The 228,918-nt window shown below is 48.2% G+C and overlaps 61 protein-coding genes across 61 annotated transcripts; 18 read left to right on the top strand and 43 right to left on the bottom strand.

The window, feature by feature from the left end:
- Positions 1-768: 768 nt before the first annotated feature.
- On the bottom strand, positions 769-1,041 carry HD556DRAFT_1247207 (uncharacterized protein; the record flags this gene model as incomplete). Its single annotated transcript, XM_041298680.1, has 1 exon — positions 769-1,041. A coding segment is annotated over one exon (273 nt), but the record flags the coding sequence as incomplete, so codon positions are not given.
- Positions 1,042-2,244: 1,203 nt separating this feature from the next.
- On the bottom strand, positions 2,245-2,769 carry HD556DRAFT_1191834 (uncharacterized protein; the record flags this gene model as incomplete). Its single annotated transcript, XM_041296188.1, has 1 exon — positions 2,245-2,769. A coding segment is annotated over one exon (525 nt), but the record flags the coding sequence as incomplete, so codon positions are not given.
- Positions 2,770-3,006: 237 nt separating this feature from the next.
- HD556DRAFT_1247201 (uncharacterized protein) lies at positions 3,007-3,264 on the bottom strand (the record flags this gene model as incomplete). The annotated part of the gene is made up of 1 exon (XM_041298675.1): positions 3,007-3,264. A coding segment is annotated over one exon (258 nt), but the record flags the coding sequence as incomplete, so codon positions are not given.
- A 1,124-nt stretch (positions 3,265-4,388) lies between these two features.
- Positions 4,389-6,463, bottom strand: HD556DRAFT_1312945 (uncharacterized protein; the record flags this gene model as incomplete). Its single annotated transcript, XM_041300740.1, has 7 exons — positions 4,389-5,063; positions 5,142-5,365; positions 5,712-5,802; positions 5,873-6,003; positions 6,047-6,108; positions 6,216-6,274; positions 6,347-6,463. 7 exons carry the CDS (start codon positions 6,461-6,463, stop codon positions 4,389-4,391), a joined length of 1,359 nt encoding a protein of 452 aa, XP_041154600.1.
- A 12,688-nt stretch (positions 6,464-19,151) lies between these two features.
- Positions 19,152-21,319, top strand: HD556DRAFT_1247156 (uncharacterized protein; the record flags this gene model as incomplete). Its single annotated transcript, XM_041298672.1, has 4 exons — positions 19,152-19,325; positions 19,372-20,395; positions 20,452-20,600; positions 20,660-21,319. 4 exons carry the CDS (start codon positions 19,152-19,154, stop codon positions 21,317-21,319), a joined length of 2,007 nt encoding a protein of 668 aa, XP_041154599.1.
- Positions 21,320-21,801: 482 nt separating this feature from the next.
- HD556DRAFT_1449029 (P-loop containing nucleoside triphosphate hydrolase protein) lies at positions 21,802-24,488 on the bottom strand (the record flags this gene model as incomplete). The annotated part of the gene is made up of 9 exons (XM_041307532.1): positions 21,802-21,994; positions 22,253-22,450; positions 22,502-22,557; positions 22,609-22,918; positions 22,987-23,392; positions 23,441-23,491; positions 23,547-23,663; positions 23,720-23,758; positions 23,807-24,488. 9 exons carry the CDS (start codon positions 24,486-24,488, stop codon positions 21,802-21,804), a joined length of 2,052 nt encoding a protein of 683 aa, XP_041154598.1.
- A 1,999-nt stretch (positions 24,489-26,487) lies between these two features.
- HD556DRAFT_1312940 (uncharacterized protein) lies at positions 26,488-28,579 on the top strand (the record flags this gene model as incomplete). The annotated part of the gene is made up of 3 exons (XM_041300739.1): positions 26,488-26,853; positions 26,903-27,560; positions 27,606-28,579. The coding sequence occupies 3 exons, from the start codon at positions 26,488-26,490 to the stop codon at positions 28,577-28,579; spliced, it is 1,998 nt and encodes a 665-aa protein (XP_041154597.1).
- A 2,336-nt stretch (positions 28,580-30,915) lies between these two features.
- HD556DRAFT_1247140 (uncharacterized protein) lies at positions 30,916-31,843 on the bottom strand (the record flags this gene model as incomplete). Its single annotated transcript, XM_041298669.1, has 2 exons — positions 30,916-31,499; positions 31,546-31,843. Coding segments are annotated over 2 exons (882 nt in total), but the record flags the coding sequence as incomplete, so codon positions are not given.
- Positions 31,844-33,711: 1,868 nt separating this feature from the next.
- On the bottom strand, positions 33,712-34,844 carry HD556DRAFT_1247213 (uncharacterized protein; the record flags this gene model as incomplete). The annotated part of the gene is made up of 4 exons (XM_041298682.1): positions 33,712-33,884; positions 33,939-34,251; positions 34,300-34,583; positions 34,736-34,844. Coding segments are annotated over 4 exons (879 nt in total), but the record flags the coding sequence as incomplete, so codon positions are not given.
- Positions 34,845-35,023: 179 nt separating this feature from the next.
- On the bottom strand, positions 35,024-35,288 carry HD556DRAFT_1190790 (uncharacterized protein; the record flags this gene model as incomplete). The annotated part of the gene is made up of 2 exons (XM_041296167.1): positions 35,024-35,119; positions 35,169-35,288. Coding segments are annotated over 2 exons (216 nt in total), but the record flags the coding sequence as incomplete, so codon positions are not given.
- A 3,808-nt stretch (positions 35,289-39,096) lies between these two features.
- Positions 39,097-40,938, bottom strand: HD556DRAFT_1449024 (uncharacterized protein; the record flags this gene model as incomplete). Its single annotated transcript, XM_041307531.1, has 2 exons — positions 39,097-40,521; positions 40,567-40,938. 2 exons carry the CDS (start codon positions 40,936-40,938, stop codon positions 39,097-39,099), a joined length of 1,797 nt encoding a protein of 598 aa, XP_041154593.1.
- Positions 40,939-42,235: 1,297 nt separating this feature from the next.
- On the bottom strand, positions 42,236-43,546 carry HD556DRAFT_1434502 (uncharacterized protein; the record flags this gene model as incomplete). The annotated part of the gene is given in 12 exon segments (XM_041305331.1): positions 42,236-42,341; positions 42,361-42,365; positions 42,391-42,444; positions 42,516-42,568; positions 42,635-42,770; positions 42,790-42,865; positions 42,944-42,956; positions 43,021-43,081; positions 43,129-43,260; positions 43,310-43,337; positions 43,377-43,391; positions 43,452-43,546. 12 exon segments carry the CDS (start codon positions 43,544-43,546, stop codon positions 42,236-42,238), a joined length of 774 nt encoding a protein of 257 aa, XP_041154592.1.
- Positions 43,547-45,957: 2,411 nt separating this feature from the next.
- On the top strand, positions 45,958-46,566 carry HD556DRAFT_1247151 (uncharacterized protein; the record flags this gene model as incomplete). Its single annotated transcript, XM_041298670.1, has 1 exon — positions 45,958-46,566. A coding segment is annotated over one exon (609 nt), but the record flags the coding sequence as incomplete, so codon positions are not given.
- Positions 46,567-47,931: 1,365 nt separating this feature from the next.
- HD556DRAFT_1210050 (uncharacterized protein) lies at positions 47,932-48,165 on the bottom strand (the record flags this gene model as incomplete). The annotated part of the gene is made up of 1 exon (XM_041296544.1): positions 47,932-48,165. A coding segment is annotated over one exon (234 nt), but the record flags the coding sequence as incomplete, so codon positions are not given.
- Positions 48,166-50,933: 2,768 nt separating this feature from the next.
- HD556DRAFT_1449020 (uncharacterized protein) lies at positions 50,934-52,854 on the top strand (the record flags this gene model as incomplete). The annotated part of the gene is made up of 5 exons (XM_041307530.1): positions 50,934-51,609; positions 51,657-51,801; positions 51,853-52,197; positions 52,249-52,463; positions 52,520-52,854. The coding sequence occupies 5 exons, from the start codon at positions 50,934-50,936 to the stop codon at positions 52,852-52,854; spliced, it is 1,716 nt and encodes a 571-aa protein (XP_041154589.1).
- Positions 52,855-55,288: 2,434 nt separating this feature from the next.
- On the bottom strand, positions 55,289-55,546 carry HD556DRAFT_1247168 (uncharacterized protein; the record flags this gene model as incomplete). The annotated part of the gene is made up of 1 exon (XM_041298674.1): positions 55,289-55,546. A coding segment is annotated over one exon (258 nt), but the record flags the coding sequence as incomplete, so codon positions are not given.
- Positions 55,547-57,438: 1,892 nt separating this feature from the next.
- Positions 57,439-60,468, top strand: HD556DRAFT_1449018 (uncharacterized protein; the record flags this gene model as incomplete). The annotated part of the gene is made up of 3 exons (XM_041307529.1): positions 57,439-58,498; positions 58,549-59,433; positions 59,489-60,468. The coding sequence occupies 3 exons, from the start codon at positions 57,439-57,441 to the stop codon at positions 60,466-60,468; spliced, it is 2,925 nt and encodes a 974-aa protein (XP_041154587.1).
- A 662-nt stretch (positions 60,469-61,130) lies between these two features.
- On the bottom strand, positions 61,131-62,980 carry HD556DRAFT_1449017 (uncharacterized protein; the record flags this gene model as incomplete). Its single annotated transcript, XM_041307528.1, has 5 exons — positions 61,131-61,456; positions 61,512-61,723; positions 61,772-62,116; positions 62,163-62,307; positions 62,359-62,980. 5 exons carry the CDS (start codon positions 62,978-62,980, stop codon positions 61,131-61,133), a joined length of 1,650 nt encoding a protein of 549 aa, XP_041154586.1.
- Positions 62,981-66,692: 3,712 nt separating this feature from the next.
- HD556DRAFT_1449014 (uncharacterized protein) lies at positions 66,693-68,307 on the bottom strand (the record flags this gene model as incomplete). The annotated part of the gene is made up of 3 exons (XM_041307527.1): positions 66,693-67,939; positions 67,981-68,069; positions 68,123-68,307. 3 exons carry the CDS (start codon positions 68,305-68,307, stop codon positions 66,693-66,695), a joined length of 1,521 nt encoding a protein of 506 aa, XP_041154585.1.
- Positions 68,308-69,448: 1,141 nt separating this feature from the next.
- Positions 69,449-70,083, bottom strand: HD556DRAFT_1247165 (uncharacterized protein; the record flags this gene model as incomplete). The annotated part of the gene is made up of 4 exons (XM_041298673.1): positions 69,449-69,563; positions 69,618-69,763; positions 69,813-69,941; positions 69,997-70,083. Coding segments are annotated over 4 exons (477 nt in total), but the record flags the coding sequence as incomplete, so codon positions are not given.
- Positions 70,084-73,305: 3,222 nt separating this feature from the next.
- HD556DRAFT_1247217 (uncharacterized protein) lies at positions 73,306-73,659 on the bottom strand (the record flags this gene model as incomplete). Its single annotated transcript, XM_041298683.1, has 1 exon — positions 73,306-73,659. A coding segment is annotated over one exon (354 nt), but the record flags the coding sequence as incomplete, so codon positions are not given.
- A 342-nt stretch (positions 73,660-74,001) lies between these two features.
- Positions 74,002-74,418, bottom strand: HD556DRAFT_1247152 (uncharacterized protein; the record flags this gene model as incomplete). The annotated part of the gene is made up of 1 exon (XM_041298671.1): positions 74,002-74,418. A coding segment is annotated over one exon (417 nt), but the record flags the coding sequence as incomplete, so codon positions are not given.
- Positions 74,419-76,751: 2,333 nt separating this feature from the next.
- HD556DRAFT_1191408 (uncharacterized protein) lies at positions 76,752-77,401 on the bottom strand (the record flags this gene model as incomplete). Its single annotated transcript, XM_041296179.1, has 4 exons — positions 76,752-76,800; positions 76,849-77,032; positions 77,082-77,194; positions 77,253-77,401. Coding segments are annotated over 4 exons (495 nt in total), but the record flags the coding sequence as incomplete, so codon positions are not given.
- Positions 77,402-79,820: 2,419 nt separating this feature from the next.
- HD556DRAFT_1312927 (uncharacterized protein) lies at positions 79,821-83,378 on the bottom strand (the record flags this gene model as incomplete). The annotated part of the gene is made up of 12 exons (XM_041300738.1): positions 79,821-79,867; positions 79,926-79,992; positions 80,273-80,643; positions 80,691-81,010; positions 81,061-81,203; positions 81,227-81,265; positions 81,416-81,760; positions 81,845-82,448; positions 82,539-82,692; positions 82,740-83,029; positions 83,050-83,272; positions 83,324-83,378. 12 exons carry the CDS (start codon positions 83,376-83,378, stop codon positions 79,821-79,823), a joined length of 2,658 nt encoding a protein of 885 aa, XP_041154580.1.
- A 1,681-nt stretch (positions 83,379-85,059) lies between these two features.
- HD556DRAFT_1449008 (uncharacterized protein) lies at positions 85,060-85,880 on the top strand (the record flags this gene model as incomplete). Its single annotated transcript, XM_041307526.1, has 2 exons — positions 85,060-85,147; positions 85,210-85,880. The coding sequence occupies 2 exons, from the start codon at positions 85,060-85,062 to the stop codon at positions 85,878-85,880; spliced, it is 759 nt and encodes a 252-aa protein (XP_041154579.1).
- A 5,080-nt stretch (positions 85,881-90,960) lies between these two features.
- On the top strand, positions 90,961-93,333 carry HD556DRAFT_1312926 (uncharacterized protein; the record flags this gene model as incomplete). The annotated part of the gene is made up of 5 exons (XM_041300737.1): positions 90,961-91,127; positions 91,177-91,284; positions 91,333-91,523; positions 91,943-92,089; positions 92,699-93,333. The coding sequence occupies 5 exons, from the start codon at positions 90,961-90,963 to the stop codon at positions 93,331-93,333; spliced, it is 1,248 nt and encodes a 415-aa protein (XP_041154578.1).
- Positions 93,334-95,289: 1,956 nt separating this feature from the next.
- Positions 95,290-95,926, bottom strand: HD556DRAFT_1312925 (uncharacterized protein; the record flags this gene model as incomplete). The annotated part of the gene is made up of 4 exons (XM_041300736.1): positions 95,290-95,342; positions 95,387-95,673; positions 95,722-95,790; positions 95,841-95,926. The coding sequence occupies 4 exons, from the start codon at positions 95,924-95,926 to the stop codon at positions 95,290-95,292; spliced, it is 495 nt and encodes a 164-aa protein (XP_041154577.1).
- Positions 95,927-96,193: 267 nt separating this feature from the next.
- HD556DRAFT_1247135 (uncharacterized protein) lies at positions 96,194-97,608 on the top strand (the record flags this gene model as incomplete). The annotated part of the gene is made up of 8 exons (XM_041298668.1): positions 96,194-96,270; positions 96,328-96,471; positions 96,522-96,630; positions 96,677-96,870; positions 96,924-97,056; positions 97,109-97,237; positions 97,289-97,434; positions 97,491-97,608. The coding sequence occupies 8 exons, from the start codon at positions 96,194-96,196 to the stop codon at positions 97,606-97,608; spliced, it is 1,050 nt and encodes a 349-aa protein (XP_041154576.1).
- A 1,496-nt stretch (positions 97,609-99,104) lies between these two features.
- On the top strand, positions 99,105-100,338 carry HD556DRAFT_1530623 (uncharacterized protein; the record flags this gene model as incomplete). The annotated part of the gene is made up of 2 exons (XM_041309463.1): positions 99,105-99,619; positions 99,673-100,338. Exons 1-2 carry the CDS (start codon positions 99,230-99,232, stop codon positions 100,336-100,338), a joined length of 1,056 nt encoding a protein of 351 aa, XP_041154575.1. The 5' UTR covers positions 99,105-99,229.
- A 1,233-nt stretch (positions 100,339-101,571) lies between these two features.
- Positions 101,572-102,729, top strand: HD556DRAFT_1449001 (uncharacterized protein; the record flags this gene model as incomplete). The annotated part of the gene is made up of 4 exons (XM_041307525.1): positions 101,572-101,677; positions 101,740-102,199; positions 102,418-102,518; positions 102,590-102,729. 4 exons carry the CDS (start codon positions 101,572-101,574, stop codon positions 102,727-102,729), a joined length of 807 nt encoding a protein of 268 aa, XP_041154574.1.
- A 1,241-nt stretch (positions 102,730-103,970) lies between these two features.
- HD556DRAFT_1530622 (uncharacterized protein) lies at positions 103,971-107,096 on the bottom strand (the record flags this gene model as incomplete). The annotated part of the gene is made up of 11 exons (XM_041309462.1): positions 106,935-107,096; positions 106,743-106,883; positions 106,263-106,451; positions 106,140-106,208; positions 105,878-105,905; positions 105,704-105,823; positions 105,502-105,656; positions 105,227-105,421; positions 104,517-104,594; positions 104,085-104,262; positions 103,971-104,020 (listed from the first exon to the last, which is right to left on the bottom strand). The coding sequence occupies exons 1-11, from the start codon at positions 107,064-107,066 to the stop codon at positions 103,971-103,973; spliced, it is 1,335 nt and encodes a 444-aa protein (XP_041154573.1). The 5' UTR covers positions 107,067-107,096.
- A 1,806-nt stretch (positions 107,097-108,902) lies between these two features.
- HD556DRAFT_1503681 (uncharacterized protein) lies at positions 108,903-111,444 on the bottom strand (the record flags this gene model as incomplete). The annotated part of the gene is made up of 6 exons (XM_041308996.1): positions 108,903-109,465; positions 109,525-110,166; positions 110,219-110,398; positions 110,451-110,968; positions 111,019-111,240; positions 111,299-111,444. The coding sequence occupies 6 exons, from the start codon at positions 111,442-111,444 to the stop codon at positions 108,903-108,905; spliced, it is 2,271 nt and encodes a 756-aa protein (XP_041154572.1).
- A 231-nt stretch (positions 111,445-111,675) lies between these two features.
- On the top strand, positions 111,676-112,608 carry HD556DRAFT_1312919 (uncharacterized protein; the record flags this gene model as incomplete). The annotated part of the gene is made up of 5 exons (XM_041300735.1): positions 111,676-111,797; positions 111,821-111,881; positions 112,063-112,164; positions 112,214-112,553; positions 112,580-112,608. 5 exons carry the CDS (start codon positions 111,676-111,678, stop codon positions 112,606-112,608), a joined length of 654 nt encoding a protein of 217 aa, XP_041154571.1.
- Positions 112,609-114,204: 1,596 nt separating this feature from the next.
- On the bottom strand, positions 114,205-114,580 carry HD556DRAFT_1410680 (uncharacterized protein; the record flags this gene model as incomplete). The annotated part of the gene is made up of 1 exon (XM_041304155.1): positions 114,205-114,580. A coding segment is annotated over exon 1 (155 nt), but the record flags the coding sequence as incomplete, so codon positions are not given.
- Positions 114,581-118,970: 4,390 nt separating this feature from the next.
- On the bottom strand, positions 118,971-120,665 carry HD556DRAFT_1503671 (uncharacterized protein; the record flags this gene model as incomplete). The annotated part of the gene is made up of 14 exons (XM_041308995.1): positions 120,539-120,665; positions 120,444-120,476; positions 120,374-120,393; positions 120,307-120,321; positions 120,216-120,254; positions 120,126-120,154; positions 119,981-120,066; positions 119,927-119,941; positions 119,818-119,877; positions 119,628-119,762; positions 119,544-119,571; positions 119,340-119,480; positions 119,228-119,282; positions 118,971-119,174 (listed from the first exon to the last, which is right to left on the bottom strand). The coding sequence occupies exons 1-14, from the start codon at positions 120,609-120,611 to the stop codon at positions 118,971-118,973; spliced, it is 933 nt and encodes a 310-aa protein (XP_041154569.1). The 5' UTR covers positions 120,612-120,665.
- Positions 120,666-121,777: 1,112 nt separating this feature from the next.
- On the bottom strand, positions 121,778-122,926 carry HD556DRAFT_1448996 (uncharacterized protein; the record flags this gene model as incomplete). The annotated part of the gene is made up of 4 exons (XM_041307524.1): positions 121,778-121,909; positions 121,967-122,194; positions 122,711-122,806; positions 122,885-122,926. 4 exons carry the CDS (start codon positions 122,924-122,926, stop codon positions 121,778-121,780), a joined length of 498 nt encoding a protein of 165 aa, XP_041154568.1.
- A 1,562-nt stretch (positions 122,927-124,488) lies between these two features.
- Positions 124,489-128,380, top strand: HD556DRAFT_1530619 (uncharacterized protein; the record flags this gene model as incomplete). The annotated part of the gene is made up of 8 exons (XM_041309461.1): positions 124,489-125,157; positions 125,234-125,410; positions 125,670-125,786; positions 125,846-125,986; positions 126,041-126,213; positions 126,277-126,454; positions 126,507-126,651; positions 126,700-128,380. 8 exons carry the CDS (start codon positions 124,489-124,491, stop codon positions 128,373-128,375), a joined length of 3,276 nt encoding a protein of 1,091 aa, XP_041154567.1. The 3' UTR covers positions 128,376-128,380.
- A 5,545-nt stretch (positions 128,381-133,925) lies between these two features.
- On the bottom strand, positions 133,926-137,846 carry HD556DRAFT_1448993 (uncharacterized protein; the record flags this gene model as incomplete). The annotated part of the gene is made up of 7 exons (XM_041307523.1): positions 133,926-134,228; positions 134,278-134,421; positions 134,467-135,658; positions 135,716-135,805; positions 135,866-135,950; positions 136,000-136,739; positions 136,798-137,846. The coding sequence occupies 7 exons, from the start codon at positions 137,844-137,846 to the stop codon at positions 133,926-133,928; spliced, it is 3,603 nt and encodes a 1,200-aa protein (XP_041154566.1).
- Positions 137,847-142,629: 4,783 nt separating this feature from the next.
- On the top strand, positions 142,630-143,187 carry HD556DRAFT_1448991 (uncharacterized protein; the record flags this gene model as incomplete). Its single annotated transcript, XM_041307522.1, has 5 exons — positions 142,630-142,646; positions 142,694-142,785; positions 142,849-142,854; positions 142,921-142,981; positions 143,010-143,187. 5 exons carry the CDS (start codon positions 142,630-142,632, stop codon positions 143,185-143,187), a joined length of 354 nt encoding a protein of 117 aa, XP_041154565.1.
- A 2,088-nt stretch (positions 143,188-145,275) lies between these two features.
- On the bottom strand, positions 145,276-150,323 carry HD556DRAFT_1503654 (uncharacterized protein; the record flags this gene model as incomplete). The annotated part of the gene is made up of 8 exons (XM_041308994.1): positions 145,276-145,736; positions 145,812-145,897; positions 146,409-146,872; positions 146,922-147,062; positions 147,109-148,435; positions 148,488-148,572; positions 148,622-149,370; positions 149,422-150,323. 8 exons carry the CDS (start codon positions 150,321-150,323, stop codon positions 145,402-145,404), a joined length of 4,089 nt encoding a protein of 1,362 aa, XP_041154564.1. The 3' UTR covers positions 145,276-145,401.
- A 957-nt stretch (positions 150,324-151,280) lies between these two features.
- HD556DRAFT_1247205 (uncharacterized protein) lies at positions 151,281-151,590 on the bottom strand (the record flags this gene model as incomplete). The annotated part of the gene is made up of 2 exons (XM_041298678.1): positions 151,281-151,406; positions 151,462-151,590. The coding sequence occupies 2 exons, from the start codon at positions 151,588-151,590 to the stop codon at positions 151,281-151,283; spliced, it is 255 nt and encodes an 84-aa protein (XP_041154563.1).
- Positions 151,591-154,211: 2,621 nt separating this feature from the next.
- HD556DRAFT_1503653 (D-isomer specific 2-hydroxyacid dehydrogenase) lies at positions 154,212-155,268 on the top strand (the record flags this gene model as incomplete). The annotated part of the gene is made up of 5 exons (XM_041308993.1): positions 154,212-154,236; positions 154,307-154,347; positions 154,410-154,632; positions 154,684-155,171; positions 155,218-155,268. The coding sequence occupies 5 exons, from the start codon at positions 154,212-154,214 to the stop codon at positions 155,266-155,268; spliced, it is 828 nt and encodes a 275-aa protein (XP_041154562.1).
- Positions 155,269-155,863: 595 nt separating this feature from the next.
- HD556DRAFT_1247202 (uncharacterized protein) lies at positions 155,864-156,526 on the bottom strand (the record flags this gene model as incomplete). Its single annotated transcript, XM_041298676.1, has 3 exons — positions 155,864-156,171; positions 156,228-156,402; positions 156,452-156,526. 3 exons carry the CDS (start codon positions 156,524-156,526, stop codon positions 155,864-155,866), a joined length of 558 nt encoding a protein of 185 aa, XP_041154561.1.
- Positions 156,527-158,576: 2,050 nt separating this feature from the next.
- Positions 158,577-159,267, bottom strand: HD556DRAFT_1213036 (uncharacterized protein; the record flags this gene model as incomplete). The annotated part of the gene is made up of 3 exons (XM_041296605.1): positions 158,577-158,772; positions 158,819-159,150; positions 159,202-159,267. Coding segments are annotated over 3 exons (594 nt in total), but the record flags the coding sequence as incomplete, so codon positions are not given.
- Positions 159,268-160,607: 1,340 nt separating this feature from the next.
- HD556DRAFT_1410626 (uncharacterized protein) lies at positions 160,608-161,006 on the bottom strand (the record flags this gene model as incomplete). Its single annotated transcript, XM_041304154.1, has 2 exons — positions 160,743-161,006; positions 160,608-160,719 (listed from the first exon to the last, which is right to left on the bottom strand). Coding segments are annotated over exons 1-2 (155 nt in total), but the record flags the coding sequence as incomplete, so codon positions are not given.
- Positions 161,007-161,964: 958 nt separating this feature from the next.
- On the bottom strand, positions 161,965-162,366 carry HD556DRAFT_1219928 (uncharacterized protein; the record flags this gene model as incomplete). The annotated part of the gene is made up of 2 exons (XM_041296773.1): positions 161,965-162,033; positions 162,085-162,366. Coding segments are annotated over 2 exons (351 nt in total), but the record flags the coding sequence as incomplete, so codon positions are not given.
- Positions 162,367-164,237: 1,871 nt separating this feature from the next.
- HD556DRAFT_1219147 (uncharacterized protein) lies at positions 164,238-166,665 on the bottom strand (the record flags this gene model as incomplete). Its single annotated transcript, XM_041296758.1, has 3 exons — positions 164,238-164,404; positions 165,623-166,029; positions 166,079-166,665. Coding segments are annotated over 3 exons (1,161 nt in total), but the record flags the coding sequence as incomplete, so codon positions are not given.
- Positions 166,666-171,501: 4,836 nt separating this feature from the next.
- HD556DRAFT_1247203 (uncharacterized protein) lies at positions 171,502-171,672 on the bottom strand (the record flags this gene model as incomplete). Its single annotated transcript, XM_041298677.1, has 1 exon — positions 171,502-171,672. A coding segment is annotated over one exon (171 nt), but the record flags the coding sequence as incomplete, so codon positions are not given.
- A 4,333-nt stretch (positions 171,673-176,005) lies between these two features.
- HD556DRAFT_1448983 (uncharacterized protein) lies at positions 176,006-176,927 on the bottom strand (the record flags this gene model as incomplete). The annotated part of the gene is made up of 3 exons (XM_041307521.1): positions 176,006-176,473; positions 176,525-176,799; positions 176,858-176,927. 3 exons carry the CDS (start codon positions 176,925-176,927, stop codon positions 176,006-176,008), a joined length of 813 nt encoding a protein of 270 aa, XP_041154555.1.
- Positions 176,928-186,246: 9,319 nt separating this feature from the next.
- On the bottom strand, positions 186,247-187,706 carry HD556DRAFT_989652 (uncharacterized protein). Its single transcript, XM_041312201.1, has 3 exons — positions 187,515-187,706; positions 187,078-187,340; positions 186,247-187,034 (listed from the first exon to the last, which is right to left on the bottom strand). Exons 1-3 carry the CDS (start codon positions 187,604-187,606, stop codon positions 186,460-186,462), a joined length of 930 nt encoding a protein of 309 aa, XP_041154554.1. The 5' UTR covers positions 187,607-187,706; the 3' UTR covers positions 186,247-186,459.
- Positions 187,707-194,140: 6,434 nt separating this feature from the next.
- HD556DRAFT_1247206 (DNA glycosylase) lies at positions 194,141-194,937 on the bottom strand (the record flags this gene model as incomplete). The annotated part of the gene is made up of 3 exons (XM_041298679.1): positions 194,141-194,302; positions 194,361-194,737; positions 194,793-194,937. Coding segments are annotated over 3 exons (684 nt in total), but the record flags the coding sequence as incomplete, so codon positions are not given.
- Positions 194,938-195,918: 981 nt separating this feature from the next.
- Positions 195,919-200,485, top strand: HD556DRAFT_1410590 (uncharacterized protein). The gene is made up of 7 exons (XM_041304153.1): positions 195,919-196,614; positions 196,909-197,325; positions 197,384-197,572; positions 197,631-197,751; positions 197,804-198,895; positions 198,948-199,534; positions 199,592-200,485. Exons 1-7 carry the CDS (start codon positions 196,253-196,255, stop codon positions 200,400-200,402), a joined length of 3,579 nt encoding a protein of 1,192 aa, XP_041154552.1. The 5' UTR covers positions 195,919-196,252; the 3' UTR covers positions 200,403-200,485.
- Positions 200,486-202,450, bottom strand: HD556DRAFT_1410586 (uncharacterized protein). Its single transcript, XM_041304152.1, has 4 exons — positions 202,151-202,450; positions 202,064-202,101; positions 201,332-202,010; positions 200,486-201,204 (listed from the first exon to the last, which is right to left on the bottom strand). Exons 1-4 carry the CDS (start codon positions 202,197-202,199, stop codon positions 200,633-200,635), a joined length of 1,338 nt encoding a protein of 445 aa, XP_041154551.1. The 5' UTR covers positions 202,200-202,450; the 3' UTR covers positions 200,486-200,632.
- Positions 202,451-203,145: 695 nt separating this feature from the next.
- Positions 203,146-204,515, bottom strand: HD556DRAFT_1503631 (HAD-like domain-containing protein; the record flags this gene model as incomplete). The annotated part of the gene is made up of 3 exons (XM_041308992.1): positions 203,146-203,644; positions 203,704-204,176; positions 204,232-204,515. The coding sequence occupies 3 exons, from the start codon at positions 204,513-204,515 to the stop codon at positions 203,511-203,513; spliced, it is 891 nt and encodes a 296-aa protein (XP_041154550.1). The 3' UTR covers positions 203,146-203,510.
- Positions 204,516-204,622: 107 nt separating this feature from the next.
- HD556DRAFT_1503625 (uncharacterized protein) lies at positions 204,623-206,097 on the bottom strand (the record flags this gene model as incomplete). Its single annotated transcript, XM_041308991.1, has 7 exons — positions 204,623-205,035; positions 205,085-205,286; positions 205,341-205,531; positions 205,582-205,665; positions 205,707-205,840; positions 205,895-205,977; positions 206,036-206,097. The coding sequence occupies 7 exons, from the start codon at positions 206,095-206,097 to the stop codon at positions 204,853-204,855; spliced, it is 939 nt and encodes a 312-aa protein (XP_041154549.1). The 3' UTR covers positions 204,623-204,852.
- A 269-nt stretch (positions 206,098-206,366) lies between these two features.
- HD556DRAFT_1312904 (uncharacterized protein) lies at positions 206,367-206,974 on the top strand (the record flags this gene model as incomplete). Its single annotated transcript, XM_041300734.1, has 2 exons — positions 206,367-206,863; positions 206,929-206,974. The coding sequence occupies 2 exons, from the start codon at positions 206,367-206,369 to the stop codon at positions 206,972-206,974; spliced, it is 543 nt and encodes a 180-aa protein (XP_041154548.1).
- A 2,716-nt stretch (positions 206,975-209,690) lies between these two features.
- On the top strand, positions 209,691-210,590 carry HD556DRAFT_1410568 (uncharacterized protein). Its single transcript, XM_041304151.1, has 2 exons — positions 209,691-209,714; positions 209,771-210,590. Exon 2 carries the CDS (start codon positions 209,874-209,876, stop codon positions 210,366-210,368), a length of 495 nt encoding a protein of 164 aa, XP_041154547.1. The 5' UTR covers positions 209,691-209,714; positions 209,771-209,873; the 3' UTR covers positions 210,369-210,590.
- A 1,464-nt stretch (positions 210,591-212,054) lies between these two features.
- Positions 212,055-215,232, top strand: HD556DRAFT_1434493 (glycoside hydrolase family 92 protein; the record flags this gene model as incomplete). The annotated part of the gene is made up of 16 exons (XM_041305330.1): positions 212,055-212,182; positions 212,247-212,602; positions 212,657-213,228; positions 213,283-213,375; positions 213,424-213,516; positions 213,571-213,604; positions 213,659-213,672; positions 213,729-213,859; positions 213,912-213,930; positions 213,984-214,092; positions 214,163-214,450; positions 214,510-214,532; positions 214,580-214,696; positions 214,749-214,843; positions 214,894-215,125; positions 215,179-215,232. 16 exons carry the CDS (start codon positions 212,055-212,057, stop codon positions 215,230-215,232), a joined length of 2,358 nt encoding a protein of 785 aa, XP_041154546.1.
- Positions 215,233-215,598: 366 nt separating this feature from the next.
- On the bottom strand, positions 215,599-217,441 carry HD556DRAFT_1247208 (uncharacterized protein; the record flags this gene model as incomplete). The annotated part of the gene is made up of 4 exons (XM_041298681.1): positions 215,599-215,920; positions 215,968-216,083; positions 216,138-216,783; positions 216,831-217,441. The coding sequence occupies 4 exons, from the start codon at positions 217,439-217,441 to the stop codon at positions 215,599-215,601; spliced, it is 1,695 nt and encodes a 564-aa protein (XP_041154545.1).
- A 2,945-nt stretch (positions 217,442-220,386) lies between these two features.
- HD556DRAFT_1448973 (uncharacterized protein) lies at positions 220,387-222,273 on the bottom strand (the record flags this gene model as incomplete). Its single annotated transcript, XM_041307520.1, has 13 exons — positions 220,387-220,508; positions 220,560-220,580; positions 220,637-220,675; positions 220,724-220,849; positions 220,899-221,024; positions 221,082-221,139; positions 221,196-221,281; positions 221,334-221,474; positions 221,525-221,635; positions 221,689-221,823; positions 221,895-221,975; positions 222,024-222,164; positions 222,216-222,273. 13 exons carry the CDS (start codon positions 222,271-222,273, stop codon positions 220,387-220,389), a joined length of 1,245 nt encoding a protein of 414 aa, XP_041154544.1.
- A 1,480-nt stretch (positions 222,274-223,753) lies between these two features.
- HD556DRAFT_1448972 (coatomer WD associated region-domain-containing protein) lies at positions 223,754-224,666 on the bottom strand (the record flags this gene model as incomplete). Its single annotated transcript, XM_041307519.1, has 3 exons — positions 223,754-223,961; positions 224,012-224,426; positions 224,483-224,666. 3 exons carry the CDS (start codon positions 224,664-224,666, stop codon positions 223,754-223,756), a joined length of 807 nt encoding a protein of 268 aa, XP_041154543.1.
- Between the last annotated feature and the right edge of the window lie 4,252 nt (positions 224,667-228,918).

Here is a 228,918-nt window from a genome sequence, read left to right as displayed (position 1 = left end):
ACTAACCCTAACTAACCCTAACTAACCCTAACTAACCCTAACTAACCCTAACTAACCCTAACTAACCCTAACTAACCCTAACTAACCCTAACTAACCTAACTAACCCTAACTAACCCTAACTAACCCTAACTAACCCACTAACCGACCTTTCCTTCTCGCCTAAGTAGCTCAGCTCCTAGTATCATTCCCACTATTTCTCCCTCGAAGACGGTGTGCTCTTTGTCTGACCCTAGATGAAAATGCAGAACCTTGTTCTCTCGTCCTTCTCTAACCAAAACTGCTGCTCCTCCTACTCCTCCATCGATTGCAGATCCGTCCGTGTAGATTCTGACCTCTTCTTCTGCGTCCGCGTCCGCGATTGCTGCTTCCTCTTTGCTGTCTGCTATCTCGATCGTCGTGTCTGGTGTCCATTTTGGGTTGTGTCTTGTCGCGTCGATGGTCTCCAGGCGGCGTGGGTCGAGGTTGAATTCGTTAAGGAGTTCGTGGAGTGGTGCGCGATGTCTCTTTCTGTTTCGTTTCGCTGAAATCAGTTCCTTATGAAGCGGGTGTGCAGCTGAAAGTGTTGACATTCTGAGGGCGGCGCGAAAGCAGTGTTTTCGGAGGGTCTGCTGGAATGGAAGAAGATCAGCGTGAGCTTCCAGTATATCTGTTGCAGTTGTTCTCATTCCGCCGGTGATGAGAATAGTGGCCATCCGTTGTACCCTGGCCATCTTCGTGGCGAATCCTCTTGCTCCTCTGCCCTTGTTCTTTCGTCCTCTACTCCTCCTGATGAGTCCGGCGCACCATACATCCGCTGCATATAGCCTTTTCGGGATGACCACTCCCTCGTACAACTTCTTCATCATTTTCCCCCCGATTCCCTTCGCTGGTCTTGTCATTCTCCCGCAGGCTTGGACATACTTGGTTCCCTTTGCTAGGGCGTAGGCTGCGTGTTCCTTAAAGCGAAGTTCTTGGTCGATGATTACCCCCAGGAATTTGTGCGATGGTGAGGGCTCAATGCGGTGTCCTCGGATGGTGATGGGTGTTCGCGGTGCCAGCATTTTGCGGCCCCTTCTTGAGGGATCTGGCACCCGCGTGCGTGAGGCGCATATGAGTGCGGTGTTCTCTAGCTCAAATTCTGCGTTCTGTTGCTCACTCCATTCCAGGGCTCCTCCCGGTCTCTCCATGAGGTCTTTCAGCTTCTCGTTTGCCTCCTCAAAACTTTTCCCCCTTGCCACCAATGCTACGTCATCGATAAAGCCCAGCGTTAACGAGCCCTCTTGGGGGCGGGCAATATCGAGGAGGTCGGCGTTATAGAATAGGAATTCGATGACGGATAGCGGGCATCCTTGGTCCACTCCGTTGTCCACTCTGAATGTATCTGATTGGAAGTCGTCGAAAACTAGTGACGTGGTTCGGTGTTCAAGTCTACGCTTTAGCCATTCTATATATTCTATCGGCACTCCTCTCTTGCGCATGTTGTGGAGAAGACGTGTGACTACGACGCTTGGAAAAGCCGCTTTGACATCTAGAAAAAGCATAGAAACATATTTGTCAGTAGGTTTTGCCCATGAGTCCATAGTGAATTTGGTGAGAAGATGCAGTGAGTCTACTGTTGAACGGCCTGGTCTACCTCCGAAGTGGGTCGCGGGGAGCATGTTGTGTTCTTCTGCGATAAAGACGAGATCTTCAGCGACACAGGATGAGAGGATCTTTGCAAGTGTGTCGAGGAGAGTTATGGGACGATATGACTTGGGGAGGGTATAGTCTGATCTTCCCGGCTTGCGAAGGACAATGGTGGTCGAGTGTTTCCAGTCTTCGGGGTAAATGCCTAGGTTGAAGGTGGCGCGGAAGATGGGGCCCAGGTGTGGGGCGATGAGTTCCTTCGTGTTGGTGAAGACTGCATTGCTAACGCCATTTGGGCCGGGCGCCTTGTGTGCTGCTAGTCTACTGATTGCCCTGAGTACCTGCTCGTCAGTAATGTTAGTGAAGGCACAGACTGGATCTGGATAAGCGAAGTTTTCTGGGACGTGGTCCTGTTCTGGTTGCTGACGGAAGAACGTTCGGTATAATAGCTTGCTTTTTCCTGCGTTATCGTCGATCCCTGTGGCGCCCACTGTGGCCCTGAGGGTTGGGATGCGGGAGCGGAAGTGATCAGATGGTTCGTCCACCAGGTAGTGGTGGGCTGTCCAGATATTGCTGCCGTCAATTGATTCCAGGAATTCCTTCCAGTGGTCTAACTTCGCTTTCTTGATCTGTTCGGCGAAGTTGTTGCGGGCGGTTCGGTAGGTTTCATGGATGGGGTCCTCTGGGGTGGATAGCTTTCGCTTTGCTGATCTTGCGAGCTTCCTGAGCTTCTTGTTGTTGACGTTGAGTTCTGCAGTCCACCGGCGTTTGGCGAATGGGGAAGGGTGAGTCTTGGGCACCTTGTTTTCGACTACTTGGATCAGAATCTGTTGGATCTGTCTAAGTCGGGTGTAGAACTCGTCCGCCGATTGGATTTCTTTGGGGGGTGGGATCTTCCCTAGCTCCTCTTCAAGGGCTTCACGAAAGGCTGGCCATTCAGTTTTGCGGAAGTTCCAGCGTTGCGTGGGAGGGTTCTGGTCTACTGAGAGGTTAAGGATACTGATAATGGGGAAATGGTCAGTATTGACAGGGCGAAGATCTTCCTCGACGTCACAGTAGATGAATGCCGTTAGCATCTCTGCGCTGCAGAAGACATTGTCCGGCCTAGTGCGGCTTTTGGTATTGGTGGACTCAAGCGTGGGTTTGCCCGCTTCTAGTACCATGGACAGATTATACTTCGTTAGCAGGTTGAGTAGGATGGCTGCAGCTGTGAGGTGAGGCCCCGTGAACAGTTGGATGTTCGTTAGCGGTTCCCAGAGTGGGTCGTGACGGTTGAAGTCTCCGAGCCAGATGAGCTGGATGGGGGTTTCATTGGCTGCACGTGCTGCGTCATGTTCTCGCGTGTGCTTGTCGACGTGCGCCTCAAGTGCTTCGAGGGTTCTAGAGTTTCGCTGGGAGTTGTATATGTTGTACAATAAGATTTTGCCGAATGGGCCTGAGAGTTCAATGACTGTGACGTCAGCATGGTCGAAAGGAATGATGCGCCAGCTGTTCTTCGAGATCTTCTTTGAGCGTGATGGTTGGGCGCCGTTGCTGCCGTGACATGATGGGTATATAGCTTCCCAGCGTGAGTTTCCTGGGGCGAGGTTGACGGGATTGATGTAGGGTTCCTGAATGCATGCGATATCATAGCTGTCTGGGTCTAGGTCTCGGAACATGTGTTCTTGCGCCGCTTGTGAAGTACGCCGCCTGCTAGCCTGGATGGTCTGAAATCAGGTCATTCAGGTCAACAAGGTCGCTCTGCACTTTTCCTGATCAAGTTGCCTCTTCTTCTTCACCTGTCAAAGCCTTGAACTTTATCATCCAAGTGGACCTCAAGAGTCAATGACACACGTCATGTGGGGCAAGTATTCACAATCATTTCACACTGCCAGCGTAGAATTGAACAACAACCTGTTCTATTGGATGTAAAGTGGTTTCGCAGAAAACTTGAAATTTATATTGAGAGTATAGCGAGACGGTCACGCGCAGCTAGACACAAAGGTACGAATATCTCAGTATTCGAGTTGAAACTCCGATTAACAAACGTTGTACCTAGACACAAAGGTACGAATCTAATATAACGTTAGACCTCGAGTCGAACGTTACGAAAATACTAACTTACATCTCAGTATTCGAGTTGAAACTGAGATGTTTGGATGCGGGTACCTGGGCTTATAAGGTGAGTCTCCCAGGTACAGTCATTTACGCTAAGCTAAACTAAAAGATGGACAGCGCACGAGTTGGCCACGACACGTCGACCTCATTCTCCGTTTGGATGCGCTCGCACTTGGTGTCCTCTCCCTTGGCTCTACGCTTCGGCCGGTTGCTGCCTCTCCCTCTCGGCTCTCATCCTTTCGGCCTTGTCTCCTTCGGATTCGTCGGATCCCAACAATTTATGCCACTGGGTTCAATAGTAAGTATCGTTTTCATAGAATTAGTCCACCAATAGACGCGTTTTATAGCCCTGAACTTGAAGTTTCTCTCTGGAAGCACGAGATCTTTTTTGATCCTGCTATAGAAGGACCTCCTCAGTTGATTTCAGCAGATATTATCGTCGCACAGGCATGTCGTCTAACGTTAAATATGAAGGATGATAAGATAGGACAATTGATGTGTGGGCTACTGTTGGACTTAGTCGAGTAAGTCTCAAACACTCGCACATATAGATAGCGATTAACTTTGTTGCGCAGGAAGTGCAAGCCTTCTAATTAGTACATATTCATAATCTTTGCTCCGAACAACAGCATGCATCCCCTTCTACCTTCATGCACCAAGAAATGGATCCGAGTTTTTGAAGTAATCAGTCATCACTATTCAAGCCATCATCGGTACCATCGCTATCGCCATTTGCATCATGACTGTCAGTGCTACTATTTTTTCTGGCCTTCTCGCTGTTGCCTTGGGTCGGATTGTCTTCATGCTGATATTCTGGCTTTTTGAAGCCTCGAGGGTCTTGTTCGTACATCTCAATCAGTGCATGAGGATTTTCAGCTTGGTAAGAGTCGTGCCAGTTGGAATCAAGCATAAACGGGAAGGTTGGAATCGATGGTGGGATGTTGTTGGTGTTGTTGAGGTTAACACGTCTGGTGAGTGCCGTTGTTCGTTTGCATTCCTTGCGCTGCTCATATCGAATCACGTCCAGTTCTTCGAAATATTCGAGACCTGCATTAAACCAGTAGGTACACGCCTGGAAGTAGAACATCATCTTTGGTGGATCGGACATCGCGTCATCACGTCCATCACTACCAATCTCACTTGCAATGAAGTCCAGTGAGATCGTAAATTTTCTTGTGCAAACACTCCTAATGCAGTGGATCAAATAAAAGAGACAACCACTGTTCAGCATCTGTAGTTCCGGACGAGTAGTCGGTTGTGCTGCACCAAGCCTCGCCTTTGTGACATTCAGAATATATGCGGGCTCCTTAAGGGCTCCTGGGATTTCTTGTTTTTTTCCGCGCTTCCATCGAGGACAGGGCTGGTTTTATTGTTCAGCATAAAAATCTCCGTCAGTCGCAAGGTCCTCATTAATATTCTGATGCTTGCTTGTTGACACGTCCTTTTCGATTCCTTCCATCCTTCGAGCAAGGTATTGCATTGACGACAAAAGTTCCAGGTTTTGCTGGATTACTGGCACTGGCGGCACTGGCAGAGGAGGTGGGGGAGGAGGCAGAAACCCCTGCATCTGGCTGAAAATGGCTACCAGCGCCTTGGGAGTGAGCAACGATACATGGTGCTGTATCGTGGTCAGTCCTACCGGTTGATTCATATCTGATGGTCCTGATGATAGCATTTATTGATTGAAGTTGTCCGCTGGAGGGGGGGCCTGACGCTGAGTGACCACTGGACGACGCATGGTGATAGCGGTAGCTGGGCAAGGGCATAAGGGACGGTGGGCACGAGGCTTTGGAATATGCTGGGCCGTCTGTTTTTGGTTAAAGAAACTACCATTTACTAACGTTTTCATGGAATATTCGTCTGCCTCATCTGGCATTAATATTGTTTGCGGTCATGGATGAAAGGAAACTTTACTACACTCCTCCGAGGTCCAAACCAGGAAGACCGAGTCTATCCTACTGTATATTGTGTGCACAGAGCGTGAGAAACGAAGGCTCTGCAGACTCACTACAGATATTCTCGGCCATGATAGCAAAGTGCCCACCATCACTGTGGTGACGTTCCTGGAAAACTTCCGCCCTGTGATAGCAGATGACACCCTGCAGATGTTTTGGGGCTGTTTAGGCTACGAGCTGGACTATACAGCGTTTCCACACACTCCCAACTCACCCTCAACCTCCACTCCCCAACACCCATCATTCCCCTTCGCCAATAGAACCACCACCATGTCCACACCAACTCCGTATCACTCTTTGGAGCCTTGGGAAACGCCCGTTTTGCCATGCCTGACAGGTACCGTCCTGGAACCACCATTTCTCTCACCCTGGGTCAGATTTTTCCTACCTTCAGCATGACGCTGACTTGCGAGGAGGCATTGACCCCACCACCATCCACTTTGACATCGGCTATGACAAGTTCGCCGTCACTCTCAACAACGATGCGGAGAGCGGTATTCAGGTTACCTAGTGCTGAAAAGCAACTCCGACGTGCGCATCAAGAGCTTTCCACTTACCTTGGCTGAGCTCGTGGGGCTCGAGGCCACCAGATGGGTTGCTCCCTTACGTAGTGATTCTAGGCAAGAAGCTGGAGGAAAGTGGTTTAATCCCCGCAAATATAGACGAGTCGTCGTGGGACAATCCTTACTGCCTCTAGAACCAGAGGAAGAAGGAGAGAGGTGTGCCTGAACGCCAGGCAAAGAGGTAGCGCCAGGAAGTTAATGAGGCCGTTCCACCCTTTGTACCCTCTCATATCGGACAACATGCTAATAATGCGGACTGCGAGGGAAGTAGCTCGCGCAAAGGTTAAAGCACGTACTCCCAAGAAGTAGAGGTAGCAGGATGACCTCTGCAGGGGCTATGTGACAAATAAACTGGTGACATGCTAACTGGTGACTGATGGACTGGTCTAGACCAATCACCGACAGCCTACGCTCTGAAATTGCCACGTCTGAGACAAAGTAGCATGCAAAACAGCACTGATTATCGACTGAATTGTGCGTGTACTTCTCTTCTAACTCTAGCTAAAGCACCCTCCGCTCGAGATATGGCTTGCTTGACCGACTATTGGGAAATTTTCAATGACGTGGATCTTTCCCTTGAATTAATGTAAATACAGGTGCGCAATCAGCTCTTGTTCATTCCGTCAATATTTATTCTTTCAGGCCATAGTAATATGACGTATATGAGGAATTTCCTCTGATACTTTCTGCTCACGAAACTAGACATTTCCTCAACCGCAGACATAGGAGCATTTGGATGCGATTAAAAGCTGGAATGGTTTATTATCTTGTAGAACGGGGTTTACTTAATTATGTGAAGCCAATTTGAACATCAAAATTCATCTCTACATTGAGCGTGGGTTCTCGGGACTGTAGGAACAAAGTAGAAACCTGTGGTAATGACAGCATGGTGGTGGCTAAATCACATGCATTGTACAAGTTTAATGTATAGACACAGTGAGCTTGTCCGTCGCCTTCCCTCGCGACCACCCTGGCCTGTTTCTGGCCTTCGTATGCTTCATCATCGCCTCCTGGTCACCAGGATCGACCGAGGCAAGGTGAGCCTCCACACCCACCCTATCGTAATGCGAAAATTCCCCACAAGGGCAAGCAAACTTGAAGTCCGGTTCACGGTATATTCGAATGCCACGCCCTACCGGCGCTTCAGTAGCAGTGAAGCTGAAGATGTGCCAATAGTTATCACTAGAGCTGCTTTCCAGTGACTTTGCGTTCATGAAATGAGCGCGTCGCTCAGAATCGGATCCAAAAATGTCGACATCACACTTTGGGCAGTGTACTCGACGGACGTTGGCTTGGCGCGCCTGGTGAAGAGAGACATACATAAATTGATGTCAGTGGGACGGTATAATATGTGGAGAAGAGTGTAGGATACCTTCGAATTGGCAGGCTTACCATCGTCCTGGAAAGCCAAACTAGAAACATCTTCTTGGTCACCAGAGCCCCCCATAGCGCCTGTTGAGGCAACGATTTTCATCCTTTTCAAGGGACGTTCTTCAGAAAGTCCTTTATCTGAGTGGAATGTCAGACCAGCAATATCTTCTTGGCTGTCCAAGTCATCCAGATCGCCTGCTGAGGCAATGACTCTCGTCCTTTTCAAAGGGCGTTCTTCTGCCTGGTCCTGTTCCTTTAAAGGTTGCCGCAGTCGAGGTAGGACCTCCGGAGGAGCAGCTATTGACGGCAGTAATGCTTGGGCGATTGATGATATGGTGTAGTTCAGCTTGGCCAAGGAGCGCTCCATGCTACAAAGACGATCCTCAAAATTGTGATAGCCATCCAGAGATAGCGGGTCAGAAATGGTGACTGCGGGAGGGGTCTTCCACAACACTGACAGGGTCTTCCTAGAGGAAGACCGTTGTTGGGCGTACGATGCCTGGAGGGAAAGGGCCGCTTTTTCATCAGGGACGTCCCCTCCAAAGCCCAGTAGTTCCTGCCAAAGGTCGCAAAATGACATAGTTCGGTGAGCCATTGAGTTGGTGAGCCGAGGGTGATCTTGGTGTGCTCGGGCATACATGCGATCGCCGGTCTCTTGACTGTGACCAAGCTGAGCATGTAAGACATCATCATTTCTGGGCGACAGAATGTTAGAAATTTGATAATGTTCCGCAATACCAGGTAGAATATGTCTCAACGAGCTCATGTTGAGGCTGATTTTTCCAGGAAGGTGTTTGGCAGTCAACTTCTGGAGTATGCGCGAAAGTCGTTCCGATGTCCATCGCTGGCCCATGCTGGATAATAGGTAGCAGTGATGATGAGGGTCGACATCCTCGGGAGCAAGAACTCGATCGATAGCCCAAGCGCTGATGCTAGCAACAGATGCTTGAAAACGCCTCAGGACGGCTTCTAAAGGACGAGCAAAAAAATGCAACGTCAATTTGTCGTTACCTGAGTTCCGAGAAGACTTGCTATAATCTCCAATGCACGCGAGGCGATGAAAAAGATACATGATGTTTCGCCCTCGAAAGCTGGTATCGACAATCTTAGCGCGAATTTCTTCTGAACCTCGCTTTGGCATCCCTGGTATTTGATGCAATAGGAAGTAAAGGTGCTCCTTGAACTCTTCTACCTGCCATAGGTATTCCTCCCATGCCCCCTTGCGCGGCAAAGGATTTCCACTTGAATCAATACTAAAGTACTTTTTGCAAAGCTTTTCGTCGTCCATCATAAACTTCACCGGATTCCAGGCGGCCTGCATCTCTGAAACCAGGACCCCACGGCCAATGACATGCTCGTGAGGGTGATCTACGACGTCTTCCGGATTCTTGAGATGCTGCAGTACAGCATCACCGGCGCCAAAGAGAAGGTCCCGATCCAGTATGCGAGTCATCTCTCTGTAGACGCTGTGATACATGCTGGTCATGGAGGTGACGGAGAGGTGTTTCCCATCAAATGTGAAGTCAGGGCCATCAAATGTGGTAAACTGAAGTCGTGGGAGAGCAATATGACCTCTGCATAGGGCATAGCACAGGCGTGAATATCGTCGGACGGAGCAAAACGGGGTTCGCATGCCAGGCTCCATCCACTGCTTCATGGAACTCATGAATGTTCTACGTGTATGAAATATTCAGCAATCGATCATGTAAGATGGAAATAAACCCTACTGGTATGGGTCGGAGGTTTTCATGACCTCAGTCAGGATGGAAAACATAGCAGCGTAGATTAACTTTGCCAGGTGACTGGAAATGAGATGCGGCGGAACAAAACGTCCTTGCGCATCAATGCTGGTAGACATGATGAAGGAGTCTATCAAAGAGTGAAGAGGACCGTGTAAGTCATGGTTGGTGTTGGTTGTGAAGACGGAAAGAACGACAGAATGATAGGCATCCATAAGCCAAGCTTCCGACGAACTCGGATCGGTACAGCGCTCCCTCAGCGCCTTAGCATGCTGAATCTGGACACCGTTCAATACTATGGGATAGGCAGCCTGATCGTCCGATAAATCCAGGTCTAACGGCTCCTCAGGGGCCTCTTCTTCCACAGATGTATCGCCTTCCGGCCATAAGATATCCTCATCTACCTCATCAACAAAGTCCATATCCATCCAATCCTGAGGGGGGTGCATGACGTCATCATCGTCCTCGCCGTCATCGTCTACCTCTTCCTCAACATCTTCATTTATTGGGTGAGCGACTGTGGCATCAGACCTATCCACAGTCCCCCCTATGGATGCAGATTGAGAGGACACAGCACGCAAGATCATCATGACCAGCCGATCACAATGGAGCCCATAAGTCTCAACAGAATCTTTTTCCTGCAAAATCTGGAATGGGCGACTTCACATCCTGTTAGCAATTCTGGATACTGTATAGCTAGCCTAAAATCTTACTATCGAGGCCGCCAGCTGGTGAGAGCATCCAATAGAGTAGGTTCCATATCTGAAGTGGAGGAGATGGTGGAAAGATATGCCTTGCCCAACCCCTTTATGCGAACCAGGTCATGGATGTCCGGTATTTCGACCTTTGGGTTTGACATAGCACGTAATCCAGGCGGGGAGTATCCTTCGGTTGCCTGAGCCCATCCAGCAGCGGTCAAAAATGGTGATAGGTCACCAGGATCTGATGTTTTCGACATAGCTCCGTCTATAAAAGCGCCATCAATGTACCGGGCTGGCAGTGTTGAGTAGAACTTGGTAAAGAGATGGTCTGGGCCGACGCTCTGCAGCATGACATGCACGACGAAGAACTGTGCCTTGGAAAAGAGACGCTGCACCAAAACACATTGGTCGTGCTTACTAACGCAATGCCCCTTACCAGGATGTGACCTCTTGCTATGAGTTAAAATCGTCCCAAGGGCCGCAGCAACGTAAGGGCAATGGCGGCATCGGTAGCCTTGTACAGGCTCAAGCAGCCAAGGTAGTGGAGGGAGAAGGCGCTGTGGTAGGACTACTTTCTGCTGATTTGACAGCGCGGCCTGAAGTCTGTCGCATGCTTGAGTCACCGCGGCCTCAACCAGTGATCGTTTGATGGATTGCGGGAGAAGCGATCTATGGTTATTAAATATGTGTCCTGAGAGATGATCTGCCCAGACCGCAAACCGACATCGCTCGCAGACAAAAAGCTTGAGGTCAGGTTGAAAGCTTGTCATCAGGGACATTCCTGCAAACTCTTCAACCTGGACAACGTGGCACAGGGGATCATCATGGTCTACCTGCGGTGTTGGGATTTCCGCCGCCGATGAACTGGGAGGAAGGACGGTTGAGATAGGCAGGGTAGCGCGCTGCTGCAGGGCTGGCCCCTGGTTAGATTCGGATCCCTCAGTGTCACCAGGAAGATCCAAATCGTAAGTTCCATCTAGAAGGCTGTAACTCATCTCGTTGTCGGCCGTGCGCTGTAGCCGTGTTATAAGGCTGGGATTAACCCCCGTGACGTGCTGCAGACGACGCTCTGATACAGCCTCGACGTTGCTACGATGCAGCTGCCTTGTCATGGATGCTGTCGTTAACGTCGGCGTCATCGTTGTCACCATCGTCGGTGGTGCTGGTGCTGGTGCTGGTGCTGGTGCTGGTGCTGGTGCTGGTGTTGTGGTAGCGTAGTCCTTAGATCGCATCTCCTGTGGTGTATCATCTTCGCTACTAGTTTGTCCCATTTCGCCCTGAGCCACATTCAACACACCATCCTAATTACAAGCGTCGGAAGGCATAGGACTTACCGTATCTTCACCACAGGTCGGGCCCACGGTGGTAGGCTGAGCACTTAGGGCATCTACCTGGGTCTGGCAGGAGGAAACTTTAGCCAAATCCACACCCGCAGACTTAATACTCTAAAGGAAATGTAAATTTGACAGCTGGAAAAACACAGGAGATAAATGGCACATACCGATGGAGTTCCAGCTGCTTCCCTAGCACGATTCAGGGTATCTGCATAGTTTATTTCTATGTATTGACCCAACTCAGCTGGCCTGAACGAAACAGCATCTCCATAAACTGTCTGGGGTGTATGACCTGGAACAGGTCCAAAACTACACTTGTGTTTGCGAACGGGATCAATCTTTGCAGAGAACGGACACCCATTATATCTAAAGGGACAGCAAAACTTCCCGCCCACGAATGCTACTGGAAAACCTTTGCATGTTTTGATAGCGAGAGGACACTGTTTCGAATGATCATCTTTGATTTTTCTGGCTGCTTGTGGGTCGGTTGGGATACTGTATGTAGTCTTGCAACTGCGACACGTCGTCTCTGACATGGCCTGCAAAACAATTTTTAAGACACAACGGAGAAGAATCGTTGCGCTAATGAGCACCTTGTATGATGGTCGAGGATTTGAAGTTATGGCCACGGTACACGATGAGGACAAAATTTATGGCAGTAACCTCGCGGGAGAGTACACCACGCTGCTGTGTGTAAATGTAAATCTCAGGCTATTTTCCACCTTCAAAAGCTTAGCCGGCTTCATTGATCCGGCAAAATTAGGGTCGAGTCTTCTTTCTTGATCTGCCGTATATAGTATCCCGACTGCTTCCGACATACACTCTGATGCATGGCTGTCGTCTTCCCTCAGTTTCTATTTCTGCTCACTTTAAGGCATGTAAAAATTATGCTGTCTATGGCCGAAACCTTCCCTGCACCATGATGCTATCTAGGGCGCACATGTCTTCTGTCACCAGTAGTATGGGAAATTGTCACCAGTAGTATGCGACTAGAGAGTGCCAGTTGTCCTGGTGCAGTGGCAGGGGTATTGGCTCGTAGTCCTATGCTGCGTCATAGAGCCGCAGCATCAGGTTTGGCCTTGAATTTCCCAGTGCCCAATCCAATGCCAGGCGTGAGTTGTGAAGGATGCTGTGCCCCATCGGTTTACCTATCGTATTTACCGATATTGAGAGAGAGCTCAATTTGCGCAGACAAAATGTGATGAAATGTGATCGAGTCTGCGAGTAATTTTGTTTCAGCTGACAATTAAAATAAAATATCTGTCTATGCCTTGATGGGGAATTGGATGCCCATAAATTCTACGCTAGACTTCATTGCTCGGCTAGCTGACAAAGGCAAAAACTTCTTTCAAACGTCCAACCATGTCCGCAAACTCTGCACAGAAAATTCCTCAACTCGTCCCTACTAAGAGAGGCCGAATGATGCCCTCTCAACTTCACCGGCCAACACCTAATTTCCCGATGTGCGACTCCTGCATCCTAGGGAACATAAAATGTGTGGGCTTGGCAAGGAGTGCATGCTACAGCTGCATAGAGGCGAGTGGTCGTTGCACCTTGATGAGTGAGTGGGCCTTTAACTCTACCTTGCCAAACCTTGTCAACTCACCCTCACTTTTTACAGCGTATTTTGACTCGGAATCTGACTCCAACACAGAGACTGATGTAGCTGGTCTTGACTCCGATTCAGATGTTGAGTTAGTTGAATCTATCCCAAGAAAGAAGATCAAACTTGAGGATGTGAAGGAGATTGAAGGAATAACGGCGGAGTTGAGCTCGGCAGGTGATAAGAAAGATTCTGCCTGAGGTTTGAAACCCGTTTGCGCCATCTGTTATGCCCCTCGTCGCATCTTTAACTACTGCCCTTGTTACAATGATGTCACCAGTATAGTGTGAATGTCGACGGTCTCTTTTGTGGTTGTTGTATCATCCGCTACATCAATCTTGGAGCAAAGCTTCCTGAGCATGCTCATTTAGATATTTCTTGCAGATGGGTTTCGACGCGTATTCTACTTGACACCAAGATTTGAGTTAAATAGATTTAAGGAATCAGGGAGTGAAATTTTTCAAGCTTCTTGCCTTCATATGTTACGAAATGCCTGCCGGAAAGGAATCTGCATGCGTTGGCGGAGCAAAAATTGGTATCAATCAGACGTCAGTCTAGCGAATTAACTGTATTCTGATTACGCCTGGCAAATCTGAAACAAGTTGGGCGTCTAGATAGAACGGACTGCTTAAGTCCTATGGCACATAAGTAACGAGTGACGGTCGCTATCCTGAGACTCGCGTATGGAGCAGATGTCTGGTTCAGACACATATACATCGAAGTATTAGACAGGTAACAGCAAGGATCCAAAGGAATACCTGAAAGACTGTAAAAAGTACAAAGACCCCGTCCATATTTGTCGGCAACCAAGCTCAATACAATCTGGTGAAGGCCATGAACCAAAAAAAGGCGAATAATTAGTGGAAAATCTTCGCAGCATGATAAGATATCTAGTCAATCGCAGGATAGAAGTACGCAACTTTGGTCTAACGATTCGACGATGGGTTAATGAGAGTCGTCACCAGTATTGTCACCGGTGTTGTCCGAGGTACTCACCAGTAGGGGTGTTGTCCTGGTGTATCGTTCTCCATTAGGTTGTATTAAGGTGTATTAGTTTTCCTATAATTAACAGGCAAAAATTGTGCGCTACCGCTGGTCATGTGTGATGTGTGATGCTAAGGGAATCTTCCCCGCACTGAGCATCAGGACCTTGGCATTGAATAGCTTCGTCTGCAGGGTGTGATACGAGAACTAAATGACGATACAATAATCAGCCTAGACTCGTAACTGAGTCCTAATATCGATCATGCAGAATAAACGAACGTCCACTGGTTTATATCTCCGTAAAGGAGAATATGAAGCAGGGGTAGATGGTCCGTCAGCTGGCAGGATGTGGGGCGCTTGCGCGATGGCGCGGGACTATGCACAGGGGGTGAGTTATATGCAGGAGCAACATGAACATGAGCAGGGTTTTCTTGACACGCACCTAAGACCAGTCAACCACAGCCTATTCCCATCATAAAATATCCTTTTTTTTGAATCGTTGTCTATTGTCCGTTGGGGCGATGCCCTATGGTGGACAAAACAGACAAGTATATATTGAGTAACGCTAGGTTTTTCTGCTACGAGTCATGTTATGTGCGATCATTGGTCCAGGCAAAATGCGAGGACGGTTAGAGCCGGCTGAAGGCGATAGGGTGGGGGATACGGGTGTGCAGTAGGTAGCAGTGAAACACGCAGGTGAGATCAACCGAGCGAAGTAGAGAGATTAGTAATTTTATCACGAAAGCGAAGCTTTCGTGGTTGTGGGGAGGGTCTGGCTCCGCCAGGCTGCGCTTGTGCGCGTGTCTGGGGGGAGCACTCAGAGTCCGGGTTATTGAGGGTTGTAAGATGAGAATTTTGAAAGAACCCGACGCAGAGAGGACAGACCCTCAGAGCGTATTATGGAGGGGACTGCAGAGAAGAAGAGACAACGAGACCAAACCATACCTAGAGAATGGCTCAAGTCGAGAGCCTCTTCGAGGCGCCCGACCCTGACACGACACGAGACACGAGGAGGAGATTTGACAACATGCTTATGATTGATATAACTTTAAGAGGCTATGGGACAAAGAAGACGACATTCATGCATCTTGGATTGTAAGCGCGTGAGAGTAATGGGAGTGGATGAAGCAGTAGCAATAAATAAAGGAAGAATAGACTCAATCTGACGCCAGTAGTCAAGGAAAGCTCTCAACTTCCAGCGGCCCTGCGTCGCTACGATGTCAGGGTGAATAGAAGTTCTGTGGCCCCGCCGATGCGAAATGCATGTCCGGGCATGGTTGAATGACCGGCCTAAGAAACACGGGTGTACCAGTGGCAGTTACCATGCAGCCTTAAAAAGAGCACTGTAAAGTTAAACGATGTCAGATGTATGTATGTGTGGTAGAAGGAGAGTGTTGTGATACAGGAAGTGGGAATGCAGACTGCGTAGCCTAGCTTGGCAAGTTATAAAGGCTAAGCTGGGTTTTGATGTAGCGGCTAGGATGAGAGGTTGCATCAGGTTGACGGGACTATGACAGAGACCTCGGCTGGGTCAAGATCTGACAGAGCTCATCTTGAGAAATACCTGCTTCAACAAGTTTGCGCAGCCGAATTGCTTGAGATGAGCATGCAGACGATGAGAATGAAAAAGATGCTTACCTGTTGCAGAATTGAGACACGTGCATGAAGGATGTATAGACAAGGGCGGTCATGGAGGTCCGTGAGGGTGGCCAGGGAGGCTCACTACAGATTTGACATCCAAGTTCCTGGTAGTTTTGTCAGATGCGGACACATTCTGACTACTGTCGAGGGGTGACATCGAACAACTTGTATTTGGTTCTGCTTGTACACAAAGTCTGGGTCCATCAGCGCCTCCAAGCGGAGTATGAAAGTTGTTGCTGCTTGCTCACCGTCTGCAACAGCGCCAAAGACTTACTTCCACAGATATTGGGAGCATTTTTGCTGCATGGCAACAGCAACACAGTGAGCTCACTGCAATGTCATATATTGATCTCAGCTGGCTCAAGTTCTTGCAATGCTAACCTCTTCACGAGTGTGCATGTGAACATGTTAACGGCGGGTGGTTCTTATGGTGTTGCGGTGTCGAAAGTTTGCACGAATTCTGCCGATTGTTTCAAATGTCTCAACTAAGAGATTACACCATCGCGTGGATTACTGTATGTTGTGCTGAGATCAGAGAATATGCACTCTACCGGTTTCCGAGTGCTCTAAATTGTCGTTGATCAGTGATGCGAGGGGGCGTCCTCCAGCAGACACCATCTTACTCTAGGGACGTTGATTTTCATGTTTTATTGAATTCAGACCACGTTATCAAAGCTAAGTTACATCTCTGCGAGTCTGGACTCTGGAGTTCTGCTAATTTTTGCCAACTTGAACACTATTGCGACCATTGACAAGGATTGAAGCTTACGGGGGTGCATCAGCGGGTTGGATTGTGCTACGGAGTGCTACAGAGCGCTCTGTAGCACTCTGTAGTGAATTACGTTTACCTGATGTGGATCAGACTTGGAGGTTCAGCGCTTCAACGGCCAATCAGATGACGAATAAAACTCGTACCGAAACATAAAACCCTGATTGTGAACTGAATATTGATGATAGTAGCACTTTGAGTGGTACAAAATAGCAGCACAGTAGTCCTTGCATATTGCAAGACACCATGAAGTACCCTTGTGAGGGAAATGACTTGGAACATGACACTCTTCGTGCAAAGTGTGGGCTATTGCAACAGCCGCCGCCAATAGCTATGTATAGTAGTATGGTACTACCAGTACTAGACCGAAATTCACCACAGTATTGAACCCGACAACCTACCACTACCACCTCTCCACCGAGTCGCTAACGGCACACCTCTTCAACACCTGCCTCCGGATCTTCGAAGCTACTAGATGATCTACTGGTATGTTTCTTTGACAAATATTAGCGTGACTGCTCGTACTTTTGAGTCCTGCATTCTCTGTCTCCTGCTGCCATCTGACACCGTCATCCTGCTACTACCACCTGTAGCGGCTGGGGCCTGTTCTTTTGGTCATGGGACATGGGGATATGCATCTCTGTGTCATCTACTGGCTCAACTCAAGCATCACGAACAGGGCCACACACTTCAGTCTCATGAATCGAAGCTCGCTCAAATTGCTACTCGAGGTAGGGTATTCCGACGAAGATCTGCTACAGGTGTTTCCTTTTTTTTAGGATTTCATTCTTCCAGGTCTTCAATCAGCTTTGAACGTCTTGATATTGAAACATGGTTGAAAGAAAAGGCTCTCGAGACTCCACGGTGATGGTTGGTACCTCCTTCAGCCAACGACATTGTTTGAGAGCAGAGTAAATTGGCCAATATCAAACTCTTCTCGTAACTCACACTCTGTAGGTCCAGCAATACCAATAACATCATCCTCGCTATAGACGAGGACGAGATCTAAAGATATATGCGAATTCGCCGCTTTGCTATTACGGTTGCTTGTAAGCGTTTAGCATCCCACTGATCCTCGTACCGGTGCATAACTTCCAAATTTCTCACCGTCACCCTGTCGTCAAATTTAAATATGCCTTCAATATTCGTATTATCAGGAACAAATACCTTGTCGATGCTAAGAGACTTAAAATGCGCCAGTGTAATCCACACCCAAGCCTTTGCGTTGTTGGCACGAGGGATGGTAGGCATTCCCACCACTCTCGGTACACACTCGAAGTTATTATAATAGAGCCTTCACGTTCCTAGCCGGTTTGTTCAATCAATAATCCGCCTCGGTCAATGGATGTCCGTATTTCAAGGCATGTCTTCTCAAAACTCCATGTAAAGGCGTTCTTGGTGTTTTGTCGTCTCCTCTTGCTTCGATACAAATGCATAGACAAAGTTCATAGAGACACATCTGAGCTGGTGTATAAAGCCAAGCACTTGTTGAGAAGAGTTAGCTGGATGGATGACATAGCTTACACTCGGCCCACACACCTGGCATCAACACCGACTGTCATCATTGGAATTCCACTTTTGTCCTGCACATGCCCCCTAAGCCCTGCAAGCTTCAAGGGCGAATGCTGTCAAGGTTTTCCCCTCCGTGCTTGAGGATACTAAAGCAAGGCTCAGCAAAAGTCCAACGACACAGAGAATATGAAATGAAGAAACCTTTTTTTATTATTAAAAATTCAATTTTATTGTCCTTCGGGGTCGAAGACCCTATGTAGGACAAGAAACCTTTTATAACTCAGTTCGACCCATGATCAATGACGGTAGTGAGAGATGAGTCAAAGCCGCCAAAAGTTATATGTAATACGGTTTAGGGGCTGTCACCAGATACGGACGGAGTGCATCAAGGCGTCACCAGCAGGCATCGAGGACCGCCTTTGCTGAACATATTGACCTGTTGTAACTGTTCACGATTTGGTACCGCCAGCTGGATTCAGCGCCACCAGCAGGTATTGAGGTCAATTCCATACTTGAAACAAGTTAGATAGACTGTGTGATAAAAATTATCTACCTACTTGGTCTGAAGTTCCTGTTCAACATCTGTCGCATTCTTTGCAGATGTCTTTAATCAAGAGGTTTCTGTTGAGGCAGTTGAAATATCCCCAAAAAATATTCTAGTAAACATTTGCCTTCATTGTGCTTTACTCTGCCACTTTCTTGTATAAAGCCTGGCCAAGTGAAATAAAACAAGCAGCACTGCAATAAGCACCGTCAGTAAGTTCAAAAAGCAGCCAAGTGACACATACATTGGCGAGTGATGCTGCGAGCACCGTTCATACCCTCTGCACAAGAGGCAAGAGAGGAAGAAAGTAAAAGTGATGATCTTGAATCTGTTATCTTTATTGAGACCACTGAATACGAATTAAATGAATTTGTACTCCGCAGTGGGAGAGTGTGAATTACGGCAATGTCCGGCTGAGTTCCATTCTCTATATAAGCCTTCAGATGCTGTTACTGGTTCTCTTTTTTCTCTTGTCGTCTACATTTCATACCTGTTTCGTCATACCTAGCATTGTACAACAAATAAAATCTATTCATGTTACCTCCACCCACTCTACAAGTGTCTGCTGACCCGAGCGACAGCACCCCTCCTGCGCGAATAAGGACGCCAGAGCTGCCACCACAGACATCAACACAAGGTCTGCTTGTGGACGACACTCCGGTCAAACGCAGTTGCTCTACGATGCAACCCTATACAACTAATACACGCTGCCGAGATACTACCCTCAACGCCATGGGCAATGAGATAAGAGGACATCTCGTTGGTCCGATGCCAGTCGAACAATTTCTTGAGAAATACCTGCCGCCTTCAATGATCCCGGATTATCAACCCTTAACCTCCTTCTCGGATGGCGCCTTCGAGAGCACACTCTCTGCTGCCCATGAGACGAAAGCTTACAAACCATTTGTAAGTGCTTCAACCATGATCGTTGCCAGCCTGACTCCTAGTGCAGATTGATACCATAACATCTTTTGCTCCTGGTCTATCGTTTATCGATACCCACAGCAATGCAGACACGACAAACTGTGAATCATTCACTTTCAAAATCAAACCGGATATCTGTGTCTATGCCGATGGGTCCTCGCCACCCCGCGCTGGACAATCCTCCTGCGATATTTCTGCCACAGAAGTGGTCATCGAATTCAAGTGGGAACCACATCATAATCCATTCTACACACCCGCAAATGGCCCGGGTCCTACATCGCACTTTATATCTGAGACCGACAAGGCCATGGACACGCTGGGTCAAATAACAAGCTATGCTGCAGCTCAACTTGGCGCACAATATCGTACTCACGCATTCCTGGTCCTGATCGTCTATGATCAAGCTTACATCCTAAGATGGGATAGGGAGGGAGCTACCGTTTCTTCCGCCATTCATTACAACGAAGAACCACATTTGGCTGACTTCTTCCATCGTTACGGACAAGCATCGCCTGCATTGCGTGGCATCGACACATCGGTAACGCCCGCTAGTGCAGAGGAGGCTCGCCTTGCAAGGTTGCAATTAGGCCTTCCCGCTACCAAGCGTATGCTGAAAACGACCGTCCCTGGTGTCGATAACTCTGATTCGATTACCTTGATTTTTCCTGCACCTCTGGCAGTTGGTCAAACCCCTATAGGCCGATGTACACGCGCGTGTCCTGCGTACGATCTTGGCAATAAAAAGGTCGTCATGTTTAAGGACTCTTGGCGGGTCGCGATCGCTGGTGTTCTACCAGAAGGCGAAACGTACAGACTATTAAAAGAGCACAATGTTTCCAATGTCGCATCATGCATTGCATGTCATGACGTGCCCTCTATATCTCAACAAGCCCCGCAGACTTACAAGTTTGCAGATGCCCCCTGGGCGTGTTGGCACGACACGATCACTCCGCACATTCATTATCGCCTGGTTCTGAATATTGTGGGGAAGCAGCTGTGTGAATTTGAAAGTTCTCATCAGTTCGTCGCAGCCATTCGTGACGCATTAATTGGTACGTATTTTGCCGTCACCTTCTCCCCCAAAAGCATTATATTCATGTTGTTACAGCACACAAGGACGCATATCATAATGCGGGCGTGTTACATCGAGACCTTAGTGCCGGAAACGTTGTTATCCACGAGGGCAAGGGGATCCTCATTGATTGGGACCTATCAAAATTGATCAGCATTCAAGGTGCTCGACAAGTAACCCGTACGGTTTGTTCATTCCGTGCCTAAGCTTGTTAGTCCGTACTAAATCTGCTGTCGTCACTCAGGGAACCTGGCAATTCATGTCGGCTCACCTGGTCCAAAATAGAGACGCCAGACATGGTGTCGAGGATGACCTGGAGTCCAGTCTCTACGTCGTTCTATGGATTGCCTTAATGTACACGAAGAGTCACTTGGACATCCCTGTCCGATCATTACTCATGAAGGACGTCTTCGAAGTTAATGAATTGGAGGGAGTTGGATCAACTTCAAAATCGGCGTTCCTCAACTCAAGACTCCAATTTTCGCGGGATGTATTCGTTGACCGCAAACCGCTCGACAGCCTTGTTCTCGCACTTGCAGAGCTCTTTGCGATTCGGTATACTTTGGTCACTCGGGAGGAGCAGAAAGCATATGCTACCCTATGCGACTACATCAAAGGTTTAAAACCAGACGCTGCTGAATTGGCCTCCCTCGTAAATCTCTCGAAGGCACATACTTGTTACAGGTTGAAGATGGACATGGAGGCTTTGAGGTCACATGACAAGATCATAGAAGTTTATGATCTCCACCTCAGATTGGACGGCTGGATTGAAGACCTTCCTGTAGCGCAAACCATCACCTCCTACGATAAGCACCACGTAAAGCGGCGCATCTTCACGAAGTCACAATGTGGTTCATGGGTAGAACTCACAACATCCAGCAAGAGACGTAGGGTTGAGGGGTAACCAGGCATACGGACATGGATATATCACCTGCGCTTGGCTCAGTAGTTACTTTGTGGTGTCACCAGTCTATTATGTCACCAGTCATAAGTACCACACATTTCGCTTTGGAACGCCGGGTGCTTAGAATTTGCAGACAGCGTCAGCATCCAGTGCTCAGCTCCCATGAGCGTTGAAAACACAAAGCAGCTAAGTCTAGTGCAAGGTCTGATAGTCCCAAGATAGTAGCTAGGGACTTGTATTTCTAATTTCGAATTATGTAATGTGTGCATAATCATTCACACCGTGCATAACCATTCACACCATGCATATTTTACCATGGCATGTATACAACCACCTGTTAATAATCCACTCTCGTGGACAATTGGGCCTACATACGGAGACTATCCTACTGCTATCTTTCCAAGTATTCCTCTACATACCAGAGCAACGAGTCCATCCCTTTGCTGTGATGCCCTGCACCCGGAGCCTTCATTAACCAAACTTCATAAATCTCTACGCATACCACTCCAAAGTACCTTTGCACTGCTTCTTTGACGTATGCGCTCCACTCGCTTCATCTCTTCATCTAGCCTATCTGCCCTGAACTTTTCGGCCTGTTCGTGTGCCTTTGCAAATGGATCACTAGAGTAAGTTAGAGAGGTGGTCGATGATGCGCTTGTTGACTGAGGTTGGCCGCTATTGATGGGTGAGAGTCCTTAGAACTGGTGCAGAGGGTCTGGTGATGGACGTAGGCAACGCACGTGTATCCTGTTTTTCTAAGGGAGCGGGAACTTGACTGGGATCGCGATCGGCCCGGAGTCTGCAAGGCAGACGCAACACTACTGGTTGCTTTTATGCCGTCTGCACTCCATTCCCTCGCCGTCAATGTAGAGGGTCGACCCATAGCTAAGACAACGCCTCAAACCGTAATGGTAGATATAGTCCATCGCGTACCACAGGCCTTTGTGGTCCACCTCCCATCGTCCAATAGCGATTTTAGGAGGGGTAGACGATGGCAAGATATAGCACCTCGCTAGCCGACCATCTCTACCACCTCTTCCTTGAGCCTGAATTATCTCCGTCATTTCTAAAGGGGTCTTCAGGTGGATGACGACTCGGACGTGCGGATAATCGTTGCCCGTGCTGAACGCGCTTGTGCAGATCATGACCGGACATGTACCTGCAAACCAGTCCATGATTCACTGGGCTCTGGAAGCGTCGCTCATCCCTTTCGATCTGTTATAGAATGGCCACCCGGCCTGTGATGCTGCGATCAGTATACGCGCATACCGATTTGCCAAGTCGCTCACCTTGTTTGCAAGACTTTCACCATCTTCCAAGTAAGTCACGAATACCAGACCTCTGTCATCAGAGGTCCATCTCTGTCGCTCACATGCTACGATCTGGATGACCATGTCCTCTGGTGCATTCGATGGAGCTGCAGCCTTCATGATATACTCTAACTCCGGCCGATTAATCGACTCCCTGATCTCGATGGCATTGTCTGCTAGATCAAAGGCTGCCTTGAGGGCAGCAACACTAGATTGCGGGGGTGTGCCGGTCAGTAACACCAATTGCATGGAGAGCTGTCTAATTTCCTGCATATACTGCATCGCCTCTCTAAAGTTTTTGCATAGCGGTGGAAGGTGAGCTTCGTCAAAGATGGTTCTGCTAGATGTTGTCTCCACGTCTTGAATTTTGCCTTATCTGCGGATACTAGAACGAGGTTTACATCCTTGAGCAACGGGACGCTCGGATCGTAGACTTGGAAAGGAACGCGCATGGCCTTCAGCTTTCTCTCCCAGTCAGTCATCAACGATTTTAGTGGAAGAACGACTACCACTGCCTTGTTCGCATCCATGATGGCGGGAATGATCGCCAGCATAGATTTTCCTCCCCAAGTCCTGAGAATCGCGATGATGTCTGTCTCTCGTTTGAGCACAGAGAGAACGGCGTCTTTTTGCTGGGAAGACCACCAATTGGCCTGCTGGTCACCGAGAAGGATGCGCAAGGTCCACAAACTTTTTCTTGCCAGTATCGAATCTTTGTTTTTCACCAACTGATTTGGTGGCGGCGGAGGATATTGTTCATCATCTTTTGACTCTTGTAAGTATATGCATGTCATCACGGTCCTCTACTCACCGCTCAAAATGTTGATAGCTTTTAACGGGTCGCTACCAAGGTCATTGTCATCTGACAACGTCATTTAGTATGTTGCGCGTACGCTTCCTATCTGTGATGCGCTTACCATTCAAAGGAATTAACTTGACGCCTGCAAGCTTGTTGCTGTCTGCCGAAGGTGGACTGGTTGTGCCTAGTCCGATCGCACCCTGCCCAGTCTCGCTGCTGGTAAACTCATTGGTACCTGGGTACGTGGTGGATATGGTCAGCCGCCCGCATGCCGTTTGGCTTTGCACTTACTTCTAAACGTCTGTTCTTCATACCAAACCTCGCTGTCGTCTTGTGATCGTAATCAGCATGTGTGAACGCTGATATGCTAGTGCTTACCGGCTGTTGACAAGGCTTGGGTGGTTTCTTGACTTCCACCCATGACGTGCGTTTCCTCTGGACTCACGTACTCTAGTCTTTGATCTTTTGGCCAACAATCGTCGGATTGTGACGCATATTGCTGAGGCATGGCCGTCGCGAGCGCGTCACGTATCATGGTCTCCACTGCAGGCACCAGAGCATCCACGATGCGGACGACTACCTTGCATTCTATGCCTGCAACAAGCTCGTCTTTTATTTTGGCCATCACCTGGTTTTGTATGGATGATATCACCTCTGCACATTGTGGAGGTGCGGCGACGGCGGCAGCAGCAGCTGGAGAATTGGTCCCTTGAAAGTCCGAACCAAACTTGCCTGATTCTGCCAGCTGCTTGAATTCGTGGGACCTAGCAAGCGTGTATGCTAATTGCAGGCCTCCTGGAACGGTGTGCATCACCAGCTGCCAATTGGTACTGGCTTGAAGAAATGATAGAGGCAGCAGGTCCTCTGGCGCCCCTGCAAGCGCGTCTGGACTTAGACCGTATATCCGGTTTTCGGTAGATCTATTATGGCTGGCTTCGAGGGCTTCGACTGTATCTTGCTCATCGTCTTCCGACAAGTCCTCTGCAAAGCGACCGAGCTTGCGCTTGAATGTGGTGCTGACGTGGCGCCATGAGTTAACGCCTAGACCGAAACCGAGCATGAAGATACGGTGAGATCCCTGTGCTTCTCCCCAGATGGAAAGAGACTCACAAGCAGGTCATTGCATGGAACAGTTCAAGTTACTTATTATATGAGATGCCGCGGCTGTGTCGACTTCGGTTGCAAATGGGCTAAAATTAGCATCTAGAACGTGACCATCCGGGTTTGGAGCCCCGGTAACGCCGATCTCAGGTCTGTTTGCTCACGACGATTGAGTTTCAAGCGCCGTGTGGTTGCCTGACGGCCAATAAATTGTCTCTGCATCATACAAAAAACGCCTCGATTGGGTTCGAGATCTGTCAACCTTGCACTGGTCACACTGATAAAATCTATTCACTCAGGCTGGCCATCTCAAGTTCTGATACTCCTTCATTGCCACTGCCTTAGAAGACGAGACTGCGCCCGTGGAGCACAAAGTCACATCGGCAGATAGGACAGGCACACCAACATTGGTTTACTGCGTTGCAATATCTCGCAGTGGAGAACTTCTCCTCGCAAGTCGGGAGACTTTGATGGGGGTCTTCAACTCCGCCAGTCCATCGAGAACCCGATTTCCACGGCATTCGGGATTACTTATACAATTTCGACTTTGCGCATCGCAGTAAGGCGAAGTTGGGCCAAAAGCTCTATCATTTCGGACAGTACAGACTCGGAGGCGGGCCTGCCAGTGCCGAAGTTCAAGTTCAGACGCAAACAAGGTGCGGACGATACCTGTCGTTCAAGTTATTTTAACATTTGTTATGGTGATTGTAGGTCATTAAGCTCAACCCTTCGTCTTATCTCGGGTACAAATTGAATGCATTCGGCAGCGCTGCGGCATGATTGGGACTCTTGCCATTGGTCTTGATTTCCATCGTGAAGGTTGGTCTAGACCTTGGAGTCAGTTTGGTAAATTCACATGCTTTGTTGTTTTTTTCGCTCGTTCTAACTTTTCGGATTTTCGTCATTGCAGGGAGACACCGAAAGTCTTATGGACGTCGATAACATTCAGACCGGTCAAGAAACGGTATGTTTACATGTTCTTTTTTCACTCGTTCTAATTTTCTCTACCCTAGCCTCGTGTGAAGAAGCCTAGTCCCTTCAGACCTGGCACAGTCGCCCTCCCTGAAATCAGGAGGTACCAGAAATCCACGGAGCTGCTTAGTAGTTTAATTGCTCGCACCTTTTCGCAGTCAGCCCAAGGATCTCGCTCTCGCTCGCCCTCTCCAGGGCGAGCGTTCCTAATCTACCAAATCGCTTGACTGAGTGTTCATTTTTATTCATACACGTTTCGCAGAAGTGGTTTTATTCACCACTCTTGCCTCATTTAAATGTACTTGTACTAGTATAGGATCCACATGTAGTACTATGTGTCTCGTTAACGAATAATCATTAATATTGTTACATAGACCACCTCATCAACCCCCTAAATTCGTTGGCGATTCCAACATTACAGTCACAAGCGTTTGCCGGATTCTGTTTGTGCTGCGCCCCAACGTGCTTCTTTATACGACGTCCTGTTAACACCTCGTGCTCGTGCGTGCCACAGCAGTGACAGCACACATCTCTACTCTTATAAATTTCATGTTGGTGGTTATAAATTTACTGCCAAAGTGAGCTCAGAGCCTTCCAAATACTGGACTTTGACCTAAAATATTCACCGGCGAGAATTCGGAAATCCGAAATTCACCGCAGGAAAAATGGCCACTTGCATCAGGGCAATGTTTGTTACGACTCGTCTTAATTTTTACAAACGGTGCGGGAGCAGAACTGAAAGCATGGAATAAACTTGACTGAAAAGAGAGGTTACAAAGGATACGACTACAGAGAACCTAGAGCGATATTGTTGTATTAGATTAGATACCTCTCAGAGACCGAAAAGGGTGTATTGCTAGTTATGTCCTTTTGTGAATTATGTAATATTGCTTACACTTATTTGGCTCATTTGCGAACTACGTTATGTACTGTAAACGTGATTCAGCCACTTCCACTACGCCATATTATGGTATGCAAGGCCAATAATGGTTCCGGCAGACAGGGTAGGGTCTCGTTTCTCGAAAGTCACAGGCGGAGTTGGTGGTTCTGGAGACACAGGGGATTATGCACAACTGGTGGTGGATCGATCAAACGAGAGTGATCATGCAAAGGAACAACGGCGCGTCAGAGCCGTGGGCAAAATGAAGGCGCGTGAGGACCTCGACCCCGAAGATAACCCGTCCCAGCTCACATACGCTCGTCCTTCAAACATGCCGCCTCATATTTCCTTAGGCGCGCCAGTCACACGCAAGACTACCAAGGATCTCACTCCCACGTTCCTGGTGGATGCTAGGATTCAAGTCAAAAGACCCAACTTCATCCGATGGTTCCTGGCCACTTTTACTTACCAAGTAAGGCTTGATCGCATAAACATCGCGCTGAGGCTGATTTTCGTCTTAGTGCAGTACATGTGTAACCAAAAAAGTGTCCTGCGAGCTCCCACCTGTGACGGACGGCACCCAACGCAAATTTAAATGCACTACTTGCCGCAACGACTGCAATGTGATATGTAGTTGGTTCCAGGATCTCTTGGAGGTGTACATACGCGAGGCATACCAGCTAGATGTTGGAGAGGCGCGTATGTTGGCATCCTCGAAAGGAAACGACCCACAGGGCACTTTAAGAGGCTACTATCAAACTTGGCTTGCAGAACATGCTGAACGCTGTTCTGACGGCAAGTTGCGAGAGGACTCAAAGGCCCTTGAGACTATTATTTCCTTCCAGGGTCCGAAGTTGAGCAGCAGGGTCAGCCCCACGCAGCGTGACCCCCTGCAGCCAGCATCCGTACAACGTGCCTCCACACAATTGCATCCGCCTGAGCTACAGCATAAGCGGCAAAAGTGGGTTAATTTTGTAGCACCTCTCCCACCAGAGGAGCTCCCTCCAGCACAGGCGTTCCCATCATCACCCCCCACCCAGTACCCCTCGACGCCTGCATCTGTTCAAATTTCTCCAGGTATGTCACAGCTCCCACCCACAATCCCTGACGGTGCCTCCCCAGCACCCCTACCCCCGTTCTGGAGTCTCTCGAGACCTACATCTGTTCACATTTCTCCAGGTAGGTCGCTGCCTTTGCCCACAACTCCTGACTGACTCCTCGCAGGGTGTCGCAAACCCTTTGCACCTTTGCTGCCCATCTCTCCAGGCACGCGCGAGCCAACCCCTCTAGCCAACTCTACCCCAGTTCCTGCAAATTTTTCCCCTCCTATTATTGTGCCCGCAACCATCGCCACATCCGAGACCCACAGCAATGCCCCACACAATAATAGCCTTGCTCAGATGGATGATCTGCATGCCGGATCCCAGCACCCCCCAGGTGATGACCTCACGAATGCCGAACCTCGCGGTGTTAATGTAGGCACCGATGAGGCATTCGCTAAAATGGACCCCCGACCACCCTCCGTCGGGCTCAAATCCGATATAGCTAACTTGTCGGATGGGCTAGCAAAGCTAGCTGTAGGAGACCCATCCTTCCCGCCAGAATTCTCCAATCGTCAGGAGGCCGAAGCGTACCTATTAAAAATGTTGCAGGGTTCACTGCAAACGTGCGACTTCCTCAGAAGCGTTGTGGATGAACAAGATTCCAGACATGTTGCCGTCACCAGAAGCCTGGAGGATGAGGTCCGCTTGCTAACGCTAGAAAATGGAGAGCTGAAGCAGGGGGTTGCGACGAAATGCCTGGAACAAAATATCTGCCTCTTAGAGGTAGAGAATGATAAACTGCGAGGCAGGCTCGCCCGCCAAGACCAGGAGCTAGAGGATAGGGGGCTGAGGTGGAGAGCAGTCAGAGATCTAGAGCAAAAGGTCCGCCAGCTGGAGGTAGAGAGAGGGAGGTTACAAGGGAAACTCTCCCAGCGAGAGCAAACGGTTGCTACCATGAAGGCTCGCGCGCAGCTCGCAGGCCGTGTGCTATGGCTGGCCTCACAGCACGCTCCGCTTTCTCCTGGAAACACCCAGGCCCCCGATCCCGTCGCGGACAACCTGAGGGGCTTGGTCTCCATGATTCATGCGCATGTAGACGGTATCCAACCCACCCTTGCGAACAAGCGACTTGGGAGTTCGAATGAAGATGGTTGAGATCAGATTCTAAGCGAATGAGGCAGATGTAACCTGGAGAGTCAGCCGTTGATGTTGCTGGCAAAATACCTGTGAACTCAGCAGTTATACTGCAATCAATAATAACCAACCGCATATGTTTTTGCGATTCAGATAGGTGAAGAATAGGGACATTCGACACGTTATTGTATACCATAGGGCCACGCCAAAACAGACGGTGAACAAGGATACGACAAAAGTAATACAAATTATGGAAGCGTAGACTCAATCTCAACAGCAATCAGGCCTTTGGCACACATATTCCTCCGTTGTACATCCAGATCCATCTCATGTGACCATCCCATGCTTCTCTTGAAACGTTTGGACAGTCGGAAACTCAGGATACCCCTCAACATGATCAACGCACGACAAAGCTGCCGCCTGGTAGCTTGTCCCTGCCTCTCCATATTTTGTACTTGATTGGTCTGAACACCCGGAGTAGCGGTGCATTTATCACGATTGGATAACTTGTACCCCCACCGTCTGCCTTCCACGGACGACAATTGTCTACTGTAGGGCGTCGCCCCAGGGACAATGATGCACAAGAATACAAAACAAAGGATAACAGTCAGCTGTAGCTACATGGTCTCGGTATAAATTCTGGTATAATAGAGTCCTTTTTGCTGCAAAAGTGCAGTAGGTCATAACCATACTCCTGGTGACAATCATAGAGGCGCCTCCAAAGCGTCATTCAACCAACCCAATACGTCCAATTTCCACATAATTCTCTATTTTGAGATGAAAAAAGCCCCAGGAAATGGTGTTCTCAGATTCCATCATCCCGAGTCGTCTTCGCACTCTCATAAAATTCATTTGGGACAAAGTCACTGGTGACTTTAGAGACATAAACACTGGTGACATCGATCTAACTTGAGTAATATACACTGTGGATAGTGATTCCAATCAAAATCATTGGAAAAAGTACTGATGCTGAAATTTTCATTGGAACTTCTACTGAAACGGCAGGTAGTTAATTTCATTGGAGTGCTGAATCCAATTCAGCACCAAATTTCAGCACCATTTTCCAATGAATCGAATTCAGCACCACTTTCAGCGCTATTTTCCAATGAATCCAATTCTCCAGCGTAGTCTGGCTTAGGAAGAGTCGGAGCTGGTCCGAGTGTTAGCTTGGGAGAGACACAAGCAGGTGGAGCCGCTGGGAGGGCGGGAAACTTGCTTGTGAATTTGGTCATGCGCTGACTCTTGTGCGGCACAAATCAAGATAAGCATCTTTATACATTCTAACAATTATGATAACACTGGAATATGCTCAGGCTGCAGTAACAGTCTGCCGAGATAAATAAGAGAGTGTGCTGGGTGGGGGCAAGGAAGAGGAAATAACGAACGACAAATTTGAAGAACGAATGTCGTAGGTAGTAAGTCGAAAAATGTAGGAGAAGGGTGGTATATATTAGGAGTTGTAGCTATACCTGCTAAAGATACCATGGCTTAGTGGTAGTGATGCTATGTACGATGGTTTAGGTCATCCGTTCAATCCCTGCCTTTGGTGAATTCTCAATGGGTAATAAGTGACACAGTATGTCATGTCACTAGTGACATAATGTCACCGTCGTCAGCACCATTTATTTTTGTCATTCTTGAGCAGAATTTCAGCACATTATTTCAGAGTAAAAATTCAGCGCAATATCGCTGAAATTTCAGAGTAAAAATCGGAACTTTCAGCACCTCGATTTCAGCACCTTGTACTGTGAATTTCATTACATTATCAACTGATTTTACCTAATGAATTTCATTGGATTTACTACCCACAGTGATAATAGCTATAAATTGCAGCTGAATGACCGAGCGACAAGCTGACGATGATATTCGGCTAACCTACCACCATAGTGACGCTCGGGGGAGCAGTTATTATGCGGCATTTAATTTGCTTTTGGGTTAGTTAGACTGGTTGCTTTTTGAATTGAGATTTGTTTTGGGGGTAATGCGTAGTGGCTATGTAAGGACAGGACTATGACTCGACAGTCCTTACAAGATACGTGGTGCGAGGCAGGAATATAACGGCGAATTAATCTAAGGTGTGATGTTGAAGGCTCTTTATTTCAGTGTGCAACTTGGAGCGAGCGTGGCTACAATGCTCAGCCAGCACCTGGCGATGCATTTGTTGTAATTTGGGGCTTTATAAATCTACCTGCACGCACTGTTCCACATGCGTTGTCATGCTGGACCTCCCGTTACAATCAACATGATGGTATATAGCCGCACAGGCATTAATGCTCCTCCTTTGGTTTGACTTTACTGGAAAACGCCACACCTATAGTTTGTGAAGGTGTATGCACTAGTCTTTTACAAAAAAGCACCTAAGTACCTAAGATCTCTCCATCAGTTGCTTTCCTCTTGAACAGTAGCCCCCTATCACCCTGTAGTTCCGTCAGTTTGGAAAAAAAGCTGAGCCCCCACTGCCACCTCTCACCGTCCTCTCTATCAAGCTTTTGTTTGAGATGGGGGTCCCGGACACGAAGCTCTGCCAAGCTACGGAATCCATAGCGGACCCACCTTATGAGGCCACCAGAGAAATATTGCGTGAAGGAAAGCCGTGTCTCCCTCGGTTGTATAGCAGTATTACCATGCCGGAGAATTGCAGAGGGAATCTGGGCGGTTGAACCAGATGGGAACTCAACTGCAACCTTCAAATCAAAAAATATAAGGTGACCGCCTGCCTTTGAATCAAAAGAGCCAAGGGCATGGATGTCACAAAGGCCGTAGGCGATGTTGCGAGGGTCCGTGTGTTCAAAGGTGGCGACTTGGGGTCCGAAATTGAACGTGGCAGCCGGGAAGATACTGTTGGTGAAGTTCATGTTCAGGTGGGAGTGCCGTTCAACAAGTGCCTGTATGTTGTGGGAGAAGTGGCGGTACAGCTTAGGTGCATAGAACGCGAGAGCACCTAATGAAACATCAGTAGTAGCTAACTGGCTGGTGACAGGGCTCACTGCTTCCAAAACCCGCCAGGCGCTTGATAGCGGGATCTCCCAACAGCCTGTCTAATTCAGCGCGATTCTCCTTCCCATGAGCTAAATTGGACGGTATCTGTTGACCTCCACCGTAAGAGATGCCGGTAGATAGGGCATGATACCTGCCACGACGGTGAATAAGGCCTGACGGGCTGAAGGCGCAGCGTTGCTGTGCCTCCACCATGGTTTTTGCAGCTGCAGCATTGACGTCATTCCAGTCCTTGCTAGCCGGCCGGCCAGCAAGCACGGCCGCTATCCGACCCTCTCCATCAAGTATCGCATGAGGGGTTCTTGAATGGGAGGTGGGTCAGGCTGGTTGAGGTGGATGAACGGGCCTTTGACTCACACTCCATCCCAGGGAAAAATTCTATACCCGTCTGCCTGAAGCTCTTGCAGAGTCCACACCTTGCGACCATGTGGAATTGACTTGCCCACATACGCACCGCGAGCTGCGGGGAGGTCCTCAGTCCTCAGCTCTGTGGTAAGATGGGCAGGGGCTGGGTGACGAACGGACAGGGATGACCTGATGGCGTAATCAGTAGCCTTCTTCTCCTGACGATCGTTGCGGCGGCGCTTGCGTTTGCCAGCCTTGCTGTTATTTGACCCACGAGACCCCCTATCTTTCGATAAGCGTCTATCAGGCATCAGGCCTCTGGGGCTTGATAAAGTATCATGCTGAGTAATGGGAGGTTGGGAGGTATTAAAGGCTGAGCGACTAGTGAGCTCTAGAGCATGGCCCTCGTTGTCATCATCCTCATGGGTAGATTCCTGGTGTGCAGATATCCCCATCAGCATAGGCAGAAGCTCAAGGCCTGTCTGGATGGTGATGATATCATATGGTGAGAAGCAGCGCCCAGAGCGCGTCTAACGTAATTTCAGCCGCGCTACGGATTGTGAAGATGGTCCTTACCTGGCTTGGAGGCATTGCAGGATTTGGCCTGGTCGATGCTGAGTAGAATGAAGGCCGGTAAGGAAAGACGCGCAGGCTGCTTACCTAGTCCAATAGCCCTAAATCAGTTATACACCGAATGGAACGAAAGGCTGGGGTGGTTGGGTTCGACTTCAAGTGGGTCCGGCAAAAAATCCCTCACCCTTTCGTAATTTACCTATACGGACCTAGTGCAGGTGCCGGGTAATGTAGCTTGCCGGAATATCCCGGCACCAGGCGCTAGTGTTGCCGCCGAGGCGAATCGAATCGAATCGAGGTGGAAAATCGACACAGTTCGAATCAACGAGTTGTACGAATTGCACCTCGTTCACCTCTCGATGTGAAAACGAGTTCGGGCGTGATACGGACCGGTACTCCAGCCAATGAAAAGCCAGGGATTCTGTATGCCGACGACGACAATTATTTGCAAGTATCTAGTACACGACGAGCAAATACACTAATAATCAATGTCCCTTGCATTCTGGAGCAACTCGTCAAGCTCGCGAAGATTCCCGATAGCCATTAGCTCGTCGACCGCTCTGGGAGTCACAGGTCCAGATATTGTGTAGTCCTGCTCGTCAGCCACCAGGTCCTCTGTGAAATTGAGGCGGTCTTGCTTGTAAATGAACTTCAGCACTTGTAGTGCTTCGAGTGTGGCCGGAGATAAGTTGCTACGCCGTAGAGTGCAGGTCTCCTTGCTGGATGAAAATATCCGCTCGGAAGGCACGGATGAAGCTTGAGCAGGCAGGACATCCATAGCGACGTGGAATAGAAGTGGAAATATATGTTCTTTTTGCTAATATGATACTTGTTAATCCTATAAAATCACAGATAGATGTATATCACATACCTCCCAGAAACGAATGATATCGGCTGTGCGTTCAGCTGCTTCAAGTAGTATACCTGCCTCTTCATAACGTGAAAACTCGTACTCAGCATCCTTCCTGTCCAATTCGAGTTCCTTGCGCAAGCGTTCCTCCGTGGATTCCAGTGTTGTGGACTGTACCGCTGGTTCAGAGACAATGATGGTTGGAGTCGGAGGAGTAGCACTATTAGTAGTGACAAAAGATGAACGCCGCATAGTTACGTTGAGGCTGTTCATGCGGCCAAATCCAACAGATAAGGACCGCGAGGCTATTGCTGTCGAGTTGGTAAGCGCATGCTGTGATACTGAGGGTGTGCCAGATAGTTCCAGTGGGGTCTGCGTCTTGCCGACTCTAATGGATGTACGAAATGAAGTCATCTGCACCCAAAAATTGTGTCATCCAGAGCGCGTAGAAAAAGAAAAGACGAACTGCTTGTAGTATCCATTCTCGAGCATTTCCAACATCCGCAGCCTCCCAGTGTTCCCTCAACCACTTAAGCTTGATGTTTGGATTAACTTGAACGACTATAGTTCAGTTCGTGTAAAGTCACCCAGCAAGTATTAAAAATTGAAACACACCCATCGAAAGTGCGTATATCCGAGTTTTCCTTCCTTCATTGATATACTGCCTCAGTTTATCAAGACCGATATCAATATAGTGGGATAACTCCCAGATCGTGCTTCGTAATTGGGTCCACTGGCTAGTCAGCACTTCATAAGCGGGTAGAGCCATTGATAGGGTTGGTGTCCGCTCCGAAGAGAGGAGTTCTTGCGCTACGTGAGGGACTTCGATGATTTGATGTATGTCGCGAAGAACATCGGTATCCTTTGCATCCATGGAGAGGCCCGAAATGTCAGCATTCTGTGTCTCAAGTAGGAAGGATTGGATGGCCTTCAACAGAGAATTAGCGTGAACTTCGAAAGTGGTGCGAGTACATACTGGGTTTAGCATTAGCACTCTATCGACCATCTTGAATGTTGATGACCATCTAGTTGTGCAGTCACGGAGCAGCTGTACAGCTGGTAGCATGGTCTTTCCATCGGGAAGCTTCCCTCTCCAGAAACCATTTGCATTGCCTTCTTGAATCACAGCCTGGAGACGACGACGGCGTTGGCCAGATGATCGGCAAGCTGAAACTATCGCACGGCATTGTCCAACTGGATCGCGTTCTAGAGTTCTGGCATAGGCTTGAAGTGCTGGCTGGTTTACAGGATCAGTTGAGGCTGCAAGAACAGGATGGTGAGGATTCTTCTTTAGTTCTGCAAGGATTGCTTGAACAGCAAGGTTAACGACGTGCGGGAAGCACCTGATAGTCATGGCGATTTGTCAGTGAAAAGTTTCAATTCCTGGCATTCAATATCAACTTACCGCAGACGGTTACCATTGCGATCAAAGGGAATAGCTCTTCGTGTAAGCTCACCCTCAATCTCTACCATAAGTGTGTTGTTGTTGGACGCATTGTCCATAGTGATCTGACCAAGCTGTGTAGATGTGAGTATGAATATGACTCAAATGCAAATGTCGAGACAATGTGTACCTTGTGACTGATTTCGAGATCATCAGTAATCTTGAGGAATTCTTGTCCAAGGTGTGCACCAGTGTGAGCCTCACTGACAAATCGAAATGCTACGAGATGTGTTTTTAAAATCAAGATACCTTTCCCATCACGCGCCATGAAATGTGCTGTTAGCGCCATAAAACTGTCTAGGTTTGGGTCACTCCAAAGGTCAGTAGTATGGGATATGCGACCGAGAGCATTCTGAAGCAAATATTTAGTGCGAACACATGTGAAATTTATTGCACTATACCTTAAGATCATTTCTCACTTTACAGTATTCCGTTCGAAACTCTTGAAGGATCATTTCTGTCAACTTGGTGCGGTGTGGGAGGTTCTTGTCCTGTATTTTGCCTTCTCCCAGGTACAAAAGGAGCTCGCGAAATTCAGGACACTCGACGACATTGAAGGACTAGTATGAGTACATCCAGACAGTTAGATAAGTTCAGAGTGTGGGTAAACTTGAACGGAAAAATTACTTACCTGATCATCAACAGCTATCCACTTCATGAGTAGGTGGTAGAACATTTCAATCGTAAAAGCCACATGTTTAATTTGCTTGCCCGAGTCTTCTTCACCATTTTTGAGTCCCATAATTGCACAGATTTCCCTCCAGCGTTGTCCGTGCTTGTGCAGATGGTTTCGGCAGGTTGGGGTCATACCATCACCAACCTTGTAAACTTTCCACTGTGGATTCTCACTGTCGTCACTGGACATTATGAGTATCTAACCACAACTAAAAGCAAATGACACTCACCCACAGAGTCGACAGGCAACATATAGTGAGTTGGGCTTGTACATTAACCTTGGCTGATTCTCTGGCATTTTTTCAGGTCGTTCGGGAGAATCTACTGCCCACATGAAGTACCACACATCAGAGGCAGCAGCTTTGGTATCACGTAGAGGCTGTTTTGCACGAGAAATGGGGATTGGCTCAGAGCTATTCAGAGCAGCCATCATACTTGTACTTGCAATTGGGTATTCGTTTGCTGGCACCATGGTGTTAGAGCCTGAGGATGGCACGGACACAGGCCCAACTCCACAGATGGTTGCTGCTGGTGCTGGTGTGATGGTGGATGCACCAACATTTGTCTTCTGTCGCTTTCGAGTAGTAGGTGCAGTTCCTGCGCCATTGCCAGTGGTCGCATTTTTGCGTTTTCGGCCTCTCTTCTCTGTCACATGTGTATTGACCACCTCTGCAGTTGTATTTTGAAGGGGTGCGTTCATAGCACCAGGCTGCATTGGTCCCCACATTGTGCGGAGTACCTGGACGTTCTGCAAAGGCATGGTGGCCTGCATCAATTGAGGCCCATGTGACGAGTGAATATCTTGTGAAGACGGAACCTGCGGCACTGGGTAGTAGTATGAGAGGCCTTCATCACCAATTGCATTGGGGGCAGGAGTTGATGGACCTGGCGAAATGTTTCGAAGTGATTCAAAGGATCCACTTGGGGTTTGAAGTGGAGATAGTGTGCTTTGATGAGAATTCGAGTGTAAGAATTGTTCAGGACTGAGATGAGAAAATGTCCACAGGCCATTCTGCTGCAACGACATGGGGTCAAAAACATTCAAGTTGCTCGTACCAGTTTCGAGCTATCATGATATTTAGGTTTTTTCCTAGCTCCAATAGCTCTAGTGGCTAGCTAGGGTCTCAATTCAAAGAATAGCCGAGTGAAGGATCTAGAAAATTCCTTTGGAGTGGCAGCTATGTCGAGTCTACTGCAGGCTCCAGCTCTTTGCAATGAGATATTCATACTATGACATATGGCCTTTTACAGGGGATTACGATGTATGGATATAAAGTGCACAAAATCTTTTGTGAATCTCGAACCCAACGAGTTGCAACTCGATTCATCGAGTTGAAACGAATTTGGTAATTTCCGAACCGAATCGAGTTTACATCGAGTTTAACTCGCCTCGACGGCAACACTAATCTGATCAACTCGTTTTCTTTGGAGATTTATAATTGGGACCGGCTCACGTTCTTTACAGGGAGATTTATAATTACAACTTCAGTGCGCGCTAATCAAAAAGCAGTCGCATACTTTCGAGTAGAATCAAAAAAATCGATTTTTGACTATTTTAAACAAAGATTAACAGGCAAACGTGATGGACCTGAAAGTGTGAAAGCATGGAAACAGGCACAAGAACATCTAAGCAAGGCGAGAGGCCATGATAAGGGAGGAGGGTATGAGAGCATGGTAGCAGAATATACGAAGGCAAGAACTGGAAGCAGGGTGGCAGAATGTACAAGTAGGTGTGAAAGACGGGCAGAGTGGTACTATTATTAGTGCTATCGGCAGCGCTGTTCGAATTATGTACTGCAGTGTGGCACGCACGCATCTTGAGTTTTCAGCATGCATGATATCATGCATGAATAGGACAGTATTGCCTGGGCCTATATGCCTTCGAAGTGACATTCGTCGATAGACCGCCGCACACGTCAGAACTTCAGAAGACTTGCAACGGTCTCACCATTAAGTTACGTTTAGTACCATCAAGCGAGTTTCTTGCAGTATACTTGTCCGAGTACGGCGTATGATATTTCGCTCTGTTACATACCGTCATCTCAACATTGCAACCAGTCGGATGGGGAATATATCCTACAAATTCTGTCACTCGAATACCGATCTGCTGTGGTGGACCGACTTGGACATCAAATCCTTTCTCAGCACGACCAGTAAAAAATGGCTCCAGTTATGCTTTTTTTTTTTTTTTTGATCCTTGATTATTGTCCGTTGGGGCCGAGCCCTATGATGGACATTACCTACTTGTATGTGCTCGTATCGTATGTTTTTCTACGTTTGTACATGTCTGCTTCGTACAATGGTTCCGGCGTGAGCGGGAACGTCAAGGCCTTCTTAGGGCTATGGATGATGGTATTTGGGTGGGTCTCTTCTTCCTCTTCTATTCTTTTTCCTTCGGTGGGGTCACATCTCCGAATGATTGTTCCATTCGTTTCGTGCGCGCGATGTACTTCAACGTGGCTCTCATTCCCTTGCTATCGTTCAGCAGGTATTTGAGGTTGCTGTTTCGTGTCCCAGTTTCCTGTCTTAGTACATTGCGTTGTCTGGCGTAGGCAGGGCAAACGAGCAGGAAATGATGGACGGTTTCCTCGTGCGCGTTACATTTCTCGCATTTGGCTGATGGGGACTTGGATATGCGGTGCAGGTACTTGTTGAGCGCTACGTGGCCCGTGCGTACCAGTTATGCTTAGCGCGACTGTTCTCTGGACTGTAGCTAGCTGCCGAGACATACCTATTGAACCTCGTTGTTCCTTCGTTGAGCCGTTGCTATAGATGGATCTGAACTAAAGGTTCGCTCCGTAGGTGAGTCCTGCATGTGTGATATTTCCAAGTCAGTTCTTGATCAACTGAGAGACTGAGGGAACGATGGTGCTCATTTGAGTGTATGGTGGTGTCATCATTATGCTCATTGTTGTCGCCGTGGTCGTGGTCGTGGTCGTGGTCGTGCCAGTGGCTTAAACACCATGGGCATTTACCTGGGTCTGACTGGAGCCTCAGCCCGAGGGCCCTGCGGCCTGATGCTGCCGCAGTCTTGTTCCACGAAGATATCAAACCCAGAACCGGACCCTCGCACCGGTTCAGAACAGTACTTTGGATTCGGGTTTTTTTTGTGTCCTGAACTTTGAAAAACATTTCCTAAATTACGCAATGAGATATTTTATGCGACAAACCAGACCGCAGGTCAACGGAATATCATGGGTGATGTTTTATATCAGTATTTTAACCATTGCAGACTGAGATAGACATGAAAGTAATCGAAGACGAAGAATTCCCATTCGTCATTAGCACACCTGCAGGTGTTGCCTCCATGTGCCATGCTGGGTTGTCGCCAGACATTGTGCTCGTGTTGAACTGCCTTTTGGGTCAACGACCCACATTGAATGCAGTTGAAATGTTCATAATGCATGTGGAGGCATAAATTTAAACACCCTAAGACCGCCAGTCAAGTTCGAGTTGAAAATCTAGTATAAGTGGCAGGAATGCTCGATGTGGGAAGTCGGTGAAGTACAAAATCGATGAAGTACTTTATGTTTGTACAAGAGCTGCGAATAACAAGGCTGCGCGAATATTGTATACACTGCCCCACTTCTTTAATATACTACGCCAGCAATGCCTATCCCTATGTAGTATTGTAAATTAATGAAATGTGTTAGGCTATGGTGCCTGCTTTCTGCGCTTAGCTTGTGACTTTTGGCCGCTCCCCTCAGCACTTCCAGAGATTTCACCCACAGAGCGCTTGCCTTTGATGGGGGGTGAAGTACCTTGTACTAGGCTGCAGAGATGCTCGACCCACCAGCGACTTTCACGGTCAGCACGGGATGATATTGTCGGCAGGAGCGTGAGTAAAAACTCCCTCACGTCGGCAGTGGTGACCTGGTATTGGCCACCGGGGGAAGGGGCTGCATCGGCGACCAACATGCCGCTGGGAAGATTTAGCTGACCAGATATCAAACGTCGCGCTGCCTGCGAGCAGATGTCCATCTTAGCGATGTTGCGGCTAAGGTCAACTATCGTCCTTTGCTGGTCTGCTATGATCTTGTCCCGTTCAGCGATGGTCTTGTGCTGATCCGCTATGGTTTTGTCCCCATCCAAGGTGTGGGCAAGGCGTAACGCTTTTTCTGCCTCCAACTCTAACTTCACTTGCTGTAATTCCGCCTCTAGCTTAAAGATTTTCTCCTGCAGAGGTTTGTTGGTAGAAGAGGTCGAACCCAGCACGGATTTGAGAAATTGATCCAGGCCTTGTGCTGCTTCGCCCGGAAGGTCGGAAAGGTGGGGTAGGACGGGCCGTCTGGTGCTGAGGATGTCAGTAGCTGGCGATACCTCTGCATGTGTGCTGTCGACCTGAGCATCCGCAAGTGCGTGGGTAGTATTCGGGTGCCTACCGCCCACATTGTAATGAGAAACGGTACGCTCAGCGTTCACCCGACTGCTGGTAGCCGTTATGGAAGGCCTGTCGCGTACCTGCAATCGCAAAGGGCCTGCAGATGCAGTAGGCGTTGCGGATAGGAGAGGGCCTGTGGTCGAGAGGGGTGGGGTCAACCGATCCGAGCTAGCGACATCATTGGATGAGTTTCTGTGCGTATGCGATGGCAGAGGGCCTGGAGATGCAGGAGAGCCTATGTGTCGGTGAGGGGTGGCTGGGTCATTATGGGTATGGGATGAGCCCTTAAGCTTAGGTCTGGTAGATGCGGGTGTGGATGGCGGCGGCGTAGGGGAGGTAGGACTTGTGCCGATGAGCTTGCTCCTGGTGACACGTCCGGGTCTCATATTACGCTGAACTTTCCTCAGAGATAATCGAACGTTGTCATCCAATACATGTGTGGCGGGATCCGTACGCCACACCTGGTAGTAAGCGGCCAAAGTGGCCTGGGGATTATCACCCGTTGACGATGCTAAAACACGCGCCTCTCCGACGTCTAGTTGGTAGGCCTCGCGTAAATAAGCCTGCCTCAGGTCCTGGGACCAGCTACAATCCATACCACGACCCTTCCCGCATTGAATGCATCGCAATTCATGTTGAGAAGAATTTCCAGAAATAGGGTATCTGCATTTGATATTTTTTTGTGCACACTGGGTGCACTGTAAAGGGTTAGCGTTAGAATGGCATCTGTGAAAACATCCTACCCCTTCTGCGATGTCACAATACCAACGCACAAAGCTAACGTCTGTAGTGCACGCCATGACGGCTTTCATAAAACCAGGGGCGATGTCCTGAGCAGTGTAGCGCACCTGAAGCGGTGCGCCTAATGGAATGTGCGAGGGCATATCTTCAGGGCGGCCGTAGGTAGGCAAATCATCGATTGAACCGTCACCAAGCCCCTCATCATCTACTTCCTCATCATCAGAAATAATGAGCACCACCTTCTTCTTCCGTCTAAGGCCCTTACTCTCCTGTGCGCCATCGTCCAACTGCTCGCTGCCTTGTAGCTCTGCTCCTTGCCTTACGTGCGAAGGTCCATCCTGGGATGAAGATTCGCGGCGGGTTGACTTAGCCATTAGAACGTTGTGAAAAATTGGGCTCGGTGGGGCAGCAGCCGTACTATTATGCGTGTGGTCTGACTTAGCATGGGGGTCTTGGTAATCACACCAAGTCAATGCCAAACTCCGCTCACGAGCAGTCAGTGGTACTCGGAGTTTCAATTGTTGGCACTTTAGTTGCACTTTAGCCGCTTTATTATTTGTGCGTCGCACACAATCGAGAGCTAGAAAGTGCATTTTTGTCCTCCACATTTGCGAGGACGAGCCCGGAGGTGCGATTCATGTCAAACCTCAAAGGACAATAGATGTGAAAAAAAACCATGTGGCACATCTAGAAGCCGTACGTCATAACAAAGGGTCAAACAAAAGTTGTCAAATTTTTGAAGACGAGACTCGAGATAAACTCGTGACCAGTCTGATGAGTACATCACTTGACTTTGGGGATTTGTACTTTGCAGACACTAGCTGCTAATCTATATGTTATGACCAACCTAAATCACGAGTTTTCACACTTGCCCATGTCCACATCTGCCGCTTTACATGCTCTCGACCGTCACGGACTTTACAGACACGCTTTTACGGTACATGGTAACATCAAAATGGAATTTCAAGAATTTACCTTTCACGTCCGACGCTCAGACGTCCGCGTCAGCTCTGATCTGAGTCATGGCGTGAAAATGTAGGCGTTGAAGTGTGTCCTCGAACCGAACACACCAAAGTGCTTAAGCCGCGTGTTTATACCGGTAAGGAGATGGCGCAAGAATCATATCTGATCCGATCATCAGAGATCTGGCAATCAAAGTATAGTATAGTCTATTGTAATACTAGGACCGCGAAACCGCCGAATTTCAGTCGTGTTCAGGTGAACATCGACAAACTTCACAAACTTTCCCACGAAACACGGTCAATGACCGGAGGAGCTAGGCTTGTGACCAGCCTGGCCTAATATAAGTACTGGTATTATCCTCCGCACGCGATACCTTACTCCTCTGCACGCTATGAATTATAAGATTTGTTCATTATAATACTGCTGTCAGTTCAGTTGCCTTGCATTCGAGGCTCCTAGTGAATCTTATATATGTCTCGCGTAGCCTCGCGGAGCTTATTTTTCAATATAGGCTCAACGAGGAGTTGGTCAAAACATATAGCCACATCTTTCAGCCTCGCTCAGCAACTTGTGGGTTCTGACTGGGAGTAAATTACTATCAGTTAGAACTCCCGATAGGTATGTCTCCCACAAACAGACTTCGCGTCAACGTTACGCCAGAAATTCTTTGCGAGGCCGTGACATTCTAGCTAGAATCCAAGCGGCCTATCATTTTTTTGCTGATTCTGGGATGGCCCTTTCCGGCTGTTCAGCAACGTGCAGCGCTGTCTTGGAGGGCGTATTACCCCCGTATGATGAAATTGGTGCTCTGTTACTGGTGCCTGCGGGGGGACGGGTGCTGATTGCGATAATAGCTGTGGAACCTGAGAGAAAGGTTCATAAAGAGTTGGGCGCAGAGAACCTGTTGGAGGAGGAATCTGTGAACGCTGGTCAGACCTTGCAGGGTCAAAAATACAGTGGGTCATCAAACCATGGTCAACCGCGTTACACGAGGCGCGTTCTGCATGTCTTGGGCTGAATGATATTTGGCAAGCCGGTATGCTCAAGGCGTCTAAGACATACCAGAATTGATCAGTTATGATTGGTAGCCAGTTCCGATGGACCTACCTGAGACCTTGGCTATGTCATCTTCTGTGAACCCGTAACATTCAACTGCGAAGCGAGAAGCATCAGGTGAAGCGGGTTTATGAGAAGGAGGCGTCGGAAGGGATGCTGAAGGCAGAGATGCGGGCATCCAGGGACGCTGAATGAGGCCCATCAACAGCTCGCTGCGCCAGAACGTAGCAAGTGTACGCAACGATACAAGGAAGGAATAAGATGCAAAGTAGTGTCCGATGGCTGGCACATGGATTGAGACGATGATTCGCCCCTGTAAGTTTGAGACGACTAACTTGCCAATCATGAGCAATACTCCACGTGCAGTCGTGTACTCGAGAGTCCTCTTGGTAGGCATTGGAAAAATCAATTAACTCGGCGCGAGGGCTCAGGGTTACAAAGTGCCCCGAGGAGGACTTCTTCTGTGAGAAGAATGACGTTTTGCAGTTGATCGACTTCCTGGGGATAAATGAGCTCAGTTGGAGCAACGAAAACATGTTACATGCTGGGCTCTCGCTGTGTATAAGGGAGACATCTTTTCCTGTAATTTTAGCCTGACACGCCCTTGCTACGTCGCGAAGCCTGCGTCCGCACTCCTCCGTCTTTGTTGCAAGGAATATGCAGGAAGCTGCCATGTCCTAGAAGGAACGTCTTCCGCATCATCTAGAAATTGTGAGATAAGAATGCCTGTCTGTGATAATCTTCCATGGAATATCTCATAAAAAAGCGGTGAAGCTAGGTCACGGCTATAAACATGGCGGAAGTGGGGCTGCGGAATGAAACGGGCGTGAAAAGAAGATTGAGAGGCAGCAATTGACCAAGGGCTGACGATTTAAGGGGAGAACAAAAGCGGAACAAAAATTCGACGCCCCTAGGTGGATCATACAGCTCCTTCGCGATCGTAAATAGACGGGAGGCGAGCATAGATGCTCGCCGAGTGGTGGTGATGAAATTCCCCACCCAAGCGTGGACGCTTGGGTGAGAGAATTAGGCAGCAGGCGAGCGCAAGCGCTCGCCATTGTAGGGCCATGGTAACGGCAATTTCTGCCCAAGCGTGGATGCTTGGGTGAGAGAATTGGGCAGCAGGCGAGCGCAGGTGCTTGCCGTTCTGGGGAGATGGTGATGGCAATTTCCACCCAAGCGTGAACGCTTGAGTAAGAGAGTTTAGCGGCAAGCAAGCGCAAGCGCTTGTCGTTCTGGGGCGATGATGATGGCAATTTCTACCCAGGCGTGAGCGCTTGAGTAAGAGAGTTGAGCAGCAGGCGAGCGCAGGTGCTTGTCGTTCTGGGGCGATGGTGATGGCAATTTCTACCCAAGCGTAAACGCTTGGGTGAGAGACTTTGGCGGCAGGCAAGCGCAGGCGCTTGCCGTTGTGGGATGGTGGTGATGGCAACTTCCACCCAAGCGTGAACGCTTGGATGAGAGAATTTGGCAGCAGGCAAGCGCAGGCGCTCGCTGTTTTGAGACAATGGTGATGGCGATTCACACCCAAGCGTGAACGCTTGGATGAGAGAATTTGGCAGCAGGCAAGCGCAGGCGCTCGCTGTTTTGAGAAAATTGTGATGGCGATTCACACCCGAGCGTAGACGCCTGGGCGGGAGAATCAGGCAGCAGGCAATAGCACTCGCAATCCCCTTCCAAAGCGTTGACGCTATGGTGTAGGCGCTCGCACTTACTGGGCAAGCATGTGGATTTTTGGTCCTGGTAGACCATCGACGGGCAAAAAGGAGATGCAGCATGGGGCCTGGTTAGACCCGGTGCGCCATGGAAGACAAGGATGTACATATGCTGAGTGGCAAGGAAAGGTTTCGCACCGCCTTACATCAGCATTCCCAAAAGGAAGAGGCGCAGGATGACTCATCACACCCAGGGATATGTATCGATAGATATTAGACATCGAAACCATAGACCATATCGACTCCTTTGGAAGTGTTTAGAATAAACCGGCACTTTTCGAGAAGAAAAGATAAAGATCGAGAATTGTTTAGATGAGATTCTCGTCCGGCTTAGATGGGTTTTTGCATCAAAAAGGATCCTGTTTGGCTGGAAAGATACACGTCTAATGCAATAGAATGAGTATCGACGGGTATCGCTATGAATGGGTGCTATTATGGTGATATAGGGTAGGGTATCCGCTGCTCGTCTGGGTCACCAGCCATCCTGCTTCGCACCATATCGCCTACTAGAGCTGCTATCCACGCTCCTCGGGTCCACTGATTGCAGAAACAGAGACTAATCCGAACCGGGAACACCTTGAGCAGACGACGACGAGTTGAGCTGGAAAAGAGGATATCAGTATGTGATCCAGAACGAGAAAAACACAACACTCACGCGAGCAGCGGCAGGCTTGTACTAACCTATGATAGTGGCAAGTTAGCTCTTCTTGGTCAGCAACTAAGTGGCACCCCGAAGAAGACCCCGAAACAGCAACGCACCCAACGGCGCCTCCGCCGCCTCTACGCCCACCAAATCTTCCCTTTTTTCTCCTCGAATCCTCCTTATATCCCAATTTCCTAGTTATTCTTTATTGTTTATTCTGCCTTTACACTACTCGAAAACCCATGTCGGAGGAACCAGGCCCCCTCAGCCAGGAACCAAAAACAAGGCCCAAACGCGGAACAGCATCCTTCCGCCCACCCAATAGATCGATTCCAGACCTTATAAGCAACCCAATAAGTAGATGAGAATACAGCAAGGGCAGAACTAGCAAGGCGATTCTTTATCACGCCTGCCTCCGAAATCACCCTAGACACGCTAGTAGCGGCTCTACTAGACTTCACGGTGCAGGCCAACTCCCTTACTCCTATGCATGTGGACATCATACGGGCGGTGGCGATACTCCTCTTCACGACAGATCACGACAGGAAAACTAAACTCTTAGCGGATACTATCGTAGAAAGAATGCAGGAACCACTCGCTAGGCTAGAGGAAGTAGCGACGAAACATGAATCCAAGATGGACATTCTGACTCGGGTTACGGATGAAGTGCGTGATTCCCTAGACTCTGCTACATCAAGAGTCGCAGAAGCTACGGAACAATCGCAACTTGCAGCAACAGAGCTCTCGAAAGACAGAATCAACCATGAATGGTCAGTGAATACACCGCAAAATGATAGTCCTCATTCCTACGCGAAAGCCCTCAAATCGAACAACGCAAGACCAACCCCCAGCATGCTAGCCAAAAGCGAAGCGCAAAACAAGCAAGTACTACTTGACAAGGAAGCAGCTCAAACCTGACCGATCTTACGGAGAATGAGCTGGTAAAAAGGGCCTCTAAGGCTCTCGACACCCTGAGAGAACAGGGCTTTGACATCCCAGAAAAGGCTGACTTCACAAGCGTCCGGAAACTCAAACGTGGCGGTGCGCTATTCGAGGTGGACGGTCCTGACACCAAACTCTGGCTTAACACCCCCAGCAACGGCAAAGCTTTTGCTCAAGAATTCGGAGGAGACACGACTATCAAAGACCGCACTTTTCAAGTAATCGCTGAATACGTACCAATCTCCTTCAATCTCGAATCAAGCTCAGACCTCAGGGAAATAGAGGAACGGAGTAACCTCAGCCCAGGCACCATAGTGAAGGCCAAATGGCTCAAACCTGTCGCCAGACGCAACCCAGGACGGAGAACTGCTTTCTGTGTCATCGCATGCGCATCTAGGAAAAGTGCCAATGAAGTGATCAGACTTGGCATAACCATCGAAGGCAGGAAATCTGCGGCTCGCAAACTCCTCCCGGAGCCCACCAGATGCCTCAAATGCCAGCAGCTTTCCAGCTCGCACATCGCTTTCAACTGCCCGAACAAGGAAGACACCTGTGGCACATGTGCCGACACACCGTCCACTCCCAATGCTGCCACCACCAACCCCAATCATTCCCCCTCCCCCTCCACTCAAAGCAACGCAACGAGCATCGCTGGTAGCCTCTCACCAACACGCCCCCAATGAGGGACGAAGCCCAATCCAACAATGGCAACGGCAGCACCCACCTCCGCATTTGGCAACAAAACCTCCACGAAGGATAAGTCAATAAAGGAAGGGTGACTGACGACATCGCCGACATACTACTCATCTAGTAGATGAATTTATCCCCAGGTTTGCACAAACAGCATCAGAATTACTAGCATACAAGCTACCAAATGACTGGTGACCGAGAACCGAGTGACTGGTTACTATGGAATGTTGAATTCACCCAAGATGTCAGTCACATGCATGGGGTAGTAGTGCTGACAGTTTCCCGGATGTATCAGGTTGTTTGTGGAATTTTCAATTTCAGCCGTTGCTCAGTACAACCAAACATTAGCCACCAAGTAAGTATGTAAGGAAGTGCCAAGATCAAAGTAGTTCTGGTGACAACTCTATCCGAGTCGCTGGAACCTTTACCCAAATCCCTGAGTCGCTATTTCGCAGGGGTAGATTGAATATCATCGAAGTGCGCATGGATTAAGGAAAGTAAGTCTGTTAAGTCGGTGTCTGCCTGGCTATCGCCAGTAGGTAGATCTTGTTGCGAGATTAGCTGTAACACGCAGTCTGCAAGCTGTGTGTGAGCGCTCATGGTCGCGAATTCTTGCTCTTGCTCGGCGAGCTTCCCTAGTAATTGCTCCGTCTCTACCTCTAGGTGGCGGATCTTTTGTTCCAGGCCATTGATGACCCCATCCTGTAGCTTCCCATTCTCTAGCTCCTGATCTTGGCGGACGAGCCTGCCTCGCAGTTGATCATTTTCTACCTCTAGTAGGCAGATTTTTTGTTCCAAGCATTTGCCGGCAACCCCCTGTTTCAGCTGCCCATTTTCCAGCGTTAGCGAGCAGATCCTATCCTCCAGGCTTCTGGTGACAGCAACGTGTCTAGAACTTTGTTGATCCACAACGCTTCTGAGAAAGTCGCATGTCTGCAATGAACCTTGCAGCATTTTCAACAGGTACGATTCGGCCTCCTGACGATTAGTGAGATCTGCCTGCAAGGATAGGTCCTCCACGACAAGTTTTGCTAGTCCATTCGACAAGGTAGCCATATTGGACTTGAGTCTGACGATATCACAGGAGGGAAGTCGGGGATCCTGTGCGGCATTACTGTGGATATTTAGCGTAGTGATGTTTAGAGGTGTAGTCGTAGGCGGGGAAAAATTCGCAGGCACTACGGTAGGGATGCTTTGGAGCTGACACAGGCCTGGAGAAATGGGTGTCGAAGCTGAAAGAGGTGGAAGGTGCCCTGCGAGGAGTCGGTCAGGGATTTGGGGGTAAAAGCTGCAACCTACCTAGAGAAAATCTGACAGGTGCATGTGTCGAGGTACCCTGGGATGAGGGTGGTGGTGGTGGGGACGCCTGGACTGGAGATGGTGGGGACGCCTGGACGGGAGATGGTGGGGACGCCTGGACGGGAGGTGGTGGGGACGCCTGGACGGGAGATGGTGGGGACACCTGGACTGGAGGTGGTGGGGACGCCTGGACGGGAGGTGGTGGGGACGCCTGGACGGGAGATGGTGGGGACGCCTGGACGGGAGATGGTGGGGACGCCTGGACTGGAGGTGGCTGTTCCGGTGGGGAAGGAACTATCAGCTTGATGCGCTTAAGTGGCTTACGCTGTGGCTCAGGCAAAGACGATTGCGTCGAGGGGTGTTGTGCAGATGTCTGCTGCATGAGGCGGCTATGCCGTACGGGAGTGACCCTGTTATTATTCCTCTTGCGTGGGTGCTCCCAGGAAAGGTTTGTATGAAGGGCCTTCAAGCGCTCTCGCAACTCGTCGTCAGAGGAGCGTCTAGCGGGTTCTGCAATCCAAGTCTGGTAGTACCTGCTTAGAGTACCTTGTGGATCTTTTTCCTTCGAGGATGCCAATACATATGCCTCTCCAACATCTAGCTGGTATGCCTCGCGTATATATACCTCCAAGAGATCTTGGAGCCAGCTACATACCCCACCGTGTTCATTGCGGCAAGCAGTGCATCTAAAGTTGCGCTGGGTGTCGTTCGCCATAGGCGGGTACCCGCAGGCCACTACCTTTTTTGCACACGCGCTGCACTGAGATGAAAATTAGCGTCAGCACCATGTTTGAATAGCAAACGAAACTTACTTCACGAGGGCATGTGGTCATAAACCATCGAATAAAGCTGGGCTTGCTAACCTCGAGCTTAGCTTCCTTCAGGAATGTGGGGGTGAGATCCCTGGCAGTCCTGCGCGTGACTGGCGCGCCTAAGGAGATATGAGATGGCATGTTTGAGGGGCGAGCGCATGTTAGCTGGGACGGGTTGTCCTCAGGGTCGAGATCCTCATGCATTTTCCTTTTACCTACAGCTCGAACGCGTCGTTGCTCCTCCGCAGGATCCCTCTCGTCCGATCTACCCACCATCAGTTCCGCAGGATCCCTCGTGCCTCCAGAACCACCAACACCACCTACGATTTGCGAGGGGAGAGATCCTACTCTCTGTCCACTGGAGCTATTCTTGACCTTGCGTGCCATTGTATCAAGTGGATGTGCAAGTTAGTAACGGCCGGTCTGGGTGCTTGTCTGCGCGTTCTGTATCTGGGGTCAGGCCCGGGTATTAAAGCGGAGTTTCAAGAGCTGCCCGCCCGCTGCTCTACATCACATCGCCAATTGTCCATCATGGATTCGGTGATACCAGCATCGTCACAGGATAATATTGCCTTCCTTACCAGCCTGTCCCTATCCATACGCCATCGACAAAAAATGTCTTCTCAACAACATACTCCTCGACGACGTGCCCTCACTGTCACCAGTGTCCAAGTTCCTAAAGGGCCCCCCTGCCCTATCTACAACTCTGGATTCGCGAATGCCTTGACGTGAGGAAGTCCTTCCCCAGTCTGCCGTTCCCGCCGGCCGTTTTAGACGCGCAATCTACAAGCACTTTGTCCGGTGTGTCTGCGAGTCCCCCACATGCACCATGATATGAATTTTTTTTGATCAGCCACAACTTGAAGCTCCTGACCCCAGCAGGCACGTTTAGGAAAGATGGTACAATCCTGAAGTTCATTCGTTTTACATGGAGACCGTGAAATGGCAGCAGCTAGTAGCCCTTATGCAAATGAACGTTTGAACCAGCGCCGTGATTTTGATATCTGTCGTACCAGTGGCTGACTTCCATCCCTTGCTTCGTCGTCTCCTTCTCCATTCACACTGTAGACCTCTACTCACATGAATGATTATTATGTACATCAAATGGCCACCGTAACTTCAGCTCAGCATTACAGCAGATGTGTCTTGTCCCTAGCAACGTTTTCTATGGACGACTATACCGTCTTTGCACCTGTTTACGGATTTATTGAGTGTAACTTATGATACTTATCTTCGTTTTTTTGTTTCTCGCCTTGAAGATGCTTATGCATCTCATGATTCTTTCCGCCCAGACCTGACCTTACCTTTTACTGCATGACTGCCGCATCTCCTGCCTGACTTCACATAATGATAGGAGTGTCTAGTTCATTCTCTGCCGCCGTACTGTTGTATGTCGGATCTTTGTAACGTGACGCGCCGCACTTGTGTGACGTCATCGATTTTGCGATACGCCGCTGGTTGTGATGCCTTTGCGAGTACTCATCATATCGTCGTTTTCTGCTCAGTCTTTCAGGCCATCCGAAGCGCCGCCTGTGTCAGCAGTGAGCACCAACCTTGCTTGCTCCCAGGCTGATTTTCTCACCTAAATATCCTACAGTAGAGTCATCAATTTCTCTGTAATGTTGACGAAGTTGTTTGAACTCTCAAGCACTAACTGTGAAAAATCTGGTTTCTTTAGTAGTCCTGAAATATCGAACGATCTACTACTGCGAGTGAATTCTGGCAAATACAGGAAAATTGTCCTGTTTAGTGCGTATCTCGAAATTCTACTCACTCACCACACCCACACAATCAACTTTACGGCGGCTTCTACTTCCGACTCAGCCAGCATCGGTCTCCAGCATCCTAATGTCCAGTCTGTCAGCTCAAGGGATATCTATCGGTCCCGCACAGATGAATTCATTGAATCACGGAAAAGAAATGTGTTGAGGGGCGGGTTAAAAGATGAAACTACTACCACTTCGTTCAGTACTCTTCGGCTCTCGTATTCGGCTCACACGTGGAAGTTACGAACATGAGACTGATTGCACATGTCCCATATTGATTATATAGAGTTTGTAAAGTTTTACCATCTTTTTGTAATCGCTCTCGCAACAAATCTATGTATGGTTTTGAACCCTGCCGAGCCGTCGCAAGCCGAAATGCCGTCCTCAAACGCCAGAGCGATCGATCAAATGCATTAGTAATTTGTTTGGCTATCTACATAGAAACAAATAGCCCGTGGTCACTCCGAGGCAGCTCGTATCATCATGGCCTCCTCTTCGTCCTCAGCTCCATCCAAAGATCCATACCTTCAGCTCAAGGGTGTGGAACATAGGAAGCTCGGTGAGGAATCTGGGGAGGTGATGGAGCAGGTGGACTCTGCAGGCTACGAACACCAGGAGAGAGGACAGCACAAGAGAAAAAACCAGCAGGATGATCTTTTGGAGAGAAGGAAAAGGCGTATGAGAGAGCCATTACAGATGCGGTCTGCGGAAGAGCCTGCGCAGGGGAGATTTGCGCTCATGCAGAAGGACCACCCGGTCAAGGAGTCCGCCTCGAATGACATCAGGATAAAAGAGGACCTCGCTTCTGACTTGATACCCTCTGAGATGCCCTACGGGACTGAGACTGTCCGGTGGCACAACGGCCAGGTCACCGTACTTCCTGCAGTCATGCGCGACGGACACAATGTCCTTGAAAATGATGCAAAACGTGTTCGCCAGATGGCAGCCCTCCCGATCTCATCACCAGCTTCCTTTCGCGTCGACCACATCGATGCAACGGGCCTGCAGGACGGAGATCTCCGTAGTCGAGTATCTGCTGCTTTGAGGGATGGCCGTTGTGCGGTCGTACACAGGGCAGCGGAGCCGGGCCCTGAAAAACTTACTCTGCAATATCTACATGATCAGTTTGGAATATCTGACCGGCTGTGCTCCCTCCACGGTCAGCTGAAACGTATATGCGCCACTTATTACTCACTGTTGCATTAGACATGGCACGACGCGCTGATGATTGGACACACCCCCACAAAGATGGGACCATAGGGCGCCTATTGGATGGAATTCAATATCCTGATGAGCAGCTTTGCGCTCTGGACATCCCGCTCCCTGCCTTTACGGTCCCGTCGCCCTTCGAGTACGTCTGCCTCACGATTGAACATGATGCTAAACAAATTCACTTCATTAGAACCTTAGACCATGCTGCCGTCTATGCATGGGGCGAGACCACACATGAATACCCCTTGGAAGACACCCGACCCCATCCAGATGCCTTCCTGAACCGAAGTTGGGGTCTTCTGCATCAAGCCGGAATTTATACAGCTCCTCACCATGACTCAAATGGCCGCAGCACATTTGTCAGAATCGTGTCTGGCATGAAGATGTGGGCCGTTTACGACCTGGAAGATACCTCAACATCTCGTGACGAGGCTTCAGACGCATTCTACAGGCTCTGTGACATAGACAGCGATCTTTCCCAACTTCCGAAGGGCTTGGTGGCAGAGGTCGTGGTGCTCCACGCGGGCGACATGCTGTAAGCTTCAATGGATCTCCCCTATACCTTACCCTGACCTGCATGCCACAGATTTATGCCACCCGGGAAATTTCATGAGGTCTATACGCCGCTGGTGACGTTTGCTATGGGTGGGCACTTCCTTTCTTACCTCACCATGCACCTGTCCGAGTGGTCATGCTTTCTGGACAATCTGTACGGGTCTCTATTTACCAACCAGGAACATCAAGATACCCTTTTGGTCCTGCGTCGCATGGTGGTGGCTGTCCCACGGTTGTCCCATTGCAGTAGGTTACGCTTTATCTTACTAGCGATTGATATTCACGATTGCCCCGTCGGTTAGAGCTGTACTATCGCGCAATAGTAGCACTCTGTACCATGGTGCTCAACCCAGGTCAGTATATATCACAGCGTGCTAGTGAGGATGGAGACATGCCGCATCAATTTGGCAAGGGGGGGAAGAAGGCAAGGAGACGGAAAGCGGTTAAGACTGCTTCTAAAAATAACGTAGAATCGAAGCACTGCATTGACAGGGCCGATGAAATTGCGAACCGTGTCCTGCAGACCCTTAAACTCGACGGCTCACGGGCTGCGTCGGTCTTGGATGACCAACCATACGATGAGGTGGGAAATGAGGTCGAACTTGGGGACGAACTTGCACAGTTCCAAGCATATTGAGTGGTCACGGTGATAAGTAGATACACGTGATACCCCAGACCAAGGATATCTGGTGACACTTTGGTATTCATGGTATCTGCTTCATTTCTAGCGCGGTGTTTTGCATATAGAGCTACGGATCAAAAGGTGGGACTTTGATCGACATTTCGACTAGCTATAGACAGTGTATCAAAAAATGGAAAAAGTACCTACTGTTCTAGCGTAGATATCACGATTCGCAAATGATGTATTGGATATTGAGGCCATGAAGTGTCTGCAACATCATGATGAAAGGGTGCTTGAAAATTTGAAGTAAACTTAGAAAGGCGTCTGGTATATAACGAGGTCAGGCTCCGACTCGGAGCTTACGCTGGACGATGCAAGGGTATAGCAGGCCAGATGTGTGATGATATGTCATACATTGCTTAAATAATGGTCCTAGCAAAAGTTTGGACGTTAGATACTGTCTGAAGGCATCTAGGGACTTTTAATGGCGGGAATGGAGCCAGTCTTTGCACTTTGCTTCCCTGTGGTCTGCAGGTGATGCTGTGTTGTCGAAGGTGGTTCCCACATCAGGGAAAACTCCGGATTTTGCCAAGCGCTCAGCGCTTGCTTTCAGCTATGAGGATGAGCCGTTTCTTGATACATCTTCCGTCAAGTAGACTGCAGGCACACGTACCTAGGGACATCCTCACATCGTCGTGAGGACGGATGAAGGCAGGGCACTCCAATATTCAATGGCAGACTGATTCCTCCTTCTGATGGCACAATGAGCATACGGTGGGTGGGAGTTTCGATATGCAGTAGAGATGCTTGTTAAAAGGGATGTGGCCGGTTCCGAGTCTGAACAGGAGTAAGCTTTGTTGACGGTCAGTGGTGGGGCTAGCAAACTGCGATTGATGCTGCGGAGGGTTCATGCTTTGGAGTTTGGGGTATAGTGGGCCAAATGCACTATTACTATTAAATCACGTGCACGCACAATTTTCGCGCGCGCGCAGACACTTCAACGTTTTCCATATAACGCAGCGGTGTATAGCAGTTCAACGTAGAGTCAAATATAAAATAAGTGCTTGGGTCAAAACAGTCTGGGGGATTAGGTATCAAGTCAAATTAGTTGCTTGTATGCCCGGGCCGTAAGTATAAACGAAAAAAGTGATCAATGTTCGATACCGTCATTTCCTATCCCAGGGTTTGGCCTTTGGTTTGACGAACATCCTGAATGCTGATCTAGATTATGCGAGTCGGGGAACGTTAATCAGCGCCTGCAGATTCCGTGGACGGCCAAAACCAAGATGCCTGGGCCCATGTGCTGCATGAGTCGAAGAAACTGAGGCAGAAGCAGTGGTAGTAGTATTAGTAGTTGTAAAGGTACTGCTGGACTCGGATTCGAGTCGGAGGGTACTAGTAGCATATGTTCTTCGGGAGTACCAAAATCAATAGCATGATTGTCGCCGTAGTATTCATCCACCGGTGTGACACTGGCAAGCAGTGTGCTTGATACTAAGTCATCCAGCGGTACGTTCGAAGTTGGTTTGTCTTCAGCTGGCAGGATCTCATTCGAACGAAGGTCTTCCAACATCTCAGGCTCTTATTCCAGCCGTGTCACATCAATTTGTGCCACACTGCTCCTCTCGTCGCCACTGAGGTTGGCGAAAATTTAATGCTGTGTAAAAAACGGATGGGACTTACATTCTATACCAGTGTCTACCGGTGTAGTATTTATTGAACCTGACCCTGCGAGCTCCATCTGATGGTCAGAGGCAACTTCAAAATAGGTAGTAAGAATGCAAAATAATGAATGGAGAAGTTGTCACATAGCTCGGCGGCGCTTTCTTTGCGGCAGGTTTGTCCTTTCACCTTTACCGCTGTGATCTTCCACCAGTTCAAACATCAGAATCTGAGTCAGAATCAAGGAAGGTCGCAAACAACTTGGTACCACCGGATCGAGTTCGTTTTGTAAGATTAGGAGAGTCTGAGCATAAGAATGGTGAGAATGTATGAGCAGGAAGAGTCAATCAAGGTGCGAAACCTTTTCCCTTTGGGAGCACTGACACCTCATTCTCAGACTCATCCACGTCATCGCTTCGAACTGTGCCTATGTCCTCTGCCCCTACAACTTCGCTCATTGAATCATCAAAAGAATCTGGGTCCCTTCGCGCATGGTACCTGGACAATGAGTTACCATATACGAGTCATGACATGCCGAGTAAGTTTCTACTATCGAGTCAGGACTCACCGAAATAAATGAACTGATCAGTCCACTTCCGTCCAGCAGGATGACGAGTCCTCAAAATTTCACTGCCTGTAAGTCCCTCCTGACTGCTCTTGACCATATTCTTGCCACTTTTGACAATCAAATACCAGCGAAACCCATCAGCACCTGCCGGTGTCGAGTCGAGGCAATCAAAGAGACGAGGGAAGAGAGTGCGCAGATATCCATCAATGTCACTTTTTGTCATGCCTGGCGCAAGTCCACTGCGCCCTCTGGACTTCGGTGAATGGCCTGAAGCTGCTGGCCGACAGGTATTGTGCTGAATTGACGTCGAGGAACCTTGGCTCCCGTCGCTTCAAACACCTCCTGGTCGTATCGTGGTTCAGTGCACTCTGGACAATGGTCGAGAGATGCGAAAGGGGCGGTAAAGCCAATACACGTGTTAAGACACATGTCGTGCTTTATCTCCTCGACTCCAGTGATTTGCGAAACAAGGGACTTTAATCTGACGGTGTGAGCTCCATGTCATTATTATACTCCTTGATCGCAGAGGCTGCTTTCGTGTAGTCATCATCAGCATTATTGAGCGCGAGGTACAGGTGGACAGCGAGTTTGAGTTCAGGGTCGTCGTCGATGGAAGATGGGTGATTAGGTGGATTCCTGAGTCTCTCGGTAGCATCTGGACTTAGACCAGTACCGGAACCATCTAATTATGCATTCTGAAGTGCAAGGATGCAAGCGAGAGATGCACGTAAGTCTCCGCGCTTGACATTGGCATAGATATTATCGAGAACCTCCTCGTCCGCATCCAGAGGTTCGGGAACGGGAAATGAATTGTCTGGATTTTCCTCGACTGGATGAGCTTGTGGAGAGCTAGTGTTTCGGGGAGGATGCTCTTCAAAGTGTTCCCTCTTCTCTGAATCTTGGTATTGCTAATGCAGATATGAGCTCGTTACTACGTTGCATGAAACGGCTATACAAGACTCACACGATCAAAAATTTCTCGTAGATCTGTAGCGTGACCAGAATCATGGTCTATATGCTCGTGCAAACCATGTGAGGCTATACTTCCGAAGTCTTTGACATTAGCAGGTGGTTGGGATGAGTGTGAAGATGGACGTGACATGTTTGACATAGAGGCTTCCTCAGGTTGCGCATGATTCAAGTTGCTCCGTACTCCTCTGAGTGGATTGACAAAGCTAGGTGTGCCCGTTGAAGTGAATGACATGTCTTCCTGGCGATATTTCTCATGGGTGCGGTAGGTGCTTCTGCTGACTTTGTTCGAGACACCATTGCATTTCCTGACACACGAACAGGTGTATTCGCGTTGCGTGGGGAGACAAGGTAGCGAGGGAGAAGCGGTATCACCTGGGAGGTAATCAGACTCCCACCATATACGAGGGGAACACGTGGGGATAATGCTACTGGCGATAGAACTTTTGAGGGAAGGAGGGAAGGAAACATTGGCTTTCCGCATCGACAATTAGGCAACTATACATGCTCACAAATGAAAATGAGGCCTAGGACCAATCTTCGTCTTTGTAGCTATATTTGATTACTAATCTATCTACCTGCCTGACTTCGAATAACTAGAAAATGCAGATCCCGTTGCCCCCAGAATGGCTTGTGGGCATCATGGCGGCTCCATGCAAGAGGCTGCGGGAGATCCCGAGCCGCCATGGGCCCATCTTCCCGGTCACCGGTCACGAGTCGTCCTTCTTTGGCACTTGTCCCTCGTACCTCAGAAGGAACATCTTTACCATCGAAGTATAATGAAGCACCTCAAATCTCCACTTTGATCCGTTTCAGGTCTCTTCGCGGTAAAACTAATTCACATAACAGGTGACTTGGAGTATGAACTTGATGCAGAGAGCATTCATCGTGTCGTCTTTTGACAAAAAGAAATACATTACTGTGGATCGATATAATAAAATGTACTATTTTTAAGAGAAGGGGGTTTATAATGTGCCATGATATATCAACGATAGTATATATCATCGGTCTATTGACATCAGCCTCATGGGCAGGGTCACCAGTACTCTTTTTTAAACTCCGCCCTCCAAACGCAAGGTTCCTTTTGGGAACGGTGTCACGTGGATGAAGAACGAGCGGAGTTTTAAAAACGACCGTGTGACTCACATGGACGAAAGCGGAAAAAAACCTTTGCTAAGCCGGCGGACAGTCGGACTCAATGACAAAGTAGTTTGAGATACATAGTACTTTATCTGACTTACTTACTAACTACATAGGTTACAGGTATTCGTATTACGCATTCTGTATTTCTCTACTTACCTCCCTTGTACTGGGTTTCGCGCTCGTAATTCTAACTCGACTCTTCCATCATCCAAACGTTTCCCTCTCCAGGCGGTTACGCTTCGGACACAATCGGCTCCATGGAGAAACTCAACAATGAAAGTTACGGTAGATTCCAGTGGCACCACAGACCACCTAGCGGAGTTACTCTTTCCTCAGATAGTGACTCTGGCGATCATATAGATGCTGACGGCGCCATCTCTGAAGACGATTACCTTTATCCTGACGTAGTCACGCATCCAGCAGCTACCACATGGATTGGTAAGGGAAGAATATTCCCGGCTACTGCAGTGGAAATTCCGGATGACCTGGAGTCACTTTACGATGCGACTATGGCCGTTCCCAACGAGATACGCGCAGCTGTGCTTCCTGACCCCCATCTTCCAGTCTCCTGTTTCCTTGAGTTTCAGCTGCCAAGGATCTCGTTGAAAGACGCTGAGGAGCAGGCCGAGTCTTATTTTCAAACTACACCTGCACGATTCAACCTGATGGCGCTGAAATCGCAAGATCTTCCTCCCAAGCAGTTTGTTGATGATGCATACCGGGCCGTCGGTCAAGCTCTTTTGGATGGGAAGCTTTCGATACACGATCCGTACCATGCGTCCCAACCGTTACCTCTCTGGGTCATCACATTGTGGAAGGAGCTGCATGGCGCGCATAGGGTCAAACCCGCTTGGATGAACGGAAACAGCTGGTTACAAAACCGGATAGAAGAAGGTGGCCCAGATACGGCGATATTTCTTAGGGCGCAAAGGCACCTGGCCCTTCTCTCCTGGGACCGGCTGCTTGTTGGCTCAGCTGCTTCCGGCTCGATAACTACCGCGGTTCTTGCAGGTTTCTTATCCAGTAGCACTTGGATGTCGGGTACCTTGATGGACTCAATGTCAGCCTGTATGGCCTCTCGGATCTGCGACACGAGTCTTGTAATCCCCCAAGCCCTCATCGTCGATACGACTTTCATGTTGGAAATTAATAGGGCGAAGGATGCCTCATACTTCAAGGGGAAAGTGAGCCGGTCGCTGCGGGAGCTTGAGAAAAGTCTGGAGATGCCGAAGATCCTTTATGCCCCCGTTTTTCTCAACGAACAGATGCATTGGATCTCACTTGCGATTGATTTCACCACTAGATCCTTCTGCTGCGGTGAGCACCCTTTCTGCGGGTGATCAGCGGACGTACTGATGTCACATCAGGGGACTCCTATGCTGACGAGGACTCTACTATCCCAAAGCCTCTTGTTCGAAAGCTGCAGTGGTGGCTCACAGCACGTTTCGCCGGTCCATTCGTCAATCGTGGGCTCACCTTGCCCCACGCGAAGCAGGGTGACTCGTCCTCGTGTGGCATATTTGCTATCAATGCCATCGAGCATGCCGTCTTCAAGCAGCCATTGTGTGGCCCCAACGCTGCCGTCGAGCGTGCTAGGTGGTTCTGCTTGACATCCAGCAGCCAGTGCCACGATCGAGTGGAGCCCAGTCCGGCCCTGTCAACGACATTACCGCAAGCTGAGTATGCAAGACTCGAGCGGGAGCGTGCAGAGCGCCGGAGGGCAGACCGGGAGATATTAGAGCGGTCATCTTTTGAGTGCGATGATGCTGCGTCCCAGCAATCAGCACGCAGGAAGTTGATAGGTACGCTTGAGGCTATGCTACATATGAGCAGGAGGGTAGACAATGAGAGGAAGAGGTCAGGGCACAAAAAGGTGGTACAGGTGCAAGCAGATTTGGAACGGTCCGAGCAAGGAGGGGCTGAGAATGAAAAGGCAGAGCTTCGAGAGGCTGGACAGGAGCAAGGGGATTTGGAACGGGCTGAGCATGAAAAGGAGGAGCGCGAAGAGGCAATACAGGGGCAAGCCAATTGGAAACGGGCTGAGCAGGGGAGGGCCACGCACGAAAAGGTAGAGTGCGAAGAGGCGTGGCGGGGGCAAGCAGCGGGCAAGCAGCGGGCAGAGCATGAGCGCAACAACATGAGGCCCGCAGAGGTTGAGCTGAAACAGGCTGAGCAAGGGAAAGGTCAGCGCGAAAGGACAGAGTCGGGTGATATGGTTGTGGAGGCCTCCTGCAAGCAGGTGAACGCTGAATGTAAGCCTTTCTGCCACACCCATATGGTAGAAGATCTAAACCCTGTCACCTCTAGTGCCTCCCGTTCTTGGCACATCACGGCAGGCCTCGCCTACTGTATCGCTTACATCGGTCCCAAGTAGTTGGACCATCGACAGGTTGAATAATTCACCTGAGATTGACAACAGCATGACTCGCTGGGTTATCGGGCAATTTAACCGCCCCTTTGTACGGTTCAACTCAGACTTACGTGTACCAACGATCCAGCCCCCTTTGAACCTTCCGTTTGTCTCCAAAGGGCGCTTGGATGTTTCGAAGAGGACTGAGGTAAGGCTTCGCCTGTGGCGAGCTCAATACCCAAATGTGCCCGTCTGGTTTTTAGCCTTTCGCTGCCTCTCTCGTGGACTTGACTGGAGGGTGTTCCTCAGCATTTCTGACTTGGCTGCCCACCATCGCAGCCCCGCCCTACCCCGCCCTGCCTATCTCGACGTAATGCCCCGCGGTCTTACTGAAAACGGTAACGCCGTTGACGCGTACGTGCGTCAAGTCAGGCGGCTTCTTGGCTACCCACATGCTCGACGTTTTCTTACCATGGGCGGCCTTGTGTGGCGTATCGCATTGCACTATGGGCCACCAGACCTTTTTTCAGCAGCTCTGTCGCCCCCATCCACCGATGCCACTCTGCATCTCCATTTCGACAGATTTGGCTCAGACATCGACGACAGGGTCACAGATGGTGAGATAGATCTCCTGCTAGGGATCACTGATCGCGGTAGCCTCTGGCCTACCCCCGACCTATGGTGGAGGTGGCAGAAGTGGCAAGGAGAATGGTCTGAAGACCTCGAGCGCTGGTTTCAAGAGCGTATTGCGGTGATGACGTCTCGCCCTCGGTCTGCCCTTCTTACCCATGCACGATGGAAGTCTTCCATTAGACGACATACTCAAGTCGCGCTGGAGGACCCTTCCACAGTGGGTACCGAAGCACACGCAGCTTGGCTTTGCACCGAGATCACCCGCCTATATCCATCTACAGAGACCTACACGGCTTTACAATAGTGTCTCTGATAGTTCTTAGTCGCATACTACCTATCACTAACCAGCCTAGGGCCGCGCTACTACGTGATTCTACATAGTACGGCGCTGACTACATACAGGGGACTTGACTATGGAGCTACGCATGCTACTCTGACTATACTATCCCCTTGATTTTTCCTGATGCCCAGTATGAATATATTACGGGCACTGTAGGATCGTGAATATACATACAAGGAACCACAACACGCTTGAATCTACGGTTTGTTTGGACGACAAGCACCGGGAGGTTCCAGTGACTTCTACAAACCATTATATCCACCTCATAATGGTTGCAATCAGGTAAAATATGGTAAGTGGTTAAATAATGTCATATATGCCTCTAAATTGAGGAAGATCGCATTGCATCATCGTTACTAATTAATGAGTAGTGTTACTGTAATGGTGACACAGAGTGTAAATCTCGAACCCAATGAGCTGTGTAATTCGATTCAGTTCTCAGTTTTGAGTTGAAAAGAATTTGGTCATTTTCGAACCGAGTCGAGTTCACATCGAATTTAACTCGTTTCGACAGCAACACTGCGACGGATGCGATTCCTTACATTTCTCAGAGTATGTGGCTAAAACCTATCTCGATAGCGGATTCAGGAAGCTCCCCAGGAAGTAAGTAGCAGGAGTCAGGACCGTCACGGACCGTCATCCGACTCGATGGCATTGGAGTTGTCCCAAACCTTTTCCAAGTGGAGCTGATCGCCCACAGCATCCCATGCCGAGTCGTCCAAAACCCCTACAGCTTCTGTATCGTCAAGTTCGAGGTGAAGCAGCAAGCGCCGAGCGATCTTCATAGCGCTGTCGACGCAGTCCTTGGAATCAAACTCACCACCAGACACCACTTCGATCGTCTTCGTCTTGCTGGACGGTGGCGGTGTCTCACCGTCACGCTGCTGCGAGACGTAGGAAATTGGGTCGAGGATCATCAAAGCTAGGGCCACCGTGGGGCGATGGTAGGTCTCTACTCGCGGGGAAATCGTTGGGACCCAGGGTAGATGAAGTGCAAAAAAACTTACTGAGGGGCATGTAAGGTAAGGCCGCCATCATCCGGCGCAAGGTTACAAAGGTACCTTTGCGTTCTTGCCCCGTGTACGTTTTACCATGGGAATTGTCCAGGAACAGAGACCACTCCGAGAGGTGCATGGTATCATAGCGTAAGAATGTACCAACCTCCTCATACGTTAGCAGCCCAGCATATCGTGCGTAGAACTGACCAGGTGGCATAAATCTGTATTAAGTTAGTTGGAGTACAAACAAACGTTTGGTGGAAACATACAAGAGGTCCCCGGGACGCAGGTCAACTATCTCTGCCTCTAAGCCGTCTGGAAGTTGAGGGCGGTCATAATCGATCTCACACAGCGCCAGAAACTGGTCAATCGTCTGGTCGCGACTTAGGAATCTATCCTTGAGGCGATACACGATGAAAAAATTCATACAACCCACAACGCTGAAAGACGTCCCAAACCCATTGGAAGTGTGTCGTGGGAGGGTGAGGGTACCACCTTGGTAGATGTTGGCCCAGCGTCGGTACAAGAGCAGGTCGGGGTGAAGTCGAGTTTTGTGGAAGGGAAGGATGTGCATGGTATGAGCCCATGCACATACAAAAGCGTGGTCTAGAAGTCTGGTGACGTGAGCACATCTAGCGTGTCAAATGAGTTGTTACTCACTGAAAGGGCTGGGGGAGGGTACACGCAGGGAGCGGAATGTCAAGGGCGCATCGCAGCTCCTTAGGATCGTCGGCCCCAGACAACAATTGGTCTATCGTTGCATCTATACAGGGATGCACCTTGCCAATCGCACGTTGTTCCATGTCTAAGGCAAGGGTGAGCAAAGAAGTGTCGGAGGACGTGTGCTTCAACCAACCGTGGTGGGTGGTACGCAGCCACGGAGGAATCCCGCGCTCGACCAGATACTCTGCGGTGAGCTTTTCGGGACCCGGCTTCGCTGCACCACGCACAACCGCACATCGCCCACCCCTCAACGTTTCCTCAACCCGTTGGCAGAGATCTGCATCATTCACGCCAATAGGATCTATGTGTTCGACATGGTGGGATCCTGGCATTGAGAGGGGCAGGGTTGCTAGCTGACGAACATACTTTGCGTCGCCTTCACATACGTTACGTCCGTCGCGCATGACGGTTGGGAGTACCGTAGTCTGCCCATTTGGCCACTGGACTACGTCTTCTGTAGGGGGCACCTCTGAGGAGGTCTTGGCTGAGGGGGAGTCCGTGTGGTGAAGTCTGACGGCGAGACCTTCGTCGAAGGTGGGGGCATCACCAGTGAGATCCAGCACCATGGGCCATGGGCCCTCCTCCTGTACCTTTGATCTGTCCCTTGCCCGTTTGTCCCTTTGATTGCGCTTCTTGCGTTCTTTGTCTGCCTCTGCGAGCTTGGGATCCTGAAGTTCCAGCTGCTTTCGCTTTTGGTAGTAGCGTTTGTTGGACTCAGATTTCCTACGCTTGATAGCTTGCTCATCATCTGCCATGGCACCACACGCCGCCTTCGTCAAGTCAAGCAAAGTTGGTATTATTACGTTCCCGACTCCCACGGTAGTGGAGGAGGGTTTTGTCTGCAACAAACGTGCGTGGGAAAATTCTATTCGTGGGAAACTGGTTTCAGAACTGGGTTACACCTGCATCAGGTAACCGACCCGAAAAAGATAAATTCTTAGAAAGCTTTAGTCCTACTTAGTACTCACACCTGAGACACAGCCGAAAAAGTTCTGTAAACAGATGTGATACATATCTTGAGAAAAATTATGCATGTTTCTACCTATTTGCCTATTGTGCGGATGATGGAAAGTTTCTGGATAAAATCACAAATATGAGTAAGGATCAAATTCTATAAAACGCCTCTCCAAGGATACAATTGTTTATGCATATTTCACGTGACATTTCCAAGGCCATATGGAGGATTAAGGTCACATCAAACTTAAGGTCTGCCCAACTGATAAGCCCGAAAACAAAATTTTAAAATTATCATCTGTCAATGTGATAAATTTGTTTGTAATTTGTAGATATGTGCAGCGAGTACATGAGCTCAGTAGACTGATGTAAGTCACTAATATTGAATATATACCTGCAGCGAGTACACAAGCTACAGGATCAGTTAGATAAGTATGTACTAGCTAGATAGAATGTACTGACCTCAGTCATCAGGCATTTGACCAGAGTATGACAAAGGTTTGGCTAGCTTTATCTAATGTATAATACCAACAATAGTGTTACTCAAAATAAGTTTTGAAAACTCGCTTAACGCGCTTAACACACTTTGAACTCTTAAATAAAGTTGGTTTCAACTTGCTCAGAACTTGCTCAGAACATGCTCAGCGCACGTCGGCACGAAGTTGGAGATTCAAACACTTGTGATTTTTCAAACTGTATGTTCATAGGGGAAAGTCATACTTAGAGTAAAAAAAGCAACCCGTAGTAGATATACATCATATTTCAAATGTTAGCATTCATAAAAAAAGGGAGTCTGCAGAAGAACGAAATCAGCCGTAGGTAGTGAACACCGAAGGGACTAAATAAGTGCGGAGGGGAGGAGGACACATGAAAAAGATCTGCATGAATCTGCAGAGACATAAGGCAAAGTGAAAGATGATGTTGTAGTGGTGGAGAGTACGGCTATCTTCGAGCTGCTTTCCAGGATGCTGCCGCGGCTCAAGCCTTGAGTTGAGTGGATAATGAAGTGCGCTACTTGATGTGGGCAGACAAAGGCTGGATCTTGAGTGGTGCTGTGCTCTTGTGAGCCCATACCGGCACGGTAATGTTTGGCGGATAAGCCATAGTCGTTTCGCAGTTGCTCAGCAAGTTCCTCACACTCCAACTTCGAGAAGCCGTACACAATGCCAGTATGGGTAGCGTGCTGTGACTTGATGAAACCAGCAATGGCTTGAACCACCTTCTTTTTCGTGGACGGTTTAGGCTGTGCTGTGGCATAGTACAGGTTGGGGCGGTTGAAAGACTGCATCAGGCATAAGGGGTCACCTAAACCTAAGCATGCCTTGAGCCAGCTGGATTGGAATGAGCGCAGAGTCGATCCCACAAGAAGGGGAGTGTAGAAGGTGTAGGGGGTAGTGAGGAACCAGCGGCTTGGCGGTAAAATTGAGCTGCTGTTGGTCATGTGTGGGACCGGCACTAGAATAGATTTCCTGTAAGATAAGGGTGAATGTTAGCTGGAACTTGCAAGAGGCACAGGAAGTACTTACCTTGGGTTGGTGACACCTGAAAATTTGGTGTCCTGCTCAGTGCTGTGGGTGAGCATTGAGGCTGGAGGGTGAGGTCAATGTTGACACCAACATGCTCACTGCGAGACAAAACTTCAGATCTTTCCGAAATTTCAAACTCCGCCACAAACAACGTCACATATACACCAAATGGATAGGAGTTTTGATTCCCTCGACTCCCGCCCTCGCCCCCCAATTGTGACTATGCCTCAACCATCCATCCATAGAGATCTCCTGGCTATTGTAGATCAGGCTGAACTTTCCCTGGCCAAGCTACAGTACCAGGATATTCTGGACGATTGGTCTGACTTTGAGAGCGATTCTGACTCCGAGGACTCACTATCAACTACTTCGGATGATGATAATTCAATCAATCTATCTTTTAGCTCACCTTCCCCCCCCCTCCCCCCTCTCCCCTATGAACAGGGACTTCAGATTCTTCCAGTGATGGTTCTATCTCTTCTGATGACATCACTGTGCCTTACGACCGCCTCCGTGACACCATTAATGCTCTTTGTGATAAGGTTAAGAGGGCTCGTGTACTCCAGAAGCCTGATGAGCCTCCCCCACGAGCACCTCAGCTTCACATGTTGGTTCATCAAGAGGAACACCGCCCTCACTTGTTTCAGCAGAAACTCCGCGTTAACCCCGAGATCTTCGATGACATCCTTGATTTTATCTCTGATCATCCCATCTTCCAAAATCAGTCCAACAATCCTCAGCTCCCTGTCTCCATTCAACTTGCCATTTTTTTGAATCGAGCTGGCCACTATGGAAATGCTATTACTCTTGAAGATGTTGCTCAATGGGCAGGCATGAGTGTTGGGTCTGTGGTTAATTGCACTAATTGTGTGATGATTGTGGTGCTTGATGCTCACGATCAGTTTATCTGCTTCCCAGCGGATAATTCTGAGGATGCTGACCTGGCTCACAAATTTGCCGAGTCGCGTACCTGCCCAGAGTGGAAGGGTGGCTTTCTAGCAATTGATGGCTCAACTATGAATCTTTTCACCAAACCTGGTTACTTCGGTGAGACATTTTATGATAGGAAATCCAAATATTCCCTTGGCTGTCAGGTTTTTTTTTTTTTAATCTTCATGTGCAAAAATTGATTTAATTCTAGGCAGTCATTTTGCCCCATAACCTTCTCATTGTGGATTATTCTCTGGGTCATCCTGGGAGTGTCCATGATGCATTCGCTTTTCGATCTACCCGTCTCTATGAAGAGCATGCTGACCTTCTACCTGATGGTCATTGGGTGTGGGCTGACAGTACATATCCATTGGAGCCATGGTGCATTGCCCCTTTCAAGAAGCCTCGCAATGGGCGGTTGACTAAGGACCAGAAGACATTTAATTATCACCTCTTTTCAATGAATTGATTTTTTTTAGATCCGTGTTCATGTTGAACATACATTTGCTGTTTTAAAGGGACGATTCCAGTCCCTTCGAGAGCTCCGGTTTAGGATTCAGGCTGAGAAAGACCTTGAATTTGCTGTGCAGTGGATCAAGTGCTGCATTATCCTACACAACATGATCATTCGGTTTGAAATACATCATCGCAAGCAAGATGGCACTTATGAGAGCTCTCTCAAGTGGGCTCGTGATGAGGGTAAAGACTTCATTGATCAGGAGTTTGAGGATCCAGATGGTGATGAAGTAGTTGGTGACAGGAATTATGAGGGCACTCCAGGTCAGGCTGCTCGTGCAAAGCTGATGGATGATCTCTTCAATAGTCCTCACTCAGATGCACAACATAGGGAAAGATAATCTCTCTCATATCAGATTTGACATGTACTACCACAAAGAAATATGTACAACATATGTATGCAGCCATGTAACAACAAATGTCAAATGAATTTTTTAAAAAAAAAAACAAGATGGTTAAAAAAACATGAAATGCGACTCTAAAAAACATGAAAGTGATACAGTGACAGACAGAGATGACAGACACAACGACAACAAACAACTCATGCAGCTCCATCCAACGCCGAGGCTCTGCCACCCTGTGTCATCTGGTGGAATTGTATCTTGAGGCAGAGGGTCTCAGCCTCCTTGTCGAGCACCTGCGAATGTGCTTCGTGCACCCGTATATCCACTTCACGAAGGCGAATCTCCGTGTCCTTATCCTCCTGTTGGCGCCAATGGTTGAGGGCCACTTGAGATATCTCATGATCCCGCATTGAGCGAAGCCACTCATATTTTTTTGATTCATGATGATGCTCAGACTTTACCTCGAGTTTTGTGAGGAACCACTGATGCTTGCTGTCATAACGCGACATAGCATCCGACTGTAAGCTCTTGATCTCACCCCGGAACTGGTCCACCTGCTGCATAACGTCAAATTTAGCCTTCTTCTTCGAGCTCCCTGCACTGACTGGCAGTGACGTCTGTGGGGTCGGCGACCCAATATAGTCCAACGACGATGCAGATGTTGTGTTGCGTGTTGTCGATGACGGCATTGACATGCTGCGTGCAATCTCTGGTGCCGCTTTGCGTCGCCCCCCATGGCTCAACGGCCTCTGCGCACCAAATGCAGAGCGGTTGTCATATGAAGATGCTGGGGACTTGGTGGGAATTTGAAATGGTCGTGGTTGTGGGGCTGAAGGAGGGGGAGAAGGTGACACAGCAAATTGTCGTTTGGTCCCCGCAACTTGGGGAGGGTTATTGGCGGTACTGGTATCATCGTACATAATCTCATCATCATCAAGGTGGTTTAAAGCATCCCCAAGGGGGGAGTCTAATGGGCTGCTCTCCAAATGACTGTTGTCACGTTGGGGGGCAAAGTCGTCACGGATCTCAACATTGGGGGAGTTACAGAGTCCAGGAAGGTGTGTCTGAGGCTGAGGTAAGGTAAGGGTGGGAGCAGGAGCAGCTGGACGCAGTTGCGGATCAATTGCAGGATTGCCATGCAAATTCATAGCAAGAGAGGCTCTAGGTGGATATGTAGTTGCGGCAGGAAATGCGCTATGGGAGGTATATATGTTGTAGGGCTGGGAGTTTGAGGAGGACTGAGCATCATGAGTAGGTACAGAAGACCGTTGAGCACTGGCGTCAAAATGCATGGCGGGACCGGCCCTGCCATGTGGTTGGACGAGTGAATACAAGGCGCCTGCATGATCGGCCCCTGGCTTGGATGAGTGAGTCTTGGCGGCCATGGACGGGTTGGAATGCCAGATTTGATCAAGCTCTGTGTACCACGGGAGCTCAATAAGAACTGCGTCTATAAGAACCAAAAGCAAGTGACAGACGACTCACCTAACAAATTTTTCGTAGCCATGTCACCTAGCGGCACCACACCGGCACCAGTATCACTGAATTTCGCCTTGAGTTTCTTGTATTTTGTTCTGAGACTTAAGGGACTTAGTGTATATAAGAATGAGAGAACAAGAGAACTTACTTTGTGATGCGGTTGGAGACTGCATCACGAAATTTCTTCTGATTCTGTTCATATGCACCGCCATACTTGGGGTGGCCCTCAAAGATGAGCTGGGCGATAAAGCTATAAATCTGGCCTTTGTCTGAGCCTGAGGGGCCGTCATCAACAGAGGCCATTGCCTTCTTCCCATCGGAATAGAAGAGCATTCTGCAGTCAGCAGGGTGAGTTGATAGATGATTTACCAGGACATCGGTTAAAGAGTTTTCACTTTGCCACTGGATCGCTATCCTGGGGCCAGAAGATTCAGGAGGGAGCTTTGCCAACGGTCCTTCAGGGGGGGTGGTTGAGCGTCCATAGATTTTGAGCACAATTGAGCATTAGCCCGAAGTCGTGCAGACCGGTGACCATGTTGACGAAGGGGAGGCATTGGAATTGAAACTCTGCCTTGTGGTGGTCGCCTGACTTTGAATTGAGCCACATCAAAGGGTGTTTGGCCGAGAGTTTGAAGCCTCTAGCCGAGAGTTTGAAGCTTCTAACCGAGATTTTGAAACATAATTAGCCGAGTTTTGAGTAACACTAATATCTATCACAATTGCAGATCATATGACAAAGAAATAGATAGGTAGACTATGTAGGTAGGATCTCCCAAAGCTATAATATTGATAGGTCTATGGTACCACATTATAGTCTACTAACATACTGAAGTGCTGTTGTCAGACATATCTACTACTGCATAGGTAGCTTTCAATGACAGAAGTTACAATCACTGACATTGTGTCAGGGGATAATATCAAATTATCATACTCTATCAAGATGCTATTCTTCAACTGAGTGTGTCTGGCTTTAGATAGGCAGCTTCTGATGGCAAAAGCTACAATCACTGACATTGTGCCAGGAGATTATATTAGGTCATCACACCATATCAAGATGATGATTTTTCACCAAGCATGTCTACAGTTATAAGGACAGATCCTGAAGGTGGAAGCCACAATCATTGGCAACATGTCTAGGGGTAATATTGGGTTATTATGCCCTTTCGAGCTGCTCTTGTTCAACTGAACACATCTGCTATTACATGGGCAGCTTCCTATGGGGTAAGCTACCTTCAACAACATCAAGTGGAGCTCTGGCACTGAGTTATCAAGTCCTATCAATATGATAGTCTTCAACCAAGCATGCCTACTGTTACATAGATAGCTTCTGATGGCGTAAGCTACCATCAGTAATACTCAGTTGAGGTCTGACATTATATTGTGGTCACACTTTGATAACTTCATATAGATAGATTCCCAAATCAATTGCATTAGGATATAGGCCTACAGACAGTACTATTATGAAGATAAAGAATTAATTAGAAGCAGTGACTCGTTCTTGCAAGGCAGCACGTCTTTCCTGGATCTTCGACAATGCACTATTTTTACTGATGCTGCACTGCGAAGAAGATGAGTTAGGAAAAATACGACTATGAATGGTGTCAACTTAGAAAGCTTGAAAGTCAATCACATGCATTACGAACCACGTCCACCATGTTAGCAGGTCAGTCACTTCCTCATTTTCATCAGGATCATCCAACAAATCAAGAATGCTATGGTAGAAGTTTTCCGAGTCCGTGACCGTGTTGGTACGTGAAAATACTGATGATGAACTTAACGCAAAGTGAACCTGAAAGAACAATCAGTAGGGGCAGATATGTATAATCAGATTTGCGTACCTGTGTAGCAATATAAGCTAGGGATCCTTTAGTGACAGATTTCATGCCGTGAAGATACACATTGCCAGATCGTGTAGCCTTCAGTTCTTTATCCACCAAGCTCGGAGATGTGAAGACGTGTTTAAAACCCTATGAAGGGAAAGTATTTGGAGTGGGAACTTTATCATCACTAAAATGAGCTTACAGAAATGAGAATTTTGCTCCTCAACAAACCCTTCCATGGATCTTCCACATCGTAGTCAGACCCAGCATATAGAAAAATGGGCCACTGGTGGATCGGCCAGCACTGCACTCGAGAGAAGGAGGAAAACCTGGCTGATGTGACTGCATGGAGATGATGATGTCTGCAACATGCACTAAGCCTATGTCTACTACCGTGACCCCGGACACCGTCGGGCCTCTGCCACCTCTCGCCTCACTCCTAACTCCAGCACTCTGCTACTCCGCCTGCCCTAAACTCCAGCACTCTGCCATTGCTCCTGCCTGATCGAGTCCTCTGGAATGTCCCGCCAGCATGCCCCGCTACATATGCCCCCCCCAGGAATGCGACCCTCCGGAGGCGCACACGGTTCTACTCGTCCTCCTCTTTGAAGCTGTCTGACTCTTTCAACTCTTCTTCGACTTCTTAAAGATCATCTTCCCATGGTCTATTGATTTCTGCTTCATCGTCTCCGCTCATATCTCCCAATACCGCTTGTAGTTCTGCTAGCGCTGTGCCGTCGCATGGAATGAATCTCCTCAGACATCTAGCGTGAAATAGTCCGTTGAGTGGGAAGCCCTCAAGAGTGTCTAGCATATATGAGTTGCCGATGCGATCGACAACTCGACGCGGGGCTGACCAACGCAGTTGTAGCTTACACGTCGATGCCATTGTGAACTCTAATGCATTAGCGTAGACTTGTACAAGTTGTCCAGTCTCAAATATAACTTCACCTGTATGCGAGCGAAGAACTTTGTGGTCGAACACGGCTTTGCGTTGTGCGGAATGGGCGACAGTGTGATCAGTGCCGTCCAAACACTGCTGGTCGACGTATGCCATGTGGATGTCGACTTCAGAGGTACTCAATTCCGTTGATGCGTCTGCGACTGATGTCGGGCTAGTGTTGATGACCAGGCCCAATAGTAGCTCTTTTGGGGAGAATTTGAAGGCAGGAATGATATGTTCGTTCAATTGACGTATGGTGGTATCGAAATGGTCCGGCCATGACTTGGCTAAGTTTCCTACATCCGAGTTTTCGTACTCATCCTCTCCTAACCCCGGGCTACACAGTCTCTTCAATCTACCCAAGAGCTTCCCATTGGTATTCTCTACTAAGCCGTTGATCCAGGGCACGTAAGCTGCAACTACGTGGTGTTTGGATTCATGTGCTGTACACCACGTACGCACGTTTCCGTTGTCAAAGTGCGACCCACCGTCTGTCATAAACATGTCGGGTGCCCGAAAGGTATGCGCTATGGAGTTGAGTCCATCCACCGTTGTCTTTGCTGTACCGTGTATTTTCAGCTTGAATCCCCAGACGTACTGCGAATATGTGTCGAGGATCAATAGGACATTATGGAAACCGTTTTTGCCCTTTGGAAGGGCTAAATAGTCTGCTACTAGCAGTTCGAAGGGGTGGCATCGAGTAATCGGGTACAGCAGAGAGTGCAGTTGTGTTAACCCAAAGTTCTTACATTGTGGGCACTCCAGCAGCACATTTACAATAGACTTATCCAATCTAGGGCTGATGATGTGATCCATCAGTTGGAGTTTAGTAAGGTCTCTGCCCCAGTGCCCATTGTCAGTATGTACTTGCCGTGCCATCTCCTTAGCCTCCAGTTGCGAAACACATTCTAACTGTGCTCGTGCTCGCGTAGATTTGCCATCCGCTATGCGCCATAAACGTCCTTCCTCAATCATATATCCTATAGCGCGATGTCGTGCTCTGTGACGCTCGTGCTCGGGTTTGCTGCTATCAAGGTCTAGTAGCACTGCTATGACTTCCAAGAACAAGGGTTCTTGTTTGAAGCGCTCTTGTAGTTCTGCAATTGCTGTGTCAGTAGGTTGTATGAGGAGGAGATCATTTACTAAGCCGTGAGATGCTTCCCAGTCCTCGCTCACAGACCACGCGCTCCCATCTCCATTCGTTCGTGGTCATCCTGACATACGGCGACTCAGAGCATCTGCTGCTGTGTTAGTGGCTCCTGGACGATGGCGGACTGCAATGATCTGGTAAGTGAGTATCCCTTCACGCCAACATGCGTGTACGAGTGGGAGTTTGTCGCTGAGGAGAGTATCCCGCAGTGCTGTGCAGTCAGTTTCTACTTCTACCGGAAAACCCCATACTGTAGACCCGAAGTGATCAAACACGAACTTTAACATGGCAAACTCCAGTAAGTACGGCTGGTAGCGTTCTTCCGCTGGTGAGGTGCGTTTTGATATGAATCCAATCAGGTGAATACTGGTGACTGTGTCACCTGATGGTCGTTGCGACGTGAACCTTTGTGCTAGTACGGCTCCAAATCCGTCTTTACATCCATCACTAATAATAATGAAGGGTGTTCCGTCGAATTTGGGTGCTTGCAGGATCGGTTCTGATACTAGGATTTGCTTGAGTTTGAGGAATGTCCGGGTGTGTCTCTGCTCCCAGAATGTGTCGAGGCTGCGTTCCCGTAAGTACTGTCTATACTTGCATTTCCCCCCTTTTGCACTGGGGGGTGGGAGGTCCAGGTTCTGTAACAAGTCTGTTAGTGGTAGTACCAAGGGTGCATAATCTTTGATGAGTGCCCTAAAATATCCTGTTAGTCCTAAAAAATGCATTAGTTCTAACAAATTTGCTGGAACGGGCCAATCTGCTACTGCCGCGATCTTTGCTACATCTGGTTTGATACCTTCTTGCCCAACTCGCGATCCTCCAAAGACAACCTCTTCCATGAACAGCTGTGTCTTGGTGGGAGATATGGATAGTCCTCGTTCGCGACACCGCAGGAGGAAGAGAAGTAAGTGTTTCAGTAGTTCTTCGAAGCTGTCACCTGCCATAGCGCCATCGTCCACATAAAGTTCCAGGAGCAACTCCACCATGATGTCATGTAGCGCAAGCACTGTGAGGTCACTAAAGCAGGATGGCGCACCATGTACTCCCATTGGCATGCGCTGGTAGGCCTCATACCCTCGTCCTTCTGTGTAGAAGCATAGAAACGGTTGACTCTCTTCCTCCACAGGGATTGCATAAAAGCCTGCTGCAAAGTCTAGTACACAAATGAACTTGTGTCCCGCTAAGCGCTGCTGTTTCGCCGCAATGTCTCCTTGAGGCATAGTTGCAACATCTGAGACCTTATTGACGTCGTTGAAGTTTTGACATATCCTCCATTTGACTTTGGTAGGATCTACTGGTTCTGGACTGACAACGGGTGCTAAGCTCATGTTCGTATTCAGACTTGGAGGCTCACCGAGTGCGATACATTGTTGGTCGACAATCTGACGGATGTCTTCTAGGGATAGGCTTGTTCCTGAGTGAGCCTTTTGTACCAGTACTGTAGACGCTACTGCTTTCACTTCATCTGAGGGTATGAAGCACATGATTCCCGCGCGCCTCATGTCGTCTAGGACCAGAAACAAATATTCACGTTGCGGTTTTGTTAACGGCCGTTGATGTACCCTCTTCAAGAATGTTGTGTCTCGAGGAATCTGCAGGCAGAATTTAATGAAGTCCACTGGTTTTACCTCCCGGATGGACAACACAAATACATCAGCGAATTCCGCCACCAACTCGTGTGATTTCTGCAATTGTTCTTCATTAAGGTGCGTGCCATATCTTACTGCGTTGACGATAGTTTCTACCCTTGGAGGGTAGAAAGGTCCGTGCATTGTTAATCTGGTAAAAATGTTGTCAGGTAGCGCTGGATGTGACAGATCCAGGACTTCACCTAGTGCTGTCCCTCCGTTGTCTACACTGTCCACATGATAGGTCTCCAGTATGGTAGTCTCTGAGTCTGGATCTATTGCGGTTAGTGGCTCTATGATACAAGGTTCTGGGGATGGTGAGTTGATGTCTACTTGGGGTTCTGGCCTATTAAGTATTAGATTTGGGGCTAACTTAAATTTTGACGAGGAGGGAAATTGTACGGCAGTGGGTAAGCATGGTGTTGGTAGCGGGTGATACGTAGAAAGATTAGGTAGATGAAAATGAGATTCTTTGTGCGGTAAAAGAATGGTGTCAGTACTGTAGTCATGTACTGCGCTTACCTGCTCTAGTAACGGCTTGCCAATGAGCATCCGCCATGACCCGCCACTTGGAAAGACTTCGAAATTCATGTGGACCTGTACTGGTCCCCATGTGAACGTTCCTGTCCAGACACTGGTGGATGGAACTAGGGATCCGTCAGCCATGCACAGAGTTCTAGTTGATGTACTTAGCGGGGATAGGCGTCGCGCGATTCGTTGGTACGCTGCTGTATCTATGGCGTTAATCATTGCTCCATTGTCGATGATGGCAAGAAACCGCACTTTCTCACCTTGCGGGCCATGGAGGTGTGGTACAGTTAGGAACGGGTTACTTGTTCGAGACCGTGCAGGTTTACCAGATGCATCCACCAAATAAACATCAGTAATGGGATTGCTTGACATAAGAGACGGTACAACCAAAGTAGTAAGCGGAGGAGAGTTAAGAGACGAAGATTCTATGTCCCTTGGTGGAGGAACTTCGGAGATAGCAGTATTATATACAATATCTTGTGCTTGCGGAGTGGCTTGTGATTCATAATGGGAAGGAATATCAGGCAGTTGTATAGATGGTGCGATAGATGACGGGCTGGAGGGTACTGGGAATACTGCTGGTCCGTCTGCGGCAGTGGTCCCATGTAATTTTCCGTCCTCCAATCATACCCTGGTTCTTGAGTGGTCCACGTCTCTTGTCCGTCCCATCCACTATAATCCTCTTGTTGCGCCACCGCGTAAACTGGAGCTGGGAGTGATGTTCCATATGAGCCGTAGTAAGGATGCGTTGCTGGGGCAATGTACTGGACTGGGGTTGTTGAATATGCCAGGTTGTTCATCTGCAATGCGGTGCGTCTGAGTAGGCCCGCGACTTGCTGTTGCCAATGAGACTCTTGTGGCCTTAAATGCTCCTGCGCGATGCACTGGGCACCCACATGCGGTGGGTCTGTGACTACACCACAACTGTAACATTCTCCCGAGCTGATGAGTGCTGTGCCTGGACGTAGCGGATATGGTTTGCCGAGGGATGGGAATCCTTCTGTCCCGTGGTTGTGATGCCATAGCTCAATATCCGCTTCGTACTGGCGTACTCCCACTTCGGTGTTGGCTCTTTGAGGCATCATGGCTAACTTCTCCATGATCTGCACTCTGGTTAGCTGTATGTGCGTGAACAGTGACCCTCTCATCCCAAATCCTCCTCGTCCCATTCCCATGAACGTGCCCAGGGTATTTGGTGTTGACATTGGTGGGACTGAGTTCAGCGCGGGGTATATGATTCCTGTTGCATTTGGTTGGATGGCTGGTAGCATTGGTGTGTGTGTTGAGGCTCGATACACTGGTGGGTTAGACCGTTGGTTACTCGCCGACATTTGAGAGAACTGGTACTGGAGGGATGCTAATGATGGTTGCGCCTTCAATTTTGCAATGTCCGCATCCCTGACCCGCTCCTTGTTCAAGTCTTCTTGACCTCTCTTGAGTTTGATACTCGAGACGCTCTGCACATCTTCCAGGAACTCATCCCAATCCGCGTATTCGCACTTGAGGTGGTCCTTCAATAGGTTGGGGACACCTTCTATAACGTATTCAATCAGATATCCTTCCGTATCTCCCATACCCAGGGCTAAACGTGACACTTTGGTCGCCCAAACTACGTGTCCGTAGTTTCCTGCCGTCCATAGCCCGATGTCGTTCTCGTCCAGTACCTCTGCCATGACCCTTCCTTTTGTTGCGTTCGGGAGTACTTAGGTCGTTTGGGAGGTGGCCAGCGTTTCCTAAATGTAGCTCTGAGATCTAGGAATGTACTGATTTGCAGGGATGAGAGGCCCTGGAACCATTCTTCCGCGATTTGCCCTGGAGCAAGTTGCATTGCGAAACGGTCTATTTGCTGTCTATTGGTCCAGGTTTCCGGCAGTGATAACTCAAACTGCACGAACCACTCGGTAGGTTCTTCTTTGTCTCCATAATCTCCCTTGAACAGCGGTACTATCCTTGGATGTTCGCGACTAGTCATGATTGGTAGCGTCAAACTGGTAATCTGCAGTGTGGGAGTAGGTTGGGTGATTGTGAGTGACGAGACTGTAGTGGGCGAAGATGGTGTGCTCTCGTCTGGTTTGGGGGTAAAGTAAGCTGCTCGTAAAGCAAAGGTGAGGTCTCTGGTTTGTTCTTCGTCCCGACTCGGAGAGGATTGGTTTGAGTGTGATATATGAGGTGGGCTTCTGGTACTGCTCAATTCTGATGCTGAACGTTGACGCCCTACGCGAGGCGGAAGTGAAACAATACGACGAAGTGGAGTAGCAGGTGGTTGGTCCTCTGGAAATGCTGAAAAGAAAGTGAGCTGAGTAGGATGGAAAATTGGGTTTCTGTTCCAAGTCTCTCCCATATGCGTAAGTCCCCGAAGTCTTGCACAGTCGTTCACGTTAATCCGTCCTACACTTGTTGTCCCTAAGATTGAGTGCTGGGTCGCTGCCCCACTCTCATCACCAGATGGATCAGCCAGCACTGCACTTGAGAGAAGGAGGAAAACCTGGCTGATGTGACTGCATGGAGATGATGATGTCTGCAACATGCACTAAGCCTATGTCTACTACCGTGACCCCGGACACTGCCGAGCCTCTGCCACCTCTCGCCTCGCTCCTAACTCCAGCACTCTGCTAGCCCCAGCACTCTGCTACTCCGCCTGCCATAAACTCCAGCACTCTGCCATTGATCCTGCCTGATTGAGTCCTCTGGAACGTCCTGCTACACTGGTCACCACGAACAGCGATTTCGCCGCTCTTGAGATTCTGCTTAGTTCTGGGTAGTGTTATAGCAGTTGATTGATGTGATGGTTAAAAAACTTACTCCGCATTTGACCAGTCCAAGCCTGCAGGGCAGAGCAAAGCACCGGTGACTTCGTGGTTAAAACCACGATCGGACTTAATATTCTGGAAGAGGGGTGGTATAACTGCCTGTCCTCTGGGCAAAAGCCATTCAAGGACGGCAGATTTAAGGGTCTTCGTATCGTCGCCTCGCGCACCAGAGGCTCCTTTACTGAGCTGCAAACAGTAAGTATGAGAACTTCTAGAATAAAAAACTTGCCAATTCTCCCATGTGAATCACATCCTCCTCCTCACCATTCGTCAAACGATCTATCAGCCCAGGATATGAATCTATTAGTTTCATGAACACCCCGTGTTCCCGCCGAACACTACCATTGAAAATAGTTGTAAGTCATGGCGACATGTAGATATCACAGTTGTACTCACTCCGCTGGATAATCTTCTATGGGAGAGTCTTGCAGTTCTTCTAGTCGGAGTATACCGGCAGTCAGAAGAGAAGGATAGTTACATAGGGCAAACACTGTCCGACCAAAATGTCGGCCATGAAGAACAAGAGGATTGGATGATGTTCTGATAATGAGGACAAGTCAGGTTGACTGTAGTTCACTACTTGCAAAGAACACTTACACCTTTTTACGCGGGCCCATACGAAGGGCTGAGCCACTATGCTTGTACAGAGGATCGCTGGGAGATGGATTGTTCTCGTCAGTACTCATAATAAGTTGAATTGAGGCTCCAATACCAGTAGTAAATGAAGCACTTTATATGTCCAAACGTCCAGTTACACGTGGCAGAAAAACCTCGCCATCTGAGCGCCATCTGAGCGCCATAGGCATCGCACCCAAAGAAGAGCCTTGCCATCCGGGTGCCACAGATACCGTAACTAAAAAAAAACACGCCATCCTGGTGCCATATGTATTGGATGGCGGGTTACGTCACCAGCAATATTGTCATCTTTGCACGTAAATATTTAATTCTACAACACTGTCACAGCAGTCATCGCACCATTTAAACCTCGAATGCCCAGATCACCCTCTCAAAAGTGTTCTCGACCAAGCGTCCGCATTGGAAGCAATTTCACACTAAAGTGAGCTACTCAGTATGATCAGGCAGGACCAAATTGATATAATTACCTTAAGATTCCAACTTTCCTCTCATGTAGAGGAACTACGCGGCAGTGATTGCAAGTGAGTGATCAAGCATTGCAGGGAATAGGAAAACAGACTTACCGTGCAGGCAGATCAAGCAATTGGTCCACTCAGGAACTCAGAAGGAGATTGGAAATATGACAGGTCTGAAAATAAATCATGTAGGCGTCGACGAGGAGTCTAAAAGCGAGTTAGAATCTGAGCTGCGTCGTGTGAAGGAACAGCTAAGGGGCGCGGAAGATAATATTGCCTACCTTTCAGACCAAATGAGGACGTACAGGTACAGATGGATAGAAAACTATCACCGCGCCAAGAACCTCGAACTTCATATGCCATCTGACATTTATGTACCCGACCTTGACCAGATTCCAGAGGATGCTGCTTCGCCCAAATTGTTTCCAGAGGGGTCATTAGATAATGTAGAGGCAGAGGGAGAGCATAGCTGTGATTTGTAAGTCTGTGTGTGTATCATTTTGCGAGAAAAGCAAGGGCACCTTTGCGAAGACGATACCTGGTGGAAGTTCCAAGATGATATATCGAAATGATGGCCGCTGTAGTCGCAACCGCACGGCCGCGTCTAATGTCAAGTCTGAATTAAATTTGTGTTGACAATTCAAGTTACAAGTTTACCATTATGATGTCCAATGGACAGCCACCGGGCTGCCTCATTTAACGGTTTTGAGCAAGTTTGCTGCCCATCGCAAAAATGACGACATTGGGCAGCCGTGCAACAGCTTAATAAGCTCACTACACCAACATACAAACTATGCTACAACGACATCATATATAGGGGGATCAGTGAAAGTAAAGTAACGAGTACAACTAGAGGTAAAGTAAAGTCCTGATAGTACGTATAAGGTCAGAAAGAAGATTGTGTGAAGGTAAAGAAGGGACTATTATAGTGAATGACTGTATATTCAAACTCAGCTGGCATTCTGCGAAACGCCTACTTGGACATGCTTACAAATATTTGTATTTAAAAATAAACGAGGCAAAAAGATGTTGGCTGCAAAGGACGTGACTTGGAAGTGTTAGGACTATCTAGTGATTCAACTCCGTCAGACTGAAGACCATGCCTGAGGTAATGATTGAGATTAAGTTCATTATTCTCTGAAAGGATCACAGCTACATCTGCTACTCAGGAATTTTAGAGTAGTATCAGACGCCGAGGCTGTCAAAGCTTACCTACTAGCCTCATTGCACAAGCAAGAACTTCTTTGCATGCAGCACCAGAGTGTCAGGGAAACCAGTGAACTGTGTCTGCCGAAGTCCACCATTAGGTTCAAGCGCTGCTCCGAAGAAAATGGAGTGGTACCACTTCTTTCCGGGACCACTTCGTCTGGTGCACCGATCTCGTCTTTCTACATACCAGGCTGGCCATGATCTGAGTGAGGCTTGAAGTATCGTCCGCTGACTAGACCATCAGCGAGCTTGTACATCTGACACTCCAGGCAATCAGCGAGGAGGGCTTAAGTGCAATTTTCCCAATGAGCAGGCTGTCGGAGAGACATAGGTAGAACCTGTGCCGGAAGTCCTTTACCATAATAACAAATTTGGAAGAGGCTATGAAAACAGAGTCTGAATCAGAGGTCATATAGCACTTGTGAGAAGCTATCGCTGTAAATGATAGTTGCTGTCAAAGGTGGGAAACATGCCTATTTCTGAGTTGCTAAGACCCATAGCACCAGCACCAAAGATCAATTGAAACGCAAAACGATCCTCGGCTGTGAGTGAGAAGTCAGCCAGGATGTTTTGCTAGATCTACTGGTTTGAGGGTCAGAATTAGGATGATATCATAATCTTTACAAGTACTCACAAGCTCAGTCATACCCTTCTCGATCTTCTTCTATGTCGCAACATTGATACCAAGGGTACATGGGTGGGTTACAAGGTCTGGATCAATATAGGTGTCACCACATGCGTATACATTTAGAACTAGAACATGACTTACTTTGTTCGGCACCACAGAACCTCTCCAACAAGGAGACGAAGGCTCCTGTCCCAATCTCTGGGATTACCTAGAACGTAGGGCGTCGAAAACATATCTATAAATCTACATTTTAGAGCATTAATGCACGTATACCTGGTGGCTCAGTCGCCATAGGGTCCACTGCAATCATATGTTGTTGCACGTGTTTACATTTTTGTTTCTTGTAGCTGACCGGAAGAGTCCTGCAGGCAATTGCTTCTTGAGATATAACAAATTTATGTTTGTATAGTACACTACGTAGCCTATCGAGACATGTTTTGAACAGGTTCAACCAGACATATCTGATCAAACCGAAGAGTTATTGTAACCGTAGGGGTGATCGTAATCTTAACTACACCGCCCTTGTTGTAACAAGACACTATGGTTTGGATAAGCCCGCGATGCTCCCTGTCCAGAATAAGTACATCTTGGTTTTTCTTGCGTGGGGGAGCTGGGCTCAAGTCACTCATGGGAATATGGTAGTGCTTAATTGTGGCTCCCGCACCATTGGATGTGCACAATGCTGCGACGGAGCCCTTGGGCGCGGGTCCATTCTCACCGCAGAAAGGGTCAGGACAAGCTGTGAATACAAATTGCTTGTTTAACCTGCCTCCCATAAAACTTGGTGATATCTTCAACACCATGTGATAATTGAAGAGCTTCGAGGAAAACTCCTTGGTCATCAACCAAGATAGTGGGCCTGTGATAAACTGAGTACACTTCGTGATGTCTTGAGTGGAGACTTACCGCGGTCTGGCAATTTCTCCGTGCCAATGCTCTCCTGGTTATCGACAGTCCAGGGATCGGAGGTTGACGAGCTAGGATTGATGGTGCTTGACGAAGGGTCATGCGCCACATCAACATCCCCGGGGCTTGCAGACCAAGGGGCCCAACTGTTAAGCGATGAGGGGCTGTCTGTGATGGATGTGGTTGAGGCAGAGGGAGCTATTTCAACAGGTGGTGTGATGCTTTGGGCTGGTGGCGCCAAGTAAGATCTTTTCCGCATCTCACAGAATAAAATCATCTCTGGGCCTTCAAGTATAACACCGCTTAACCTCATTCCATATCTGAACAGCCGTCAACCTTCAAAACACCACAAAATGTGCATGCTGCTCACCTGGTAACGACATCATGGAGTTTGACATTGGTGCGCTGTTGCCCATGCACAGCAACCATGCAGATCTCAGGGGCAAGACTGTAGAGTGTGGCTTGGTAGCCCTTCCGGTCACCCCCAATCACAAAAACTTCCTGGCCAATATCCTTCTTAAAGGATCTAAACTGACGTTGTGTAGTTTAATTGTGAATCCAATTTTAATGTTGATCTGCGACAAGTCAGAGATGCTTTAATCGAGGTGAATGCCACTTATGAGCGAACAGTCCACATCGCATAGCAAGGTCAAGCTAGCGTTCGGAAAATCTATGCTTTGCACGACTCCTCTTGCCCCATACTCAGGCCCATGGGTGACACTCACAGTGTCCCCAGGTCTGACATCATAACCTCTTTCTTTAGTGTATTGGATTGTCTGGGCGAGATCCGTCACCTGAACCATTGCTGTAGGAACTAAGATACTTGAAAGTCCGGAGCCTGTGTTGTCAGGAGTAATGATATCCCGGAACCAGAGTGTGCTTTCTCCTTTGGAGATCCAATCGACGATGCTGTGTTTCCTGATATGCTTTCTGTCCAGGACTTGTATGAAATCCCAAATTTCGATACAGTCAGACTCGGGGGAAGGTGCGAGATGTTGCTGCACTGGCAGCTGTGATTTGATCGTGTGCCTTAAAGGACGCTGATCTAAGTAATACTTCGAAACTTCCACCTGTACACGAAGTGTTAGCGCAGTCCTCCAATAATGTTAATGACACCAGAGATTTACCACTTCCTTAGAGGTCTCTTGACACACGTAAAATACTTCCCCACACATTTTGATGATGTATCCTTCTAAACCTAAGTATGGACCGGCTACAACTCTAACGGTGTTGCCGATCCTAAAGAGGTATTCTATGTCCTGGAGACGAAATTCTATTTTGTCTGGATGCCCCTTGGAATCGATTTCCAAGCCCACAGAACCACAAGCATGGTCAGTTGAGATGACCCTACCGAGAGCTCCATGAAGAGCTCCATTGGTAATCCTGGCCCAGTCACCTATGCGCAAAAGTTGCATGGAAAACTCGACAACAGTTTTCTTCAAGAAGGCTGTGTCCCATCCTGATTCCAGATGGAGTTGGATGGTGTCGGCATGAGGAGAGGCGAGAAGTTCCAGATGATCGTGGAGAAATTTTTTTAGTAAGAGCCCCTTGTAGTAGCTTTCACCTTTGTATGTCCATCCCACCACCTCATCATGAAGAATGATATCGGACACCAAGTTGTTCTTGGGAAGGCGAGATCTCTCGACAAGCACTCGACATCCCCGAGGCATTGGATAAGGGAAGTCGTGTGGAGGACATAGAACTTCGACGATATCCTTTCTGGACTTGAAGACTCTACCAATGTAACCCTTGTACTTGCTGTGCTTAATTCTCACCCACGCTGGGTTAGGAAGTACGACTTGCAAACGTTCGACCGCTTCACATTCTTGTTCCATGATTCAAACATACTGTTTGATGGCGAGATAAAGTGAGGAAGGCAGTGTATCTGCGATAGTTTTTGGGCTATCTGCTACAACATAAAGTTGGCCTGTGAGCCAAGCTGACACGGTAACAGGAAATTTTTTCCTCCGAAGGTATTCAGCGATGTATTCGGTGACTGCTCCTGTGATACGTTTAGTGATATGCCATGTGAACTCAATAAAAACTTACTCTGAATGTGAAGGAGATACATCCTACTTTTGAGTGCTCTATGTGTGGGAGCCTGGCGACTTTGCAATGAAGTGGCTGGATTCTGTCCGAACCGAGTAGCCATTTCGTCGAAGGTCGCAGCCAGCCTCTGTTTTGCCGACAGTCCTGGTAAGCACGTAACCTTTGGTGACCGCACGGACATTCCATCCCCATACTCATCATACCCCTCCTCCTCCTTCTCCTCCTCCTCATCCCCGACCTCAGCAAGCGAGCATGCTTCCTCAATGCAGACATCCTCACAGGGGATGTTTCTGGAGGATCTGTTATGTACGTTTTCCGTAGTTCTGAGAGGTTCCTCAAGGATTCGTCATCATTTGCGTCACCGGAGAATAACAGACGTCGTGGCTCCACCCAGTCATCTGCAGAGTACTGATCACCAAGATATGCTACAAGCACATTGTCCATCTCAGATAATGACATGGACGTGGTGAGGAATTGCTCTAGAATTTTCCATGCACCATTATCATATAGTGCCGATGGTACTGCTGGGTTTCCTGTATCGTGCACATCAATGGTAATGACAGCAATATTCAATTATGCCTTACCTTTGTGACGCTTGGGCGTTGGTTCAGCACCACTGGATCCGGCGCGTTTTGACATGATTCTAGTACATAGCATGATCAATCATTTAGAGTGACGACTATCTTAAGCTTTAACGTACTATGAAATCCGTTAAGTCTATGCTATTCTATAATCTATATGTTATGTCGCTATCTAGTGTATAGCAATCAAGGTAGTTGTAGGAGAAAGAAGACCTGCGAATGCGCAAGATCAGTATTTATAGTGAATTACTATTCTGGATTAGCTAATACGTACAATGACGATTTGTGAGACATGGCAGAATATTGTCCTGGACATGAAACTGTGGACCGCCGGCACAGCAGCATTGTCACGGATGACATTGTGGACCTATGACGCAGCAAGGATCGTATAAGTGTACATGTTAAGTCCTGCCCAAGTAAATGTATGCAGGGTGTGAAAAACATGTGGATAATGAAGTGCCTTCTCCGAAGGTCACCCACTGTAGTGTTCGAGGCGGCAGAGCGAACTGCCGCACAAATCTGAAGTACTACTCTACTGATTCACATAACTAATTCACTAAATATAAAGTAACACCCATGCTATCCATAATCACATGGCTAAGTATAAGCATACATTAATTTCTAGTATTGCGACTTCGGCCTTAAGAGTCAGAAAAAAAGCAAAGTATGTGGAGGACATGGTTGATATACTGAATGACTACATATTCAGATCCAGCTGGCAATGCCCATTTCACACTATTGTATGACGTGCCCACTGACAACTTATGTTGTGGCTATTTCGCATGTTGCCGGCTGAGTTTCAATTGAATAGTCAATCACTATATAACCCCCAGGGCTTCAACGTTTGAATCCTTTCTTTCTCCCGAGTACTAAGGCATAGATAGATATACGAATTATTTTACCATAATGTAGGCTCGTAAAATACGGCATTAATAATAATGTCTTGGCATTGTACGCTGTGTTGGCATTGGGTATGGCGCGCACCTGACTTAAACTTTGTTTGGCGCTGTATTTGCATTCCTAATGCAAGTTACTCAAATTGACACATGTCTTCACGAGCATCTATTTTTGTTTATGTGAATTAGGAAATGGAATGTGTGCCAATGATGGTGCTCTGACAGAGTTATGCTAGGCGCGCCAGATAGCCAGTGAGATAACTTATGCCGTCTACAGTCAATCTCTGACTATGCATTAATCATTACAGGCTCATTTCAACTATTAGGTAAGTCTCCTACGAATCATGCAACTATCAACAATAATTCCGGTGTCCAATAGATAGGATATGGGGACGTGCACGTCTTTGAAAATACCTCACAGGGTAATATGTCGAAGGTACATAGGCCTTCCCAACAAATTTCTCGAGATTCACTCATCAGAAGGTAAGTGCATACATCGTTATTATGTGAATAAGCCCACTTACACATGTACCCGCAACTGCTAGTCACGCACTCAGCAATGTACTCCCCCTTGCAGATCCCTGTGTGGCGCAGAAATATGGATGTTTCAACATATTTGTCATTGGTTGCGCAAAGACAGCACGGGTAGCGAAACACATGCATCTCGCGATAAGCCTGAAATCGGCAAGGGTGGATTTTATCCCCATATCGGTCGGTCGGCCTGTAGCAGGTGTACATGTGAGTCACCAACATCTTTTTATAAAACAAGTGATTCACCATTGAAACATTGTTAGTTCTCCTGTTTGGTTGTGGTAATGAAGTATGCCATGGCGGCAAATCAGGATGCTCACTAGCATCTTCACAACCTTGGGATCAGCCTCAAAGTCGAATTCTGTGGATATGGTTGAGCATCCAGAGCACGGAGAAGATGGTGCAGACATTTCAGGATTTAGATAGAATATGACTGAATTTGTATATCCAACATTTATATAGATATACATGGGCCTGCTGCTTCTTCCTTCAATCCCCATCCATATTCTGCCATTCAGCTACCATTCTGTCATTCAGCTACCATTCCGCCATTGCCATCTCGCCATTTCACCATCACTAAATCTTGCCATTCTCTGCTCTTCGGCTGCCATTGCGCCATCCATCATTTACCTATTAATACCCCCATTGAGACTATTGGCCATACTTTCATGTCAATGTCCGTTTACACCTGTGTGTGCAAGCTCACTTTCACGGAACAAAACTACTTCAGTCAGCACCAGCACTCGTGTGCTCATACCAAGAAGCATCTGTTGTCTGCTATATCTTCTTTCAAGGAGTTCGCCAGCCGCAGGAAAAAGTTGCGCACTTCCTCCAATGAGGATGCTCCTGTGAGAGCCATAGACTCATCCATTCCATCATCGAATTTCCCCGCCCTTCGCCCTCCCTCAGGGGAGCTGTTGCAACAGCCCAGAGTTGCTGGTAGTCCACCCAACTCCCCATTAGCTTCTGCCACAGAGGTTGTACCCCCTGACTGTGAAATAGGGGAAATTGATGGAGAGGATTTGAGCTTGGCACAATGCCGACCGAGACGGCAGAATCGCCAGCTACCCAAGCGTTTCAGGGACATACTACCTCAGCCTCCACCTACTGTACCCTTGGATGTCCGCGAATGACCTCCCCCATCTGTCGGTCAAGTCGTGGCTTCACATGAAACTCCAGCCTTGCCATCATGCACTATGTTTCGCACACCCCCAAACATCTTTGGGCTATCGCGCCAATACTTCTCCTCTACACCTCCGTCCCATGACCCAGAAGAGTATGTCACTATGGCAGATCTTTCCTTTATTCCTGGCAGCCCCACAGTCAATGAAGAAGAACCCAACCCACCTGCTCCTGTGACTGGCAATTCTCGGTACCATCCCTATCCCAACCATTCCTCCTTTCAACTTGGTGACTGGTACTGGAATCAAGGGGTACAAAAGTCACAAGAAAACTACACAAAGTTGGTGGAGATTATAGGTGGCAAGACCTTCAATGCAACTGACATGAGCTCCACACATTGGAAGGAAATAAACTCCAAACTGGGTATTAATGAGTACGATGAGGGAGAAGGGGAAGAATGGGAAGACAAAGATGCTGGTTGGAAAAGGACACCAGTTTCCATCAAAGTGCCCTTTTCTCGCACAACCGAAATGCCAGGACCTCACATCTTTCGAGCCGCTGATCTGTATCATCGCTCCCTTGTTGCTGTCATACAGGAAAAATTAGCTAACGTCTGAGACAGCAAATTATTTCATTACGAGCCGTACAAGCTATGTTGGAATCCTCCTCACCTTGATGGTAAAGTTCTGATATATGGAGACTTGTTCACGTCCCTGGCGTTCCACAATGCACACGCCAAACTGCAAGAAATGCCCAGGGAACCTGGCTGTGATCTTCCCTGAGTCATGGCTGGTCTGATGTTCTGGTCTGACACCACGCAATTGACTTCGTTTGGCACTGCCAAGCTGTGGCCCACCTACATGTATTTTGGCAATGAGTCCAAGTACCGCCACTGCAAACTGTCCTGCAACTTGAGCAACCACATCGCATACTTCGAGACGGTAAGACTTTCCGCAGTGTTCGTCTTAAATGAATCCCTAATTTTCTTTGTCAGCTCCCAGATTCTTTCAAGGATTTCACACACGGCAAAGGCATGAACAGCGAGTGCACAACTCACTGTCACAGGGAACTCTTTCACGAGCAGTGGAATGTTCTACTGGATGATGAATTTCTGGAGGCATACGAGCATGGAATCATGATTCATCGCTGTGATGGCATGACACGCAGGTTCTACCATAGGATCTTTACCTACTCAGCAGATTATCCTGAGAAGTACGTGCATTTGTATCTTACAGGTCTAGCATTTGTCCTGACTTCAGCAGAGTGCTTATTGCCACCGTTCGGAATCTTGGAGGTTGTCCATGTCTGTGTTGCCTTATGCCAAAGGAGCTCATACATAATATGGGAAGACCTCTGGACAGGCGACAACGCCAGACATTGGAATGCAATGATGATAGATGAAGACTCGTGGTAAGCTCTGCGCGGAAATTAATCTATGAAAAGGGCTTTGGAGTTGGGAGCGCAGCAGTTGAATGCCTCCTTAAGTTGCAGTCCTGGGTTCCTACCTCAGTGAGGCTTGGACATGTATCATTGACTATAACTAACTAACCAACCAACCTACAGAACACATTTTCCGATCGCCTTGCTGCTTTTGGTTTCAATATCTTCCACACACTTGTAGTAGATCTCTTGCACGAGTTTGAGATTGGTGTTTGGAAAATGCTTTTTATCCATTTGTTACGAATTCTTATGGCGGAGGACAAGAGTCTGATCGACAAGTTGGACCAAAGGTACGTTACATTATTTGACATCACCCATCTAGCTGACCTCTCCACTACAAGATACAGGCAAATACCAATGTTTGGCCCAGCAACCATCCAAAAATTTTCGACTAACGCTTCGGACATGACATGCATGGTGGCTCAAAACTTCGAAGACCTCCTCCAGGTATGGATTATCTATTGAAGTTGGATGGGCCCTGATGCGATCTTAAGTGCTCTATCCCTGTCTTTGACGGTCTTCTCCCTGAACCGCACAATACCACTGTTCTAAGGTTGCTATTCACTATGGTGCATTGGCACGGGCTGGCTAAGCTTTGAATGCATTCTGAGTTGACCATCAACATTTTGGATCAAGTCACTTTGGCAGTCGGCGACCAGTTTTGCAATTTCAAAGCTCAAGTTTGTTCCGCCTACAATACACAAGAACTTCGTCAGGAAGTTGAGGCTCGTACCTGATGCCATGCAAAGCGAGCAGCAAAACAGGCCGGAGGGCAGGAGGTTAAGGAACAGGTGGCACACCATGCTGGATCACCCAAGAATACGCACCACAAGAAGGTGTTTAACTTCCAAACCTACAAGTTTCACGCTTTGGGTGACTATGTTTCTACAATACGCCAGTATGGCATGTCTGATTCATACAGCTCCGAACCAGTAAGTCATATGGTGTGAGACTCCAAACTCATTTGCTGACTCTATCTAGGGTGAACTCGAACATCGTTCTCCCAAGGCTAGATATCGTCATACGGACCGCAACTCATTTGTGAGACAGCTGACTTGCATCGAACACCATCAGGCCTGTATTTGTCGTATCAGCGACAAAACGGTACATCGTCCTCACATCGAGATTGCCGAATTAGCGATAAGCCCACTTGTTCACCAACATATTGGCATGACACAGAAGTACCCCGTGCACATAGGCACATACTTACACAGCCATCAAGGTGATCTGGCGATCAAGGTTAGCCCAACCAACTTACCCACACCGCATACTAATATTTGCCTACAGAATTTCCATTCCAAGCTCAAGGAACATCTATTGCAGCGAATTCAGAACTCCACGGATGTACCATCTTCAAGAGACGTGTATGACACCAATACGATTATTATCAAGGATGATCGTATGTATCATCACAACATCATCAGGTTCAATTACACGATGTATGATGTTCGCCGAGCTTAAGACGTTGTCAACCCACAAACTTCACACTGCAATGTGATGGTTCTCTGCGGTGACAGCGATCTGAGTCACAACAGCCATAGATTTATGTATGGTAAGGTCCTTGGTGTTTATCATGTAAATGTAATCTACATTGGAGCCGCCATGGTTGACTTCACTCCAATGCAAATGGAGTTCCTATGGGTTCGCTGGTACGAGCCCATGGAGCAGGTCTCCTCCTGTGATACCTCCACTCTCGACTGACTTAGATTTCTGCCCATAGATGACGAATCCTCATTCAGCTTCATTGATCCAACAGATGTACTAAGGGGTTGCCACATCATACCTGCTTTCGCCAAGGGCAGGAAACACCCTGACGGATTGGGGGTATCGGGATATGTGGGGGATAAGGATGATTGCTGTGAATATTATATCAACCAGTAAGTTTGAGGTACAATTATGAATAATCACCACCGAGCTCACGATTTCAGATTTGTCGATCGCGACATGTTAATGCGCTTCCACTTTGGTCTTGGAGTGGGACATGTCTACTCTCATTATCGCTCCACGCGCGTCGAGCCGCGAGAAGGCAGTGCAGACATTCAACATTCCGCAGAAAATGGAACCGAAGAATACGAAGAGTACAGAGATGAAGATGAAGAAAGTGAACATGATGGTGCCATGGGCGGACTCACTCTCGAGCAGCGCTTCAGTGTCAGCAGTGAGTTGTTATCCCACTTTGGTGAGATATACAATAGCGAATTGGAAGTAGATTATGAGAATTAGATCTTGTTCGCTACCTTGTCAAAATGTTTGCCATCACTATCACACATGTAATAACCTTAAAAACTTAAATACCATTGGGGCTGCGATGGCAGAATGGCATACTTTATAGGCATGTTGCACATAATAGCCAAGATGGCGCTGCGATGGCAGGTTTAATGAGTCTCGAAGCAGGTATGTAGCCGCCTTTAAAAGTGTGGTATTTTATCTTAATAGTTAACAACAATGTCTTTCTCTTCAGAATACCATCCGATTACAAGTGTTACAACCTGTCAAAGCATCACATGCTATGTGTACAATGAGATGATGCCTTTGGTATTGCCCTTGACTGTACTTCGTTTCTGCCTTGCAAGCTACATCTCGCTAATCCAGTTTTTTTCAGGGAACTCTTGCGGGCACAACTGACATCTTGTCTTTCATTGGGTACGTTGCGACCGGGCTGGGGCCCATAGTGTATGCATTGTATGTAAGTATCTTTATTTCTTGAGAATTTTTCAGCGTCTAACGAGGCATGCAGTGTTCACCATTAACTCTTAATGCCGTGCGTGTTTTATTTGTGGGCGTCATAGACTATTGATTGGCGCCATAGGTGCAGCATCATATTAAACTTACCACCTATTTGGAAACTGGACGTGTTCACACTGCCACAGTACTCAATACAGAAAGTACTGAGGTCCCAGTCTACATCCTAAAGGTACGTTGAATCTGTATTATGTCTCGCCATCCCACTGATCAGTCGTGTAGAACGCTGCTCCCTCTGCAATTCTAGACTTGCCTGCCATGTTACCGGAAGATGTCCGGAGGGCGTCGGGCGATGTCTGGAGTCCGATGTCCGATGTGCGGGAATTCCGGCGGACGTTCGGGAACAAGAGATAAGACTAATCCGGACGAAGTCCGAACTAGAAAGGAAACAGCAGAGGACTACCAAAGGTAGAGGCGGAGGTGACAAGTCTATAGGAGTCAATCCTAAGACGAGCGGAGGTCGACGAGAGAGAAACTCAAGTCAGACGGAGGAGAGAATGAGCAGAGTCTAAGATGATATTCGAACTGAGGAAACTACAGAGATTGTACAGGGGTTTATATACTACTGAGGACATAACGGAGAACAGTAAGTGCAGTGCGAAGCTATGTAAAGCTATGAAGAAAACATATGGGACGACTATCACTAGTCTATCGGAACTTAGTAAAATGAAGACGGAAATGAATAAGGAACGGAAAATAAAGCGTACTAACTGATAAGGGAAATACCAAAGGGATAAGGCGCGGAAGTTAGACGCGGGTCGGATCCGGACGATACATAGAAGTTGGCCAGATCCGGAAATCCGGAAATGATGAGTGTGATAGGTCCAGGTCCGGAACGCGGGATATGACACCATGTCCGTCTGGATCCTCAGGATCATTTTCATCGTGATTACAGGAATACCCCCTTCAATGATTCCCGTGGTTGTCTCCTTCCTGATCCTTGTGGTCCTGCTCATTGGGATGCTCCTCTCCCTCTTGACTCCTGAGGTCCTCTGCCCAATGTTCCTGAATGCTTTAGTTGAGAGCTTCATGATCCTTGTGTGCCCAGTCGTAGTACCCGTGAATCTTCTTATCCCGTAAGTTAACACATCCTTCCTTTGCATATTTAACTTAATATTTTGGCAGCTGCAAGATCATCAACATCTCCATCCTCATGACTCATTTTATCATTGCACCAGCAATGCTCACAACAACCTTCCTGAACTTCGGGATCCTCACAATCATATGCAGAATGTGTCTCTAGTAGCAGAATCCAGTAAAAATTACAACATGGATTGGAAGTGCAGTTGCTCAGTGGTGTACTCTGATCACGACAGATATAGCCCTGCAATGGACTATGGGTACACATGTGAACATAGATTCCCTCCACGTGGTGATTATGATGATCATGGCTATGGGTTTCCACAACACAACAGAGGTCATTATAATGATAGCCAGGCCTATGGAAGAAGATATCATGGTGAAGGCTCAAGGTGGGATTTGCACAGCCCATACCACGGTTCAACTCCCAGCTCAAACACTCAGCCAGTAGAGAGTCCCATTGATGTGCCTCCTTCCACTTAATCATTGTCCTCCGTCTTTTTCTATGCTTGTCCAACTTTAATGATTGTTTTTATATCCCGCCAAATAGAGCTTGTTTCATTGTAGCCTCCCTTCTTGTCTATCCCCATCCTGCCATTATTCATCATACCATGATGTTGATAGTTCCCATCATCTTGCAGTTTTCGTACCTCACCCTTTTTATATAGTGTGAACCTTGACTTACCAGTGTTGCTGTTGTCCTTGAATACATTGAGTGCGTTACTCAGACTAATATGTGAAATTATCATCAAAGCATGACAAAGAAAGGATTCTATCTACAATGCAAAACATCTATGAATGTGTGAGACAGTGCTCTCAAACCTTGCAGACAGTCCTCCCAACCCTCACATACCTCTCTACCCTCACAAACGGTCCTCCCAACACTTGCATAGGGTCCTCTTGACCTCGCAAATGGTCCTCCCAAACCTCGCAGATGGTCCTCTTGACCTCGCAAATGGTCCTTCTGACCCTTGCAGACAGTTCTCTCTATCCTTGCAACCAATCCTACCAGACCTTGTGGACTCATGAGGCATACACTGAAGGATACATAGGTGTTTATTAATTCACATACGATAAGAGCCACATGCCTCATGAGAAGTCAGTGAAGTTTGAGAAATAGGTGGAAGGTTCTTGCAGGAGGGATATCTTAGACATAGGTTATCACACACTAAGAAACCCATCTAAAGAACAGTGGAAACCTCTAAAAAGTGCTGCCAAGGGTGAGAGCTTAGGACAACTCAGGACAACTCAAGACAGGGCAGGACAACTCAGGACAGGACAGGACAACTCAGGACAGGACAGGACAACTCAGAACAGGACAGGACAGGACAGGATAACTCAGGACAGGACAGGACAACTCAGAACAGGACAGGACAGGCCAGGACAGGATAGGACAGGACAACTCAGGATAGGGCAGGACAGGGCAGGACAGGACAGCTTAGGACAACTTAGGACAACTCAGGACAACTCAGGACAGCTTAGGACAGGACAGGACAGGACAGGACAGGACAACACAGGACAACTCAGGACAGGACAAGACAACTCAGGACAACTTAGGACAACTCAGAACAGGACAGGACAGGACAGGACAGGACAGGACAACTCAGGACAACTCAAGACAGGGCAGGACAACTCAGGACAGGACAGGACAACTCAGGACAGGACAGGACAACTCAGAACAGGACAGGACAGGACAGGATAACTCAGGACAGGACAGGACAACTCAGAACAGGACAGGACAGGCCAGGACAGGATAGGACAGGACAACTCAGGATAGGGCAGGACAGGGCAGGACAGGACAGCTTAGGACAACTTAGGACAACTCAGGACAACTCAGGACAGCTTAGGACAGGACAGGACAGGACAGGACAGGACAACACAGGACAACTCAGGACAGGACAAGACAACTCAGGACAACTTAGGACAACTCAGAACAGGACAGGACAGGACAGGACAGGACAGGACAACTCAGGACAACTCAGGACAACTCAGGACAGCTTAGGACAGGACAGGACAGGACAGGACAACTCAGAACAGGACAGGACAGGACAGGACAGGACAGGACAGGACAACTCAGAACAGGACAGGACAGGACAGGACAGGACAGGACAGGACAACACAGGACAACTCAGGACAGGACGGGACAACTCAGGACAACTTAGGACAACTCAGGACAACTCAGGACAACTCAGGACAGCTTAGGACAGGACAGGACAGGACAGGACAGGACAGGACAACACAGGACAACTCAGGACAGGACAAGACAACTCAGGACAACTTAGGACAACTCAGAACAGGACAGGACAGGACAGGACAGGACAGGACAACTCAGGACAACTCAGGACAACTCAGGACAGCTTAGGACAGGACAGGACAGGACAGGACAACTCAGAACAGGACAGGACAGGACAGGACAGGACAACTCAGAACAGGACAGGACAGGACAGGACAGGACAGGACAGGACAACTCAGAACAGGACAGGACAGGACAGGACAGGACAGGACAGGACAACACAGGACAACTCAGGACAGGACGGGACAACTCAGGACAACTCAGGACAACTTAGGACAACTTAGGACAACTCAGGACAACTCAGGACAGCTTAGGACAGGACAGGACAGGACAGGACAGGACAGGACAGGACAACTCAGGACAACTTAGGACAACTCAGGACAACTCAGGACAGCTTAGGACAGGACAGGACAGGACAGGACAGGACAACTCAGGACAACTTAGGACAACTCAGGACAACTCAGGACAGCTTAGGACAGGACAGGACAGGACAGGACAGGACAGGACAACTCAGGACAACTTAGGACAACTCAGGACAACTCAGGACAGCTTAGGACAGGACAGGACAGGACAGGACAACTCAGAACAGGACAGGACAGAACAGGACAGGACAGGACAACTCAGGACAACTTAGGACAACTCAGGACAACACAGGACAACTCAGGACAGGACAGGACAACTCAGGACAACTCAGGACAACTCAGGACAACTCAGGACAGTAGTACCCCCCCGTTGGGGGGGCGGCGGAATATTAGGCTCGCCTAATTCGAACACATGCAGTGAGAGAGAGGCACACAAAGTTCAAACTTTTGCATTTTGTGGGCAACACTGCAGCCACGATGCTATGTATGCCGATCACTTTTTCTCGCGTCAGGAGCACCTCCGTCGATGGTATCGTAAATGGGGTGGAAGTTCAGTCGTTTATCGACGATTTCGGCAGTCAGACAAGAAATCAGATTACCTTGGTAAGGACTGTATCAGTGCCGTGAACGAGGACACTTTCCCATTCAGTTTGTTCTTACAGGCAGGTATCTCCATGGCTTTGGATGTCGCTATTCTTGCCGTTCCAGGGTTAGGCGCAACAACAACTGCACAAACATTGTGCTCTTGCTCCTTCCTTCTTGGTGTTGGGTGTATTTTTGCGGGCACGATAGTCCACCACTTTGGCGAGAGACTGAAGTCTTTGGACTTTGCGGTTCGATTTCCTCATCATCCTGCGTCTTGAGCCTAATATTGCCGACTGAACAGGCCTATTATCTGCGAAGGAAGGCGGTGATGCTTCTGGTAATAACAAGCATACCGACCTGCTTTTGCGTATTGAGGTAAGCAGATGTGATTACAATTACTCAGGTCACTCATAGAATCATTGTCAGTGTAACAAGTTCCATCCTCGGATTTCTCACAGGCATCACCATAGACTTCAGGCCATCCGCGCCCTCAGTCATTCCGTGCTTTGCTACACTCGCCGTTGTGGTAGGTTCATTGATTATATTAGTGGTCGCCAGTTACGGTCCAGGCCCAGCTAGGATAAGGCCGCAGTGATATCTTTATCCTGAGACTGCGGGGATATCCATGTATCTCGCATGGGTCGCGCTCAAAAATCTAGAGGTTAGCTCTGGTAGATTAAATAGATGATGTCAATTTCCATGTTCTAAGTTTCAAGGTGCCTACTCATATATTATTGAATCCGTCAGAACATTCTCGACGTCTTGACGGAAACTTCTACGTCTGACTGCAATTGTCAGGGCAATTTTTCATTGTATGGTATTGCAATTGCAGCTAGATTACCACGCTAAGATTTTCTGGTCACAGAACTCCAACTCCTTAAGTGTCAACGTTTCACGCTACCGCAACTACCTCGTGCGTTACAACGTCTTCTGCGTTTGTTCATGGTCCTCGATTCCGTCGTCCACATTACCTGAAGCCGTCAGTTTACTTCAAGGGAGCCCGCGTGGGACATACTTTGAGTAGGAGAAGGGACGTCCCATGCGATCTGACGAGGAGGGTATGTGCTGATTCCGTTTGGTGCGTATTCTTCTAAGATTCCGGTCCGATAACATTCCTCCAACCAACGAAGTCTATAGTTTTTGTATAACTCTTCCAGTTCCGAGTAGCGCAAATCTGCAAGTTGCAGTCGTTCTTTGAGTTCGGCTACGGAGTCCTCGCCCGTCTCGCCGTTGTTCTCTGGCAGAAGAACAGGAGCCTCGTTATACCCCGCTGAAGATGTGCTCTTGTCAACATCCGTCGCTCTAAAATACTATAAGCTTTGGGAAAGAACAATAAAGATGTTCACAGACCTTAAGACGATGGGTTTTTTAGCCTCACCGCTCTGATTACTACTACTAGTGTTTCCTGCTGCCTCGATCCTAATAGAAGGTATTAGTAAGTCCTGCCGCAAGTTCATCATTGGAGTTACCGGAAATTCAAGGTAATGATATGTCCGGATAGGTTAAAGGTTTGGCTCTGGGTCAAGGATTGCTGCATGAACGCAGGTTGTTTCATTTTCTGGCGCTGATGAAATCATTAACGGAGCTTTTATTCCCTGTTACACGAAGTTTTGATAGCCTGCGAAAGGAAGGCCATTGTGGCCCCCTGTCACCACAGCCAGCACCCAAGCCCTCAATCACCGTGGCCAGCCAGCCAGCCAATTTAGCTTTTGCTTGGCCGCCATCAGGTACGTCGTTTGCATAGAATCCCACGTGGTGCATCTGTGATAAAAGCTGGCCTCCAGTTAAGCAAAACCCGAACCTTCCTACCTTGCCAGCTCTCATGACCACCGAAAATGCTTCCAGTATTCCGAGTAAACGGGCTACCCCAGCCCTCCAGATGGGACCCCGTAAAAAAGTGTAAGCTGTCCCTGATGTTTAGTACGCTGAGTTTTGCAGACTCATCTAGTCGCACAGCTCAACATCTGATCCCCTTATCTCCCATGGGCGCCACTTCGGCCGAACAGTATTCGCTCTGTGCAATTTTCCTTCTCTGCTCACCAATGGTATCCTCAGATTAGAGCAGATGGAAGATGCTCCACTGGAGGACTTCTCTACTGAGTGACAACGACATCCATCTATGCTCGCTGGCTTATTGACATCTTTGGCAGTGAGCGACGAGAGCATCGCGTTTTTGAGCACCTCTTAGACTCTTACCCTGGCCTTTTAGAGCGACTACAAAACGGGTCTGAGGAAGAACTCATTCATGTCGGTGAGCTAGTGCGTTTTTGTTTGTGTGTCAAGAGTTTATGCTTACCATATGTAGATTGGTAAAGGAGCCGCAGGTGCGAGGGGCGACGACACGAAAACATTAAAGTCTGCGGTGCTTGATTGGATTTCCCCGAAAGGGGCAGCAATCCAGCCTCCCTTACACAGAAACTCGAAGATCGACCGTGGATTCAACCATGAGCTAACTGGATCGCTTCTTTGTCCCGCTGGGTTGGACTGGAAAGACCCAGAGTATGTTTCGGTTTACTGGCATCCTCGGTCGCCACTCATTTTCACTTCATTAGGACGAGAGAGAGCCTCCGAAGCGGAGAAATGTCGGTATGCGGAGATCAATGGCCCATATTTTTGTACACCAACTATACTTACGACGCTGATGATCCTTGGTGTGGTCTTCTTAGGAATCGCTTACTCGTATCTGTGAGTATGAACACCTGTTCTGTGTTTTCTTCACTACATGTTTTCTCACTAGGCTTACAAGCACGTTTTCACATCCCCGAGTTCAGTTGACAAGGAACCAAAAGCCACGCGATCCGGTAATGCTCGCCTCCATGGCATGAATGCTGTCACCATCGCTTCCATAGCTTATATTGCAACGCAGGTATGCCTTACAGCACTTCCGAAGCTAAACTGTCCTGACGCACCACTGAAGGTCCGATTCGCTCTAAGTTCTTCTTCAGTGTTTTCACGGACCGACACGTCCACAGACTCAGAGACTTTCTACCACAGTCTCCTCGACCTCCTCGAGGACCCTGAAGAATCTAAGGAAGTCGATGAGTTGCTCACGTGGTGGAATTGGTATTGTTTTCACTCTTCGCCATTTTTCCGAGGCTCATGTATTGTCTTTTACCCAGTCAAGTATTTCCTACGTCATCTGCTGCCAAGCGGCCTATCAGCGCCAACAGTGCTTTGGCGAAGATCCGACTCAGACGCCTTGCAGTCAAACAGGCTGCAGATCTTAATTCTTCGTAGTCTACATTGGAGCCGTTTTTAATGTAGTAAATATAATCGCAATTTCATACCAGACTGTGTGTTCTCTCGTAACGAATGAATTGATCACAATGCAAGTCCACATATTGCCTCAGATGCGAATGGTTCGTTTTGAAGACAACTCAAGACAACATAACTGAAATTCATTTATTAAATGATAACCCATCGTCACTCTGTAGCACAATGTTCTCCTACACCAAATTGATTCATGCGAGCAGGCATTGTCTCACAATGCCTGCAACTAACGTTCCGTTTTGTAATGATCATAGCTCAACATCCAGCCGGCGGAAGTCAATGCGCTACCATTGTTGCGCAACCTTGAACCAAAGTCAGTTTCAGTCCTAAACAGTCTAACCTTGGAGGACCGTATATGATAACAGCATTCAGAGAGAGTTTTTGCAGAATAAAATGACAACCTCAACTTGTATGACGTGATCATATCTCATCAGAGTTGGCTAAGATGATAGTACACTGTCATTCATTACTTACATTGTGTACTTAACAAATCCGGGCAACATAATCTAGTATCACAATCACATATCTAATATCAGCAACAAGAGAGTTCTTGTCGAGGTTGCAGTAGGAAGCACAACTTGTAATGTGACAACCATGCCGACACATCACGATACCCTACTACAGTTGCTTCACATCTTGTTTCCAGTTGGCGGTTGTGATCCTAAATAGTCCAGGATTATAAATGTTTATCTGACACCAGAATTTATGTAGCTACTGCGAAGGAAGAAAACCTCGGCAAAGGTACCTGTCATGACCAGGACATGGCGGAATTGCAGTGGACTACAAATATACTGGCACTGGTACTCAAATTGGAGAATGTGGAAACTCTCGTCAATTTTGCAGCAGTTGGCAGGTATTACAAATTTTACCGTCTTGATGCGTAGTTACAATGAGACTATCAAGAATGTGCATCTGGCCATTTTCATCCCACGTAGTCCAGGTATTCAAAGCTTTGTCATGTGAAGTGCAATTATGATTAATATTGTGCAAATTGTAGATCAGGTAAAGTCTTGTATGAGTTTATCATTTTCACGTCGGTTACCTGATGTAAGCATTGGTCCAGTTGGTCAGGGCGAGAAGAAACAATGTACAACCGAGTGAGTTTGTACTGTAAAGATGTGCCGTGAACATCATGATGTTTCGGTTCATTCGAGTGGGAACTTCGTTGATTGGAATAAATCAGTATTGCCTGGACGACATGCAGGATGAGTTACAATATATATTAGGAGAACGTACGTTCGAGATTCATAAGCACCACCACTTCAAAGGGCCCTCAGCGAGTAGGCATCCTCCTGCAAATCCCACATCGCATACGGAGGTTGAAGATACAGCAAACACACCAAGAGACAGTAACCAAGTTGCTATATTCCAGTTCGTGGGTTATGGTCCAAACAGTAATACCAAACAGCATGAGTCAGCCAATCCAAAGAGCCGAAGTAAAAAATGAACAAGTCCGTCGCTGCAACCGTCCCTTGTCTCCAGCGACGATTTTTGCGTGGATCCTAATGTTCAGCAGTCATCGGCGATCGCCCTGGAGGAGAGGCTACAAGAATTGAACATCGATCATAAGACAACCACCAAAGCCTCAATGCCTGATGTCGAGCAATCACATGAAAAGCTTGACGTTGACTCTGAACTTCGACAGTCTTCCTCTCTAGTTGCGGATGACATGCAGACCATCAATTTAGACGGCATTGTCCCGTTTCAGGCCGCTTCCGTTACTCCCTCCGCCTCACAAACGTCGATGACATCTGCCCCTCCCCAACGTATGGCTTATCCCATACCCACAATGGGGTACTATCATCCTCAAGGATGGGTAGCTGTTTTCCCGCCATATCACATGCAGTACATGGGGGCATACCCTGGATTTCCTCTTCCGCCGCCGATGAGCCAATCGTTTCCGCCGGCTAGTGGCGCGGATGCTCGTGGAACACCTTCAGCAACACCTGCTCCGATTGTTCACCCAGGCATGTATGCTGTACGTTTAATAAATCTCGACCCCCATGCTGCAACGCTGACGTGCGGTTCAAGCTATTCATTCCATATCCGTATCCTGCGAGAACACCCGTGCGAGAACAAGGCCAGGGACAGACCCCTGTCGCAACACAAGCGCCGCTGATACCTACGGGGTTCATTCACGGATATCAGGGTATTCTGGTTCCTGTTTATCCTCCAGACGCTCTGAATCAATACATGTCCGGCGCTCAAGGCGAACAAGCTTCGACCTCCACAGAGACTGCTCTTGCTTCGCTCCCAGTTCAACCTCCTAATAATTGGAAGCCATACCCTCCACCTGCGTTCGCACCTGGCATGTCAGTACCGCCAGGGATTCAGCGCCCGAACTCAGGACCTTTTCTGATAATGACTCCACACGGCTGGATGCCGAATCATGCCTCATTCGGCATCAACCAGCGTATGAAAGCCCCATCGAACTTTCCTCTAGGTTCTGGTGCACACATGCAGCCGGTGTTTGAGCAGTGCAATATCAATGTACCTCCTCGTCGCCAACATCGCAGAGACCATCAGTCCAATTTCAAGAACGGAGGTCGCGGTCACCCTGGGCGTTACCCTCGCGGATCATTCGCATCAAATGCACCAATGATGAACATACGTCCCACTCCGGGATTTGACCACTTCACTAGCTCCCAACGAGATGCGCAGAGTGGTCCTGAATGGAACCATTGGGGTACCCAGTGATTGCATCAGCTGCACTGACAGACATGTCTCGAGTTAGGCACGGTTTGATTTCTTTGTCTCTCTACGCGTACATTTTCGTTTTATCTTCCTGTCTTCAAGCCAATCATTCTAAGATATCAATTTATTTCTCGCTTCCCTTATGCACAATTTTTTTTTCAAGCTAAACAACAAAACAACACTCATTCATCCACAGATTTGCCCACCATGTTCAGTCATATTCTCATTGATACTCAATTATCTTCCATTCCTTAGGTTGTCACTGCCGTTTCTGTATTATCTGTCCGTGTAATATATAATACTCGAGTACGTGAGATACCTTCGCACCGAGAATCCAGACACCACTACAGGATTAGTCGCTAGCGGTGGACTGCGCGTAACCAATTTCCTAGCTCCAGTCAAAACGCTCTCTACTGTCTGGAACCCCACCAAAAATAAGCGATGGAACAATGGTTGGTCTCTTCTAACGCATATACACCAGATGCCGGAGTACGGTCTACCGGTGTGTCACTACCCTCTTCGAATCATACCGACTGTGCTTATTGAGGAAATATAATGGTGTTGTGGCGTACGCCAATCGTTTTAGAACGTACTTGTCAATCTGAATGGATGAAACTATGAAAACACAGGGAGCACGCCAATGGATCACTCAAATATTGTCTGCATGTCGAACGAACATTTAGTATTTATCATGCACCACTTATCATGCACCACTTTTTCCGCGTACGACCGCGAGAGCTGACCTGGATTTCGACCAACCTCATGAATTATTCATCTGCGTCAAAGGATATACTTTCCATTTGGTCTGCATAGGAGAGTGATACTGTACATCGCCTGACTCTAATGATATAACTTTATCAACTGGAACACAAAGGTTGATTTAAAAACTCACCAGGTGCGTTCATTGTTCTGCCCCATTTATGAAGTTCCTTAAGCTCAAAGTTTGATGCATTATCGCCGCTTGAAAGGCGAAGACCTCGGAGGGACTTAACTATCCTCCAGTACCTACTACATAGTACTTACCTTGGTGGTTGTTTTTTCGAGGTCCCGTTTTGAAGTAATCAACTTCTTTTGGGCAGCTTCGTCATGGCAAGGGGTAAAACGGTCCCCCTTTGCCATGACCAAATTTCCTCAGTTTTATACACGTAATAAGTCTCGCGTGGCAAAGCACCAAAAAACTACTAGTGCCATACAATGTGTTACCATTTTCCCTCTCATCCCCTTCTTTCAGTACTGATGATCATCAGCACAAACAGTGATATCCATTCACAGTCCAGTGAGGATGGCTCCGGCCTATACTCACCCATCTTCGGGACTCAATTTTTTCAGCTGCATGGAGACAGTAAGTCCTGTCAAACTTGTACTTTCAAACAATATTGATCGTCAATTTCGTCCACAATAAAGTTCATTATTATCAAGAACAGCTAGATATCCAACATGCAGCGGGCATCCTAGCCTCTCAATTCGATTACACTAATATCCACCCACACCTTCACCTTCTCGAAACCCCTTTGGATCTTCAGTTTCCTCTTCCACAAAGAAACCACATTCAAGTTGTCCTTGACATACCGCCCCATACCTACCCTAGCACCTGTCTTCCACCCTCTCCAGCTCATCGTGGCGCCATCAATTTGTCCTACCAACTTGAAGGCCCCGACAATCGAAGATATTCTGCTGAGGACTTTCGCCCACAATCTTACTCTTCAGGTGGCTCAGCGCAACCTTCTGCAATACAAACACCAGAGAGTACTAGATCCTCTGTTCCAATGTCAGAGCCAACCCCTCAACCACAGCCAACGGCATCCGCACCGCAGGATCCTCTTCGCAGGGAAATTTCGAATCAAGTGATGGCTTGCCGGCAATGGTGCGTTCATTCTTATTCTTATTTCAGGCTGCTCATTCACGTGGTTGCTAAGTCGTGCAAGGAAAATTCGGTGCGACTCCACAAGACCAACGTGTCATAATTGTGTGCGCCGCTTGAATGAATGCCAATACGATGCAACACCTAAACGGCGAGGACCTGATAAAAGGCCAGGCACTCGCCAGCGCTCACATAAGAAACGTTTGATTGATGGCTCACAGCCTCCTTCCCTTCCGTCCAAGCGGAAACGCACTCAGAAATGACGACTCCGAGCTTCCGAGGGAAGCTTGTGGACTTCCCGATGTTCCCGCTTTGTGGCCTGGTGGGGATATAATTCAATTCCAGCCCTGGCTTTCACCCGTGGGCTCTGACCTTTCTTTTTTTCAATCCTAGTGCCCGTGAATACCACCATCTCTCTACATCCTCCCATCACCCTTAACACCAGCTCTGCGCCTGCTCCTTCAACCTGCAGCCTAGCTATGCCGCCGCCGCCACCGATTTTTTCGGAACAGCGCATCACGCGTCACGATTGAGTGGCACATCCGCGTCAAGATCCAGCGCCACCTCCGCGCTCGTCGTTGATATCTCCCTCGTTATCTCTTCCCATCAATCCTCGTTGTCTCTGTCCACCAATTACCACTACCTGGCGCCCTCATATTCTTTTCTCGGCGATCTCCACAGCATCCTGGATTTTCTCTCCTCCTTGCAGTTCCACCTCGTTGCATACTACCCTACTGTTTACATAGATGTTCCTGTCAAATACTTTGATCATAATTTGTATATCACACCCTCGAGCTCACTCAGTAAACCAAAGACACGAATTTTTGGGTTCATAATTAAAATATTATCGGGAAGAGGCTAAACTACACATTCAAGTTCTATATGGGAGGGAGTACTAGTAGGACACCAGGATGCCAAATTGGTGTATGGGGAAGCGCTGCCCAAAGGAATGCGCTCGATCATAAGCATCGGTGCGGTAATCCAGCCGAAGTCCATCGAAAGCGCGCAAAAGGATTGGGGGTAGCACCGTACGACTTGAAGTCAGGTGCGTTGATATCGAGTATTGGTCGGGTACCACGGCGGTGAGCGTTTAAGGGAGTGGCGTGAACAGCGCGGAATAGGTATGCGCGACGGCAGTGAACTACTTATAGGACAACATCTTTTGTCAGCAGCCACGGCCAACTTTGAAGATAGCCCGTTGTTAAACATCTTACTCCTTGCGTTTCTCGAATGCACCGTACAAAGAGACTCTGGGTCAGAATCAACGCTGACCCGCTCCTTCCTCACTTGAAAAGTAGTCGTGAACGGTGCCTTCAGTGAAATTGTATTGAGCAAAGAATAAGCGAAAGAATGATCTGCGCACCTTAACGTGACTTTGAAGCAGTCGACTGGACTTCTTATCAATGTCAATAACGCTACGTCTGGGTGGCTGGGAAAGTAGGATTCAATATCAATAACTATCTTGACCATCTCTTTGTCAGGTTTTGCCTGTAAAGACACGTCAAATCATACCCTAGGACAAATTTTGAGGCTCTCACCTATTTCTCAGGTTTCGGATGAAGGGCTTCAGTTTCCCAGAGATCGAGGCTACCTTGATGAAGAATCTGAATTCCCGATCATAAAATGCACGGGCATCACCAGACAGCGAATCCACCAGCATACCAGCCATCCAATCTAGCGGGGGCGTCATGAATCTTCCCAACTTCGTGTCAGTGGAGAGACGCGAAAACCAAACTCACGATTTAGGCAGCATCATTCTTGAAGCAATTGGCCTTCACGTTCCATATCCTGGTGGCAAACGACCTTTGCGGTTTCGAAGATGAACTGCGTCATATATCCCAAAGTATACATTCAGAAACAATAACAGCAGGAGGTGACAAATACAAACCAAGGCCATCAAAGCGAAGGGCCTGGATGACTTGCGGAACGAAAAAGAATGTTAGGTTGACAGGACGCTGCTTCAGGACTTGATGGCCATATTGTAGCAAGAGCGGATCGTTGCCGTATCGTTGCTCGAAGAAAGGAACAGCGATCGCAAGAGCGACAGGTGCCCAAACAATGATATACTGACAAAAAGTAAACTCTCAAATCACAATACTGTGGAAAAAAATTCCTGATCAAAGACTGGAGCATTGACTACCCGGCTAGCACTGGACCGAACCAGATTCTGCACCTCAGCGTGAGCTGCTGGAGTTTTGAAACGTTCGGTCAGATAGACCGCTATGGCTGGGTCTACCTCCCACGCTGTTCAGACTACGCCAGGCCCAGTCGACTATCGAAATACATGAATCGCCATTTGCAGAGCCATCAAGATGCTTACCTCAAGCATGGTGCGCTCGAGCAGGCCATGGGGGTCACTGCGTCGTTTTGCTTCGTTTGTAGGATTAACCCAGACAGACTGAGACAGTAAGCCCGAATACCAAATTCTCTATCAGAAGACAGAGTGGCTGGCTGATGTTCTTGAGACGCGTAATATTAACTGCAACCGATCAGTTCAATGCAAGGGGAAAATATGTTTGCTATGCTCGCTGGACGCAGACTGATGATGAGCAAGGCTCGATAGCAATGATATATTCCTGATCAAGTCACCCTGGAGATGCACAAGAAATTCGGACATGACTTTGATGTCAGCGTCCGCCTGCGCTCAATTGGCTCCAAAGGACCACCTGGACAGCATAAGTGTTCGCACAAACATTGATATCTGGGAAATATACTGACTGCTGCTGAACAACAAACCACGAACATGCCGTGCAATGCAGACTTTCGCGCAGCATACGCTCGCAAGCAGCATCTAGATGCGAGCTCTTACACGTCTCCAGTCCAAAAAGAAGGAACGCATAGCGTAGCTCTCGAGCCAGCAGATGAGTATTGAACTAAATGTTGATATGGCTTCGAACGGTTGACCTGATGAACGTACCTAAACAACTTGTGTGCTTGCGTAGATCGCAAAACAAGTCTGTGGATGAGAAACATCACGGTCGAATGACGATATCTAGCCGTTTGCAATCGACTGAATAACATCTGTAGGACCAAGGTATGCAGCATGAGAATTTCGACAAACTTTGATGAGGCCGAGAAAACGCCCTTCCGCTCCTTCACGGTCCCAAACCAAGATTTGAGCACTTCGCACATGATGGCCACTTCCATGTTAGGACACTTCGCGATGACCCATATCCACGTTTCAATACCCGCAGCGACCGGGGGTGAAAACCTCAAACGGTAGAGCTACCAGAAAATGTAGCAAGGTGTAATCGCACTGGAAATCGTCAGAATTGATGCTAGAAACATATAATGCATGGTCTAACCTTCTCCAAGGATCTGAGAAGCACTGCACAACGGAATAACAAATGCTTCAGATCTTTATGCCGAACGTCATTCGTTGTATCGGCTATCTTGTCCTTGAAAGGCCGGACCCCAGTGCACTTCATCTGAGGAGTGACTTTATCCAGCGAATCTTGATCTTGCAAACGTTAAAACGCCCGACCGTCCGTCAGGTAAATAACTTACTTTTATAAGTTGCAAGTCGCAAATCAGTAACCTCCCCTGAAAAATAGCATTTGCTCACAAGCTGACTGGCGAGAGCGCGTGCCCGATCAGAATTCCAGTTTGACAAGCTACACAGAGAGGCTGCGATGTAAAATGAGCAGAATACCTGTACGTCAATCAAGACCGAGCACGTACAGAGTTGTCGGTGCACAGGACCGAATGCCTTAGCAAACATTCCAACAATTGAAGCTCATAACTCAGCAGTGTCTGCACCAATCAGCGGTTGCGCAGCTGCCAGATATTTCTATAGGGAGGATATAAAGGAAAAGAGCTGTAAATGACGATAACAAAACGAACCTGAAGCGTCGACTGGAGCTCAATGGGAGCCCAGCAAAACATGAGTTAAAACCACGCGTTGGCATTGCGCTGCAGCTGTTCAAGGGATATCATTCCGTACTTTGTAGTCGTCTGTGAGTTGCGGCGCGATGCTGGTGCACTCAGAGTGGAATTCGTACACTGGGTTGTACTGCAATTGAATTAAATGTCAGCTAATTGATTGATAGATTCATATTTCAGTCACCTCGCCCGTAAACTCGTTCTCGCCTGCGTGACGCAGAAGGGTAAGGGGCTCAAGGATGGCATACGCCAGTGGCGGGTAGCACATGAGACAAGAAATCAACGTGATCAGATTGAATAGGTATTTGGTTGCAACGTCCCGAGCACGAGATATACGATGAGTGCTGGCAACAAGTGAGTGAGCAGCTGTGAGCTTGAAGCAGCTTGCGAATATCCTCCGATAGATGGGCCGGTAGTGCCTGTTCCATAGCTTGTAAATTCATCTCTCCCAAGCATCCACACATAACCTGTCGACAATTTAACTCAGCACGCCAGATCCGAAATGCACATTACCTTGTCAGTTACGGACCTCCATGCATATAATAAGGTAACTCTGTCGATTCAGGCTGCCATTCGTGAAGTATGACACTAGGGAAGACGGGAATCCAGCAGCAGATCGCATTATGCATTCAGTGCGTCATCATTCTTCCTGCGAGAAACTCACGGTCGCTCGTGGGAGATTTGCGGTTTGGTTTGTCGAGCTTGAGCGGGTTAGCCAGAAAGACTTGGCAAGAGGGGAGATGATGGTGAATATTAAGACGAGATAGACGAGCTTGAGCGGGTTATCCAGAAAGCATAAGTTAGCCTGTTTGGCGTGTCAGTCGCTAAAATGGGTGTTAGGGACAAAGGATCATACTGTGCGCGAGAGTGCAGACATGCTGCTGCTGGTGCCTCCGACTGAAGGGGGGGATGGTAGCCAGTCATTGAGAGAGTCGTCGATGTGCGTCAGCGTGACAGTGGTGACGACGGCAGCACGAGCGAACAGCATCGCCAATCAACCGTTTTCCTGGGGGGGGGGCATTGGTGCCAAGCGCAGAGTGAGAACTGAATGTGCCCGAATAAACCGCAGGCAGTACATCACCCTAGGACTGTAAATCTTGGGACAGTGAAGTTTTCGAGACGGCGAGGCTTCGTACCTTGGTTGGCTGGCGCACCTGCGAGAAAAACGGACCACGCAGACAGCTGCGGGTCGAGAAATTCACGGTCTCTGTGGGAAAGTTACAGTCCTTGACAGCATCAGCTCGCTCGGCCCCGCTTGACATGCTGCAGTTCGGCTCTCACCCTCATAACTATCTCACCCAACAACCATACACCATTTGTCCTCCTCCCTCTGCCTCCACAGCCTTCCTAGATCCAAAAAAACCGCGCCAATACGCGCCCATCATCGTTGCCCGCCGATGGCCTTTGGTTTTTGACGTGTCAGACGCTTCGTTCCATCCTCGATGCACGCTGGAACAGTTCTTCCTCACAGCCGCACCACGGCACGCGCCTATTCCCTTTCGGGAAGGCTGATGTAAGCCTGTGCTTTGACCGTGAGTTTCCTCGTTCGAAACGTTTCTTCTCTCAATGCTGATTCTAAGAGTTACTGTAGCTACACACCACTGCGATGGTGGCCATCGGACAGTTAAGCTTCAAATCAAGATCTCAAGCATAAGTTCCGCAAGCCAGCAGATCTTGATGCGGGCATCACAGGGTGCTACCGGAGTTTGACCAGTTTCTGGTATTTCATACCATTTCTTCTCCTTTCCGTATTCGAATTGGATAGGTAACCAGGAGCACATATATGTACAAACACGCGCTGACACTGTTCTCCCCAGGACTCATGATACTCACGCTCATACGCGTCATACAGGGCTGGCGGACAAACGCAAGCTATCTGTATGCTATCCTGGTGAACCATGACATATCCCATTATGCATGTGGTCTTCGTATGTTAACAGTCGTACATGCTGTTTTTCCGTACTCATCCATGATCATTCTCTTTCGTGAAGTGTCCTCGGTAGTGAATATTTTCACATCGCTCTTCCAGGTGGGTGAATATATCAGATACCCTTTTGACCAAGCATTGATGTTCTGCGCCCCAGTACTCACCCTGCTACGTGTTCCTACTAAAAATACCCGACGCATACATCCACCTATAGTTTTCAGTTGATAGTCCTTGCAATTCTGATTCCTCGCCACGCGCATGCACCTCCATCTCTGGCGGACGAACCGACATCCACACGGCTCTACTAGCACCCTCGTGCACATTCCAATGTCCGAAATCTCATTTGCAAATCCCATGGTGCGATCCTTTATTCTGCAGCTTATTCGGCGCCAGCGGCTCATGGAGCAGATACGGCGGTGGAGGGACTCACAGATGGGTTTTCTGAACCTTGACTGCTGGCGACGCTTCATGTATTTTGCTATAGCCTGTCGCATTATATCATAAATATTGACAACCCGTGATACCGTCAGGAAATTTTGAAGCAAGCAAACTTAGTTCCACAATTTCCGAGTCGGCAGTCGTGCAGGGTAAACTGTTGCAGTCAGAATGAGCATACGGGAATTTACGATAGAAAGTTCAACACTGTAGATACCCTAAAATATGCATCCCTGCTATTTTCTTTGGTTTCTTTAACTCTTCGCTTTGGCTGCGAAGATGTACTTACAGACACGCGGGCCCGCGGCGAACACTAGTGGCATCTAAATTCATCGCAAAGTCATAGTACGTAGTAGTACCCAAGACCACTTCTCGCCTGTGATTGATTGTTCATTCTACAAAGTAGTTTGTAACACCTCACGATTCTGGAAGCACGCTGCCTCAACTACAAGTATACCTGCCCTACTCGGCAGAAGAAGGACCGTCATGCTCTAGCATAGGTCCCTCAAGCAATAACTCGAACGCCGATTGATCGCCCAGTTTGCGGTACCCTGATGGTGGATAAAGCAAGTGGATCGCCTCAAAGCACTTCTTTACAACGTCCCAGGACACTGCGTGCGATCCTGATGGACACATGGTACGAAATGTCGATGATCTAAAGTCGTTCTTTTGCTCCCTACATCGAGTAGCATTCGATTTCAGCCATCCTTCTAGTGGCCCGTTCTTGCTGAGGTTACCACCTTCATACCGAAGGCAGATCCAGGTGAGGACCCAGATGAACGATTCAGCATCGTGCGCATACACGTGCTCGACCTTGCCTGCCATGGCTTCCGGCGTGAGAAGTTCTACCGCCATGAATGGTATCGTTCCTGTGCGCTCGAGGCCGCTGGGACCATCACGTTTAAAGGACGATAGGTCGTAGTCGTTGAGTACAGCTATGAATTGACCGCGTAAGCGGTATCCCATGAGATTGCTAGGGCTGACATCCCGATGAAGCACACCTCCTTTCCAGAGGGCACGATGGCCTGGCCAGTAGTGGATGAATGATCAAGAGCAGGAAAAGGAAAAGGAAAAAAAAACCTACACTTCACAACTTGCCACCATGCGGTCAGGAACTCCTTGCCAGAAAGCGTCGTGATTGGGATAAGCTTTCTGAATATGATGATGTACAGGACGCGGCTGCCCTGTTTGGCCCGTTTGGCGTCCTTCAGCCCAAGTGCGACTCGGATGTCGGACGTGGATGTTTCTTTGAACTTGTGGAACCAAACCAGCTCTGGGACGTGGCCCCGCACATCCGGATCTATTTGCGCAATCTTATAGACCTCGTTGAGGATGTCCGGCTCGGTCTGACGCGTCTCTTCTGGCCAATAGAGCTTGGCCACCAGCTCAGGGGATTCGTTGAGAAAAAGGGGATCCCGCCCCAGACCTGATAGTGTCTTGCTCCTCACTGGAAATACCGTAGTTGCACGTCCGCGTATACCAAAATGAGTCACGCGCTCGTCAGACTTCACATCCAGCTCGAGGCCGATTTGCGTATCTTCAACCATCACCTCGCCCGAAAATCCGGGCTCTGGCTCAAATACCCGGTTAAGGCCCCACTGTTCGTATCGCATCCGCTGCATGATGAGAAGCAAGACCAAAAAGCGTGGAAGGTCCTGAACGAAGTTAATGGCGGCGCCTTGAATGCTGGTCTCACGATCAAAAAACCAGACGTAAATGTGGTCGTCTGGAACGAGTTCTCAGTTTGACGACAGGTTAACAGCATCCCATCAACTTACTGTTTACTATCAAGGAGATGACGTGCTGCCGCGCGATATGAGCCGCGAACATCTCCGCAACATACAAGCCGTTCTGCACGACAGGGTGGGGTTTCTTCGGGTCCTTCTCCTCGGTCTCATTTTCATTGTTGCCAGCTCGCTTGCGCTTGACTCCTCTGCTGAGTTGCGACGAGGTTCTTACTGCCTCGCACGTGTTAGTAAGGAAGCAGATAACAGACATACTGCAGCTTACACTCGTTCGATGTTTCGTGGGGGGTCTGGGCAGACCCAGTAGCAGGCGTCGAACCTGTTGGCTCAGCGGGGCCGTTGGCGTTCTTCCTATACTCCATATACTGCGCAGAAGGAGTAGGAACAACATAATCTGTCTTATAAGCGGACGGCGGATGAGGCAGAAGCTTCCGGGTGCGTTTGACCTCCAATGTTGATCGCACGCCGGTCCATTGAAAGTTGTCTTTGGGTGGTTTGCACGCTGTCTCGGTAAGAACCTGGGAGTCTTGTGTTTGGTGTGCATTCACATCCAGGGCAGTTTGATGAGAGACGACGACAACGTCAGGCTTGCGTTCGGACTGTTTGCCCTGGTGGCTTTGGTATATGGGCATTGGATCGTTGACATGAAGTAGGATGTTGGTTTTGTCGTCGACCTTGAACGAAGATACTTCATATAAATTCACCTTGGTCAGTTCATGGAGTGCACAGTTGGCAGCTCTGACGAAAGGAGCATATGTCGCTACTTCGCGCTCGGTATCACAACTTGATAACGGCGTCAGTCTTCTTTCACACCATTCAGAACGCTGACTTACAATTCATTCAGGTGTCCCTTGATCTCTTGCGCCACAGCCCCCACATTGCAGATAGGCAAGACAGCCTCGAGGGAAGTTTTGAGCAGCTTCGATTTCTCACTGACAGAAAGATATTGGGAAGAACCTGTGCACCTTGCAAGGAGCACCTGCAGCATGGTATCTGCCTCACACTTCTCAAAGTTTTGGACGTCCCTCGCGATCCATGGGCGGACATCATTGACTCTGTGCAAACGGCAAAATTAATATGGGTGATGGTGGCGAGAACAAAAGGTTGACGCACTCAACGCCAACAGTACTGATATTTTCGCTGACAACAGCGGAGCCAACTGCGAGTGGGGTGGATTTAAGCCCAGCCTCCGAATGGGCAGACGAGGCAGAGTTACGGGGAGGTGTCTTGTGTACAGCGTCATTAGTATTATTGGCCATGATGAGGTTTAATGAGCTCAGATAGATAAGAAGGTGAACTTTGAGAATCGGAGTATGCAAACCTGAGCTAGCTCTAAACTAGTACAACACCAATGTTGGATATTTCAAGTCAAGGTCCGCAATTGATAATCGATAAATCGATAAGTAGTATCGGGTTTCCCAGTGGTGACCGATATTTTCGACCAACTTGAAGCACGTGACGGGGCCATGCATGATGTCGGCAGCTTCGCCATGGCAAGGGGTAAAACGGTCCCTTGCCATGACCAATTTTCCCCTTGCGCTGCATTTTTGAGGGCCGATTTCGCCGACTCGGAGTTCGGACGGACAGTAAAAGAACATGTGAACGGTTTGACGTACTTTTTGCTTTACGCTTCAGGTACGTGGGAACATCAGGTGGAGCTAAGGCTGCTAAGCGTAAACCATGCGAGCTGGCGAAGGTGAGAAAAATCCATTGTTCCCTTCTTAGGTTCAGGCTCTCATTCCCTCCCGTGTATCTTATCCTCAAATATTGACCACAACATTCTCGGTCGGATGCCCCGGACGCAGTAGGTCTCATTTCAGAGCCATGCTGCTCACTGTCAATAATTGCCACTAACATAATATACTAGTAAATCAAAGCATACTCAGTCCAAGCACCCCACGCCTATCACCCAGTTCAAACGCCCTGATCGTGATCATGTAGCACGTGGTTGGGGTCCGCACCGTTACATGAGCATCACAGTAAGTCATCTGAAAACCTTGATACTACTGAATGCTCACTAGCCCACAGAATCCCTTACCAGATAACGAATCTACGCAAAAGTTCCCCATCTCCTCCCACATAACCGGCAGATTAATGGAATTGAAGGAGCACCAGATCTACACTGTGGAATTTCTGAATCCGGATGGAGCTCGTGTCGCCAGCGATGACCTAGAACTACTTGAGAGGAGATGCGATGGATCCTTAGCCTCCATACCAGAATCCCGGATGTTCCCCTCCTTTCGCCACCTATACTTCATTACCCCGGACGACAGGGTTTATGAAGTACATTTTGGTCATCGCATTGTTTCCACCATTACCTTCCCGCGCCGTGCTGAGGTGGCGGTGCATGGCGCATTGGCATCGCAAAGTAAATTATCTACTATTGTTACATAGCTGCCAGCATTTGTGCAGCCTACTCTTGATCAATGAACCCACATGCATTAAGTCCTCTGGCGAATGAAGTAAGCCTCAGTGTAAGGCCGTCGGCCCGTCTTCATCACATTCGCCCTTTTCATCAGCGGTGACTCCCAATACCTCGCAAGTTCTGTCATTGGTCAGCGGGGTAGCGAAGAGAACCATAGTCTTCATTTGACTCATGCCTGATCTGATGGATATCGTTGGAGCAAAGATCATTCTGTTGAACCCAGGAGGATGTAATGTACATTATATGCGACCGATCGCGATTCAAAGATAGTGCATCGTCATCTTCCTGTCGACGAACCGATTCAAATTGGTCGATGCGGTCGAGTCGGTGGAGTAAATTATGTGCTTACCTTCTAGTTGACCCAGTCCCCTTGACCTGAGTCACGACATTTTGAAGGCCTGTCGTCTGGCAGCTAGGTAAGTCCTCTCCTCCCAAGTTCCGTTCAACGATGAATGAGAACGATGGGTATCTTAAACATCACATTGGAGTGCCTGGAGTGCCCTACCATCAAGATTAATGTTATTGTTTTGCACAGAACGGCCATTATGAATATTGGTGTTCAAGTTGTCGCCTATGCCTCCTGAGTCGCGAGATCAACTTGTTCAAGCTGGGGTAGTCATACCACGTGAATGAGTCGAAAGAGCCCAGTCGTTGTCTCTGTTTGCACAAACATCGTAGTTTCTCAGAGAAACAGAAATATGAATGAAAGTCCGTGGACCGGTAACCAGTTTGCCTGGGTGGATTTGGAGAGATGTTGAGTTCTTCTCAAAATGCAAAGGTATGCTGCTGCTACGGTATGCGAAATGTAGTGGTCAAGTTGTGATCAACCAGACATGAAGCTTGGTGATCTTCAGTCCTGGTTGAGAAAAATTTGAAATTTAGAGCTGCTTGCAGCGAAGCTCAGTTCATCAAAATCGCCGTCGCCGTCTTTGATGATTGCCTCGCAGTCTATATTGCCGGGCTCGACGAAATTAGGGGCCCGTGTTGGTCGCTGCACGTCTTGAGTTGGCAACGACCTAGTCAAATGATAAATTGAAACTCGAAACCAAAAACAGACTCGGGTTTTACGGATGACTTTGAGAACTTCCAATGTGCTTGGCGGGTTTGAGTTGGATTTTGACAGGTCACAAAGTCAACTGCTCCGTATGTAGAGCAATCCCGCCCACATCCATACCCATTGTCAAACCCAATCTCGCGACTGCATTCTGCGCGTCTCTCGTCAAGCTCTCTGGGCTGCTAGCGCAGACCGCGACTCCCCCGCCCAAGCCAGGCGATTTCTGGCTTTCATCATATCGGGTTTCGATCAAATCTTCCTTTGCGGAAGACTGATGAAGTCCTTGAGAAGATCCTGAATAGATGGACACGAGAGTGTGACGATGGAGTTAGGGATACCAGGCACCGCTTTCGGATTGCAAAGGCACGCCACGAAAATAGATATGTGCAGGTCTATGGCGCTATTCGACGCTGCCGTAGCAATAACTATGCAAACCATTCTATCTGACCTGTGCAAATAGATCAGAATGATGTAACGCCTATAGTCAAAAATGAGATACCGAATGATCCAATGCACCAGGTGAACTCGATTCTCCTCGTTCGTTCCTCCTGACTGCGGCCTAGTTTGACACACCTGCCGACGATGTCGTCCAGCAGACCAAGAGTGAATGTGACCCCAGACCCGCCGGCTACAAGAAACACGCTGTCGTACAGACCCAGATCGACGCTCGACCCTCCATAAGGACCATCCAGCATGACTTGAAGTAAAGCGCCCGAGTTGCCCTCAGACTTCTCATTGATTTGTAAACGTTCTCGTTTGCTGTCGGGTGTAGTTATTCAATGCCTGCGCCCAGTCTCCATCGCTGCGCGCCGCGAGAAGGAACCAAGGTGAGGAGAGGCAAGAATGAGACGGTGATACCGAGAGGATAGTGAAGGGATGGTATTCAAAAACTCTGTTGGAAAAGAAAACGCGCAATAAGCCAGCTATCGTCGCAATTATGAACGCGGATCTGTGAAAGATGAAGTCAACAGTGCATCGAACAACGTTAGAATACTATACCAAAGTCATGCGAGCGTCCTGCGCAGTGAGGGTGGCATCCTAAATGTATTTCTCGTCCAGTATAGGGCTAAACCGGATGGCTGCCGCTACCTGCGACCAGGTTGGATGCGTAAATGTGACTTCCGCTTGAAGGTTTAGTTGAATGGGGTGACACGGTGATGCTTACGGGGGCACGCCCAGAACACCAAATAGATAGTCGCCGCCGCTTCTGTAATGTGTTCCATCCGGATGTCTGTGGGTTTCATAGACCGTGATAGCCAAAGCTCATTGCGTTCTGCGCTCAATTTGAAGGCGCTTATCTGCGCTTCACGGTCACATAAGAGTCCGGTAGTAGTGTTGAGTAGACGAAGCGGGGCGGTATCGAGTTGTTGGTCAATGACCCTTCGAATAACACCATCTGATTCAAACGGACTAACATACTGCTTGCGAAGATCTGAGGGAAGGGTTAAGCATCCCAACAATTGTGTACATCGAGGGCTTACTTTGCATTTCCACGTCGTGAGCACCTTCCAATTTGGCGAACATTATTCGGAAGGCTGCAATAGCTTCATCATAGCGTTGTGCGCCTCGAAGCGCTGCGAGCTTCAACTTGTATCCAACATGAGACGAAGGGTTCAGTTGGATGACCTTTGTATATCAAAGTCAGCATCTGACCACGATCCGGAAGGTGTCATCGCACCTTCTGCGCATCGAGAAGCGCTTCGGTCCACAGCATTTTCCCTAACTTCGCCTCACTACGATTTGCGAAGACGGCATCAGATGCAGAGTTCACGTTGATCACCACCGAGTATAGGTTAATAGCGCTGTCATAATTGCCTGCAGCGAGGGCAGCATGTCCGTTGTCAATACAGAGCGCACTGCATTCTTCCTCGAAAGCTGAGTGAGATGCGAGTGAGGATTGTAACTTGCATGACATTATGAACTCCAGACTTGCCGTTGGACCAGTTGAGGCAGCCAGCCTTCGTATTGTTGTCAATCTTATCCATCATGTCTCGGTATGAATTCAGGGCTTCGGCAAGCCTACCTGCTTGACGGAGTGCAACGCATCGTTTCTGGTGTGCATCTTTCCACAAGGACTTTAGGTCCCATCCGAAGAGCTGCGCAAAGCATGGAGTTCGACATGACAAGCATGTTCAGATGAATTGTATCAACATACCACAAAGTCATCGCATGCAGGATAAATCGTCGACGCAGACGAGAGGGCGCTGGACTGGACAGCAGCAGTGAAGTGATCAGCAGCGTGGTTGTGACGGGCGTCATTCGTGGCAATAATACCGAGTTGGGCACGCAGATATGCCTGATGTGCGAAGTTCAGCGAGATTAGTATTAATGCAGAAATGATAGGTTGATCAAGGAGCTGATACTCACTTCCACGACGCGACACGCAACAGAGTCGTGTTTTGGACACACTGCAGCAAGCTCTTGTACATATATGATTGATTCTTCCTGTTGGTCCGCATTGAAAGTAGCGACAGCCTGAAAACAACGAGTTGAAATATGAATCATGCGAGAGAAAATCCAATGTTGCCTTGACTAAGAGAAGTATAATCTTTGAATCTTCGTTCGCGAACGTAGACGCGAGGTCAAATGCTGCTCTTGCGCCTTGGACATGGCCTCTTCCGTATAGTGCAATGCCCTTGGAGATATAACCTATCAATGAGGGCTGGATGCTGATGGACTACGTTACGGAGGAAGGTTGGCCTTTTGTAAGGGGACCATGACATGTTAGTCTCTCACCTTGGTTGCATCCTGAAGCGCATGGTCCCAGTCACGTTTTCGTGCCATAACAAATGAGCGGTTGGCATACGAGGCGTGGTTGTTGGTATCAGTGTTGATCTTTCGTGTAAACAGTTGTTCAGCGGTAGACAGGTCCCCCGTGATACATGCATTGTGGGCAGTTGTATTGAGGGGGAGAATCTAGGCATGAAGGATGCTCGAATTGCGTTAACAGAATCAAGGATGAAAACGTGCCTTGGAATCAGAGACATTGAAACATGCTTTGGAATTAGGGACTTGAGACTGAGATAAAATTAGGTGAAAAATGGCAGGGGAATTCAACGCCAACTTACGTCGTTTGTCACCTTTTTGTCCAAATAGTCCTTTGACAATGCGCCCTTGTACGAGATGGGACGACGACGGGGCAGAAAATGAACCGGAGAGTAGCCAAATAAAAGCAGAGAGAGAGAAATCAAAAATAACAAAATACTTTCATTTACGTAAGAAGCACCTGAACCTTCCTCCTGCAAAGTATTTTTCGGGTATACTGCCCACTCTGTGACCGTGTTATTGTCAGTGTAATAACTTCCACTGAAGATATATTTGCCGTCCACGGAGAAAGCGAGGGATTGCGATGATTGCTGGAAGATCGCAACGGTTTGTCGATCTGACAGCTTCCAGAGACGAATTTTGTCAGGTGCGCCGGAAGCAACAAGTGTGCTATTAGGATCAACGGCGAGGGCATTGATATAGTTCGTGTGGCCCGTCGTCCAGGGATCACCGACCTGCTGCCAGGTCAATGTATCCCACTCCAGTATGATGTTATCAAAGTATGCTGAAAGAAGGCGCGTGCCATCGGGCGTCCACGCGAAGGTGTAACCCTTCAACTTTGCGACGCATTCCCTCGTCTCTGAGCTATAAATTTCGATATCGCTGTTTATTCCGACAGCAAGATGTTTGCCAGACGGCGAATACCCAACGGGGCTGACGTAACTAATAAAGTGAATTGGATTTCCCAGCAGCTTCCAGGTTTCGGCGCACCGCAGCTTCAACGTTTTGTCTATTGAACCAGTGGCCAACCAGTGGCCAGCACTTTTCCATCAGGAGAAAAGTCCAGTAATAAGATGCGATTGTAGTCGGTGTACGTGGCGTAGACTTCGATGTGTCCAGCGAGTTCTTCACCAGTTTCTCCGTGCCAGACGTTAACCACTCCGTGCATATCACCACTTGCTATCAATTTCCCATCTCGTGATACTGCCAATGCCGACACTTCACCATAATGCCCCTCCATCTTCTTCAACATAACACCTTTCTTCAAGTCCCATATACGAAGCGTGCGGTCCCAAGAGGCTGTGACCATTCGTCGATTGTCAGGGAAAACTGCGACTTCCCTTATGTGGTTTTCATGACCTTCAAACTCTCGCATGGGTGTGGTGCTAATATTTGGCTCCGACATTTTATTGGAGGCTGATGGTGTTGAGCACGGCCGAGGTGGACTGGAGGGATCGTGGGTGTCCTCCAAGCTGCAGAAGTGTGTATCGTGTGTTTTATGCTATGTCACCGCATTTGCTTGCCTCCGAGTCGTGTTTTCATAGACGCCCAGGATACTAGACTGTTCGCCTCCATCACCGTTGTAGCAGGAATGTTCTGTATTGTCATACTCGCCTTCCCAGACAGCATACTATCTATCCTCGATAGCTGTATGATATCGGTGTTTCTCGTGTCAACCAGCTACTCGAGGACATCGCCTTGTAACTTGCCCGAACGCATCGATATGGTTTACTGAAATATCACTTCTTTAACCAGTCGAAGATCTGCATTGTGCACCGGATGCAGCCGAACTCATCTCATCTCACTTCTCTGAAATCTCTACTATGCGGTGAGGTGTTGCCATTTCCAAGGCGCATTTTATCCAACGCTTGTGAGGCAACGCCCTCAAAAGCGTTCACACCCTTGCTTCGAGCGCCAGTGGCAACGCAATACGGTCGTCAATTCTACTATCCTCTCACCACAGCCGATATTGCGCGAGCCGTGCATTCAATCTTGAAGCCATCGAGTAACCCTGTCGCTGCGAGTATTCCGGGAACGCTATTGTTTACTATGAACTACATGGGCTCAATCATTGAACCAGGAACCCAAGTGAGTCTCACGACTTTCTCCGCCTAATGCTCTCACCTCAATTACAATCTAGATGCCGCGTGATGAATCTCACGAATTAACTTGTGGTTGTGAGTTCTTAACCACATCATCTCCATCGTGAATGTCGATTGGTCAATTTTCTGTATCTCGGATGAAGAACGATGAGGCCCGCCAAAGCATCCCACCGCCCGCATACATGTCCACGACCCGTTGCTATCGTACTTGATGGGGGTATTTGATCATCTTCAAAATATCAGGCTAGCGGATCACTTTCTATTCCTCGAGGAAAGTGAGTAGCGTACATAAATACATATTACAACGAAGACTTTGTCCAGACCTATATCTCCTTAAAATCCACTGCGCAACACCGAATAACTAAATAAGCACCATGACCAAAAGACCAAATTCTCCAGGTACCAAGTAACCGTCATCTCCCTAAAGCATCTCCAGTGCTACACACCACTGCCAGTCGATATATGCACGCGCTCCTGAAAAGCGATCGAGGTCACGTTGGTTGCTGCATCGGAGTCAGTCACAAGCTTAGCGGTATAGTCCCGAATGCCAAGGATCAGGCGTGGTCCCAGCACAAACATCTGCACGACTGTCAAAATTTGAAGTGTGCCATAATAGTAATCAAGTCCGAGGGTATTTGGGTTCTAACGAAATGATAAGCCGCGGGTACGTGCAGAGGTCAAACAAATCCGCATACCACTGAGATCGCTGGAGATAAAATCATGAGGTTGAAAATAGAGACGGCAACAAAGCTAGCGTGTTTGTTCCTTCAGCGGGAAAAGGGAACCATGCTCATATCTTGAGCTCACCTCAAAAAGTAAAATATGTGAGATTTTATCAATACCATGAAACAATCCTCGATGACCCCTCCTTTCGAATGCTGTCGCAGCTCACGGAAGTGTTTTATAGCAATCCAGCCTGCGAGAAATAGTACGAGGACCTCCCACGCACTGCCGAATATCCAAGTAATGGAATTCAGAAGGATGGTATTGTCCCCATAGGTAGTCGCGCACTCATGAGTGCCAGAGAGAATGTATTCCTCTGGTATACATCAGTGAGCCCCATGTACACCTTTGTTCGTTCAAAATTGAGCGTACCTCCCGAAGTATGCCTCATTGACATTACGGAGACCACTACGTTGAAAATGGTATCAGCCAGGAAGATGACAACGAGAAGTATCAGCATCTTTCTGGATTGTTGATACATGGCATGTAACCGAGTGATCACGATGACTTGTAACATGATTCAGCGTCAATGTCACTGAGATTTTGCAACTGCAAAGCTCACTCCGCAACATTGCGAATATCACAACATACATCCAATTCACTGCGATATACAGAATCCAGCCTGATGGATCCGGTTAATAATCAGGATCACACGCTGCAAACAGACTCACATCTAGGGGGAATCACTATAATGAACCAAGAAGCTGGTCAAGAATCATACTCACCTCTACAGGGCGCCGCAGTTAGTGGCAGGGGTGATAGAAGTGCAGAAGACTCACTGCGTCTGTCAACAAGATTGTCGGAACATTGACTGTATGCCGCAGGTCAGAAGAAATAGCACAACGACAGCGCCAAGCCTTTGAAACATACACAGCAAATAATATTCCCAGATAGCGCGCCTAAGATATTCTCAAGAGTAAGCAAGAGTTGCCAAGCGTAACTATGATGCAAGTCACATACACTCAGATACAGAATGGTCATCAGGGACCAACGTTGCCTCTGTCACAAATCAATATTTGTTGCTCTTCTAAGTTTTGATGTGGCTGCTCACCCAGACCAGTTCGACCTATGAAAGCTTTCTTAGCGAGATGGGTGTTCCGGTGATAGCATTGACATACCTCTTGTCCAAATGTAAGTGCTGTGAATATTTATAGGTTATCATTACTTCTCCAATATTATCATGCTCACCCCAATCATACGTCACTCCAACAGAGGCGGCAACTGCAGAATCGCAGTCAAGGTTAGAATGTAGACATCAGCGTTAGCAGCCGACTGCTACGAACCTACAAAATAGCTAGAAATGCGCCACGAAGTGATCCACAGCCGCCAACTAGGGTCGTCTGAGAATACAGTCATTTTGTTAGAGGATGGATCTGAGGGTGCGGCGGACCTGGTGGACGTATATCGATGGCATTTGTGCTAGATATACCACCATCCAGCGTTTGGATCCCCAAACAGAGGGATGATTGGACACAGCAAAAGACGGAACGACTTTTAGAACCGCCATTTTTCTGCACGTGCATCAGTCCATCAATCCAATACTGCCGATCTGTGATGAGAGGGCTGTACGTAATCTTGGGCTCCCTGCGCCCGGAAAGGATGACAGATCTTCCCAGAACCTGAAATAGGGGAGATCTTCGTGGAGTAGACAGAAAACTCACGTCTGCAGGTGTGAGCACATATCTCAATATTAATGTTTGATGTCCCTGTTCCTCGTCCTCGGGCAGTTTGTCGTTTCATGTGCACCTTCTCGCACTTTCCTTCGAATATAGAATTATAATATTGTAGCGTAAGGATGAGCATCATGATAGAAGTTTTGATTTGCATTTTGGAATTGACTCGGAAGCGGTGCCGGTGACAGGCATCAGAAGTTTGCACAGCCAGAGATCTAGACCGAGATCCCACCGTGCGCGTGATTGCCAATGTATCGAAATCTTGGAGAAAACATAATAGTTAATTTAATTAGAAGGTTTGGACGCACCATCACAGCTGTGCGTTGTTATGATCAAAAATGTAGCATAGCACGTATTTGAAATTCACCATTGTCACATACGTGCGCATGTGGTTCATCCTGAGTCTGACGCCAGACCAGTTGACCATCGGACAAATACAAAGCGGGACTATCGCGCTGGCTAACGACTAAAAGGCTGTAGATCAGACAGCGAATGGATATAAATCGGTTATAGTGAATGGTCGTTGTGATATGATATGAAGGCAGCGTAAGACTTTATCGATTATCATTGATTGAACAGCATCAATCAACGACCCCCTAATACATACTAGGTCAGCAGAGCCTAGATCGGCGAGTACACAACGATCGAGGATATAGTACGCACCAGGACCCGGATCCAAGTTGTGTCCTGAAATACAACAAGCACAACGGATTCAAGTAATACAAATTGTACATGTGCGCAACGCGCATACCAATGCCACTGCCAATTACCACATAAATCGGTACTCCGAGTCCCGCGCGAGTTCACTCAGGTTGAAATGGAAAGCATGATAACCCCGAGTCGTCAAGCTCATGAAGATGGTGTGGTATTACATTTTGATTCCAGTCTCCATGCCTGAGCCCATGTCTGGAGATGCGCCGAATGTACAAGAGCCTTCTCCACCCTTATCGTGGATACAGCGCTCGTCTCTGCACTGTAGGTCTGTAATGTAGAGGATCAGCAGTGCGGAACACGTAGAACAAGAGTGAAAAGACTAACAATCGAAATAACAAACTCTCGCTCACCATTCGGCTCTGCACTCTCAATCACATTTCCGCAGTCCTTACTTGCATCGTACTCCTTCTCCTTTCCTTCCCTCAGCCTCTCGCACTTCTTATCCCTATCTCCCGCCCCCAACACGAGCCCACTTGACCACCCTCCTTCTGCTTCACGCATAACAGCCGTATATTCGTAAGCACCAGCTGCCGCGTCTTCATCTTCGTGAGACTTGTGGTGATCAGGGGACCTAGTTTACTACCATGACGCTTCGGTGACTGAACCTCAATGCACGGATAGACACATTCGGATGGTAAGAGAAGGCTCGACCTATGATGGTAAAGGATGAGGAAAGAGATCATTGATTAGGATCGTCTGGATAATTTGAGACATATTAACGACGCACCAATCTGCACTCGGACATGACCCATTACCCTATACTAGAGTCTGCGCGCGATAGCGTCCACACGATAAGTTGGTTCCAGCTTTTTCTCAGTATCTAAGTCAATCCTCGTCTTAACGTCAAAATCTGCTGCCACAGGATCGATGACGGGGCTCCCATCAGAAGAGCTGGAGCCTGAGCCTGTAAAGCAGGTGGCAGTGCGAAGCGCTAGCTGCCAAAGAGGAATAGCTAACCGATTAGCGGGATTGGATGCGCACGCACAACGCATAGAGAAGGTGATACTAACATAGGCTCCACTCGTTCTGAAAGGTTCAGTGTAAGCGTATGGTACCGGAGTGACGGACACCCAGTTTGATGAGGATGTCCTTCTCTGCGAGGGTAACGAGCATCTTGTCCTTTCGAATGAGATGATTCTTGTCAAGGATCTTGATAGCGTATTCCTGATCAGTTCGGATATATTATTCACGCATCACTTGAAGTGACATCAGTAGGGTGTGGGTTATACGCGATGCACACACCGTCGAGTAAGATCCTTCTCCAAGGGTGTCTTGAAAAGACATGTCTTGGGCTCCCAGTCTGCCATTTGCACTCTTCGCCCTACTTGCCTCTAGTGATCTCTTCCTACTCTCCTTTGTCTACTGTCGGGCTTGTAGATGGCCGGATACTCCGAGTTCACATTTGGAGGTCGAGATGGCATCACGGAGTAGCACTTCTGGACTGGGCGTTGGGAACCTGAGTGCGTGCTGGTCTTGGGCGGAAAGACTTTTGTGATTCAGATGGGATGTCAATTTCGGAGGATGATGCTACGACATATGCATTTCTGCTGAGGTTGGTGGGATCACTTGTACCATCCAAAAGTACCTTCTGTTGAACGACTCTTGATTATGTCATCCACTAATATATGGCAGGTGCATCGACTGATGCGGCAACTGCCGCTGCAGTGTTCCTAAATGGTGGTGAGCAGTGCGCATCAACTAGTACTGCTAATCACTGAAACCTCCAAGTACTTGTCCTCCAAACGAGTCATGGACTCGAGCGTGCTCTGATTCCTTATATATATATCCACGCTCCCAGAGTTACTGTCAGGCGATATCATCGAGATTCACAGTAAGCACTCCCGGTCTGCAAGTCGGGTTTCCCAAACAACTATCTTCCTTGTTACTAAACAACCTTTCACTGACGCAGTCAATGGCATCTTTCTTCGCGTTCTCGGTCCTCCATGGGATTTTTTTACCTGTCGCTCCCGAGGTCCTGATGTCTGATGCTCGACATAGTTGCTGTCAGTGAACCTGGCCCGCGGTAAACTTATTTTTAACTAGACCGTTTCGAAAGTCATATAGCATAGTACTCACGTTCAATTTCGTCATAATCACAGTTCTGCCTTGATGCGGTCAACGCTGTAGAGAACAGAACATATTTGAGCAACTGACAGCTGAGGTCCAGTCAGTCCAGTGACGCCTGTGTACAGCCCCACAGCTCGGGCATGTGCACGAGGATTGCCAGCTGAGCATGCTAACTTTTCGTTACGTGTAGTATACGAGTAGGGCGGGCATGGTCACGATTGTCATTGTGTTCGTAGCACATGTTGGAAATGAACTCGTATAATACTACGTGGTCTTTCAGTAATTATCTTGTGCATCAGATTGCAGACTCGCATTATAATACATACTTTAGTGGTGGATTTTCGTATGCATCTGAGAAACTAGACAGCCGTAGCAGCATACCGGTCAAGTTCGGAGCGTCGCAGCAAATAGCGCAGCAGTCGCGGCAGTGGCGCAGCATTTTCCTAGTGCCTTGTTACCAGGCATCCGGCGTTCATCGATGATATCATGGAGCTGGTTTCGTTGACACTCTTGGTTCTACGATGTCCATACTAGCTAGCCGCAGAGTACAGTCGTGGTATGACGAAGCGACTCGACTAATTGGATGAGGGTAGCCAGGCGCAGATGACCACTGATGCAGATGGGTGATGGCGAACTGCCTCGTGTCTGTGTCTTAGGCGGCTATGGAAATGAGGATGGTTAGCGTGGTCAAGCAACCTAAAAACGCACAACACACGCACCTTTAGAGAAAGACACCCACAGTCCCTCGGCCGTGCTCAACACCATCAACCTCCAGTAAAATGTCAGAGCTCATTCCAAGCACCACACCCATTCGAGCTTTTGAAGATCACGAGGACGCCGTAAGGGCAGTCGCAGTGTTCCCTGATAAACGACGAATGATTACGGGTTCGGACGACAATACACTTCGTCTTTGGGACTTGGAGACAGGCGTTGTGTTGAAGAAGATGGAAGGGCATGGCAGTGCGGTGTGGACATTGACGAGATCGCGGAATGGTAAAATAGTAGCAAGCACTGATTGGAAGGGAGAGGTCATCGCCTGGCACGGTGAAACTGGCGAATCCATCACAGACACAAGGGAATGCGTCGCGTATTGCACAGGCCACACAACAATATGGAGGACTCGGATGTCACTTGCGTGGACGCCCGATGGCAAACATCTTCTTTCAGGAGGAGGTGATTACATATTGGAGTGGGACACATCAACCTGGCAGCAGATTGGTCATCGCTGGGAAGGCCACACTAACACCATTAACGCCATTGCCATTCATCCCGCTGGCACCCTCGTCGCTTCTGCATCTCGTGACAAGCATGTCCATCTCTGGCGGCTCTCAGATCGGCGAACCATCGCCGTCTTCCAGCATTCATCCTACGCGGAAGGTATCACGTTCTCTGTGGACGGCAACCACATCCTCAGCGGAGGTCATGATAACAAGATCTCAGAATGGGCAGTACCTAGCGACATCAATTCAAAGGCGAGTTTCCATTTCTGACTCTCATTACGCAATTCGAACATCCTTCATACAGATCCTTGACATCACAACAGCCCGCGATGCATGTCTAACTGGGGATTTGTCTCTCGCTGAAGAGCTCCTCACCCAAGAGATCCACGCCAACGCCGACGACTTTACTTCATATGCCAATCGTTCCTTCGTCATGGCCCGCAAGCACAACTGGGACAACGCCCTTGAGGATGCAATCAAGGTGAGATGGACCCACCCATCATTGTCCTCTTATAAAACGCTAACTTTTGTCCGTGACATACTAGTCACTTAACATTAGACCATCGTTGATTGGCTTTATCTCCAAAGGCATCGCCTTTTGCGGAAAAGGTCACGTCCGGGAAGCAAGGGTAGCGTTCGACGTCGCATCCATGTTCACGAACCAAAATCTAGAAACCAACTAATTTCTTCTCTTGATCAAGGTACATCTAATTCGTCTCCCATGCTATCTGCTTCATCAGGTATTCCAGGCCATCGCACTCTTCAACGCAGATCAACACGAGGAAGCAATGCTGCTCATAAAATACCTGGATGCCGCTTGTCCGAATGTCGACCCTCTCGCGCGTCGTGTTGTGGAAGTATGTATCATGTGGCTACACTTGGTCATCGATCCTGATCTTTTCAACTCACACAATAGACATATCTACGTGTTCAACTCGGAATCGAAGCTTTCGATAGCGCGCGTCACGACGAAGCTGCTGATCACTTCACTGCCGCTGTTAACTCAGAAGCTTTCTCATCGAAATACCTTCATGTTCCATACCAGGACTTGACCGTGGTGCGTTGACATGATGCATACATAATGCTTTCCATAAACTAATGCTTTGTCCAGCTGTTCGGCTGGGATCTTAAGTACTTGTTGCTTACGACACACCAGCGACGGCGCCAGACTTTCCTTTCGGCAGGTAAACACGATGAAGCACTCAAAGCACATAAATACATGATGGACGCCATCGACGAGATTGCGAAAGCCAGCTGCCTCGATTGGTCCAATGGCGAGTTTCAGTGATGTCGCCCGAGGCTATCATACTCACTTGCATTTGACCCAGAATTCAAGCAACAATGTAGCGTGCTCTGCGCTGCCAACGGAAATGCCGCCCTCGCTGCCAGCGATTATGACAGAGCTATTGACATATACTCGGCGGTAATCGACTCAAACTCTGCATCTCACGTTGTCTTTGCAAATCGTAGCAAAGCAAAGTTGGGCAAAATGCTATGGATGGACGCGCTTCTCGATGCGCAGAAGGTGCGATGGGAATTATTGTCCCATAACCAATGCTCACTGTAGCGATACGCAGGTAATCGAACTCGACTCTTTGTCTTATCTTGGATACAATGTGAAGCGCGCAGCGCTTCATGGTGCGGAGCGCTATGATGAAGCGATTGAGACCTTCCAAACGACGCTCTCGATATTGGACAATGCACCTGATGTTCAGACACGAAGTAAGTCTCTGACAACGCATTCGTCGACATGTTTAACTCTTTCTCCAGAGTTGCACCAGCAGTATCTCAGACCTTCCGAAGTAGAACGTGCCATTCGACGGGTCATCGATGCCCAACTCGACGATGCTCCGCTGCGTTCACTCGACACCACCGCCGGCCTCTTATGTGATCGAGAGACACAGATAAACACCTTCAAAATGAGCACGCAGTATAAGGCGCTTGTGTCATCAACAATCACGCATGCAGACTTGCACATCGAGCACATCGAAGAAGTGGTGAAGAGATATTTGCAATATGCCATGCTGTCACACAGGTGGGAAGGGAAGGAGCCGCTGCTGCAGGATATCCAGGGCAAGTCCGTGTACGACTCGGAGTTGGATTCGATTGGCGGCATTACGAAGCTGCGGTCGTTCTGCAAAACTGCTCGCGATGCGGGGTATAACTGGGCATGGAGCGATACGTGCTGCATTGACAAGAGCAACGACGTCGAAGTCCAAGAATCGGTCAACTCCACGTTCGTATGGTATCATCATTCCGCGCTCACGATTGTCTACCTCTCTGATGTTCCGCCTTCGTCAAAGTCTGACGCACTGGCAACAAGCGCTTGGAACACGCGCGGATGGACGGTTCAGGAATTCATCGCTCCCAAAGTCGTTCTCTTTTATCAGAACAATTGGACTCTATATCGTAATGATCGTACTCCCAACCACAAGGATTCCGTCGCAATCATGCAGGAGATAAAGGGCGCAACGGGAATAGACCGACCAGCCGTTGCAGCCTTTCGTCCTAGTATGAATAGCTCTCGAGAAAAACTGCATTGGGCTTCGACCCGCGTCACCACACGCCAGGAAGACATCGCATACTCTTTATTTGGCATCTTTGGCGTCCGTCTACCTGTAGATTATGGCGAGAAGCAGGACAAGGCTCTCGGGCGGCTCCTGCAGGAGATCGTGGCTCGGTCGGGCGACATCAGTAGTCTGGATTGGGTCGGAGAATCATCAGACTTCAACAGCTGTCTACCAGCCTCCATCACTTCATACAAAGCTCCGCCATGCGAGCTACCACCCTTACCCGAAGATGACCTTCAGTCATCGGTTTCTTTGTTACGACAAACGGGGGTTGCCGATTTCGCTTCAAACTTTTATACTCGGCTTCAGAACGCGAGCGCCCCTCGCTTCGCGGCACAAAGACTGCATCTACCCTGTATTGCATTCAATGTCACGGAAGTTAGACGCCGGATGGGCAGTCCAACTCCGGAAAGTCATCTCACGTATGAGGTGAAGGCAGACGGACTTCACGACTTGCTTATCACCACCGGAGAGACCCTGGTTAAATTCTGGCCGGCAAGGCCCATCGAGCAACGATTTTTCCTCGTCCGTCCCTGGGATCGGTCTCTTCTGGAGCTACCTGACTTCACAGAATTTCCAGAACCGTCTGACTATGGAGATGATACGGAGGGCGAGGAGGATTATGGGACGCCGCCTTCTTCTCCGTCGGACGACTGGTCTAGCGGTTCTCCTGTAAAACAGGGGATATCTGACTTAGAATCACGAGCATTGCGGTTGCTTGTTCGCCTTGGACAGCCTTTCGGCGCATTTTTGCTAGCGCAGCAGCGCAGTGGAGAATACAAGAGGATTGCGACAGATCATGATATCATTGGGCAAGTCCAGGACGTGGTCTCTGTTGGAGACTTGATGGACATCAGGACCATAGAAATATTGTAGTCGTATGTTTTTGTTTCAAAGTTTTTGCACTACTTTAAAGATGATACCATACAGCTGCAGCATACCTGTCACACACGTACGTTAGATGTGGATGCATCGTTTTGGTCTCTCGCATCACTCGGATTGCCAAGAACTCGCTTCAAAAGCCTGGAACGAATCATCCTTCTCCTCAGCACCAGGTTTCCCTTCCTCCGGACGATTTATGCTTCGATTTCCTTTACTACATACACGCTCATCATACATGGGAATAGGAATTGGACTATTCTCCTGCATGGGGATTTGCAGGCCAACGCATGCAATGGACTGCAAGCATGGAAAGATTGCCAATGCGCATGCGCCATGAATGTACCAGTAACTGAATCAACACCTCCCGTGAGTCAAAGTTTCGGGTATAGGTTGCTCTACAGATCTAACTTTTCATAGTACACATATCGATCCACATACGACGCGGTGACTTTAGCCAGCAATGTGAGGAGTTTCCTGTCAGATGTTAGGACGTTGGGTGGGCAGCTTACGCAGCAGAGCGCACAGAAGATATCTATGGAAAATGGTGAGGCGATTAGATGTCATGATTTCATTCCGACGCTAAAAGTTGTGGCTGTTACCAGGCATCTGGTGTTCATCGATGCTGTCAGTCAGTCGAATGAAGCTGGTTTCATTGGCACTTGTGGTCCTACGACGTCCACGCTAGCTAGCCTTAGAGTACAGTCGTGGCATGACGGAGCGACTCGGCTCATTAGATGGGGGTGGCTGGGCGTGGATGATGCTGATTGGAATGCTGGAATCGAGACTACACTGCGCTTTACAAATTATTGGCTTGTATTTCGTATTGACGATGCGCATAATGGTCGCTCTCGGGCTTGAATGAACCGCAGGCAAAAATAAGCTTAATTGTAACATGGTCAGACCGCCGCCACGCATAACCGTTACACCAAGAGGTGAAATACTGACAGCTTAGCTTTCAGTATCAGCGACGGTATATGTACTGATTATGAGAACTCAGGTAAGCCAGCGTGCTTACATTAATCTTCTTGGTACGTGGGACTGGAAACTTTCCCTTCCTGACGGAGATCAACGCTCACCAATCAAAACGCACCATAAACCTGCAGATCCTTTATACTAGTCTACGGCGAGCCGTGCTAAGGTGAGACGTAAGACTTGAGCTTGAAAGTTTGTTGAAGAGATGTGATACTCACTTTATGTCTCGGTAGGGCTTGAAACTGTGAAGACAAATGTCGGACGCGTGTAGCCAGTATAGTCGGTTATCACTGACTGGGAGCATTCTTGCTGAAACGGTGATGGCCAACTGACTCGTGCCTTGGGCTTCTATTGGAAACGAGGAAGGTTAGCGTGGTGAAGTAATATAAAACCGCACAATACACGCACCTCTGTAACTTAGAGAAAGACACCCGCGTCCCTCGGCCGTGCTCAACAGCATCAACGTCCAGTAAGATGTCACAGGTCATTGCAAGCACTACACCCATTCGAACTTTTGAAGATCACGAGGAGCGGATAACCACAGTTGCAGTGTTCCCCGACAAACGACGAATGATTACGGGCTCGACGGACAAGACACTTCGCCTTTGGGACTTGGAGACAGGCGTTGTATTGAAGAAGATGGAAGGTCATGGCAATTGGGTGTGGGCGATAGCGATATCGCGAAATGGTAAAATCATAGCAAACGGTGATTGGAGCGGAGAGATCATCGCCTGGCACGGAGAAAGCGAAACCATCACCCAACCATCAAAGCCCACTCCAAAAAGATCAGCTCGGTGGATTTTTCTGCGGATGGTACGGTGCTAGCCACTGGTTCATATGATGGCACGGTGAAGTTTTGGAGTACCAAAACGTGGCAGATGCAAGGTCATCCAATCGAGTGCGATGGTTATGGTGTCTACTGCGTTCGATATTCGCCTTCTGGTGAACTTCTTGCCATCGCAACAGACGTGAACATCCAAATTTATAATCCAGGCTCAAGAGAACGCGTCGCATCTTTGACAGGTCACAATGATGGATGGAAGACATTACTCGTGTGGACGCCCGATGGCACACGCCTTCTTTCAGGAGGCAGTAAATACATACAAGAGTGGGACACATCAACCTCGCAGCAGGTTGGTCATCGCTGGGAAGGCCACACCGACGCTATCAACGCCATTGCCATTCATCCCGCTGGCACCCTCGTCGCCTCTGCATCCAACGACGGCCATGTCCGTCTCTGGCGGCTCTCACATCAACGAATCATCGCCGTCTTCCAGCTTTCATCCGCCACGACATGTCTCGCGTTCTCTATAGACGGCAAGCACATCCTCAGCGGAGGTGAAGACAATAAAATCTCGGAATGGGCAGTACAACGTTCAAAGGTGAGTTTCTATTTCTCATTATCATTACGCAATTCGAGCATCTTTCGTACAGATCCTTGATATCACAACAGCCCGCGATGAATGTCTGACTGGGAACTTGTCTATCGCTGAAGAGCTCCTCACCAAAAAGATCCACGCCAACGCCAATGACTTTACTTCATATGCCAATCGTTCATTTGTCATGGCCCGGAAGCACGACTTGGACAACGCCCTTGAGGATGCAATCAAGGTGAGATGGACCCGCCCATAATTGTCATGATACAGAAGGCTAACATTCATCCGTGACATAGTCAATCAACGTCAAACCATCATTGGTTGGCTTTATCTCGAAAGGCATCGCCCTCTGCGGAAAAGGTCACGTCCGAGAAGCAAGAGTAGCATTCGACGTCGCATCCATGTTCACGAACCAAGATTCAGAAACCAACCAATTTCTTCTCCTGATCAGGGTGCATTCAATTCGTCCCCCATGCTATCTGCTTCATCCAGCATTCTAGGCCATCGCACTGTTCAACGCAGATCAACGCGAGGAAGCAATGCTGCTCATAGAAAACCTGGCCGTCGCTTGTCCGAATGTCGATCCTCTTGCGCGTCGTGTCGTGGAAGTGAGCGTCATGTGGCCACGCTCGGCCATCAATCCTGATATTCTCAACTCGCACAATAGACGTATCTACGTGTTCAGCTCGGGATCAAAGCCTCGCGTCATGACGAAGCTACTGATCACTTCGCTGCCGCTGTCATCTCCACTGCATTCTCGTCGAAATATATTCATTTGATATATGAGGACTTGACTGCGGCGTGTCAAGATGATACGTACGTAATGCTTTTTATAACCTAGCGTTTTGTCCAGCTCTTCGGTTGGGATCTCGAGCCATTGCTGCTAACTACGCACCAGAAACGGTGCCAGGCATTTCTTTCGGCAGGTAAACTCGACGAAGCCCGCGAAGCACGCACATACATGATGGACGCCATCGACAGCATTGCGAAGGCCAGCTGTCTTGATTGGTCCGATGGCAAGTCTTCCGTGATGTCATCCGCGACTATCATGCTCACCCGTATATCACTCAGAGTTTAAGGAGAAATGCAGCGCGCTCGCTGCAGATAACAACCGTATTCTTGGCGTATGTACCTCGTTCCTCACCTCTTTCGCTACTGACTATCATGCAGGCAGAGATCCCTGGGCAAGAGCAAGATGGCTATGATGCTGAACCCAATTTGTTCTATGGAACGCATCAAGTTTGCGCAAGAGCGTACCCTCTTGTTCTCTCTCACATAGTTCATTACAGTATTCTCAGATTTCCCGGCCAAGACTTCAACAGCGAGCTGGGCGCCTTGGGCGCCTCAAAAGACTGAGGCTCGCTATGACGAGGAGGCTTCAGTCAGTTCCTACATCTGCGCCACCCGCCGCCGCCACCACCGCCTTCAAAACTCACATACGATGCCTATTTACCCTACCACTCCATCATGCAACGCCACCTGCTGTCGACGTTCCTTATGCCCAAGGTCGACAGGTGCGCTCGCTTATTTTGTCATGACTGTTTCTTGGGCGTCTCATTCAAATCTACAGCGTAATGCTGCAGCGGGTGCTCCTGGGAGTGAGCACTCCTTGATACCTGATGAAGACCCTCCTTCACAGGATCCCAATACACAACAGCAACGTCAACCAGCAGCAGTTCAGTTAGACACTAGCGAACGCGGAGGCGGCCCGTCCTAAGGGAGTAAACTCCGTCCACCCTGGGGGCAGAATTCCATCTTATGTCAGCAATTGCCTCGTTCGTCCACTTACCTTAGGGTTAGGTTCTCTATTTTTCGGTAGGCTGGGTTTTCAATTGTTTGGGCCTTTCTCACGCTTGGTCTTTTCCCTAATATTCTGAGTCAGGGAGAGCGGGTCACCCTAGGGCGGCGCGCTATCAGGCGCACGCCTAGTGCCACGTCAGTCCTGCGGATGCATCATGCGTGAAAAAGTCCGGTTAACAGCGCTGCTCAACGCGCCTTTCAAGGGAGACGAGCTACCGCTTCGCGCCGTGGAACGTGCTAATGTAGGTAGCATGCCAGGAGAGGTGGGAGCGAGCTGCGGAGGGCGCGGCGCGCAGATTTGTAGGTAATCGAGCGGTCCAGGCATCGATGCGCAAGGCCGATGAAGAGGATAAGCGCGCTGGCGCGAGTGAATGGCAAACGTCCTTTATATCTTACGATCCCCTACCAGACTTCCGTGAATACGCACCATCTTTCGCATCGCCGTTGCCAATTTGTCTGCAGACGTCACTTCTGTCGAGTCTAGATCTGAGCGCTTGGCCAGGAAGGCTGACGTACGTCGCGCGGCTGTAAATATTTAGCCAAAGATGTAGGCGGCAGTACGTATTTAATATTTAATGCTAATGTCTATTATTCGCGTCTGCAAAGCTTATGTAACGCCCAATGCCAAACCTCAACCGCCATCGTCCTATTAGTATTTCAGAGTTGACTTTTGCCTTTCGTCTCGCTGGTCATCCGCATTTATTTGCTGCGTCACTTATGCGAACAGTTCAGTCCCTCGAGGGTAGATCTGCGTGAGATCTGGCGCACTACAAGGCAGATCTGCGTGAGATCTTGTGAGCCCAGCATCTGTTTGCTGCGACGCGCATGCATTGCGATGCATCAGTTGGGCACGACCCGCAACTTCAATTCAAGATACTTGGACGCGGAATCCCTCCCGTCACGTCCAATCACACCGAAAGGGCGCACGGCTTACGCTTCGAGCGCTGAAAGAGCAGTCGCTTCAAGTTCTGGTTGCGGGTCATTGCGCCTTGACGGTGCATCTGCGCATTCATCTCCTAGTCCAGCGTCGTTCTCAGCACCGCTCCGTCATCGTCGCAAATGAGTCCAGTCGGGATCGGCGAACTACTGCCGAGGGGGCGGTTGAGCGTAGTAAACCGAACGAGCCAAGCGGACGGCTTCTGTAACCCCCGAGCCGCAGCCGCTCCCAGCGCCTCTGGATAGTCTGCGACATCAGTTCATATTTCAACTGCAGAGCTTCGCCCAGCGTCTAACGTTGCGCCCTGCTGTCAGCGACGAACAAACAGGAATTCGCGTTACATATGGATGACATTTGGGTTTGATATCGTACGGACGTCGTGCGTACATAATACGTACATCCGCGGGCATTGGATGAAAAATTAGCTTCAGCGCTGTTAACGTCGTTATTCAGTGCTATTCAGCGTGCCTCGTTGTCAAACCTAGCCTCTCCTGCAGGTTCCGCACCATCATCCACGCTTACGTCTTCATCTTCCGTGCGTCCCAGGCCGCGCACAGTCCAAAATTGCCTTGCTGCAGGATGTCGGAAGGCATGAACGTCAGCGCTTAACTTGACCCATCCCTTCGCATTAGTTTCCCTGAGTTTGCGTATGATCTTCTCTGCTGCAGTGCGAAGCTCCTCGAAGTGGATTGATCCAGGGGGCTGAGCCAGTATCACCGGTTGGAACGTGCCGTCGGCCCACTCTTCGATAGCTAATATGATCTGAAGTAAACGTTAGGTTGCCCGAGAAAATAGCGTCTTCTGCACTTACAAAAGCTACGCTGCGAGCTATATCGGCAGGCAGATACCCGCCCGGAGGTGGTGTTGTGATAGAGTTCCCTGGCGGGTTTGGTCCAAACAGAACGGCGCTTGACACTTGAATTAGTGCAGCGTCACCAATCTCAGAAGTAAACGCCTAAAGATAAGTTAGTTTGGGCTGCTAGTGCATGAAATCCCTTACCACGATATGACTGTTTATGTACGGAGCATCTTCGAGGACAGTCTGAGCAGTTATCTTGATCCCAGAAGTATCACCGCATAGACCGTATTGTTGCAGTACGGTCTGTCTAGCAACGGAGAACGCGTAGTGGTGGTGTTTGCAGGTCGGAAATAAAGGGAGCCTAGCCACGATATCCTGCCAGCTTTCTTCAGCTGCGCCGAGTCCATAAGCAGCTTGCAGCGCTTTGCTCATGGTGATGTAGCGCTTTGCATTTTCGTGCGTCATTCCCAAGGCAGCTGGGGCGGAGTAGACTCGTCCATAGTGCGTATCTCCAGTCTGCTGGGTATGCTGGGCTTGTCCGTCCACCGCAGACGTTCCAGTCAGGCTATCCAAAAGCTCTGGAAAGTGGCGATGAAACACTGCAGTGATGATGCGTCGCAGGGCAGTGCAAGTGAGCCGAAATGGGAGTGAGGCGGTGGCTAGCTGAAGGGCCTTATTGATGTCACTTCCATTCCAGAATTGCGGGAGATCTCGCTCTGGCCGGTGCTGCGGAAGTGCTCGGGCAAAGACGTGGGTATCTTGGTACATAGCGTCGCACCCAAGGTCCCTGAGAAGCATTTGTATAATGGGCCGAATAACTCCAAGGTAAAATAGAAACGGCCGAGCAAGAGCTTGAGGAAAGAGCCAGAGACGCTCTTGGACGCTTTTGCCTCGCTGCTTTGAAACTGGGTTGCCGAGAGCCGGTAAGCCGTTGATGATGAAGAGGTTACGGGCTTTATCAGTAACTGGGCATTGGTCCAGTAACATAGAATGAAGCTGGAAACCGCGAGGAGGAACTCCGCATGTCAAGAAAAATCCAGCTATGATTAGAGGCACGACGTCATCATCCCATTGCTTGAGCCATTGACGAGCTGCTTTCTTGTCTTTTATCACGCCTGGCGTTAGGATGCAGGCGCCGGCAGTTGAGACGACCTTCGCTAGTAGACTTTTGTTGCGCGCCTGCTTAAATATCGACCTTTGCTCCAGAAGGTTGTCCGTGAATAGACTTGTGTCGAATTCATAATAGAGATTGTGAATGCGGCTTGGAAGATTAAGCAGAACGTTCGAATCTAACTGCGTGAGAAGGGCGTGCGCGCAATTTGCAAGCTGTAAGAGATGAAATGTTTGGGGCTGGCGGTCCCCGTCTTCCATAGTGAGACTTCGACCGTCCTCACTAAAAACAAATCCAAATTTAAGACACTCTCTACCTGCCGCCTGGCTAATTGCATACCAGACGCCCTTGAATCTATCGAAAGGCGTCGAATAGCCAGGGTGGACGCCAGCCATTGGCTTCAGGAAGCGTACCTCCTCAGAAATGATTCTAGCCAATGAAAAGAAAGAAAGATTAGATACGACGCAATTCTGAAGTCAATGCACCTACGCCAGCAGATCTGACGATCCAATACTTTTCTTTTTTGCGATTCCAAAGTCATGTAACGAGCCGTTGATGATCTCCATAAAGGTTCCTAAAAAGAAATGGTGTTATTACCATACGACGCCTCTGCAAAGGCCTACCTTCTGTTTCACCCTCTATACGCGGCAGGCATCTATCGCCCGTCTCACTATCCGAGTCGCTCTCATCAGAAAACAACTCAAACCTTGAGTTGGCCTCGGCCTCAACATCTTCGCCCTCCTCGTATTCACTGTCGTCGCTGGACAGGTCGTCGCTAAACAGGTCATCGACCGAGCACTCTTCAAATCGCTGTTCAGCCGCAAGTGACGGCTGGGCTGTTTCCTCCATCCAGCTGGCATTGTCAAATGGGGTAAATTTTGCCATACTACCGCTCTGCAGCCGGGAAAACTGAGCTATGACGGCGTAGAAGTTGTGGGCCAATCGGGCGCAATCTCCAATGAGGGGGCTAGCCAGTCGAAATAGGTCCTTGCCTCGAATGGATGATAGGAATAAGGCTTGGTCGGTGGGACATTCCATGATGCTGTTGGTCTTGATTTCGTGTCTGACTAGTACAACTACTAAGTCTTGGACGAGTTCCAAGAGAGTGGTGGAGCTGAGAGTTTCAGCGGTTATGATGTATTGATAAAGGGATTTTGCGGCCATAAATTGCGCTGCATTTCCTGTCACAGTGAATGTACCGAGAGACAGCTTAGCTGGCAGAGACTTGTTTGCGCTGGGGGCATTGGCTTTTCTGCGTGTCTTGAAATGTATAAAGCGCACTAGCATACAAATGGTGCGGACCATAGGCGCCCCGTACGTAACGTAGCTCTTAGCTGAGATAAACCTATACTTCGCATGCGTCCTGGGGCAATGATACTTGAGTTGAACAGGGCAAAATCGTACCATGAAATATAACTTACTGAAAAGTCAGAGCGCTTCGAATGTTTGGATGACACGACTCAACAAACTGATTGGCATCCTTGAGGTAGCCCTTATACAATCGGTGAACCTCTAGGAGTCCACGTTCCAAGCGTGCTTGCCTCTCAGACAAATGCAGGATGTGATACTCGTTACTAGTAGGTAACTTGACGAGCGCTTGGAGCTTAGCAGTATCCGCCTGCAAGCTTTGCGCATAATCCAGCCACTTTATATCTCTGAGGAATGAAGCTTCCTTAGGTGCGGTTGCTCCTAGGCGGTTAATAGGTGCATCGGGAGCACTTGTAGCCAAGGGGGTGTCAGGCGGAGACCACGTCTCTGGTAAGACGACAACGATTGATGTGAGAGGATCTTTGCTGTCCACGACCATCAGATATGGGCGGATGATAAAACGGCCTTCAAAGAATGCAGGGGCGTCGCCTAAGTCAGCCCTGTGCGAGCGGCTCCAGTGCTGCATAACGTGTCGCTGCTTTCGTTTGTTTGTGCCATGCAGCGTCGCTCTAAACCACTCAGGGCAGTTTGGGGCGGGACATTTGAAACTAAAAATGGCCTCGAGGCCTGGGATGAGGTCAGGCACGGCGCTAGGCAATGGAATGACGTCCATATCGGACGGCACGCAGTGGCTCTCGAGAATATGCGCTATTGCAACCTTGTAATTCTTCTCAAGACGTGTGCTGCAAGCCTTTTTGTGGTCCGGGAGTCTTATATGTTGCAGTAATCTCTTTGGTGGAATGACCCTTTGGTGGATGCTGCAAATAAAACCATAGCAGGTAAACGCAATCCCAAAGATGGATAGGAGTGGACAATTAGAGGCTAGAGGAGCCGGGAATGGCATATCTTTTAAGACGTGGCTTGAATCTGGGCAGTGCAGCTCGTGAAGTCGGACAACTGAGGGAACATCTGGGATTGGGTTCTTAGTAGGTTCCTGGATCGCTGAGTGTAGCCGTTTCCGTAACCTTGAATGCTCTGATTCATCATGTAGAATGCCGCGGGGCCGTTTCCGCACAAGAGCAACCTCCGTTTCATCACCCATGGTGGATAGTAGTAGCGAAGGCAAGGCGGTAGTGCTTGATAGTGAGCGGGGCGACAATCTGTATCGCTGCTGCCGTAGTAAGGGAGTGATCGGGCTTCTGGTAACCAGTTGGGTCTTATTCGGTTCTCCTGAGTTTCCCACGCGTGGTACTGGTGCGAGTACCGACGCAAGCATGGTACCGGTGCAAGTACCGACGCAGATACTCTAGTTATGTCATGGCTCGGCTCGACCCGGCTCGGACTTGGCTTTGATCGGCTACACCTGAAGTTCAGCTATCTTTGTGAGTTGAACCACATTGTCCGGCTTGGTTTGACTTACTAGTCACATGAGTTGGCTACAAGTCATTTCTCCCGAAATATCAACTTGAGCCGGTTCAGTCAGCTTTAGTCATGTGGAAGTCGAACAACTTTCTGTCTGTGCCATCGACCGTGGCACGCACCACTGCTGTATTATTTAGTCCTGTCACATAGCATGTTGAATAAGGCCCTGAGTCGAATCAATGATAGATTCAGGCTGGAGAATATCTTGGGGTTGGGCTCATATGGTACGTTCATTGTTTGTATGATATTGATTCATATTCAAATATATTATTAGCTGTTGTATACCATGCACAGAACTTCCTCAATGATGATGTTGTTGCTATTAAACTTGAACCAGTCACCGATAACCCATCTTCTGTGGAGTGTGAGTACAACATTCTAAAGCAACTTGAAGGTGGTGTTGGAATCCCCCAAGCCCTTTGGTTTGGCAGGGAGTCAACATATCATCCTTAGCTCTCCACCTCCTTGGTCCATCACTGCACAAGCTCTTCCTCACATGCAACCATAAATTCACCCTTCAAACTGTTGTGAACTTAGGGGATCAGCTGGTACTTAGGTTCAGATTTGTTGTGAGCTGCAGCTACTAACCTATTTTCCAGTTGTTGCGTCTTGAGTACATCCACTCACATGGCTTTGTTCATGGCGATATCAAACCGCATAACATTTTGGTGGACAACTTGAAGTAAATCACATATGTCATTGATTTTGGTATCGTGAAGAAGTACTGGAATGCTGCAACTAAATCTCACATCCTGTTTTGCTGAGGTCAACATCTCACAGGCACCCCCGCCTTTGCTTCCATCAACAATCACTTGAGATTGGAGCAGGGTCGTCATGATGATCTGGAATCACTTGCTTACATGCTAATATATTTCTTGCATGGCTCCCTTCCATGGCTACATAGTGACCATGAGAAGCTTTCCAGCTCCTTGATACTCGAACACAAAGTGGATACCACGGTCCACCATCGATGATTTATGTGATGGAATTCCTGCAGCATTTGCAAATATTCTCATCTACTCACACTCTCTTTCATTCTCAGAGGATCCGGATTATGACCATCTCCGTTCTTTACTTCACGATCTTCGCACTGCAGGGCCTGCATCAGCTATGCACTCTTTGAATTTCAATTGTCATATCACATCTTCCCCTCACCATCCTCAAGTCTCTGAATCGGTGAGCCTATGTCTGCCAAAGGCAATGCCTCTTCGTAGATCAACTCATGTGTAAGTGTTTTCATTTATTCTTATGCAGCACTCATCATTTATGACCTTATCGTTTGCAAGGTTATGTCCATGCAATGGTACCCTAACGCCTGCAACTACTCCCACTTTGTGTCATCAAATGAAAAAACGCATTATATAGCCCAATATTTTCTCAGTACTACTAATCTGCGCAGTGTGCATGTTTGTACAGATGTTGATTAATAGTATCTACGTATTTGTATCCATGGTCTGTGTGCATATGCTGTGTAATTCCAGTGTTAACTCCCACAATGCACACTGCAGCCTTGCATTGGGAGAATTACCTCAATTTCGCCCATTGAACTCACATCTTCTGCTTGAGGCTTGATCATTCCTTCGAGAATCAGAACTATGGCTGTATTCAATTAGCTGGTCTTTCCCGATTGTCAGCAGGGTTCAACTCTAATATCATGTTAATAACATTCCTTCACACGTTCTCCTCATGGAAATTCCCACCTACATTCAAGATTCGGTGGCCATGATCTGGATCATCTGGTTGATACAGTGAGGATGAGTTGTGATGCTGTGAAGTGCAACGCTCAGGGATAAGGTGATTTGTGCATCGGGGTCTTACAGAATAAAAGTATATAGATAGGTGAGTCTCTTGTTGCATCTCCCAGCTTCAGCACCACTGATATGAATCATTGTGGCTATCGTCAACAAAACACCAATATCCCCCAGGTTGAGGTCACCCCTGCTACTCCCATACTTGTTGCTGCTGCTGCAACTACCACTGCAGCAGCTACAATTGCCACTACCCTCCAGCTACCGATCTCATACAGTATTTTCATATCTTGCAGACCGCCCAAGGATAAATTTTGTTCACATCTGACGTCTGGTCCGATTCTAAGCTTCATTCCTTCCTTGTTGTGACTGCGCATTGGATTGCAAAAGGAAGCGGGAACGCAACACTTGTTTTGAAGGCCACTCTAATTGCTTTTCATCACATTCCTGGTAGTCATACAGGGAAGGCACTCGCCTCAAAAATATTGGAGCTGATTGATCGTGCTGAAGTGAAACATAATGTTAGTGTCTTGTTATACTGTATCATATGCCCTGACTTCATCTAGATCGGACACTTTACCTTGGACAACACTAGCAACAACAGGACCGCAATGGACGAACTCTTGCAACTTTTGCAGAAAGATGGGATTGAATTTGATGCGGTTGATCACTGAATCCCATGTTTCCCTCACATAGTGAATATATGTGTCCAACACATCCTCAATGAATATTCTACTGCAGACTTTTCACATTTGGCTGATACTTTTGTAGCTGGCCCTTACACTTTTAGCAAGGTGCAGTACATTGACACTCTGCAAAATAACATTATCGATCGGGCCAGAAATATTGTCCGCATAATTCGTGCATCAGGCCAGCATCGTGATAGTTTTCGAGCTGCCATCGCTTCTGGTAATGCAGAGGAATGGTTTGTAAATGACATGAATGAGCATATGGCCCTTCCAACAGTCGAATTGCTATGTGACGAGCCTACTCGTTGGGATTCAACATACATTATGTTCAATCATTTGAGAAGGCTACGACAGGTAATGTTTCATCTCATTAATTCTCACATAGCCTAACGGTTTCCCAGGCTATCGACCATTGGATCAATCTTCCTGCTTAATGCAGCATAGTGCATTATAAACTGAGCCCCATGGATTGGCAAGTCCTGTAGGATCTTGAGGTTATTCTAGAGGTATGTTCTAATATGTCCGACACCCATATCATATTTACTATTCTACATTAGGCACAGCACCATGCTCAGCAATGCATGTCCGGCAAAACCAGTCCTCTACTGGGTAGCACCATTCCGGCCTTTGAAGGGCTGATCCAAAGATGGAAGCTTGTAGCAGACCTTGTCCCACACTGTGCGCCTTTGGTCGCCATAGGTTTAACATGGGCAGCTAAGTATGATGATTGAATGAGTCTCACAGGAGCGTATGCTGTTGCAATGTGTAAGTCCCACGTGTTTTGATCAAGGTGAACTCTAATGATTGTGTATAGTTGTCCATCCCACAAGACGTATGTCATGGATGAACGAACATTGGTCAGTCTCACGAATCACAGAGGCTAAAGACTATATTCTCAAACTGGTACGTCTGCCTAACAATAACAACAGCAAGCTTTGGGCTTATATGTCTTACAGATGCGGAATAAGAGGGCGACAAATGACTCTGCAGAGTCCGATCAGTTGATTCGTCGGCCACGTCCTGCAACACTAGGCTCGATGATCTATGGACTTCCTGAGATAGACCTACTGCCGCGTCGCCAGGGTCACCGCCCCCAATTAGCTGAAGACAAATTCAATGCTTATAGCACAGGCATTCTTAGCCATACAGGAACAGATATACTATCTTGTTGGACGGTAAGATATCTGTCTCTATTACATGTTTTGTTGGTGACAAGGACTAGGTTTCGGAGCCAATATTTCCAACACTCTTCAAAATTGCAATGGATTTCCTACTAATCCAAGCCTCTGCTGTTCCATGCGAGCGCATATTCTCCTCCAGCAGTGACACACTTACCAAGAAGCACCATCGTCTCAGCCCATACTTGATAGAAGCCCTACAGATAGTCAAATTCGTACTGAAAAAGGAGTGACTTCACTTAACCAAGGGTTGGGCAGCGTCCCAAAAGGACATGGAGTATGATTTGATGTGTGCTATAGGCTCTGTGAGCTGTGAAGATCTCTTACCATCTAGTTCTGGTGATCTACTGATATCCGCTATCAGTGGAACTACATCTGGCAGCCATGATTATGAGGCTCTTCTTAGAGTCATCGCAGAGGATGAATGTGACGATGTTCCAGATGATATCGCAGACATATCTATTCCTGCTTCTTAATTCTTGCTTGTTTCCTACTACTTTGACTGTTCCCTTCATCTTACTCACGCCGCTGCTGCTTTTGTCATTAAACTAACCTTGACTATTGATTTATATTTCTCCTCAATGTTCTCATCTTACTAACTGCAGGAAAGATGTCAGCAGTGACTGCGCAACTGGTTTTAGCATTTACTGTCTGACCATCAAACTCACCCTAGATGAGCTTCTAGGTGAGTACAATGGCAAATGTGAGAGCTAAACTTCTCCTCAACTTTATCACCCATGCTAACTGCGTAAACTGCAGGAAAGATGTCAGTAGTGACTGTGTAACTGGTTTTAGCATTTACCGTCCGACCATTAAACTCACCCTAAATGAGTTTTTAGGTGAGTACAATGGCAAAACCTCAAAGGTAAGCATTTAACTCCATTGCCATTACAGTTGTTGAATCACTGTTAGTTGTTGCCCACCTTTTGCAGATCATGAGTCTGTCAACCCTCCTTCAAACTGGAGTGACCCTGCTCCAAGTCATTACCCACCATTAGCAGATTGTGAGTTCATCGACCCTCCTTCGAACTCTAGTTACGCTGATCTGAGTCATTGCTCACCATTAGCAGATTGTAAGTCTGTCAACCCTCCTTCAAGCATGAGCCACGCTGATCTGAGGCATTGCCCACTGTTTGCAGATCATAAGTCTGTCGACCCTCCTTCAAGCACGAGCCATGCTGCTCTGAGTCGTTGCATATGGTGAGTCTGTCATTTTCATTTTCGCCAGCAACAACATTAATCCATGTCTCAATCACATTGCGCAAACGTCTATTGAAGTACCATCCCCACCTGCATCTCCGACTTGTTTGAACGTTCCTTTCCCCTTCTCGACTCATCTGAACAATCCTGTCCCCTTCTCTACTCGTCCAAATGATCCTTTCCCCTTCTCCTTGTATTTCAGCTAGGGAATGACAGGGGTATACCCATGGGTATCTGTGGTGATACCCCCACCCACACCCACCAAAAACCCACACCCACACTGGTGGGTGTGGGTTTATTCATGGGTACCAGGAATAGCTACCCATACCCACAGCCATAGAGGGTATACCCATGGGTATGACATGAATGATTGGTACTACACACTTAGATATCTTAATGAGTGTTGTAGTAGTACTGGAGACAAATATACTGCTAGTCTCACCTTGTTAATTGGCAGCCATTTGAGAGAGATATAAGCTAAATAAAAACCCAACATCAGTAAGTCTCTGAAAAATGCAAAAATCAAAGTTGATATTATCCTTGTAGTACTAGTTGAGACAAGTCTGTTGTGCCTCTTATTTTGTTAATCAGTAGTAATGTGAGCAAAATAAAAATACATATTGATGAGTTTGGCCAAACACAAGTTGTTATTATCATTATGTATCTTGATGAAAATTGTAGTGCTATTTAAGGTGAGTCTATGGCTAGTTTATCTTATCAATTAGTTGACATATCAGTAACATAGGGATTGAACACTACTGAACCAAAGTTCAAAGTTATGTTTCTATAGTCTACAAGTAACATAGTAAATGGAATCAACATAGATGACAAAGATAGTATTATTGAAAATGAAGTTGTTGGCCATTCAACCTAGGCATACCATTCACTGAGACCACTACTAGCATATTTGACAAAGTTGAATCGCATATCACAGTGCAAAGATAATTTTTTTGCCTACATACCCACTGTGTGGGTGTGGGTAGGGGTGTGGGTATCCTAAGTGCCTACCCCCACCCATACCCCTGTGTACCCACACCCACGACCCACAGTGGGTTATAGATACCCATGACATTGCCTAATTTCAGCTACTCTCTCAACTCCCCGCCACCTTACAATAGGTCTCTCCATGTTTGGCGCTGATGCACGCTGTGCTCGTAATCTTCGTGCACAAGTAGCACTACCATACAACTAGATACTTCTTTTAGTTTTTGATTAATTGTTATTGAAATCACTTACTTTGTCTTGTGGATCCATGAATATGAATGATGTGACTTGTAAATGTGAAGTGCGTTGTGAATTGCTGTGATCAACACCTGCTTTCCTAAGTTTCTCTGGTGGTTCTTGAGACTAAAGTTCTGAATTCTAAAATCTATTTTTAGCTTATAATTTAAAAATATATTTGAGTTAGTTTAAGCCCTTAAGTTGACTTAGCTGTAACTAATCAAGCTGAGCCGGACCGTAATTTTATAAGCCGTAACCACTTGTCAACTCAGCTATTTATAGCTCGGGCCGCAGCTAGAACCAGCAACAAGCCAGAGCTGCGGCAACACTAAGATACTCCATTACTAGCTACTTACGCCTGAATGAATGTCACTTATATACTAGCTTGAAATTGATTTTTTGACAATTTTTCTCCCACAGCAATGTTTATCGGTTCTTTTTCCACCAAGAACATAGGGCGAAGTCGCCAAATAGAGATAGTCACCCATCCGGATCATGTTGTGGTGGCTAGACTTGTTGTGCTCTGCACAGGACACCACGTTGGCTCTGTGTTCTGCACTGATGCAGCAGGGCAGCCCTGGGATCACCCTCCAGAATTTGATGTGTTGGATAGGGGCAGCACCTACCACCACTTGGGTGTCCCTGCTCAAAAAATCTGGATTCAAGGAAATGTCCCACCATACTATAATGTTGCACTATTCTGGTTCAGGGATTATTACCTAGATCTACATCACGAAAATGTGAGATTTAGGTACCAAAAGCGATTCAACCCCAGGCGCCCCCACGTGCACCTTCCAGTCTTATATTTCCGCCGACTCAGTTTAATTACACAAATTCAAGTAGCTACAAATGCTGTCTTATGATGTGCGTTTTATATTTTGTGCTACTGGCATTATTTAAACTAATTATTTAAGTTAGCTTATTCATGCGCTTCGCAGGCTCACTGAATGCATCGCATCACGAGCTTGCAGCCCCGCCCAACTCCTCCCGCTCCCCATCCATCAATCCAAAATTCAAGCTCTCCTCCCCTTGTGTCGTGGTAATCCTTCCCAAGAACCTGCAGAGACTATGTTTCTGTACAGCTGAAAAAGTGCCGTTGCAGCTCGTCGCTGATGTATACAATATCCTAGTTCCGTCCCAATATCAACAACCCAATGCGAGAGTGGAAACAGGAAGGAAAGGTGCGATTAAGATTGGACTCACCTAACAATATTCTCCTGGAATTCGCCATCTTTATCTGTCTTGCCATCAACGCTGAACTGGACAGGTTCGATCAAGGCTGATATCAACGCATGGAGCAAAGACCCCCCTTGCTCTCCCTCCTCCTGAATTGCAGAGAGTGTCAGAGCAGACGTAGACACGGACAATGGATCAGAAAGCATCGAAGCATGTGAATTTGCATGGATTGGGGGCGGCGCATTTTCTGACGTAGGGAGGCTGATGTTTGATTGGAGGTTGACTTGAGAGGAGGGTGAGGTTGGGAGGAGCGTGTTTAGCAGGGATGTTGTTTTTCCGCAAACACGGATTTCTGAGCCTAGCGTTCGTCAGGCATGGGCATCAATCATCATAAAAAGAAAGTTGTGGGACGATACGCTCATCCCAGACAAACCCTCGATATGCTCCATCCACCTACCACGCTCATCTTTTTTAACAGCAGCAGCATTTGATTTCAGTAGCCCAGAGAGCGCATATAGTCTTGTGAGCGGGTCTCAGCGGAGTTGAACGAAGGGGGCAGGGTTTGGGGGAGTGCGCGGAGAGGGTCGAGACCAAAGTAGGGTGAAAATCGACAGCACTGGTATCCAGTTGCCTATCAATTGCTGGCACCATTGCGCTATGCTTGAAATCAGGAGACCGGGAACGTCTTGATGGAATGTACTGGATTTCACTTACTGGAAGATCACCCCTCGAGCACAGAGGCCAATCAGCAACATTGGAGAAATGGAAGGGGTGGATACACAAATACAGATACACAAAACTGTTAGAGAGCAGCGGCGATACTCTAGACTTTACTGGAGTACGAAATAAAAAAGAGCCCGGCAAATTCCATAAGATAATTCAGGATACCTACTTCGTAGAGTCAGGGATGAAATTGAATGGGTATCCTGCCGACCAAACGCAATGCTCTGAAACAGATGCTAACTGCACTTCTGTTTTCTATGGGCCGTAAGTCTTTAATTGACAGCTATAACGTTGCAAGGAAACTTACTTGTTGACATGTTGATTGGTGAGCTTGGCCTTGCGCTTCATAGGCAAGAAAGTGATTCCATCATTTTCTTTGCCCTCCTTAGCTCCTCTCATAGCGCAGACGCGCGCCTTCAAAGGTCCGATGGCATGAAGGGCCTGTTCACATGTTGATGGGACGTAACAAGGCAGCTGGCCATGGGGCGCTGCAGCTAATGGCAATGGAGGCAGTTCACTGTTGATCCCACCTTCTTCTGCCAGCGGCAGACCTCGAACATTCCATACCTGCCTGGCTACAAAGCGCGTAAGTCGGAAAGTGTGGACCTCAGCGCTTAGTTTGATCCACCCTTCAGTATTGGATACTTTGAGTAGACCCATGATCTTCTCTGCTGCAGCGTGAAGCTCCTTGAGATGGCGCGAAGCGGACGATTGAGTTAGTTGCATTGGCTGGAAGGCACCGTCAGCCCACTCTTCAATGGCTAATATAATCTAGAGTAACGTTAGACTGCTTGAAGAAAGTAGCGTCCTGCGCACTTACAAAAGCTACGGCATGAGCTATATCAGTAGGCAGATACCCGCCCAGGGGTGGTGTGCTAAAGTTCTCTGGCGCGTTTGGTCCAAACAGAACAGCGCTTGACACTTGAATTAGTACAGCGTCCCCAATCTTAGATGGGAATGCCTAGAAATAAGTTATTCTGGGCTGCTGATATCCGAACAATGCTCACCGCAGTGTGATTCTGAATGTAAGGAGCGCCTTTTAGAACATTCTGAGCCATCATCTTGATCTCAGAAGCTTTGCCACATAGGCCATATTGCTGCATTACAGTCCATCGAGCAACGGAGAACGCATAATCGAGGTGTTTGGACGTCGCAAATAAATGGGACCCGATCAACAAGTCCTTCCAGGCTTCATCTGCAGGTCTGAGTCCGTAAGTCGTTTGCAGCATCTGGCTAATGGTGATGTAGCGCTTTGCCTGTTGAAGCGTCATGCCTAGGGCGGGTGGGATGGAGTAAACTTGTCCGTAGTGCAGTGGTCCGCTTTGTGAGGCTTGACGGTCTGTCATGGACAACCCAAACAGACCATCATGATCCCAAAGATCTGGAAAGTGCTGACGAAATACTGCAATGATGATGTGTCTTAGCATTGCGCAAGTTAGCTGAATTGGGAGTGACGTAGTGGCCTGCTGAAGGGCCTGGTTGACATCACTTCCATTCCAGAATTGTGAGAGGTCTGGTCGACGCTGTGGAATTGCACGGGTAAAAATGTGGGTACCTTGGTATGCGGTGTTGTACCCAAGGTCCTTGAGAAGTATTTGTATAGTAGGCCTAAGAACTCCAAGGTAAAATAGAAATGGTCGAGCAAGGGCTTGTGGGAAAAGCCAGAGACACTCTTGAACGCCTTTGTCCCGCTGCTTTGCAACTGGGTTGCCAAGAGCTGGCAAGCCGTCAATAATGAAGAGGTTACGGTCTTTATCAGTAATCGGGCAGTGGTCGAATAACATAGAATGAATCTGGAAACCACGAGGAGGAACTCCGCAGGTAAGGCAAAATGCAGCAATGATTAGAGGCACAATATCATCCCATTGCTTGAGCTGCTGATGGGCTGCTTTCTCGTCTATTGTCATACCTGGCCTTAGTATGCCAGCCTGAACCTCAGCAATGATCCGCGCCAGGATTTGAGTGTTACCCTCCTGCTTAAAAATTGATTTTGGTTCGACAAGGTTGTCAGTGAACTTGTCCGCTTCGAATTCGTGGTACAAATGGTGAAGATCACTGGGAATGGTTAGGAGAATATGTGAATCCAACTGTCTGAAAAGGATTTGCACGCAGGTCGCAAGTTGTGAGAACGGAATAGTCTTGGGCTGCAGATTTGTGTCCTGTATAGTGAGGCATTGGCCGTCTGCGCTAAAAGAAAATCCAAATTTGCGACACTCTCTAAACGCCTCCCTACTGGCAGCATGCCAAGTACCTTTGAATCTATCGAAGGGGGTAGAATAGCCAGGGTGCTCGCCGGCCACTGGCTTCAAGAAGCGCACTTCTTCTGCAATAATTCTAGCCAGCAATCAGTCATCATACAAGCTCAGGATGATATTAAAATACGCACGCCAGCAGATCTGATGATGGATCCGCCATGTTTTTGGCGGTTCCAAGACTATGCGACGATGAGCTGATTGCCTCCATAAAGGTTCCTAAAAATATTAATATTGTACATCTCTTGAATCTTGAGCAAAGGCTAACCTTCCGCCGCAATGCACCCCAGGTATTCACCGCCTGCACTTTGCTGGTAACCTTCTTCATCCGCCTCACCTTCTGAGTCGCTCTCATCAGAAAACAACTCAAACATGGTGTCATCCTGGTCCTGGTCCTCATCCTCGCCGTCTTCTTCTAATTCCATCTCACCTTCAGCCGCTCCATCTACCTCCAACAACTCTTCCGGTCCAGTTGCTTGATACCCTTCCCCTTTTCCCTCCATCCAGCTGGCCTCATCGAAAGGCGTAAATTTTGCAATATTGCCATCCTTGAGTCGGGAGAACTGGGCGATAATAGCATAGAAGTTGTGAGAGAATTGAGCGCAATCTCGAGTAAGGGGGTTAGCACGTTGAAATTGGTCCTCGCCTCGGATAGAAGATAAGAATAAAGCTTGGTCTGTGGGGCACTCCATAACTTCGCTGCTCCTAATTTCCTGCCTGACTAATGAGGCTACCAAGTCGTGAATAAGTTCTGAGAGGATGTTGGAGCTTGTGCGTTCGGTGGTAATGATATATCGATAGAGTGCCTGGGCAGCCATAAATTGTACCGCATTCCCTGCCACAGTGAATGTGCCAAGGGACCGTTTAGCTTGAAGAGACTTGTTTCCAGTAGAGCGGCTCCTTTTTCTGCGCATTTTGAAATGCATGAAGCGAATGAGCATGCAAATGGTCCGGATCATGGGCGTTCTGTATGCATAGTAAGTTTTTTCTGAGAGTAGCCTGTACTTGGCACGGGTGCTGGGATGGTGCTTAAGTTTAAAAGATCGTTTACTATAAAATAGAACTTACCCAAACGTCAGGGCGCTTCGAACGGTTGAATGGTGTGATTCAACAAATTGATTGGCGTCCTTAAGATAGCTCTTGTAAAGATTGTGAACCTCAGACAGGCCAAGTTCTAAGCGTTCTTGCCTCTCAGACAAATGTGAGACGCGGTGCGGGTTGGGCAGCTTTACAAGCGCTCGAAGCTTAGCGGGGTCTGCCTGCAAGCTTTGCAGGTAGTGAGGCCACTTTATGTTACTCAGAAAGGAGTGTTCAACGGGTATGCGAATAGTGGGTGCGTCTTGGATGCTCGTGGATGTAGCGGGGGAAGGGATGGGTGGGGACCAGGTTTTTGGCAAGATGACGACGGTTCGTACCAGGGGGTCCCTGGCATCGACGACGTTATGGTATGGACGAATTATATACCGACCTTCAAACGGAGGTGACCCACTGCCCCCAGCTGTCCGGTGCGAGCTATTCCAGTGTAAAACTATGCGGCGCTGCTGTGTCCCAGTAGTTTCGCCCGGCCCTGCTTTGAACCACTCCAGACAGTTTGTAGCAGGGCACTTGAAGGAGAAGACAGCTTCAAGTCCTGGGATAAGGTCGGGCACGGCGCTAGGGATTGAAATTACATCCATATCTGGGGGTACGCAGTGGCTTTGTAGGATATGTGCGACCGCAGCAACAAATTCTGTCTTAAAATAAGCATTACAATCCTGCTTGTGTGACTTATGCCATATGTGCTGCAGTAGTGCCTTGGGCGGAACAGCTTTATGATGAAAGCTGCAAATAAAGCCATAGGGAGTAAAAGCAATCCTAAATTTGCGGAGTAGTGGGCACGTAGATGTTACAGGAGCAGGGAATGAGGTGTCTTTGCATACATGGGTTGCGTAGGTACAGCACAACTCTCCCAGAGTCGCAGAGGAAGCCATCGAGTCAGCAAACTGTCTACCGGCACATCAGCAAAACTCTTCAAATGTCACAACACGTAACATTACCCGATTAGGAATTGTGAAAACGTTCGAGTATTATTGGAGAAAGATTATATCATCAGCATCAACAAAACAGCACGAAACGTACATGGCCTTGCAAAGCTTACATGATCAATTATGTCTGATATTGATCAGGTATGAGATGGTGGCCGACGTGCGATGGGCGCCAGCCTGGTGTGAGCCTTGCAGTGTTTCACCGGTCTTGCGTTTAAATACAAGTATGTGACCAGACTTACGTTTACCCAACGCGGTTCATGGATGCAGTAGACCAGCCTTACAGTTGACTCGCATGTATAGTACTAGCTAAGCCACAAGTTTTCGAGCGCCATGTTCAATGCTATTATTGACCGCATTGTACAATGTCTGGGCTGCTGTTCGAAGCAACGTGAATTTCGGATTCTCCGAAAAGCGAAAAGCCCACATAATGAGAGCCGTAGTGATGAAGATCGACCGATTCGCGAGATGTTGACTGGGACGCACTCTGACATTTTCAAGTAAGGCGTAAGAAATAGTCGAGAGATGAACGATACTACTCACCGACGGCCAAAGCCAAAAGCCAAAAAGCGGAGATCATCGCGCACACGACCTGTATCGTCAATCCAACGCTGAGGATTAAACCTGTGTGGTCGGGGAAGACTTCAGGGTCGTTTGCGATAGCCCTGAAGCACAAGCGTCAGACTCAAAGGTGAGAGGACGAAAATGATTGCGTACTGACCAATGGTCGCCAATAACAGTCGCACCTGCAGGAATGAGGTAGTTCTGATCGACGACAAGGTTGGCGACAACCAAAAGGTGTTCTGAACCATTACAGCGGTGAATCAAAGTGGTAACCACGTGTCGGAGGAGAGTATATGATAATTTGTCACGATCATCTGAATGAAACGAGATTAACGGAGACTATGCAGCGTAGACAGAAAAAAAACTCACTTGACCACGCCGGTTCGCTCCGCTTTCGATGCCCTTCCAAAAGATATCCACTTTCTCGGTCAGGAGTGGCTCTATCTCAGGATCCAAAACGCGTGACTGTAACGCAGACTTGGTGCTCCTGGTTGAGTAGTACGAAAACTAGAAAACTCACCACGGTGACATCTAGCACCTCGAACGTCTGAGGTTTTACAGCGCCAAACAACCTAGGGAAAAGTATTGAGTGAAAAAATGCGGTGAGAACCTCTTTGGCGCTGCGTCCGTCGAGAATCTGGGCTAGCATCGCATCAGAGGTTTTGACGATGAGAAATCAAGCGAGTACGCACAAAGGTAAATGAATGGACTTGTCGTTGATAGCCCTTCTCCACGCTGTCTACCTTCGATGCCGCCTATGAGTCGATCCCCGTTTGCTGAATGCCTAAAGGTCGTGCATACGAGAGCCAAACGGGCCAGACGGGTGTCCAGAGGAATTGTGCGTGGCTCAGAAGGGTGGAAATGGGCACAATATCGCTGATCGACGTCTATTCAAGCATGATTCAACGATATTGAACGTGATAATTTAAGAAGAGACTTACGAGGTGAGTATATGCCTTTATCTAAATGAATACGCATAGCAAGAAGATGAGAAGCGCTGGGCGGTGAATAGAGAAGAGAACCGGGGCTTCAAGCTTCAAGTCGGAAGGCAGCGAGCGCACCTCAAAAAGAGTGCCGACCACGATATTCTGACATACGCACTTTGATCAGATCACAATGGCTCTCTCATGTGCCTGAGCAAAGAAAATAAAAAAGCGACCTGAGTGAGCCGTAAAACACCCCAGGGGCCCATAGCTGATAATGTATAAGGATCGTCGAGAATGCCTGTCCGCCATCACCATCCGTCTGGGTCATAGAGAAGGGCTGTGCATGAAAGGTGGAAGAAGGGTTTCGATGTCCTGGACACAGCTAGTTAACTGGTTGAGCCGAGCTATTGCCGACTGCTGTCAGAAAGTTGTCGTGTCGTCGATAACAATCGTCTGCGTTCAAGCACGATTTAACGATATGGAGTGTGATAATTTAAAAAAAACTTACGGCTCGAGTATTTACCTCTATCACGGATGCACGTTCCTCCCAGTAAGGCCACCAAGAACAAAGTTCGGGCCATAACTTGGGAAGGAGACATGCGGGCGGCGCGATTTTTCGCGCGGGATCATCGTTGTGTGCGACTTGACAAGTCCAGAACATGTCGAGGCGCCCGGAGGTCGTGGTGAATGGAGGGCAGGCCAGAAAGAAGTCGAGAAGGAGTGGGAAAAGGGAACTTTTGGCACATGGTACTACGCAACACAACTTGATCCGGGTTTTCGTGCGGGGAGTACAGAATTTCGAGGACTACAAGATGAGATAGATGTGTCTGTACAAATTGTGGAAGGAAGGGGGCGAAGAAAATCGATTTCATGTCCGTGGAGCAATGGACCAGCGATAGTATCGTCTCCAGGACAGCCGTCTGGTTGGCTAGATCGAGCGCTGAGGTACACTCGTCAAAAACGAGGATCTTGGCAGGTCGTCCAAGCGTGCGTGCGACTTGCAAACGCTGGGCTTCAAGTTGATCACCAGAGATGAGAGACATGTTCTGGCTGATGAGCGTGTAGGATCATCCTGCAGGAGTGTGGAGAGGCCAAGAACGGCAGGTGCACGAATGAGGCTCGCCAGCTGCACGAGGACATTGAACCAGGGTGTATGGATAGTATAGTAGGCCGGTGAATGACGCGAAACCTTCGTCCAGTCCTCACGACCTGCCCTCTTCAACCGGAGATATCGAATGAGGGTGGTTCAATACTGCAGCCGCAAGACGGAAATGCATATCGAAGTCAAACCGTGTGCAGAGCTTAAGTGAGACTGATTGGATGGAAATCTCAGGGTAGTGTGAGATGGGGAGAGCGAGTGTGAACGCGAGGATGGATGATGACAAGATTGTGACGCTGAGCTTCGAGTTGGAACCAAACGTACGAGGTGAGAACAGATGAATGGTATAGGTCGAGTAGTATGGAGCCGGGAGATGAACGAAGTAGTGTGGGAGCGAGCTGTAGGTGCGTAGAGTAAGGTGACAAACGTTTGAAGTCAGCCGGTGCAATGGAAAAAAAGGTATGGATGACTTACCTCCTCCTCCCCCTCTATATCCGGATGGTGAACAAATTTAGCGAGGGTCAAGCGCTCGAGCGTTTGTTGCGGGTGGTATGTGGTTCTAATTTTGGCGAGATTAACCGGGTATCACTTTTTTGATTACATTAAGTGCTGACAACGTTTTCCGAAACGGTCCCGGTCATGGATCAACGTGCCGAGCGTGTGGTACAATTCCTTGGTTGAGGTTACATGCAAGCCTGACAGCGCCCAATACTTCTTGATCATGTGATGCATATGGCTAGTCGTGTTTTGATGTCACGTTTCAGGTGCGTCTATGTAGTGTGTTTCACTTCGAATTCACTCGACCTCACGATGTGAATTAGTAACGTCTTTCTCACTTCTATCAAGGTTTGGCCACGAGCCTGGAGCAACCTTATCTACCCCGTCTGATTTTCGTCGAGCGCACTTACCTTGGTGCTTTCACTTCCTATTTTCCGACCATTCTATCATATACTGACCAAGGACAACCTGTTCCCAGTTAGTTACGCTGCTCAATTTGCGTAGACTACTAGTTCCATCGAATTCACGCCATTATCGATTTCGAACCTTTCCTCCCCCTTTGCCCATGACGATTGTGCCCAAATTTGTTTGCCTTCAAGCTTCGGGTAGAATGTGATCTCCTCAAGGTATGCCGACTAGTTATTTTAGTCCCATGTTCTCAACACGCGTTAGATGAATGAAAGATAACAGTTTCCTGAGTCTTGTCCTCACCCACAAGGCTTGTGATAATCAGCATACTAACCCGAAATGTTCCCCCGCATATTAGTGTGCGGTCAGTATCTGGTTTATCCAATGATCCGTTGGACCCTGATGCGTTTCAGGTGAGATTGAGTATGTCTAAGATGAGTTCGAGGAGATGTTTCGTGGGGTCGCTGAAATTGTAGTAAGTTGGCTTCCCTTTCAATGCACCTCCAGCTTATGCGCCATCATCCCTTCCCCTCTCAGCATCTGGTATCAGGACCTCGTTCTCATTTCCTCTCCTCATTCGGGCCCAATGGGCCGTATGAAGGGACTGTCGCCTTGTACAGGTGCAACGCATCTTCTGCAGTCATAGGAAAATTGGACGCGCCATTAACCCACGCTTTAGCCGATACGAGCAAGGTCTGCTGGATCGCTCAGAGTAGCAGTGGTTACGATAAAATCGACGTGCAAGCCTGCAAAGAACGAGGTAGCGTCCGCTCTCAGTCAGACAACTATCGCTAACGTGCATTTGCCCCAGGAATATTGGTGTCGAATACTCCAAGAGCGAACGAGGATGCTACTGCTACTACCACTTTATGCCTTATGATATCGTGCCTGCGGCGCTTCTCGATGGCAGAACGCTCCCTTCGCTCTGGTACGTGGAAGACACCCTGTAATGCAGCGCAAACTGACGACATTACTGGACGCACGCTTGGTATCTTCGGCTTGGGCGACATCGGTCTGAGATTCGCTCGCCTTGTGCACGCCTTTCCGATGCGCATCGTATGCTTCTCACGAAGGAAGGCAGAATCCGTACCAGACTGGTGCGAATATGTCTCAAGCCTGGAGAAGCTGTGGAAGCAGGCTGACGTGCTGAGCCTACGAGTCCCTTTCAACCAATCCACAGCTGGTATAATTGGAGAGAAGGAGATCAGGACCCTGCGACGCGGAAGTGTGCTTCTCAATACGTCACGAGGACGAACGGTGGACCAAGAGGCGATGATACGAGCGCTGGAGGACGGTCATGTAACGCTTCTTCTATTGTCTTGTCGTCTTTGCTCACAACTTTTAGCTTTCGTCAGTCGGCTTGGATGTATACCCCGATGAACCGCGCGTAGATTGACTTTCCCGCAATGTACGCTTCTGCCGCATATTGGGGGAGTATCAGCGGAGTCATCGAGGGCAAAAGAACTGCAAGCGTTGGGAAACTTGAAAGCTTTTGTACTGGGTGGCATCGGGGAAGATATTGTCCCTGAGCTGAAGACGGGAATCGGCAACTCGACTATCTTGTAATCGCTAGCAGCAGGCCGGACAAGGCATGACATAGAAGGAACAACTGCCTTCCCTCGTCTAATGATAGAACGCGGCTCGTATAATGGAGAAGATTGATCTTCAACCTCATCAGAATGACATTATAGTCTGGTTCGACAGCGCTAACGAAGTGCGGATAGAGTTCGGCTAAGTGGGAGATTGAGGCCTAGAGTTCTGGTCACGCTGCATGTGTATTTCCATATTGTCGGTGGATGTTCGGCACGATAGACGCTGGTATGATTGCACAAGCGCTGGGAATGGAGATCACCGACCAGGATTAGCAGAAGAATCTGAGACCGTGCTAAAGTAGATAATGGCTTGAACAGTTTGCGGCGAAAGCGGTCTGCCAACGTTGAAAGGGGCATGCGAGTATCAGAGCGCTTGCTGCTCCTGGACTTGCATCGTACTCAGTTAGCATGCAAAGGCAAAATGTAGAATTGAGTATATTCTGTGAGGTAATGACAAAGGCCGAAAAAAAGTCTATTATCGCTGAAAACGGCACGCAATGAAAAAGACGAATGATTGCACGCGACTAGTCCAATTGAGGACTGCATGACAACTACGCGGTGAGGGAACGCAGATACGCCGTTCTGCCCAAGAGCTAGTAATGTTTCCCCATGAGGAGTCAATGGATATTCAGAATAATCTACTTCGCGGCGTTTCTCCTTTGGCACGATGGGAGCGACGCAGAAAGCCGCACGGCCCTTTCCTCCAGCTGCGAATTTGAGTCATGAGATGAGGCTTGAGTAGTCACAGTAAGATATGACCTACTTTTCACGATCTCGCCGAAGATGTACACGAGATAAAGCGCCAGTTCAGCGTCATTCCAATTCAGCAACATCCCGCTGCGATAGGCGGATAATGTTTGCAATGATAGCGTTCTAACCGCACTAGCGATAAGGTCTTGGTCAATTGTGAACGCGGCATCCATCGACAATTTGAGATCCTGTAAATAAAGTTAACGGACTAGAATCTGCAAGCGACGTAGAAGCAACCTTGTGGAGCGTTTCAAATGCACTGAAATCGTCATCGTCCAAGTCGGTAGGATCTTCTTCATCATCCCACTTCATCTTCTGCATAATGATTTGGAGTGAAGGCGCGAGGAATGATCGTTTCGATTCTTCAAGTGGACGCAGGGTTGAACGAAGGAGCGCACTATATCCACCGCCAACAAGCGCGTTGCCATTGTCACATAATGGAGGCAGCAGTCCAACCAGAGTCATGGAAGCGCCTGTATCATTTGTGAGTCCGTATCAACAAAATCAGTTCGACGACCTCACAGATGAACCTCCAGGCATAACCTCTTTCGTGGATCTCCGTGCGAGATGCGTTGATGTTCATAGCATTGCAGAAGTACGGTAGCCGCATGCCTTCAATGTGAAGATCGCAGAAAGCCTGACAGATGCGTTAAAATTGTAAATCCATGCTAACTTGCCGAAAACTTACTTTGTATACAGTTCTGTTAAACTCACGCCCCTAAGGCGAGATGTGAATGCGTGGGACGATACAAAGTGTGATCAGATGACTTACTGCGGTGCAAGCGACGAGGTAATATGTAACGTCTGAAAGTATCCTCCAAATATTTCCTATTCTTCCGCTGAACTGCTTGGCACAACTGGCGCTCATTATAATATTGCACTCGCGTGCGTAAAGACCGCCTATAAGTGCGCCGATACTCGTGCCTGCGATGTAGTCGATGAGAATACCACGCTCCTCGAGCGCACGCAAGACGCCCTGTCATCTTATCAGCGGATGATGATAAGTGCGTAGAGATATCACTAACGAGATGCGAGATGCCACGAGCCCCACCACCGCCGAGGACAACTCCAACAGATTTTGCGCGAAGTCTCCTGGCCAGACGAGAGAAATCATTGATCATAGGATGCGGCTGTGGCCTTACGTGCCTAGATCTCCCCCTGTACTTCTGAATGCCGCTCTGCACTCTATCCTTGAGGTTCTTGAATGCAATGACAACGTCTGAATCTTGTATCTGCGTGGTTTTCACGATCGGAACTGCAAGGCCCTATCGTCCACGTTTAAATCACTAATCCAAGAGTGAAAGTTTACGTATACGCACCGGAAGTTCAACGTGAATACGTTGGTGTGCCCAAGGTTGATTCTGTATCATTATGAGATCAGCAATTCATGAAGCAGTTCCCATAACACAGTTTCAGCCATTCGCGTGTCGACCCAGGGGCTACAGAAAGCGTTGAGGAAGCTGTGACCGCTACCGGATTCACTTGCCGCCGAGAGATAACAAACTGAACTCTGCGGAAGAGGCCCGAACATACATTATAGGTGACGCTACATGGATAGGCTAGCAGGTCCATAGCGTAGGGAAGCCTTGAAGGTGATGGGACCATACTTTGGCCAAGGACATGGTTATTAACATTAGTGCGGCTTGAGGCTGCAAAATGGCAGAGGTTACAGGAGCGGACCATTGCGGTAAACATCTGAATGTGGAGCTTCGAAGAGAGGGAGGGGTTGCATTCGAGGTAAGGGTGATGTCAATGGAACGAAGTGCAGAGTGACTGTCGAGTCAATGGTGAAAGAAAGAAGGTGAAGAGGGAATCACCAGATATGAGGCGTATCTCGTAGGAGATGGATGTGGACTCCCGGCGCTCATGCAACTTACGCCTTGACGCCCTGAGCTTGGCGCTGCGGCTGCACTTCAACCTTCGCAGCTGCGAAGGAGAACAAAAAACTCGTCAAGACTCATGCATGCGCGGGGCTGCTGCGTTTGCTCATCAAACCAGCTCAGAGACAGCTGAAGCGTGGGCCATTGCTAGGCTCTGCGCTACCCCGGATGCTATCGTTGCAGTAGATTTAGCGAGGGCAGGCCTTGCCTTTGGGAAATTCAACCAGTAAAACAAAGGGCCGGAGAAGCGAAAACGGGCCAAGCAGAAAGCAGAATGATAGGGGTCCTCGGCTATGGATTTTGTAGACGCTCGCCAGGGCTGTGGGTTCTCTCTGCGCTCCGAAGCCTCTTGCTTTTCCACCTTGGAGAAATAGAACTTGATGCTATACATAAATTGGAATGATAGCAGTTGCTAGTCGGAGGTTACAAGTAAACTATGGCCGTGGAACAGTACGGCGTCAGTTTGCATCAAACTTTAAAGCGCCGCCTGCTTGATCAACGGCCCAACCGGAGGGTTTATCTTTCAACACCTCGTACGATGAGCGGGGAAAGAACCAGACATTACCAACCCGCCCTGGAGTGATTCCCTCTTCAGAGACTCCCTCCCCAGGGCTCCAATTTCCAATTGCATGGTACAACGCGCCTGCCATGAGAATAATGACCTCTCCCGGCCGGTACCTTGATATAGATGAGCCTACGTTAAGACTCTAAGCTCATGACTCACGTTAATTTAATCTTCAGGTCAGGAAGGTAGCATTCCCCCCCAGAAAAATACCCCATGGGGAATATGACTGCTGGCCCCTCATCCAATCCATCCTGGTGCGGGAGTACATTAAGTTTCCACACGACGGCCCTGCCCAAGAAGGGACCTGGGTCCACCACGGTCCATTTACCCGCCTTGAAAGCCCTTTCGTACTTCAAATAGAATTCGGGGAAGGCTGTACGAAACATAGTCGCCAAGCATAGCGCCAACTCTTCAGTATCCTTGAAGTAACGATAAACGTACTGGGAGCCGCGGCACCCACGCACCATGTCAGCAGAGGGATGAACGCCGTGCTGGGATGATGTTGGGTGAGGCGGAGCATTCGTAAGGGAGGGTTAGCGAACCTTTGCAGCTTTATGCCCCTGGTCAGGCCAGGCGTGTACCAAATGCAAGACGCCAGTAGCCTCTGAGGCGAACATATCGTCCTGGTATAGATATTCGACGCCGTTGAGCGTAAAGGTCTTTTCACCTTCAGAGGCCACAATCATGCCGCCAGAGTCCTCCCCATCCTTTTCATACCTCATTAAAGCGTCGCCTTGGTCATGCCGACCGTCACGCTCAGATTTCTTGACTCCCACCTTACTGAGCAACAACTGAGTGGCCACCATGGTTTTGGTCAGTCTGTCTGGCTATTCAAATAGTCAGTACTAATTCAATGTAAGCGTGCATTCTCTTACCTTGATTCCGTCAAAATGAACCTTTTTACCGTCCTTTTCAGCCTGGTCTAGACAGGCTGGGGACCGTCCCATGCTAGAAGGGGTCATCGGTCCAGGAGTATAATATGTAGTCCCATCTGCGCTCTGCAAGAGTCATGAGTCGGCAAATTTTCAAGGGGAATAATCGCTTACCCCGAGGTTGTCATGCAGTCGTCGGGAAAAGTAGGCCACCAAGGTATTTCCGTCTTCGTCCTGGAAAACTCCAGAGGCTCCATCGCTCTCCCACGAAACCATGTCGTCGATGACGGCCTGAGCTTGGTCTTTGGCAGTATTTTTTTTTCGCTTTTCAAGAGCCTTGAGGCTTACGCCTTTGAGACGGAAGACTGGAGCGTTGCGTTTCCAGTGCGCAACATCATGCTTGATATGTCTCATTATACGTTGCTGGCATGCATTCTGGTTCACCGTCAGGCGTCGGATGATGGGCTGCACACTCCGTTTCTGACAGCGGGCGACAGGTTTTAGAAGGTGGGTTTTGGGATGGGGTGCGGCGGTGGACTTGCGCAGCTTGGACTTTTCTTCCTTCTTGAGTTTGACGGCTGCTTGGGAAACAAGGGTAGCGTTGGTTATGATAGGACGAGACATGGGAGATGGCAGTCAGCGAGCAACCGTGTAAGTTTGTAATTGTTGATCGTTAGTACCTACTAGCTACTTAAAGACTGTTTGTACGTACTACTAGCCAGGTCTGCAGATGACCAACTTCGGTGCGAAGGCGGTCTAGTAGACAGGCAACTAATGCCAAAGCGTCAGATCTAGAAATTCGGCGGTGATATCTTGTGATGGTAGAAATATTAAATATAGCTTTATGTTACTGCGAGTATATTATGGTGAAAGTACTGGTAACTGGCACTGCAGGTTAGTGCGATGATGACGTTGATATAGTATTGTAATAATGCAAACCATTCTATCTGACCTGTGCAAATAGATCAGAATGATGTAACGCTAACTATGCAAACCATTCTATCTGACCTATGCAAATAGATCAGAATGATGTAACGCCTATAGTCAAAAATGAGATACCGAATGATCCAATGCACCAGGTGAACTCGATTCTCCTCGTTCGTTCCTCCTGACTGCGGCCTAGTTTGACACACCTGCCGACGATGTCGTCCAGCAGACCAAGAGTGAATGTGACCCCAGACCCGCCGGCTACAAGAAACACGCTGTCGTACAGACCAGATCGACGCTCGACCCTCCATAAGGACCATCCAGCATGACTTGAAGTAAAGCGCCCGAGTTGCCCTCAGACTTCTCATTGATTTGTAAACGTTCTCGTTTGCTGTCGGGTGTAGTTATTCAATGCCTGCGCCCAGTCTCCATCGCTGCGCGCCGCGAGAAGGAACCAAGGTGAGGAGAGGCAAGAATGAGACGGTGATACCGAGAGGATAGTGAAGGGATGGTATTCAAAAACTCTGTTGAAAAAGAAAACGCGCAATAAGCCAGCTATCGTCGCAATTATGAACGCGGATCTGTGAAAGATGAAGTCAACAGTGCATCGAACAACGTGAGAATACTATACCAAAGTCATGTGAGCGTCCTGCGCAGTGAGGGTGACATCCTTGATTCGATAGCGGAATAGGCGCAATAATACATCTGCGCCGTAAGATGCAAGGGGAGGGAATATCCACGGCGATGCATATAACGTGTGGTAGCATATGGTGACAAAGAATGCCACGTATGTCAAAACGGTTCAGAAAAGGTTAGCTGTGATGCGACGCGACGCGAGGCAACAAAACTTACTGGACGACGAAGAAACGCTCATAAAACAGTCTCCTGACTGGCTTCAAAGACATAAGGACGATGATGGAGAGGAGGGCCAGCGAAGCCACGCCCGAAGTCTCTTTCTGCGGACCAAGAATTGCAAGTCCATACTGTAGATGATTGCGAATCCACAGGGATCCACGAATGCATCCGCCGAGGAACATAGGTCTTCCTGCCATCCTATGCATGAAGTTGAGTTTCTCGTAGCCATTCCTTGGTCCTAACGATAAGGACAGAATTGAGTTTTTTGTTGCGAACAAAAAGACGACCGAAAACTGTGCAAGAGCGAGAAATCCTACGTGGCTCAAATAAGTTTCTCTCGTGCGTTAATAGATTGACTGACTCACCAGCTCTGTTCGGATTAGAAATAAGAGCTGCATCCTTTATGATGCAGACGGGTACAGCGGCGAGGTACGCCGATAAGACTATGACTGAATATTACAATGCGTTAGTATTTCCTATAAGTAATAACATAACACCTTCGATACGCACTTTGTCCGAGATTGAGCCCGAGCTTCGCAGGAGACCAATACGTCGGTGATATAAGAGCGTTCCAGGCTCCAACCAACCTACGATGTCTTTGATGGATCGTTGGGGATGGAGCAGCGCAAGCTCTTTCCGTGCAGTGGTCTTCATTAAAAGTAGCAGCCTTTCGTATTCTCCAATGCTCGGATCATCACCCATCCCAATCACAAAGTCCGCCTAACGAAAGGGGTTATAGCGTTCCAGCCTTGCGAGCTATAAATGACTTACCTGTCGGATACAAGTCTGCGTCCAGGGGCTGTTGACGGGTGAATCAACGACGTAAAGCACTGTTCTATATCTTTGCTCTTGGTCTGCAAGCCAAGCTGCAGCCTTGAATGTGCCCATACGAGAGAATGCGTGACGACCAAGATGACCTGACGCAGAGGCTTGATTCATATACGATGTCTTTGCGCCCATCTCTTCCAACGCAGTCTTCATTTTCCGGGAAAAGGTATCGATAGGGACATTTCGCGATGCTGGGAGAATCGCCACGGTCTTTAAGTTAGTGTTGTTCCGTCCCAGTTCGAATGCAGCGTTGCATGTCTGGATATCGCTCGACGGATCCATCTCGTCGCATACGCGAGAGGCAATCGTTCGTAGAAGCCTAGGCATGGTTAAAGACGAGCCTTCTATAAAAGATAGCGGTAACTGTGCAGTCGTCTGTGGATTTCTGAGCATAGTATGAGCAGACAGCATAGCAGATGAGGACTTACCTTGAGGAAATGGCGTTAAACAGCGTCTGGGGCATTCTAATCAGCTCAGAGTCACGGATTTCACGGATTGTTGTTCTGCGTGCTGAGCTGGTGATGACGTCCAATTCTCCAACAGTATCGCCTTGTCCGTATTCGCCAGTAATTATGACTTTACCATCTTCTCCCTTGGTAATTACCCGTAGTCGTCCGTTGATGACAATATCGAAACTATCAGTAATGTCTTCAGGGTGCCAAATGACTTGACCTGCGTTGACGTGCATCCAGTCAAGAGAAGCGTTGATTTGCAGGACTATCACATCGTTAGCATGTGATAAGGGATGGTTGATCAAGGGCAGTACTAACCTAAAGGTAACAGCAGTGAAATGAGACGTTTTCCTAATGTGAGCTGCACGGTAGGTCGTTTCTGAGCAGGCAGAAGTCCCACATATGTATCAGTCTTCGCTTGGATATCAACGGCGTTCTGCAGAGGGACGCTTCGGATAACATCAGGATGTGCGAGAGCCGTCTGATATAAGCGTACCGAGATAACCCGCAATTCCTCCTGGTTTCACGGTAAACGACAGCTTGCGACTCTGGGCCGCCTCAGGCTCTTGCTTGTGGTCGGATGTGTAAAGAGAGTTGGCGTCTGAGCTTGTCGATCTCGTCCCATAGGACACATGATTTGGCCGGGACTCCTCAGCACGTAGGAGAATATCCAAGAAACCTTCAACAACGTTGGAGTAGGGCACCCCCTGGAAGGGGTGAGCGCTAGGAATAATATCGTTCATAGATAAGAAGGAAAGGAATAGCGTCCGTACATGAAGAACATCTCCTCTCTGTCTCCTTCAAGATACTTTGTCCCTGCTGCCACGGAAACGGAGCCATTCGAGCCAAGTGCGTATCGTCAAGACAAAAGGTGAACGCGTTGCCCGATTTGTGGTTGTGCAGTTGCATTCGGGCTGGACAAGCAATTGACATAAGTTCAGAACAGTATGCGAGTGGAGCCACTCAAGATCGACATATAACGACTTTGCGATTATAACCGTGTACATTGAGCCAGAGATCGTTTCCAAATCGATGCGATAGTTGGCTTGGGGTTGTGAACAAGAACAATAGTTGACGGACACGGTATCAGTTCTGGCATAGCGCTTACTAAACGCTCGTTGAGCTAGAAAGACAAAGTGACGCACAAGAACAGTGAGAGAGTGCTTGTGCGATAGACGCAAGTGTATATTAAGATCAAGGTACAATTGCGATGGGTTCGATGACCGAAACTGTAAGACTTTACTGCGATGTGCCTAGTGATGGTTTGAAACTGTAGCGGTAAGTTTAATTCTAAACGAAGGACGTGTTGTATGCGATAAAACAAAGACAATTGTTCGTAAGTTGGGGGTGGGGGTTTTGGCTGCTGTCTGTTTCGGCTTTTGCCGGGTTTTCCAGACAGATGCTATCCGTCGAAGCGAAGGTATTAGTGAGCCGGAAAGTGCCTGCACTAAAGAAAACGTGAGAGAAAAGACGGACAGAGACAAGCAGACAAAAACCCTCGAGTGTGAGGTAGCACTAAGTGAGGTTTTCAGAAAAACACGACACTACCCATGACGAGCCAAGGCTCACAAACGGTCGTGTTGAAAACCGCGACCCCCCAACTAGAGATCTTGCGAGACATCAAGAAATAACGTTGAATTAACCGTAAAGACGACGATATGAGTCCATGGAAGAGTGTACAAGAGACATACGTGAACTATTGAATGAATTAGTGATAAAAAGGGGGAGAATTGACTCAATACGACGCCAGTACTCTAAGAACGCTCTGGATTTCCAACGACCTTGTGCTGCTACAATATCGGGCGGTGTGCCTCGTAGTGATGTTCCGGCCCGGCTTGGGCTCAAAGCCCCGGCTTAGGCTCGGCCTGGGGGGGGCTTAGGCTCACCAGATTTCAAGCCTGAGCCGTGAGCCCAAGCCGGCCCAAAGCCGGGGCTTAGGCCCATGCAAGCCGCGGCCCAAACCGATGTCCGAGCTCCACCATGCTGTTCCCAACACCACGAACACCATGCGCAAACGCCCAGCACACGTCAGCAACTGCTGACGTGGCTCAGACGAATACGGACGATGGACGAGAGCAGGTGAAGGGAAGAAGACAAGGAGGAGAACGTTCGGACAGGGATGGAAGGGTGTGTGGAGGAGTGGCGTAAGAAGTGATATAGGCCGGAAGACAGCTGTTGAACTCGGAAGGTTGTCCGACCCAGTCGAGGATGGTGATGTCTGTAGGTGGACATGGACACTGAAGATACCAAATAATGAATACACGACGACTTCTTGCAATGTGGTGACGCGAGATGACGCCCATTGAAGTCTCCGTCGAGCGTCGCTCATCCCAGGACGAAAGGAGATCAGACGTGCGTATGTAGTTGAAGTTGAGAGGAATCGCTGTCGACGTCCAAACCCTCCGAGTCGAACGTTGCCGATGAGACCGAAGGCGAGGAACGACATGGTGAATAGATCGTCCGAGCGCAAGGGAAAAGAGGCGCAGGGACGAGAGATGTGACGTTGGGGCCGAAATCTTCCAAGTATCAATGTTTCGTTTCAATATAGATTAGAAAAGGACTTACTGTATAAAAGGCAGCATCCAGCCACCCGAGCGTCTCAGTTCTGACCAAGATACTGAGACGTGAGTTAGCTTTTACTTTACACTTCGAGTAGCCGTACTGATGCGACGTAGGAGACTTACCTGTTAGGTACATACGTCGTCAATAAAGAGTTCTGACCAAGATACTGAGATGAGACTTACCTGTTAGATCCTGCTGCGCCTTTACGAGTTCTAGAATCGCGTCATAGTAAGAGTCAGTAATGAGAAAATGCCAAACACATACTTGTGGGGCGTGACCACTGACGTGACAAGGTGTCATATACTCTATGTACCAAAGCCGCGGCTTGGGCCGCCGGCTTAGGCTTTTCTAAATTCAAGCCCAGGCCTAAGCCCTGCTCAGGCCGTGACTTAGGCCTGGGCTAGGCCCGGCCTATTTGGGCCCGGCTTGGGCCGGCCCAGGGCTTCAAGCCGGGCCTTGCACATCACTAGTGCCTCGTAACAAGAGTTCCGTTGCACCTCCTATACGAAAGCAGTGTCCTGTCAGCAGAGGCAGACCTGCGGATGCCCAAACATTGTTGCAGCGTGTGATGAACCAGGTGCGAGTCATGGGTGACCAACCGTCGGGCGTCTCGAATGCGAAAAAGGGCGCGTGAGGAGGAACTGATGAGTTGGCAGAAAGGTGGTGAACCAGCGCGTCGTATGGGTTGGTTGGGTCGTCCAATTTCGTGGCAACTATATCTGCACCTTCTCCGTGCGTTGTCTTCGTCCATGGAATGTGAAAAACCGAAAACATGGTGCCATTAGCTGCCGTGTTGCGACTGACATGGGAAGAACGCGCGATGTGACGAGAGGGATCGAACACGTTTGCCGATGGGACGACGAGTTCGCCGAGTCTGCAAAGACGTTAAACAGAGAAACGTGCGAAAGAAGAACTATGGGTACCTGCAGCAACACCAGAAAGCCACAGAGGCTGTACAATAAACGGCAGAGTCGAAAGAATTTGACATGTCAAGATTACAAAAAAGGGCGTGCATATGTTCAATGGTTACAGGAGGACGACGAGGACGCTTAGAAGAATCCGGGACGAGCTTAGAGAGACCTGTCTTCGATCTACGAAGAAGGCTATCACCGTGCCACGGCGCGTTATTGAATTGGTGCCAAAAGTGCAGACCGGCTAACCAATTGTCAGCTGTGGTTGCGGCTACCTTTCCAGCCCAGTGAGCTATGAAGGCGGCAAGAAGAATCTCCGACGCTGGCATACGTTTCTCTTCAGTAATAGAGAGAGAGTCGCAAAATTGATGAAAACGAAGCAAACCAGAGCCGTAGTTCTCTCGAGTCTTTGGTTCGACGGACGCGAGCAGCACGTCAAGAAGGTGTAAGGCAGGGTCAGGGGAGAGTTCGTCAAGAAGAGCAAGATGAAATGAGTTCGAATGCGGGGCGGACCACAGTCGGATGCGATCGCGAGAGAGAACATGCGGGCGAAAGGCAGATGGAGAGATGTTACAGCTGGGTTTGGGTTTGCAAGGTTTAGGAATCTTGTGAGCAGAGCTGTGCGACACTCCGAGATCTGGACGCTGTACCAAAGCGTTTTGAAAACGGAACAGATCTGTCACCGCGTCAGAAACACCTGACGATGACGAAGTTGCGCTAAACATAAGGTGAAATGAAGGCTGTCAACTCTGTGGGGAGTTGAATGTGTGGGAGCTGCGTGCTAGGTGAACCGACTTCGCCGCGTGAAATCGGGTCTGCTAAGTTAGCCGCTGACTCTGTGTATGAAAGAACGTGAATAACGTTAGAACTCATTGCGATGACCTCAGATCTCCGTATGCAGAGGTTGACTTGGAAGTTCCTGCTTCGTCCCTGCTTGAATGAACCGATAACACCTTGATTGTCGGAATGGATGATGACTGCGCAGTCTCGCCACCCTGCGCTGAACAGTGAGAAGGTGTGCATAATATGAAGGGATCATGGCAGACCTGCGTTGAACAGTGTGAGAATAGCTAGTTCGACAGCCACTGCTTCGAGCCAGCCGATGTCACGCCCACTACCTTTCCAGCCGTCGATGAGCGTCCACGCGTTCCATCTACCCCCAAAACTCAAACCAACACCCCAATCGGTGGACGCATCGACCCACAAGTCGATTTCCTGAGGTAAGCCGCGTGGAATGAGGGTACGAGGAGGTGGTTCCTTCGTTAGAATGACACGCCACCATTCGAGATCTGAAGCGACCGATGGTGGTGGGTGACGTGACGCGTGGCGTGAAGACTCCGAGAAGCCTGCAATGAAGTGCGAAAGATTGGCTAGATAAGACCTGCCGTGAGGGATGACAAACGAGATGTGCGATAGAGTACCGTTGATGCTCATCGCGTCGAAATATGTGAGTTTTCCGGGTCTGCCGGATGATGTCTTAAGCAGATGCAGAATGTTGGTTATCTTATTCAAATACTTCAATCGTTTTGATTCCGGAAGGGTGACTGAGCGATCCGTGAGGCTCCAGAGGAAGCCGAGATAAACGAAAATAAATGCAAAGTCCGTCCACTTTGTTGGGTGCCAGGGCACACCAAGCAGACGAGACTTGTCGTAAATCTGTATGAGTCCAAAAGGATATTCGTAAGGTGTGAGCGAGCCGTCTGGGAGGAGAATTCCACCGCCAAACGGGAAGCGGAAAATAGAGTGGTCGTCTACCCACTTCTTGATGGGGGTAACATCGAGGTTCGTGAGGATGTCTACTGTGGCGTCGGCGACATGTCCTTGGACACCGCCCGCGGTCGTGAGGCCGAAAGGGAAAGTATGATCGATCCAGAAAAGGTCATTGAAACTAACCACCAGAAACCTTTTATGTTGGGGCCAGACTGGGATGGTGCGATAGGCTGCTTCAATATCTAATGTAGCAGCCTGTGTGCCTGGTGGCGCTGAGGACACCTGAAGGCGTATCAGATGTGCGCGTGTGTGTGCGGAAAACGCGGAGAACAATGCGAAAGGTGCGTTAAAGTTGCAAAAGGCGCAAAAGTTGCAGAAAGTGCAATAAGAACACAGAAGATGCGTGTAATAAAAGGCGCAGAAGATGCGACGAAGGGCGCAAAATGTGCGCAAAGTGCTAAAAGGTGCGAAGAAAGTGCGAAGAGCACTGAGTACGACGAGTGCGTAGAAGAGAAAGAAAAAGGAAAGCGCCTGTATGCACTAATAAAACACAGTAGTGATAACTTACAATTTCAGCAACCTGGGATGCGGTACCCCATTCCGTGGGGAAGTCATCTGCGTCCAAAAAGGCATTGACCGAGTAACCGTCTTCCTTGTTGATGTAGGAGAGGTCTCGGATGATGCGAAATTTACCTGGCTCCCCGGCCTTCTCAACGAGACCCAGAGGACAGGAGACGAAGTTGCTACCAAGTTCTTGTTCGATTTGTGTTTTGGAGAAGGGACCCGACATACGGCCGAGAGAGCACTCTTCAGAAAGGTATTTGCTAATGACGTCGGGATGCTCAAGAGCCGATTTGTGATTAGGTGGTGTGTATGTGCGGGTGAGAGGCGGTATGTTGCCGATAGGGAAGCCGTTGCGAAGGTTAAAGACGAGCTGGGGATATTTATCATTCAGGTCGAAGCGACTCAAATACTCTTCGTACGCATCAGCATTATAAGGTGTGATGATGCGATCTACGATTCTTTCAACACGAGCGAGCGGCTGCGTGGTGGGAGGTGCTTCCGCAAACCGAGCATGCGTGAATGAACTCGGGTCCGTGCTTGGTGTTGTTGCACTTTCCGATGTTGAAAGAGATGCAGACGATTGACGAGTTAGCTTTGAGCAAGATCTTGTCTTTCCAGTGACAAACGACTGGCTCGTTTTTGAAGGTGTGTGTTTGAGTGCACTCGCTGGCTTTGTGTCCCGTCCGACCGCAGAGTAGGCAAAGAGGTCCGTCGGTGGAGGCCCCTTTGCCCTTCCGAAAGGGTTTGCCATCCGTGCTAGATGCAGACCCTTCGAACTTTGGTTTACCTGCAGGGTAAGGATGGTACCTGCTATTGCTACTTGAGCCGTCAAGACGAGCCGCTAAGGCTGCAACCTTGTTGGCTTCGCGAATAGCTGCCGCGGAAGCCTCATCAGCTTTCTTCTGGGAAATCCTCGTAATTGTGTCATTCCAACGCCGTTCGTACGCTGCTTCGGTGAGAAATCCTTTAGTATTGAAGAACATACGCCGGGTCTCTATATCGAAGGCAAGAATTGCCTCGTAATTGTCGATGAAAGGTTTCCGTGAGAGACAGAACTTGCGATGCCGTTTGAAGCGCTCTATGATGGCTGGTCCGGCTATATGTTCCAAGAGTTGCATGAAGTTTTCGGTGGCTTCGTGGAAATCTGCCGGTTGGAGAGTGGTCTCCGCCGGGAAACCAGACGCGTCCAAAACCAACTTCTTTGGATCATCAAGTATCATCCCTTTGCGCATTTTGATGCACGACGGGTCAGTGTGAATCTTTTCGAAGGCCGAGGGCGTCAAGAGCGTGAGAGGAACGTGTATGTGCGACTTGGCCAAGTCTATGATTACGCGAGGTATTTCGAAAGCGTCGTCAAACGACGTGAAGAACTTTACTTCTCCGTCTTCGAATGCGTATGCCGGCATTATTACCGATGGGTCAGAAATAGGTTGAGGCTGGGTAGAAGAGGAAGACGCGGCGATTACGTTTGTCACCAAGGCTTCGAAGCCAGCACGTGAACCTGGGGTAAGCGCATTATACCCTCTGAAGAGGTTAATCATGGGAGTGTCTGTGTTGACAGGCCGTGGATTAGGCAACTCCTGCTGCTCCTCGGCAGGAACATCCAGGAGATCCTCATCGTCTTCGACGACATCCGTCGTTGTAGCCCTGCGGTCAGCCCGTGCTTCGTTACGTTTACCCCGTGCCTCGTTTTCAGCAAGGATGTCATTACGAGACGCTCGAGTTGTACGGCTACTAGATGACCCGATCGCTCCCGCGATTCTGTTTGGGTTTGTCTCTGCAGCCCTAAATGCTGTCAGAGCCGACGTACTTTTACCTCCGACTCCTAGAGGGAGTCCAGAAGTCTGAGTGTTAGTCATTTGATTGTTATATAACCGATATAAGTAAGGACTATATGCGCAGAGTTCTCGAATAAGCGAAATGCTGCAAGCAAACGCGAAAGGAAGAAGACAAGGAGGACGCGTGTCGACGACACGCGTACGTACGCGTTTGCTCGCTTAGTAAGCACTAGTTTGATCTATTTGCTCGCAGGCTCGCATAGGGATCGAACTGCACCTAGGGTAGTGTTGCCGCGGCTCCGGCTTACTGCCGGTTTTAGCCGCGGCCGGAGCTGTGGATAGCTGAGCTGAGTGCGAGGTTATAGCTTACATAATGTACGGCCTGGCCTGGTTGGACTAGCCGTAGTTAAGGCTAGCTAAGGCTTCAATCCGGCTCAAATGGATTAAATTAAATATATTTTAAATTAAAACTGAAAATACACGAAGAATCAGCTTCAAGCGCTAAAGAAGGAAGCTGTGGCCTGTAGCCTGTAGCCTTGCGTCAATCACACCAATCGCAACAATATACCTTTAAGATCTGACCTCAATGGGCCCTCAAAAGAAGGCAAGTGTCCTCGCCGATGTTCGATCAAATGCTAAAACAATTTTAGCTCTACAGCAGCGCTAATTGCGTGCCAAAAATAAAGAAAGATCATACCAATGATAAAGCTCTGCGCAGACGCGCATCGAGGATGAGATACGGGCATCAAGGGGGAGATAGGCATCGAGGGGGAGACGCAGATGGAGGGAGAGACGTGGATCAAAGGAGAGATGTGGATCAAAGGAGAGACGCGGATGGAGGAAGATGTGTGGATCGAGGGTCCGTTGTTGAGGGGGGTCAAAGGATCATTGTCGACAGGCCATCAAGGTCGAAATCGAAGTGGCGACACTGGCTTTTGAGGATGTGTTGTCGTGAGGTTTGAGAGGAGGCGGAGAATTTTGCGATGTGGAGGATAACGCACCAGGTATCCTGTGTAAGAGTAGATATGAGTGTCACCTGCTAGTGCTTCAATGAAATATGACTCATCGTACACTGATGTTGCGAGTCGCTGGAAGTACCTGGGGGCTGATGCGAAGATGATATATAGAACTCCTGTAATATTAATTGAGACAGAAAATAATGAAATGAGACGTTTGCTCAGCGAAGTCCGTATGATGTATATAGACGAAATACCACTCACCAATTTACAATAGAGACCGCAAGCGTTGCAATTCAATTCGTTGTTCGAGCCCCTTCTTCATAGTGGGGTATGGTATTATCTAGAATTAGCAGCGAAGTCTGTATGATGTATATAGACGAAATACCACTCACCAATTTACAATAGAGACCGCAAGCATTGCAATTCAATTTGTCATTTGAGCCCCTTCTTCATAGTGGGGTATGGCATTATCTAGAATGAGCAATGAAGTCCGTATGGTGTATATAGACGAAATATCACTCACCAATTTACAATAGAGACCACAAGTGTTGCAGTTCAATTCGTCGTTCAAGCCCCTTCTCCATAGTGGGGCATGGAATTATCAGAAACAGCAGCTTAAAGGAAACATTGTTAAGACACGCTCTTGGACTCATGAATCAACCTAGCAGAGAAAAGAGTCAACAATCAAAATCAAGATAATGAGAGTCGGACAGACGTAGCATAAGCGAGTACTAGGTAGTGGTACACAAAATTATAAAAGAGGCAGAAAAAACGTCAGGAATAGAGGGCAGGAACATCGGGAATGCTGTCACATTCATCTGCTGCTATGGCTTTGAGAAGAGCGTCGTGTTGGTGACTGCTGCCGGTACTTCCGGCAGATGACAAAAATTCCTCCTGGTGCGTGTCATCCGACTCCAGTGTGCACTGTATTTGAGTGGAGTACTCCATCTCCTGCTCTGATGCTGCCCACCCTTTGACGAAGTCGAGTTGTTCTTTCTTCAGCAAGAACTTCAGCATCTGCAGGATCTCCATCATAGCAGGGCTGAGGCGATTGCGCTTTTTTGTGCACGTCTCGCTGCTTGATGAGAAAATATGTTCGCAGGGAACAGCGGAGGCCTGGATGGGCAGATAATCCATCGCAAGGCTGTAGATGGTAGGAAACAGCGACTTTGAACTCTGGTCGACATATGATTAATAATGAACAGAAGTGACTCAATATGAAAAACTCACATTCCAAAATGCGAGCACGTCGGTTCCTTGAGGGCTAACATGAGACATACTGTACATATTAAATTCCTCATCAGCTGTTTGAACACCGAGATGGTGACACGATGGCAAGTCAACATCAGGAATACCATAAATTTGCGCGCCCAAGGTTCCAGTGCGCGATTGGCGAGCTGGTGTTTCTACCGGTGGATGTTGAGTAGAGTTGGCTCTCTTCTCCCGCAGCTGTGGGACATGTTAACTTAAAGATGTGTTGTTTGAGTCAATGTAGACGTACCAGCCTCATAATAGATTCCCTGGCAGTGCGAGCTCGTTCTTCGCCCCAGTGAGCATCAATCCACGACAAATGTAATGTAGGGTCAATAACTATAAAAATTGTGAGAGATTGACCGACCCGTACCCAGACCAAACTCACACATCGTGATTGCATACGCGTTTGTCTTGCTCATCTTGTGGCCATATTTGTCTGCCCATGCTAAGCCTACATTAATTATAGGTGCACAATGTGTGGCGATCCGGGCTATCCCTTCCCATCGTTCCATCAAACGTTTCAAGGCGGAGACTGCACCACTCAGCATAGGGGTGCTTTCACTAGACATTGATTGTTGGCACGCATGGGGTGCCTGATATAGATTAACACACATCATAGGTGTTTCAATGATGTCGACACTGACCTCTAAGATCACTTCGAGGTCTTGCAAGACCATCCACTCCATTGGACTCAACCCATGTTTGGTTAAGTTGTTTTGAGTCGCAAGGTAGCAATCAATAGCCTGGGTCACTGTGAGTTTGTAAAAATATTACACAAGATAATGTCTTACCGGTCGAAGCGTTCGAAGACGATTGAGCATGACATACGTCGAATCCCATCTAGTAGGCTCATCGCATAGGAGTTCGACGACCGGAAGGTTTCCTCCTGGAAACAAATTTCCTTGGTTGCTGATCAAGATAGTGTTCCGGAAGGTTTCTCGTCGTTGGCCTGATGCACGGATCACACGCACAAGATGCTTGCCTCGCTTGACAGGTTGAAATGTTAGAGCTTCTGAATATGACTCCTTTTTGATGACCGCATTGCAGGCTAGCCACTGGGCGGGCGCTGTTGAAAAATCCACGGAATGATAGCTGGCGATGATGTGCTGAACGCAAATATTAATGATGTGCGGGAAACACGGGATCTTGCAATCAACAGGATCAAACTCGATACCGCGTTCCAACAGCAGATGAGAAAGCTCGACCATGGCAGTCTGATTATTGGTTGCATTATCTAAAGTAAAATGGCCAATCTAGATCAAGTCAGAATATGTTACACGGTGTAGTTAATCACTAACCTTGTCCGTTACTTCTGCACGGTCCAGGAGCCCTAATATGATTGCAGCGAGTGATACCCCATCGTGTGAACTGGGAATATGGGTGAAAGCTATAAGGCCAGCCTTGAGGACGAGCTTTGATGCTTGCTGGGCGATCCAGTGAGCCGTCAATGCCATGAATGGACAGCGGTTCTCGTCTGACCAGAGGTCAGAGGTAAACGATATCTTCCCCTCCGCTTTCTGAAAGAACATAAGATATTTTGTGAGATAAAATAGTCGTACACTTACTGCCATATCTTGCTTTAAAGTGTCGAAATATTTGTACCATGTTTCTACTATTAACTCACGTAGTTTTGTCCGATGAGGGATGTCGGACTCCCGTAGATCTTTTTGCAGCAGTCGGAGTAACCTTCGGAATTCAGGGCATTCCATTAAGTTCATCGCCTAAAAACGTCAATTAATAACAACATTGTAGAAAGTAAATAAGTACTCACTTGATCATCAACCACGATGAATTTGATGAGTTGCCTGTGCATCTCCTCGATGGTGAAGTCTGGTATATCATTTCCAGGCGCTGACACCCCTGACCTAGGTCGCGAACCAAGACTCCCCCCACCAGGGGAACCAAACAATTCAAGAAGCTTATCAGGGTTCTGGTCGAGCTCTTGACCTATGTGTGCGAGAGTCCACCCAATATTAAGAAGGTCCCGGACTTCTTTTGCCCCAACTTTCAAACCGTATTGCTCAAGTGTGGTGATGTAGATACGTAGGTGGAATGTAAGTAAATGGCCCCGAAGAGTGCCTGTAGTCATTGACGAACTGTATTCAGCAACATCGTATGAGGGATCTTCTTTCTGTACGTCCCTGGTGAATGATGTGAGAAAGAGAAAACAAAAAAAGACTCGGAGATGATACTCACACACAGGGTGTACATACGCGCTGTCCTGATGTTGCATCTTTTGTGAAAAAATGGTGTACCTCCGATCCTGACTGTTTTGTTCGACGCCCCGTGGCCAAGGGATTGGATTGGGTTGTATTGCTACCTGTAAGCGTTTGAAGTGGGCTGGGGCCTGTGCAGGCCACTTCCACTGGTGTTAGTAGGTGGTCATTGTCTTCCTCGTTGACATCGTCGATGACGTCAAGATTGATGAACTCGCCGTCATCCGCTGCGCAGCTTGGACCAGTGAATTACCGTCCTATATAACTGTTGTCCTAGTGAGTCCCAGGAAATGCTCATGTGCACAGTAACCTTGACTCACCTGTCGATAAGGCCCAACGCATAATGCCGCGTATGTGTCCTCATGTTGTTGAGTCTTGACAATTTGGGGGCACGTTAGTTGCCGCCGATTAGCGAAGGAAGATGCAGCCAGGGTCTCACGGGGATCATCTGACCCCAAAATGTTGCAGGGTCTCAGTAACAGTAAGATTTAGAACTCAAAGAAAGGTTACCTTCATCGCCTAATACTAAGTGTGTCTCAAATTGTCCGGTGCAGTGCCCTTGTATGAATTAGCCGCTTCCTGTATGCAATCCCTGCCATGCAAGGAATAGCATTGTGGAATCGTGAGTCAGACGCTTGAGTCTGGCTGCGCTGTGTTTGTTATCAGCGATACAATTGATTGGATGAATCAAACACAAACCCCGCTAAGTGACCCGATTGAATTCCGATCACAAAGGAAAATCCAACAACACGTTGGCAGAAGGTCCCCCATGCGCCATGTGTATGCCATAGCCATTGAATATATCCTAGTGGGGTAGATTAAAGAATCAGTTTTGTCAATGAATGGCCGTTATTGTTACCTCAAAGTTGTGAATGCGATAAGTATGATTTGATGGCTCCAAGTGAGTCATGATGAGTTGAGTCAATGGTTATCTTTTTATCCAATTTGCAGATCAAATCTGCAGACTGCAGGGAACAGTGAGGACAACACGATGGTGAAACGCAATGTGTTCATATCGATAAGAGTCATAGTTGGTCCACTACAGTCACGTGATGGTAAACATACATATGTATTATGTAACATATTCATATTCACACAAACACAACACGCTCGAGCCAGAGAAGTCGCATGGACCATGGTATAGTACATAGCTAGATATTTTTACAATATGGTGTCTTGGAAGCAGTTAAAGGCATGGGAGAACCGTTATGCGGGCGTAAGCTTGGAGGTTTGAGTTAGCGAAAGTGAGAACTTGGAAGAGTAAACACAAACCACTCACACATGACGAGCTGATCTGTGAAGGAGCGTTGTCTTTGGTCGACACGGAGGCACCTCCTTAGCTACTGGGTGATCTCTAGGAATTGGAGGGGAATGTATGACAAGATCGTTGGACTGGCCAAAATCGAGTGAGCATGTAGCTGTTGCAGGTACTGTGGCATAAACACCATGGAGTAACAATCAAAGATAATCATAGTCGGGATCTTTGGAGAATGCGAGATTGCGCGAGTAAATGAGCATAGTTGTGATTTCAGAAGGAATTCCAAGGCACAGAACTTCAATGGTGGTGTCCACCTTGTGTGCCAGTATCGAGGAGCTAGAGAGCTTCTCATAGTCGCTAGTCAACCATGGAAGGGAGCCGCAGATGAAATAAATCAACATGTATACGAGCGACTCAAGATCATCACAACGACCAGGCACGACTCCCAGGTGGTTATTGATTGACGCAAACGCAGGAGTGCCAGTAAGACGTCGACCTTGACGAAATGGCATATGGGTTTGGATTTCAGAGTTCCAGTACTCCCTTGCAATACCAAAATCGACAACAAAGATGGTTTTCTGTAAAGCACCGCGACCGACTAAGATATCTTGCGGCTTAATATCACCGTGAACGTAGTTGTGTGAATGGATATACTCCAGGGATGAGAGCTGGGAATTAAGTTAGCATCTGCCGCCAGGACCCACCATAAACCAACTTACCAGTTGGTCTCCGATATTCAGGATGGTATGAAGGTTGAATTTTTGTTTGCTCGCGAGGAAGAGATCATGTAGGGATGGCCCTAGAAGGTCGAGGACTAGAGCATCATATGTCGCCTCTCTACCGAACCATATGGCACGTGGGATCCCAACTCCACCTTCAAGTTCTTTCAAAATGTTATATTCTTGCTCTAAAGAAGATGAGTTGTTGATAAGGGGCTCAAGTTTGACGGCAAGTTCGTCGTCGTTGATAATGTTCCGTGCATGGTATACAACACCTATCATATGTATTGAACTCAAATTCAACATGTGGATTGTACATGTAAAATAACATACCATATGAGCCAGATCCCAGAATGTCTCCCAGCCTAAATCTGCCATCAACTCGGGTTGGAACGCTGTTCATGGTACATTGAGATATTCAAATTTCGAAGAGGTATTAGACAGGAAAGGTTGCATGCACATGCGGCACTGGCATCAAGTTGGTTGGAGCCTGCTTCAAGCCGGCTCAAGCCGGCTTAAACTGCCTTTCAGACATAATGAGGTTCAAGTCGGTTCATGGAGCTAGGCTGAGCTAACTGAGGTGAACCGAACCGAAAAATTAAGTGAGCTACCCATTGCTAACCAAACTGCCGCATAACCATTGAAAGCCGAAGCCGAACCAGCCGAAGCCGAGCCACCCCATAACTAGCCTAGGGTCATTTGAAAAATCGGAGCATTTCATGATTCTCACGCCAATCGCACACTTTGAAAAAAAAACTGCTAACTCTGAATCGGCCAGTGGGCATATGCCAGGACTTGGAGAGGACATGAATTGTCGACTCGAAGAGATCATTCATCATATTCCTATCATCCTACCAATATTATGTAGGGTGCGACCGTCGCGACGAGACCGTGACCCTGTAATCCACGGAAAATTTTGAATAGCCATCCGCCGGTGCTCACATCCGTTCCAACGCCTACTAGTGCGGCGGCGCTAATCTGCAAACAAGGTGTTCTTGTCAGGGTCTTCATACCAGATCCTTCGGCCCTACAATCCTATAGGCACTTTCATCAGCCTCTCGCATGCATTACCATGCAACAATCACTCTGCGGCACTATCATCAAAGTATCTGCCGCTGGCTGATTTTTGGTGCCAAGTACGGTTTCGCACATGGCTTCCGGTGCGCGGTGGGTGTTAAAATGTTCACCTGGATGCAATGAGTGTCGAGCTGGAGATTCCGCTGACGCAGTCATCGCGAACAGAACCTCCCATGCATTGATGGACCGTCGAACGTCTGTGCTTTAAATCTGCATCATATCACAATGAACTCGTTACTGATTATGATACTAAAAGAGTTGACTTGGTGACTAGCTGACATACACCATCATATTAAGCATGTCGAAGGTAATTTAGACATACGAACAAACACATTGACACCACATTCGCCGATCGTGCAATTCCACATCTTCATCGTCCATCGGTAATTTCTGGGTTTGCAGGATATGGTATCGAAAAACACGTAAGTATGTTGCACGTTTTTACTGATCTTCAAACTAACCTTGGTGTCCAGGAATGGAACACATCGCATGGTTCGAATTGCGATGAACCTGCTTACGATCAAGATGCGTGGAGAAAACTGATCAAGGACCAACAAACTAAGGTACGGGCGGGAGTAACTCTAGAATCGTTATCTCACAAGCTAATATGTTTGGCTGTGGGCTATCAGATGAAGTTCCAATGACTGGAACTTCTCCTGACAGCACGCAGCCAGAGAACGTTCTGGAAGGCATGGTGTGTTTTCGAGGGACACTCCTGCATCACTCTCATTTACATTTACCATTTGTAGGATATCCTACTAGTTGATCATAACATGGATGTGTTGTAAGCCACAGGCTCGTTACCAAGGCTGCAGGCTGCATACACGCTTGGTCATCGTGGTCATTGTGTTCTCAATTGCAACCTGCACACCTACTCTGTACCCATCACTTCTGTTATGGGTAACTTACCTGTTATCATTGTCATGGTCTTCTTGCCCTTATTGTAATTGTGGGCTTCATACCTGCTACCGCTGCCCAAGCTACACATACACTGTCACCATCATAAGCTCTATGGCTATCATCAGTCTCTGGTTACAAGTCTGTCGTCACCGTCATGGGCCATAGGCCTGTCTTAACGTTGAGGGCTAAAGGCCTATTGTCACCATCGTGGGCTTCAGGCTCGCTTTACCATTGAAGGCTATAGGCCTATTACCACTGTTGTGGGCTGAAGGCCTATCGTTACTGTTGAGAGCTGCAGGCTCATCGTTACCGTAGTGGGCCGCAGGCCTTGCTCTCGCCATCATGGGCCATGACCTTATTGTATCCATTGCTAGCTGAATGATCATGGCTATTGTAGGCTGCACATGTAGTTGCTGCTGTGTGCCCAGTGCCTCTATTATTGACGACTCACCCACCACAGGTTACATGCTGTTTTTTTGCTAATCTGCGGGCACGTCCATTTCCTTCACCAAAGGCAGGCTACATGCCTACTGTTACTGTCCCAGACCATATGCTGTCCTTTCCTTTGCCATCACAGCTCTTCATTCCCTTTGCTGCTTTTGGGACCGGCACATTATATCTTCCATCATCGCAGCAAATTCTCCCATGATCAGTGTATTAGTTTTGGTTGCCCAAATATCTACTTGATCTGGGTGAAGCATCAGTCTGTGACCCTTTTGCTCACCCTATATCAAGTTCGCGCAAACCTCTTGCAGCTGTCCTGTGTAGCCTTCGTGAACACTTTCATATCAGCTAAGGTTCACAACCAACATTTACCATTGATTCATCAACCCCCCTTTCCCTTACCGCATCTCTCGCCCTAGCCATGTCAGTTTTCAGTACTGCTCATCGCAGCACTTAACCAACACTTCTCCATGTCCCACTGTCAGCAATTGTGCCCCATTATGTATTATTGATCAGGCTACTTCTACCTCTCTCTAATGTTCCAAATGCAGCACCTGGTATTCATCGCCACTGAGTAGCGTGATATTTACTGAGCTAAATAAGCAGTTGCATCTCTAAATGCTGCAGTGCCAAGGCCCTCGACACCTTCATCCTTACCTAGCATAATGTGTATTTGCCACCCTCTCATTCTGACCAATTGTCACCTCGGCACACCAAAGCATACCTAGCTCAGCTTTGATTACAACAGTGGCTCAAAAAAGTGTCTTAATGTTTGTTGATTCTTATGTAATTGCTTCCCTATGAGTCAGGGTGTGGGAATCTGACTGTGCTATAGGGAGGTGTCAGAAAGGTCCGCTTCCCAGCTATATTTATGGTCCCTATGGCGTGTGAATCTGATGCAACTGTGCGAAGATATGGACATTTTAATTTGATGACTCATTGAGATACTTTTTTGACTTTAAAAAAATATAGACAAATCAGACCACCTAGACAAAATATCATTACTCAATATTTCAAAAAATGGTGTCATATTAATTATATGACCTGATTTTGATATCTGACATTTATATAAGTGCAAGCTAAACCATGAAATCCTTCATAATCCTCATGAAGACTATCTCTCCTACTCAAAAGGATAATATCCTTGTTCTTTCCTCCTCTGGTCTATCTACTAGACAGATTGCTTCCAAAACTGGTCTTAGCAGGGCTACTATTGCTAGAGTCATCAAGAAATCTATTCCAAACACAGAAAATATCAATATGGAACATCCCTCTAAGCTCACCCCTCATGACAAAAGAGCTATTGTCCATTGTATTCTATCTGAAGAAGCTTCAAATTCTGTTTCGAGCCACCAAACTCATTAATTCCATCATCCCCTCCACTGTCTCCACCCAAACAGTAAGAAATACTCTCAAGGCAGCTAACCTGAAAGCTGCAACCAAGAAGAATAAACCACTTCTTTCACCAGCTCATAGGAAGAAGTGACTAGCCTTTGCTCTAAAGCACTAACACTGGATTATTGAGGACTGGAAGAGGGTAGCTGCCTTCACGCTAGTTCATATGGACTATTAGCAGCAGTGTGAATTCCACATTTAGTGTCCTGTATTATGACCTGGGCTACTACCACATAGCATGGCCCTCCGCTCTGAAGCACCTTGCACCTCCACCAATAATTGTTACTTCATCAATGCATTGCCCATGCCTGCACAGGTCCATGTCAGTGCTTCTTCCACATCCTAGTAGCCTATCAGTTCTGGGCCTTCCCCTACGGCACCTATTGGAGACGTGCATTCCCATTGACGGTACTGTGATCGGGCTTCAGCTTCTCTTGATGCCAGTGTAGTCCATGCCTTGACAATCTTTCCCAACAGTCATTCCTGGGTCTCTATCCATGTCATACTTGACACGGTGTTCTTCTTGGCATTTTTCAGATACTAGTGTTTTACAAACACAATCAAATTTCAAATTAAAACTTACTGGTTGCATGCTGAAGCTATCAGTGGTTCCAAACTGTCAGATCATATTGGGGTAATCTTCCAATGCATGGTACTTATAGGTCTTGAGATTGAGTTTCTTGTGTCTTGGACCAGATGGAACTGTCTTGCCCTTGCTTTTTGGGTCTGCTTCTGTAAGCTTGGAAGCTAACATAGCTTTCTGCCATCCACATGTTGCATACTCATTAGGTAGTTCTGTCATATAGTAATCGTTACATGTTGTGCGAGCGAATTTTCGTACTGTCTGCCCTAGAACAGCCGTGGCAGTGTCAAAAAAGTTCATGGTGTCCTTGGTGTGCATGTGCAGCTCCGCGAAGCCATGCCAAGTCACCAGATCGAACAGAAGGTCTAGAACCATCACATTATGGCTGTCTGGCAGTAAGCCCTCAAAGACAGGAAGCGCACACTAAAAATAAAACCAGATCATCAATAACTGTATCGAGGAACTTGGAACCAACACCTACCTGCAGAAGATCCTCAAAATCTCTTGCATAGGCATTTCATTGAGGATGCATTTGAATTAAATTTTCTTATTGTGCCTCTACCAAAGGTTGGCGTAGCACGATATCTATTAAGATCTGTTAGTAGATGTATGGGAAAATTTAAAATACATACCGTTCATTTAGTTTTTGGACTACATCTCCACCAACTGCATGCAAAATGTGCATTAAATGTGTGAATTGAAGCAAATTCATGAAGTTCATTGATCACAAACATGTGAAAACAGTTGAATCCGTAAGGTGATAGCTTGTCAGAAAATGAATTCTATGTATTAAATATCATCAGTCAGTAAGAAGTTGGAGTGGGCACCAGAAATTTTTCATTAAGAATACTCTTGACACGAGTCCCATCAACAGGCACGCCCAACTGAAAAATGAGCACTCGCGTGTCATCGATCTTCTCGGAGGTGTATCCTGTCATCCTTCCACATACATCTGATCCGACGTTTCATATCCACCTTTTGTTCCCATCAATGGAACCTCGTCCTTCTTTGTGAGACAGCGTGGACAAAGGCATTGTCCGAGATTCTTGATACCTGTGAGAATAACTCTGAGAAGCATTAAATGCATGCATCCAAGAATGAATAATATTACTTACTTCTCTGGATAGTCGGCTGAGTATGTAAAGAATCAAGGGAACACTCTACGAGTGATCCCATCGCTACATTAGATTACCATACCATACTCATAAGGCATAAAGTCCTCATCTAGTAGTAGAGCCCATATGGCTTGCATCAGCTGATGCTTGCAATGTGTGTAGACCTGATGTGTACATGGCTCGCCAAAATCAAGTATACTTTGACTCGTTGCCAAAATACAAATCAAAAGGCCAGAGTGAAGTGTCGCCGAAATTTGCCAGATGTGTAGCATCAGACCAGAACATAAGTGATGCAACGATGCGCTCGAGGTCATCTCCGGCTTCACAAGGCAGATCATTGATCTCTGCATATGTCTCCACCATTTCAGCGCTGGAGTACGCTTCTGAGAAGACCTCGATGTCGCGACGATCCAGAGATTTCCAGAAGTCGCCGATGGGGGGGTGTCATATCGTAAGTTTTTGGGACGTCATCCTGGCAAACAGACTGAATGATGTCAGTGATCCTGGACCCAGAGTAATGATAGGGGCATGAGAAGCTGGCTGCATAGAGATCATCTTGACCGATCTCCTTAGACGACAAGCCCTCAGTGATCAAACTGGGAATCAGGTCACCTCCAGCAAGTGTCGGAGCATCGGTAACACTTTCCAGGGTATTTTCATTGGGGTATACACTGGGGGCGGGTAGGGTAAATTCAGTAGAGGCATGCTTTGTTGGGTCTGGTCTTGAAAGGGATAAAAAGGGGGTGGGTCATCGTGCTCTGATTGCTGTGGGGATGGCGTATGAGGCTGGGGGTCCATACGTTGATCTGCGATGACATCATTGTGATGTAAATGTTGCTGACAGTTGGAGAGCGGCATATGGGCAAGAGCCGGCGCCGAGTCGTTCAGACATGCACAACATCTGAACCATCATACTGATCAGGTGCTCAGAAATAAAAAAATAAAAAAAAATAAAAATCACATCTGAGGGGATTTGAACTCTCAACCAGGCATGCGCAGCCAATATCAATCGGTTTGACCACTAGGCTAAGTGACCACAGATATCTTTGACCCAGCGTTCGGGGTATGTACCATATCCGCTGGACTTGAAAATATTTTATCATCTCCATGAAAGTCGTAGCCCTAGCCGTAGTGGAGACGAGGCCGGTCTTGGCTGGTCGATCGGCGGTCGTTCGAGCGAAATACGAGCGAAATACGAACGAAACATCGGCGAGTTTTGTGAATAAGTGAAAATGAAAGGCGAATGAAATATCGATGAAAGCCGTGGACGATTGTATGAACCTCGAAGCATCGGCGAGTTTTGCCGAAAAAGCGAAAATGAAAGGCGAATACAAGCTCGATGAAAGCCCTACGCATCATGGCCTCTTAGCCTGGCGGTAAGATGGACCCGAGATTCTGAATCATCTTGAGTTCGATTCCTGCCGGACGCAACTTTTAAAAATCGCATTTCTTTTGACGCAAGATTTCGAACAGACAGGGGTTTGATCTGCGAGGGACGGACCCGTGGGAACCGTTTATCCCCCCGACAGGGGCTCGTCGGGAGGCCCCCGACCGCCGCCTCACTATACATAGCCATCCATCGAGGATGCGCACTTATGCTTTCTCTTTTGCTCGCACATGTCGTTTGTCACATTCGGTTGTATTTTAGTATTATGCTGAAGCTAATAGATTGGCCTGAATTGTGTTGCACTATACTACCTGACGTGTTAGCACCTCAAGTCTTGCATGGGGGCGCCTGTCTATAATAACCCCTCCTTTGTACAAGTCTCGCGTTGCATTTTTCGACCTGAGTATTTCGGCTCGCGAGCCTCGTACAATGGGCCATGTCTACAGCCACCTCGTATGGCCTTGTTAGGCCAGTCAAGGCCTCATAAAACCCGAGCGATTTTGCTAATGTCCTTGTCGCGTTATGAATGACCCGTTGTGTCATTCACCAGAGACTGTACAAGAATCGTATACCAGACATCATAGCTGTAAGCAGGTGATCACGAAGGCAATACAGAGTCTAAAAGGTAAAAGAGCGAAAGTCAATACGAGAGTTAACAATAGCGTTGTACGCAGACGAAGGCTTGCGCATTCTGTAAGTCGAACAGTTGTAGTTTGTTAGCTAACAACATGGTTTCCTAAGCAAGCGTGTCTACATACGCATCGTTGATGAAATTTTTGATTTAGCCTGACGACACACATCGAAGCGGAACATCTGACAAACGACTGCTTGTAGCAATTCTTGAACGTCATAAGTCGTTGAAGTCATAACGGGTTCTATGCACTTTACCGTACCATTGAATCATGCCTTCCATTTCGTGATCCGTTCGAGCGAGACCTATCTGCATGAATAACGTCTGGGAGCTGTAGTAAACAACCACGCTCGAACTTGACCGAATTATATGCACTCGATGTTCAGAATGCAGTAAACGAAACAAACAAACGGGTGACAAACTTACTCGTAACCATCATCGATTCTCGAACTGACGGTGATCATCGCGAACTCGATCGTGAAAAGCCGGATGGCATTGAATGCGACTGCGAAATTTCGTTTGAAATGTCATCGCAGCATGACCGATACTATGCAAAGACCATCGGAAGCTCACCACTGTCGTCCGCGAGCTCGACTTGAAAAGCCATCGTCTACTCCACTTTCCGCATGCGCAGATCCTCCATAAACGTGTCGCATCGGGAAATGTATAAAACGCTTTTTATGGATAAAGGTCGAGATCTCTTCGATTCCTATTTCATTTCAAGGCGTTGACGACTGCATCACGAAGTAAGTTATTGCTTGAGAGTGAAGCCTTTGGGGGTCCTGTGGTAAGTCAAAGGAGACGGCTGATCTGCGCCAGACATAGTCGATGGATCCTATCATAGCATGCAAAGCACGACATGTCTACGTATCTCGCGGTGCGTGGCAGCCTTTTCAACGTGGTTCACGGAGTATATGACTCACTCGTCTCAAAAAGAGAAATATCCTCCACAGGCAGACATAAAAATCACAATCAGTACGTTCTGAGGTAGATCAGTTATCGATATCAACGGTGATAAGGTGAGCCAAGGTTTTGCCTCCCAGTCATGCTGTGATCTTGACAATGAGAACGTTATGTAAAATGAAAGTTCGTATACAAGTGCAAATACAATCAGTCGTAGCGCGTGACCAGTCGCCTTACACCACGACTCGGATGATATGAAGTCCTTCGAACGTTTAACGCGGCTGCCAACAGTGCCAACTCATTCTGCCAGAGATCGCTTGTTTGAGGAAGAACAGCGTGAGTTTCTGCAGCTTCCATTACATATCTCACGACTCGATTTTAAGACCGGTGGCTTCTTATCCGCCTGCAAGCGTGCAAACAGTGCTGCGCCATCAATTGATGCATCCCAGCTGATTCCACAAGCCCACCGAACCAGTTCCTGAACCTGTGCACGGTTACTAAGTACATCCGCCGATTCAAATCAGCGAAGTGCTTTCATTACAAAATAGCCCGTCACGGGACCTCTACCTCATTTAAAATTGTGCTGCACTATCAATATACACACTGGTTGAACTCAGAGGATGACACACGAGGCTTTCAAGCACGCACCTTGCAGCCGAACGTGCGAACACCGCCAGGCTGAAGGCTTAACCATCAGACACTCGTCATACGAACGCACATTAAATTCAGGCAAGCATCGCGTAAAACATTTGTATCCTGACTGCCGCAACGTTGGTCGGGGAGCGTGAGTACGGATCGGTTCATAAAATTTGTGATACAGCGAGTAAGTGGTATGTGTGATGCACGGCGTCGACAAAGCAGACCTGTTGGCTTGACGCGGACTGATCGACTCGACACGGACTAGTTGAATTGATACAGGTAGCATGAAACGATGGATGATGAACCGCATGAAACAGGAGAAAAATACAAAAAAATGAAACAAAAAAAGCACGGGGACGACAGTTGCAGACAGCGAGACCAGGATGGATAAAACATATGATTGGGGTGTGGGGTAATCCGATTGGATGGTTTGCATTAGGTGATAGAAAGAGATTTGACTGGACGATAATCGATAGCGAAATCACCGGAGGTTTAAGAGAGATAGTAAGACAGCGGAGTCTAGGAGCGAGGACACCAATCAAGGAAGCGCAACCCACATGAACGCGCAGGAATGTCAGCATTTATCTTCTCGCCGCCTAGGGTATTCAAGAATTTTTCTGTTGGCCTCCGCTGTAATGGACATGTGCTTACTCCCCAACTTCCATGTCTTCCTCCTTCATGCCAGTCGAAGACGCACTGCGGTGGTCAGCTGCAGCATCAGCTGCTTCTCTCAACTCTGCGTCCACATCCGCATCACCTTCGCCGTCTGCGTCTGGATCTGTGTTGGGGTCGGAGTGGGGAGAAGGAAGATGTTGCGCTGAGAGGTGTGTGTCAACTAGGGGTGATAGAATGGAGGATGTTTCACCCACCAGAGGACACCGCACCCCGTCGTCTTCGTCCAGGGTCTTCGTCGTCTGTGGTCTGGAGAGTAGCGATCGCAGGCGGGGAGGGAGGGTCACGGTTCCGATCTCTCTCGCGGTCCTTTGCAGACCCACCACTGCGTTTCTTGTCCTGTAGAAGTACAGGCGGCACGAAAGATGCTGAGCTTGGAAAAACTTGCGACTGTGTCTGCGCCTGTCTTTGCGTCCCAGTGATCGTACCAACAGGAATGGTATCTGTACGGTGCAATCGAGCTGCACTAGCGTTGCTACTGCCAGCCACATTTGCATCGGTCGTTCCCCGCCGCTCCACCCGCTTCATTTTTTTTCTGCAACGGTCGCACACAGTACCAGGCCCTTCTGGCCCAGGCCCCCATTTTTCGACGCATTTGTTATCTTTGTAGCGCCCTGGTAAACCACATTGGCGGCAGATGCGTTGACCAATAGAGTTAGTGGGGGGGAACGAAGTTGTGGGGGGAACGGGAGGCGGAGGAACTGGTGCGATGGGAGTGACAATGGCGTTAGGAGGTGTTAGTGGGGAGCCATTGTGAGCTGGCGCTACGTCATCAACTCGAGATCCGTTTATTAAAAAGGGACGCACTAATATTTGCACTTGACCCTGGTTTGCCCTTCTTTTGGGGGGCGCCGGTAACGGGAGGGGCAAAAATATGTGTTTGATAGGTCCTGAGCTCGCCAGGCTGATCTAATGGACCTACGGGGATATTCCTTGACTGGTGGGCAGCCAAGACAGCACGAGGAGACTGTGGCTGTTGATCACGAGCATTTAAAACACTCCTTTCGTCAGTGGCAGCGTCAAGGAGGAGATCCTCGATGTCCTGCGAAGTAGCACGAATACTCGAGTGGCTGCTAGAACGGGAGTGAGATTTATGAGTAGGTTGAATGCTAAGGTGGTGATTGAGATGTTGAATCTGGTGAAGCTGTTGGGAGTGGTGATCCATGTCAGGGATGCGTCCGCGTGACATGGAGGTAGCCTGGGGAATGTGAGGAGATAGAAAGGTGGTATGAGAGGGAACTTACCGAGAGGGGGGGCCTGTGGTCATATTCTCCGCGTTCGTTACGTGGTCGTTTGGAGGGAGGTTGAGGTTGTGCGATAAGATAAGAAGGGTCATCGAAGCTGCCTGAGCGAGGACGGACGCCGCGAGTGGATGGTGGAGGAGGGAGTGGGCCTGGAGGAAGGGCAGAAGAACTAAGTGAAGAGGAGGTGTAACGATGATGAGATCGATTATATGAACGAGGTGGGGGTTCTACAGTGATGCTAGGATTGGCGGAATAAGGGCTATGATCATGCTGATTTTGATTGGGGATGGGGGTCAAGACGAGATGACCGCCTGCATCTCTAAGAATGCGTTGAAAGCCAGAACGTGCATCTGCGGCACGGGATTCGATGGCGGCGAGGTATTTATTGAGTTCTTCGTAAGATTCGAGAACAACGCGTCTGCGTGCTTCTGCTTCGTCTCTTTGTCTATCGGCATGGGCTACACGTGCCTCAGCTTCTTCGATGACACGACGAGCCTCGCCTGAGAGGGGAGCACCGTTGACGGTTGCGGCCTGAAATTCTGCTAGTAGACGCTCTACTTTTTCTAACCGTTTCTTTGTATTTCCGAGTTCTTTTGTGAGTCTGTCATTGTCGCAGTAGCTGTTATGAAGTAAATGTGCGAGCTGAGCGTTGGAATGGTTATTTATTATTCCATTTGGTGAAGTAAGTGGAGGGGAAGTCATGGGAGGTTCTGCAGACATGGTATCGCGTTAGTGGGGGAAGAGGAGGTCCATGATGGGTTTCATTATTATTGGAATGTGGGTTGATAAGAGTTGTTTCCCTGTCGGTGAACACGCCTTCCCTGTCACACTATTTGTTGGTCACTTGTCACCTTTTCCCCGGTGGCAGTCTCGGCCGGGTGTATAACATCATGCCCCGCTCAACTCCCAGAACAAACGTTGCCGACGCACATCATTTCTTAATTAAGTAAAACCCATTTCCCTAATTCGGTTTTAACGCCAAAGACCCCAGTCACTCATTTCATCCCGCCCGCTTTTGGGGTCTTGCCTCGTGTCGGCGCTCACCGCGGCCCCCCCGTATCTCCAATTCTGTCAATATTCTGTCAATTTATTAATTTTATATTATATTATTCTCCCCGCCTCGTGTAGCGGCTACTCCCGATTATTCCCGCCCTAACCCGTCGGTCTCTCATCTGTCCCTTCGGCCAAGCCAACTTCTCTCCTCGGCAGTAACACACGAGGCAAACACGAGGCCCCGCACCGCCCATCCCGCTTCCACGTATGTTCTATGTTTACACCCGCCCTTGATCACTCCGGTCCGTATCTTCCAATTTTTATTCCGCCCAAGAACCACACCGCACCCCTACAGCATGCCCGACGAATTCAAGAATTCCGTCAACTTAAACTTTGTTCTTCACCTCCCTTTGCTCTTTTCGCTTTTTGCCTCGTTTTTCTTTTCATCTTTCTTCCAAATTCGTCTAATCGTGCCTGACAATATCCTTTTCAAATTTTCATTCGTCCTCTCGTCCCCAGCGTTACCTCCGTCACTACCCTCAGCGGTCCGTTCATGTCCATACCAGTGTATGCACCACATGCTCATCCTCATTTCAGTTCATCACGCCTCGATTTCTACTCTTCATGACATATCCTGACATCATTCATATCCACACTGGTATCCGGCATCTTCATTTTTTTCTAACCGGCACAGCATATTGCCTCCCTAATGGCCCAAATCCTCCAGACGCCAGGAACTACAATGTCCAATCTTATTTATTTTCGTAGCTCGTGTCCTCCTCGAGGTTCCGTGAACTAACGTTTTCCACCAAATTCCCGACATCCTCTCACTAGTAGAATGCCATTCTTGACTTATCGGCGGCTGTGTAATTATTGTTACAGGCGTAACGCAAGTAATTTCTCAAAATCCGTAATACCCTAGCTTCGATTCTGCGCTCGTCGGCGATAATGTCAGCATCCAGTGTTTTTACTCGAGGTATTCTATAGGAAACGCCATCCTCAAACCTCGGGTTGTTCATCCCCGACATATTCAATCAGTTGTGCTGCTATCGAGAATGGTTAGTCTCAAAACGGCTCCGGAAAGTTACCTTGCACTGAATCATGGCAGTGACGTTGCGTTCTTGAGGCTCCGTGGTCCACGCCATTCACTATAAGCAATAGAATCACGATAACTTGCCCTTCGATGTGGATTCCGCTCAAAATTTGAAATGCCGTACGTGCTATGTATTCACGGCTACACCTAATGTGTAGCAGGCTAGCGGCGGCCGTACGCAGCGGCCAAACTCAGCGAATTCCATCATTTCCTGCGGTGCACGGGTTTTTGGATCAATTCGTCTCGACACTTTGCTTCTGATTCTTTGCCACTGCACTTTTCAGGTACTTCCAGCTTCTACGTCTATTCTAGTAAACTTTCAAGCTCGAGTCTAGTGCATAGGGAGCTAAGTAGCGGCGTCCGCAAGCAGCAGAAGGATCTAGAGTCGTAATATTTATCACTGAGAATGCACGGGGAACTGGATCACCAATTCATCTCGGTTCTCTACATTTTCTACTGCACTCCGAGTCGCAGCTTCTACCGCTATTCTACATACTGCGAGGGGATACTGAGAGCTAGCGGCTTGAACTGGTTACATTTCAAGCTACTAGCTCTATGGGTTAAATGGCTGACGAATTTTATGCCACTCAGAAATACGACAATCCTTAGGTTTTCCTATCTTTTTATGCCCGTGCTGCATGCGAACAGAATTTCACTGATAGCTAGATTTACTTGATGTGACCATCGTCCCATTTTCCATGCCACGGATGATCCTGATGAACTCAAAACTCAACCTCATCGGCACCGCGGTCATGAATGCCATCCACCACCTGACGAATACCAACACGCACAGTGCCGACCGGTATCCAATCTCTTGCCTATGATTTTCCCAATTTTGATGACATCGATGCCTTTGCCGATCTTGACGCCTCACCTCTCATGAAGATGCTTCATATTGATCACGACGTGAGCACATGTCAATCTAACTTAAACAGGCGCATCTCAGCTGACTTGGATTATTTCGGATTCTGCGGGATCCAGTACACCCCGAGCGCAAAGCCATTCTAATGCACACAGGCACTAGCCTCCGACATCGTCGCTACTTCTCTAATTTTTGCTACCGAGTGCCTCACAAAATCCTGATATTCATTCAACCCGAGGAATTACGAGATTTTATAGTTTCATGTCCCTGGATTGGGACCTGCGCAGCTGCCTTGGGGTCACGCACGAGTAGCAGCGAAGATCGTCTCGATGTATTACCCCACGTCAATTCTTTTTCGTGCGGGCTTCTGTGCATAGGGCTCGATGTGAGGCGCGCCCCGCTCAGATAAATTTCGAAGGGGCGTAGGGTTTTACATAATTGGTCCAATGTTTTTGATCATGTTTAGGCTTTTTGTGGGGAATAATTGATTCAGATGACGTTGAAATGGTGTTGAATACATCCCTCCATGTGTACGTACATTACACCCACCCTTCACCCACAAATACACGACATCTCAAAAACGACAATCTTAGCCGCGAACATCTTCGCCCAGTATGGCACGGCACATGACCCCTGAGCTCGATCGAGGATCACAGAGCTGTACTAAATCCATCTACTTGCCCCACCCGCATTTGCTGTGCCTTCTATCTAAATACAGCATCCACTTATCCAAGGTATGCGACAACACCGCAAGCTCGCCTTCTTGGTTCCTGTAGCAAACCCGTTTCCCCTCATCTTGGCAAACCCTACGCAGCCATGCACATCAATATGAACGCTGCATCGCCGCATGCGCATTGCATAGTAATATAACGCAACGACAACGCTTTCCCGCTTTTGGCGCGCTGTGGAGCCCAATCCATATGCAATCAGTCAAAGCCTTCATCTCAACTCACGCTCTCATCACTGCCAATGACATAAATGAGTTCATTTTTCAGAAGCCGCATGCATCACGTTTCATCCCGCGACTTCTCATAAGTCAACGCTCAGAATGGTCCATTGCTTGTTCAGGAAGGCTTCGTTATCAACCCCGTGCCATCGAGCGTTTCTTTTTGGTGTTAGAATTTTCGAATCCCATATATATTTCAATGTGCCAACGTGCATGCGACTTTTGTTTCTGGACTGGGGCCCCGAACGTGACGTCGTCTGCCTCGTGTTCGGCGCATGTACACGAACTGGGCCGTGGCCCGTGGTGATGGGCGCTCGTACGTTCGATGGCGGTGTTCCTTCCCACCGCTGGTTTGCTTCTGTGTTATCTGATCGGCTGTTGCTGCGTGCGTTATGCGTTGGTGTTGGGCGATTCACGGTCGGATCCTGTGAGTGGCCCTGGCGCCAGTGGCCTAGCCTGGACGATTCTATCGCGCTGGCGGGGAGGCAATGCGATTGAAAAATGGCATTCAGAACTTTCTTACAAACTTTTTATTCAAAGTTCACGATATCCGCTTGTCTCACCCCATATCCAAATAAACGAAGAACACTTCCCAAGGAATTCAATTGACGAGCGATACAGCTCTCATCAAGTGACCTCCGGATGTCCAAGAACCCGTCCTCCCGATAGTTTTTCTAACACGATATGACCGAATGAAGAAGCTCGGCTGAAAACTAGTTCTGCCCGATCGAGATGTGTACGTTCGCTTCCTAACTTTATCGTGTCGAGGTCTCGAGGCTGACGGGACGCCATCCGTTAATCTTCGTGACAAACTATTGTGGAATGGGAAAGGGGCCGGTTGGATGGCTGGACGGTATTCCTCGGCGGGGATGCGTGCCGTATCCCGCCCTAACATCATCGTATTCGCTGGCATCTTGTCACTCGCTTTCCCAGAGATAACTTCTGGATATCTCAGCTGCCATGTATACGCCGTAAAGAGACACATCCCCCCTGTAAAAACAAAAGGGGCTTTAGACCATACTAAGTGACGGAGATTCGATTCGTGATGGCAGTACTAGCGATGAGCCATCTTGAGCCATCGACCCCGCCTTCGCTTTCCTTACTCGGGTGCAATGCTCCAGGGAAACCCTGATAGGTCGTTTCATTTATTAAAATTCCATGTACTTCTTTGCTTCTTGCTAACTTGACTAATTGTTGTCCTCGATAGGGCGTTTTTGCGCCTTTGTTCTTGTTCTCATGATTCACAGTTCGGCCGCTGAATGTCCGCCGGTTGGGTGTTTGACCATTTTGGGTCGACCCAGCAGTCAAGTACGGGAGGGCGTAATTACGAGGCGGGTATTTCTTGTTTTGTTATGTTCGGTTCGGTTGCTTGGTTATTCTGCGGTCGCTGAAATTTTATGATCCCAAGCGAGTCGAGGGCGCGGTGATTGATTTTCGTGTTAGACTATTTTTTATGGTCACAGGTTCCCTAGAAATTTTGCGATAGATGATGATCAGAAGATCTGCAGATACCAAATGTCTGTTCTTTGTTCATCCGAGCCATCTGATGAAATTATGATCTGGCAAATGCATTTCTGAACACAGCAGTAAAATAACTAAAACGATTATGGAATACAAATTGATCCCCAAGCAAAGTATCAAACTCCAGACACACCAATGATTATCGACAGCCTATGGTCGGATACCCATGTCCGAGAGCGCTCTTTGTCATCCTTCGATGACGATTCACATGGAGAGCCACGCGCCGCTGAACAAAGTAGACAGCGAGAAATCGGGTTAATGCAGTTTTACGCCAACACATACTAGTGAAGTGCGCCCAAGAATAAAACCCCCGGCCTCCCGCGATAGGTTTGCGTGATGGCTGCGGTCCTGAGCGCTCCACTCGCCAGTCTCGCATGTCGTGCATGTTCTGGATCTTACACGCAGTCTGGGATAAATCTGCGTCGACGAGCCTCGTGTTTTGCGCGTGTTTCGCAAGATCGTACGCCACGTCCCAGGACTACTACCTCGTGCCCAGGCCCTGAACATCCTGGGCAGCGTCGTTTACCCCTTTCCTCGCCAAGGACTCCTAAAACAGAGCTCGCGGGAAACCTGGGTCCTAAATTGAGACGTCCAATGAGATCGCGCCGCCGAAACGTTTACAGGCAGGCGATCTTCCAGCGCAGTACTGCCAGTGTGCACTGTCTTCCGAGTTGCGAGTTCGACTCACGGCTGGATTAGGGGGGAACTGGATCAGTTGACCAATCATTCGTTCATCCAAAAATTAATGATAGTTCCTTGATTAATTGGGACGTCATAGATTTTCATTTGTTTCTTATCTGCTGGCTTTGTAATTGAAAATCGTTCTCGCTTGTCTATGTCCTCGGCGAAGCAGTCCCGTTGACAAGTTGGTGGGACAAGTCCCTGAATAACCCTGAGCACGTTGGGCAAAGCGGCTCGTCACACAAGGCTTTGGCAGCGGCGTAGCATCTGTTAGTAGCAGCTTGACAGTGTCGGCCTTGCCAGCGCGGCGTGTCAATGTCAGCATTCGGTCAGGTACGACATCGCTGCCATAGCGGAAGAAATTCGTTACGGCTGTATTGGGTTCTACTTTCGCTCGTTATCATCTCTTATCGACCCTGTTCGCGTTCGGGAGGTTATGTGAATGTACAATAAGTAACTGTACCCTGTACACTAGATTAAGCAAATTTTACAGTAATAAATCGACTCATCTATATCACGCCATCACTCATTCAACCGCTAATAAAATCGGTCGGACCCCAAAATTCATCAGGCTCAAGTTGCTCCATCAGCTCGTCGACCAGGATGAGCAGATAAGGGATATCGACACCTTTAACGACGCCGACGCCATCAGGATACCAAATCTTCCTTTCCTCATAGGCCCACTTCCATCGCTACAGATAAAATCTGATCAGAGCTGAGGTCGACCACGTGGTGATAGGAAGGACCTACCAGATATCGGATCAGTTCCTTGTCCTCAGGCATGACTTGTTTCCACTCCTCGCTCTCGTGGCTCATACAGAATATTCGGTACGAATCTAGGGCGTATCGGCCCACGCCTGGATAGTGTGAGACGGGTGTTGGCGGATATGGCATAGTCGTTTTACGGGCCGTTTGAGGGGATCCGTAATGTTTGCGTTTTCTTGGATTCACATAAGATGGCGCGGTGATTTTTACCCTCGCAGGAATTTCTAAGCGGCACTTAGATGGACGAAGAACGTCAGTAGGAGGATCATTTATGTATTCTTGAGAGATCTCCTTCATCCATGCTGCCCGTTTGTTGTAGAGGCCGAGCGGTCGCAGAATATTTACGAGCTCATCATGATCAGCTTGTTACGAGACGACCGTCAGCGTTCGTAATGGGATCGAGAAGTTGGAGCCTACCCTCGATCATATCCCGAGGGGTTGGCCAGCGGTCCATGAGCTTCCAAAAGACTGGGATAGCATATCGGCCAGTAGTCACATTCAGTAGTTTGACGGCGATCAAGAGCTGCCAGGGATTATCAGAAACAGCGGCTGAAATGAGATAGATGAGAAATACTGTTACGACATGTAGGAGAAGAAGTACCCTGTATCAAGATTGGCTTCGCGTTCGCGATGTACCCGATAAGATCGTTAAACAAGTCTTGACGGTATGTCGGAAACGCAGGCATATTCTCGTGTGTGAAGAGGTCCTCCGACGGTAAAAAAGAAGGCACCCATGACTTGCCAGATTGTGTGACATTGGAAAAATATCTCGAGGTTACCAGTGTGATGGGATCTGGGCTTGTTCTATGGGTGACGTCCGTTTGTTGCGTTGCTACCTTAGATGTAGCCATTGATTTACTAGATAAAGCGGTAGACTGGTGGAGTGATACGGTAGAAGGCACGACCTTGCGACGTTTTCGAGGTCTGGAAGATGGGGTGGGGAGCGTCAGGGTTTGGAGTGTAGACCGAACTTCATCAGGCATAGGTGTCAGGTAACATGTTTTGGTGAGTGGAATCTTCATCTCCGCTTCCGATGGTTCTACAGAACTCTCGTCCTTCGCGGGTAGCTCACGATGGTAAGAATCAACAGGTTCGAGCTTGCGCTTCTTTTTCGTCCTCTTCGACACCTCTAGTAAATCGTTATGCGCCGATAGCGGTGGAACTGTAGACGCAGACTTGACAACAATCTCTACCGCGTCAAGTAGTTTGCGAGGACCTTTGCGACTGGAATCATCGGTCGAAACACCCTTGCCTGAGGGCGTAAAGTAGATAGAAGACTCTCCTGTGGGTGCGCGCTGTTGAGTGGTAGTTACTGATTCACTTTTGCGACGCTTTGATTTGGCATGAGAGACATGCTGTGAGGTATTCTTCGAAGCTCGAGACTTTCTAGCAGTCACTGGAAGACAATCATTATTTTCAGGTAAGGGTTTTCTCTTCAGCAAAGAAGATGTCTGGGGGGTATAAGCATATGAACGTAGAAACTGAGAAAAGGTGGAAGGGGTACTAGTATTCATCGACTGAGAAAGAGATAGAGGTGTACCGTGGTGGACTAGGGTGATGGACCGGGTGGACCTCTGGACTTTTGGTGGCGTCAATTGACCGGAAAAGGCAAAGTCAGGTTTAGTGACTCGGCTTTGGGAAGCTGGGGATCAGACGGAGGCTCCTGTTCGTCAGAAGCCATCACCAGCGTAACTCACCTTGAAAGCAGTCTCGACTCGAACAATAATCATTTCTTATATTCTTTCAAATCTCTTTCTCTTATATATCTCTTGTTTAGTTCTTGCATTCATTTACAAGAACAGAGCGTCTGTGAATCTACCAATTCATTTCTTATCTGTCCAAACAGTTGGGACTATTTCTTTCATTCACATCTCTTAATGCCATCAAGGAAGAACCGAAATGCAACCCGACAATCACCTCGTACTCCTGTTAATAATTACTCTCCTGCTATCCTTCCCGTCGACTCAAATTCTCCGCCTTGGTCTACGGAACAGTCCCCCCTTGTCGAGCCAGACAGACCTCCAGATTCTCCTATCATTCAAATCAACCTCGAACTTCCTCCAGTGGTAGCAATGGAAGATGAGAGTTCACCTATCAAACATGATGGGGGTCTTCTTCTGGCAACCCCCGAGTCTCGTCCCTCGCCTGTGCGTTCAGAGGTTAAGCTTCCTCCAACAGAAGACGACTTTACGTTTACACCAGGAGCGCTTGGCCACACCCGATCTCCTGTGCTTGCCCGGTGAGCATTCTCTCTTTGTTTGTCTCTACCGGTCCGTTTTTGGGGTGCCGCACTTCTTTCATACTTGAGGGAAACACAAGGGGCATTTACACAGCATGGTGTTGTCTTCCCTGGTTATCGTATCCTCGCCTTGATGCGCCCCATCAGCTTTCCTGTGTTGTGATATATTCAATCGACAAGTATAGTAGATCACCACGTGCGCATGCATTCTGTACATCATCTTCTCGTTCGTTTCCCCACTCCTTTCCTTCATTAGACACAAAAGGCAAGACAGCTGAACTTATACTTTCCTAGCGAGCCAACCATGCTTGAGAACTTCTCTCGCGCTGTGCGCAACTACGTGCCAACTTCCATTCCTGTTCCTGCATCTGCACCCTCTCCGCCGCGGGTATCAAGGCCCGTTTCTTTTGGTAGCTTCATGGCCCCTCCTGGCGCTTCCACAAGCCCAAAGATACCCATTGTCTCTCCAACCGCCAGGAAGCCTCTTGGCGCTGGTCCAATTGGAAATCAGCAGAATTGGAGAATGAGACCAGGCGCCAAACTTGACTCAGCAGACGACGACGAACATGCTATCTTCGGCTCTGACGATGAGGACTGTGAAAGCGCGTTCTCAGGAGATCAGCCCCTGACAACTTACCCTACCGCCGCTGAAGGCGACTCTATTATGTGGTCCCGTTGGGACACCCTCATTGAGAACGGTTCGAGACCTCGGTGAGCTAATTCATGTCTCAGCAACAGACAGTTTTATAACAGATGTCGCATCATTCAGGCGTATACTGTTGCTTGGCTACACCACAGGCCTTCAGATTTGGGACTGCACAATCCTGGGATCAGTGTCCGAGATTCTGAATCTTACTGATTATCCTTTTGGGTCCGTTACCTTTGCTGGTGTGCTTGCGGCTCCGCACTCCTCTGGAGAACGTGAATATGACAGTTCCAGGCCTCTAATTGGTGTAGTGTGCGTTAAATTTCATGCTAGATACATGACATCCACCTCTGATAAACGGAATGTGCAGCTCTAGGTCGAAAGACAAGTCAACGATGTCTATTTATTCATTGCGGGCTCACAAGGTCATCAAGCATCTTCCGTTTGTTAATGTAACAACCTTTACTTCAAGTGCACACTTCATTGTCATCGTAAGTATCTGGCTTATCCACCTATAAGATGTCGCTGACCAGCAAACAACAGAGTACTACAAATCCACCAACTCTACACATTCTTTCTTCAGCATCCTTTACAGAACTACATACTATTTCTTCGCTTGCCATTCTTCCTTCGTACACAACAATTCCATATAAAGCCAATACCAACAACATTGTATCATTAACACCGATAGACTCCATCAACACTAACCATGCTTCTCATGACTACCCCGCCCCCATATTTGCTCTTTCTCATCGCATCTTGGCATATGCTTCCCTGCCTCCTAGAGCAGACTCTCATGTTGGAGCCGTTTCTCAGCCTCGCACGCGCCTACGCTCCCCGTCGAGCACCCTCGGAATATCTCATGCTGCTGCACTCAAGGTCGGGGGGACCGTCCTCAGCGGGGTGAAGTCCCTTGGTGGAATCGCATATTCCGCTGCTGCGGAGTATGCGAAATCTCGCGCGGGCGCGGGAGATCAATCACGCGTGGCTCAAGGGCAAACATCCGTGATGAGTGGCGTCAGCAACCTCTTCTTTTCACGGAGCGCCCCTGCTGCGAGCAGCGGTCATTCGGACCCAACCGAAGTTACGTCTCTGTCACCGGCGCTATTTCCAAATACCCAAGACCGACAAGAGGAAGTAGAGACGCTATCGTCGGGTTATCATATTACAGTACTAGATCTGGCTTCCCTTTTGTCCGGAGACAGTCCGTCCGTACGCATCATTTCCGAATTCGTCGCATTTAAGCACCAGCCCGTGTCCTCTCTCAAGTTCACTCTTGATGGGACCTCCTTGCTAGTATCTCCTAGGGATGGGCAAGCCGTTCGCACTTTCCAGATCCGGCCTACGGCGAGTGTTTTACTTCCCACCGACCCCGAGAAGTATGCTGGCGACCATCAAATCGCGCTCGTCGGGCGCCAATTCAATGCTGAACAAAGTTCACCGTGGCACATGTACAATCTACGCCGAGGTCGGACAACTGCCGTCATTGATGGGATCGAAGTTTCGGCGGATGGGCGGTGGGTCGCTTTTGGGACTAGGAAAGCGACAGTACACGTCTTTGCCATCAATCCATATGGCGGAAAGCCAGACTTGCGAAGCCATATGGAGAACAGGGTTCGCAACACAAATGAAGCCGTAAGTAAACGTCATCTTCCTAGTCCGTTTAGTTTTGCTCAGATCGTATTAGCATGTCCCATTGTCCGTTGAATTGTCATCGCTTGTGCGTCTCAGATCCGTCAAGGCGTCCGCTCATGGCGGCGTCAAGCCGGGAATTACCTTTACGTTCCTCCCTAGCGACACACCGTTGCCTGCCAGCCTCCAGCCTCCCCCATCTGCCATCACATCGTCTCCTAGCACATCCTCAAGTCGTTCTGATCAACCTTCTCCGCTTCGGGCGAGGAAGACTGCCAACTTTCAGGATCTTCTTCTCTTTGATCCCTCTGATGGTGTGCTATCTTTACGACGTATCATGCTTGAACAACGTCCTCGTGATACAGGCGCATTTTCATATACATTAGCCAACTTGCCGACGAGCATGTCGCTTCCTGGTACTAGTGCCACTGGTCGTCTCAGCACATCACCACACAATCGCGTCGGTGTCGCGTCGACCAAGACTTCTGGCCTAACTCAAATGATGTTGGAATCTGCTAGCGAATTGCATGGACGAGACACCATGATCGCTACTTGGCAGCTTAGACGACACCGAGATTGGGGCGAAGTCAAGCACGTGCAGCGTTTGAATGCGTGGTCTCCTGGACGAATGCCTATTGCAAAGTATGCGCTACTATCAACAAGTGGCTTTGATGCTGACGCAGATTGCATTACTTCTAGCTCTCTTGTTCATGCAGAACTGTCTACATATTCCAGGTCGCCGAATGTGAATCCTCGCCTTATCTATCTTGCCCACCAATTCAGCTTTTACACTCTGGGCGAAGATTACCATGCTCTCATTCGCCGCAATCGACTAGACATAACAGGGACCAAGATGGACGTGCGCAAGGAGGTAGAAGTCAGTGCATATTCCGCAGGCACTGGAGAGTCTTTTGTCGAGGGATTTTCGCCTCGTGATATGGGACGAGTCGCGTCTTCCTTTGACGAACCAATAGCGTCTGCTATATCTGCCGATATGGAGTACCCGCGTTCATCTCGGTCTCTCATCCCCATGCTCCCGAACGGGGCTGGTTTGAAGCCACGGTCCTTTAAGAACCCCATCCCCATCCGCGCCATGACATCAAATATTGCCGAAGGCGTCGGAGAAGGTTTTGGTCGTATCCGAAGAGAGATCAATCGAGTTCGTTCCCCACAGCTTGTACGACCAGAGGGTCTATCGGCGTCCGTTCCTCTTGAGTTTGATGAGCATGACGAGGATCTAGTGTTTCCAGGGATGGAACGGGACGATGACGTTGTGGATGACAATGGGTCCAGAGGTGAAGACGCCACGGACCCTTCGATCGATACACCTCCTACCGATGCTGAGCTGTGCGATGAAGGCACCGAGTTATGGCATGGTTGGACAGAAGAGGATAAGCTCGCTGTGGACGAGGCAGAACAGTTTGACGATGTCGTCGGATTCTTGGACGAGGAGCAGACGCCAGCGATTCAAGCGGAGCAAAGGAGGGCGAACAGGAAACAACTTTGGTAGCCGCATCACGCGCTGTGCTTCCTGTTGCTTACTATCTACGTTTGTAATGTGTATTATCTGACATGTAACACGTGGTCCGGTGAAATTAGTAAACTTTGTTTGCAATCCAAGATAAATGCTACATGTAAACGTGAGATGCTCTGGGTGATATCAAGATACACATGTTGGTATGTAGTGGGCATAAGCAGTGACCAACGACAAGAAATGAAATGAAGATATATGTATGTGCATTATGAACGACTTGAGTGTGATCCATTCTGCCTTGCGACCGCGCGGCCTGATGTGTCACAGGGGAATGCAGGTCGTAGGGCTGTGGAAACCCGGGAATCTGTGCAAGAGCGCACGTAGGCTGGGTTTGAAGGTCTATAAAGGTATTCCGTGGGGTGCGATGGCGACGGGCCGAGATGAGAAGGGGGACGGGGTCGAGGATAACTATAAGAAGTAGTTTTCCGGGTTGGGGAAGGCGATCGTGACCAAAACGAGTTGGACTGCGACCCTGATCCACCGGGATGATTAACCTCCTTATGTTCTTTACTGCAGCCCTCGTAGACATCCATTGCGTATTGGGAATCATCGTCAGAAAGATCGTCTTCTGATTCTTCCGAGTCTGTTGCTGGTGGCGAGACCAGGGACTGGCCATGCCCCAGGATGTCCGAAGGGAACGGGGATTGATCACATGCACCATGGCCATCCATGTCAGCCAAGTGGCCCGCAGACAGTCTCGTGTGATTCCGCCAGTGGCGACGCATGTTTGAATTGACGTTGAATTCACGACCACATCCTGGATATGGGCACTGATATGCTAAAATTGGAAAAGTCAGCTAGTGTCTTCGTGGGTGTTGATACAAATTGAGAAGAAGTGATGCAACGAGGCAAACACGATTTGTCTTGAAGACGGACGAGTCCGAGATAATCAGATATAAACGTACGTTTTGCTCCCGTGTGTGTGTTTACGTGGATCTTCATGCTGCTGGGGCGATTGAATCGCTTACCGCAATGAGGACACTGGTGCTTCTTGCCGCGCCCTTCTCCATGCAGCATTGTTGTTAGATGATCCGACGACTTTAGGTAAGGTCTCCTGCCATCATTTGTCATGACGGTGGAAGCAGAATTAGGAGGGTCTGATACAGAAAAGGACAATACGGAAGATGAAGGCTGGGGTCTAGAATCTTGAACGTGTTGGGATGGACTAGGTAGGGTATCGCGTGGAATTTGTGAACTGTAAAGAGGGCCCGGAGACCTGTGCTTTTGGCGTTGTTGTGACTGCCGAGGAGGTACGAAGGGAGCCATAGAAACGCGGAAAACCGGAGTCGATCCATTGGCGATTCCCGAGCCCGATTTTCCCTGAGAGGAGTTTGTTGCACGAGTACGCAACTTGGTGCTAGAAGCGATATGCTGGAGGGAGGAAGCGAGAGGGTCAGCTCGGAGAACGTTGAAGGAATAAGCTGCGGGAGGTTGTGTATTGTCTGGGGTGAGATAGGACAATCGATTTGAAGCCGAGTCTGAGCTTGTACTGGATGGTGGTGGTGATGGAAGACTGCGAATTGCGGAATCACCCGTACGATAGGGTTTTGTACCGCGGTGGCGAGAAGTGGGGCGAATATGATCCTGGTGGATATGATGAGGATGGACGAGTGCAAGGTTGGGGGGGATAAACTCACAGAGGTATCATTGTCCTGAGAGGTACGAATTGAAATTTCTGGATGTAGAGTGAGTTGTGAGTATAAGGATTTTAAAAAGAGGCGTACCAGGGAAGATGTCGCGTATGCTAGGGAGTGGTACGCTCTGGTGAGACATTGTAATGATAAAGCGCAGTCGATGGTAGTAACCTGCTGTGGGCTTTGGGAGCTAAAAGGAATTTGAAGGATATTTATATAGATGAGGGAAGAGCCTGTTATGGATGATGGCCAATGCGGTGTTCTAAAGAAGGACCGAGGGCGCTTTGATGCGAGCACCGAGGATTGGCTCGAGCATGACCGTGGACCGCAGTAAGAGTGAAAAGATTAGCCTTGCCATGTACAGAAACGGGATAATATATTATATCATATTATTTCTCATTTTATATGATTTTATATCTCCTGAAAATCTTTCTCTTCTTATATTAAATCGGCCGCCGGTCACTCTTTTTCGTAAGTAAATCCGCCTAACCGCACTTGAATTACCACATTATTATATACGATGATCTTTTCCCCTTTTTGACCAGTGATCTCCGCCCCCAATCCCTGACTTATCCGCCGATCTTATCGTCAGCTGAGAATGTAATACACCTATCCTCAATTAGTCTCCGTTCTCCTGCCGTACCATACAACTTAGTCCCCGTCTCTCTTCGGTTATACACATCCTCAATACACACTCAGTCCTTGATCACCCTCCTTACGTCCACATCACTAGCAGCAACTCTCCGAGGTGATACCGTGCTTCTCATCCGTGGACATAGCTCATTCGGCACCCCCATTACAATACTGTCGGTCCCCGTCGATGCACTCCACCCTCGCCTACCCCCGTTCTTTATGTTCTAAAGAGGATCTCTTGACTCATCGATCATCCGCGGTACTACGTATACGTCGGACGCAACATGGCACCTTCCGATCTACTTGCGCTCAAAGCGGACTCTTGGTCATGCGGTTTGCACGTTGGTTTCCTGACTCCATTAAATCATACAACCATAGCATCCGTTCACTCGTCAAAAATAATCACATCCGTCCGTCTATAAATTAACTACTGCATCCCCCTCAACCGCGACACTGATTTTCGGATTGGCGCGGTGGCTTGCTATGTTTAATATTCTCTTACCATTGTGGGAAATCGCCGTTAAGATCGACAGGGCACATGGTTGCCGCCGGTTGGATGGCCGGATTGTCGCTGCGGTTAATTGCGTTATCGATCTTGACAACAACCAGGTCATGATTTTTCCCGATATGCAGAACCCCATCCGAGATCAGTGGGAAAACGATCTTTCAAGTATCAAAGACCATGTGCTCAAAAACTGAAAATATAGAAAGCCACACCAGAAACACGCTCGGCACTTCTGATCTGAGCTTCAGATCGGTACCGCGTTAGCAAAGCACCAGCGTTGAAGTTCCTATTTAAAGTGAAAAAGCACTAGAATTACTCTTTCAAACACTCCGCAACATGTGCAGACAATAACTTATCGACAAAGTCTGCAAACGAATCACAGACCTCATCGGGAGGTTGCACACCTTCCCTGCATTCATCCCCTGCTCGGTATTTTCCTGTTTTCACTGAGAATCCCCATTAATAATCGCTTGGCACGGCAAATTGTAACAAATCAACTCAATACCTAAGATCCTCCACAGACACAGGTCTATGGCGCCGCCACCAAGGTCCGTTCGGATATCATCGCCAATCACGGCGATGCATCCTTCAGGATCATAACCCTCACAATCGAGGCTCTCAATCACCATTTGGAAGAAAGCTTTACTTGGCTTGCCGAGCACCTCCGCTTCCCTTTCTGTAGCATTTTCAAGAGCGGTGACAAATGGTCCTGGACCAAGTACAAGCCCATGGCCCGAGGATTCTAGGTATCTCGCCTTGTGTAAAGCGATGAGGGGGATCGATGCCTTCGGATCCTCACCACACCGCTTCTGCGAATCATGTTCTCCAACAAGAATCCGAAATGCAGAATTAAGATGATCATAGTCGAACAACGCAGGCGCCAAGCCCACAATTACCGCGTCATAGGGGGCACTATGATCGTACAGTCCTCCGGAAATGCATTCGTCTTTAGCGGACTCGGACAACAGGAAATACGGCCTTGGAACGGCTTCAGCTTGATGTATCCCATGTTTGAAAGTTTTGGATCGCTGACCTTTTGAGACCCCTCGTCCGGATAAGACTCCGTACGGCCTTAAGGCTCGTCCATAGTTCTTGCGATTCACCAGTTTGCACGTCAAAACCAGCATCTAGCATTCTCTTCTGAAGGACTGAGGTGGATTCTTTGCTGGTATTGCTACAAAACCTGAACGGGAATTTACTGCGCCGCAGCTCAGCAAGCGCTTGAACTGCTTCTTGTGTGGGCGTCGAGCCGATCATCAGAGTACCAGAAATGTCTATAAGCAAAGCACGAATTTTCGGTCTGGGTCTTACAGCCATGGTGAAAGTGGGGCGTTGCTTTATCGCCGTTATCGATGATGGAAGTAAAAGGTCACTCAGTCGGACCATGGTGTGCGCGTCTATGACATTTTAATCACGTGCGGCGCCTTATCTGCACAGTGCACTCATTCAGGAGTCCTTGACGATTTGCAACCCTATTATTTTTTCGTCTTTTGTGTGTGCAGTATGTAACAATCAGACCAAATATAACGTTCACGTAACGTCCTAACGGAGAGGAAAGGGTCCATATAGTATGTAACCAACGGGAATCAGGCCATTTAAAACCTTCACGTAACGCGCTAGCGGAGAGGAAAGGGAACTAGAATCTAACCGCTGCTCAGCCAGAGCCCCAGAGAGCTTCGGCATCTATCTCTCGCGGACCATGCCCGTTTGGTGCTCCTGTATCATGCTCTTCATCGGTGGGTAGTGCAATTCTGCCTTCTCGCTTGGTAAGTCGACGGTAGAGGAGCGTTCCAATGAGAGCCAGAGGGTGGAGTACGGTGAACAAAATAACAGTAATCTAGACAAGTGTGAGGTAGGAGGTAGAATCATCATAAAATTTAGCTCACATAAACAGGAGCAGGTTTGGGCCTCGCGGTCCATATACTGACACAAATCCAAGTAGCTGCGACAGCCCATACGATATCACGGCGCATCATTATCACAAATAGGCCAATGAGATTTGCACCGCATGTGACCCCAAATCCAGGCCAAGCAAAGCGCCCGTAATCTTCGGGGTTACTAGGTGAATAATATAACCCCAGAGTGATGCTTAAAGGCATACGCGATCAGTAATGCAACTTCGCTCGAAAACAAAACTCCTACAAGAGCGAATAGGGAAACAGCAAGGATAGAGGAAGAATTAGGAAGAAACGCAGTGGAGCGTGAATGAGTGCCGTGTCGAGAGGGCGCGAGGATGTGGGAGGATGATACGTGAGCAGCGCGATGTTCGAATATAACAAACATAGAACCAGAAGTCCAAGAAGTATCGTCGAGAGTAAGAAAAACTCAAGGACCTGGTCACATATGACGGTGAGGTCCAATAGGTTTATGATATGCGACGTACCCAACACACGGCCCAAAGAGCCATCAACCAGTTTGCAAAAACGAGGGAAAGACCAACTCCTTTCACTATCGTTGTCTGCGTGTGCTAAGGACACTTCAACTGCTGACTAGCAATGCGCTGCTTACCTTCGTCTCCGGCTTCCTAGCTACAACCAGCAACGTGCAGTAGCCTATTTGCCCAAGGCATATAGCGACGACGTAGGCAGAAATGAGGCTTGGAGAAGGAGATATCGATGTAGGGTGTGACTTGATAATGGACCCTGGTAGACACCAACAAGATGAGAGACGAAATGAAGTACAAGCATGATGCTCACCGGCTGAAGGCTTGACAATGACTGAGCACACGACTAGTGTTGCGATGTTAATCAAAAGTGATAAAGGGGTGAGGACCTGTAGCCTGTGCAGCTAATCAGTAGGTATCGATGATGGTGATTGAGAGGGGCTATACTACACACCGTACAAGGGAAAGGTAATCCTGCACTGCAGGATGAGAAATATCGAGTGGTAACGAGTCCATAGCTAGCTCAGTGTAGTTTCACGAAACTTCTGTGTTGGTAGATGATTGCAAGAGGCAAGTGACGCTGCGTTCAGAAGGCATCGACGTTCAAGTTGAAGATGATGTCATAGACTCCAGGACTTTCAGGTAAACAAAGGAAAACAACTTTAATTTTTATGACAGAGAAAAATAAGAGACAACATACAGTTAACATGCAAACCAGATCACAGCGCTCGCGGAAGAGGGTGCGAGTCCCTGTTGCACACCATGCAGAACTTACAGAACATGCCATGTTAATCAAGACAATCCGGACAAATCACCTGCTTAATCTTACATACCAACTATACAGCCATGCTAGTGCCCAACGCGTTGTCGATCTTGAAAATATCCGTCAAGGCAAGGGAAAGTTGAAAGCAAGAGATACTTGGACCACTTGGCCTTTGATAGATTGCTTTATTCCGGAATGGCGGATTGAAGACGAAGTCAAATCTCTTGCTGAGGCGGTGGCTCGTCAGCTCAAAACTAAATATCTATCGAGAGCACATCGCAACCACCAATCAGAATCTCAGGATAATGTGGAGGAAAACGATGAGGAGGACTTGGAACCTTTGTCTCCAAGTCTTCTCCAAGCTCTGGTCTGGCAAGCCACTAAGGTCCTGGTCTGCATTTTGGACTCCATTCTTGAACAGCGGCCAGCGGTAGCAGATAGTATGCAAAATAGGATGTGGGCATTTAATTGGGAGGGTGTTCTCAGAGTCTTAATCTCGGGTATGACTCTAGACAGAACGTAAGTTACTGTCTTTCATGAGGCCCATTTATACTGACGATAATTCGCAAGCGTGATTTCTGCAGCAAAAAAGCGCCTGTCTTCGATATATGGCTCATCCAAAACTCTTGACATCGGTATTTGATTTTTTTTGCAAGTTTCTCTCCGGTTTCATATCAAACACCGCACCTTAGCTTTATCGAGAATTGGTCGCATCGAATCTCGTACATCCGTGTTGACTGAACTCTCAGAGATGTACGAGGATGCATTTCTTCAGCAACCCACCGTGCGTATACGGAGGCCACCAAGTGAGAACGTCTCATCCTTGTAACCGCGGCTTGTTTTGATATACCCATGCCCAGAGAAAAAACGACGGGTTACGTCCAAGGCGATCATCGAGACTGATACAGAGTAGTCATGTTTCCCGCGGATGCTGACGGACCTGGTGTTTCTCCGATTGACAACATGTTATCGTCGACGCTCACTATGTGGGTGTTTCAACTGATATGCACCACGCTTTCTAACGTGTCTCACAGCTCAGTGGTTTCAGTTCTCAGCACGACGAGCATCGAGATTCGGTTCAACGTACTTGTTAACCACGCTTTTATAATTACACCGCTTTTGGTATACTTGTTCGATTGAACAAGACCAACGGATTGAACCGAAGTTCATATGACGGGGATCAGATCACACCGGCAAGAGCCGCTTACCTGACCGAATTCATATCTATCATGCGAGATCCGGGCCACCTCCGAGTCGTCCTCGTCGTTCCTCGCGCTAGTAATCCTCTACGGGAACATGTCAAATACACAAGTCCGCTCAGGGATATCCCGATATTTTGATGACCACAGCACTGAGCATTGGATTGCGCCCACATTTCTATCACACAGGTTATACTTAGGCAAGCACAACATCCGCGCCCGTTACCAATGATGGCACCCGCCCGCAAGCCATCATCCATTTTATGTGATGTTTGTTGGATGTTGGTTCACATGAGATTTGAGCACTGGTGCTCTGTTTCACGTTCAGATATTGCCGTTGTTCTGGGACGTGCTATCTGCATTGCGGTTCAGTTTCTCTTGCCAGACTACGTCAAATTTGCCAATGGTACCGGTACCTGAACTTGCTGTGACCAGCTGTAGACTGACTCACATGCCAAAGATATCTTGGCACCGAAGGGCATCGCATGACGCCTACCGAATAATGAATTTGAATACTGACCTATTCCATATCTGTGTTTTTGGGTTCAGGAAAAGTGTGCACACAACTAGTTTCTTCCGTTTCTGACTTGGCCCATGGGGAAGGCCATGGACCACTCCAATCTTGCCAGGAAAGAAAGTTCGACAAGGCTAAAAATATTGATGAGGTAACTGGCCGCACGCAAAAGAAAGCAAAATAGGTGCTTTCGCGTGAAGAAGTGCCAGTCTGCCAGAGTATAACTTGGACGAAAGCCCACAGGACTTTTATATCCTAATGAATTCAAAGGTTACAGTACCGCTTACAGAACACATAACTCACAGATAGCTCGAGTATCTTGAGAATGATCGGGTGATATCAGTTCCGGTCGGAGAGATGCTGTGTCCGGGGGCAAGTAAGTTTCATATGTACGCGCGCAAATCAATGGTACTTAGGTCATGGGAATAGATGCAGGGCGGTGCATGGACACGTTTGACGGTCTGAGACAATCCAGGGCTCCCAATTAAGTAACCCATTGCCCTGGCATGGCATGCCACCTCCCCATCCCAGATATCAGCGCTTCAGCCTCCATCACAATCTTTGACGGACCTGATGACATTAATGATACCTGAGTAAGGGATATGATCTACAATTAAAAGCGGTGCCTCGCAGTTGGGCGCATCACAACATTTCATTCCAGCGTTACCGTTCAACACGGCCAGTTGTTCAAATAGTTAATACCTTTGGCGCAAATTGCAGAAGGGCCCGAGCACGTCGCATGGTCCGAACGTTGGTTTGGGCAACTTGGTGGACTGATGTTGAATGGAGTTGAGCCGCCGCTAAAGAGTTTGAATGCCTCAGGGTAGGAAGCGAAAGTATGCCGATGAACTAATTTGGTTAAGGCTGTGTCAAATCTGCACATGCGTGACACTGGGCGCCTTGAACTTATTCACAGCCAAGCTAAAACTCATCAAGCGCCCTGCAAACTTGCGAGCTTAAGCTCGAGTTTCATGGGCATCGCAACAGTGGCAGTGGTTTCAAGATTATCCAGTCCATACTAGTGGCGGCACCGCCCAAAGAACGTGAGTCAATGTTTGATGCCGACTCGGATATCACAACTTTGCTTGCTTCATACCTTGCCGATCGAACTAAACCACAGCCAGCATGTGATCGTCATATCAACCGAGGGACGCATCAACTTATCTGTGTTTGTACGTCAGAGTCACAAATTCACACAGGAACTACAGGAACACCCCTACTTCACTCGCATATAAGCGTCCGATAGATATCGCAACTTCCTTGTCTCCGCTGAAACTAGGAACTAGTTGCGTTTTAATTGTTCCCTCACCCTTGCGATACCTCGCCTGGACTGTTCCCCTTATTTCGTTTGACGCCTATAAAGTCAAGCAGTCCACGAATTGACCAAGACCATCCTCAGATTCTCGGCCTTCACCAGACATACCACAATCAGAACACCTGCAGATTCTCATACCTCACTAGACATACATATCATGTCTTCGTCCCCCAGTACTTCCACAAAATCACATCCGTCCGCCCATAGTTCTACACATGCACATGAACATCCACAAGGCTCCTGTCCAGTGACGGGCAAGACATATGACTTCTGCCCAGCACAGGCTGGGGACGTAAGATCACCCTGCCCGGCGCTGAATGCCCTCGCCAACCATGGTTATATGTGAGTATCAAATCTCCAGAATTGCGATACATAAGAACTAACGATGATTTGTCCAGTCCACGAGATGGCAAGAACATCGGCCCATGGGACCTCGTTCATGGACTCAAAAATGGCTACCGCATATCAACAGTGCTGGCCTGCCTTTTGTCATTTGGCAGCATGCTCCTACTCGGGCAATACAGATCCTTGTCGCTCTCAGATCTCGCTCGTCATAACATGATCGAGCATAACGCATCACTTGTTCACAAAGACGACAGAAACGGCGCCGAATATGCTCCATGCAAGGTGAACAGGAAGCTATTAGAAGCCCTTTGTGCAGAAGGAGGGAAGGTAGTCCCAGACAGAATGACTCTCGAGGATGCCGCGCACATCCGTGTCCAGAGAGAAGTGGAGTGCGGAGTGTTGGATGGTGTGCATGCTGAGATAGCTCGAGGCGAGATAGTCATCGCTATCGGAGTCCTAGGTGGCAAGGACGCGGCGAAGAACGGCGTCACCATTAGCGCATTGCACGATTGGATGCAGCATGAGCGCCTACCTGTTGACTGGAAGCCGGATCACACTCAGGGCTTGTACCAGACATACAAGATGGCGAAGTATGTTAGGGATCGCATGACGGAGATCAAAGCGCAGAAACCACCAGTGGAGTCGCATTAAGATTGGCTTTCCGTCTCTATTTTATTGGTCTTGTTCAGATTTTATTCGTATATATTTCATACCCATCAGACGTCTGTTCGTACAACAAATTTACTTATATCGCACAATATCAATATCTCTGTTAATCATTCTGTATTTCATTCAATCCCTTCACGAGTCACATAGTAGTCACACAGTTGTTGATTATCCCTAATTTATTGCTTGGCCTTGCGGTTCATTCACATGGGATCGAGTGTGAGTATGACTCTACCGGTGACCTCCACCCTGGAATATGAACAGTAAGTACTAAAAGACTGGTAAGAAGTTGTTAGTCCATTTCCATCGCAAATATGTCGTCGTTCCAGACATCGACATGTTGTTTTAAATGGCCCCTGATCAGACCAGCTATACGTGTCCCAGGCCATACCAACATGTTCACGCCTCGCACCCGCAGGCGCCCACGATGACGAAAGATAGCAACGCAGACACCTGAGCTACAGAGACGCTGACGTTGTAGAAAGGAATTCGAAATTCTGTGAAGCCTTATTAGAGAGGTGCATCCAAAGAGAAGTTTGTGTATACCGTATTCTAGAACACATAGTCTCAGAGCTTGAAGGTCGTCAGTGATCATCGATCAGTATTCAGGTGATGCCTTGTTACGTAGAGAGACTCTGTCGAAGTGAGAACTGACCAGCGGAAGCACATTACTTTTGAACCATGACTTTCTTATCCATCGGCTCATTGCAGCCTGCGTCTAAGGTGGCGGTGGGAGCGTATCTGGACAGGGGCTTACTATAGAATGCAAAGACCGATATTGGTGTAAGTGCGCAACTCACATTTTGGCCACGTATCCGCGCGAGAGACGGACATTGTCAAGTGTAATCGACAGACCGACAGATATGCATCGTAGGTTATGGCATATCGGTAACTCCGCCCGCTGGGGCCACGGGGTTGTCGAACGCATGATGATAGCAGGAATACCCAGAGTCGTGTTTTCCATAAGGTATTTTGGGATTGCCATTGGACCGTGTGATGCGAGATATTTGCTCATCAGATGGTAATCTTTCCCCCTACATGGTTAAGGTACTGAGGTCAGCACAAACATATCGCGGGACAATCGTATAGCAGTTTAGACATTATCGATAGCACCCGATTCATCAAACAAATAGACATCACTCTTGATACCAAGTAGTGATAATAAACGCAGTTCCGCATTAGAATTTGAGAGTAATCATGGTGTTACAGGGACTACTCAACTTCCAATTACACGGAGTCCTTGCGGCCTTGGAAAAATCCATTCACTTCAAGTCGGAGCGTCAGGAAGACCGTGATCTGTTTTTGTTGGTACTCAGAGGGCACGATGGGCCGCTTGATTTAATGTTTTGCCAAGAATGGCTGTGCAAGGATGTCCGTTTTCCGAGTCTTGGAAAAAGATGTCATAAGTTTAGAACTGCATCTACCGCGGGGAAGTGACATGTTAAGATACCAACAGTCAAAACAGTTCACTTCCCTCTCGTGTTGGCTCTTCTAGAGGCCTTGATGGGAAAGCGAGCTAGCGCGCGCGCAAGATCTATTAGACTGTTGGTTAGCCGGTCAACCGGTCAGTACCTCAGTGGTGGTGACCGTAATCGTAAGCATGCGGCTGTTGCCGAGCTGGATGTACTGAGTACGGACTTATTTTGTCTGTTACCATTCTCGAACATAGAGATGAGGAGCAGCTATAGCATTCAGTCACATCTTCTTCTGCTCTGTGGCCTAATTTCACTTACAACACAAAAAGACGTACCAGACGCCTTCAGATTTCCGCCTAGTGAAGCAGTGGACAATGTTAATCCGTCAGCATTACCACTCGCACATTCAAGTTGTTATCCATATGTCTAACTCATACTGTTTCGATAGGCTTATTGGCAATGGTGGGGACTCTCCAAATGGGTCTGGAGGCATGATTCCGTCAACTTCGCCCCCATTTGCCATGACACGATGGGTGGCCCAAACATCTGAGAACTACGTATCTGTCACTCCATATAATTACACTGCGACATCAATCCATGGCTTTCAAGCAACCCACCAACCAGCCATCTGGATGGGTGAGAGCGGTCAAGTGGTAATATCTCCAGGCGCCGGTCAGGTGCAACCTAAATTCGACAATCGAGGCATGAGTTTCACTCACGAGAACGAAGTTATCACTGCTAGTTACTACAGTGTGAACATGAATGCTATTGAAGGGGGTCAAATTTTAGCCGAACAAAGCTCTAGTACGTTATCTATTCCATATCGACAGATATTTCAATTTGCTGAGTTCTATTGAGCTTCTCGTGTCGGACACCTCCGCTTCACGTTCATTGATACCCGTCAACCTTACGTTCTTGTTGAGGCTACTCGGGCTAGCGTTCTCGGGTCTTCAGACTCGCATAATCTGACTTATCCTCAAGGTTCTATATTCATTAATCCTGACACTCGCGAAATTTCTGGCAACAATCCTGAGCGTCAGGACTTCATTATTGCGCCTGTTTCGACACCTGCAAAACATTGGAGCGGATATTTCTGCGCGCGCTTCGACCAGCCTTTCGCCTCATGGGGCGTTTCCAAAAATAACACTCTTTTTGATGGCCAGACAAGCGGCAATGGCACACTTCTATCAGGATATGTGTCATTCTCACCTGAAGTGGTGGAAGTCAGTGTCAGGATCGGCGTTTCATTCATTTCTGTTGAGCAAGCTAGAAAGAACTTAGACATGGAGGTACCTGATGGGAATACGCTAGAAGACACAGCGACGGCGACTCGATCAGCTTGGGCTGAGAAATTGGAGTTGATCAAGATCAAAGGTGCTTCCAAAGATCAACTGCAAACTTTTTACACCGCGTTTTTTCACACATTGCAGGCAGTTTTTTTTGTTTGTTCACTGCGGAAGTACCATGCTCATATCTCCTTTTAGTATCCTTACGAGCAGAGCGAATATGGACAGTACTACTCAGGATACGATGATGCCGTGCATCAAGGAATATCATATACTGGATACTCGAACTGGGTAAGCACCAAGCTCTAGGCATGATAGAGGTCTGATGTATTGCATAAGGACACATTTCGTGCCGAATGGGCATGGCTTATTTTATTTGCGCCCGAAAGGATACCAGGTATGGTACAGAGTATGTTGCAGGACTACAAAGAGGTGAATTATATTACGACTTGTTCAATGAAAGATGTTTTCATTCACAGCTCACAGGGTGGTCGACTCCCAATGTGGAAGAACATCGTTGGTAGGTTTTAGTGCCCATCTTAATCCTGAATTCTCATCGAATTTCTGTGGTCAGAGACGAACATCATGGTACCTCGTTTTCTGTTACATGCCGTTCCGTGTGACTAGTGAACATGCCTGCACAGGTCGCAACTCACGCAGATTCCCTCATTGCAGAGGCTGTCTTGAAAGGCATGGCCGGGTTCGATTTAGAGACCGCGTGGGAGGCTGTTTATAGCGATGCAACGGTGCCTCCGGTCAATGATACAACTACTGTGTGGGTTTAAAAGTTCTCTTGTTATACGTGTAACTAAGCCGAATGTCTATAGATACTTTGATCGTCAGGAAGTAAGAATTTGATTTTTCAACCCTTGCAGCATCAGATCTTTTGATTGTCACAGAATGTCGATTATGAAGTTCGTGCTGGCTTGACTTCGGTCTACGAAGAGAAGGGCTGGGTTGCAGACGACATCCATTCCGAATCAGCGTCTCGAACCCTAGACTATTCTTGTGACGATCTTGCTCTCTCTTTATATGGCTAATACTTACCACCTTACCTTGTTTCATTTCATCTATTCAGATGACGATTTTGCCGTATCTGTGCTAGCAGGTCTCCTCAATAAAAGCGAAGAGGAACGGTTTTTCCGACAGCGCTCACTGCAAAATCCCTTTACTATCTTCAACTCACTTACTGGTTTTATGGAAGCACGCAACGCAAGTGGTGCATGGGCGGGTCCCGATAACGGGTGGACGGAAGGCGATAAATGGGCTTATACATCTGACGTGATACACGATACACCGGGATTGATCACTCGCAAAGGCGGTAACGCGACGTTTGTGAAATTCTTGGACGAGCACTTTGATGGTGGTCAGTTCTAACTATGATCCGAATTGGTATTTCTTACTGATTTCTTCGGTCTGCTTCAGGCCACAATGATCATACCAACGAGGTCCGTTCCTAGCATGTGGTATTGAAGCCACTAATACATTCTTGCAGCCATCCCATCATATTCCCTACCTATATTCCCTTGCTGGAGCTGCGTCAAAATCTCAATCACGTATCCGCCAGATTGCAGAGTCAAACTACAACGCTTCCGTCAATGGCCTCTCCGGGGTATGTCAACCTGCAGAATGTTCAGCCAGACCATTTGACTGATATACTGCAGAATGAAGATTGCGGCCAGATGAGCGCGTGGTATTTGTTTAGTGCATTGGGATTTTACCCTGTAAACCCTGTGTCAGGGTTGTATGTGGTCGGGTCGTAAGTGTATGTGTCGTTTCAAAGTCCACCCCTGACCTTGGGAATTTCAGTCCATTTTTTGATGAAGTAGAGATCCAATTCCCATTATCTAACGCCACCGGCCTGAAAATCATTGCGGAGGGCGCACCGTCAAAACCATTCGTAAATTCGCTTACCATCAATAGCGCGGATATACCCAGCCCTATCATTTCGCACAACCAAATACTCGACGGGGGCAGATTTGAGTTCATAATGTCCAGCCGACCACAGGCCTGGGGGAGTAGCACTTTGAACAACAATACAGTGAGTGATAAAAGTCCGTGCGCCATCTTGTTTATTGACGCGGTTAGCAATAGGATTTAACCAACGAGCAAGGCAAATCGCCACAATACTACATACATGGACCTTGAGCTGCGTTGAGGATATTCATACATATTTATTGCACTTGAACGAGTTGAGTATGAGCCGCGCTAGTGACAGAGCCCACTGTATGAGGCCGTTACACAAAAGCAGACAACTCTGGAGTAAACGATGCTCCACTGATACCATAGGCCCAGAAGATTCGAAATGTTGTAGTATACCCATGAAATTCATCGGAGAGATGGCATATGTAAGTCAAGAAAGCATGCAGATCATCGTCACATCCTAAGCACGCATCAGGAAATGGACGGGAGTAGCTGGAATCTGAAGGAGATGGAATCATTGATGTATATAATACTGCTACAATCCAAAGAGGAGCTACATTACGCTGCGATAGTAAGGAGTCATAGTCAATATTAATGGCCTCTCCCAAACGAGAAACCGCGCTGCCCAGCTTGCTGGAAAAACTGCGCAAATGGATGCTCTCCGCCGCCACCACCGAACGGACTTGCGAATCCAGTGAATGGAGTGCCTCCATGTGAGCCAGAATCATTTGGGTCATCACCGTTGTCGAAGCGTTGTCGTAGTTCTACACGATATGATGAGTAAGATGCGCAAATATGTTGATTATACATGTTCTTGCCTGGATTAGTCAGGACCTCGTATGCCTCATTCACTTCTGCCATTTTTGCCTCTGAGCCTCCCTTGTCAGGATGCGCTGTCATAGCTGCTTTGCGGCTGGGAAAGTCATTGACAAGAAACACGAGAGAGAACGCAAGTCTTACAACGCTTTCTTGATAGTTTTCGCATCTGCATCCCTGGAGACGCCAAGAACCTTGTAGTAATCCTTCTGCTTGGATTGCTTTAGTAGCCGTTGAGCTTTCTGTAAGCGTGCTAACACCTGTTGAATGGCAATTTAGAATGCTGAGCACTTAGATCGAGAGGGGTAGCTTACGTCTCTGTCGCTGCGACCACTGCTCTCAAACGCCCGTTCAAAAGAGCGTACTGCATCTTCCCACTCTTCACGAATCAGCATTGCCTCGCCCTTCACCACCCACGCGTCGACTTCCACATTGGTGTCGCCGCCCATATCATTCAGGGCCCGGAAGGTATCTTCAGACATCGCAAGCAGAGCGTCACACCAAGGTTCGCCCTTCTTTGCGTTGTTGAGCCTCAAATAGGCACGGCATGCTCCACGAAGGATAAGAGCGCGACGCGGGCTTGAAGAGATAACAGTAGGTAGGGGGAGCTTGGATGAAGGTGGTGACAGCATCTCTGGATCCCCATTCGCAAGCAGTGCGTCTTCGAAAGTACGGGCAAAGCCATTGCCAGGAAAGTCTTTCGCATTACCAACGACATGCTTTAAAACACCTTTCCAATCACCGGCCTCCAAAAGCTTCTCCAATTTGGCAAAACCCTTATCGAGAGATTTCGTGAGTCTATGGGCTGGTAAACACAAAGATGAGTCGGGGTCCAAATGAAGACATTGTTTGAGAGGTGAAAGGTGCGAGGACGACTGTGAAGGTGGAATCAGGAAGTACGAGAGGCGGAAGATACGCATAAGAGAGAGAGTGGTAGGGTGGGATAAATATGACAGTCGACTGAGTTCTTGTAAGTATGTGTAAACGTATGAATAACAAGAGCTCACGTCAGGTCGACCACAGCCCCTTGCACGTCGCCACTGGCCAAATTACAATCTGCTCTCGTCTGCCTGAGCTCAAAACTATGACTGGCTACTCGTAGAGCCTGCGTTGCAGCTTCTGAGCAAACAGTCCATAGCTGGGCGCGTCTTGCTTTAACAGCCTTAGAGGCTACTGCCTCAGCCTCCTTGATATCACTAAGCATGTCGTTCGCAGATTGATCGCCAGCAACTTTCATGTTATACGCTGCAAGTAACTCCTTGGCACGAGCCCATTCTCCTTCCTTGGTATGGATCTTCGCCATCATCATAATGGCGCGGTCGAATTCTCCGCCAGTCAATTCCAGAACCTTGGTGAAGTCATCAAGCGCGCTCGCATGACGGCTTAACGAGAAGTAAGCTGTAGCTCGCTTGTAAAACAGTAAATAATCTGCAGGGGAGAGCGAGATGGCGTCTGTGTATGCTTTCGCTGCATCGTTAAATTGTCCAGCGGAAAGCAGGGCATCACCGCGGACTATTAGAGGCTGAAGCCCTGGTGGAGCGAGTCCAGATGACGAAGCGTCCGATAAAACAGGTTTAGCGAGCAATAACAGTAGCCCAGCAAAACAGTACAGTCGCATAACGAGACAATGAACACTTATTGGAGTCAGTGGAGCGGCTCTTGATTTTCGGAATACTTCAACATCGACCACGTCCACTATCCCACGTACAAATATCACGTGAATGTCACGTGCTGAGCCAATTTAACTTTCTGCGCGCCGAGGAACGAGGCAGCGTAGAAATCGGTCTATGTATCCTACTAGGCTGTCCACCTCCTTCATGGCTGACGCAGTCAGCCGTCCCCGAAGGTAAGGCTCTGACGACGACCAGAGAGGGAGGTAAGTAAAGTGGATCGGTAGCAGTGGTTTCGACCTTGCGAAAGGTCTCATCAGGGGGCTACCGCTACCCCAACCACTTGTACTTCTAGTTCTACGTAGGAATCCTCCTTCTTAAGCATATGTCAGTGGGAGTGCACAGACCCGCGGTCCGTGCTCGAATCCCTTTCCACCTCCCAAATGGGCAGGCTGGCAAAGGGGAACACGACCATGTGCAGCGTCTGATGACCCACCGATTGAGAAGTTTACAAATCGGGGTAATCTAATAATAAACGTGTACCTTACGTCTAGCCCTTAAGGCCCAAGACTAAAAGAATTAAACCAGGAACCGGCTCTTTCGGGCCGGTACCGGGATTTCATGATCGACATCCGTATAGGTCGGAACATAGACATCAACTCATGGAGCTTATTCAAGTTAATGTATCACCACCATAAGTGATACGCAAGGCAATGAATCACAATTTCTTGAAATAACTTGAACGTGAGTACCACCGCTTATTACATGTTGATTTCCAGGAACCAAAAAAAATAGGCGACTCATGTTACAAGATTGCTGACGTTAAGCAATCCCAGATGAGCCAGGCCCCGGCGCCAGTGTGCAGACGAATCTGCAGCATATAGGCACAACAAAACCAGAACTACAAGAATATGACCTCCCCTGCTAGCCACATTTATACAGGAGGATTCAGACAACGAGCCCACGTGCTACTGGTATGCGAGTGACTGCTGTACTCAGTCAATATCGATCAAGACTATGTAGCACCGCAACGATATAACAGGATGTATGTCATCGACTTAACGTGCGCTGTGCTGGCTCGGTCAGGTCATAGCTCATGGAAAATGGTATGGATGGATGCAACATGACTATGGTTGCCAGCAGATCTATGAATTATCGAGTCTCGCTTGTATTAACTCATTCTTACCAGTCATCATACATCAGTAAATTCATGAGTCCGTGATATTGTAGTCGTGAGAACTATAGAAGTATGTAATTCTGCTCCGGCTAAACATAGCTATCTACACCGCGAAAAATTCGAGTTGTTGGTACATAGCCATGGATGGATGCAAATTTTGATTACAATGAGGAGTTACTGATGACATTGCGACATTACGACATCGCGGCCAACAAGGGATCGTACCCTAATCATGTACAAGTTGTTAAACATGTTTATTTGTCGCAATTTAATTTTTCAATGTCAAAGCTATTCATGCCTTTATCGTGAAAAGTAGCACTAGCACTAGTTGTCATATATATATTAATATTGCAGGCTATGACGATGCAATGATATTGTACCATCACAACCTAAAAAATTGATGGTAGGCAATTGTGTCTGGGCTGTTGAGCATTCGCGCTTTCCGTCTTCTGTGGTTTGATTTACCTGGCAAGAGATAGCTATATAATGTGCGTAATATTGCTACCGCACTGTAACACGATATATAGGTTTCCGATGCGAAAGCGTCTCTAGTACAGCTGGCAGCGGCCGCAGTGTTTAACTCGCTGTACTAGTCCAAGCTTCACATCCATTTACAGCACAATGATGCTGACGATGACTTAACTCATGATGATTATATTCCTCGTCCATCCAATTCGCAACCGTCAGCCATGGGGTAGCTCATGACTGGAGAGCATGGAAGTGTTATTGCTTGGCACTCTTAGATTATGAATGTACTGAGTAATACGAAAATGCATGCCACTACAATATCTCTAGGTCTGGAATAGAAGAAAGTTCTTTGACTTGTGCAATAATATCATGATCTGACGCATTTCTCTTGTATTCTCCGCCGCGCTGCTGTACTAGCAAAAAGGCGCCAAAAGTCTGCTCGAGGCAGGCAGTCAATCGCAACGCTTGATCGCTCAGTTCTGAATGAACCGACTCCAATGCCTCGTGGAACCCGCCAGGCGAATCCTGTAGTGGAGACCCGGGCGCAGACCATGACCTTCCTCGCCCTGCGTGTCGAAAAGAACGTTAGACAGTTCTGCCAAGCCAGACGGTTCCACAAAGTCAGGAAGCTCAAAATGATGATGAATTGCCAGCCATCCTCGCCAATTTTGTCTGTTGGACGCAATGAGGTGCTGCATAGAGTCAATATATACATTCCCAAGCCTCGAAAGCAGAGACTGAACATACCCTCGTTTTAAAGTTTCCAATTCGGTGCCGATACTTTCACGACAGTATTAGGAGCGCTCCTTCATTAGCAAGCAGAAATCGGATGCACCACTGTATCAAAACCAACGCCCTTTGAACACATACATCCCGTGATTATTCGGACATCATCTCTAGTCTCGCCTAAAAATGTGAACTGAAGCTACTTGCGTACGACGCCTGCGACTATAAGTCAGACTACGGGTGATGTGACAAGTGTCTGTATGACGAACCATTATGCCAGGACTATGCTGTCCGATGCAAGGATTGGGGTCTTTATCGATGATACGAACTGAGATGCAGGTCGTCAACGCTGCTACTAGACCTGTTGGCCCAGCGCCTACTTGAGAAAGAAGAGAGTGGGCACGCATACTCACAGATATTCAAGACTGGGTACCCGTGGTCCATTCTAACAGAATGTTGGACTCTTCCCGGGTCACTAGCTCTGCAGCGCGAGTGGGATACAGATTGAAGTGAGGATATACATGAGGATCTACATGCTCTGTGAGAAGAAAAGGGAGAAAAACGTGATGTAGAACTCACAAATTACCAAGAAGGGTACGTGCTACTCGAAACGGAAGGCTTGCTGTTAGTTATGTCCGCCTCCCCACTCGCTAATTCTGCCGCGCGGGCAGGATACAGATCGAAGTGCGGATACATGGCAGGATCTACATACACTATGAGAAGATGGCTAAGAAAAAACTGAATGCGGAACTCACAAACGACAAGGAAGGGATACACTGGAACAGAGAACTTGCCATTGGTCATATCCTCCGACTCGTCAATTCTGCCGCACGGGCGGGATACAGATCGAAGTGGGGGTACACAGCAGGATCTAGGTACTCCGTGAGAAGTAAGTAAGAGGACATAATGTAAAACTCACAAATGACCAATAAGGGGTACGTGCTGCTCGAAATGAAAAGCTTATTGTTGGTAATGTCCTCCTCCCGACTTGCTAATTCTGCCACACGGGCGGGATACAGATCGAAGTGCGGATACACAGCAGGATCTGCGTACTTTGTGAGAAAGCGAGTAGTAGGACATAATGTAGAGCTTACAAATGACCAAAAAGGGATACGTGCTACTCGCAGCGATGAACTTGCTGGTCGTCAGATCCTTGTCATCACTGGACGCATGTATCTGAACATGTGGATACAGGTCAAAGTGAGGATAAGCGGGAGGATCTACATGAAGCAAATTAAGTATCGGGCAATTGCTCACTTTCACTTGAGCCAACTCACAAGGGCAAATGTATGGGTAAGTGCCCGCAAGGTCACCTGATACGCTATCGACAATGTCCTGAAAGGAGTAAAGATTCTGAATCACTATTCACCGAATTGAGTCTCCTGCTTTACCTTGGCAGACGCCTCTTGTTGCGAACCTCCGGACCCAATTTTTGGTAAGGTAGGATACAGGCCAAAGTGTGGATATGCCGCAGGATCTAGAATGAAAGGTTCAGTACATCAGACTCGAGGGTGAAGGTGAGGTCTTACATAAATCGAATGACGGGTAATACCTAGCTAAGGTGACTTTCACACATTCCGACTTGTAGTGAGTCTGAGATATGCTCATAGGGCTCTCGCACGTCTTATTTAACGTCGGGTATGGCTCAACAAAAGGGTAAACCGAGGGATCTAACGCGCCAGTCAGGGTGACTCGTTATGAAAAATACTGGGTGACTCACAGATGTCCAGCCATAGATAGCATGATGACAAGCGGATAGTGATTTCAGAGGCATCTTCGACTTCGGTTGGGGGATATACTGTTTTCAGGCTCCACGGATAGCCTGCAGGATCTAGGAGACAATGAGATACAAACCAGTAATCAATGCGCGCTTGTTCCACATACAGATATCGAAAACAGGATATTGTGGCCGAGGTTTTACTTGAACGGGCTGCGCAATCTCGTCTTTTGCTCTCCGGGGTCCAGCCACCTCAGTACTGGCTTGTGGATACAGGTTCACATGAGGGTAAACAGGAGATTCTAGCGCGCGTTAGACCTCGTTCAAGAAAGGGCGCAAGATAACTCACATATAATCAACCACGGATAGCTACTGGGGAGCACTACAGATGAAGATAATTCGATGGCCGGTGCCGGATAAATCGAATTGAGGTTATACAGGTAAAGCGGCGGGTCTAAAAACAATCAGCCCAGAAAAAAGTGTGACGCCAAGGACCACTCACAAAGATTAAATAGGGGGTAAGCTGGAGCAAGTTCCACAATGACAGATTTTTTTGGCTGAGAGGCGGCCGTCTTTTCAGCAGAAGTGATAACTGAGCATGCAATCGAAGGATATAAGTTAAAATGAGGGTAAACTGCAGGATCTATTGTTCGGGCTGAGCATCTAATGAGAATAACAAACGGTCACATCTTACATTGGAGACGGTCGATCAGCACAGTCGTAAGGAGGAGAATTGGCAGGGACTTTGTCATCGAAAGACGAACAGACCAAATTCACGTGATACCTAACACAGCCAAACATCGGCTTGTTGTCAATATGCAAACAACGCGTAAATAAACCCCTACTTACCACTAACCATGCCTCGGACACGCGCTACTAAAAACCAACCTACTCTGGCGAGTCAATCCCAAAGTACACCTGCTAAGCCCAGACGCATCCAACCACGCTTCGCCGTGCCGCATGTAGGATCTCGTTTGGGAGTTTGAGGGCTACGAGTTCTATCTAGTCCGAGTCTGGCGAGAGTGGGATGGTTGCACTTGACAGTACGTTTCAGCTTGTTTGATTTCACTTTTGATAATTTGGTGTGAGCAGTACTTATCTTATTCTATCTTCGATGCTTCAGTTTTGATTTCCTCATTCCCTCTGGTTTCGACGTATCTGTATGTCTTTACGATAGTTTTATTTGCTTCATCTGACGAGTTCTTTTGATTTCTTTCCCCACACTTCCAATTCTTTTATTGAGTTAATTTTGTTATCATCTTTCTTTCGCTACTCACAACACTCATTCCAACGGAAGTTTGAATATTTACTTTCCTCCGTATCATTTGGAAGCTCTCGACGCCACAATTGCAGAGGCGCGCCTGCAGCTCCTCCGCAATCACGGTTTCTCTACAAGCACGCAGTACGATGATCTGAAGCTTCGAGTACTAGTCTCGGTTGCCTTGTGTGCACATATTCACTAACTTATTCTGGATGTTTGACGCGGCTAAAGCAAGGAAACTAGTAAGTACAATAGTTGTTGTTGCCGTTCTAACTAATTGTTTCTAGGTTCCCGAAGGTACTCAAGGGACAGACCATCCTCTCGTGACTTTATCCACTGCCGGCGACGCTAAACGGCTCTACACGCACATCAGCGGCTACATCCATTCTCGCCTTACGTGTCTACTATGGCAGTCTCAACGATTCGGAAGAGCAGAGGAAGGTATGTGACTTGATTCCCTGTGTACAGATATCCACTCATCTTAATCTCGGAATATGACAATGAACCGAACACGCTTGTGAGTGATATTGTTGCCGTCACTATCTATTCTGACGGATTGTTTCTAGGCTACTGGAAACAAATAGGACAAGACTGTCCAGTGTCAATACAGGCAAGATGTACTAGTAGATCTCCACTCCTTCGCGTTACACATTCAATGCCATTTTCCATCCTACCTGTCGCATTACGGACACTTTTAACACTGTTTCGATACTCACCCCGTACTACACTTTCGATGCTGCGATCAACACCTTGTTTCGCGTTTTCGTTGTCTGTAGTGTTTTTGAGCTATGCTAGTGCTACAGGCGTGTTTTACTTCCCCCGTCTGAATTGTAAATGTGCTAATCGACTCAACTACTATCATAAGCATATCCTGGCACACCTCGGCTGTTTCAACCAGTTCTTACTGGGATCATTCAACTGCGGGCGACTTCGGCTTTATATCAGCGAGGGTTTCGACATATACTCTGTGCTTAAGTAGTTCTGTTAACTGCAAACGACGTTTGCTTGGCAACGTCACGAGAATTTGTACAGAGACCAGCCTCGCGTGCAAGAGCCTCTTCCCACCCTTCCTCAAATAGTTCTGCATGCTCAGATGGGTGCACGACGCTTCCTGCGATCTTGCCTTGATTTTTAGTCCGCAGCTCGTCTCGCCATACGTCGACCACGTTAGGTACTTCGCTGTGCCGAAATCAGTTTTAAAATTACATTCACGGCTGAATCACACATACCTTGGTGCATATGTTCGTGCAAAGAGCGCAGCTTCTGGTGCACGATTCGTTTTCAGAAGTAGATCCACACACGGTTTGGCCTCGCCCAGTTGAAACAGCGTCGCAAACGCCAAATTTTCTGCACCCTTCTCTTCAGCCGTCGCTGCAAGCTTGTGCAGTCCCTCTCGATCGCCCATCGAAAGCAGAAGAAGCATCAGCGTACTCAAATCACCCGCCTTTTCGAACGCCTCCCGAGCCAGGTCAAATCGCCATACCATAAGGGCACGATCGCCGATTGCTTTCCACTTCGTCTCCGATTCTGGCTCTGAGACGGAGCGCGCGATCCTGACCGCCGTGTCTAGGTCATCGAGCTGCAGTGAGAGGTCGAACTTGTGATCGGGGTCTGTGGTGACCTGCAGAGCAAGCTCCTTGAGGTCTAAGGAAAGAGAGACTGAATCCTGGGCCCTAATAAGTAATTAGAACCATACATACCTCGACCCTCCAGAAACAGAGCAACTTTGTTTAGCTGTTCCTCGGGCAAAGTGGGTAAAATTTCGGCCGCCGAGTCCATGTCACCATGGAGGACGGCTGTCTGGTATTCAACAACGCTAGAGGACAACGAATGCCCAAGGTCCATGCTGTATGTAGACTCATCCAAGCCAAGCTTGAGAGGCATGAGATATGTAGACTGTAATAATAATATGGCGTCGGCGTCGTTCAGTACAAGTGACACTTGTAAAATACGCACGTGATGTAGACGGGTCCGTGGACTTGCAGGTGACGAATTTCGAAACATTTTGAGTGACTTGGAGATTACTATCATACGCATCATTAGCCCTACTAACGCCAGTCAAGTCAACCTTAAGTCACAGTTATGAGAGTGGCACGCGTACAGGATTTACATCAAAAGGAGAGGTCATTGTCCACTTCCTCTCCAGTATCATCACACTCATGATCAGATGCTTCCTCGTCCTCGTCCTCCTCTTCCTCGTCACGTTCACCTTCCTCTTCCTCAGCCGGATCATCATCCATCTGCTCTTCATTGTCATCTTTTTCGTTTCGGCCCTCATTGATTTGGCCTTCATCAACATCCATAGCTTCCACCGGTGCCGATGAATCGAAGCCAGAACAGTGTCTCACCACCCTCCGCAGACTTGCTGGGTGTCCTACCCCTAAGTGAGTATAACGCAGAAACATATCACGATCGACAAAACTAAGTCCAACAGATAGCTTGAGTCGCTATTGAAGCCAGAAGAAGACGCGCTGGACTCACATTCCAACGTAATATGCTTCCCAGTCATCTAGCTCCTCCTCGGCACGTGCTAACGATTTTCCGTGGCGAAGTGAACTAACACCGCGCCTTGAAGCGAATGCGGGAATTAAATGGGCTCCTCGAATGACTTGCCCCGGATCAAGAAATCCGAACGCGTCACGGTCCGACTCTTCGACAAATGCTACCTTGGGAAGGCGAGCGTGTTGCATGCCTGACTGGTAGCCTGACGATACTAATGGTGCAAGCCACCTGACATAGAGGACCTCGAGGTGCCGTGTCTCGGTTCGACCAGCGACATCTTGAAGCCACGTGTCCATATGATAAATGCCCAGTACACGAGCGTACCAGTATGGGTGGCTAGGTGAGGTTTCTCCTGAAAGTACCATAATATCTGCATGTGTCCTGGGATTGACGGTATCGTATTCGCGCCTCATGTCGTAGGTAGTATAGTGTACCCTCATCGTTTGTACCGAGTAAACCGTATTGTTGGGAATGATAACCGAATTACGTTCCTCATCTGTGAATGTATGGTCGCAATGAGTAACGTCCAGCTTCCTCAGCCTATACAAAATATGATCCTTTAGCTTGGGAATGAAGTTCTGCAGTAGTCATAAGCGAACTGGTGGTTAAATGGGCTGAAAAAATAATTTCACCTCAGTAGCTGGATCATCGTCGTGTTCTTTGAGGAAATGGAACAAAGAAACTGGAGCGTTTCGACTTGTTGCGATAAAATGATGGTCTTTGGACAATGACGAGGCAGGAGAGTCGGTCGGTGATTGGTTGCTCGAGGAGGAGATACCAGCTGCCTCCGCGACTCGCCGTAGTACACGGCGCCTGCGTTCGTGTTTCGCTAGCTGTGCCGGAGTGTCTAACTTGCTAGTTAGCGGATAGAATGCTTTCAAGGCTCTGTGCGCCAGCTCCCCCTAGCCAATAACATGATTTCAGAAACGCCCTTGGAAGAGAAGAGACAATGCTTACAATCTGAGTGGTAAAAGAATCTGTCGTACCGAAGAGTTTGATGGTTCGCACATAATCACCCATTGCATGAAACTTGTAGGTGTTCAAATTGAACCTTTTCACCTTTGGTCCGGCAGGTTCTGAAGGAGTATTATTGGGAGCATGCTGGGCAAGCCGTCGTTGGCGAGCTGCCTTCTCCTTCGGTAATTCCACAGTGGTAAAGGCAGCGCAAGTAAAGTTATGGAACTTCCGTAACTGTTTAGAGAGAATCTTGAATGTGTTCTCGAAAAGACCCAGCGTCGACTCTGAATGGATCCTTAGCTTGGCAAGTGCGTGCCACTGGCAAAATCTATATAAAAGAGACTGCACGATCACATCATGGCGAGGTGGAAACAACCCCTCGAATACAGGTATCGCACACTAGAGAGGCCGCCATCAGCTAAGTAGAGAATAGTAAGTAAAGCGAGAACAACCTGCAAGATGTCTTCAAAGTCTCGTGCCGCAAGTCTCTTCATCTCGGACGTGTCGTTCGTAAATGTTCGAATTACCCCATTACCGAACATCGGAACCTGACGAAATCTATGGTGGGATAGAGTTGTTACACGACAGAAGTGGTATGCAAACGCCACTTACCTCGAGTCTAAAGTCGAAACCAGCTGATTCCCCCCGGGAAGTGCATAAAGAATCCTGACGAGGTGAGTAAATAATGCCTTCCAAGTACCGAGCTCGCATTCATGCATAAAGTCTACAACGAGCATCTGAAATGGGTTAAGGCCCAGCGTGCCCAGCCTCTCGACGAATTTGTTCTGTGAGTTACTTTCTAAGCCAGTACAACAAAGCGGCAGACGGCTTGTACTTACTAATACAGGTACCCACGAGCCTTCTCCAAGCGTCTCTTCAACCTTCGCACCGTCAACAGTGTTTCCCCACGTATAGATGAACCCTCGGGCTTTAACAATGTTGGTTTCGACGTAGACCCGAAGATGATTCATACGGTTCTTCATGTCCGTTAACAAGGCCTAGAGAAGAAAACATACTTTTCGGAATGAGACAACGGGGACATGGGCATAAGCCCATGTCCTTAATGGTGGCAATCAAGGCCCTGAAAATCTTTGAGTAATCCTTCAAATTTCAACGACTAAACGCACTTTTCGGGATAATCGGCTGAGTATGTGAATATACGAGGGTATATCCTGCGTAAGACACCATCGGCACATCTTAATATAATGCCATGGCGATATGCGTGAAGAAATTCTTTGTCTAGTAAGATATCCCAGCATCCGTGGAATAATTCGCGTCGACAGTGCGTGTGAAGGGCAGCCATGCCGCTTTTTGATATTCGAGGCAAGTCGTTCAGAACGTCCTTGATTTTATCAGGCAGCTAACACGGAATATGAAATAACGTTTAAACTGTACACATATGGCAACTCACCGACGGTAAAAATCCGACAAGGTGACACGCGCCAGACTTTGGTGCAGAACGTGCATACTTGGTCAGGTTTCCGAAGTACATGTACAGGGGCCACGCCTTTGCCGTTCCGAAGTTTGCAAGGTGCGTGGCATCCGAAAAAAACATGAGAGAAGCAACTACCCGTTCTAGTGTACATCCGGGTTCCCTCGGGAGCTTCTGCACCTCGTCTTGGGCATCCAGCCACGAGTCAGATGTATACAACTCATCGAATATGCGCTCTTCGTGGCTGTCCAACGGATCCTTCCACAGACGCTTGAATGGTGAAAGGTGAAACGTTGCTTGGATATCCGCGAAAGCTGACCGAATTACTTCGACAAGGGGACGAAAATGGAATCCGGGAACGGAAAATGGTCTCGCATCCTCCTCCTTGATTTCGTCGGAATCTCGATGGTGACGCTGGCCTGGGTCCAGTCATCCGGAAACTCTATGTTCTTCCCACTGGGATCGTTATCTAATTTACATAAACTCCTCTTCACCGAGAAGTCCTCCAGGTGACTTATGTCGAAATCCTCTGCCATGATCACTTCCTTAACGAGACGGGCGACCTCAGTCTCGGATTTCTGGTTGCTGCCAGAATTCATCCAAGACATGAGTCTATAGACCGTCATGTTAGGAAAAGGGTATGGAGGCGGGAGGATGTCTGAATAGGTGTTTTGCATGACTGTCGGACACGTGGTCGAAAGTAGCGAGGACATGATAAATTTATCTGGTTCAAAGGATGGGCGACGAGGGTACAATCGGGAAAGTCCAAGAGAATTGAAAGTAGTCTGCAGTGTGTCTCGTAATGTTAATATAACTCTGCGTATTCCAGATTGAGGCGGGGCTGGATTTCGAGTGGGCAAAACACCAGCTATATCAAAGTCGTTTGTGTCCTCGTCAGAAAGAGGAAGATCCTCAAAATGTCTCGGTATGCGTCCCATCGAAGTGTGCGAAGGTTCTCCTGACAAGTGAAGCGCAAAACAGTAACTCGGGTATCAGTTGACTTGCTAGGTGATTCGTCGACGAAGACATACCCAAAGCATCAGCCTCAAACAGTGCTGTGTCGTCAGAACTATGAGATTCAAACTGCTGTGTCATACTATGACCCAAACCCGCCGCTATCCCGGTAGACATGCCAGCTTGGCTCGTCCGGTCCCTGCCAGTGCTTGATGATTTGCATGGAATAATGGGCTTTGAGCGGTCACGCTCTGCCAGCGCACGGGGCCGGTGAATGGGAGATACTTTCTA

Source organism: Suillus plorans (assembly GCF_016647745.1).
Source record: "Suillus plorans strain S12 chromosome Unknown HD556scaffold_82, whole genome shotgun sequence".
Lineage (NCBI taxonomy): Eukaryota > Fungi > Basidiomycota > Agaricomycetes > Boletales > Suillaceae > Suillus > Suillus plorans.
The sequence above is the reverse complement of the archived record's forward strand: the minus strand, read 5'-3'. Positions and strand labels throughout refer to the sequence as shown.

Excerpts from the sequence above, each read along its gene's own strand:
- HD556DRAFT_989652 (XM_041312201.1), bottom strand. The coding sequence starts at position 187,606 with ATGACCCTTCTTATCTTATCGCACAACCTCAACCTCCCTCCAAACGAC. Across the intron at positions 187,341-187,514 it reads ACCACAGGCCCCCCCTCTCG|CCACTCGAGTATTCGTGCTA; the intron begins GTAAGTTCCCTC and ends CCGTTCTAGCAG. Across the intron at positions 187,035-187,077 it reads AGGGTCAAGTGCAAATATTA|CGCCAGCTCACAATGGCTCC; the intron begins GTGCGTCCCTTT and ends TTGATGACGTAG.
- HD556DRAFT_1410568 (XM_041304151.1), top strand. The coding sequence starts at position 209,874 with ATGCTCCTACTCGGGCAATACAGATCCTTGTCGCTCTCAGATCTCGCT.
- HD556DRAFT_1410586 (XM_041304152.1), bottom strand. The coding sequence starts at position 202,199 with ATGTCTCACCAGAGCGTACCACTCCCTAGCATACGCGACATCTTCCCT. Across the intron at positions 202,011-202,063 it reads CTCAGGACAATGATACCTCT|GATCATATTCGCCCCACTTC; the intron begins GTGAGTTTATCC and ends CATATCCACCAG. Across the intron at positions 201,205-201,331 it reads CACACACACGGGAGCAAAAC|CATATCAGTGCCCATATCCA; the intron begins GTACGTTTATAT and ends TTCCAATTTTAG.
- HD556DRAFT_1410590 (XM_041304153.1), top strand. The coding sequence starts at position 196,253 with ATGCCATCAAGGAAGAACCGAAATGCAACCCGACAATCACCTCGTACT. Across the intron at positions 197,326-197,383 it reads GAGAACGGTTCGAGACCTCG|GCGTATACTGTTGCTTGGCT; the intron begins GTGAGCTAATTC and ends CGCATCATTCAG. Across the intron at positions 198,896-198,947 it reads TTCGCAACACAAATGAAGCC|CATGTCCCATTGTCCGTTGA; the intron begins GTAAGTAAACGT and ends AGATCGTATTAG.